Below are 288,358 nucleotides of genomic sequence, written 5' to 3' on the forward strand. Positions count from 1 at the left end.
ATGTCATGTTGCTCTTGAAAAATGTTACTGCTCAAACTGACTGGTTCTTTTTCTTGTTTTTTATTTAAAGAAGTAACAAGTTTCTTGTGTGTGGGAAATATCCAGGCATGTATCTACCTATAGGTGTGTTTGATGCAGAATACTTGCTAAAGTTGGGGGTTTTTTACACACATTTTTGAAACTAATGTGGTGTCTGCCTCACAGTGGCACCCATTTTACTAACAGAGACAAGTGTAGGTTAGCGTAGAAGTAAACGTTTGATAAACCAGTTTATTTGTAATACCATGAAATTAATGTAAACAAAAATATCCTCGAAAATATTTTTCTTGAAAACCTGCCAAGATTTATTGAATACATCTGTCTTGACAAAGCACTTCAACCGAGATCAAATAAAACCGTACCTTGCAGTGAACAGCTGCAGCTATTTTAAAATTAAGTTAAACAAGCATGAAGAAACGGGGATGAAAAATAGCGCCACGGGAAAAGTAATTAGCCAGATACAGGGCAATCGGCGGCGATACAGGACATGAAAAAGCACGGTCACATTACAGCGGTGACTCACTGGTGCTTTGAATGACTGACCAGGCCACACCTTCGCGATGGTACTCGGTGCACTGCATCCATACGGGTGTCATTCCTCCCCGCTTGCATCAACCAGCGGCTTTTTTCCTTCAGAAGACCCCCCCCGCCCCCCGCCTGCGCCCACAGCAAGGCGCGGGCAGGTACCACCTGGCAGCACCGGCTCGTTTCTCTGCTTTGCTTGGCCAGCTGGCGCTTTGCTGGCGGACGGGCCGCCGGCATTCCCCGGTGACCGCCGTGTGCGGCGGCAGCGGGCAGCCCCGGGGCAGGCGGCGGGGCGGAGGCAGCCCCGCGGTACGGTGCCCTCGGGGGGCGCAGCCCAGGCCCGCCCGCAGCGCCACACGCTGCTGGAGGGACGATCACCACGCCGGCGGCGCGTAGGCCGGCGCGGTGCCAGGGGAGCGCGCGCATCCCCCACAGGCGCGCCCCCGCCTCCTTCGCCCCCGCCCTTCGCCCGGCCCCTCCTCGCCGATTGGCCGGCGGCGCCCGGGCAGGTGCCGGTGCGCGGCGGCGGGGGCGCGGCGGGAGCTGCCGCCGACACCGCAGCAGCACTCGGTGGCGCGTCCGGCGGGAAGGGGAGGAGGCGGCGGCGGCGGTGGTAGCAGCAGGAGAAGGAGAAGAAGAAGACGGCGACGGCGGGCTCTCGCCTTGCGCCGGCTGGTGCGGAGCGGGAGCGAGGCACCTGTGCCCGGAGGCTCCGCACAGGTGCTGGCCGGCGGCCGGCGCGGGGCGGCCGCAGTCCCCTCCCTGCATGAGCGACGGGGCGCGGCCGTCGCTGCCGGCTCTGCCCGTGCCCCGAGCGTAGGGAAGTTACAGCCCTTCGGGTGCAGCCCTCACGTTTGGCCGAGGTGAGTACAGCCAGGGGCGCGGCCGCCATCCTCTGCCAGCTGGGGCAGGGGCTGGGGCAGGGGGGTCACTGGCAGCGCCGCCGCGGGGCCGCTCGGCGCCACTCGGGGACCTGCGGCAGGGCCGCGTTTGCGGGGCCGCCCCGCCGCAGCGCCCCATCGGGGGGCGGCCGGTCCTCGGCCCGCGGCGGGTCCCCCCGAGGTCCAGGCCGGGCGCCCGGTGCCGCGGCCGTTGGTGACTGAGGGGCCGCAGCCCTCCGCCGCGTTCGGGGGCGAGGCGGGGCCGCTCCTCCGAGGCGACTTCTTGTGCTGGGGGAGGGACGGGGCGACACGATATTAGGCGTCTTTTAATGACGGGCCAGATGTCTGAGGAGCTTCGTAGCGTTCTGTTGACAGCGTGGTTAGTCGAACGCCGTCACTGCAGTGCATTATTATTATTTTTATTATTATTATCATTATTATTATTATAGTGGTTTACTCTTGGTCAACTTCCCCGTGAACACAGGGAGGGTTTTGGCATGGCGCTGCCTGTGCCCCCTTTTTCTGCCGGAGCATCCCGCCACTCTGCACTCGTAATTTATGCTTCAGAAGCAGCGTGCGTTTTCATAGTATCAAGGTCAGTTTATCGTAACTGCTGAGGAAAATACCATATGGCTCTGGCTGACTTTTCTTAGGGAATCGAATTAAGTAGGAGCATGTGTTGTCCTGGTGTTTGTGTTATGTTTTGGGCGAATGTAACCAAATTAGATAGCAAAATGGCATAGAGTGCATGTTTGTCCCTTCTCAAGTGTGTTTGCAGGGATGTTACTGTATCTAGCAATCTGTTTTGACAAATAGTGGGTTTTGCCTTATATCTACTGTTTTACTGTTTCCTGCATTTCTGAAATTGTGGGCAGCTGTCTTGGTATGGAGCCTGGAGTTGGTTAGAATAGGCACAGCAAGGATTCTGGCAATAAAGGCTTTTACTCGTTTGTCTGAGAATCCTTTTCTGGAAGGTTAGAGAGAGAAAGGAGAGAAAGTTAGTTTAGTTCTCACGTTACCAGACATTTTTCTGACTTTGAGGGACCTGTCATCAAACTGGACAGTTTTTTATAGTCACTTATTAGTGGGGATAGTGGTTCCCTGTGAACTGCATTGAGACCATTGACTCTGTCCCTGCAGTTAAGTGTCAGATGGTAATGGTTGCTTCATACTTCTAGCTTGAGAAAGTGAACAGGGCTGTGTAAAAAGCAGAAGGTACTGTATGTTGTATGTAATCCCTCAGGCTACTGCCTTACCCATTGTAACTCAGGTACTGGATTGTATCAGAGCTATTTACTGATGCATTATGCCTGAGCATCCAGAAGTGTACTTGGTGATTCTGTAGCCTTCCTGTGGAATTTGTCAGATAACTTAGTACAATGCATACAGCAATTGGAAATAGGAGAGAATAATTTTCAGCAGCTGTGATGCATTAATTGCCGGTGAGAACTCCCAGCAGTCGATTCTACCCCACTAGCCTCCACCAGGATGAGATACTTGAAGAGCATTGCCCCCTGTGACAGGACTTGCATCTTGGACCTGCTGCTGATTCAAGTGACGCAATATTGTCCTTGAAGACAATCTGTTAAAAAGTATTCACCTGTCTAAATCTGAACCAGTGCTCTCTAGGAGTGACACAAGATCAAGAAAGCCAAGCTGAAATTTTTGTTTATTTTCCTGAGTTGGTTTCCTGCTTCCACTCTAACCTGATGAATACAGCTGAGTGTGCTACAACTGATTGTTAAACCAGGCTTTTGGATTATACAGGGTGGACCCAAGTGTATGAACACAGTAGGAATTCAGCTTTCTCACTTAATAGTTGCAGTAAATAGAACACTTGAAGAACTTGTACTTGAAGGAAAAAAAATCCCCAAACTGTGCATGGGTTATGCTGAAGAAAAGCTGTATGAACTGAATGCACTAGTGTTCATAAACAGCGCATCTGTGTGAAAATGTGACTCCTTTGTATTGCTGCCAACTTTAGTATGTGCTATTGTTATTGGTGCCCTGTTGGAAACTGCTGTTTGGCAATGTAAACCACCTTAACTTACGCTTGGAAAGTTGGACAAGTTGAAAGAAACTCGTTGAATATAGTTCCATGAAAGCCATAGGGACAATTTTGCTCTTTGAGAAAACTCATTCCTTTTTTTAGGCGCACTAATCCAACCTTCCCTTGGAATGCTTTATTCGCCTTCCTTTTGGATCTAGGTATGTTATTTACTAGATAGATTCTTAGAGATAACAAAGGCTTACCTGTGAACCACTGACAGCCAGAAAATAAACCAGCTAAGTTTCTTATATTCAGAGATTTATAGCAGCTTACTTTCAAAAGAAGCTTATTGAACTTAAGGGAAGAGGAAGATAACTGCTATATTTCAGTGTGGAGCAAAGCATGCCATACTGTTGCTCAAATTACCAAAGAAACTTGGCCTTTATCTAGGGTGTAAACAGAGTTTTGTAGAAGAGCTAAATACAGTGTCATTTATAAGATTTCAAGCCATGGTCTGGTTTTGTGTATCTCTTAGTAAGAAAGGGCAAAGATGCCTATCTCCAAACTTAATGTGAATTTACAGAAACACAAGAGGAAGACTGCTGACATGTGGCTGGCAGACAAGAAAGATCTGTTGTTCGTATGGTAAAGACTAGTGATTATGACCTGTTCTTTCAATTGAAATGTCTTACCCTCCTTTTTTTGCTTTTTAACAATCTTATAGAAAAATACCATGCTTCATTTTTTTAAAACTGCATTTGCAGAAAATAATCATCATGTTTTAACATTCTATATCCCCAAAATAAATAAATAAAGCACACTAGAGTGGAAAGCAGTTTAATGAATCAGCTAGCAGCTTTAGTGTAGATGAACAGAGTGTAAGGAACGCAGTGGCTTGACTGGTCAAAAGCTAGTATCATCAGCATTATTGCAATAATGACAGATTTTTAGATCTTATTTTTAGATCTGGGAATAGGAACAAATTAAATTTCCAAGCCAATATGCATTAAATTTCAACAGCAGAGCAATTTTTTTTTAAGAACGTTATACTAACAAAACCTTTCTCTTGCAATTTTTTACTGACCCATTAGTCTCTGAGCTGGGTAAAGGAAACAGAGTCTATTGTTACTTCCTATTACCTATATGCTTCATTTACCTATTGGTCAATTGATGATCATAAAAGAAAAACTAATACTGGTGCTTGGTATTCAGATTACTGCAGTCATTACTATCTACTGGTTGTCTTAAGATATAAAGCATTACCATAGGAAATTAATTTTGCATTCTTCAGGGCAAAGTACAGCTCCGAATAAAACATCTATTGAAGTGGAGGAGCTAATTACTGTGGAGATTAACCTTGAAGATGAGAGACTTTTGATGGCATTGTCTCAAGTTGACTCACAGTAATCAATTAAGTACTCTTCCTGAGTTTTGCTTGCACTGGCTGGCAGGTGGGAAGGGAACTCTAGCGTTTCCTACTGCTGAAGAACCAAGCTTGAGTTCTGCCATACAGTAGTTCCAAAAATCTTCGCTTTCTGGACTCTTCCTTGCAACATATGCTGCCTATTGATGGAGAAGAATAAACAGATAAGTGTCTTCATGCAGCCATAGTTTCTGGATCAAGTCAGTTTAATGTGTGCTGAGGTAATTTACTGTAGAAAATGAGATGTAGTCTCTTCTTGTGATAGCAATCTGAAGTGCAGAGCCTCATTCAAAAGCTGTTAAAGTCCATGGCATTCCCGCTGTCTTTAATGAGTCTTGAAGCCAGACAACAGTCTGGTTTCTTTGGGGTTTTTTTAATAACAAAACAATCCCTTCCCCAACACCCTCCACCTGCCTCCATGCAGAATGGTATGTGGCTCTGCTGTTATAAACCAACTTTCTGCTCTTGGAGAAAGACAATACATAATCTGTTGTCAGGAAAGAAAGCAAAACACGTTTACAACTCGAGGAGTAAATTTTCTGTTCTGCTCTTGCCATGAAGAGTTTTAGCTCTCCTGAAACTAACAGAAGAGCTTCTTTGCTTATTAGGAGTTGCTTCTGATACAGAAGGTCATTTTAATGTGGTTTTCTTCTGTCCCTTTTGGGCTTTATGAACAGGATGTTGTGTCCCAGGGCAATCCAAACAGAAGAGTGCTGGTTTGTGCCATTAACATTAATTGCTACAACACGGATGTTCAGCGTAAGATTTAAGTGCTGTTGACAGAGATGCAGCTAACGCTGTCCTGAAATACCTCGAGTTGCAGACTGTTCATATTTTTCTAACTATCGTAAATCCTGCAAGAGATTGTTTCCTTTTCTTTCCCCTTAAGAGAGTTGATCCCTCTGTCCCTGAGTGGTCATCCCCAGGAGTACTTGATGTCCCTTTCTGGAAGTCATCTCGATGCTTGCATCTAGCTGTCGTAAGTGCTTTGACATTTGTTTGACAGACCATGAGTTGGATTTAAGTTAAACCATAGTGTGGGAATTGGAGCAACACCAGGTTTTAAAAACAATTGAAAGAGCTTTGGGGAGGATTCTAAAAGGTATAATTTGGTGATATTGGTTTTTTCAATCTTAGTTGGGCTTGAACTAAAAGGCAGTGCCAAAAATTGTCCATTTACTAATCACCACAAGCGCAAATGTCATGGGTTGAGTTCCAAATGAGAAGGAATCACCTTCACTTCTAGAGGAATATCAGCCTGATTATTCCAACCCCTACACTTCTTTTCTAATGTTGAATGATGAGGCTTCAGATTCCTGCTCCAAGGTAGTATCACAGGTCAAAAAGAGGGGAATCAATGCATGAAATACTGTGGGTTCCACACATGATTAAGTGAACTGCACCTCTTTCATGGAAATATGTCATCTGTGTAGTTATGGTGGGTGAAGAATACATAAGATTGTGCTTTTAGTTGAGGGTGAAGTTGCTGTCAATGTTTTGTCCAGAGGCCTATTCTGATGGATACTGGAAATCTAAAAATTGGGAGAAGCTAATGTAGAGGGCTAGAAACAGGAATTTTCTTGTTAAAGCTGGTGTTCTTCGTGTAGTCTGATCAAAGGAACATGCTACTTCGATCTTGTCATGGGTTGAGGCTGGGCTGGCCATTAACAAATGACAGATGCTCTCTATTAACCTCTCTCCCCTCCCAAAAGAGAAAAGGAGAGAGAACAAGTGAGAGAGACTTTAAGGTTTGGAAAAGAAAACTAAAACAGCTTTAATGGAACAGTAACAATAAAAGAAAAGATGATAATAAGAATAAGGAAATAATGAAATATATACAATATGTACAAATATATACAACTAGATACAAAACCAACACTGAACCCAACTCCCCCCACCCCGATGACTATATGTCACCAGCACACTGCAGGGCTGGCACTGGGGCAGCCCCAGGCTGGACTCGCAGCAGACAGGGATGGGATGCAGGAGCTGGACTCAGGCACTGGATTCAGGGATGCACGGATCGGGATTGACGACAGAAGAACAGACAGAGCTCTCCTCAGATGTCAGCCATCGAAGAAGAGAGAGAGACCCTCCTGATCCCTCAGCTTTATACTGAATATGACGCGTATGGGATGGAATACTCTGTTGGTCAGGTTGGGGTCACCTGTCCGGTTCGCTCCTCCCTGCAGGTGCGGCCTTTTACGGGCTTGTGACCCTTTTCACTCCCAGCACCCCAACACGGAGTACAAGATTTAGCAGTGACCTTGGTCGCTATAAGAACAAGTATAAGCAAGGGCCTTTCTGCATCCCATTCCTTGGTACGAACTATAAACATCAGGCCTTATCACTGCTAGAGGCAGTCACTGTCTGGAAAAACATGCTGCTGATTCAGAAAGTGCAGTTAGTTAGAGGAGAATTGACTGAAAAGTTAAAGCACTAAAACAGAATTAGTTCTGGTTTAGCCCAAACCAGGACAGATCTTCAAGAGTGAGCCCTGATAAAGGGAACCTGAGATGAACTGGTTTGGTTCCCTAGTTTAAACTAAAGGAGCTGTGAGGCTGCTTCAGTTTGGATCCAAATATGAGTGAACCAGCAGTCAAAACCTGATAGTCAAGTTGGCATTTGAACTCCAGAAAGTGCCTGGTTGTGTCTTGTGCTTGAATGTAAATGTTCCTTGTTGGTATAAACTTTGGATCCAGAACTTCAGGTTTCCGTTTGTTGGCCAGGGCTCAGATTATCTCCGTGTTGTGCCATGTCAATATATATAAAAAAAAAGTACCAAAGCTTGGGTCCAAAACAGAGCCTCTTCTAAGCACAGTGCGAGTAGGTACCAGTGTCAACAAACTAAGCCATTAACTCTCCCAAGTGACAGATTAACCCAGCTCCTAGTTTGGTTTTCAGAGGCCTTCTACAGCTCTGGCTCTATTTTACTCTTGTTTTATGTCACTTAACAAATGCTTATCTAAACAATTCAAAGACAACCTGCTTCTGAAACCCTTTTTTCCATGCATGGAGCATAAGTTGTGTGTCAACCAACTACAGTTCATCGCTAAGGACAGTGAAATGGGACATGTGGCTTTACAGATGTCATGCTTTATTATTGTATCTCTTATTATTCTTGCTTGTTCTAGCATAAATCAGGGTTAGAAGCACTTTGCAGGCGTCAGAGTGAATGTGGAAGGCACAGTCTCATGATATTATTTTTGTTTTTTATTCTGTTCATTTACTTGCTAATCTGTAAAATTCAGTAATTTGCAGTGGGGTTTCCTGTCAGGAGTTTGAATTGACAGTGATTTAGTGTATTAAATTTGTTTTCACATCTGGCAGCACTGGAGAGTACTGCCTCATTGTGGCAATTGCTGTTGGAAGCATTTTCTTACTTCTAAAAATAGAATTTCTGTCTCTGTCCTGGTCCTGTAGAAAGATTCTCTCAGTCAAAGGTTGTTTCTTGGATCAAACTTAAGGATACGCTGATAAGTGATACTTAGTAAGAGGGATACAGGACATCAGTTAGTATAACATGTGTTGGGGGGGGGGAAAAATCCATTTTATTGTGTAGGATATTTTAAGTATGCCTGTGGAGTGTTTGCATATTGGTTGGATTTTATATTATGTATGTTTTGGTAGCAGTCAAGCCATCCACTTAACTGTTTGCTTTTGTAGTTTGCGTGGGTTGATCACAATATGGCTTTCAAGTTATGATGAGATTCTTCATTTATCATAACAATTTGCCTGTACTGTTGAAATGCAGAATTAAATTTATATGCAGATGTAAAATGTGTAGTGCTTCCAGAGCTGTTTGAGGTTTTACAAAAGCTTCACCTTTTCTCTCAGTGTTTTCTTCCCCAGATTAAAGGTACGAGTAACTTGAATGAGAAGCCTTACCACCACTTTACGCAGTAGTGATGCCTTGGCATCTTGAACTTGCAAGAGTTACCTTGGTGGACCTATGTTTTCTTGGTTAGTTTGTTGAATTTTATCTGTAGGATGCTCCTCTACAGCTGTTCTTACAAATAGTGACTGCTGTGGTACTGGGGAAGGTATTTGACTTTAAAACACATACTTGTCATATGCTGCTCCATAGCTCATATGGTAGTGGACCTTCTGTATCATTCAGTTTCTTCAGACCATACAAGAAAATGGGATGTTGGCATCTAAAATAGGGATCTGCACAGGAATATCCTGAGTTGTGTTCTCTTATATGCTCTTCCCAGGCCTAACATGACGTTGAACCTGCACCTCTTTCTGAGTGCACGTGTTGTTCTGTTACACGGATAAAGTGAGTGCTCCCTTCTCCGTTGCCTCTTAAAATGAGATAGAAACTGTCATTGATTCTTTGAAGGAACAGGGAAGGACTGGCTGTTTCTTTCATCTCCAATCCATGTAGCTCATTTGAGGGTCATTGATTGTGAAATGCTGAGACTGACAGGTGTCGTAGGAGGAGGATGTGCCATGTGTAGTGCAACACAGGTGGGTGAATGGATTGTTGCAGTCCTCACTCTTGATCTAACATGGAGGAGAGAGGTAGGAATACAAATGAGCTTTCTGTTTAGTATTTTCTTCATGCTGGCTCAAGCTTGGAAAGTACAGTGTGAAGACTGATTTGCCAGGTGTGTTCTGGTTTGGGTTTTGATGGGAAGGTGGAAGAAGGGACATAGCTCTGTTTGGTGGCTTCTGTTCTCTCTGTGCAGGGAGCCTGGGTACACAGCAGTAAGCTCTGAGCCCCGCTTTGCAAGCCGGGCATTCAAAGGGGAAGCCCTTGCAGTCTTGTGCTTACAGATGTGCAAATTTCTGATTGTGTTGGGCCCTTCGGGATCAGTTGCATGCCCTAAGTGCACATGCTGGCTTTGGCATGACCTGTGGTGGTTCACCTTGGGGTTGGTTGGCAGTCCATTACAGTAATGAGCTGCATTTCATGCTTTAGATTGAAGGCACATGGAAAAGAAGCCAATCATCCAAGATACAGTTGTGTACCAGTGCAGTACTGCTCCGGTTTTGTCTTTTTCTCCAAGCTGTCTAACTCATTTCAGGAAGAGTAACAGTGAGTCCCTCATAGTCAGAATACTGTCACTCCCATCATCTCGACTATGCATTCTTCCATAAGACAATTGCTACTAAATAGAGAAAATAGAGCTGAACATGATTTGCCTAAATTCAGCATAAACAATGAAAGATGACACTGAAGTAAAATGAGAGTATATAGTAGCTGGAAAGCCAATGGCAGTGAAATATGTGCTAACAATATATGCCAGATGACCTATGATCTTTTAGCAGCTGTAGGGCCAAATTCTGGATAAGTCTTTCCTCTAGGAGTTCACTGTTACCAGTGGGAAGATTATTCTGGTCAATGAGTTTGGCTTTTACTTGAGATTTTGAATTCCTGCTGGGATTGATACTTGTGTATCAGTTGTAGGCCTGATACGTAGGTATAAAATTATTATGGTTTATTATTGATTATATTTTTAATATTATTTTTTTAAATCTGTCAAAGGTAGATGGCAGAAATTAAGTCCTCCAGTGTAAACTTCAGTCTTTTCTGTAAAAATAACTTCTTTTTTGCTATTTATATAAAATAGCTTCTATTTTTTTAGAAACAGTTTAATATGCTGTTTTTCCTCTGGGAGATGTCATCCTTGGGTGAGAGATGCTGCTCTTTTTTAAACAAAATGTGACTTTAGTGGAGCTTTTCTACTTCTGATATTTCATATTCAGTACTTAATGTAAAATATAGGAACAAGAAAACTGTGAAACTCCTATTTATTTCCTGAATAGATTAAAATTTAAAACCACACAGTACTGACCTTTGGCCTTTAAGATTTACAGTTTCCCCTATTATAGTATTTCCCGGTACTCTTGTAGACAAGTACATGTGATTATTGTAGTAACTTGCATTAATAAGGAACATTTCTCCCAGAAGGAACCAAATGAACTTCATGGTTCTTTTATAAACGTGCTGCTTCACCCCCACACCCCCCAGTGAAACAAGCCTAACTTTGCTCAGGAACTTGCAAGCTGTTCAGTTTTCTAAACAAATACTACTTAAAATTAGTACAAGGCCGAAAGACGTAATTTTCTGCTTTGGTTACAGACCTGGAAATATGTGCAGTAAATCTCAGTTAAAATCAGTGTGGGTACAAAGAATAACATCCTCTTTGAGATCTTTGCGTTGCATCTCATTTGAAATGTGGCACACCAGATACAAGTCCTCATGTTGAAGTCAGTTGGGCTGTGCTTAATTTTTCATCCAAAGAGGTGGCTTTGTATTTCTGATGAGTATATTTTCCCTCTTGTTATTTCAGGACATCAGTTTATTTCCAGTGAAAAGGGAAGAATATCCACAGTGTGGCTTACTGCAGCTTCTAGACTTTCTTGGATTTTAAAAAATGATTAAGAAATTTGTGACCAGTGTTAATTATGCCTCATTTTAGACTTTCAATAAACAAAACTCTTTTTTTTTTTTGAGAATGAGGTGTACTGAAGGAGCTCTGTTGTGGACAAAGTGCTTGTCTTCCTTTTTGGCTTAGGAAGATGATTATCTTGTTGTATGACTTGAAAGGGCAAAATGTTCACCAATAAAATTATACAAAGAATTTCTTAGGGAAATAAAAGACTTCTGCGAAAGTTGGTCAAATGCCAAACTATAATGACAAGACAGATCGAACAGTATTATTTAGGTCCTGACAGACTGCTGAAGGAAGTACAGATGAGTTGGTTGGCAGCAGAACTGAAGATATAATTACTAGCAGGTTTTTTTCTTCTTGATTTTCTATCTGGAAAATACTAGAAGCGGTAGAGTAGCGGAACAGAGTAGAAAAGCTCTGGTGTTTAGTTTGGTGACTCTAAAGATGAGAGCATGTGAGGGAAAGGTATTCTATACGAAATTTTTCTATTGCAGATAGCAGGGTTAAAGGAGCTTGTGATATTGGCTCCTCAAGTATCACATTTCATTAATGCACAGGAGCAACGTTTTAAAGCAAAAGTGGTACTGCCTTGTGGCAACAGGGAGGCCAAACTGGACGCAGCACTCCAGATGCAGCCTTGCTAGTGCTGATTTCTTCGCTACAGTGTAAAACTAAGATGTCTGTGTTGTGCAATACTCAGTGTGACCACTTGCATAATTAACTTTCTAATATGGCTTTTTGTCAAGCAGAGAATCTGTTTTAAATATTAGTTGGTACTTAAAAAAAAAAAAAAAAAATTGTGGGCTTTCTCCTCACCTTCCTGTAATGCTAATCTTCTGCTGAGAATGCAAGTCCAGACAGCTTAGCTATCATATAAATGACTAGGAAATAACTAATTGCCTTTATTTCTGGTGTTGATGCACTTGTCTGTTTTAAAATTCAGAAGCATTGCTTGCAGTTCTTAAAAAGCATTTCACTTGCTTGTTGTTCTGTAGGGTTTTTGTGGTTGTTCTGGTGTTTGGGGGTTTGTGTCTTTTTTTTTTTTTTTTTAAAGGTTAAATTCAAGAAATTTTTTCAATGTGGAAGTTTTAATTAGATTTTAAAACAGACTGTAAGAAGTATTAAGATTAGAGTATTACAATACCAAATAATGTGTTGTAAGCCCAGGCTTTCCTGTTACAGTGTGTTAATTTGTTGAGCAGAAGTTTTCTAGGGAATGATATTGTTCCTTGTAATGTCTTTAAAAGCTTAAATTTTGTTTTCAGTTTGAGATTTAGCAAGGAAGAATTACTCATGAAGGCAAACATCTGAACAGCCTCATGTTATTTCAGTTGAAGCCAGAAGTTATATTAGGCTGAGGAACTATTTTGTTGTTGGTTTTTTTTTTTTTTTAAATGTAACTTGTTACACTTCCTCTATAGGATTTGCTGTTGTGTATTTCCAAAAATGCATGGAATCATAGAATAGTTTGGGTTGGAAGGGACCTTTAGAGGTCATGAAGTCCAACCGCCCTGCAGTGAGCAGGGACATCTTTAGCTGGATCAGGTTGCTCAGAGCCCCGTCCAACCTGACCTTGAATGTTTCCAAGGATGGGGCATCTACCACCTCTCTGGGCAGCCTGTTCCACTGTCTCGCCACCCTCATTGTAAAAAAATTTCTTCCTTATATGTAGTCTGAATCTGCCCTATTTTAGCTTAAAACCATTACCCCTTGTCCTATCACAGCAGGCCCTGCTAAAAAGATTGCCCCCATCTTTCTTATAGGCTCCCTTTGAGTACTGGAAGGCTGCTACAGGGTCTCACGGGAGCCTTTTCTTCTCCAGGCTGAACAACTCCAACTCTCTTAGTGTTTCCTCATAGGGGAGGTGCTCTGGCCCCCTGATCATTTTTGTGACCCTCCTCTGGACCTGCTTGAGCGGCTCCATGTCTGTCTTATGCTGGGGGTCCCAGAGCTGGACACAGTACTGCAGGTGGAGTCTCACCAGAGCAGAGTAGAGGGAGAGAACTCCCTCCCTCAGCCTGCTGGCCACGCTTCTCTGGATGCAGCCCAGGGTACGGTTGGCTTTCTGGGCTGTGAACACACATTCTTGGCTTGTGTCCATCTTTTCATCCACCAGTACCCCCAAGTCCTTCTCAGCAGGGCTGCTCTCAACTCCTTCATTGCCCAGCCTGCGTTGATACGGGGGATTGCCCTGACTCAGGTGCAGGACCTTGCACTTGGCCTGGTTGAACCTCATGAGGTTCACGTGCACCCACTTCTCAAGCTTGTCCAGGTCCCTCTGGGTGGCCTCCTGTCCCTCAGGCGTGTCAACCGCACCACTCGGCTTGCTGTCATCTGCAGACTTGCTGAGGGTGCACTTGATCCCACCATCATAATGTGTATCTACTGAAATAAAAAGACATTTGAGCATTGTTTATAAATATTTATAAACTGCTGTGATACTCCCAGATCAGAGGTGATTTAGTAATGTGATGAAAATTATTTCCTGGGAAAAAAAACATGTGAGTTCCTTACAGGTTAATGTGGTATTGGAATTCAGATTGCGAGTCTTATAGGTAAATAAGCCACATGAAAATCAAAAGTTAAAGTTGCTGGTCATTTTAAAGTATATGTATACTTGCAATTAAGTCTTTGCTGACACCAAAAAAATCAGTGGTACTGGGGCTGCCCACTTACCCCCAGATTTAGGGGTAAATTTCTCCCCTTCTAATACATGCTCACAATTGACAGTAGCAGCTGAATCAAAGGGGTAATTTTCTTTACTGATGGACCACCATTTGTATGTGTGGAAAGAACAGTATTAATTTTGACAAAGTTTCCAAAAACATGTTGATGAAGACCTGAAGGGAGAACTTATTTATGACAGTGTTAATTACAGTTAACTCTGTGCTCAAGAACAAGTGAAATGGCATCTTTCATCTCCTAGTATCTTCCATTGTCTTGTGTCTCAGACAACTGTAGCCCTACCATGGAGGTGTCTCTACTGACTCCAGCAATTGCTTAAAATAGTTTTATTTCCTTTTAGTTTATATCCTGTGTTTCTTTCAAAGTGGATGGGTGTGAAAAAAGTTAATTGGAGGAGTCTTGCTTGCTTTCCTGTAGTGAAGCCCTTCCATGCTTTTAGAAAGTCAGAGAGGCCTTCACACTGAAGTGCTTTGCATGGGTGCTTTGCATGGGAAGAGCTGAAGAGGTATCCTGAAGCCTGAAGGGAAGAACATGTCGTAGGGCACTGCTTGTTCTGTCTTTGAGCTGCAACGTGTGAGTGTAATCTCAGTAAGCTATACCTCACCATTTCTTAACGCTTGCCAGTGCCCAGTGAGGCTTTGGTACAAGGGGAGGAAGGGGAAAATCTTAATGTTCTGGTGAAAATTTTGGCAAGACTTGTGTATGTGTGCGTGTGTGTGTGTGTGTGTGTGAGAAGAAAATCTTGCCGGTTGTTCCTTACTGTATTTTAGCTGACGTTTAGTTTTAACATACTTTCTTGGCTTTGCAAGTGGGATTAGTGAAGACTACATAGAGTCCTTTGTTTCTGTGGCACTTTTTTCTACAAAAATCAAGGTAGTTTTATTTAGAAGTACATTTTTATAGCCTTTATTAACTCATTGTTGATGTTCCTGTTCAGCTTCCTTAGTAGACCTGAAGAGTCAAGCCAGAATGTACTGTTCCATTGTGACCTTTGTTAGCTGTATGGTGAGCACATGTCTTGCTGGAGGGATCTTGTCATCTTGATTTCACCTAAGCTTCTATGCCATCTGCTTGTTTTCTGTTGAAGTGTTGTTTCCACAACTAACCACATCCCCCATCATCATCTAAGTAGCAGATGAATTGTTATGTTTAGAAAATGAAGGTGAATTTTTTTCCCCATGCTTCTACTTGCTAAACTATTTGGACCACTTAATTGTATGCCATAGCAGTGTTGTTGCTTAGAGGTGCTTTTTTGATAGAGAGCCAGCTTATGTGTTTTACATAGCCTCATTCACTTGACTCTCATCATCAATAAAGAGGCAGTAATAGTTGCCGCCTCAGTATAATAGAACTTTTGTGTATTTGTAATTATTATATACATTGCTAGGAGCTCATAACAGCTGCCAAAATTGTGTGATGTTTCTGAAACCATAACTCAATGAGGAGGTGGACAGCTTTATGAGTGCCCAAATAATTACTTAAGTCAAATTACAGAAATTAATACTGAGAGCTGAATTTACTAGAATCTAACAAAATGAAGTCATGAGAAAATAAATTAGAACAAATTTATGATAGGTCATTAATGAAATAAATGGACCAAGCTCTAATTCAAACTTTATAATACCTTCAGTACACACCTAACATCAACTACTACTTTTTCTCCTCCATTGTCATTCACAGAAAGGGGAAATAACGATATCGTGGTGGTAGTGACATCTAAGTCTTTCCAGTTGCTCTGGGAAATGCATTTGAAATGTATATGCTTTTTTTTTTTATGGTGTTTTAAAATAATTCCTAGTTACTTAGTTGATAGTACAAAATATTTTTTGAGTGTTACAGGGGAGTGTGTTCCCTGTTCATACACAGTCACAGGGATTGTGTTTTGCAAGCTCACAGCAAAAAATCTTAAGAAATGTCTAAACTTGATTTCATCTGAATTAGTGTAATGTGTTTCTTGTTGAGGGCAACACTGAGGTCTTCCCTCAATATTATTTAATATCCCAAATAATTTATCTTTTGTGTTTCTTTTTAAATTGAGGGTGATTGCTTTCAGTTAGTGGAACTTGAAAAATCATTCTGAAATGAATCATTCAAGTTGCAGCAGGGGAGATTTAGATTGGGTATTAGAAAAAATTTCTTCACTGGAAGAGTTATCGAGCATTGGAACAGGCTGCCCAGGAAAGTGGTGGAGTCACCATCACTGGAGGTGTTTAAAAGACATGTAGATGTGGTGCTTACGGACATGGTTTAGTGGTGGACTTGGCAGTGTTAGGTTAATAGTTGAACTATATCTTAAAGGTCTTTTCCAACCTAAATGATTCTATGATTGTATGATTTTCTTCTCTGATGTTTATGGCAGCAACTTTGTTCTTGTTGGGCAGATGTGCCTGCTATTTCAACACACTTGGGAAAAATATCAGTGTTTTCGATTTATTTTACTTTTTTTTTTCTGTTTCTGGTTTCAGATATTCCTCATAGTTACTCATATCCAGGACAGGGTATATAATGGGGAGAAAACTGGATCTTTCTGGCTTGACTGATGAAGAAGCAGAGCATGTGCTCCAGGTGGTTCAACGAGATTTTAGCCTTCGTAAAAAAGAAGAAGAAAGGCTGAGGTAAGAATAAAACATGGCTAAAAAAATTGGTTTCTTTGGATTATTAAAGACTGTTTTTGTGGGAAACCAGAGAACACAGCCTTTTCTGTGGTGTTCTATGCATTAATAATCATTCCTATCACAGAGGCAATAAACATCCAAACTCCTCCGCGTGAATTCGGTTATTGAGTAGTAACTCATTTTTGTGTTTAGTCTATCCTGGCCTAAACTAAAGCAATGGTCTCTAAGTCATCTGTGTTGCCTGGGTTGGTTGACTTTAACATAAACAGAAGTTTGTTAAGAGAATTTTTTGCTTGCTGTAGTCAGTTCCTTTTGTACAGAAGCTTTGTCTATATGCAAACATCTGAATGTGAAGAAGCTCAACACATCTTTCCCCCAAAATAATGGGATGTTATCCATTGTATTGAGAAATTAACTTTGCTTTCATGAGTCTGTGTATAAAATGGTTGCAAGCAGAAACAACACAGAAGAAAACAAATGGAGCTTATTACAAGTAACTCTCTCAGCCCAGGAACTTTGGTATGTGGCAAGGAGACTACTGACAGAGACCCAAATTAGTAGATGCAATAATATTTTCTTGAATTATTATGTCCGATTTCTTTATTAACGTCTTTCATTTTTTATTCTCTAGAATAGTCTGAAGTCTCATCTATAGCTGGCAAATGCACGTTCTGTTATTGTACTGCTAGTATCATAGATATCATCTGTTTCTTTATCATTTAGCATAGAGCTGAAGTCAACAGAGCCGGAAGATGACTGAAGTAACACAAAATTAGGCACATATATTGTGTGCGACTGAGAGGAATCCTGTCTCTGTCTGTTTTCTGCTACTATTTTCTGAAACTACTTGGAGCATTAGGAACAAGAAGGAAGGCTTGCAGCGTGGGCCTAATTCAATTTTGGCATGCTATGCAAGTTCTTGCTTGGGTTGGTAGCACAAGCTTGCTGCAGGGAGGAAAGACTGGATGAGGTTGGTGTGCAGACTCCTTTTTTTGTCTGCTTGTTTATTCATGGGTTGTACTGATTATTTTTGGTAGTCTTTCACAAGAAAGCCAAGAGATTCTAGAGACAGTTAAGGAGGGTGAGTGCAGGGACTTTGTCTGGCATTTTTTATGTGACTGGTGGTTACTGGAGCAAGCATACCACAGGTAGCGAGTGCTGAGGCATCTTGCCTATTCTAGACAGTAGATCCTATAGTGAGAGGAGGAGGGGGAATGATGTAAGGCATGCCCACAGAAAACCGATGGGCAAGCTTGGATAGATAAACTTTCTAGTGTTTGTGTTTTAACATTTTGCTGCTGAAGTTGTCCGTGAGACTTGATAATTGAAAGCACAGGTAGAAAACTGGTGTGAGAAGGGAGGTAAAACACTGGAAGGGTAGGAGAAACGCATGGACTCAACTCAGCTCATGTATGAGTGTAATTGTTTTCTTATCTTGAGTGTAGTTCACGCCTTTTGCAAGTATTAGAGTATGTTAAAATGCTGCAAATAATGAGCCTTACTGACAAAGTCCAAGTCCTGAAATGTAGGCAGCTATTTAAGATATGAATTGAAGTAGTTTTAATGATCTTAAAGATTGCCAGTGAAGTTCGAGGGTTACTTCTAATTTTAAATCTATGACTTTTTTTTTTATTGGGCTACTCAATATTTTATTTTTTTTTTACAAAATGCAGGGCTAAAAGAAAGAATGTAGTAACACATCTTTTTGTCTTACTATGTAATAGAAAATGAAATCATATAAGAAATTTATAACTTGCTATAGATCAGATTTTTCAGCCTGTAAGAAAGCAGATTAGTTCTTGTGTCTGCTTTGATGTTCTTGGCCCTATTGCATTTGGTTTTAGAAAGTTATCAACTGACATAGTCTACAGCATAGTTTAACTTCAGAAGTATTGTCAAGCTTATATATGGCATATATGTTTTATATATTAGACTGCTGTTAATACATTCAAAACCAAGTTACATCTGAAGGATAGAGGGTTTTTTTTGTCATCTTGTAATTAATTCCAGGTAGCAATATTAGCCTTTGGATGGAACTGTTGAAGGTTTCATGTGTGATACTTTCTTAAAATAGGGTTTCTGTATAATTCTTCGTGCCACATATTCTTCATATTTTTGGGTGTTTTTCCTACAAAGATTTCGGTAGCTCTTTCACAGATTTCTCCCTGGGATTATTCCCATTGGTAGCCATTACTTCTAAAGATCAAGAACTACATAAGGGAATATATGACAGATTTCCACTATATCAGGAGAACAGTGAAAGCTATGAAAACTGTAAGTGGTTGGTGGCTTAAATTTTGCTTTGCTAGTGGAAGCTGAAGAGTTAAGTAACATACTACAAGAAATGTTGTTTATCTTCACTCCTAATAAGTGTTTTTAAGGTAGTAAATGGCAACTTTTTTTAGAGCTGACATACCAATGTCTTTTACAATATTGTAGTTGTTACATGTTAATTTATTTTTCCATATTCTGTAAACAAAATGACATAATGAATGTGTGGAGAAAAGCCATACTGATCATCTGCATTTTCTGCTGCAAAGCTGTTTTAAATCACTCTGCAGTCAGAATTTTTAGCAGTGGTTCTCTAATTTAAATCTTTCTCCCAACTTTATGCTAGTGTTTTTGGACAGGCTGCTCTTGTACATTTTGTGGGGAAAAAAAATTAGTTGGCTAAAAATAGTAAGATAACAATAAGATAACCATATGTAAATAGTTAGTGATTAGGGTGGATGATTTATTATGCTTTACTGCTTCATATCGGATCAGGGTTTGTTTGTTTTTTTTTTTTTTTGCTATGGCTCTCAGCCTGATACCAGGTTAATAATATTTACTGTTCTTTGTTTCTTGTTCACCCATAATCTTTCTGTTTTGATTATGTCTTGGTTCCGTTCTTTGGCAGTAGTGTTATGTTTTTATTTACTCCACTGTTAGTGTAATCATTCAGAGTCATTGAGGCTAAAATTGTAACACAGACTTGTAAATAGATGGGCTTTGTTTTTTGTGAATTAGTTGAAGTAGGCAAACCAGGCAGATGTGGCATAATTAGGAAGGTGATTGGTTTGTGTTGCTTAGCATGGACTAGGCTGTGGTAATACAGCCTTGTGTGCATCATCTCTGCTACAGAAGCTCTGCAGGCTGTCTCTGGGCTACTAGGACACTAATAATCATAGTTGGCTTTTTGAGCAAGTTGACTGGACACACATCGTTTGTTTTCTCGTGGACAAGTTTATTTTCATAATCTTGAATTTCAGACTTCATGCAGCTGCAGAATGTCAGCAATGGGGACCATTGGACTGTTTTTAGGGTTGAACTTTTAATGTGTTCCTGTGTATAATGTCTTTGTCATACCTGCGGTTTGTCTTCTGTGTTTTTTTTTGTGATTTTAAATTTTTTTTAAAGAAATGGCAGAGGAGAGCTTACAAGAGCTTACAAGGCCAAATGTGTGTTTGTGAGATAGGCCTCTTTACGTAAGCAGGTGTGTAAAACAGATTGCTGCCTTTTATTTGTTTCTATTTACTGCCTGTGTATTCAGTTTTCCAGACCTGTCTAAGTGTTGGCACATGTTTATTCTCCTCCACTGTGGGCAAAATCAATTACAGAATCACACACAGAATCACAGAATGTTAGGGTTTGGAAGGGACCTCAAAAGATCTAGTCCAACCCCCCTGCCAGAGCAGGACCACCTAGAGTAGATCACACAGGAACGCGCCCAGGTGGGTTTTGAATGTCTCCAGAGAAGGAGACTCCACAACCTCTCTGGGCAGCCTGTTCCAGTGCTCTGCCACCCTCACAGTGAAACAGTTCTTCCTTGTGTTAATGTGGAACCTCCTGTGCTCCAGCTTGCACCTGTTGCCCCTTGTCCTGTCATTGGACATCACCAGGATTTCCTCTTTGGTTTGTCTGTGTGTTTTGGGTCAGGAATGCTAAGAAGTCAGGGTGTTTTAAATAAGTGAGATTATCATTTTACAGAATAAAATTGATGAATCATCTTATTGCGGAGAGATGTTCCCAAGCTGTTATGTTTTAGCCACGTGGAGAGGTTAAAAGATGCGTGTTCTGATACTGAGTTTAACATTCAGAACAACTGCAAAGGGAGTAAAGTTAGAAGGGTGGGAAAGGGGGCAGGCATAGAAAAGGCTCAGTGCTGATCAGCTGCCAGGAGACCAGATGCTTTACCAGCCAGCAGCTACTTTACTTTAGGAGGCTGTGGCATAAGTGACTTAAGCCATCTTTCTATAACCCTCGGCTAACAAAAGTTTCCATCGCAATAGTGGATGCTGTATCAGCCATTTGTGTGGTGATATACTAGTGATAAACCTTAGAAATTTGCACTGAGTAGGGATGAAAAATGCTTCTTTGCAGAGCACATGTTTCTCTCTTGTTTAAACCACTGCTCTTAATTACCTGGGAAAATGTATTTACAAGGAAAAATTTATGACCACCTGGTACCACATGGACATGTGATCATAATACATTAATCACTTAATATAGTTATGTGGGGTCACTGAAACAGCACAAGGGAAGTGTTGAGAGTTGACTGTCACCCACAGGCAGAAACATCACCATGTCTTGCCTGATGTTGTGTCTTTCATAGCTGGGTTGGGGAATATCAGATTTGCTGTCTTTATGCAGTTGCATTTTTAGTTGTGGTAAAGGCAGTCGGCCGTGATTCATGATCGAATCTTCAGCAATGCTTAATTTGCAGAAAGAATGAGATGTGTGCACTCACTGGAGGGCCCTCTCCACTCTGGTTGTTCTAATTTTCCTTTGGCCAAAGAATTAGTAAGGCACTAGAATAGAGCCTTGGATAGAAGATGATTGAATGTTTCAAATTGAGAGTTGCTTTTGCCTGCTTTCTTCTTTCTGCTCCTTTTGCATGGTAGCCTGTTGCAGCATGAGTAGACCCATGAAGAGGTTTCTTAAGAAACGAATTCTCCTACCTGACAAAACCCGGAAACCAGTTTCGTGTTTTTTGTTGGCAGGCTATGGCAGACTTCAGTGTATTTACAGTATGTGTCATGGGTCTTGTAGTGGATAAAATATTAAACTCCTTCCAACTCCTGTTAATTGAAATATTGTAAGCGTGAGTCATATCAAACTGGCAAAATGCCAAATTGGACATTTGGGTAGCTATCTGTTGATTCTGTGTATTGGTGGTTCTTCCTCCTTCCTGTGGCAAGCTTGTATCAAATACCTTAAACCAAACAAAAAACCAACGAAAAACTCATGTGTGTTTTCCTTCCTTTCCTTGCTTCCAAACAAAGCCATTTTAAAGCTATTTTCCTAGTGAGGAAGGAGCAGGAGATTGGTCTTACCTCCACAAGCTTCAGAGTTCCAGTAGATGAACTTCTGATCAATACCTCATTGCCCAAAGTGATTTTATAAGGTCAGCCTGCTTGCCCTTCGCTCTGATGAACAGTGTGGGGAGAGCACAAGGAGCATTCTTGTCCATTACTCTGATTTTATTTTTTTTTATTTGGAGCTGGTAGGCACCATTGTGGTTCCTGTGTCTGTCGGTTAACTCCTCAAGGGATCCAGAGAAAGTGACTGTAACATACCACTTTATATCCCTGCATCTGCCCATGAAGGTTGAGAGTAAGGCCATACTGCGCTAAGGGGAATGGCTAGCACTTCTTTGTGGGCTTTATGGGCTGTCCTGACGTGCACATTCTGTCCCTGTGGTAAAAGGTCTTAGAGCAGTTTACTCCTCTGAGAAAGGTGCTCTACGATTCCCACATTAACACAGCTGCATGCTTCTCCAGTGCAAGGCTCTGCTGAGGTTCATAAGTTTAGCACACACATGTCTAAACTTCTTGAGCGCAATGAATGATTCACCAGAAACATAGCTGCAACTTAATATGTTATTTTGCTGCTGCATTGGCTTATAAAACAAGATTAAAACATATTTTAGGCAGTACAGCTGTTTCCTGGATGTAATGGTTTGTTAACAAGATTAAGAGCAAGACATCGTTATTTGTAGGTTATCACCAATTTTGTTACATAATGTTCCAAGATGCAAAGAAACTTGTTTTCTAGCTCATGCAGGCTGCCAGGATTAAGAGCTGTCAGTAACTTCATCTGCGTACTATTGCTTTACACGGTTACTGTGTAGCCTTCTCTCAACAACAGTGTTTAGTGTTTAATGTTTTAACAGGTATCGCTTAGCCATATTCTCAGGTCAGGGTAGGTTGCTTATCAAAAAATAGTTAGGGACCTGGATGAGTTCTGCATGAAAGCCAGATAGCTAATGGTTGTTTTTGCTGCAGAGTCAGTAAGGATGCACTTCAGAATGCATTTAGAAACTGTTACTTGTCACCAGTTTCAAGAAACTTTGATCCAAGTGTGCTGCTTGCTGTCAAATAACACTGTGTTTAGGGTTAGACAGGATGTAGGTATCTCGGCAATGATCCTGCTTCATGTGCAGTGCAACAGCATTTAATTTAAAGTCCTTTCTGTAATTTGCCCAAAACTCCCTGCTCTAACACCACAGTGTCCTGGTGCAAAGTTAGTGTGTAGGTTCTGCTGACTCAGCATTGGTCCCTGCTCCACCTATAAGTAGAGAAAGTGATTGCAGATGACAAGAAGGTAGGACCTAGTTTATGCTTTACAAGCGAGAAATCAGGGTACTAGAAAGAATCTGGTGTTAGAAGCAAAGAACTTTCATCTGTTTGAGTGATAAGTTTGGGTCCAAATTTTTTCTGCCTAATTGAGGAAAAAATCCCAGAGTACTTCCGAAGAGCAGCTTATGCTTAGATGCCTCTAAAACCAGTTCTGTGCATCTTACTTGTGCGTGCTTATGGCTATAATGGGAACCCACTATGACTGTCCTTGTTATTTGAATGCTGTATAAATGCTATAGGGAAAGCAGGGATGGAACTTCTCAAAAGTCTTTTGGCAAATGCAGGAACTCGATCCCAAAATTGTCATTCTTGAATTTTGTGCCAAGTGGTTTAGTACAGGCAATTGCAGATGTGAGTGTTGTCTCTTTTTTTAAATGTATTTACAAATGCAGTTTCAACTGAGAAGAAATGCTGGTAAACCGAGGATGAAGAGACATGAGAGATAATACTTATAACAAAGTGCAAAAATAAAAAGCCTAATTTTAGGGAACATTAGACAAATTTGTGTAGACAGAAATGTCTCCAGCTAACTCTTTCAATATTAGTCAGGCCATGGGATATGTAGCTGAAATACAGCCCACGTACACTGTGCCAAGCTTTCATGATCTGTGGGTAAATATTTAAAGGAAGCAGTATGATGTTGCAGAGAAGTTATAAAACTTATTGCGGGCTTTTTTATGGCAATTTTGTCTTCATGACTAATCAAATTAATGGCCATAGTTTAGCTAAAAGGAGGGAGTGTGCCTAGTGATAATGAATAGCTATAATGTAAAATCAATATTTAATCTCCAGTATCTTGTGTATGAAGAGTCTAAGCTATTAAATGTGACTTGGAGGAATCTTCTCTCACCTGACTGCCCTGCAGTGTGGGGAAGGGATGTTCTCTTTTGTATGGACCCCTGTCTGTACAATGTACTTGTACTGAAAATAGTCACTGAAAATGTTAAATTTTAGGGACTTTTTACAGAGAAAGTGCTTCAATTTTTTTCTGAAGAAACAAGTTCCTAATCCTGTTAAATTAAGAGTAACGTATTTATCAGAAACCTCTTTGTTAAAGCTCAATGTTAGTTCATGGGTTGAGAGAAGGAATCTGCTAAGGAAAGATGTTACTGGGGAAATTATGTTATAGATTTTAAGGACAGCGTATTTGAACCTCTATCTGAATGCCATCAGTTTTTAGATCTTGCCTTGGGCATGAGGATGAACCACATGGACTTCTTGAGGTCTGTCCCCTATTGCCCTGTGAAGTCACAGTTGTTGATTCTGTAGAGGTTATCTAGATCTGGGGAAACACCATATTGAAAGTTAGGCTCATCTACTGTGTGTCTATTATCTGATGCTTCTGAAGATGAAAACTGAAAGCAATAGTGCCTGCAGAGGTGCCTTTCCAGGAACCAGTTTAATTTGCTGGGGAAGAATGTGAAAGAGCACAAGTGTCAGGTCCTGGACAGTTGAATTTTAAGGTTTTGTTTCAGAGGTGGAAGGTCTGGACAAGTTATCTGCACCTTGGAAGTATGGTTTAAAGCCACATGAACTGTGACACCCATCTCCTGGATACTCTTAACTTCATGGGCTTGTTTTTTTGACATCTATTGCCTGTTACTGTAGTGCCTGAGGTCAGTGATTGCTGCAGTTACAGAAGTGATTAAAAGATCTGTGGATATGCTGGATGAAACCTATGGCTTTATTGGAAGAGTGTGTTTTTTATCCAGCTTAGGTAATTTTACAGATCGAGATCTTGTACCAACTTACAGTTGTTATCTATGCAAGCCTAACTCTATTATAAGTGTTTCTCTATTCTGGTGTTACTGTAGTAGTACAATTAGTAATACTTTCCCAAGTTATAGTAAACCATGTAAATACGCATGAGAAGTACGGCTCCATAATGTAACTTCTTCAGGGTTTGTTCTTCATATTAGAGTTTACAGTGCAGGGATGCTCTAAATGCATTTCCATACAGCATTCACTTATTTGTAAGCAATATGTGCCAAGTCTTACAGTTTTGGAATGTTGTATCTAAAATGTGGGGGGTTTTTTAATGCCAGAAGGGAATGGTTTTACTATGAGTTTCTATAGCAAAATACTGTAGACCTGTCCTTGGCTGCATCAATCTGGATGGATCTGTCTGAAGCTATATGGCTTCCTATATTAAATAAACTCACCTCTGGTTTTCAAGAAAATAAGAGATACTGCTCATCGTTATGAAGTTTGTTAATCTGAAATAGACTTGTCATTTAGATTTTGAAATTTCATAGAATCATTAGGTTGGAATAGACCTCTGAGATCATCAAGTCCAACTGTTGACCTAATACCATGCCCACTAAACCCTGTCCCGAAGTGCCACATCTACGTGTTTTTGAACACCTCCAGGGATGGTGACTCCACCACTTCCCTGGGCAGCCTGTTCCAATGTTTGACAACCCTTTCGGTAAAGAAATTTTTCCTAATGTCCAATCTAAACCTCCCCCGGCACAACTTGAGGCCATTTCCTCTTGTCCTATTGCCTGTTACTTGGGAGAAAAGACCAACACCCAGCTCGCTACAAATTCCTTTCAGGTAGTTGTGGAGAGCGACAAGGTCTCCCCCTCAGCCTCCTGTTCTCCAGGCTGAACAACCCCAATTCCCTCAGCCATTCCTTGTAAGACCTGTGCTCAAACTATTGAATCATCAGAGGTGAAAGTGAATCTTAACAAACTGCCATGGTGATTTTGTATTCACCTAACACCTCATCCTTCAGGTTCTCTGAAGCATGTGCAGCTTCCTACTTAAGAGGTGTATGTTACAGATAGCTGATCTTTGTTTCACAAATGGTAAAATTTTCAGCATTTTTCCTTCTAAATGAAATTGATGAACATTTTCAACTAAAGGAAAAAGGAGTATGCATGTGTGGAAGAACTCTTTGTCAACACTTCCAAAGTGTTGTTTCAGAAATACCTTTGGAGATACTTTCTAACTGTAACACTTTCTAACGCTTGTTTGTTTCATATGTGAAATAAAATGGGTTTGCTTTTGTTACTTTTGTGAAAATAATTTAAGAAAGAGTAGTAGTGTAAATTAACATGTTAAATTTTGCATTTGTAATATTTTAGGCATGCAAAAATTATCAGCTGTATCTGAGCTGAGGGTGGTATGTGAGTCAATATACCACAAAATATTGCTGTAATGGGTGCTGCCTCAGTATGTGATCCTACCCTATGACAAATGTGAGCTAATTATAATTTACCCTTGAAGGATACGGTATGGAGCTTCATGTTTGCATAGGGGAAGGAACTAACATATGGGCAGTTACTACAGAGTCATACTTTTCACTGTAATTGAACTTGGGGTAAGTTGTTAACATACTGTTGCCTTTATTTGCAGTTGGTGTATGTTCGGCTCTGTGGCCAAGGTTAAATCAAGTCTTTGAGCTGAACACCAGAGAAGACTGTGCAACAGCCTATTCCTTTATTTTGATTGGAATGAATTATAATTGATCAATATATTTGCTTATGCCTCTCTTCCTTTATTGCTTTAATCCTTTGATTTTCCTTCTAGTTATGACTTAAATCTCTCCTGAAAGCAGCTGAACTCAAACATACTTTCTTTTTTAATTTTTGCTCTATGGTACTTACTAAAATTTGGAATGGGTCAAATAATTTTACTGTTGCTATTGACTGCTATCCAAACTCCATGAAGGAAAATACATAAATCTCTCTATAAAGCTAGTTTACAACAGGATTAGTATCTTAAGGAATCATAGTAAGTCCTCGTTAATGTAGTTCTTCAGTGTATTACAAAGATGCAAACATAATACAATCTTATGGCAAATTAGGTGTGTTTCTTGATACAGTTTGGTTATAGTTTGCCTTGTAAATATTGGAGGACATAGGCTGCAGATGGTGTAGTGTTTCTGCAGCACTTCCAGTTTGAAAGGATATTTTGAAATTATCTTGGTTTTGTCAAGCACATTGGAAATGAAATAATTCGGAAACAGCACAGAACTCAAATGTTTGCATCTAAATAAAAAGAACTTTAAATCAGGAAGCAAATAGAGAAGCCTGTTGGAGGTGGTAGGGATTTAATAAAAATTTTCTGGTTTTCGGAAACACTTTGGGTGATACTTAACATAAGCCTCTGGTCTCTCTTGGCTACTGTAGCATTTGTCAGTGAGCGTGGCTGATTATGTGCTGGCGTCATCTCCTTTTTCGCCCCGTCTTTTTTCATCAATGCATGACGGACTTTCCAGTTTTGCTCTGAGCATAAGACTAGGAGGGATGGGGACCATTGTGTTGTGATAGAAGACTTGTCATTAGCAGCAAGGCAGTTCATTAGAATTGTCACTGTGGTCCTATGATTTTTATATAGTTCTTGACCCTGCAGGAAGTGAGGAGTTTCTTGCTTCTGTTTTGACTTTTTTTTTCATTTACTTTCCTGTTTAAGAAAATCAAATTTGAGTGCTTCTAATAGGAGTGTTGAAAATATGATTCATTTTAAAGGCTTTTTTGTAACTGTGTCTATACTGTCAGTCATCCTGGAGGTAATCCTGTGGCCATCTTCTGTTACCTTGGTCACACAAAAAACTGAACCTGTCTTTTCAATTGATGTCACTTTAGTTCATGGCAAGATGTCACCTCTGATTCTGTCTTTTGAAAACTTTATTTTAATGGATTGTGGACTAATATGAAAATAGTCAGACTTGTGTGACAGGTGTGGAATATCTCTTGTTAGATAGGAGACTGTAATCTAAATTATGTTGTCACTAGTAAAGAAATCTGTTCCATGCCATAAGATACTGTTTGAAGTTTCTGTATGGCTCAAATATTGCCTGTTGATTTATCACTGTTATATTATTACAGGTGGCCACTTAGTGTGTAAGAGTGGAATGTGAATTTGAGTTTCACTGACCTGGTTTGGCTGGGACAGAACCAGAGCCCAGCCATGCTGGGCAGGCCAAGAGCAGGTCAAGCCAGCCAGGGCAGCTGACCCGAGTTAGCTACAGGTGTAGCCCACACTGTAATGTCAGGGTCATCATAGCGGGGGAAGGTTTGCTGAGGAAGGGAGCTCCTGCTGGGTTCTGGCTGGGGTTCCTCATGCTTCTCCTCTTTCCTTCTCCTCCTGCTCCTGAGGACTGTGAAGGCCAGACATTCTAGGCTGAGTGTAACTTTGTATGCTTTATTTGTTTTGCTATTTCATTAAATCTGTCCTTTCTCCAACCTTCAGATCTCCTCTCCTTTTCCTGATTCCCTTTCTCAACTGGGGAGGGGTTATCAGGTGACAGAATCACTGCTATAGTTTAGCCCATGGTATGGGCTAAATGTAGACATTCACATATAGCTAATTTGTCATCTAGATAAAGAAAAAATTAATTTTACTGTAAATTAAAATTACAATGAATTTGTAACTTTTCTCTTTCATATTTTACACATTTTTGTTGTTGGGAACAGTTCTTTAATGCTAACAAAAAATCTAGTTAGCCAGTACGATCTCTGAACTGATGATTTTGTTCTATGGTAGATGTTGAATCTGTGTAAAATTTAGTGTCTTTAAGTTCAAAAAGGAGCTCTTAAGCAGTTTATGTATCAGTCCAGGACTGGTGAATTGTCTGTGTCTCAGCAGGCAAAGTATAGTAGCCTGATCATTGTTTTTCCTTCTGCCATCTGGACTTTCATCTATTTTTCTCTGTAAACTTTTATTTATTATATATAGCTTCATCTAATAATAATAGTATATTAGTATATTATATTCTAATATTTGAATATTCTATTAGAATATACTATCACTATGTGCTAATAGTATATTATGTAATAGAATACTAATCAGCACAACCACACTGGCAAAGAGTGCCAGAGCAAATTAGAGGAACACAGCCTTGGAAATAAGAAGTTTATACCAAGTCAAACATGTACCTTCATGTTTGCCACTAATATAGGCTAGATTTGTAGCCCTCCAAAGGTGCAACTTGAGATTTGAAATCTAGTTTAGATCCTCTACATGGCCCGGTTTCAGAGAGTCTGGACACTTAGGTTGAAATAACATTCATGTGTTTGGAATAGTGTAAAACACTGAGTCTTTTGGATGACAGTTCTGTCAGCCAGCTGTAGCAGAGGTTTTTCTGGCTGAGATAACATCAGCTGCCTGTAAGTAACCGCTAGAAGGTGTTTTTAATATTTTGTAGTGGGTCTAAGGAGGAATAGCCTTTAAATTCTTTGTTTGCCAAACTCTTAGTTTAGTTCGAGGTCAGTATTTTTGTCTTGCTGTGCTCTGAATAAGCGAGGAAAGAAAATAAGTATTAGTAGCGCAAAAGGGAACAATTTTTCTTTCTAAGCAAACAAAATATTATTTTAGTCCTTAGCACAGTCTGTGATGACAAAAAGTGGCCAGCAGTTCTCTCACATTTCATCTGTCTTTCACTAACTGAGGAAGAAGTTCCAGGCACTCTAGAACAAAGCCTTTATGCCCTTGGGTAATGTGAAAAGATGCAGCATCCTATTTAATCAGCTTTGGACTCAGTTCCATAAAAGAAAGGACAGCAACCCCATCATCACCTGAAAACAGAATTTGACTTTGTGCATTTTTCAGTAGCACTCTGGTTTGCCCTACATTTCCCTGGTTAAGTTGATAGCATTGGCCTTCTTACAGCAATGTAGGTTGTTTTTAAAATTCCCCCCAGTCCTAGGTTTACGATAGATGTGTCAAGTAAGGTATGCCTTGGACACAGTAGTGACTCCTGCTGGGAATGGCAATTGGAACTGTTGAGATTCAGCAATTAAGCAGTTTTGCAGACTATTGAGCAGGGAATTCCCAACAACAGGTCTCTACATTAAAATGTTCTTCTGTGCAAATAGTCCTGGTCAAACAACACCTACTTTGAATAAATTTTGAGATTGGGAAAAGAGAGGGAAGAAGAAAGAGTATTGCAGAAGTTGCTGTTATCCAGTGAAATCAAAGAGGATAATGTCACAAAAGGAGAATGTGACTGTCTGATGTCACCCCTTTGAGCAGAAATTCTGATCTTAAATATATATGTTATCTTGGTCTTGCAGGCATTGCTGCTTTAGCATCAATTACTAACATTAGCATTATTACCATTAATATGATGAGTAAATCAGCAGTACATAATTGTAGCGTATGCAAGCAGGCAGGCATTTTGGAAACAGCTATGGTGCTTTTTTCATTCAGTGAAAAAAATCTTCTCATACTGGTATTTGCTGCAGAAGAGTGATCTCAGAAATTTGGCAGAGCATTTCAGGCATATCTTTGATGTCTCCACTTTTAACTTGCTTTGTGTGGTGGTATTTTCCTTTGATTAGTTTGCTTCAGCATTTTACAACACTTTGTAATGGTGATTGGGGTTATCCGGGACAAGGGAGATTGGGAAAAGAGAGGGAAGAAGAATGTCGCAGAAGTCACTGTTGTTTGGTGAAATCAAAGGCTGATGTTGCCTTTATCCCGCTTATGTTCTCATGATTTGGCTGCCTCTAGTATGGCTTATGAATCTAGCTCAGTTGGCTTTGCACAGATAAAATTCCTCTTCAGTATTATGGATTTCTTTCTTCACTCACAAACAAATGCTTTTATTTTAGGTAACAGCAGTTAGCATGGAGGATTTAATGTCAAGACTTAGTCTCTGTCTTTCTGAATAGTAAAAAGCAAACAGTGAGGCACTACAACTCCAAGAAATGTATGTATTTAAGTCTCTGTGTTTTGGGAATCTGGTCCTATCTCCCACCTAACATTGTAGGTGCCTAATGTAGCAAAACTTAAGCCTGAAACAGCTTGCTGTGGAGATGCTAATGGATATTACCTTTCACGAAGCAGTCAGAAATTGGGTGACAGAAATACCAAACACTGTATCTTTTTATATGCTGCCAGTCTTGGAAAAGAAACATCCTCCCCACATATTTGTGATTAGAAAATATGTCATGGGTTAGGAGCAGTTATATTTGAATATTGCTGTGTTCAGAGTAAAACTTCACCAGATACCTTATGTTCGAATATGTTGAAGCAGCTTATAATTACGACTTTTGTATTTGGGAATGCAGAAGAAAAGTTTGAGGGTATAAAGAGCTTGCTAGACATCTCTCTCTCAATTTGAGCAATTTACTTAGGGGACAGATGAATTCAGGTCCCTTATTGCTGGTGAAGAGTCTAGTCTTCCCTGAAAACGCATGGAATTTGATGACTGGGCTGAGTAAATACCACCTTCCATTGTGGTATTATTAATAGTTGGCCAGTACAGCTCCTTAGGTGTAGATCAAAAGCCATATAGCAATCTGTAAAGCTGTTTATGAAGGGTCCATGTTATTTACACTTTGTTTCTAGTGAGTTGTACTGACTTACTGGAGGTAACTGTTAACAGTAAACATTTGTCTGCCTAATAGATGTTACAGATTCATTTCCACCATTACTTCAACTTAAAATATTCTCTGTAGCAAAGATAAGAAGATAAATTAAAAAGCTGGGTTAAAACCAAATAAGCCTGAAACACAGGATCATACTGTGATTTGCCAGTCATCTTTCATCATGTAGGGTTGTGTAGGCTCTTCTCAAAATCAAGATATCATGGTACATTTCATAAATGTTTTAGAAGGTTTTGATTTTGGGGAACTTATTTCTCTAGAGAAAACTTTGGAGGAAGCTGTTTATGTGTGAGTGCTGAATAGGTCTATCTACTGATACGTACAATATGTGTTGTAAGGGTCTTCTCTCTTTTTTGAACTCCTTCTTTTGTTTCCAGGTATCTCACTGCTTTGCAAAGCTTTAAATTATGCCAAGCATTCATTTTCCCACCTGGCTTGTGAGCTATAATTTACTCACTTTTTTGGTTTGATCACATATGATATGCTACCTAGAAAAATATTTAAGGTTTGCTTTAATAGATAAACAAATGTTTAGATGATTGCACATATTGTCACAGTTTTCGAGTTTGAAGACAGTAAACCACACAGCGATGTTTATGACAGAATCTTTGGTTTCTCTGTTATTGCTGTCAGAAAAGGCAATGAAAAGATTATTTTTAAACAAAACTCATGCTTAGCCCTGATGATGGATTATTAAAAAGCCGATGTTGTTTCCTGGCAGGAATCATTTGGCAGGGTGTCTATTTGCCCTCCATGTTTTGTGAAATCTGGTGGATTTACCCCAAAAACTGACTGGAAGGGGAGCCTAACACAGTGGCCCTCTGAGAGGGGATTTGTACAATGAGCAGCCATCATTAAAAGCAGAAAAGCCTGATGTTTTCTGAGGACCAGAACCCAGTTGTCATTGGCATGGCAGTGATCCTGGCTGTCGGTGTAGAGCACTATGGCTGTAGGAACTTTCTCCTTTTTCTGGCAAGGTCTCAGCTGGCAATAGGCTTGTGTCCTGGTATGCTTAGTATTCTGCCTCTTCCTTGGCTCGTGAAGCATGTGGTAGGGGGAGAAAAATTGCACTCATCTCACTGAAATGGATGTCTCTGTGTCTGCATAGATGGGGTGTGTGATGTGCATCTGTGTGATGCCAGAATAGACTCCCAAATCTCTGTCCTACCTTGAAGAAGAGAGGGAGGTAGCTTCACAGCCTGTGACTGACTGCAATTAGCAAGGTACAGCAGGTATAACCATATTTGGCTGAATGAGACCCTTTAACGAACACCTAGTTCAAAAAGTTTAAATATCAAAATGCTTGTTTGCAGTCCAATATTTACTGTTTCTTGGTGTTCTCTCATCAAGTGCATTCTCTGTACTCTTAATAGTAACTCTGCAAACTTGACCCCTGCTGGAAAAGTTGAGCTGAGTTCTTTCAATTTCATGCCTTACTGCCCTTTTAAAGTCCCTGCAGCATTGCTGAGATGGGAAGTATTGGTTGTGCAGCCTTTTCATCACTAGTAGGGTTGCATGATAGTAATTAGATGATTTTTTTTTTTAAATATTCCACAAGAAGTAATAAAACCATCTGTGTTTCAGTTTAGCAGTGTTCTGTCTTCAGGGCGTCTGAGGAATAAGAAGTTATACTGATTTTCATCAAACAAGTATGTCTGTGAATGCTCACTGGGAAAGAGTCTGCACCTTAAAATAGAGGAGAGTTGTGTTTCAGTTCAAGTTAATGTTTCTGGAACCATCATCCCACAAACCCACCCCTGAGGTACTAACATGTCGAAAGTTAAAATTTTAGGCATACTGAGCCTTTTGTTTAAGCCCTGTTACTTATAGTTGTCTTCATGTTTTTAGTTTCCATGGGTTAGATACAAATCAAACACTATTTCTGTGTCTGTTAGCCAAAATGAACCTTTCGTTTGAAAGGCTTTAGCTTTCATTATAGACCTAGATCTTTAATAGTTAAAGAATTTGGGGTTATGGCTATTTACAATTGCAACTGGAATGTTATTATAAAGAACTAAATTGTCTCTTGAACGGTAGATTTTAGTTGATTGCAAACATGCATATAGTGGACAATACTCAGATTTCCCCCACTTTAGCTGGTTTCCACTAGCATTGATGGATAATCTGTCATTAGCTTTTATTGCAAAAGGTGAATTCGTTCTTAAAATGGCGTCATGAGTCCACTGAGTGAACAGTGACAAATGGTAACAGTGAAGTAGGCTTTGAAGGATTTTGCCTCTGTTGCTGTTGTGCAAGGAACAAAAGACCCATACGACATGTCAGATTGTACTGTAAATACTTTCATTGAGGTGAGTTGGTTTTTATTTTTATCTGGGCTTATCACAAGGATTTTGGTAAGCTTTATTAAAATTTAGCTTTTGTTTTTCACGGATTTTATTCTGAATGCTGATTTATACTGTGATTGCTATTACTTGCAATCCATAATAAAATATTTGCCTATACATTGTGCAGTAAATTGCTGTAGAGAAAGTCACAAGTGGTGACTTTCAGTTGAAAATGTCTGAGAAATTATATTCTGTAGCAATTTCTCATTTGATCATATAATACATTTTTACTTTGATAAAGTTTAGTCTGTAAAAATTACTAATTCACAACCCCAAATATAAGATAATTAAGAGGAGGAGGAAATGCAATTTTCCCCTCTTTTTTCCTGTTGTTGAAGACCAAAGGAGAATGTGCTGCTCCTCCTTTTTTTCTTCTCCCTCTTTCACTGATACGTAAGGATGATACTACTGCGTTCTCCTCTGTTTTATGCTTTGGGCAAATGTAATGTTTGTATCCCCGGTCCACTATACCTCCTGATACCAGATTTGATAACAAATTTGTTTTGTTATTTACTTGCCTAACAATGTAAGGTACTACATCGTTACTATAATGATGCAGTATAGTCATTGTATTGGCATCTAATACTGAGGCAGTTGTTCAACATTCTGTGTAGCTGTTGTCCCCTGTTAAGTAAGTCTGTAAGGGTACTTACCTGTCTAGGGGATAGTACTGTAAAAGCTTTATTGCTCATTGGAAGCAAACTAGATGAAGTCTTTGTCCTCGCCATCAAATGAGTGTTTGAATAATTTTATCTGCTTATATAAAAGAAATGGTTTGAAAATCAGTAGATAGTAGCTAAAATCCTCTTGCTGCTTTGGCAAGGGACAGGCATGCACTTGAATGTTCTTGAAGTGTTGCTGTGGTCAGTTTTCCAGCTTGACAAAGAGGAGAGGGACCAAACTCCTGGGCAAAGACACTGTTCCAGGAACAAATCAAAGCTTCCTTCACTTAGTTGCTTCTTCCTGCACTTCTTGCCAGCTGGTCTAGTATCATTTCATTAACTGAACTGAAGAGAGTGAAGATCATAGATGATTTGGGTAAATGATTCCTAATAATGAGCCTGCTTGTCTCCCACCTGTCTCTGCCTAGTGGTGGGAGGTTGAGAACACTTGTAGAAGAGAGGCCTTTCCTGCATTGACTGCCAGATGCTCTGACCTCCTTCCAAAGCTTTTCTTTTTCCTGACAGACCAGTGCATCAGTTGCATTGACTGGAAGATGTGGATTATAATCTTTAAGCCCATCAGCATGCTTTTGTTTGTACCTCTTGCTTAGGGTATACCTGCTCTGGGCAGTAAACCTAGAGATTGCGGTCAGCAAGGCCACGCAGTAGAACCAGGTCCTACCAAGCCTACCTACGGTCTCACGGCTGAAAGGGGTGTAACTGTCCCATTGAGGCTTATTAGCTCCCAGGCAGTACCAACAGGACGACATTGTTTCTGGAGTCAATTGTTTCTGTTGTGTGTCTTACTGTGCTCCAACAGAGATAAAGTCCTAACCAAAACATGTGCAAGGTGCCTACAAGGAAGGGCCTTGCAACAGTGAACCAACTGCTTTTGTGTAAATGGTGTTTCACTGTAATTGTATGTAATGGAGAAGTTAAATCACTCAGTGTTGTCAAACCAGGTGTTGAAAATACAACCTGCCTTCCAGAAAATAATTTATCAAAGATCTCTGGTTAAAATGATAGATGCAGAATTCCTTTTATTTGCTTCCTGGAAGGCAAGAGTTATTAATTTTCCTTTTTAAGTCCTAGGGTAGCATTTTCTACTTTGGGGGGGGGGGGGGGGAACCTCCCCAAAAAACCCCACAAACCCCCCCAACCCAAACAGATACAAAAAACCCCCACCACCCAAAAAAAAACCCCCACAAAAAAAAAAAAAACCAAACACCAGCCCCGCCCCCCCGCCCCCAACACAAACCACCAAAAACCCCTACAAAACCCACCTGTTTTCTGTCCCTTACAGTATTTGGAGCCATACATTATTGGACTTGTCTTTAGGCAAGTCTTTCAGAAACACTTGGGGAAAATAAAAATATAATGTCAATTTCCCAGTTCATTTGTCTCATCTTGTTCTTGTAGAACTTGAAATGTGTCACAGTTTAAGTAATCTGTTCCTGATCTAATAAAAGTGAGCTTGGGTCTTCTGAACGTAAACACTAAAACATGGCTGATGTTTTAAAAAATGTTTATTGTAAGCAGTATATGCAGACTTTTTGTTGATCACTTTAATATAATTAACTTTGACAGCTGTAAGTTACTCAGTTATCTGGAAGGACAGACCTTTACAGTGTATCAGGAAAGTCTTTTAATTTGGTGAGTTTATCACAACTGAAGTAGTGCAGTGATAAATTGGTTCCAGTATATTAAGCTTCCAAGTGTGTTACTATGGCCTTTTTTTGAAACGTGTCACACATACTGGCAGGGATAAATGCCAGTGTCATTTGAGTTCTGTAAAATCCCCTGTAATGGATTTAATGGGTGACAGAGGCACTGGTCAGAGGGAGTTCAGAACGGTTTCTTTGTTTTGGGGAAATAAGCTTAATTTGAGTTGTGCTGTTTCTTTTCCCCATCTCCCGCAACTGATTTTTAGAACAGATTTCTGATAGTGCCTTTTCCTGTAAAAAGTGTTCTGGGAGAGTTTTGTAGTTACTGGAATACAGTATTTCACAGGACAAATGTAACCTTCATAGTTCTGAAATGTTAGTGTAATTGCTCTTATTTCCATGGAACGTTTCTGACCGCTGTTGCTGTAGTGCTGCTTTGTCCTTGTCTGTATCAGCTGATCTCACTGCAAAGTTCTTCTAAAAAGTCATGTTCATGCTGTATGTCTAATTCTTGCCTATTTCTGGTTAATCAGTGTGTACTGTCAATCTGCCTCCCCACCACTTATTTGCAGGCTTGCAGCTTTTCTTTCCTATACCTTTTGGTTTGAGTCGAAGCAGAAGAGGGTTGAACCTGCCCAAGAGCTAGGTGTACTTTTCTCACTGTAGCTGAAGGACAGCTCCAGTACAGCATAAATAGTGTTGTGTTTCATTTGAAGTTGACTGTGCTATTAACTTGCATGTTTCTTGCACCTATCCAGAACTGGTTTTAACTTTGCTCTGCCTCAGGGGAGTGTGGGGCAGAGGAACTAGTCTGCTTTTGTGGGTCTTTGATCCTGCTCTGCAACTGGCAGTCTGATCTGGTTCGGGACTGTGCTGCTTCTTGGAAGTCTCCTGTCTGGTTACTGACCCTTCATACAGAAATTTGAAACTGAACAAGATTGCTGCACGTAGAGGAGAAGCTGGGAGCCACTTTAAGTAGCCTGGGAAATAAAGCTTATCCTTTTCTAATAGACTTGCAAGCTTAGCTGAGCACATGCTCAACCTGAGGAAACCAACATGGTTCTATGGGTACAAAGACTGCAGCTGGGCAGAGACCTTTACTTAGCCAGACATTAACAGGGTACAGTGACCTGGGCTCCAGACTTAGCCTTCCAGAGAGTGTGCTGGTTTTTTTTAAGCTTCATGAATTTGAGTTAGAACTTTGGCATTTCTTGAAATAAGCTTGTGTATCTGGTTTAACAGGGGTTTGTTCTTGCTCTTTGTAGTGTTAATAAAAGCCAAAGGTTTAATCTTGAAGACGCAAGCTCTCTGGAACCATGCACCCATGGAGACTTGTCAGCTTTAATCCTGTATGCAACCTTGTCAGCAGAGCATAAGAGGACTATTGTTGCTGCCTTGGCTGGTGCTGTTTACACATTATAACAATTGGTCTGGTGATTTAAACTTGAGGTTTTTCTTTTTAATAAAGAATTATGCCAATAAGCTGTCAGCTCTATTTTTATTTTAATGAAATAATATATAAACAAGTATTTTCTGTTTGCATTGCTACCCTCCAAATTAAGGATATTCAGTTAAGAAAATAAATAAATGTTGCAATGAAGGCTCCTGGCAGAAGGAGAGAGCTTGTCAAGCCAGAACAGTTTCTTTGAGATAATGGGCAAAGAAGGACAAATAAGGCTTCCTGTGTTAGGTTGCACAGGAGAAAACAAGGCGAGTCAGATTAGTGTTGCATAAAGATTTATCCCTCTGGAACATTGTGTGTGTCTAACTTTGGTGTGCTTAATAGTGGCACTAACAGCTAGACTTGGGGCAAAAAGCTTGGGGTAAGAATCATACAAAGGTGTGAAGGTTTTTTGTGGAGTATATGGGGGATGGTAAGACCAACTTCGAACTGAATATTGTTTTATGATGGCTGTTTTGCTACCTTCTTTAGCTCCATTCAATTTTGCTATCCTGATGACTTCTTACATAAACTTGTTCAACGATTTGTGTATTGAATAACGTTTTTTTCACTTGTTCTTCATCAACATGCTGTCTTGTTTTCTAAATTATGAAAATGCTAAAAGAAGCCAGTCTTAGACTCATTCTTTACAATGTGTTATAAAGAAGTTATAAAATTCTAAGACGCTGTATCTTTTGGGGAGCATTTTTATGCATAGATATTTCTGATCTGAATGAGATTTTTATCAGCCTTTTCACGGTGGGAATTGCTTGTTGCATTGAACTTGTCCTTTACAATCTATTAATTGTGGTGTTCATTTCAAAAAGGAAGTCGTATGTGCATGTGAAGAAAATATAGTCAAGCTTCAGATTATTCGTGCTTCTGTTTAGTTTGTTGTTTATTGTGTTTTTTCATCTTGTAACTAAGAATTTATGTTAGTTGCTGGCACATACCCACAGGTTCACTCCCAGCTGGTTTCCAGCATTGTTTTCTCCAAAATATTGATAAAATCTTAACACTTTCAGAGGTGCCTTATCTTCTATGTTTGACAGCCTCCACCCTCAGCTAATAGCTTTCAAGTACAATGTTCTCCAATCTTGACATGTAGCTCTTAACTGATGCCTGTGAACCTCAAGCATCCAGATCCTTTTTTCAGAACAGAAGTGACAGTTTGTCCGTAAGTATATATGTTGTTCCTTTAAAATCTGCTTGGGACAGGTTCTCTGCTGGCCTTGGTGTGAGTACCTCTATAAACATCATTAGGATCCAGAGTTGGAATAGCAGCCGTTGCTGAACAATAAATGGAGGACATAGTTTAGTTTTTCTTCATAGTCTTTCACTAAACTTTGAACCTTTAATTTTATGTTTAGGGAATACTTTAAAGTGTAGCAAAGACTGTCAAAATAATTTGTAATCTTTCTAGAAAACTGAAGGGAGTGCTTCAGTAATTCACAGCAGGCAGAGGTGCAGCAAGTTATTTGATGGGCATTTAACCTTCTGCACATCAATAGTAGCACTATTATCTGACCTTTTTTAAAACCACAGCCTTGTTACATGAAGGTCACAGGAATAATCAATGTTTTGGTTATCTGGGTTTCCTCAACCTTTTTTTGTCAGGTTGTGAATCCCGTTGTCAGGCTGCAACACCAGCCCAGTGGATTAGTTCCCAAGGGAGTTGCTTTGGATGTAGCTGCCAGCCACCTTTGCACTGAGTGTGTTTCATTTCCTATTGTTTTCAAGCATTGAACTTCTTACCTTCTTGTTTGTGGATAAATCTGTTTCTAGATCTCAAGTCAAGCTTAGTTGTGTGTTCCTCTCTCTGTTTCACAGTGTTCTTGGTCTCTTCCTTATGTGTTAGGAATACCCAGCTGAAGGTCCTTTTGAGTACAGTGTCCTGCAGAAGCCCTCTTTCCTTGTGCGTCGGACTGTCTGGGGCAATAATGGCTGCACCGCTCCCAGTGTGTGAAGAGTAGCTGTGGCAACAGGAGCACATTGCGGTGGTTCTTGCACCTTCTTAGCAAGGCTGGCTATACAAGAATAAGTTATCTTTTTTGGCCTTTTTTTTTAGTGTGAGAATGATGGATATCTTTCTGACTTATCAGGAAACAGATCTGTTGAGTAAGAATGTCCCCTTTTTTCCCTTCCTAGAAGTAATTTTGCAGTGAGTAACTGTTCTTTTGGTCTGTCTGAAGCTGACATGTATTATTCATAAAGTCTCGATTGGTTTTAATAAATACAACTTTCTTCAGATAACACAGAAAAAATAGTCGTCTATTAGGTTCAGGTTTTCTGTGTTCCTGGGGCACTGGTCATGAACAATAACTCTGATATTGTAGGTTTTCTCTTTGTGTTAAGTGGTTTGGATTGGTTTTAATTATGTTGGGTTTTTTTTATCTAGAGCCTTTCCATAATGAAAAATGGCTTTTGTCCTTCCTTCTGTATGTTGGTAAACATCCGGAAAAGTTAAATGAAGTAGCATGAGGTGGCTAGCCAGCTTGAGAGGTCCAAGTTTTTCTCAGGTCATTTTGGGAGACCTTTAGTTCAGGCTCAAACTGTTGTTTTGAATGTGTTTGGGTTGGGGACGCTTCTCATGTAAGCAAAGCTGTTATCTTGGTGGTTGTATACATACGTTGCTCTGCCCTATAGCAGAGTTCCATCAGGCTTCTGATAACAGCATGGAAAATAAGGAACACTTCATACTGGAAGTACCTGATTCAGGAGTCAAAAATACCCTGAAGGTCATCAAGACTTTGTATATCAGTGGGAGATCTCAAAAGCATCCTGAAGCTGTAGCATGAGATAATGTAATTAAAGGCTGACTCCTAATGTAGAATTAATTTATGACACATTCTGTATGAACTCATGTATTTCCTGACACTTGTTTAACTGCATAAGCATGTCATCCTGTGATGCTACTTCTTTCAATGAAGTTCTCATTTGTTTTTAATTGGAAGTAAAAATAAACTTCATTGTCAGGAAGAATTTTTTCATTGTCTTTTCCCGTGCATTATGCTCAGTAAATGAAGCCAGGGATGCTACCTAGTCCTGCATAATTGTCTATGTTTAGCTCGTACCCAGGGTTAAACTATAACAGTTGCTCTATCACCTGAAGACCCTTCATCAGCCAGGAAGGGGAATCAGGAAAAGTAGAGCAGACCCGTGAGTTGAAGTGAAAACAGATTTGATGAAATGGCACCAATACCAACAGAGATATACAGTTTTACTCAGCTGAATGAATATGCAGCAGTCACAGTCAAAAGGAGAACAGTCCTTAGGGAAGAAGCCAGAGAAGGAGCAGGAGGAACCCCAGCAGGAACCCAGCAGGAGCTCCCCTTCCTCAGCCAACCTTCCCCCTCTATACTGACCATGACATTACAGTGTGGGCTACACCTGTAGCTAACACGAGTCAGCTGCCCTGGCTGGCTTGAAACTGCTGATGGCCTGCCCAGCATGGCTGGGCTGTGATTCTGTCCCAGACAAACCAGGACACTTATTAAGAGATTGATTCAGAGAAGTACTGAGTGTCCCTAGCTCTAATTCTCTTGCTGAGAGTTGAAAGCACACAGTGCCTGCACAGCAGATGAGGTGTATGGTACCAGCTCAGTGAAGGGATAGATCCTCTAACACTTTCTTGTTCAGGAGGGGTGCAAAACTGTAAGACTTGTATATAATCTATGGTTTCAGAAATTTTTTCCCCATAAATCTTGGGCGTTACGGTCAGAGAGCACTTGTAAGATAGGGTATCCTGTACAAATTGAGATGGATAATAGAGCTGGTGGGTTTGAGCCTAGGCAACACATTTTGTGTAGTCAAACCAAATTAGTGATTCGTTTCATGTGAAGCCATCCACAGAACTGCCATGGGGCTGTTTCAAAAGTTTTGATTGAATGCCTAGGGGCATCAGGGAATACACTTTCATATATTTGTTTCCAGATTTTTATTCCATAACAGGTTAATAATTGGTGACTTTAAATTCACAATGGGGAAAACCCAATGATATTTGAAACTGCACACTTTAGATGAATAGTTACATTCAGATGCAGTTTAACATATAAAATTGATGCATTAGAGTTACTGTATTAGAGGCATTAGAATACTGTATTAAAGCTTTGTCTTTGCACTATGCTTGTCCAGTCTCATTTTGAAAACAACCTGGTCTTCGCTTGCTCTTCAGTTTTTGATGGATGTGTCGTCTTGTTCTCTATTTTTGCCGTGGGTAACAATTGTCCCATGAGAATTTCATGTTCCATTGATATTACCTTATTAATTAACCTTGCTAGAGGCTTATTAAATGCTGTGATTTATATTTAATATCAAAGCATAGTAAGAAAGTGGAGATTTGTTGCCCTATTACTGCTAAAAGTAATTCTGAAACATAAGTTCATCCATTTTAATTAAAATAATGATCCAATAGTGATACATCTTCAGAATTTCCTGATCTACATATTGAGCCAGGTTCTAGAGGGTGCTGTATTGATGAGAACTACAGCTCGGCATTTAGTAAGACTGCTGAAGTTTGAACAGCATGTGCAATTTAGAGTGCAGTTTATTCTATGAAAAAATAAATTGCAATGACACTTACTCAGTTGATGTTCACAGATTCATAGCATAGTTGAAGGGTTGGAAAGGACCTCCGGAGGTCATCTTGTCCAACATCCCTGCTCAATAATGGCCGCCTAAAGCCAGTTACCCAGAAACGTGTCTGCACAGCTTTTGAGTATCTCCAAGAAGGGAAAACCTGCAACCTCCTTGGGCAACCTGTGCCAGTGCTTGGTCACGCACATGGTAAAGAGGTGTTTTCTGATGTTCAGGGAACCTCCTGTGTTTCAGTTTGTGCCCATCACCTCTGGTTCTGTCACTGGGCACCACTGGAAAGAGCCTGGCTCCGTCCTCTTTGCAGACTCCTTTCAGGTATTTATGCACATTGATGAGATCCCCCTGAGCGTTCTCTTCTCCAGGCTGAACAGTCCCAGCTCTCTCAGCCTCTCCTGATAGGAGAGATACTCTGCTTCTTTAATAGTCTTAGCGGCCGTTTGCTGGACTCCCTCCAGTATGTCCATCTCTCTCTCGTACTTGGAGCCCAGAACTGGACAGTTTCTTAGATTTATTGCGAACACCCTGTTTATTTTGTGATCTAATGTCTACTTTTTGTACATGATAATGGATGACATAATTTGCCTATAGCAATGCCTCCGTCTCCTGTAGGACTTTGTTGTCTTCCCTTCAGAAGAGAGGAATACCAGCCAGTCCTATTGGGTGTCAGAGGAATGACCCATATTGTGCCTCTCTGAAAACCCAGTCCCACTGACATGATGAAGCTCCTGTGTGGGTGCACAGGCGGGCTCACTTTTCAGGAGTGATGATATGGGGAGGCAGTCCTTGAAGAAAGATGCTACTTTACTTAATAAGTAATCTCATTATGTATGAGAAAAGTAAAAGCTGCTACACCTCGATTTGTCCCTTTTTCTGAGAAATTAATTTCAAAGAAAAATGTACTAAGTAGGAGAGTGAGGAAGAGGAGAGTGTGCGACAGGGCAAGCAGGCCTCAGTACTTTCCAGCATATCTCTAGTCTGAAAAGGTTTTTATGTTTAAGTTTCCGTATTGTAAAGACAAAAAAAAAGGTCGGTCCATTTCTCAAAATGCCTCTAGTAACAAACCACTTGGCCCTTTTTAACTAAAACCTTCATGTTTGCACAGTTTATTGGGAACTAGTTCTGTTGTAGGCAGAGAGGTATGAATGCTTTTGATTCAGGTGAATATTTATTTCTTTTGAATTGCACATCTAAGGATATGTTTGGAAGAGGTCTTGCACTGGTTAAGTTTGCCGTGGTATACTGTATACTGCTACATGAGGATTAAATCAAGGCACATCTTTGTAGGCACAGCCTTATGTGAACTTGCAGTGAGCTGATTGCAGAAGTAGAATTTGGTGAGTTTGGCTTTCTGAGCTAATCTGAGGTTTTTAGTAGTAATATATCCTTGTTACTCTCTGTTTGTGTTTTGGTACTTTTTGAAATTTTTATTTTAAAAAATCAACAATAAAATGTTTACTATAAAAGATTCATGCTACTGCATTCCGGAAAGTGTGTGAAAAAATATGCTCATGTCCTTCCCGTAAAAGCAGGATCAAGTGGTTCTTATAAGTCTGTCTGCTCCTGATCACTTCGAATGTGACATCCTAATCCTCTGCGAATGACAACAAAATTCTCTTCACAGCAACTAGTTGTGGAAAAATTCACATGATTCAGAACATTAATGTAAGTTGGGTTTGGGCGTAATTAATTGTTGTTAGTTATTGCATTTTTATTTGTAAGGAACAGTATTTTAAAAGGTGTGGTAAAGGTACCTTAGGCATGTGTTACTCTCTTGGCAAGTCTGTCTGTAGTGGCTTTTTTCATTTATTGAACCCCAGCTTTTTAGCTCAAGCAGCTTGCTTTAACCACACATAATAAATTTTCTCAAAGTGTAAATGATTACTTACACAAGGCTGACTTGCAGCAAGCGGTCCTGAAATCCTAATGCATAGTGTCTGAAAGACCTACTGCAAAAGCTATTACTAAAAAAAAAATGAAAATGCGTTCCTCAAGTTTGGATTGCGTAGAGTTCATTTATTGTTGGTTTGGTTATTTCTTGCTAACCAGCTGTGTTTCTTTTTTAACTTATGTGTTTTATCTTTTCTTGGCAGAAAAGCAGTTGTGTTCCACTGAATGCCAGAGGAACTGTTTTTCGGGAGCTTAGTCTTTTATGATTTAACAGAACTATATATGCCAGACATATCGGGTTGGAGTTTATGTAGCAAGGCTGAGCCCTAGAGATCACTGAAGATGTAGCAGTAAGAAGCGTGAATAAGCTAGAAGCTTTCCAATTCCCTATTTGCATCAAATTGGAAAATTAAGTAATAGCAGTATTTATATGATTACAAACTGTTAATAAATAAGTAAACTATTAGAGTGTAGAAAATGGTCTTATATGTTTTACTTAATTTAGCAAAACAATACCGAGCCTACATATGTTTGGCTTGCTTGTGGGTTTTTTTTTCCTACCCAATGGCTCCCATTCTGTAATAATTTAAGAAGTTTATTCTCGTTTTTTAGCGGGCATGTCTTAGCAAAGTTAATTGTAGAGGAACACAACATAATTATTTTAGAGGAAAAAAAAAAACAAATCCACATGCTTGAAATTTCCAGTGATCTTTCTTAATTAAGCATAGAAACACTTTGCGTTGTGAAGTCAAGTCCATATGTAATACTGGAATTGTTGTGTTATAAGCACACAGTTGTGTTTAACTTACATTTAATGGTGAGACTAAGCAAGTTTTGTCTTCATACTTGTGTCACTAACTGAACAGTGTCCTTGAGTTTTTAAAACTTTTTTTTTGGACTAGGTCTTATGCCTTTCTTGCCTGAGATTGAGTAACAGTGGCTGCTGAATAGAAAGGCCTTTTCTTGTTTGCAGAGCAGTTTCAACAGGGGAGGTGGTGGCACACTGCTGTACCTCCCTTGGTTTACTTTTGCCTTGTCTAGTCTTTTGAATTACAAAGAAAGATTTTAATTAACAAAAAATAAAAGGAACAGCTTAAAGGGAGAGTGCTTGGAGTCAAGATGAATAGTGGTGAAAGGTAGAGGCTCAGATAAATGTGTCTCACCAGTTAAAGCAAAAGATCTGAAAATAAAAAAAATTACCAAAAAGCAGAATGAAAGATCTGTTAAAAACTAAAAAGACATTCGTCAAAAACTGAAAGCAGTATCTACTGAAGAAAATATAAAAGAATGTAAACTCTGACATTTTAAAGGTAAAACCACAAAAAAAAATTTTGAAGACAAATTTGTAAGTGCATAACAGCTAATACTACTACTAAGTACATAACAAGCAAGAAACAAGTTTGCCAGGGAATCAGCAAATCTGGTAATTATTAGGCTGAAAAGGAGGCATTACTAGTGGATAATGTGATTGCATAGACAAGTTAATTTCTTTTTTCATTGGAGTTCACGTCTGAAGAAATGAAGAGTGTTTCCCCCATTGAAATATTAGACAGAAGGTTGCAATATGTCGTCACTTTTTCATTATGGAAAAAGATTCCTGTGAATCAAAAGCAACTATGGAGGCTTCTGATGGATCTTGTGGTTTCAGTAACTAAATGCAGATGAGATTAAACTTTGGTAAGTACGAAGCAATGTACATGGTGAAGAAGAAGAAAAAAACCTTAACCTTTAAATTAGTAAATCAGCTGTTGCCATTAAAGGAGGACTTAGGGATAATGTCTTAGGAATTGGCTGAGTACTCAGTGCTACTGAACTACTGAATCTAAAAGGATGTTGACAATATACTAGTGAAGGAATAGAGAACAAATCGGAAAGCATGACTTGTGTGAATGTGTAAATCTGTGCCATGTCCACTTTTCAATACCATAGGCAGTTCCCTAACATTATAGCTGTTTTTAAAATACTATAGCAGTAGCAAATGTACAGCAAAGGTTGTCATGTTTGATCAACGGTATGGAATATTTTTTTGTCTGAGGACTAAAACTTTTCAGCTTAGAAAAAAACTCAGCTATATAGGGGTAGATCAAACAGGTTTTTTTTAAATCCCAAGTGGAAAAAAGAATGTGCATTTGGGCTTTTGTTTTCACCATTTCGCATTAATAATGAGAGCTAGAGTACACAGTTGAATAAGGGGGAAACAGGTTGTTTAGAAAGAGCAAATGGATGAACAAATCAAAGACTCTCTTCCTTCAGAGTCCTTAACCTGATTGTACTGGAAACATAGTCAAGATTGCCTATAGAAAAGAGAATATAAGGTTTGTAGGAACAGGCAATATTCTTGATTACACCGAGACACAGTTATTGAAAGCAGAGTAGTCTGAAGAAAGCCCTATGTGTCCAAAAAACATGTCTTCCTTCTTCACTTTCCACCAAATTGTGGAAATTATCACAGATTAAGTAATCATATAAATTGTGTATAGCTCAGTAGTTTAAACAAAGGAAAAGCATTTCTTTTGAATGGAGATTTTTCTTGCATCTGTACCTGGTTCTTCTAATGACTCCTTGCTCTCCATCATAGCGTAGGCATTACAGATTGATTTGTTTGTGTCAAAGCCCACTTGCTTCACTATTTTTTGATCTTTGTGGCAGCCATTGTGCTGGTAATTATAATCTTATAATCTTATTTTTTGTAGACTTTAGCTTTTAAGTTTTACAAAGATTTAAACTGATTACCTCTATTTCCAAATATGTGGCCTAGTTATTGATGAAGTCTTCATGTTCTTAATATGCATAATTCTAAAATGTTGTACAACTTCGTACAGCACGTACCAAATTATCAGATCCATATTTATGGCTAGCTGTAGTCTGGTAGGCCTCTTGCTTTGTTTGCATCTCTTCCTTGAGAAAAGCCACCATCTAGTCTGAAGCCTAGACTGTCTCCATTTGATATTGTTTTGCTTTTTGCATAGCATGACTTCAGTACATTTCTAAGTGGTCATTTCAGTCTTAAGTATTTTGGTTGATATTTACTGCAATATCGTTACATTAGTCGCTAAAGAGGTTAGCAATTAGTTGCTGGGGAGCTAAAGAAGAGAAGGAAACTGAAAGACAACCTAGTTGACATGCTTGTTAAAGAATATGAAGAGTCTGTTTTGAAAAAGAATTAAAGGAGACCTAGTAGTAAAAAGGGTGTGGGGGGGTGGGGTGGGGTGTGAATCATCTGGCCTTTATACCAGATATCAAAACTGTTACTGTTTCAAATGGCAGAAGGCTCTGCACTCTCCTTAATATATGTGAACATCTTGCAGTTAAACCTTTTTTCTTGTAAATAAGGCTGAACTAGGTCATATTTATTCTCATTCTGCTCTTCCTGAAACCTTCAATATATGCCCTGTAATCTTTCAAATAGTCTGGAAATAATAACACTCCCCACTGATAAATCTTTTTAATATATAAATGCAGCAGTAGTATTTTAAGAACAATTAAAGTAGTCTTGTTTAATGAACCGCTGATTTGAACAGATAGCCCACTGGCTTGCCAAAGTATATTCATTAAACATGCATGCTGTTCAAAAAAAAGCACTGTAAATTTCTTTTGTTTCTCCTTTTAAGTGAAAAAATCTGACATACTTCCTAAAAGAAAAAACCAGACCATTTCAATACTCCATAAGTCCCTTTATCCTAGTGTTTTGATGTCCTGTCAGATTTCAATGAAGTTAATTTTTCTACTTTTTCTACATATATATATAGGTTTGTTATAGTTGTTTCTGGTGTTGGTCTTTTAGACTATTAATGTTTTAGTGTATGTGTGTCCCCTGCCCCACTTAATGTTTTCAGCTTTTTGACCTGTAATTATATGCGGTTTTCCTGGTTTTGAGTTGTACTGTTCTGCCTTACAAGAACAGCTTCTGTTGTGCCTAAGCGTTTCCTTCCTCCAATTGTTGCTTACCTCACTGAGAAATAAAGACAATCTAAACTAGGAAATTACTTGACCCTTTCACTCAGTTGCAGATCATCATAGTTATCCGTATTTTTCAGGTTGGAAAATCACACCAGCAGTAGTTCTTAGTTTACAAAATCCTATGAAGTTGTAAGCAGTTAGCAGCATTGTTCTCTTTGGAAGGATACGTAGGCTATAAAGTCAAATGAGCAATGTTACAGTTTGAGAGAAGAAATATATGGATTTAACTAATACTCACTTTGCCCCCCACGCCCAGTGTGACCCATCATTTTAGAAACTTCATTTCTTTTAGCATTGACTTTCTCTGTTGTGGTCTGGTCACACCTTGAATGCTGCATGGAGTGTGCCTTGGAGTAGGGTCTGCTTCAGTGGCAATTATTGCTGCATATAGCGATGGGGATCTAGTCATTCAGGAGGGTGACTCGGGGAGATATCACAAATAACATGCACTGCTTCAGGAGGACTGAAAAGCGAGGATCAGAACAGGGGGTGTTGAAGCAGTGTTTTGGTACACAGCCACCATGTTGAGAGCAACTGGTTGGTCACCTTGTGATTTGAAATCTATCTTCCCAATTGTATTGGATAGGCATAACCTCTTAAAGAGAATCTAGTGTCCTCCATCACCTCTCAGGAAGATGGCTGAACACCTCTGTGAGGTGGGCACTATCATGCTGGGTGTGCAGAACTGCTGAGCAGACATACAGTGTACCTAGCATCCTCATTTTCCTAGTGCACCACATACAATCTCACCTCAGTATTTAGTTACAAACCTGCTTTAATAGAAGCCTTTATATCCTATTAAGGTGTCAGGAGATCAGTTACGCTTTTACGTGCCGGACATCCAGATGAGCTACTTTTTCATGATCTCAGGGTGCAGATGACCTGAGATGCTCTGTGGAGATGATAGTTTGGATATGTGGATGCTTTGACTAAGGCCAAAGTGGATTCTAGCAGTCGCCTTAAAGTAATGGCTTGATTAGAAAAGGCAGGCTTATTTCAGCTGATACGTTCAATTGAGACATGGAACTTGTTGAGTTTTATTTGTTGTTTGCTTTTCTTTCACTGTGTCTGGTTCTTATTTGGAGAGCAAGCTGAGTGAACAGTGAGGCTGTTTAAAAGTTCCCCATGATTGCTGTGGCTTTCAACAAATTTTTAGAGTTGGGCCAGGACTTGAGTTGTTTGCAAAAGTGATCTTAACTGTGGCTTTCTCTCCCTGGCCCCACTATTGGTATGCTTATTTTGTTCAGTAGTTAGTAAATTAGGGATCAGGGTTGTGCGTGTGTACATGTTACATGTCAAACAGCATGGATTGGATTGTATTTACTTTTTACTGTGATGAACCCATGGGAAAGTCATTGAGTTTGTAATGTGTGAAGTCTGGGAATAAGAAATTGCTCTGTGCCTTTTAATTAGTGTGGGAGTTGTTCTTAAGAAGGCACGAGAAGGCACAGGTAGCAGTTAGAAATGGTACTGATGGAGAAACTGGATGCCTGTGTGTTTGGGGAGGGCATGGCAGCTGTACCAGAACCATGTGTGGTGCTGTCAGAAAGGAGGGCCTGCTTTCCCCTGCCCCAAGAAAAGTGAGTTCCCAGTACTGTCACAGACCTCTGTCTAGGGATGTATGGAGTGCACCTTGGAAAGAGACCATAAAGAGAAAGGTCTGGTGGGCTGAGCCAGAAGCATGCTTGACCTGTCAGCAGCTGGAAACAGCTTTGGAGCAGTCTTGTCCAGCAGAAAACTTGCTTCTGTGTTGTTTGTCATTAGCTGTTCCCTGTTGTGGCAGTAGTATCCCAAATATAAGTAGGAGCTCCCGAGGCAGCATTTTCTTCAAAAATCTTCCTGGAAATAGGGAACCATATCTGTTGCTGTTCTCACAAAGGTGGGAGACATCCCTCTTCTGATAGTATAGCTGAGAGGAAGTACACCTCCCCAAAAAGGCTGGGGGTAGTAAGAGGGAGTAAGAGGAGAAACAAGCAGCAGGCATCAGCTGGGTACGAAGCACGATATTACAATATCTCCCTGGTTATCCTTTCTTTTCCTCCCTATCACTGTGTGCTCCTTGGGGGCTTCCCCTTTTTTCTCCTGTGCCATACTGTACTTGGAGACCATTGGAGGGGTCAGGCCACACACAGAGACTGGAAGCCCTGTTGACTACCAGTCAGCGTCACCATCCTCAATTAAGAGCCACTTGGGTTCTGAGTTTATAGATTCTATTGATTTTTTTTTTTTTCAAAAATAAATTCCCAGATGTTGCTGTGTGGTACTTGAAAAAAACAAGAAGCAATCAGTGCACTATATTTAAACACTGGAATTATAAATAGACACAACAAGTGTCTTTAAATTATTGATTAAATATAAATAATGGAGCAACTTTGTCTCCTTTTTCTAAAGGAGAAGAAACAAAGTGCACTAATGCTTGACTCAAATTTTATGTTGAAAAGACATACTAGGGCAACGTATTTTACTCTTTATCATCCTTTAGCTTTGTTTCAGGATCTTGGCTAGACCTGGCTGGAGAATTCTAATGGTCTTTAGCTGGAATGTCATAAAGCTTCGAAATTGTTACGTACCTTAGGGAGCAGTGGGTGTTGGTAGAGAGTTCTCTCCTATCTCCCTGTCTCAAGACATGAGAACCTTTCTGGCATATGTTCCTGTCTTTTCTCTCCTCAGCAATCTAACGATCCGGGTATTGCCAAGTCTGATTTTTTTTTTTCGAGTCCAGCAATGGTAGAACTGTCCTCCAGATGTACTCTTTCCCCTCCTTCAGTGGATAAGTTGAAACTAGTGATTTTCATTTCACACTGGGGCCAGAACAGATTTGTGAATTTTCTTCTATGTGGAAATGCCTTTCCTTGCCCAGCTCTAATAGATATTTGCACGTTGGTAACATATTTGCATTCAAGTGTTTGCTTGCCTGAGCTGCAATATGAATTTTAGGTTCTCCTGAGTTGAGTTTACTGTTGTACTGGTTGTAGTGATCTAGTTTTGAGTATTAGAAGGCATTGCTTTTGTGCACTGCAAGACCCAAGAATTGTAATGGTTTTCCTTCATTCAGTGCCCATTCTTCAAGACTTCACCTTTGGGACTAGGTGGTATTACGTTGTGCTGAATTTAAATGGAATGAATGGGATACAAAAAAGGAAAGGTGTTTAACACTTTTATAATGGTGCAAGATTTGGTTGTTAGATAAATGCTTGAGTACTAAAGCTTTACTTTATTATCACAAAATAACTAGTTACTGGTTGGGGGAAAAAAATAATTGTGTGAATTTTTTTTAAGAAGAAACAAACCCAACAAAAGAATAAAATTAATTACAGAATTAATTTTTAGTTGTGATAATGACATCTACTTTTTCTGCATCTAAATTTTTTAGGTTAAAATATTCCAGGCATACTAACTAATGCTTTTAGAGGAAAGGAGGAAAAATTAGTGGTCAGGGGGTGGAGTGGCTGCTGCTGGAGTACAGTCCAGCTGTCTTAGACACCCCACAAGAAGAACACATGGAAAGGAAGGGCAAAGACCAGAAGCAGCTTCCATTTCTGCAGCTGATGCTCAGTGTTAAAGGGAAGTGGGCAGCATGTTCCCTCCTTAACCTCTGCTTGTCAAGGCTTGTAGAGTTTGTATTGCCAGTGGGCTACTTAAAACAGTGATTTCAGTAGTGCCTTGAGTTGCTGACTTGCAGCAGTGTTGTGCAGAGGAAACTGTCTTGGTTAGCTTGCTTATGATTCTTTAAACATAAGCTAAAAGAGGGTAGGGTTGAATGGGGAATGCGAAATCTCCTCTTTCAGGATTTAGCTGATGCTGGTACCTAAAAGCTCCCTCCCTTACCCTTCAAGGAGAGAAAAAAAAAAATAAAAATCCCATGCTTTCCTTTGAGGTGTCACCAATAGATATTCTCTCATAAGGTTGAGATTTTCCCCAGGATCACTGAAGTGTAGGTAATAAACTTACCTCTGGTAACCAGCATTCTCCAAGCAAATACTTGTGATTTCTGTTGCAGCTCTCACAAATTTATGTATATTTTCAGTAAAACAACTCAGATGAGTCAGCTGGTTTAGCTGTGATGTGTTGGGTTATGTACCTGCCTATGCTAAATGGGCCTTCCATTACCCTGCTGGCCCAGTGTAGTTGGCTCAGCAATTAATGCACAATCTTCCTATGGTGACAGTATTTGGAGAATTAGGCGATGCTGTCATACCTGGGATAGCAAATCATCTTCGACTCTTAGCAGATGGCATAAATTAGAGCAGCCTAAATTATGGGAATGAAAGAAAATTTCGAAGAGGGGGTAAACACAGAGAGGGACCCATTCTTGGAACGTGTTTTAAGCATGTGTCCTGCAGGTTGTGAAATATCTAGGTGTATTTTGATGACAAAACACAAATATGAATAGTAGAACTTACGATGAAAAGCCCTTTTAAATCAGAGTATTTTCTCATAAATTGATTTAGTACTGCAGCATGCAAAATGCTGTTTATAAAAAAAGGAAGGAAGTTGTTTCTACAGTAATTGTGGAAATTCATTAGTGTCAGTTTTGAAGAGTGGGTATTAGAATTTGCTTGACAAATTCTTGACTGAGTTCTGTTTTAATTTTAAAAGTTGACAGGAAACATTTCTCCCAGGTTTATAGTAGCTAATTCATTAATATTTTGATACTTAATGAATGCAAATTACCTGCTTTCTGCAATATCCTGATATTTTCTATGGTCTTTATGAAAATCAAAGCTTCTGGTTTTGTTTTTTGTTGCTTTCTTAGTTGAGTCAATGAATTTGGACTGCTGTTGACTCAAAATGTTTGGTTTGCATTTGTTTTGGTTTGTTTTGTTTTTTCACTATGCGGTGTGTACTGTAATGGAACATTGGTTTTTTTCAAGGCTGCATTTATTACTGAATTTAGGGTCAAATGGGGCTGTGCAAGCAGGTGATGTTCATTTGACATCTCATTCCCAAAAAAACCCTCACTATGGGGCTTCCTGTGCTGGAGCAAGGCTCTGTGTGTGTTTGTGAGACATGACTTGGTAATCTGCAAAGTTTGTGGAAGATTGCTAACAGTAACTAGTCTTTTACTAGCCCTTTTTGGACATTTGCAAGTGTGCTTTTTTCCTTGGGATGAATACTTCTTCAAAGGGAACATGCATTTTTCTGTATGTGGACGCATGCATGGGGAAAACAAGCTGGTCTGAACTATTCAGTGCTTGGCTGGTTACTCTAGTCTTTATGACTCTTGTGCTAGGAAGGAGAATGTGTTTATATATAGGTAGTGTGATTTATAATGCAACTGATTTTGTGCTGCTTTGAGCAGTAATAACCCTTCTCTGTCTTGTGGTTGGGACCAACATGTGGTTGAGAGAGCAGAAGCAGAGTGCTGCCTACTGTCATGGAAGGCCAAGGTGGATGTCTTCTCAGTTTGACTGCACTGAATAGCAGATAGGAGCTGTGCTGGGGGAGCTGGCCTGGTCCTGTTTGGGTCCCGGGGTGTTCCTGCCTCTGGGCTTGCCAACCATTAGCAAATCAGCTGCAGAATAGCTGAGATTTCCCTAATACCCTCTCGGTTGGAGGCTAACCCTTCTAGTTGCCTAATTGTAGGACTGTATGCAAACTTGAGACTTTAGCTCTTTCTTACATTTGCTTGAAACTTGCTAAGACTCAAGCCACATTAAAAATGCTGCAATCTGAGACAACCATCTTGTAATAATCTAGTAGATGAAGGCAGATCCAGATTGTTTCTCATAGATAAGAGAACTGCTGCCTCTGTTTAAAAGTCCCTCTTCACACACAATAATGCTGTTAAGTTTCTTTCTGTTTGCACAAGTTTGTCCGTCATATCCTGTGGCTCACCATTGATTCAGTTGGCAGAAACTTGCTGGTCTCCTGGGGCGTTCTCCTGGTTTTGCTAAGATAAAGAAACTTTCTAAATTTTAAAATTGAGGAAAAAAGAGGCTAATTTCAGAGTCATCCATACAGAAGAAATGTGATACATATAGGTATATTTTATAGTTATACTATGTCATGCTGTTTTTTGGACTAGAAGCAGTAACATTCTGTTTTCTTAGTTACTCCTTAGACACATCAGAAAAATGATATAATTTTTCTGTATCTATCCCGACAAGTGTATGAACTTGTATTACGAAGTAATAGAACATGTATGACTCTTCTATAAAGCATTCTGAGACTCTAATGAGAGCAAGAAAGTTAATTAAGTATGGTATTAAATCATGCTATTTACTCTTCAGTTCTATTTAGCCAAAAGGCTGCTGTTAAATTTTCGAGTTGGAAGTAACTTTTATTAAATTTCTGTTCATGGTCAAGATGGCTATGTAGGACTTCAAAGCAAAATAATAGACTTCATGTTCTTCATTCATGCTTTCTTGTAGTAGGCATATAGTTTACCAAGGGGAATTGTAAAGGCCTAGGGGAGGAACAACCCATGCCCCGATATACGTTGGGAGCTGCCCAGCTGGAAAGAGGCTTGGCAGAAAAGGACCTGGTGGACATTAATGTGCCCTTGCCAGAAAGAAAGCTAATGGTATCCTGGGCTGCGTTAGGCAAAGTATTGCCAGATCACCCGGTAGTGATCCTTCCCCTCTACTCAGCACTGGTGAGGCCACATGTGGAGTGCTGAGTCCAGTTCTGGGCTCCCCAGTACACAAGAGAGATGGACGTACTGGAGGGAGTCCAGCAAAGGGTCTCTTAAGACTTTTAAGGGACCAGAGCATCTCTCCTATGAGGAGAGGCTCAGAGAGCTGGGACTATTCAGCCTGGAGAAGAGAAGGCTCAGGGGGATCTCATCAGCATGTATAAATACCTGAGGGGAGGCTGCAAAGAGGACAGAGCCAGGCTCTTTCCAGTGGTGCCCAGTGACAGGGCCAGAGGTGACGGGCACAAACTGAAACACAGGAGGTTCCCTCTAAAGGTCAGGAAACACTTTTTCACTGTGAGGGTGACTGAGCACTGGCACAGGTTGCCCAAAGAGGTGGTGGAGTCTCCATCCTTGGAGATACTCAAAAGCTGTCCGGACACGATTCTGGGGAATGGACTGTAGGTGGCCCTGCTTGAGCCAGGGGGTTGGACCAGATGACCTCTTGAGGTCCTTTCAAACCTCAAACATGCTGTGATTCTGTGATATGTAAATGTTGCTGTAATTTCTATATTTGTGGTAGTGTCTAAACGCAGTAGTGTTTATTGCATAGCATTGATAGAGTGGTAAATAAGTAATAATAGTGTGTAAGAGGAATTTGCAACCTAATCTGAAAACTGCTGTGTTTTGAATTTGAGAGTTACTGTAGTAAAAGCCAAGCAGCTGTGGTAAGAAGCTACATGGTGTTATACTGTAGGTAAGTATAATGGAAAAGCGCAAAATTAAAAAGTAGCATCCTTTTGTAATACTGTTGCATGTACTGTGGTAATATAGAGGACAGTAATACACAGATATGTGTGTACATATGTCATGTTCACTCATTCTGGAGATTTAATTATATCAAGCATTTTATAATTAGGAACACTGCCTCATTAAAATTAATTGCAAAATATAGAAGTTTAGAATATCATATAGATTTGTCACTCTTCAAGAATGAAACTAGTGACAAATAATTAAATTGCCAGTAATAAAGCTGTACAGTGGTTAAAAAAAACTTGCTTTAATTGGGCAAGATTGTACTTTGTGATAATTAGTAAAATATGAGGCATATTTGCTCTTTAATCTTTTGAGCTAAAAAAGCCAGGATGCATACATCATCTGTGTTACTCTACAGTGCGAGCAGCAGACATCACAAAGAATATCAGCAGCAGAGGACAGAATAACTGAAAGGTACATTACAGTGCATCAGATTTCATGGCAATGACTTTACAGACCCCTTCCTCCACAATTTTTGCACCACCCTTTGCCATTTACATTAGCATTCCTACATTTAAAGAATGAAATAATTTTAATACACTGATGACATGGTATGAAGCTTTTCACCTTGAGATCACAAGTTCAAATTCAAATCTAATTGGCAATGATAAAGTAGTTGCCCTCTGCTCAGCAGCCTGTTTTGCAGTGAGTTGTTGGTCCTAGCCTTGAGCTCTGTGGAAATGTGCCCATGTCCGTATAGCACATGGCATGGGAGTGATCAAGCTTGCCACAGGGTAAGAATTGAATGGGCATCTGGACACTTAATTATTCTCTGACTCCTACAAAGTATGTTTATTTTTGCAGATACGTGGTCAGACAGCTGTCAAACCCAATTGGATTGCCTCTGAGCATTTTCTTTGCCCCGAGTCTTTCTGAAGTAAAGATATGATATGAGTACAAGCTCAGAGATCTGTGTATGCTTCTTTAATGTAATGTATAAATGGATGTATTAAATTAGATTTATTTAGGGAGGATTAATTTTTCATGTGCTTTGCTTGAACAGAGCTTCTCCAGTAATGTCAGCTGTAAAGCTGTCCTGCCTCTTTATTCATAAATAAAATGTCCTGTTCATTATTATTCATAACTTCAAAAAAGACTAGTTCTTTGGATGGGAGATGAGCTTTTTTTTCTTTAAAGTATTAAGGAAGAATCTTTTGCTTTTGCCAATCCTTTCTTATAACAATTACTTTCTGACCAAAATACATTCTTGTGAATGTCTCTTGCACACCTTTTATTCTGATATAAATATTAATTAGCATGATTGAGACCCACAGGAAAAATTCAGTGTTAAAATTGGCTTTTAATGCTACAACTATAATCTTCAAAAAAGAAAGCTTTTTAATGTTTTCCTTTTTGTGCCTCTTGCTTGTATTTCAGACTCTTTCGGGTTTTATTTTGTTTGGTTTGTGGTTTGGTTTTGTTTTGGGTTTTTTTGGAAAGCAAGTAGAAAGGCTGAAATGTGGAGCTTCTAGTAAATCTAGGGTTATGTGCTTTTCTTTTTATTATTATCATAGAACGGTTTGGGTTGGAAGGGACCTTAAAGACCACCTAGTTCCAACCCCTCTGTCAAAGCCCCATCCAGCCTGGCCTTGAACACTGCCAGGGAGGGAGCAGCCACAGCTTCTCTGGACAACCTGTGCCAGTGTCTCACCACCCTCACAGTAAAAAATTTCTTCCTTACATCTAATCTAAATCTCCCCTCTTTCAGTTTGAAACCGTTACCCCCCCATCCTATCACTACACCCCCTGACCAAGAGTTCCTCCCCACCTTTCCCGCAGGCCCCCTTTAATAAGTACTGGAAGGCCGCTATAGGGTCTCTCCAGAGCCTTCCTTTCTCCAGGCTGAACAACCCCAACTCTCTCAGGCTGTCCTCATCAGGGAGGTGCTCCAGCCCCCTCATCATCTTCATGGCCCTCCTCTGGATCTGCTTGAGCAGGTCCATGTCTTTCTTGTGCTGAGGACTCCAGAGCTGAACACAGCACTGCAGGTGAGGTCTCACCAGAGCGGAGTAGAGGGGGAGAATCACTTCCGTGGACCTGCTGGCCACGCTTCTTTTGATGCAGCCCAGGATGCGATTTGCTTTCTGGGCTGTGAGTGCACGCTGCTGTCTTATATTCAGTTTTTTATCTACCAGCACCCCCAAGGCCTTTTCTGCAGCACTGCTCTCAGTCCACTCATTGCCCAGCCTGTATCTGTGCTTAGGATTGCCCCAACCCAGGTGCAGGACCTTACACTATTATAGGGTAGCACCTATGATAGGGTAGCACTGTCGTATGGTCATTACCTGTACAAGGGTTCTCGAGTCTTCAGTTGAGAGGTCGATGAATTATCGTGGAATCTTATAGCTGTTTCATCATGTAGGAGATTTGGGGATATTAATTGTGTTAATTCTTTGGCTTCATAATGCTTCCTACATCTTGCTACTGCAAAAAGCTCCAGCTATCCCTCAGCCCTGTCTGTCTACCCAAAAAGTGTCCTTTTACCCTGTTTTCCCACCTCAATAGCTTTCAGTTGTAGTGGTGAGTATGTTGACTCTAAAAGTCTACCATGTATTAAGAATGTAATAGAATGTGGAAAATAGAATTTAAATAGCAGAACTACAGGGCCACTATTTTGGGTGATATCTCTTCCCCCCCCCCCCCCCCCCCCCATTTAAACAACCTCTTTGCTGTCGCAGTATTCTTCAGAACCAGAGAAATTTCTTCTTTTCTTGAAATCTTAGCAAAGTTGAGAACAGCTGCCTTCATTTTCTTTTCCTTATGGCTGTTTTAGCACTCGCTTTGGAGGATTTATGTTTTTCCAGTGCTGGTTCCATCTTTTCTTGCGCATCTTACAAGATCTCTTTCTTGATCTTTGTTACTATGTGTCTCGCTGTAGGACTGCTGTCTTTTTACTGGTAATGAGTTGATCCATCTGTACTCTGGACCTCTCTCCTTTTTGGATCAAACTCAACCTTCAGCCTATCTCTCTAAAAACCAACAAAAAAACCCTTGTGGGACTCTAAACTGCCTATTTGTAGCTAAAATAGTGCTCCTAAACTTTGCTTGCCCTTCCGTTTCTTCTGCCTTTTTTATTGCAGAGGATTAACTCATCATCCAGCCCACAACTTTGAACCTGTAACCAGGGAGTGTCATCCTTGACTGTTACTCATAGGTCCTGTTTTCTGGACTGTATCAAAAGATACAGTCATGTGGTATCAGCTGGTTGAGTTGCCGCATCTTATCTTTCTTTTCTGTCAGCCTTCACAACTGTAGGCCATGCCATGATGATTGCATATATTATGATTTTTATCTGTCCACTGTCCATGCCTGTTGCCGCACATGCTTCGAGCTTTCAGCTGCTCACTTGGCTTGTCACATCCTTCATCAGCTTGCTTTTGTCAGAGTTGCCTAGGTCAGATTCCTTGTCCTTCATTTTCAAAGACTCCAGCCCCTTATGATTAACTAAGATTGATCCCTGTGGTAACTCTGCCAGTTATGCCAGACTTCATTTCTTAAACCTTTGCTATCCTGTAGCAAATCTATTTCTCCTTCCCTCCAATGCAGCCTGGCCTACTGCACTGAATCAGAGGTGCTGGGTGTTTTGATTTGCTCGTGTTCCTAAAAGGGCTTGAAATTTGCAAATTTTTTTTGTTCACTGCATTTCATGTCTATTGTATGAATCCCCTTATTTTGGTCATCTCCAGATCGAGTCTTGCTTGTCTTGCCTTGTTTTTCCTTCGAATGCCTGGTCAGATGTCTGGGGAGTGCGTGGGAAGCAGCTGGAGGTTCGCCCTTCCTCTCAGGGGCAACAGGTACAGCTACAATTTGTCCGGTTCAGGAATGTGCTGATGGCCAGACTTGTCAGGAGTGAAAGTTTTCCTTTGCCTTCACTGGACTACTACGAATTTATCATTTGCTGTCTGCCCACTGGGCATCTCACTCCCAATATTGGATAGGAATTTTCTATGACAAGTTTCCTGTGATAAGCATGGGTCCAAGATGCTGATTGCTTCTGTATTCTTCGTGTGGCCTACCTGTTCTGTCTTCTGTGCTTACTGATAAAGGTCTGGAGGGTTGGTGCTTTTGTTACATGTAGCTTGTCATCCATGCTGTGGGTGTATTTTTGACTTGAACTGAATATGTTTCATAGCTGCTTATAATTTGGTGATATGGCATTTATGTGTCTATAAAACACTATTATCCCCTTTTAATAACTGTCAACACAGTGTTATTTATGTTCCTTTAAAATATTACTGTCAATTTAGTTTAAAAATTGTTTTTTTCCAGTGGTTAGATCATTTCGTATAAGCCATAAAAATTAATGTAAAAGTGCTGATTTTGAGGACAATCCCTTTGCTCCGTTTCTTTTTTCTTTTTTCTCTTCTTTAAGCAGCAGTTTCCAGTATCCTCTTGTATTGTGAATGTGAGTGCATAGATCCTAGAGAGAATAGTGTCTTTCTAACTCTTTGAAATTAGTATAGATATCAGTATTTTTATTGTTGTTGCTGATTCCAGAGGCTCCAGCAGATTGCAGTCTTCGTTTGGTTTGGGCTTTGTCCATGCAGAGAAATAGAAAAGATTCTCATCCAACATTTTGAAAATTCCAGCATGAAAAAAATAAACCACTGTGGGCAAATTTGTAATATACAAGGCACAGAATGCAGGGATGTACATGCTTTTTTGCTGATTAGGTGCTTGGCAGTTGTGTTGGAACTGGAGAAAAGAGTTAAGGGCACAGAATTAGGCAGAAATTAAGAACATGGAGGTTGGTTTTGCATCTGCTATCAGGCTTCCAAAACACTGAAAGCAATGACTAGAAATTACATGTGTAGGGAGTTAATTTATTAAGGGAAAAGACATGTTGGAATAAAGAAGTTAAATTGAAATGGTTTATTCCATGGAGAAACTCCTTATTCTGCACAAAAGCAATAGCTTCCAAATGGATATGCTTTAGTTTGATATTTTCAAGGGAGGCTTTCAGTGCTTCTCATTAGAGAATATTGCAAGAGAGAAACATTAAATAGCAGAGGCTTATTGTGGTGTGCTGAAATTTTATTATTTGATTCATCAGAGCTGAGCCTAGATAGTTTCCAAAATGTGCCTTTTCCAAGGTAAGTCTGTTGCTGTGTCTTAGTTGAATTCTTCTAATTAAATATGATTGTTTCATTACATTAACAAGGCTATTTGTGTGAGACTTTTTGATCTTTGCAAACTACAAAGACAAAATACACCAAAATACAGATTTCCAAATACAGCTATTCCAATGAAAATTAAAGACTAGTCCAACAATTTGAATTCATTCTTTATTTGGACTTTCAGTATGTAATGAAATGTTTTCTGTTTACTTTCTTACACCTGTAACATGCTCTAGTAGTAAATGATGCATCATTTGTCTGGATTAAAGTAGGGATAGCTTTTATTACGATGAAGAGAACAGTGAACAAGTTGGAAAAACTACATCTAAATGAATTTGATTTTTCATCCATCTGCAAACACATGATTAAGTTAACTGAAGGAAATATAATTATAACCATTCACAAACTACTGTGAAAGAACCTGTAGTGATGAGCCCAGTCATTCTGGAAGTCATGCATATTTTGGAATCTGGATGTATACTAAGGTTATAGATATAACCTTTAAAATACTCTGAATTAGACTGTCCAAGAGTGTTATCTGAATTTGGTCAACTGTACTTTGTGTCACTTCAGAATACTGAATGCAGAACCTCTGAAACAAAAGAAAAATTCCTTGAAGTTATACAGCATGACATTTGAAGACCAGGGAAATATCTTGCGGCAAGTGTAAGAAATACTGTGCTCCTTCAGTTAGCAATGTCTCTGCATTTAAAGTATTGTGAAATGTAAGTAATAAACTTTTTATGTTGCCATTTCAAAATAGCGGTTACTTTTCAAATGTAAATAAAAGTTTCATTTTTACTGTATTCAGTTTTTTGTGAGACGCTCCTAAGGGTTGACACTGCCATTCACAGAGATGGCAAATTGGACAAAATTTACCCATCATTTCTCAGTTTACCTTAGTGTGAAACATTGCCTGTAGTAGTATGACAATTTATTTTTCGTATCTGCTCAATCTTTTTCCTCACTATACACACACAGTCCTCATGCTTGGATGCTCAACTGCTAATTTTTGAAGTGAGATGAAGGCTTTAGTTGGGTGGCTAAGTTTGAAAACCAAGAAAACCACCAAGGTGTAGACATCAGCATATGGCTCACATGCTGTTGGGGAAGAATCTTTCCAATACCTTAAATCTGTGAGTGCTGCTTGATTCCTTCCTTACCTATGAAAAGACTGGAGAGGGAACAACTACATTTATTCCACAATTCCGTTTTCTTCACCTTGAAAAATGATAAAATTTCAGGATATACCTGAGAAGAAAGAAAATTGTGATGATGTGTTTGGATGTGTAGTTTTAATTCTGAAGTAGTGATGCATTCTAAAGCAATGGGTCTGTTATTAAGGGACAATCATGCTTTCACAATACATTTTGAAAGTTAGGGGCTAGAAGACCTCATCTATGTCTATATGCTGTGGCTACCACAGCTGTTAGGAGAGGAGTTAATGCGAAAGCATTCGCATTTTTGAATAGGAAAAGGTTGTTGGCAGTGTCCTTGAATCAGGATACTTAAATTCCCTGAGGTGATTGGTTTGTTGTGTTGGTATCCTGTCCCCCCTGCCCTGTCATCGTCCGTGTTTTCCACACCCCCCCCCCCCCCCCCCCCCCCCCCGCCATCTGCTTATTTCCTCTTTATTCCCTCTTCTGCCTATCACTTTCAGGCTTTTAAAAGCATCCCAAATAATATTGTGTATTTACAGTTTAAAAAAAAAGATGAAGGGACACAGAAGGGACCTCATGAAATCTGCCTTTTTTTCCTAGGCTTAATAATTTTTATTCAATAGATTTTTCTTTCTTATATTCTTTATTTCTAGATCTCTGATCATTCTGGTTGCTGCTGCTGACTCTCTTCAGTTGGTGCCTATATTACTGAAAAACAGTACCTAACCCTGGTCTGCTGAACCCAGCTAAGACCTTATCCGTGTTAAAGCAGCTTGGAGGGGTGATTTCAGGTGTCTTTCAGGTTGCTATGTTATCAATGCTTTATGTTTTTGCAATACTATTGAAAATACTGTTGCCTTATACTTGGATTTTGGTACATTTCTGGGAGAATTCATCCTTAAAGAACTACTGCTCCACCACTGTCTTCATCCTGTGTTTGCACAGTTGATTCTCTCAGTGTTGTCTTCAACCTTGGATTTGTCACTTACTGAATTTCAGAGGTTTCTTTTCAGGCAATTTACCGATAATCTTGATCATTTTGAGCTTCTTCTGGATGCCTTTGTCATCTGCTAATAAGCATATTCTTTCTTCAACTTAATTAAGACTGACTAGAACAGCTTGCAGTGCCTCTTTGTCTATAGTTAGTCAATCAGTTCTATATCTATGTGTATGTCAAGACTATGCAGCACAGATTAATTCATCTTTATTTTTAATGTTTTTATAAAGGACATCTAAATACCTAGCTTGAAAGGTTTTCATTAAGAGGTAAATGAGAAGCCTTTTTGAAGATCACTGTAAAGTTCAGAGTTGTTTCTTGCTGTAACAAATTTTGTAAAAACTGCTTTTTCTGGCAGATACAGTAACTATAAATTACATAAAGGAAGCCGATTAGGTTAGATTTTGCTGTAGGTTGATTGAACTTAAAAAGGACATAGTAAAAGAATGAAACTGTTGCCACGATTTCTTTTTTCTTTTGGAAGTGGAGTTGCCTGACACTAAAGTGTATTCTTTATAAAACTGACTAATCTACATCACCCCTTTCACTCAAATGGGTGAGATGCTGAATTATTTAGTGAGGTAGCATTGGAGGCCCTGTGAACTAAAGTCATTTTGCCCCCATGTTCCTCACTCTGACAAAAACTCCTCAGTTCCTACATCAGCTTTATCTAGTGTGGTTTGCACCAGTGGTCTCACAGAAAAGGTAGAAAATCCTGTGACCAGAGTTGAATTGGAATTTTCTGTATAAACTTCACTGAGTGAGCTTGGGGAGATCAGTTGGTCCCACACCCTTTGGAGGTATTTGAATTCCTTACTTCCATTGATTTCCTTGAGTTAAACGTCTAAATGCCTTTGAAGGGCTAAGGCTGACAGTGCAGTTTGGCTAGTTGAAGTTGATGTAAGGCTGTGCTCCACTGATGTGGGAGTCCCAGCCATTGCAGGCAGTGATTATTATCAATAAACTAAAATCTGACCCTCCAAAACAGAATTTGCATTCAAGTGTCTCCTCATCTTCACAACACCTCTGAATACATTAAAGAACATGAGAGCCCAGATCGTATGGGCTACATAGTCCTTTAATACCAGAGCTATTAAGAAGAAAGATACTAAACGGATAGATGCCAAGGTTTTGGTTTATAGAAAGTTAAGAGATGCTGTTTTTAAATGTACTATAGACCTTGTTCCTTGAACTGTTTCATCAAATTCTAGCCACTGATTTTATTTTAACTTCTTCTAATATCTCCTAAGGGGTATCGAATATACCTGTATATTTTCTTTACATTATCAAAGATCAGATTTGCTCACAGAGGGTGAAGTTCATCCTTCCCACAGTCATTCATGCTTTTTTTTTTTTCTTTCAAAAACTCTTTAGGGATTTTTGGATAGACAAGGAGTTACCTTGCCTGAATCTACCACTGTCCTTCAAATTGTTTTTTCTGGGGCTGATAGTCAAGTTTGTGTAATAGCAGATGACTTATAATACTAGCCTGGACAGCCTTCCTCCACTTTGCCTTCCTTCACGATGTTGGTAGCCAAAAAGCACAAAATCCTTCCATCCTTTTCCCAGTTGTGTTGACTGTTACTTTCATCCTGTAAAGACTGAGTGTGCTTGGGTTGCATCCTTGCATGACTTATAAAATTTGCATTTGATGTGAAGTATTTCAAATCTCTTGGGAGGTCCTACAGAGGCAGCTTTCTTCTGAAGCCGCAGTTATATCCTGCTGCTCTATGTATTCTGCTATGGAAAAGATTGAAGTCCTGGATGATTTCTTTGTAGTCCCTTTAACTCATATTTAGAAAATAAAGTTCTGTGCCTACTGATTTTTCAGATTTTTGTCTTGAATGGATCCAGTGTAGTTTGTAACTTTACTGCAAGCCAATAAGGTTGCCTTTGCAACAGGTGATTTCTTCTTATATCACCATATTCCTAACTAATATGATGTAATTTTGAAGTATCACCTTTATGACCAAGAAAACACAGCAGCAGTGAATGTACATAATTTTGTTTCTGCAGTGCTTATTAAATAATAGTTAATTATAATTTGGGAAAAGCTAGCTTGCCTGCAAGCACAATTCTAGTCATCTGTATGATTTAATTAATAGTTAATTATATCAAGATCCCTACCAAATAACATCATGCAATCAAATTTATGTGTAAATGACTCCTTACAACTGACACTTTAACACTGGTAGCCTCAGGAAATAAGAGCAATTTTCTATATTTTCAGCAGCCTTGCTTTTTGCTAAGCTCAGAAACCTATTTCCCCTCTTGCTGAAGGTGATAGGTGTTTTGCCAGAGACTGCTGTGGGTTTAAGAAAACCAGTTTGAATCAATGTATATAGCCATGATCTGGAAATGCAGGGATGCTTTTTTTGAGTGTCAAGAGCTGGCTGCGTGCTATTTGTGCCGGAAAGTAGCTCCCCTCTGTTCTAGCAGCTGTGCGCCTGCTTGTGTTACACTTTCTTGTTTTCTATTAAGGCTTTATAGTCTTTGATAAACAGCAAGGTTTTCTATGTATCTCTTTCACTTCAGTGTTTACTTAAATTGCAGTAGCATCTGGGTACTCAAATCTTTAGTCTGTGTAACCTTTTATGCATCCCTAAGACTGTGTGATAGCCAGGTAAAATTGAGGGTACAGGTGGGGCCTAGAGGTCAGAAGACAAGTGACTTGTCAGATGTCATACAGGAGCTTTCCATGCATCAGGTCACTAGCTCTGGTGTCCAAGCCTTAGCCCAAGCCAGCAGGTTGTCCTTCCTCTGCATAATCATTCTAGAACACCCATTTCCAAGGTATTGGGTTTTCCAGTATGGCACAGAGTGCAAAATAGGCAGCCGAGAGATATGTTTCTATAATAATGATGCTATTCTTTCGTCTTCAGAAGTATTAATAATAAATTCTTTCAGTAACTGGTTGAAACAAGCCAAAAAGTATTTTTTCCACCACTTTAAACACGTGTATGTGCGTACAGAGAAGCTATCGCACAGGTTGTTCACAGAAGTTGCCTGTTTTGTCTGTCTGTATTTCAGATCTATTTTTAAGTATTGCTTTCTTTTCAAGGTCCTGAATAACGGTACTTGTTTGTGGAATTGTGCATATCCTGAAGCTTAGATTTCTAGTGTATCTAAATTTGTACCCTTCTTAATGAAAGCACATCAAATAACCATCCTTTGGAGACCTGGCATATTATGGATGTAAAAGCAAATGAGATACAGCCAAGCTTAGAATGTAAAAATTCATGATGTAATGGTAGGTGCTTATGTACCAAGAAATAAAAGCTAACTTTTGGGGTTTTGGCTCATAGCATTTTTCCCTTTATATTGTCATATAAAGGGAATATAAATCTAAATAATTTTTTTCATTTTAAAAATAAAAATTATTTATTTCAAATAATAAAATTAAAAATCTAAAAAGGAATTATTTTATTTATTTAAAATAGTATTTATTTTAAAAATAAGTATTTTATATCATCATATAAAATGTTTTAATCTAACTCCTATGACAGTAGGACAATTGGTATTTTGAAAAATAGTGTTTACTATTTCAATTTGTTCTGTATTCTGAATTTATTTGTGAGCTATGAAATATAAAAGAGGAATATAGTTATATAAAGATTATTCAAGCTGAAAGAATTCCAGAATTGCTTCCTTTTAGAGCTTATACCTGTTTTGGCTGCAGATCTTTCTGTTTGTTTGGGTTCCCCCCCCCCCCCCCCCCGATGACTAGTCATTTTCCAATTTTTCTAATTTTTTGTCAAACTAATTCATTGTCTGGGTCAAGCTGCTTGGAACTGTACAAAGTACTCATGTTAATGTCAACAGGGAAGAGAGCTATATAATTTTGATGTTACCAGAAAGTAAACTATTATCAGGGATTTAACTTAATTCTGAGATCAATAGTTGCAGTGCTAATAAAGGGGAATTTATCACACTCTATTTGTTATATAGTAGCTTTTACTTAAAGACCGTAGGACCACATCAGTAAGAGTAGGGGTATCATCAGCTCAATACGGAGAAAAACCCAATGAAATACAAGTCTGAAGTCAATGTGGGGTAGATACACTGGTTTGAATAAAAGGTAGTGACTATTTCTTATTACTTTGCTGTATGTCCTGGTATATAGATATATTCAGTGAGAGTGTATTTGCTTGAGTGAGTCCAGAGGAGGGTCATGAAGATGATGAGGGGGCTGGAGCACCTCCCTGATGAGGACAGCCTGAGAGAGTTGGGGTTGTTCAGCCTGGAGAAAGGAAGGCTCTGGAGAGACCCTATAGCGGCCTTCCAGTACTTATTAAAGGGGGCCTGCGGGAAAGGTGGGGAGGAACTCTTGGTCAGGGGGTGTAGTGATAGGATGGGGGGGTAACGGTTTCAAACTGAAAGAGGGGAGATTTAGATTAGATGTAAGGAAGAAATTTTTTACTGTGAGGGTGGTGAGACACTGGCACAGGTTGTCCAGAGAAGCTGTGGCTGCCCCCTCCCTGGCAGTGTTCAAGGCCAGGCTGGATGGGGCTTTGAGCAACCTGGTCTGGTGGAAGGTGTCCCTGCCCATGACAGAGGGGTTGGAACTAGGTGGTCTTTAAGGTCCCTTCCAACCAAACTTTTCTGTGATTCTGTTTGGTGAGTCTCTCACCTCTTCAGAAGTGTGTGGTACAAGGGAAAAGGTGAGATAGAAAATGCATATGACAAAGCCAAAAGGGGCAGAATTTTCTAAATGAGAAAGGCATCAGGAAATTTCACTTTTGTTATGGGTGCAGAGGTAAAGACAGGCAGAGAGGAGCTGGTTTTGTTCATTAAAGTTGAAAATGTCTTGCACTTATGAGGCCCTCCGTCCTCCCTCAGCAGTCCTCCTTGTGAGCTGTGGAGGAGAAGAGCAAGTGAATGAGGTATGTGTTTGGTTACGTTCAGTGGTGCTGACGTATGGTCTGTACGGTCCACAGCAGCTGCTTAAAATCGAGAGCAGCGTACTTCTAATTCAATGATCTTTGGGTTACTTGTAAGTATGCATGGATTTGTGTGTGTATACATTTATTAGGTAAATAACTATTCCAGATTGGAGTTGTTGCAGGCATTGTGCTAGTTAGGACACTGCAGCTGGTGGCCACATAAGACTTATTTTGCTGTAGCAGTGATAAAGTGGCAGCCCAAGCATAGACATCTACAAGGTGCCTGTGGTCACTGCTGTTGGGGAATTAAGCACTGTCATTTATCAAGACAGAGCTGATAGGCAGCCATCTAAGTATTTTAAATACAAATGCAATTAATTTTCGGTGTTTCCTGAAGTTATTTCTGTAAGATTGTGTATCTAGTTTGTGAAGCTGTGGCTATTTTACTCTTAGGCTTGGAAAAGTGCAGACTGCTGTTAGAATGACATGACTTCGCTGATTCTTGTGGCTTCCGGCCGTGTCCTACCATTACAGCAAGTACTTAGGCTGGGTCCTGGACCATTTGCAGAACAAAACAGATAATGGGGAAAGCTTGAAACAGACAAACAAACAAACAAAACCAAAACCAAACCCCACCATCCTTTCTACCTTTCTGGCTTATTTTTTAGCTATCATAATATTACAGAGAGACATCAAAATTAGAATAATACATCTCACATTTGGGGGTACCTCCAAACTGGAAATGATGCAAAAGGAGATGGGCTCCAGAGCAGCAGTGTTCACTTTTTGGTCTTATTTCTTGTTTGCTTGTATCTTCCCTGTGCATCCCCATGTGGTTTAGAGCTGTGCGGGCACGGAGCAAGCATGGAATCACCATGGGACAGCTATATGTGTCCCTCCCTTCCCAAGCTTTTTGAACCACTTCTAAAATTCCTGTTACAGAAAGAATAGCTACTCTTTATTCCTGGGTACATAGTGTACTTGGAGCTATCTAGCATCAATATACATTATTCAGACTCTATATAATGGCAAGCAGCCAGCACATACGTAATCATAAGATCAAAGAGATTTGGAAAACAGCAGAAAAGGAGCTGCTTCCTCATTAAATTTAGAGATAAGGACACAGGCAGAAGTTGAAATAAACTTTTTTCATTAGGGAAAGAAATTATTTGGGCCAGAGGATCCCAACTGCTTGTCTAATGCTGCTAGGCTTTAAAGTGCTTGCAGGGCTTGTGTTCTGCGCACCTTTCAATCATAATGTGCCTTCCTTGAGGAAGATAATCCCTGTGAGAAAGGGACAGTGTGACCCAGAAACAAAGTAGCTCTGGTCCTGGGAGAGCTGGGAGAACATTGTGAGCTCTGTGACCAAGTAGTTGTGTGAGTCTTGGCAAGTTAATTCTCCTCTTTGTTTCTTAGTGCTTTGCCTAACTAGGCAGAGCAGGCAGGACCAGTACTGGCACAGTTCATGTTTCTTACTGTACATTTGTATAGTGCCTAGTAGAGCATATCCCTAGTTGTGAAAGTCCTCAGTGCCAGCAATAATGCATCTTGTAAGCTGTGCAAAACACTGGATGCTGAAATTCTCAGGAAAATCAGAATCAAACTGTGTTAACCCACCAGATTTCTTCATCAAGCAACAGAATTGGGTGGTCTAAATTTGAATACAGTCTCATTTGGTGAGATCTCATTGCTGTTGGCTAGCTAGTAGGTAACACTTGTTATACTGCATTAATAAGTTTGCATGAGGATGGGAATAAGGGCTTATTCTTTCTCTTCTGTTTTTCTGGGTATTGAGGTAGTGTGCTATGGGTTCTTGGTTAGATCTTGGTTCTGCTTCTCGTTACCATCTCTGATATCTAAGTAGCAGTAATGCCCAACGTGCCATGGGGCTGAAGTCTGCTGACAGACCTTGGGAGGGAACCCAGCACTGTGTGTTTGGTCCAGAGTCCAGCAGGATGTTACTCCACACATGAGTAAAGGAGCCAAGCCTGGCAGCTGTAGCAGCATTGGCCAAGGAGCTTGGCTGTGAGCACAGGGCTTTTGCTTGGGCCACCACAACAGTAACTCTGGTAGGGCTGCCTGCTTAGGCTTCCTTGTTGGTCACTGAGCCTCTTGGCTTGGGATTTACGCAGAATTTAAGCTGTTAGCCCCCAACCAAGGTTGTGCATTCCCCTTTTATTAGGGGAGAGACTGTTACTGTATGCATGGCTCTTGCTGCGAAAAAACAGCTCATGTCTTAACACCCCCGACCCTCCCTGCCTTAGATCTAGTCAGCTGTAACAGCCAAAACACAAAGACTACTTAAGCTGCTTTTACAGCCTGGTGATCAATCACTCGAGCAGGCCAAGGCTCCAGGACAGTTGTGAACAATGGCTAATCTGTTGGGGAGCGCAGAGTGTCTTTGCATGCCGTAAGCAGAAGCTCTTGGCCGGTAGTATCAGCATTTTCTCCTCCTGCCTGCCTGTCCCAGAACCTGCTTGGCCTTGGGGGATTGGAGGAGTCAGGAGCAGCTCTGCCCAGCTGCACTGTGCCTGCTTCCTTGCCTTCCCTGCTTGGGAGCAGTTTGTGGAGTTTTTATGTATCTGTATGATAATTGCTCTTCCTTTTATTTTCTTAGAAGTATTTTTTATGAGTATTGCCTATGAATACTTGAAGGAAGGAATGGAGTTCAACTTTGGTTTGAAGGTTGAGCTACAGCCTGCACTTGAGTGCCTGAGGTTGAGAAAACAAGGCAGAAAGAGTAGTCAAGGATGTCTCAGTCTAATTAAAAAAAAATTATATACTAGACTCCCCATATCGAGCAAGTTTTAAAAGCCAACGGAATGTGCATTATTTAATAGCAGGTATGAATATTGTATGGGATAGTAGGCAGTTGCAAACAGATGTTTCTGGACAGATTGGAGTGTGACACAGCTTTGTGAATCAGGAAATCAACAATTAAGTATTAAAAAAAAATTATTAAACTTAAATTTCAATACTTTGATCTTGTGGCTGTTGCTCCCTAAATGGCAAAGGTTTATGGTAGTTACCTTTAGTGGAGAGAGAAAATGGTATAACTAAACAAATCTTGAAGAATGTGTAACATTTTCTATGGCTTAAGATTCTAATTCTATTCTCTCAGGTAAATATTTTGGATGTGTGTTTTTCATGGGTTTTTTGATTACCCAAGAGACTGGAATTGTAGTTAAGCGATATTAAAAAATGCATATTATGTACCTAATAGTACGGCACTGTTGAATATACATAATTACATTTCCATAGTTTTTTTTCTTCGGTTCAGGATGTTAATAACTTTCAAATAATTAAGTATTTTGGACATTTTCTGTTGCAGGAAGCAAAAGATTTGTTAATGGCAAATAGAGAAATCAAACTGCAGTCCTAGAAGAGTCTTTGGCTTAGTTTTTTTACAACTGAATTAATTCTTATATTATCTAGGACCTGTACATTACCTTGTCTCTGTTTTCCCCTTTCTGGAGAGGTCAGCACTGTTGGTAGATATTTCGGGAATATTCAAAGGGACATCTCCCAAGCTCAGCAGATGTTACATTAATTTAGGAAAACACTTTAATCACATACAGGAATTTGGACATAGCCATACGGAAATGTATCTGCTTTGATGCTTATATTGACTGCATGCAAGTGTTATCCTCCAAGCCAGCTCTATTTCCGCAGTTATTAAAAGAATAGCAACATAGTGCTAAGTTTTTATTGCAGACTTTGTTGTCTAAACACAACAAAAAAGCTGAGGTCTAACCATAATCTAAACTGTATGAGAACATGTTATTGAACATAATGGAAACTCCCATTCCTCTCCCACAAAGTAAAACTTTTAAAACATGTAACATCCCAAATGCAAATTATCATGTTTGCCTTATTAAGATAAGATTTGCATGAAGTTCAACACACCTGCAGTAATATTTAAATGGACTAATGACAGTGATAATGCTTCATAGTTTTTGTGGAGCATAAGGGTACTGAGCATCTGAAGTAGTAATCAGTATGCTAACTCTGTGATCTTTTTTCTTCTAAATTGGTTAGCAAAGGTAAGCAGGTTAATATTGCATGCTGAAATGTTCAATGCTCCTGTCCCCATTTCCGGAAGGACAGATGACTGGGTGATGTCTGCAGCACTGAAAAAAAGATACAGCTGTTGTGCAAGAGAGTGTCTTGTGCATATCTGGAAGGAACAGGCATTGGAAAAGCTAGCCTGGACACCTTGTGGGAGCAGGGCTAAACATCCTGCCCTGAGGCGTCTCAGGCTTGACACTGTTGTAGGTATCACCTTGAACCCTGCCCTAGTTGGGCCCCTTTTCTAATTTTTGTCTATTCTGGATCTCTAAACTGGTTGGTGCCCTATTTGATACTGGAGAAAAATGCATGCCATCATAAAAGATGATTAAATGCACTTCTACCTCTCTAAGCAGCATTCTAGTATATGAATTTAAGGTGATTGTCAGGAAAGCCTTATGATTTATTATCAAGTCAGATAAATTTCCACACTTCATAAATATAGCTTTAAGATGTTTTTTGGATTCACTGACTGTTTAATTCTATAAATAGAATAATTCTAATTGTCCTTCAGATAAGCAATAGCTAAGGGTTTAGGTCTATAAAAGATTTATACTCCTTGCCCAGATGCTGTTGATTCTTCACTAATTTGCGTGGACGTGACAATCTCTGTTTGTCAGCCCCAAATAGAGAACAAGGGTTAGAGTGTATTTTTATTAAAAGAGGACACCTTTAATAAAACTACTGTTTTTCAGAAAAAAATGACGCTTGTGTATGCTTGTGAGGTACTTATTAAAAGAACACTGTGAAACTATATCTGGGAGATGGTTAATGCAAGCCCTAAGGCTTAGTTCTGTATGTTAAAAGTAAACCATAGCATTTCTTGAAAATGCATTATTCTGTCATGGTGGTGGGGAGACTATCCATGAAGTGATTGTTGGTAATAAAATGAGACTTCATTTTTTTCGTCAAAGCGATTTGAAATGAAAGAAGCTTGAAGCTCACCAGAAGTGCTTTATGTAACCAAATTTGAGAGATGCTGTCTATTCCTGTATGACAACATCCATGTATTCTGAGTTTATGGAGCTGTGTGTTTGTCTCATAATGACTTGACCCGATTCACTGTTAAGTGTTGCGAGGTCATTCAGCAAATGACTGCAAGTTTTTAATAGTTGCAAAGCAATGTGTAATTTCAAAAGGAATTTTATATACTGGTGTATCTGGATATCATCAGTAATCTGTGCACTTATGAGTGATTTGCTACAGTTTATACTGTTTTAAAGACAATGAAAAATGTCTGCATGCTTATCAAATGAGGGCATTGTGTGGTGTTTTTTAACTGACATTCTTACTGTGATTATTTAATAGATACACTATTTTCATTGGTGGTATGGAGCCTAGACATATATATCCTTGAGCTGAGGTGCATATGTCTGGGGTATGAAAAATACTATAGGGTCGTTTTAAAGAAAAAAAAAAATCCCCACAATAAGTTACGATCTCTGCTATTATTTAAGCAGTAATATTTTACTCCATTTCTAAGACCTGGTATTTATTCTGTTGTAGTAAAAATAAATTTTCCTTTCGTTGGGGGGTAATGTATGTAGAAATCCATCCAGTGGAAAAAAATTGCAGTTGTTCATTATTACTGTTCTGTCTGCCTCGGTTGGCAGAACAGTTAGTGTCTGCAGGGTATATCATGTGTCCTCGACATACAAAGTAGAACTGTCTATCTTGTGTAATCCTATTCACTGTCACTGTGAAACAGGTGACTGCTGACTGAACCTTGTGTTTTTATCTCACTTTATTTACTGTCAGACAGTATCAACAGATGCAGTTGATGTAGCTGGCCTGAAATGCTGAACATCATGAACCATGTAGTTCTGAAATAAAATGTAAATTTCAGTATTTTTGTAACTTTCATTAAGGTTTTCAACACTTCAGATTTCTGATAAGATTTGTTTTTCCCCCACGCTTTTCTTTGTGTTCGAGATGGCTAGAATTTTATATGTACTGGTGTGTGCTTTGAACATACCATGCCAATGTATGCTACAGATACACTTTGTTTCTTTCATCAGTTTTGGATGAAAGCAGATAAAGACTATCTTGAAATTAGCCAGGTTATTTTTCAGAATAAAATTTAAATGAATATATGGCTTCCTAGTATATCCATTTCTTGGTTTTCCACTTCAAAAAGGTCTAAATTTCGTATAGGGGACTAGCTGTCCTACTCTGTCCTATATATATATACACACACATGAAATATTTAGTTTCCCTTGATTCAGAAGTGAAGATAAATGAAGAGGGGAAAATAATAATTTCTCTGTAATCTTTCAGCACTCTTGGCTTACTTTGTAACTAGAACTCAATGAAATATTTGAAGTCGGTTCCAGCCAGTTTGGATCAGAATGAAAATGCATGCAAAATTTCTGTAAATTTAAGCTACCATGTCTTATTCTTGTTCTTAATTAGTCCTTTCAGGTTCTTCTCTAACTCCCCAGGGAAATCTTGGTTTATCCTGCTGAGTATTTGTAAAATTAGTTAGACCTTTATGACTTGACCTTCTTTGTTGAAATTCAGTTAACTGAAGCTGTCATGAGTAATTACAGATATAGATACATAAGAAGCAAATGAAAAGCATGTTGTCTTTGCCACTGTATTTTTGGATGTTTTACCTCTATCAAAAGAAAAAGATACTTGGTTTTGATTTACGTTGTGTAGTTTGTTGTATGATAAAAATTCAGGCAGCATTAAGCTATTAAAGCAAGTTTTATTCAAGCTCTGGAAACAAGAGAGAATATGGGGAAGCATGAATTTCAAAGAATCAAAGACAGGCTTTCATCATCCACCCAGATGTTAAGGTCTAATTCCATATTGGTGTGATACAAGAAATTCTGCCGAAGTTGTGGTCTTGGTTGCAATATCAGACAAAGATGAAAATGAGAATCCTTCTTTAGAAATTTTGGTGCAAAATAAGTAAGAGTAACCTGAACTTAGTCAGCAACTGAGGAAATGTCTTCTAAAATAAAGTGTAAATAGATTGCAACTTCCTATTGTAGATCTCTGTTTCTGATGCTATGCTATTCTGTGTTTTAATTATTTTTAATAAGAATTTTTAAATCTTTTTTTTGCCTGAACTGTGAGTGGAAAGGTGTCACTTCAGTCCATTCACATCCTAACTTATTGCATGGCTCCCTATTTCTGTATTAAATTATAATTTATGGGGTACTGTAGTTGTGCTACTTCTGCAGTGGGGTTTACAGCATTGGTAAATAAGGGAAGAGCAACTTACATCATCTGCCTGGACTCATGCAAAGCATTTGATGGTGTCCTGCACAACATCTTTGTCTTTAAATTGGAGAGATACGGATTTGACAGATGAACCACTTGGTGGATCAGGAATTGGCTGGATAGTCACACTCAAAGAGCTGTGGTCAATGGCTCCATGTCCAAGTGGAAACCACTGATGAGTGGCACTCCTCAGGGGTCGGTACTGGGACTGGTGCTGTTTAACATCTTTGTCGACGACATGGACAGTGGGCTCAAGTGCACCCTCAGCAAGTTTGCCAGTGGCACCAAGCTGTATGGTGCAGTCAACACGTTGCAGGGAAGGGATGCCATCCAGAGCGACCTTGACAGGCTTGAGAGGTGGGCCCGTGTGAACCTCATGAGGTTCAACCAGGCCACGTGCAAGGTCCTGAACCTGGGTCAGAGCAACCTCTAGTATCAATACAGATTGGGCAATGAAGGGGTTGAGAGCAGCCCTGCTGAGAAGGACTTGGGGGTACTGGTGGATGAAAAGCTCGCCATAAACCAGCAACGCATGCTTGCAGCCCAAAAAGCCAACTGTACCCTGGGCTGCATCAAAAGAAACATGGCCAGCAGGTAAGGGAGGTGATTCTCCCTCTCTGCTCTGGGAGACTGCACCTGCAGTGCTGTGTCCAGCTCTGGGGCCCCCAACATAAGAAGGACATGGACCTGCTCAAGCAGGTCCAGAGGAGGGCCACGAAGATTTTCAGAGGACTGGAGCACCTCCCCTATGAGGAAATTCTGAGAAAATTGGGGTTGTTCAGTCTAGAGAAGAGAAAGCTCTGGGGAGACCTTATTGTGGCCTTTCAGTACGTAAAGGGGGCCTATAAGGAAAGGTGGGGAGGGACATGTACACGGGCATGTAGTGATAGGACGAGGGGTAACAGTTTCAAACTGAAAGAGGAGAGATTTAGATTAGATATTAGGAAGAAGCTCTTACCTGTGAGGGTGGTGAGACACTGGAACAGGTTTCCCAGAGAAGCTATTGATGCCCCTCCCTGGCAGTGTTCAAGGCCAGGCTGGATGGGGCTTTGAGCAACCTGGTCTAGTGGGAGGTGTCCCTGCACATGGCAAGGGGCTTGGAACTAGATGATCTTTAAGGTCCCTTCCAACCCAAACCATTCTGTAATTCTTTCAGAATCGTCTATGTTCTATACCTTTGTTTATTCATTTACTCATAAATCCCTGGAGCGAGCAAAAGATAATCCGTCCCAGAAGGTATTTTGAGGTGCTGGATGAATGTAGTAGCATAATGTGGATATATCTTTATTGCTGGTTTTGATTGATTAAGATACTACAGTCTTTCCTGAAAAATCTGATTGATTTGAATGAGTAGGAACTCAAGGCTTTAGAGAGATCTCGAGCTATTATTTGTGACTATTCAAAAATTGAGGGTAACTGTGAGGACTCCTTCATTGTAAGATGGATACCACATCACTGACTTAAATTGTAGTCTTTTGGTGTTATCTCTTTTCACCTGGCATTCATTTCTGCATCAGATTTCAATGCCTTGAGGGTTGTCTTACCCATTTTGTTAACCCTAAACTGCTTTGTATTTAGGGGAGAGCTTTTGCATGTACCTTCTCTTTTAAGTAGAGCATTCTGTGACCTCTTCTGTGTCTTGTCGTTTCGACTTGGATGAAATTGCTTCAGAGTACTCCTATTTCTGTGATCTACTTGGGGAATGTTTTCGTTCTGTGCCCAAAACATGATCAAATGAGTGAGTCAGTGAGACCCATAGTACAAAATGGAAAGTAATGTCCTTAGGGTACATAAAAACAGGACAAAGGCTAATTTCATGGTTGGTATAGCAGAATAGCAGAAGTAATGAAGTCTAGTTATAGAAAGATTTGTTGGATTTCAAAATACTTTATGTAGTTCTTCATTTCTGAGAAGTATGACATTAATTTTTAGTATACCATCTCATGTCCATGCTTGTCTTCTTCCTTTGTAAAGATTAGCCTTGTTGTTAAGCTAGTGGATGTGTGTATAATGTATGCTTGAGTCAAAAAGGTTAAACTGTCCTAATTCCAACCTTATTAAAATGTCTGTCATGTACTACTAGTGTTTGGATGGACAACAAGTAGACTGAAACGATTGTACATTTTGCTTTCCATTCTGGACTTCAGTGGGGCATCAGAAAAAGAGGGTGGTGCGTGGTAAGGTTTGTGCGTTATGTGCCAGATTGTAACAATTACAGGAAGCAGATCCTTCCCCAATCAAACTTAATTCATTATATCTCATATGATATCACACGAGCTGCTACTTTACACAGTTTCTTAAATACAAATCTTGTTTTGGCTAACTTTTAGTAAGTTGTGAATGGCAGTTGCATGAACTCATCAGAAAAGGATGAATGATCGCTAACCATCACATGAAAAGAAGGAAGGTCAATGTGCATTAAATTAGAAAACATGATCATGTGTGGTCTTCCCATATCCTCTTGCATTTTCCCCATTTGAACATTTCTGATGTACTGTGAAAGATGTGGGAGCTTTCCTTCAGTAGGTGTACAGCTCCTATAGCTGTTAGCCTGAATGCTTCCTGAACAGCAGCTCTGTAACACAGAGAAACCTCACTTAGGTGAAATAAATATAGTATACACCAAAGAATGTGTCTGAAGTAATTTGTAGCTATTATACTTCAAAAGTCCTGCAGGCTAACACATTCAGGCTGATGTGTACTGCATAGACTGAATAAGTAGAAAGATTCTTGGAATAAGAGAGGGGCTAAATGGCTAGTGATAGCATATGAATTAAGGGATTTAAATTGAACCGAGGGTACACATCGGGAAGCACCCTTAAGCACCAAGGATAGTGAGACCTTGCAATGCTTACCGACAAAGACTGCAGGATCTCCGGATCTCCATTTCTAAAAGTGTTTAAGAAAATATTCACTAGGAGCTATATAAGTGTAATTCTGCCTTGTGGGGAGGTATGAACTAAATGATGTCATGTAGACCCTTCCCTGCCCAATTTATGATAATCTAGGTTGAATGGCTACCTATACATTCATGTATAACCTAGGGTGACTGGCCACCTGACACAGACGTCCTCAAAAAGTAGAAATTTCTGTCCAGTGTGTCATGTGAAGCAAGCTTTGCTTTTCTTGCTCAAAGCACTTTTTAGTCACCTGTTTGTTATTAGGACAAAAGGCAGGAGGTAGGACACTGAAGTGAGAGAACTAGTATTAAAAAGTTTTTTGAAATTCCATGGTTTTAATTTTGAGTAAAATTAATCTTTTAATTGAAAATGAAGACAAATATGGGTGAATAAAAGGTGCCCAGATATGTATGGCCATATTACTTGGGGAAAGAACGCTACCAAATTTTGACCATAACTACGTACTTTTTACAAGTAATATCCTTTTGTCTGTCAGCCACAAAAGCTTAGAGTTTAGTATAATGAAATACAAAGATCTGTGAGCGCTTAAGGAAACATTTAATTTAGTCTCTTTTGTTTCACGTAATTTTTTCATTCTTAGTGCATCTACAGCAGCCAAGGCTACAGGTAGTAAAATGTCTTGATAATGAAAATTAGCCAGATGATGTTTTGAGGTTTCCAGAACCAAATGAATGGCAAAGTTATTTCGCCTAACCACTGTGAGCAACAGAACCATGCTCTCATCTTTTCTTTAACCTGTGAAGTACAAGCAGTATTTCACGGTATTCTGTAACACTGATGCAATGTAAATCATGGTTGTATCAAGATATGGTATAACTTCATAATATCAGTGATCATTAGGCATGGAGATTGTTAGTAATCTGTGGACTGGCCTTTCCCAGCCAGTTAGTCCATCTAGTCCAGGCCAAGAACTAATGATGGTTCTTGTCAACTGTTTGTTTATATGAGCTTTCAGGAGTGCACGCCTGCCAAGTATCTTCACTGTATCACAATACAGACTTTTGTATTCAGAATTTTTCTGGTATTTTATACAAAAAATAAAAATATTCTCTAATGGCCCAAATCCCCATCATGCCTATGTATTGGTCTAAGTGAGTTTAATTTCCTTAACATGTTATAAAGTATCCCCATTGCATATGTAAGGAATTGGGCAAGAGAGGAGTTATGCTTTTTCTGAATCAAGACTGATTCTTTTATTGAGGAAACGTGAAGAAACTCACCCTCATGCTCGAATGGACCTAATATGGACATTTGGTTAGCCTGTACTCTGACCTTCTTGGGATGCACGTCTAGATGCAGCCAGAGTGGTCTTCCCATGTGCAGTTGTTTTTGTTCTTGGGTGGGTTTTTTTGTGTTGTTTTCTTTTAAGAAAAAGAAGACAAAGACACTACTTTTGATTTCTGCTATGAAATTTTTTTCCCTCTGTAATGTAGTAAACTCAGGATTTGTAGGTGATAAGATGTATGGAGCCCCTAAGGCATGGCATCTGAACAAGTACTGCTACTTTTTTCAGTACAGCAGAACTTTCATTGTTTCTTTTCATAATAAAGATGTCAATAACAAAACAAGTTATTTTATGCACATTGTTCTTGGTGCTGTGTATGTATTCTTTCTTTCCCCACATTTTTTTGTCTTACGATATATCTTTACATATTTTGATTGTTAGAATTATACAGTTAATCGTTACGATATATATATATGAATAAAAGTGTATGGTAGATGTAAATACTAAATCTGTTTCAGAACATGAGATCTTTTCTTTCCGCTAGAATTATATTAAAATCTCTCATAGAACACCAACCTGAATTCAGTGTCTAGGCACCTTTGCTGAGATGTATTATTGTACTAAGCAAAAGGGGACATTACAGAAAACAGAGGAAATACATTAATTTTTCTAGCATGTTCTATGAGTCACACTGTATGTTTCAATGACTTATAGGCACAGTGTTTGCCAGGATTTTACAGTATTTCATATTTTATCCATCTAAAGAAATACAGGATTTACCTAGTTTATCCGTAAGAAAGAACAAAGTGAGGATTGACCCAATGTATTCAAACTGAGAGACATGCAAAGCGTAAGATTAGTAACTCTAGTTTTAATTGCAATGGATACTTTTATTACGATGATGCTAAAGCTTTGCCTGAGATTGCACTTGAACAGGGTTCAAAGGGCTGTAGAGACAGGTTGTGTGACCTTTCTTACTGGACACTGATACAGCATGCTCATGGGTCTTGAGTGTTTTCTGATTGTACTTTTCTAGAGGAGGACAGTCCATTTGTTGGCTGCAGCAGAGGCAATAGTTTATAGATTCAGGGCACACATTAAGGAAACTTGATCACACATGCAGTGACTTAGAGATCTCTGTAGAAGTCTCAGTCCAAATAACAAATGTCTGAATCCTGTTCTTATTCCTTAGAGCTGAGTTGTTAAATTGATTTTTCTTTTTTTTGCTGATGAATTTGCTGAGCTTTTGTCTTGCAGTGGTCAGTGATACAAATATTAAGTGGCATATGTGAATGAATAGCCATAGCTTTTATGTCTCATTGGACATGGAAATCAAAACAAGATGCAGAAGGAAAACTGCATCTTCAGTGCAGTCACATCAGCTCAGGTAGTGCGCGATGTTAGAGCTAATTCAGGTATCCCTGTTTGCAAAGTAGCAGACATGGCATGGAATTTAGCATCAGTGCACCAAAGCATTTATTGGCACTGCTTTGTGGGGGGTCTGTGCTGCCCTGCGTGCATGGACGGTACTGTCTACCCTGTTGAAGTCAGCCTAAACTCCTGTCAGTGTAGTGTTGATGAACTTAAAGCAAGGTATGCGGCCTCCACCTATCAACACACGCAGTTCTTGTGTGTGGCACTGTGCTTGAGAGAGGCTAGATAATATCAGGCAAGGGGAATACTGTTGTGGCAAGGCGTAACTTAAGGTAGGACAGTTCTTGTCAGTGCCTGAGGGGAAGCCAGGCTTCAGCCAGCCGTGTTTTCACTGCTGGGAAGGGGGAGAAGTTGTAACTTCCTTGGAATGGACATTCCCAAATGCTATCCTCACGATTAAGGACAAAGATATTATATCAGGTATTTAATATAAATTCCTCTTCATAGAAAAGGTTTTCATATTTATTGAATAGGTCTGTATTTATGAAAAACAACAGTCTTAAACTTGCAACTTCTGGTTTTGAAAGTTTTGGCAGCAGTGTGCTGCCACTAACCGCTCTTACCCATCTGGCTGTCTTCCCTTGCAAAGGGTAAAAACGCATCACTGCTTTTTCCTAAAAGAGTTAGGTGGTGTTCATGCATCGTTCTGAGCTGTGCTGCTATTGGAACATATAGTGTGTACCCCACTGTTACTCAGCCAAAGCTTGTAGTGCCATCTTCTTAATACAGTGACAGAACCTGAATTTAGGAGCTAAAGACGACTAGTCAGAGTAAAAAAGAGAAAGATCGCTGGGATACAGATCTTGGCATATTCATTGCAGATCTGCTTTCTGGGCTGTAAGCCTTGCATTTGATGGCTTCAAATTTGGCAGATAACATTCACAGAAGCAGTGAACATCAGGGTGAAGTAGTGTGACTCATGATCCAACCTGAGGCTTTGGGGGAAGACAGCAGGACTGTTTAAAAGAAAAGCTGTGTGCTGCTACTGTGACTTCTGCTCTGCACAGCTCTCCTGTAATGTTGTTACTTCAGTGTCACTCAGTGAAAGCAAATTAATCTGGGTTATTCTCAAATTCCCAGCACAACTCTTCCCTTTAGTAGGTGTATTATGATCAGTTGATATGACTCTTCATGCCACTTGGCTGTCACGTGAGCAAAAGTTACTCTCAACAAAGTTAACTTCAGTGTAATTTATTTGAATCATCCTAGTCTTATGTTATTTAAAAACAAAACAACAAAAAACCTCGAAAGCCAAAGGAAAAAAAAACCACAAAAGCTTTCAAAATATTTTTCTTTTCTGCAGGAAGGGTATTTTTTCCATCTTAAGTCACAATAATTTCAAACAGCTGGACATAGTTACAAATCTAGTGGTGTCATCCCACCTTTGGGTGATGGTGATGAATCCTGCCAGGACAGTGCAACAGAGCAATCTCATAATGTTTCCCAAATAGCTGGCAAGACAAATTGTGCTCTGTTTTTTTGACAAGCTGTTTAGTAGCTCTGTTTTTTCAAAGGTGCTTAAGGCCTGATGATTAGAGTGGGAGTTACAGGTGGTCTATACTTGCTTAATTTGGACCATAAGAAATCTGACTGTTCTTTAGAGCACGTAAGTAGTATCTGGGTTAATTTTGTATATGCTAAGTTATTGTTTAGGTTTACTTAAAATAGGAAACTTTGTTTTTAAAACATTAAGTTAAATAAACTTATTTTTCCCTACTTAGGGATCCTTTGAAGAATTTTGTGAGTTACAAACCATAGTTTGGGACACAGTCTCAAAGATTGCAAGTTGTGTTTTTCTGAGCATCACAACACTGTAGTGTTTGATTTTTGTTTAAAATTTTTGTGATACTTGAAAGGGAGTACAGTCTTTCCTTCTTCATTTATAATTGATTTGTTTGTAAAGGGGAGTTTCATGCAGAAAAGCTGAGTAAAAGTCATCAAAACAGATGAGCTACTGTGAGACTGTAGGAACTGATCAATTGAATTTTGCCCCTTGATTCGGTAGGGGTTGATACAGCATTGCTCCTCACGTCATGCAGAAGATCTGAGCTCAAGCTGGCTGCCTTTTTCTGTTTCTGGATATATTCCCTCTTGTACTGAAGAAGCTTGCATGTTCAAAATTCAGAAAAAATCCACAACAGACTGTCAAGCTTTAATTTGGCCTACATAGTGCTCTGGTGTGCACTTCAGTCAGATGTGTTTTTCTCACTGGGAGGCAGACACTGGCAGTGAGAGGCAGTATTCTTGCAAGACATCAAGAAACCAGGACCTGCTGGGGCGTGTCTTTCCCTTCTCTTCTAGGGCTGTGTGTCAGGAGCTGAGCGGGTGGGTCTGCACTCAGTGGGTTTCTTATGCCTTTTCTGACTGGGATGGGGATGTTCAGCTGCCTAGAGGAGATCTGAAGAACTTCAGAGTGAGATATTACATAGCTGGTCCTTTTCTTCTTTTTACTTTGGTATTAGGGTTTTTTCAGACATAGCCAGCCCTTCCATTGCAAAGCAGCAGGATAGAAGGGGGTTGTAAGAGATCTGTTGTACTTGTCACACAGCCTGGAAATGAAGATTTGGGAAATACTTTCCTTGCTTCTGGGACAGTAGGTGGAGCTGTTTATTAGACACTTGAAAACCGCTCTTGTAAAAATGAAAAATTAAAAAATGTGGTTGAGAAACAGTTTTCATTTGCATTGATGGAGTGCCATGTCCTAGCATCCCTAAGATGCTAATTCCTTAAAGATCTATCAGTTTAGAAAGAAGATGTGAGTAAACCGGTTTTGTAAAAATACTACAACTTTTGGACGCTGCTGGATCTCTCCAGTCTTTATTCTGGCATTCGTGTGATTTTTTCCATACTGATCAAATACAGCAGTTCTGTTCTGCTGTGCTGCACGCGACTCTTCTGGCTTTCTGCCTTCTTTTTGTAAGATTACGCAGACATTTGCAATTAAAGCATCTATTTTTGTAACATGATTCATTTTGGTATGATAGAGGAATTTTGTATTGGTTATGTCAAAGTGGTAGGATTGTTAATTTACTTTTTTTTTTTTTTTTTTTTGCTTGACCATTATAAATGTTTTTTTAAAAGACTCCTTTTCAGGAAGATATGGAAACCAGCATTCTTCTGGGTGCCTCTGTTTTGCAAAAGTGATGGAAGTTGGAATTTCTGCACAGAACAAATAGAGATCCCAGCAACAACTAAACTACATTTAGGCTGGTTTGCCAAGTGTTCCTTGGCATACAGGGACTCAGTTTGATTGACATGAGATGGAGGAGCTTAGGCTCAGGAAGGATAGACCTATTTGTATTTTAACCTTGCTTTTCAGTTCTTTGTCTGAATGAAGATCAGGTAGATCCAAGAAGGTAATCCTGTTAGGGAGGGTGGTCTGAGAGTTTTCTTTGACTTGTAAATGCCCCCAGCTCCTTTCCGGTTTGATGAGCTTCTGTGGGCACTGTAGACCTGTTGGAGGTTTTCTAGGAGAGCTTTCTCAATCTCTTCTGGTGGGGAAATCTCCTATAGCATTACAGCAAATCTGTCCAAAGGATTGGCTTAACGGAAACCAATATTGTAACTGAATTTACATCGAATACTTTGACAATTAAACATTTACCAAGCTTGCCTGCTTGCAAGCTCAAAAAGTAGAGTAAACGTTACTGAATTAAGCTATAGAATGCTTAGTAATATATATTCTTGCTATTTTCTTTTGCTAATGAAAGTCGATAAAATGGTAATTGCAGTATCTTTTGCCAATTTGTGCTTAATGATAACCTTTGATATAAACAAACTTCTTTCATATAACAACCTTCTTTCCAGTGTTGGCAGGTGAGAAATTCGTAAAGCAAGCATATAATTTAATTTTCTGCAGCAGGTAATGTAGCAGAACATTTACGGTTCACAATCAAGAGCACAAGCAAAGTATTACTTGCAGTCTTGGTGTCATGTAGGACCTCAGTTAATAAGGTTTATTGGTGAAATGATCAGATTTACAGGAGAAATAATAAATAAACAGCAGTACAGCATTTGCAGAACCCCTGATTCTTGCTTAGTTAATTGTATACTCAGTAAAACTATTCTTGGAAACCAGAGGGATGTGCTTTTACAGTATTGCATAACTACAGGCTGAAGTCAGGAATCTGAAGCTTAAAAAAAAAAAGACTAGCAGCAGCTCAGCATCTCATTTTAAACAATTTGAAATTGCCTAATGACTTCTAAAGTGAATTACTCAGTAATGGAAAAATAGCAGTGCATCGTTCATTATTGTTATTATTCATCTTATCATCAGCTCTGGAAGACTTCAGGATGTTCCATGAAGATAGGGTCATATTTTAGTCCAGTCATTTGAAAGCTCCTGTGTGGGTGCTGGTGCCCTTTTGTAAGTCCGTGATAGTAGATTACTTATTTCTGAAATACTTTTGGCATTTTATTGGAATCTAATTATTTTCATATAAGAATTTCCTGCAGGCATATGCCCTTTGATATTGAACATCTGAGCAAAACATCTGGCCACAGCTTTGGTAGTTTATACTTTTATGAAGAAAACAAATTGAGCTGCTTTATGAGAAAGCTTTGGAAAACATGGTTAGAACCAAACCAATTCAGTCATGTTTGCTGAATTGGCAGAAAAGCTGAAATGATTCTTTGGAGCTGTAAACTATCTCATTTGTAGCAATTCAGATGGCAATAAGGGCACTGTTCGTGTTAATTGGTTTTTTGGCCATCAAAGTGTGTAGGGAAGGAGAGGAAGCAGCATATTACTAGGATTTGGAATGAAAGCGGAGTTTCCTTGAGGAATGCCTAGCAATTCAATTTTGATCACTTTCTTTGATGTTCTGTAACATAGGTGGCTGAACTTGCCAGTGAATTAGGACAGCTGAAGCGCTCCTTAAAGACGGAGGGAGAGTAATTAATAAAAAGAAAATTTTGTGCAGGGATATCAGGAGGAGGAAGCTTTCCGGAGAGTCTTTGAGTGAGTATGCGATCTAAAGAGAAGGATGGAAAAAGAGCACTCCAGGAAGAGAAGGTCAGTTACTGACTGGAAAATACGATTTTTGCCTTTTTTTTTTTTTTTTTTTTTTTTTTTTTAAGAGTTTAGCTGGGTTTGCACACCAGCCTCTCACTGTGACTTAACTGGATGTGTCAAGAGTAAGTTTTGGACTAAATCAGTAAAAAGAAGTGAAATTAATCTCCAGGGCCAGATGGCAATTGCTCGCAGGTTCCACAGGAGCTCAAAACTGAAATTGTTGAACTGTAATATGAAAACTATCTCCTAAATTGTTCTTGGTGCCAGGAAAATGGACAGATGTGATACATAATGCTGGTTTCTAAAAGGGGATGCAGGAACAGGGAAACTGCACACCAAGAAGGCTAACGTCTATACCGAACAAAGTTGATAAAATAGTCATACTCACACCAGGAATATTGGGGAGGAATCAACATGGTTTTGGAGAGCAAAGTCACTCCTAGCAAATCAAGCAGAGGGCCTTGAAGCAGCCAAGAAACTTGTGAATTAGGGTGATCAAGTTGCCGTACTACACTTGGATTTGAAGGGTTTTCAGTGAGTTTACTCAGTGGAGGCTCTTGAGGAAATGAAGCTGTTGAGCAATAAGAGGGAATGTATTTCATGGATTAATTATTGATTTTTAAAAATCAGGGCAGGCAGAAAATAGAACTAAATGATCACTTTCCACAGTGTGAGATTATTAGTGGATTGCCTTTAAAAACTGTTATTACTGTTCTGGAAAAAAAAAATAAATAATGAAATGGTCAAGTTTGTTGAGAAAAGTTGCAGAGAGACTTCTGATCCTTAGTGACAAGGCAGCAAAGCAGCATGTGAGACTAAGTGCTGAGAAGATAAATTCTTTTATACACGTACATGTATGCATCTATACAAACACACTAAGGTTACCAAATGAAATAAACACCGTAAACCACGCATATGCAGCAGTGGGGTCTGTTGAGAAACGAGATCTTGACATCAGTAATGGTAAATTATTTTTGCAAACACAAACTCAGTAGTTGAAGGTGATCAAAATACAAGTAGAACATCTAAGAATTTGTGTGAAGGGAATAAGAAATGCTGAGTTTATAGTATGCCAGCATCTTGGATGGCATGGGCAGTTCTGGCCTTTACATAGAAGACTGATGGAACTGAAAAGACACAAAGGGCAATGAGTACAATCAGAAATGGAGAATGGCTTTTGACAGGGAGATTGCGAGCAGCACTTCTCAGACTGTTGGCTGCAACCTGAAAAGGAGTTGTGGGACAGTTTGAAGGAGATGCAGTGTTGCAGGCTGGCCTGGAAACAGCAAGCAGCCTTCCTGCTGCCAGCAATAAAGATGATTCTGCATGGCTGCGATGAAGATGCTGCCCTCTTTTCCACAGTGTCTGAAAACTCTCAAGTAGGGAAAGACAACAATCACACCTCTTTGGATCAAGTGAGGGTGACAGAGCACTGGAACAGGCTGCCCAGAGAGGTTGTGGAGTCTCCTTCTCTGGAGACATTCAAAACCCGCCCGGATGCGTTCCTGCGTGACCTACTCTAGGTGGTCCTGCTCTGGCAGGGGGGTTGGACTGCATGATCCTTTGAGGTCCCTTCGCCCTGACATTCTGTGATTCTGTGAAATGCTTGGAAATGTCCTGAGCTGAAGGAGAGATGGATCTGTGACATCGGTCAAATTTTCCAACTCTATGGAGAATACTCATTTAGCAGTGTGAATTAAGCTAACTGAGGGACATATGGCCTGACCTTGTGTTTAGCTTGAACTTTTTCAGAAATATCTATAAAACATTTGACCTGTTTGGTACAGTGATGTGAATTCTGTCTCACAGAGGAATTTCAGGATTTTTCAGTGCAATTTGGCAAACAGCACATTAAGCAATGTGCACCAATAAGCCCTGCCTTAATATTATTCCATTGTTTCTATGCTGAATTCATAACTGCTAACTCATGTCTAATGGTGCGAATGTCCCATCAGCTCATGGTTAGACAAGGGCTGGTTGATTATTTTAACCTCCATTGATGCATGAAAAAGATTTTTCTCACGCTCCATCATTTGGACATCTAATTAAACATGAAATTAATGAAACTCTTCTGGCTTATGCTGCTTGTAAAAGCTCTTCCCATCATGTCTTACCTTGATAATTAATTCGTGACTCAGTTGCTACAACTTTGTTATACCTCTTTACCAGCACGAAGCAGGCTTGGCTGTTAGAGCAATGCTTTTAGGGCATGTAGTCTATGTTACTAAAGCAAGTAACTTTCCAAACTCCTGCTCTCATGAAATACCTCCTTCCCCTGTCCCTCTTCCTGCTCCTCTCTCTAGGCTTTAGCTCCAGGATAAATGGTAACCCCACTCAGTGACAACTTATGGTATCACTTAGTGCTTAATCTTTTCCCCTTCTACCTATGAAGCAAGAGTCTCATACCACTATCGAGCTTTCCTGTGGCTCCTAATCACTGGGTTGGACTCAGCCTGGCCTTTTATTACACTGTTGGCAAGAATTTTTGGATTGCACACAACATTTGAGTGGTTTTATTAAATAAATTCATTTTTTTTTATAGCCTATGTGTATTTTAATGTAGGCTGGGCAGGCTGGAGCAGCAGTGTCTTGTTGACAACAGCAAGGTCCCTCTGGCTGCCTTTGGTGCTCCGGAACATCCTCTATGGTCTGTGCTTGCTGCTGCTGGGATGTTGTTCAGCTTTGAGCTGTGGCAGGAGTTGGTGCTAAGCATGTGCAAGGTGAACCTGCTTTGCTATGCCAGTGAAAACACTACATAGTCGTTTTGAAGTGTAGTCTGAAATGATCTCCCACATGCAATAGGTGCATTTATCTTGTTGCATAAGTCTAGAATTTTATTCCACGTATCTTTCTCAGAATGCTTATAAGTTGTCTGAAGTTGTGTGCAACTTCCATCACCTATATTGTACTTAAAAAACAAACAGACATCTATGCGATAAGTGATTTAATCGATACTGGTGAAACAGAATGAAAAGCATCTGTGACAAGTGCTATACAAATGTGAGATACTTGTGTTCTTTGACATAGCAGTAAGCTTTGCTTGTGCTTTTATTTTTTTTCCTGTTTTTCAGTTTTGTCCTAGTAGTGTACGCTGCAGCCGGATGGCCATTTGCAAATAGCATTTTTTGTCCCGTAATGTTGCGAAGTAATGTTTCCAGCAAGGCTGTTACTATTTCTTTTTTTTTATCGAGGCTGAGGTTGAGATGATTCAAATTTGAGTGTTGCCTAAAGTTAGTGACTTCCATTTTTGAATGGTCTTTACTGCTAGTAGAAAAGCCAGGTTGTGCTTGAACCATTTTGCTTCCAAAGTGATGTGCCTAATATCTGTATTGCTTTAGTTTGAGATGATTGTCCTCTTTTTCTTCTCCTTAACATTTAGAGGGAGCTTGCTCCACTGAGTATTAAAATCACATTTTGATCCAATAATCTGAGACTTTTTTTCTAAGAAGAAATTATGTTTTGTTTTCTGAATTTTAAGAAAAACAACAAACATACCTACCAGCCTTAAGGGCCTTGTGACTGTTTTGGTAGGGACAATGCAATCCATCGTAGAAAATGTGTTAATGAAGACAGTGTACCTTAAGCAGAGTTATATTTCAGTATGAGACCATGTGTCTCAGGCTTAGCCTCAGCTGAAAGATTTTTTGGACCCAGCCGGAGTCTTTCACTGACTTCAGCAAGGTTTTGCAAAGATGTAGAGTTCTTCTTACTGTGCACCTACTTGAAAAATTGGGGCCCAGTTTGTGATTCTTGTTGTTGTTACATTTGGAAAAGTAATTTCAGCCATTCCTGAATACTATTAAAGCATTTTTATCCTGCTTCTTTATTCAAATGTTGGTAGCTATTTGTGCTTACTAAAGGTTGAAATGGTTTGTGACTGGATCACAAACAGGAGTTTATGTAAGTAGAAAATTATTTGTTTAGGGCTACACAGAGCCACAAACTTTAGTAGTTTAAAGCAAGTTTTAAAAATGGTTTCAACGACAACATTTTCTCTTGTAAAAGCTTAAAAGTGCATTGGAAAAGTTTATCTCTGATTTTTGAGGGAAAGAAAATTTTCTTAGGCATGTCCGAATAATTTGAAAAGAACATGAGATGAGGTTGTTCGTGGTTCAGAAGATAATCTCACCATCATTTCCAGCAAAACATTTTGATATGTTTTGGAATTTGGTTGATTTTCTGCAGGCTGCAATGTTTCATGTATATTTTTGTTGTTTTGAAGAGTATTTGAATGCTGTTGTTTTGTTAATGTAAAAAAAAAAAAAAAGGTTTTAGCTATTTCTTATGTTAGACATTAATTAAATCAGAAACAATAATAGATTTGGAATCATCTTACCTTACACTTAAAGTATGTTTTCAAATTTGTAATGCCGTTGTCTCTAGCAACAAAGAATAAATTAAAAGGCATCCATTATATATATCTCATACACAACTTTTCACTTGTAGGTGTGATGGTGTCCTACAAAGGAGTTGGGTAAATGTTGTCATCTCCATTTAGCAAATTAAAAAAGAACAAAACCAGAACTCTGGAGGATTGTACTATTAAGGAAATGCGGAATTGTGTTCCAATTTCAATTAATCCATTAGTGTTTGCTAAAATATTTAAAAAACCAGTAGCATAATATTTATAGTTTATATCAAACTCCAGGTGCCAGAGTAATTTTCTAGTCTTGATCCATTTTGCTATTTGCTCTGCCTAACTCCATAGGTTTAATTTCTTTTGATTTCCAAAAGCTTCTGAAAAAAATCCCATAAAAAAAGATGAAGAAAAGGTCATGATGTTATCAGGAGGTTAGAAGTAAAGACTTGTTATAGAATAGAAACTGCAGCTGAAATTAAGGAGTAGCAACAAACGGTGAATTTGCAGCTTTGGCTAGAGGCATATGGGGCTTTGTATGAAAGGACTTCGTTTCTTTAGCGTATTAAATGATGATTTGGAAATGAATGGCAAGATGTTCAGAAGCAACAGAAGGATTTAGATTCGGTGAAGTCAAAGGTGTCTGCAAGGATGAAGGTAAAGGATTTATTTCAAGCTCTGACTGGATTGGGATTTTTTTCCTTTTTTTTTTTTTTTATTCTTTTTGCCCCTTTGACAAATGCTGGGCAATGCCATCTGGATAGAGGAATCTAGATGGGTGTGCTGTTCTGAGTTTGAAAACTTGTGGGAAACAGTTGGGTGGGAAGATGCTTCAGCAAAAACTGTACCTGTGCAAAGTAAGTACTGGAGGATGCAAGAATTATGATGGAAGATAACACTGATGGTCTCATAATTCCACTGTGCTAATTGAAGGTGCTTTCTTGCCTAAAATAGTCATTGCTTCTGATCAGGAAAGGAGCTAATAGATAATTATGGGAGCTTTCATTATCAACTTTCTTATTAAAAGAAACATGAGAGTGAAAGAGTTTACCTTACAGAAGAGATAAGAGAGTACACAATGAAAGTACGGAAGATACTATGTGGTATAGAATTAAGTGCTCTTGCAGTTCCTTTTGATAACTGATGTACCATCATCAAATTTAAACTAAATAAATCCAATTATTTTTGCATGGTTAGGCTAGGGAGTTAATTTTACAAATAATAGTGAGGTTCAGATTTAAAAGGATTTTGGGACGAACAGACAAGCAACAAAATTCCATGTTGTAGCTCCTCAATACAATAGTGACTTTCACTCTTTGAAGAATAAGACTATTTCTACAGACAGGAGCAGGGAGGGAAGTTACAAATAAACCTTTGTTCCAGTAGCTCCTGCCCATTTGGTCAGACATCTAACCCAAGTGTCCATCTTGGAATTTACTTTCCAAGGCTGAAGTCCATCACTTCACATCTGTTAGTCACTAAACTGAAATATGGAGGGGAAACAAAAAGAAAAAAGAAAGGAAGTCATGCAAAGAAAAGGCAGGGCAGGTACCCTGATCAGAGTGAGGGATAATGAATGTATGTGTAAGCTCAAAATCTGTTACAGACAGCCCAGGATACAGCCTTGACAAACTATTGTAATGCTGATAGCAGATTTTGATTGTGAGTTTCAAAAGGAAAAGATGAGTGAAATTTCATTCTAAGATTGGATTTTTAAGTGAAGGCTCGATGATGAAGCTGTTGAGGTAAATTGCTAGCTGGTGTTTAAACAGTTCACTAAAAATATGTTAGAAAAATTCAATTTTAAGAAGTTTAAAAGTCTCCCAAGCTTGATACATGTGAAAATCCTAATTCTGAGAGTCATTTAGACAACCAGAGGAAGGGAGAAAATTATAACATTACTGAATAGCAGCAGCAACAGCATAATGTGCAGTAAGTAGTCTGTGTGTCTGTATGTAGACAAATGGGTTTGGACTGGCATGGAAAAGGTACGGTTTGTTGCAGAAGCATATTGATTATTTTTTTTTACATGCAATCAATTGCTATAATAGAGGATCTGACATCTTTGGAGTATGATGATAAATTCTTTCGTCTCTGGCAGACAATTAACAATACCAGGTGCTCCAGAGTCAATAAAAAGCAGTGCACTTAATGCTCTAATACTCAGGAGACTGATGGAAAGCCTTAAGGGAGGCAGAGGACTTTTAATTAACTTAGGTTGAGAATTTTGCTGGAAAAGAGCATTGGAAATCTAAAAAACAGATTAAATTAACAATTTGGGGGAATCCAAAATTAATATTTTTTTTAAAAAAAAAAAACAGGCTAGAATTTTGCTGCTACTTAATGAAGTAAAATGGGGAATAATGGTTAGAAATCAGGTTTCAAATTCATATGAGGGAAAAAATATAATAGAGACAGTGTGTGTTGAGTGGTATTTGAGTGCAATTTTGCAATGGTGAAATTTATTTCCAGAGGACAACACTGTAATGACACTTCCATGCTTTCTTTTCTGTTAACAACAGCTGGAAATGTGAAATGAAATGGGGATTGTTGCTGCGTAGTTTGGTCTAATGTAAGATGAGGTAAATGTTACTGGGCACGCATCTCTGAAGTGATGTTGATGCTCTCAGAAACGCATCAGTTGCCATGACTTCCTTTCTGGATGCGCCAGCACAAAACCCCACATGAGAACAGTTGTGTGTGTAGTCAGTCATTGCTTGCATCCATTGTGGGATGGCTTGCTGCAATAGCAGAAGGTAGAAAAACAGGAGGGGGAAACAGAGAGAAGTGAAAGCAAGTAGCCATGTTATGGAGAAATAACAGTTAATATGGAGAAATAAATGGTTGACTTCCACTTGCTTGTGTGAGTGGAGAGACAGCAGGAAGCTGCATGCCTTGGCCTTTGGGAAGGCACAGTGTCCCCTTGATCTCTCAGAACAATATTTCTGAGACCAGTAATGTATTGCTGTGAAATTTTCCTCACATCAGCTCTGGTGGAAGGACCATTCTTCTGACTGACAATGCAACATGTTACTCCTGCTTTTCCTTGCTAAAGCGATTCTGTAATGCAAAGGAACAGGGGAGTAAAAGGTTATTTAATCAAATACCTGGTTTTAAAGGCAGATTTGAACCTTTGATGTGATTCGATCCTGTTGCTGGAACAAAGAATGAAGCTTGTTTTGGACACTTGCTTTTCTACTGTTATCATTAGTAGTAGAATTTTTGCGGGGGGTGGGGGAGTGAGGGATTAAGTTGGTTTTAGCAGTGCTATGGCATATATACTGTTATCTGAGGGCCTGCAAACATGCAGGGTGATGAAGCAAAGTAAAAGAAACTGCAAAGCAGTTGTTAATCAAGTAGAAATTGTTGGCGCTCTGGGAAGAATTTCCTGAGTAAAATGTTGAATCCTAATAGTATGTTTTAATGTGAACACATGTCGAAGCTGGAGAAAGATATCCCCCTGTGCTGGAGGGTAATTTTTTCACTGACTTAAGGGAACTTACATAGTTTGAGCTTCTGAATTATATAATTACCCTTAAACTTACACTTTCAATGGCTTGATAAAATAGTACATACCAGGATAATTGGCACTGAGATGCCAGAGACATCACAGAAATAGCCAGACTGCTGATTAAAATAAATGCCATTACTCTTACCTTCTTTCATTCTTTCCAAATAGCAGATTCTGTTATGCTTGCTGTATCTAATGTACCGTGTAATATTAAGGTACTGGAGTAAGTGAATCTTGGGCTGACACCACTCATTGGTCACCTGCTTTCACACCGAACTGTTGTAGGTTATGCTAAATGGCTTGAATTATGCTCTTTTTTCAGTGAAGGGCAAAGCTCTCATCAATCCTAGATGTGAGAATCAGGACCTCAATTAAATTTAGATTATATGGTTTTGTTTTTATTGATTTTTAGTTTTAGTAGGGTAAACCAGGAAATCAAAATCTGAGTCACTTGTGCTCTGTTGAACAAATCACAAGACCTCCTCAGATGAAATACTTGCATGCTCTCAGGGGTTTGGTTGGGAATGTGGTTATTATAATTGGATACACACAAATGTAACAGGCATTAATGCATATTTTAAAATGTTTATCCAATTTATGTAGCTTGCTGCTTTTTTTACTGCATCTGTATTTCTTTGATCTTTTACAAACTTCCCTTTGTGTTCTTCTGATTAAATAATAAATCTGGGGATTTGTACCCTGTTGTAAATAAATATTTTATTGCTAAGGATTTTGGAGAAGTTGAAGTCATTGAAGACTTCTGAAAAGATTCTGAAGAAACTTCTCAGCTATGCAAATTAGAAGCAGTTTAAAGAAAATTGTGCACTTTAGTGCAGCATTTTCTTTTACTTGGATATTTGTAGTATACTTTCAAGCTAGAAAAAAAAGTGCAAATATTTTGGTAAAATATAGTGTGTTGAATATAACCCATTTTAATGGGGTGTGACAAAAGCCTCATACTTTACTGGTTAATAATAGAGGGTAAAAAGCTCTACTCGATCTATGCTTTTGGATCTCTCTCACACTAACTCCTCTAAGGAGCCAAAAATCTGATCTTAGTCATGTAGCCTAAGTTTTATGCAGTGCATAAAAGGGATGATTTCATATTCAGGTATATCTGTACATCTGTAAGTATTCATCTTGACACGTAGATATGGTAATGAGTAAATAACAAGGATTTGAGTAAAAATTGATTATTGTAATATTAATGAAGAAAATAACACTCCAGTAAAAGTTGAGGATTTGTATTTTATTTGGTGAGCTTTTTCTTTTAGACTCACTCAGAATGTAATTTTGAAAAACTTGTCCTGAACAGAGAATGCAGGTGACCAAACTTAATGGTGAGACTGGGGTTTTTTCGTTGCTTTGCTTTGGTTGTGCCCTGGGGTTTAGCTTGACACTGTACAGTCAAATCTCTGAAACTGCTGCTTGCTTTAACAGCATCACTATAATAATTTATTGAGTGTTATTTGAGCTTAGTCTGTTTATTTTCTAGCTACTGGGTGTTACTGATAGCTATCTGTCCCATGTGAGGCTTCAGATTCTTGCAGGAGTGGTAATGGTGAGAAATCAGTGAGTCATAGTCCCTTTCTTTTCTTTTGAAGTGTCCCTGCTTAATCGGAGACAGCAGAGTTTGCTTGCTGTTTGTTTACAAGGCTGCTCCAAGGCACTCAGCTACCTTGGACACATCTGCATCTACCACATCCTTTCTGGACTTGTATTCAGCTTGCAAAGCATTTGTTTGTCATCAAGACCATCGGTTTTCTCAGGACAGGGCCTTTAAGATACCTTTTGACAATGGCAATAACCTGGTGACATGCTGTAGAGGCAAAGCCAAAGTGGATACGTAAGCCCACTGATGTTGGATATTTTCCTTCTCTTAGTGTCTGTGGCACATGCATGATGCAGATTGTTGATCTGTTTGTTGTACTTTTTAGCCAAGCTACTCTAGGTGAAGGACCATGGTTTACCTCACAGCTTTGGTCTCTGTAATTTATTTCAGTGACATCTCTTACAAGCTTAAAAACTTCCCTCCGCCCATGCATGCTTTTTTTTTTTTTTTTTTCTGTATAATGTCTCATTGCTTCCAGTGAGTTCAAGAATCTCTTTAACTCAGGGATCTGGCTTGCTTTTCAATTGACTGACTTGGGTGCTGATAGTAAGGGTATGCAGCATCATGGTGTTCAACTTGAACAAGTCAGCCAACTGAAAGAGCTAAACCCTGACAATCTGTGACTCAGGCCTCACTGTGATGCATAAAAGCTTTACTTGCCTTTTTTTAGTTTAGTTTTGCTTGCGTCTTTGTTTTCCTGAGTTTTCCTTTCCCCACAAAGATGGTTTTAACTATTTGCTGAGCAGAGTTAATAAACAGGTGACAATCTTACTTGACAAGATTAAACAGACCTTGAGTAAGTTCATCAGGCTTGCTGTGTAAGTCACTGGTAGCATGAACTCAGCCGAGATAAGCACCCAAGGAGATAGTTTAAAGCGACCGACCCCTTGTAACACTCCGAGGCGGAAGGACTGATGAGCCCATTCAATGACTATATATGGACAAAGGAAGCCCAAAGTTCAACTAGCAGACAGTGTGAGGAGGACTATGAACGACCACCGGAGGGTGAAAAGACCCTAACTCTAAATCTACTGCGCATGCTTGGACTATGTAAATGAATCCCGGGAACTCATCACCATAAGACTGCCCTTCTCAGGAAATCTGATGAATATGTATGATTTTTGTGTATATGAACTGATGTATTTTGCTAGCCCGTTGGAGCACTCATGGTGGAATAATCCCCAGTGCTGCCTAGCGCTGCAACAAAGAATGCCTGCTTAATAACTCCCTGTTGTTACTGAGTTTTCATCTCAGAATCCTTACCCAGCCTAGCCTCCCACCTCGGTGAGGAGTGTTAGAAAGCAAGGGGGTTTGGAAGCTCCGAATTTTGTATTGCAACTGTGTTTTGGGTCCTCAGGGCTAGTTTCACAGGTAGCGCCTAGTTTCCTGTGTGTCAGGTCACATTGTCTCAAGTCATCGTGGTTTATGTCCACACCAGAGGCAGATGCAGCAGTGGATGTTAGAATCTAATCGTGCCCTAACTAGGGGCTTGACAAAACTGTGCTTCATTCAGCTGCTTCCTCTGTTATACAGCCTCATGTAAAATAGAGCACTCTGCTGCCTCAGATCTTTCGGTCTCCCTGGCCTTTGATGTGTGTTAATTGTAGTAGAGATACCAGATTGTTTAGATACAAGTTCATGTTTTGAGGGCAAGTTAGGCCTATTTCTCATTTTCAGCAACTGTTACTGATTAGGGTCAGGATTTCTGGTGATTCTAGGTATGAAAAATTCTGGAGAGATGATTTTACTCACATTAGAGGAAGAAAAGCTCTGAATATGCCCGTAGTTAACCCTTTTGTTATTTCTTAATTCCTATTGATGTCATACCTCCATTACAAATCTAGTGTTGGTCTCTTATTTTAACTCCAATGAGCTCAGCTGTATGTATCACTTTGCCATCCAAATGCTACTCCAGAACTAGTAAGATCAGGATTCACTGATGAAGGCTATGAATTGAAGAAAACTCAGTAACAACTAAGTGTTATTAAGCAGATATTCTTTATTGTGGTGCCGGGCAGCACAGGGGTTAGTTCCTTCTATACATGTGCGCACAAGTGTTAGGATTCTTGCTTTATATTTACAGCTTTTATAAGTATTTATTACATTTCTAAGAAAAGGTTGGGTTATTCTAATAATTTCCAGGAATTCATTAACATAATTTCCTCTTATAGTCCCGCCTCAGTCCGCCCAAGTTATGCTTCTGTTGGTGGTCGTTGGGGATGAAGATCTGAGTCTTCCTCATAATTAAACTCTTTAACTTGTCCTGTGGCGCATGCCCTGTACCATCCTGGGTCTTTTCCAAACTGCTGGACCAGCTCTTGCTAGCTACCCTCCTTATCTCTCCTGCTTAGTCTTTTGTGTTCCTTGAGCCCCACAGTCTGATTGGAGGAATCCACCCGGTGTCCTTCACTTGGCTAACTTTGAAAGATGTCTTCCTTCTTATTTCTAAAGGCTAGTTAGTTAGTCAGCAATGGATACATACATACGCATACTTCATTACAAACTGGCCTTATTCTTCATTACAGCTAGGCCTATGAATTTCTATAAAGCCTTTCTAGCAAGTATCTGGCTTCCTTGGTCTCTCTCAGCAGATGAACAAGGCTGAGAAATGTGAATAATGATCTCTGTTTATTTTTTAAGGCCTTCTGTGGCCCTCATGGAGATGTCCAGTTGACAGAAGATGCCTTCTCCAACATCACTGAAATGGAAGATGAAAAAAAATTAGGAGAGCTCTGAAAAAGTACATAAGGGCGGGAGGTAGGAGAGCGGAAAGCTTGGCAGAGTAACTTCTTTGGTGTATAACTCCTTCACATAAGTTTAGGTGCTGGAGTTAATAACGTGATGAACATGATGTCTGGTCTTTGTAACCTCCTGTGCCAGAACACAAACCTTGAGGTCTGAGCTGGTATTTCTGCAGAGTTAGAGATAGATTCAGCTTTTTAAGTGAGCTGGGAAGCTTAACCATATGTGTAGAGTGGCTTAAGTACTTCTTGGACATAGAGTCTGTGCTGGTAGTAGGCGATCAAGGGAATTTTTGTAACTTCAGTATTTCCTGAAAGGGGGAAATACTTCTGATGAAACAGCTTTTGCCATCATTGATTGTGTGTTTTACAACCTGTGTATGCTTTGCCCATATAGCAGAAAGAGAAATGCTTTGCTTTAATTGCTTGCTGATTTCAAGTAATGTTTTTTATAAATCAACAGCTCTTCTCAAGGTTGCCTCTGTTTTTCTGAAGTAAAGCTTTGCTTTGATTTATAAACTATTGATTGTATTCTGAGCTTTTGTTTTCTCTGCTTTTGTAGTTACACAGATATAACCAGAGTACTGACTTCCTCTAGAGCTTTTTTTTTCCTCAAGGAGGAAGTCCTTGATTATAAGTATTGGTGCATTCCAGTTTGTGTTTTAGAGCTCTCAAAAATGTTATATATAATTAGCCTTTTGCTTTAGGCAAGAATTTGTGCAATTGTTTTTCTCAGTAAAAATAATTGGCTGTCAATCAAGATTTTTAGTGGATTTTTGTGTTTTGCTGGAAGTGCTAAAATACTTCCTTTTTTTGTCTGACTTACACATACTGCCATAGTAACTGAAATTTGCACCCTTAGCCTGGAAAGGTGGTTTGAAAGATGTGTAGGAGCACAGTGCAGAATAGCCCCATATGTGAAGAAAACCATCATCTTGCTATCTTAGTGTTTGCCTGTATTTTTTTTTACTCGACTGAATATAAGTGGCTGCTGATTTGCCAACTAACTCTTGATTGCATGCTTCTTTCACCCCTGCTTGTGGGGTTAACTACTTGACCTTTGGTTCTTGTGGCCTACCTTTGACCCTCTATGTCTTATTTTGTGAATTGACTTTAACTTGCGCCTTTTCCAGGGTGTTTGTGCTAGAAAATATGTAAAAGTGTAAAAACTGTACAGTGTGGCACACTAGAAAAGTGAACAAACAAATAAAAAATTATTTATGGTTACTTTGCTTTTTGTGGAAAGGAATGGGAAGAAAAGTTGAAGTGTTTATAGGGCTGGAGGAAAGAACACTCACTCCATTATAAGGGAGCTGCTGGTAAGGGAGCATCAAGACAACATCCTTGTATGCATCCAACTTGGAGCTGAAGCTCAAGTGCCTGTACTCCAACAACCCTCTTGTTTATTTGTGGCATCCATGTCACAGAAGGAATCTGTATTCTGTCATTGTGTGTTGCACTACCTTCCATAACCATCACTTTTTATTAGAAGACATTTCCTTTCTCCCCTTTATTTAACACAAGATTGTGCAGGGAAATGTGCTTTGCTAAGCTTTGACCCTTCAGCATCCAAATCACGCTGTTGAGACAGATAAGAGACACGTTTCCAGCAGAAACTGTTCCACAGTTAGGGAATATTTATGAAAAACATAGCTACACCTTTTCGTTTTTCTAAGCAGTAAAATCTTGGTTACATACGCATTTTTAGGACTATTTTGAAGAATGTCTCCATTTGCATTTCTCTTAGCCTCTAAGCATCAAGTTGGCTGCTCCTTAGTGGTTTTGCATACTTGCAACTAAATGTATAAAACTAAACTGAGCATTTAATGTATTAAAAGAAATATTTTTGTCAGCATTAGGATTTTTAATCATTAAGTTAATACAAGTTATATTGTTACGGTTTCCATTGGAGGAGCTTCTTCCACTTGAAGCTTAATTAAATGCATTTCATGATTTGTTACAAACCAACAGGTATTTCAGTTACAGAGATATTCCCTTGTGACCACTTAATTATATGGATTTTGTGATCCTGCATTTATGAAGATGCCAATGCTTTATATTCTAGTTGTTCTGAGACATTAGTGTTTGATATTATCTCTTTTTTTTTTTTCTTCTCAAGAATAAATGTTTGGTTTTGAGAATAAATTGATGATTTTAAACCAACAATTCTCCTTTTGATGTATTTAACTTTAAATCACTGACAGTCATGCGTCAGAAGCAGATTTTATCTGTAATTCAGGTGATGGTACCTCAGTGCAACTCTACAGAGAGGTGTTTTAGGGGAGGACGCAGACTGTCAGTCCAGCAGCTGAGCCCGGAAGGTAAATCCAAGCTATGTTTGCCTATGAGGAAAGTGGCTTGATAGATCTTTGGGTTCATTTGGAAGCGTGTTGAGGGAAGGAGGATTTGACTGAAGCACAGACATCTGCAAGGCAGCAGAAAAATCTGAGAAAAGGACTGTGTCTTCTGATGAGAGAATCCCTAGGTTAATCTGTACCCATTTTCTGCTACTGAATAAAAGCTGACAGTCTGGCCATCTTCTGGTAGCATTTCAGACTGTAGGTACAAAAGGTGTAGCTTTTGGCTACTTGTTCCATCACGCTTCTATCTTACTGTACCACAGCGTTGATGGAATTTGTGGAGTGACACTGGTATGAACCAATGCAATGCTATGGAGAATTAAATCGGTTATGTTCAAAGGTATTTGAAACTAACTGGTGCATATTTGGATTCTATTGGTAGCGCTTTATAAAGCTAAAATTTAAGTATACCACTCCAGAATGTGTCTTGAAATGAAGTGGGTGTATGATACTTGAACTTCTAATAACTGAACTTCTAATGCTATTTCAAGGAAACTTTTCAAAAAAATATGCACAAGATTTGTGCCCCACTGAATTCTTTTAAAAAGGAAAAGAAATCCTAATCATAAACTTCTTACATATCTTTATAAATCAGCATTGTGCATCTCTATTAACTGTCAGCAGGATAGATCTAGAAACCTATAAAACTTCACTGTATATGAGCCATGGCTACATACGTTGCAGGTATTGGAATGGTTTTCCAAACTCAGTAGACAAGACTGTTAAAGACCTGATAATGAAAAATGACTGGTACCTGTGTTGAAAGAGACACCTCGAGATGTGTGACTGCATTTGTGTTAGCATCTCAGTTCAGAGCAGTACAGTACAGTTTTGGAGCAAATCTACTCATCCTTATTTATCACACCATAGTTTACACCACAGGTTGGTTTTGGTGTGCACAAGCTAGATTCCTTCTGGAACAAACTAAGCCAATGCTCTGAACTAATGAATTGTGCCTTGAGACATGTTCAAAGTATGTGCAATACGGAAATATTTGGTCCGGGGAATCAGACTGTCTTCTCTGAAGCAAAGCAGCTGAACCCTGTACTTTGGAGGTGTCTTCAGCACTGTATAGTTCAAACTACTGATCTGCTTTCAGTGTGCTGAGTTATCTGCAGATTCAGACATAGCCAGCGGGTCTGCACAAAGTACATGAACCAAGCCTGGGGTCTGACTATGGCGTAAGCTCCCCACAAGGGAGATCTCTTCTGTCTGCTGCTTTTGAAGAAAGAAAATGTATGAGGAAGAGAAGAGAATAAAGGCATCAGATATCTGAATAGCACTATCCACAGAAGATCTGAATAATAGTATTTACCACTCTTTTATTAGGGAAAAGTCAGAAAAAAACTTGACACTTCAAAAATTCGAACCATATGATTTTAAAAATGGTAAAGAACGTTGAAGAACTATTCTGTCTTTTCAAGATATTCACCACCTAATCATCTTTCTGAATTCTTGTTGTTGGATTAGGTGAATTTCCATTTTTCAAAATCTTCTGGGTTATTTCAATTGTTTTACCATTCACCAAAAACATCGTACTGAAGTACATTTGCTGTACTTCAGATTGATAGATACCTAATTGGGAAGAAGCAAAGAGCACACATGGACCAAGAGGAGGAATGAAAATGGCAGGTTCCTGATCTTCCCCTGTGTCGTTTCTCCCCTCTGGGAAAGTTCACTGTATATAGCCCTCTGTGGCCTGGGTGAGGCATACTGTCAAGAACTGAAGAAAAATTACTGGGATACATAGAGCTGTATGAGCATCTGTACAAGAGGACTTTAATTTTTCGCTAGTTCCTTAATATCCCACTAGTCTGGTAAACTGGCTGTGTTTCCTCTTCTATAGTTGAATTACATTTTCAAGGACAGTCCTTAGAATTATGTTTCCATGGGAATGGGGTATGGAGGGTACTAGGTGGGTGAGATTCCCAGCCTTCACTTGGAAGGGGTATTGAATAATGCAGTTTATCTATATGCATGCTCACACATATATGCGGATTAAAGCTGAATAGCTGCACTTGTAGTCACAGCTACAAAATAAATATAATTTTCTAAATAAATTCTAAATTATTAGCTTTTTATGTTTTTGTGATTGCTTATTGATTTGCTGTCATTCCATTACTGTATATTCCTTTATATGTTAAAATATTAATATATTATTAAATTTGTAGAAAAATTCCTGTAATAAAAAGCTACTGGATTAAGAACATTAACTGTGAGATATTGGAAGTATTGTAATGGTGTTAAATGTGTCTTTGTTAAATACTGGTGTTACTATAGGAATAGCATATGCCAATATGCCAAAAGGAACTACCTTAAGTATGTGTGTTTGAATGGGGAGATGGAGGTGCTGTAGATATTTTCCCACCCCTTTGCAGAGATTTGTCTAGTTTGTAATAAAGGATATGATACTGCTTACAGAAGGTGTTAGTATTATTGATATGAAACACACTAGGGCAACATACCATGCTAAATATCAAATGCATTCTGCAAAACCAGATTATTTTGTCTGCCAAAATACTTTTCTTGTGTACAATAGAGATATGTGTTAATTTTAAGCTTGTAAGTCTGTCTTTAAAACAAACAAAATCTACATGGACATGGCAAACGGTTTCTATACTTAAGAAAATAATTGTTTATAGGCTTAAATTTATGAAAAATACCGAGCTGCTATTTCTTGATACATATTATGTTGATTGGAATTGTCAGGCTTGCAATTTGTAGGCTACTTGAATTGCAGAGTCTATGTGGAATATCTAAGAACAGCGTTTACTGTGTGTTAGGAGCATGGGCAGCATGAACAGGAGCTGGACTAAGGAAGTGGGCTGTTGAAAATACAGTTAAGTGCTGCAGTTGGCAAGGAATTAGTTCACTCTGAGACCAAGTTAGTGGGAACCTCTTGCTTTGAGGCTTTTCTCTTTTTTTTTCTTTTTCTTTTTTTTTTTAATCACCTTAGGCAGTATAAACTTGGTGTGCTTCCTAGGATTGTGTAGGAATTTCACTTGAAACAACCCCCAGTTACCAGGATGGGCTAGAGCATTTGGTAACGCCTTCTGCTTTCTTCTTGTGGCATGTTAGGGCTCCCATGGTTGTTGCAGGAAGTGGCAAAATACTTGGTGGAATTTGGTGTGGGAGGACACAGTGCAGATTTGTCAGTGTTGCATTCCCCATGCTTGTGGAGGATGTGGCTTTCCCAGTGTTCCTGTCCCACTTGGGTTCTGCAGTGGCAGCCACTTTCCTGGGAGAGCAATGGTCAGGACAGGCAAATTTCAAAGCCAACCTCATCAGGGAGAAGACCCTCATGTATGAAGCATTACTCATCTCGTCCGTATGCAAAGTGGGATGATCATCGTTGTGCTGATTTTTCAAACAACACACGCACAGTCCTCTGATGCTGCAAAATGTGCTTCCTTAACAAGCTCTGCTGTTTATTCTGCTGCCCGCTCTTGTTTATTCTGCTGAGCGTTCTGTGGGGAAGGGTCAAGTAACAACACTGATCCTAGTGCTAATCTTTGTAGGTTCTGTGTTGCTGGAAGTCCAGCCAGGAAGAATGACTCATAGTGAATACTTCCAAGATTTTCAGAGCCAATGTCTGAGTTACTCCCCTGCTGTACACTAGCCAGGCTACGAATTGTCTTTTATAGGGTCAAGCCAGATGGCACTGTGAAAGTCGCCCAGGGAGAACTGTTTAATGTAGTGGGAATGTTTCTATTCTTACAGGAATTTTTTTTCAAGTTGGTATGGGCATAAAATTGGATTCCTAAGAAAGGTAGACTCCCAGATGCCACCAGTGATGCAAAGAATTGTTGCACATACATATGATGGAAGAGTATGTACATTTAAAAAATATTTTCACTAAATATTTTTGGTGCGTTTGAATTGAACAATGCTTTATTCTTAAGAATGCTTGTCTGTATTTATTGTTCTTCAGGGATGACCAAAAGGGATAGAAAAGGTCATTAACTTCAGATTACCTTGCACTGAAAGTCAGGACCAGGTAGGAGCAACATGAAGTTCTCCAGTGAGACATGTGAGGAGAGGACCAAAGTGTGACAAATGGGAGGGGGGAGTGCAGGTAAATGCTACAAGTGTACCAGCATTTGATGAATACTTTGCTTTCCTATACTGATCATGAATACACAACGAAATACTCAGAGGAAATTAGCTAATATGTCCAGGAGTTCAGTTTTCATCCCTTTAAAATTAGATGCGCCCAAGAATTAATTATTTTTAAATTTTTTTTTCACTTAGTACAACAAGGAGAAAAAAAAATAGGATTAAATATGTGGCAAAATGCACTATTATGAGCTGCAAAGTGCTAAGTGGAGATGGAGTGATACAGAAATAATGCATTAGAGAGACTTTTAGAACTGCACTTTGGCTGCTTAGTATTTAGGATAACCCTTAGTAGATGTAGGGAATAGAAAGCTGTTAGGCTATGGAGTTTATCATGTCGAATAAACGATTTGTGGTAAGTTTTTATCAATGCTGTTGATTCAGTGCAATTCTTGATTTTTCTGATTGACTTCGTAACTTTTCTGAAAATTATTTGGAAAGGACATTGAAAGATAAAATAAAATTCTGCTATAATTAGCTAAAAAAGAGGTAAGAAACATTGACATATTAGTTATAGTAAGATACCAGACAGTGAGAAATAATGCTTCAGGGAGAGCAAAATGACATTTATTGAAAGGAAACGAGATAGAGGGGAATGTAGCAAATGTTTATATAACTATAAATCACTATCAAACGTTGGAAGATAAAAATCAGAGAAGGCATTTAAGAGAGGTGGTAAAACTGTAATGAAGTTTTGCTAGGTTGTTAGGATGTTTGATAGGGTAGTACAACATAAAGTATTGCATGTTTGTAATCTGAGGCAGGTGTCACAAAATGCTAGTGTAAGTAATAATTGAAGCTTACCATTTAGTAGTGACATTGGCGGGGCTGTGGCATATACAGGTGAAGTTATAAAGTGAATGAAGACTGGCTGGACGTGTAGGCTCAGAAAGTAATTAATAGTGAGAAAGGGAGAAAACTTTAGCTTGTGATCACTTGAGGACGACATCCAACATGGAAGCACACCTTTTGGCCCTTCTCAATGGATCAGTTAAACCCAGGATTTAACCAGAAGGTCCTGCACCTGCAGCAAAAGTGCTTGTCCTCAATAGTGGTGAAGTATTTCACCTCAGAACCACCCTATTTGGCTGCAAAGCAGGCTCTGAGACAGAGGGCAGATGAGAAAGAAGAGTGAGGAAAATATGTTAAAACCCAGATTTATTTTCACGTGTTCCGTGTGGCAGTATTATAACTGAAGGGCAAAGGAGTCTGTACTCACGGCACCACTTCTTGGAAAAGATCATTCTGGCTTTCATGCGGAGATTTACGATGTCCTCAGAGCTCCTGGAGTATCTGTTCTATAATTCAAGACCTGCTTCTCCCTCACTGCTCCACTTGCCCGCAGAAGATTTGAAAGCCTATCAGTTAAACATGGTGCACAGTCTGTGCTCCTGTGAAATCCAACACGACAAAAGAAAATGAGGTTAAATACAATGTCTCTTGACAATTTATGGGTTTACAAAGTGAGAAGGAGGAATTTAAAATAATACCAGTATATTATTTATTTCATTTATCTGCACTCTGACGTGTCAGTCAGTTCCAACTGATGATAGACACTGATTGATGGTGCTTGTGCCAGCAACAGAAAAGGAAACTTCTCTCAAGCACAGCGTCTATAGAGGAATACAGCAGCTATCATTCATTTTGTGAAACTGAGCATGAAATTGTTAACAGATTAGGATAGAGCCTGGTCCAAGCAGTAAGGTACTGGTCTGGGGCAAGTGAACCACAGCTTGCCTTGGTGCTGACTGAATCTGTTCTCTCTCTAGTAAATGCAGTGCCTGATAAGCATTTTTTAGACAAAGGTAAGCGTTGAGTATGTTGGCATTTTTCTGGTTGTATCAGCTGTTTAACTGGTTCAACTGAAATTAGCACTAAAGTTTCCACAGCTTGGTCTTAAACACTTATTTTATGGTATTTAATAAGAAATGTGAAGGTGTCAATGCAATTCTTTTCCCATTATCAGAAGTGTTTGTAAATGTAAAAACCAAAAAAAATCCAACCCACAACAATAATGTTTCCACTGTGCTGGATTTCTTTATTTTTAGAAAGAGATTATCCCCAGAATCTGCGATACTTTCTAATGCAGATAACTGGGTTTTTTCTTTAGTGCCATCTCAGGTTGTAGAAGGTTAACTATTCTTGAAAGTTAGGGTATACATCTGTCTTTTAGTGTTAATTTATTCAGCTCCGAGCAACATCAGTTGAGACAGGTGGGGTATGTCAGTAGGGTAATATGGAGTCCATTTAGTCTCCACATGGTTGTTGCGAAGGCTTGTTTAAAACAATACATTTTGAAATGGGGTTTTATTCTTGTACTTCACTTAACCTTAACTAAACATGAAGGTAAGTTATCCTAAGCTCCTAAATACTTTGCTATCTTATGAGACCCATGATGGCATTGAAGTTGTATGCCAGTCAGCTCACCTTTCATATATCCGCTTCTCTTACTGTTTCCGTGACAGGGTTCATACCGTTGGTAGCCGCATGGTGTGGGCTATGGACATAGTGTTCGGTCTGAATCCACGGTAGTTGCTGAATCCTTAGCATTGATTTTTAAGGGCAACAGAGTGTCATCGTAGGGCTTTTAAGTTAAGTGACAAATGGTCAAGACTTTAACAACAATTGTAAAGAATTTAATGGGACAAGATCATCAGTTAGCATATATACAGCACCATCAGTGTTTGCTCCTGCTTTTGAAAAGAGAAGGAGAGAAAAATTAAAAAGTGAAATTTGATAGGAATACCCACTAATTTTATAGAAATTTAATTTTATAGAAATAAAAAGCTGAAGAGAAAAAAAACACTGAAGAGATGCTAGTAAGATCTTAGATAAAATAATACAACTGCAGTTGGAGTAATTAGACTGTGAAATACTTATCTGCCTGATTTTTTTATGCAAGTGACTTCCTCATAACTATTTATGAGCCTCTCAGTACTTGAGTGCTGAGGTATCCCATACCCTTGCCTTCCCCCTGAACTTGTCATGTTTTGCTGTGGGCTGGTTTTGATGTTACTTTTTTTTTTCACCATTTGTGGTGTACTCCCTGCTGTCTAATCCTCCCTGAAAGTCAGCTGCTACTGCTGCTGGATTGGTATCCCTCTGCACAGATTAAAGTGATGTGTGTTCCTCGAAGGCTTCCTAACTGCAAGCAGTGTGTTTGCATGTGCAGTAGCACGGATTTTTGATAGCACCAGCAATGCGTAGAATACTAACAGATGTACTAAGTGTAAATACAGCATGAGGCACAATTGTGACTGTGTTGATAGGAGCCTGGAAAAAGGTCATCATTTTAAGATAATGAATTAATTTGGCATTTGCTGTAAGGGGATATAGTACTTGTGCTCTACTTTTTTAAAGACAGCAAGTAGAGTTTCACCAGGACAATTTAGCAAAGAAATAAGAGAAACGTTTCTTACTGTATATAGTGGGAAAAGGTACTATGACCCTGTCAGTGTATGGTTTCATCTCTATTTGCACTGTGCCACACTTTGTGGCATAGAGAGCATGAAGGGATAAAATGCTGAGCAGCTCTCCTTGGCAGTTCTGGCTTGTTAACTCCTGGGCAGGGATCAGAGAGGGGCTGTGAACCTTCTGGTGAGTGTTTTCCCTAAATTTAGCAGCATTCCACTAAACTGGTGGATCCACTTCTGGGGGTTCGGAGGTCAGGAGAAGGAGAGAGGAAGCAAGGGCAGAGGTGAGAACCACTTCTAGTAATCACAATCTGGTACCTTGAACATCAAGTTGAAAAACATGTGAATGGGAGAGAAATTTCAGTCACAGTCAGCCCGTGACTCCTCGTTGTGCTAGTAGTCAAGGAGTAAGACACTGTCAGGTTCTGCACAGATTAAAGGAGCTTTTCCCCCACTCCAGCGTCTGGTGCACATCTAGCAGGTCTAAGGAGAGCAGAGACAGGAGTACTGTGTACACTTTAGACTTTGCCTTTAAACTGGCAGGTGCCAGGCTGAAATGGAGATTGGTGTGAGGTGAGAGTAAGCTGGCTACAGCCTGATAATTGGAGGCTTTTCCTCGGAGAAGAGCAGAGACATGGGTGTTGGGGAGCCTGGCAGACAGACTTGCTTATATAGACTGTCTTGGAGCTTGGCGTGCTGCACTGTAATTAACACATACTGCATCCTTTTCTAAGAACTGTCTCTGCTGCTGCCAGTGGTAGTGGTCCCATTGCTTTTCCATAAATGCCTCTATGTGAGGCTGCTTTCACAGGGTAACTGGAGAATCTTCCCATAACAGAACTCTTGAACTCCTAAGGCAAGACTAAAGCAAGGTGTCTTGGCCTTGTGAGTGCCTTGGCTGCTTGGTTATGCTTCTGTCTTGCTCTGTGCTCCAGTGAATATTTGTAAGTACCTTAACTTTATGGTAATCTTATCAAAGATTAAGAACAACACCCAAGGAGGCCATTCAACCTGACATCTAAGTTGGTAGTGAGGATGTAAAGTCTCGTTCAAACAGAGCAGAGACCTAAATTAATCTTCCACATCCCAGGCAAACATTTCAACTGCTGATCTGTTGGAGGAAAAAAAGGCGTGATAGTTCTGCTGCCCAAATCCTGGGTGAATCAAGCCAACTGTCAGGTTTCCACCATGAACTGTTCTTCTTGTTATATGGAAAACAGGTGGATTTTGTTAGCTTCATGTTGTAATATAGCTGACCATGGCCTTCAGTCCTGCTGTTTTATGAACTCCCTTCCCCTGCTGCCCCCAATGGAGAGGCTTGGAGTTTTATCATCCTAGCTGTATGCACGTAGCAATGACTTTTTTAATGTATTTCTCAAACATGACATAGGTTTCTTTCCAGGTTTTTTTAAACCTCACAGTGTTATCTTGCTGTGGCAAGTTGCCAATATATGTTACTGTTGACTGTAGTTTGACGTTATAGCTCCACCTGCCTCCAGCCCTTGAGTATGTAATCATAGTAATGCCTCTTGACTTACCAGATAAGATATTTCAAAGAGGCTGTTGCCTAGCTCTTGAAGAGCAGTTATATGTTTAGGTGTGTTGCCTGTCTGCACAACTCACCAGCCACATTTCAGCAGTGTCCTCCCTTGCAATGTGCTGTGCAGTACCTGTCTTCAGCATAACGTGATACCTAACCTACAGTGTCATTTGTAAACCACTGTACAAACCAGCAAAGCAGAATATCGTACTTCTCACAAATTCGGTTAAAATCCTCTAAGACGCTAAAAGAAATAAACCATGACAATGAGAGCTATTTAAATTAAAAAAAAAAAGAGCAACAAAAAACATAGCAAGTGAAGGGGGAAGATGACTGTTCACCCTCAGATTATTATGGCAAAACCTACATCCAAAGCAGTATGTTCAAAAGTATTCCTAACCTGACTTTGTGTGGGTTTACGTGCCAGGATTATTATCACCCAAAACACTGACTGAAATTAATTACATATTTATTATGCAGACTGTTGTAGATTAATTAATACAAGCCTCTGGAAAAATCAAAATATACAGATGCATATTTGGGAACTATAGTTCAATAACATGTTCTTTGACAGAATTAGTCTTGGTGACAGACGTGTTGGGTATCTATTGAGTATTCTTGGCTTCTTTTGTGTTTATAAACAATCGTTGAAATGCAGCCACTCAAAAAAGAAAATGAAATCCAATCTTAGATTCATTCAAACAGCACTTCTCTTCTCCACAGATCCTTATTACTACGTTACACGTAACTGTAATAGCTGAGCACTGTCATTTGTGGCTTAAGTGATGTGAATAAACTCTGTCATTTGTGGTTCACACTCTTCCGTCTTTCCCCAAAAGGGAAGTCTTGTGTGCAGAGTGTTTTGTTATTGCTTGTATTATTTGCACACACACATATATACCTATAAATACATTACATTCCCTCCTCGGAGGAAGTAAAGTTGGGGGAAGTAAGCACACATTCTCCCTCTTTTCTCTGTCCTGTCCCCCTCATCTGTGTTTTATTGAGGAGAACAGTGTTGCATGGGGAGGAAGAGAGAATGTTTGCAATGGCTGCATGGTTTGACTTGCCTCTTCAAAGAAGTCAGCTCCTGCACAGGCAGCTGTCCTTTTAGAAGCAAATTTCACTGTGTGAGAGGATCAGTGTTGTTGACTGCTCTCCTTTCCTTAGACCATTGTTACAATCTTCTTGCACCAAGCCATCTGAATATCCTGAAGGTAAAGTCTGAGACTTTCAAACTCGGGATGCTTCGAACTTCATCTTGTATCTCCTGAATTGCGGCGCTACGGACTTTCTCAGTGTATTGAGACTGGAGCTCACGTTAATCATCTTGCTCACAGTAATCACGCAGCTGAAGTCATGTACAAGTGAGGTTTTCTCAGTATTGCTGGGAGTAAACCAGAGCCTGCCTTTCCCATTGGCTATATAATTTTCCTCAAACCAGGCAGATTGAGTTGCACACCATAGTTGTGCAGCATTTTGCCTTCATATGAAATCCATGTTTTATTTCCAAGGAAAGAGTGTGGAAAGTGATCTTTTGGCTTCAGCTGACAAGTCCTGTTGACTTGTCCCTTTTGCCATTTGACTCCTGATAGAAACTAGAATAGCCTTCAGCAGTTAGCGCAAGGGCCTTAGTTACAGGTATCAGAGGGATGTGTATTCCTGTCTTTTCTGTTCTGCCTGGTTTCCTGCGGAAATGAAGCTTTTTCTGTCATGCTCTCTCTCTCTGCCAGCCTGTCCAACCTTATGCTATTGACTTTTTGAATTCGTTGGCCAATTTTAGTTCTGTTTAACAGTGAGGCAGATGCCTTAATGATATTAAGGTTCTACCACTGTAATGAATGTTGGCAGCTACATAAAGGAGAGAGATGTAATTAATGGCTGTACAGATGAAAAGTCTTCAGTGTGTGATCAGCTTTTTCTGGGTATCAAGCTTTATTAGCTCTGTCGTGAATGAAACTGCTTTTATATTGTGCGAGCATTATTGTAGTGCTTTAATAGGTGCCTCTGCTTCTGGGGTTTGTCTCGCTATCATGCATAAGAGCCCTAATGAGGGTTCAAAATGCCATTGAGCATGCCAATGTTGAGTGTATAGGCTGATACTACCAAATATCAGTGTTACTAGTTCTAGGAGATAATAGAGCTGTGTGAGGACAAAAATCTCTTCTTTCACTGAAGCTCCTCCTGACCTTGACTCCTTAGCTTTTCTCATCTTATGGGGAGGCCAGCATCTGCTGCCTGGGGTCTCCAGCCTGAAGCAAAGATTCCGGCATCTTGAGCTGCTAACAGTTCTCTGTGCCAGAAATCTTCCTTGGATCATATAGCCCTCACTTTCATCAGCTTCTATACTGGGACTGTGGCTCCCGTCTGACCTCCTGTGCAGAAGCGTTGCTCTGTCTCACTCCATTGTTGCGGAGCAGGATGTATGCTGTGGATGGAGGAGTGATGTGGGGAACAGCTTACTTCCTGTTCTGTTCCCCTGGAAAGACTGTCTGTGTGGTACAATGGTAGGAGGGGAGTAATGGAGATAGGACAAACTAGTCTAACCATCCCCTTTAATCTGTGGGATAGTTCTGTTAGTTTACACGAGGAAGCCAGTTTGACTTGCATAATTCAGACATTTCCTCTCTTACATGGTAATCTCTTACCTTTTCTACCTTTAACATTCTGTAAAAATGTGGAAAAACAAGTAAGTTTTGCCATCTGGACAAAAATCATAAAGAAAGATTATTTACTTGAAACTTCAAAAAGTATTTACTTGAGTTTGAGCAGCTGGTCTAAGATAGCCAAACCTTTGTACAGGGGACAAACAGCAGAAACATACATTGTTTTGAAGTTTATGATTTATAAAAGGTGTATATTTGGAATATGGTTAAATATGATGTATGTGCAAGTTCAAAAATTATATGCTTTAGATCACTGTCTTAATTGCCTTTTAGACTTGAGGTTTAGAATTGACCTGTCAAACTTTCATAAAATAGGCTGGTTTTATTTTGAGTTATGAATCTGAGGCAGAAATAGCAAATAAGATGCATAGCCCAGTAATGTGAGTCTTTTTAACATTCCAGACTTGGCTCATAATGATGCTTGTAGGTGATCTTGGTTGATTTCCTGAAGAAGTATGCAATAAGTATAATGTTTTTTTCCTGTAGCAAGACATTTAAGCATTAATTTAAGTGTAAGTCAGCATGTCATGACTCTCTCTTCCTGCAACTTAGTCTATCTCATGTGGTACCTTTAAATTTTGTTTAGACTTTTGCGTTACTCTGGTCTTGTAAGTAGTTCTTATCAGCAATTGGAAATAGCAAAGTAGCCACCACTAATTCTGAGAAATGGAAGGAATGAATATATGTACATGTATACTGTTCTATAAACTTTTATTTGACATGTTTTTCATTAATCTTTTTTTTTTTTAACCTCTTAATGTATATATGTATATCCTAGTTGTACATACCAGAAACTGTATGAGTTTGCAGGCTTGTCTACTTACAGAAGCGTTCCTTCTGGATGTTTTTTCTTACTTTTTGTCATGGAATATATTGCCTAATATGTAAAATATCAAAAACACTGTAAAATGGGAGATAGCAAATTACTGAATACCACAAAGACAATTTATTTTATTTTATATTTTTTTTAATAAATGAGTTGTTCTGCTGGAATGTAGATAACTTCAGGTTGTCTGCAAACACTTTCACAAAGAGTTGGTACTTGGCTTGGTATTGGTCCTAACTAGTAAAACACCCAAATCTCTCTGAAATTAAAGAAGTGATTAACCTTCCTTGACAAATTGGAGCTATTATGAATAATATGACCCTATGGGTCAGAACAGCAAACTTAGCAGTTTTGTTTTCAAAACCGACTGATTTTTTTTATTTGTAAAGTGTTCTGAAAGCAGCCCTGGATTCTCAAATGATGCAATGGCTTTGCACAGCTGGAGTGCCTGGGGCAGCAGCCTGGCTCTCTTGCGGATTGTCTCACTGGTGCTGAGTGACGGGAGATTGTTTGTCCTGGCTCATGATGTGGAGAGTTTGAATGGATTTGCCATGAGTTTCTTCAGAGAATATAGGAGCTTTTGCTTCCCAATTCTGGATTTAGAATATGCATTTCTGACACTTACTTCGCACTTGCAAAACTTATTTGAAGAGTATAACATGAAAATGTAAAAAGAGGAGAAAGGTAAAGGGGAGACCATCCATTGAAATTTTATTATTTTGTTCTTTTCGGTTTTGTTCCAGTGAAATGAAGCAGAAGTTGGATGAAGAGGGTAACAAGTGCAGCATCCTTTCCAAGCAGCAGAAGTTCAACGAGCACTGCTGTATTCGCTGCTGCTCCCCTTTCACGTTTCTTATCAACAGCAAGCGACAGTGCCAAGACTGCAAGTACAACATCTGCAAGAGCTGCAGTTCTTATCAGAAGAAGGAGAAGGCTTGGATTTGCAGTGTCTGCCAGCAAGCAAGGTAAAGGCCCATTGTTCAGCAACCCGTGTAAAGCAGCTGTGACCTGACCTGAGCTTTTCCTTTTATTTATCAGTAGTTAACACTGGTGGGATAGGACATGAAGTACCTGTTTATGTAGGGGTTGATTTGTTCCTGAGGTGTGATGTGCTTATTTTTTGTAGAGGCTAATTTGTTCCAAGCATGTTTGGTTACCTGTTGCATTTTCCAGGCTAGCTTAGCTGAACTGATGAATCAGCAAGCAGTGATTTGACTTAGCTTGAACAGAGCTGGGATCTCCTGAAATGCCTGGGTTACTAATGGAACCTGAGTGCAGATGGTGGTAAGGCAGTTAATCATTTTGCAGCAATTCCCATTAATGGGCGGGGAGCAGAAGGAGGAATATTGGTGAATAGATCATCCAGCTGTGACTGTGTTTTGGAGTGCTTTTCTAAATGCCAGTTTATTGGTGGGGATGCTTTGAGCTTACTGTGGCAAATAACCAGAGAAAATAGCAGTGCAACCTGTTATAATTCTTAACATCTGTTAAGAATATGCTGCCAGGCTTCTATTTGCAGAGGGTATCAGGGGTTTACTGTCTCACCGTTTTGAGGCTAATGGAGCCACATCATTTAAAGGTAGCACCAGAAAAACAAAGCAAATTCAAGCAAACACGTAACAATAAGGCTGCTTCTTGGATGGTGATAGTCTTTTATGTCTGCATTGCAGGCCAGGTTCCAAAAGCAGCCTTAGCTGTGGTGGTGTAGCACTGACCAAGGCCTTTTTACTCAGACAAGAAAGGTGAATGCAATAACTTGATTCCTCATAGTTTAATTTTGAACATTGGTGACTAAAACAGCTGAGCAAATGTCACAAAGGTGGCTGTTTGTTCTTCATCTTTCCCTTTAGTGGAGAACACTGAGGACGAGAGCAGAGTCTCTTTCCAATGCTGTAAGATATTGCTGTGCGCACCAAAGACTCATTGCTCCCACTTGTTTCTCATCAACACCCACTTGAAATTTAAGCTTTCATCTAGTATCTGTGAATGAAGTGTGTGCCCTTTGACACAGGGCCTTAAAATCATAGGGATCCCAGATATATGATGCTGTGTTTCTAAATGCCAGCCTTTGAACCTGAAGGAGATTATATTCTCCAGGGCACCTGCTCCTTCTCTGCCTTTTACCTTGGAAAAACCTACACACGCACCCTTTTCTCCCACTGAGGAGGCAGAAGAGTGACAGGAGTATCTTTTCCAGCAACACAGAGAGCTGGAGCTAGTGCTTGTTTCTACTTTAGTTATTCAACCATTTCATATTACACCTCTTTCTTCTCCTCCTGAGTTCACCCATGCAGGCAGCAGAACAGGCAGCCAGGTTTGTTGATGCTGATGAACTGCACTTAAAACAGTTTTCGCTGACTCCACAAAAAAAGTCTCAGAAGAATTTAATTTCAGAAGAAAAATCTGTGGCTATTTTATAAAAATGCTAGTTCTGACCCTTGAAGTTAGTGCTTTTCCCACAATCCTGTGCAGCCCTCAGTCACCCACCTGTAACTCTGTTATAAACATTTTTTTTATTTGAGAGCTGACAGACAGCTTGTGTTATTTTTCAGTGAATAAATTAACTAACACTGCTGATAATAATTTTATAATCTGGTTTATTGGTTGGACTGTGCGACTTACAAATCCCTGCAGGGGAAGCAGGAGCTGGCATTCCTGAGGAGCTGCTGAGGTGTTTTGGTTTGGTGGGGCCTTTTTCTGGTTTTGGGGGTGGTGTGGGGTGATGTGTTTTTTTTCTTTTTAACTATCAGTCAGTATTTCTTCCAGGGAGAAACACCACAGTCTGTTGTGAGTTCCTGTCACTTTCTCAGTGACTTATCCCTCAGATGGAGCGTGGACTGTGCTCTCCTGCCCCTCCCTAGCTCCTCTTCTTAGGTCTTTTATTTTTTGCTTTAATAAGATAGCACAAGTAGTGGAGGTGGATCTTGGTTTAGCTGCTGCTTGTCTGCATATCTTACTGAACAACAGATAGTGAGCTAGAAATATCTCAGAGGACTGCATTTTCAGGTTAGTCTCCTTTTTTTCCTCCCCTCCCTATAAGTTTTTTTGCTTAATTCTACAAAAGTTAATGTTGTAGTTCTCTGCTGTGCAGAAAGAGCTTAGACGAACTGGAAAAGTATAAATATATATAGTTCAGACTTCCTATAATGATCTCTTTGTGCTCTTCAGCTCAGCTCTAAAGCAGTGCTTGAATAATCCTGAGTTTTATTTCTAGTATGTATTTAGAATATGTCAACCAGTTCTCTGATGTCAGAAGCAGTTTCTTGCTGTATGAAAAGCATTCTCAGCATAAATTGGTTTTTAGAGATGATTCACCTTATACGTTAGAACTTGAGACTCTAATTAGGTGAATTACTTGGAAGACACATTTTGTTTATCTGCACATGTGAAAATTGTGAAAAGTTCCTTTATGATATGGCAATTGGAATCAATGACTTGGGGAGGCTTGAATTTTTTTTTGAAAGCAATACATTGTATAAACATCCTTTGAGTATGGATTTAAAGCCCTTCTGGGAGCTGTACTCTTTTCTTTAGACTATCTTATTTCTGATTATCTTCCTCCAAAAGAGTGACGTCAACTTTTGCAGATCATAAATAGTTTCCTGATAGATTCCTGCAACGAGGTGATATTGACACTGAGGAAAATCTGACCTGTTGAATTAGTCTCTCAAGGCAAGACCCTAGAGGAGATACCTGTTCTGTGGAAGCTGGTTTTCATCTTCCAAGGCAGAGATCTACATTAACATTTAACAGAGAGCAAATATGCAGGTCAGCATTTGAAACATAGAACATTTGTAGAAAATCGAGCCAAAAAGTTAGTCTCTGCTTCTTCCAAAAGCAGAAAACTCATCAATAAGCCAATGAAAATTTTGGTGTTTGAACTCCTTTAAAGCACGCCTCTTGTTACAATGCATCTTTTAAAAGAGAAGATTCAACTCGATATAGCATCTCAGTGCTCAGAAATGTCTTTACAGTGGTGTCTATACAGACTTGTGAGGAAATGGAGAGCCTTCCTTCAATTTCCCAGTTTTCCAGATTTAGCACACATTCTCCTAATGCATTTAGATTTATCTCTGGATGCTGTTACTAACTTTCTATGGGTTTTTTCTCTCATATACATATTTTAAGTATGTTATGATAAAATTGTATATTATTAATGTCAGGTTTTCAATTTGTGTATGGTGTATTTCTGGTTCTGCCAAAGCTTTGTACAATGTCTCCTTGTGGGACACCCATCAGACTGTGTTTAGGCAGCTTGCTGAGGTCTGTACCTCTTAAGTCCTCTTGACTAAGTACATTCCAGGCACAGTTTCTTTGCCTTCCGGATTAATGCTTTTGGTGCCAGACAGGGAGGTTCTTTGCTCATTTATTAGAATTAGGGCATGCTTTCTGTTTGTCTGAGGCCACTTTTCCAATTCCCAAGGAGCCATATCCCAGAACACTCTGCTTTCCAGTTTAACCCTTGTACTAAAATAAATTAGTGTAAGCCATTAAAATGCATATTTTTCCAGGTTTTCTAAACCAATCACGTTTTGCTTCTGGACTGGAGGAGGAGTATGTATAGTCCCATGCAAAATAAGGCACGCAAACATCTGTCTGTCCACCTCAGCTTTTCATGACTGTCATGTGTGAATCCCCCTGCATTCTTGGTTCCCTTCTTCTAGTCTCACCATCTGCATATCAAAAGAGTTCTGTCTCTGTTGTGAGTAGGAACATGGCCAGCCAATCCTTTCATGCCTTGACATCCATCTGTTGTGTGATTCTCTCACTTGTTCTCAAAACTCTTGCTCAGATGATGAGAGTTCATCACCTAGTGGCCTCTTGCTTAGCTCCCTTGAGCCAGGCTGTGAGTAAGGGGGCATCACCTGGTCTGCAGGAAGTCATTCTGCTTCGTAAGAGCTCCTTTGTTGCTGACGGACCTTTGCTAATGACAGTTATTAAGAGACAGAGACCTAGGCACTGCTCCTTTTCTCATTAATGATGTTAACTACTGAAAACCACAACCATGCTTGCATACACTCAGACTTCGTGCAGAGTAGTGTTCTGAGCGGCTCAAAATGGTTGCCAAAAATTGTCACACTGGTTGTTTGCAGCACAGATTTATTTGAATGTTTAAGAGTTGAATGTTTAGGTTTTCATACTCCCCATTTGACTGCATTTAAAAAAAAAAAAAAAGGCAATAGAATATCATTTATCTTCATACACTCTCAATACAGAGTTACTTTTTAATGTTCTTCACATTTTCTTTTGAGTCTATTGTGATGCCCAGATGAAAGGTAGGGTTCTAACTAGACTCTTAACAACTTGCATCAGTAACAAATGTAATTGTCTTAGTGGAACTTGAAAATTAATTAGAATTAGAGTAATTAGATATGCATTAGATTTTTTTTTTTAATGTACATTACAGTGAGACTTGAGGAAAATTTATCAAGGTCTAGTCTACCTGCAGTGCCCAGTACATTTTTCTCTGACTGGCATGTATTGGGATTAATGCCAAAATGGAGCAATGACAAAAACGTGAAAATGGAGCAATGCTTCTGATAACATGAAAATTGCAACAGGAAATAAAAATCTAGGCTCAGTGGGCAGACAGAACACCCTTCAAATAGACTGGAGCTTTGCCAACCCCAGGAACGGTCCTAAATAAAATCTTTATATTTCAGATTGTTTTGTTTGGATGGCCCATCCACTGTAATGTGCTTTAAGGTCAGCAGAAGAGTGTATTCCTGTGGAAACATAGTAAAGTTGATGGTAGATATGATTTTAGCCTGCCAAAGGATACATCTCTTCTGCTTAGCTGATGCAAGTTTCAGTGTAAAACCTTACAGGCTTTATGGGGGCGGGGGAGGGGTGTATGTGTGGAGAAACCCCCCACCAAAATTTGGCAAAACCTTGGGATGGTATTTGAGAAAAAGTAGTACTCCTAATTAATAACTTAACCTTCTATTTGTTTGTTGATGCATTTGGCTGTAACAAAACAGTTGGTTTCAGGGCTTAGTTGTGGAAAGCTAATGAAGATATAAAGCTGCTTAGCATCGTGTTTTGCTTTCAAGCAGGCTAAACCATCTGGTAAAAGGAAGCTGAAATATCTTTTAGTTAGTCTGCCTTAGCTGCAGCTTGGAGCTTTGTGTATATTTCTGAGAGCGTTAGGTATTTCTGCATCTGAGGTCCTTGTCTGACATTAGAGAGAACTTCTACAGAACTTGGAAGCTGTGACTTTGTCATGTAAATGCCAGGAAATGTGTTTTTCATTCTGAGATAGAATTGTGTAGGAACATTCACTTGCTGTGTGACGTAGCAGAAAAGATAAAGTTTTAGCTCTGCCCTGTGCATGTTGTCTTCATTGGACCCATATGGGTCTTGTTCTGCTTTTTTTAAAAGTCCTCTGAATGATCCCATTCATATCGTACTTATGGATTGACTAATTTTAAGTAAATGGCAGTGAAAATTATTTTCCTCAGCTGTATGTACTTGTAGAAATTGACACAATTCCTTCAAAAAATGGCTGCTGCTCTATTCAAATTTTCTTCCTCCTTCCTCTCCCACGAATATCTCTGTTTTGTGTCCTATCTCTTGATCTCCTTCTCATTGCCATGATTTATCATCGCAGTGGATCGCAGACACCATATCCTTTTCCTTACGGTACCCGTGAAGAGCAAGGGCAATAGCTTGTATTTTGCACAAGAGCAGGAACAGTCTGTGGTTTATTCAGTTGTTCCCTAGCTGGAGGAGGAGGAGAGGGAGAGAAACGTGCAAACTGGTTGCTTTGGCAGGTTGATCTCTGATGGGTTTTTTGCTATCCTGATCTGTCTTAATTATTTCTGAAGTATGCACTGTGAAGAATCTCAATTCTGCTAGACAGAGTAAAGCTGTAGTTGCATAACATACAGCAGACTGCAATGCTGCATTCAGCTTTAAGAAAAGTATCTAAAAATGGAATTGAAGAGGAGAGTAGGAAAGAGAGGTCTATTAAAATGGCTAAGTACAAGTGCTAATTAGGTGATCTTTTCTAGCTTTAAGTAGCCTCGGAAGTGAGTGTGTGGCTGAGTGCCTGGAGGGCTAATCTGTGTTTTAGGAGTTCTGGATTCCAGTTTTAGCTGTTCACCTGATTGTCAGGTGACCTTGGGGAAGTTTCCATGTCTCCGATTTCCCCATGTGCGGAATGGATTTAGTGATGCTGAGCTCTTGGAGGTCAGTGGTTGAAAAGTTAAATGCTATGGCTGTAAAATGCTAAGTATTATTAATGTACTGTTATTATAGAAGTTTTGCTGCAGTCAGCATAGTTAAAACTTTACTTTGTGTGTTGCAGTAGCACAGAAAAGTACATACTTGGATTCTTGTAGGGAATGAATAAGGATAGAATATCACAGCTTTATTTTCAATGTTAATATGTAAATGCTTCACTGAGTTTGGCCCCATCTACCTTCGACAGGTCATAGTAAGAGAAGTTATCAAACTTTTTTCGTAGTAGGAATAAATACTATGTAAATAGTGTGCAAAAATATTTGGACTGCTGAACTGGGAAGACGGGGATATGAAAGGATATAACACAGTTTTTCCACATAATAAGCAGCATACAAATTTATGGATTGGACTTATTTAGCCTTTCAGTTTTGCAAAAGCCAAGGGACTTTCAGTGAAGGTGACAAATTGAAAGCTAATAAAGAATACACAGGCTTCTTCAAGTGTGGGCACTTAAGTGGCAAGTGAGAACATCACCCCTTACAGTAGCTGAGACAGGAAATCTTAAGTATCAAGTAGAGTTTTTCCTTTGCGTCAATTCTGTAACTGGGACTTCACATGCTTTGCACCCTGTCACTGACTACTGTTGCAGGAGTGGACTGGGAGGGCTGTGGGCCATCACAGCCCTACGTTGGGTTGGTGGCAGTAAGGGAAGATGTAGGGTTTGTGGTGCTTGAACAAGGGAGAAAAAGAGATGGCAAAATCTAATTAGAGGGCTCAAATTTACAAATAAATGAAGTAGGAAAGGATTACAAGCCAAAATTTTCTTCCAAGAATGAGGGGGAAAAAAAAAAAAGGCTATGTTATTCAAAACCAGCCTGTCATTCTGACTCCTGGGTGGTTGACTCAATAATGCTTGTACCTCTCTTGACTTTTCAGTATAATGTCAAATTTATGCATCCGTTGTTAATACAGCAATTCTGCTTAAAGGAAGTCCACTCCAACTGATTCTTGGTATCAGTAGTATTGCTATTATTATTTTTAAAATGTATGAGATGTTTAACCTGCTGTCTTTTTTCCTGGAGAAGAAAGTAATTCTTTCCTTTCATACTGCCTTGCCAATGATTTGACGTTTTCATATGCTTGCAAGTTGAGAAAGTTGTTCCTGGTCCTGTACAGCCGAGGTACAGTGATCATTCTTGTGTGTTGTGATGGAGTTTTCTTAATCGGCAGAGGGGATGATGTTTGGTCTTCTGACAGCACCTCTCCTACTTATGAGACTTAAGAGTAAACTGAGGGAACAGTTAGGACTGATGATTATAATAAACTCGACATGTCTGGGCAGTTTTGGGATCTAATAAACCCCTCTGATTATCCCATGCTTGCTCCTTTTTTTCTCTCCAGCTGGTGCTGCTGCCTGCTTTCAGGTGACCCTTAGGCTGTTTCTGTGATCCCCTGCAGAGGGTTACAAGCTAGCTCTTTTTGGTTTTCTGAGAAGGGAGAGCATTTTGGCTCTGTTCTGTGTTAACATTAGGTGAAATGCAAGACACTGTGCTTTGAAGCAGAGGTTTTTGATCAGGCTGAGCTGTAACATTCAGGAGGAGACGTTTTCTGCCGTCTGCCTCCCAAGCTCATGCAGCAATGTTGAACTAACTGCTGGCCTTGGAACATGCTGGGACATCCCTCAGCTCCTGTGAGCATCAGTCTTGCCTCATCCTCTTCAGGACCACTGTATGTGTACTTGCCCAACAGAGGCTGATTTCTATTTCATGATTTTCTCCTCTGAGTTGGGTTTTTAAAATCCTCTTAGCATGAGATTGTTTCGGAAATGTTTTTCAAAACGTGTTAATCTGAAAAAGCTGTTAAACTTTTTTATTTTAAACGGCATTGAATTAGTACCCATGAAAGGCCCCCATGAAAAAAGTGAAATTTTAAAACCAAATCTACTGATTTTTATTTTTAATAGAAAAAAACTTGTGTAAGCAGAGTTTTTCACAACTTCTCATCTAGATCAGATGTTCTATTTTTGGCTCAAGTCAGAATACTTTTGTATATTACTGCATTAGAATTTCTTCTCATGGTCTCTATTAAATGGCAACTATGCTGCATTAGTTTTTAAGTCTTGTTAAGTCTTTTTGTGCTCTATTGCTTTTTTCTCATCATAAAGCGCATGTAATAAAGCAAAAAGTCATGCTGTGGTTAACACTCTTAACGTAGCCTTTAAACGGAGCAGAGTGCACTTTCATATTGATGTACCGTTGAACATTTTTAAATTATCAATAATGAAGGATTGCAGTTAGCTTGATAGATGTTTGTTTCAGCATTTGCTGAGTCTTCAGGTTTTCTCCTGCTGTATTTGTGCAACTTTCAATCTTTGACGAAGTACAGAAATCAGCCACTTGCTCCAGCTGACGCTGACACTGCCACCTCCAAAAGTGAAGTCAGCTTCTGGCCTGTATTTTGCCAGTCCCGAAGGGACACACCGTGTGCATGCTCTTTGCTTTTCCTAATTGGGAAGCCTGACCTTCAGGGTGCTGGGTTCATAATGTTTGGGGAGGCCCCACTGTGAATTTGAGGAACTGGGCATCAAGAGGGGAGATCTGTGTGGTAAAGAAGAGTCTTCTCTCACCTAAGCACCACATAGGTTTAGCTCCCATAAAAAGGAGAGAAGACTATTTATACCTGTATTGTATGCCTCTCTGTCATTATAAGCTATATGTAAAGACTATTCCCACAGTCCACAAGTAATTCAGATTTTTTTTGTCAAATTGTGTTATTTTTATCCCACTTCCTATGGATCAAAGATCCTCTGTGCCTCCTCAGCGCTTTTTAGCTCCAAAAGATTTATCATGTTAACAGCTGCCCAATTATGTGTGGGTACCCTTAGAAGCATTATAAATGCTGTGGAGAGCACAGGGGTTTTTTTTCTTGGTGATAAAATTGGAAAGCCTCCAGACTTGTAGCTGCTATATGTGACTAGCAATAACAAATGTGTCGTACCTCTAGCTAATTCACTTTGCAATCAGGAATAGTACCCTCTTAAAAGGTTCATGTGTTACCAAAGAGGTTAAAAGTGAGAATATAATTTGTTGTTTTTAAAAAGTTTAACCACATCAATAAATAAGTCCCTCTATGCTCTTATTCTTCAGACTCGCCTCTCACATGAAGTACATAGTGAAGCACTTACTGCTTAATATCTTAAATAAGAATCTATGAAATCATATGTTTACATATTTCATCAGGCAGTAACTCATCCTGCTTCTGTGACTTGGGGGAAGAGGAAGGTGGAAAAAGCAATTGCCTTGTCTTTCTGCCAAAGTCCAGGTTATCTAAATTTATGTGAAGAACTAAGTATATGGCTTTCTTGTACTTTTTTGTAGTAGCATGTCTTTTATGCACCTAGGCTTTTGTGAAGTCTTACTGCAAATAAGAACTGTTGGAATCTGGCTACAGAGTTCGTTGCTCTTCTTACATCTTCCACCCCCTCAGCCTTCAAAATATGACCCAACACTTGTGGATCATGCAATAAGTGGTAATGCCTGCCAGAGTTACCTGTACTGGAAGTATGTTTCGTGTGCTTTCCTCTTGTACATCACACCTGCATCTTTTGGTATAGCTGTCCTGGCAAACTTCTTGTTCATTTTAGCTCAGGAGCTAATAGACAACTCTTACATTTATTTTGTATCCACAAATAAAACAGTCTGTGACCTAAAGCTGTCTTTGAGTTTGCATCTCTGTTCATTTCAGGTTGTTGTATCTTTTTTTGCAGAAACAGCTTCAGAAATGAAGATCAAATTTTGGCATAGTGCCTAAATAAAAGCTGCCTAAAACCAGAACACTTTTGATGGCAGAAGTTGTGAACTATTAGAAAGTATTCCCAAGAGATAATTAGTGGTGAATGAAAGAGTTTGTTCATTTAATTAAGAAATATAATTTTCCATCATCTGTCGCACTCTGAGGTTTTGTGAGTTGTTAATAGGGTAATGAAGACACCATGGTTTGCATTGTCTTCAATTTGCTGTTGACAGATTTGCTTTGTATTCATGTTTTTTCCTGGCTGGTGAATGTAGTGGCTTGTAGAACAGTGCCTGGAGTATGGAAACTTGAATGCATGCTTGTGTGATAGAGGAAATCCATGTAAAGGATGGTAGAAATTGCATCAGTAGTCACAGTTGAAATTTTGACTCACTGATGTGTTTGCAGGGCTTCATAACATAGGGGACTTCTTAGGTTCTCTGTATTTCAGGTAGTTGCAATTGTCAAAAGCATCTTCAATCTCCAGCGAGATAAGAAGTGAATTAATATCTTTTAGAGGCAAGGAAGAAATTTATGATAGCTTGTCCCAATCCTGAAAACTGATCAGTAGCCAGGCCTCTGTCTGTCATGGCAGCGCATACTTCTGATCAAAAATGCTTTTGGAAATTGTCCTGAGGCGGGGGGGAACCCTGTAGAGTGTTATACTGTGAGGAAATGCCCACTGTGAACTACATTTTGAATGCCTGTAACTCCTGTGCTTTGGAAATCCCGAGCCATTCGTTTTCTGGTGGAAGTAATTCTGTTACATGTTTAAAAAAAACCCCAAACATTGCAACTGGTGCCTTTCAGCCTTAGGCTCTGACCTATGTCAAAATGCCTTCTTGTGTTTTGCTTCTAGGATCGAAGGGCTATTGGATGTAAGGGAATTTGAGGTTAATGTTTTAGAATGTGTCTGTATCAACATTGCTCCCTGGAACTGTTTCTTGGAGTATAGAAACTAGACCACTCACGCAGAAAATATACTTAACAAGTGTATCTGTCACTCCTAAACATAGTGTGGCAATAGTGGTTATTTTTTCTCATCAGGGAAATTACAATTAGAAATTGGATATTCTTGGGAAACACCAGCTTTCAAAGCGGTCTTACATACAGTTTGGGTAGAGAGGGTTGGTTTTGAGACCTAAAAAAGCATAGTTCTCTGAGTGCATTCTGTGCAGTACATTTAAATACCCTGTTTTCCACTTTCAGAGTTTTCCATTTGCTACCAAAGAAGGTGGTTCTGGCAAGAGAAACAGCAACAAAATAGAGTGAAAGGAGATTGACAGGAAAAGTAGAAGGAGGAGGGTGGGGGAAATAGCACAATTATAGTTTGAAAAATTAGTCATGTAACGTGTCATCATAATTCCCAACCGGTAATTAAACTGCACATATCTGCATAAAGGATTAGTAACACTGGAAGGTAACGTTCAGGATCTTGAACAACACTTCCAGTATATAATTTGCAAATTGCTTGACAGATACCTGCCTCACATACGCCATACACTACCATATTCCAGTGCTTAATATGATTAGTCCTAGCAAAACCAGACCTCCAGCTCCATAGCTAGCTGGCTATGACTTTACAATACAACTGTTACAGAAATAATTTTTAAAAAAATAAATAAATAGGATAGTCTGCGACAAAAATTACATAATTTATTTCTCCCCATGTGTCAGGGTGTTGTGCCAGCCACCTGCTCCCAGGGACTGTAGCGGCTGGGGCTCCCCCAGGGCAGTGGGTGCCTCCTGGTGATAAGGGAGGTTCAAGCTGAAACAGAGGAAATGATTCACAGCAGGTTGTGCAGAGCTTGCAAAGGCAGCACTGCTGGAGGCTGAACAAACTTGAAGGCTGTTAGCAGGTGTGGGACAGAGCTACACTCGCATCCATGCCTGCTCCTTAGGATGGTCTCTGGCAGCGAGGTCACAGAATAATTCAGGCTGGAAATGACTTCTGGAGGACCCCTTGTCCAAGCAGGACCAGGAGGAGTGGGTTACTCAGAGACTTTTCCAGTCAGGTTTTGAAGGTCTTCAAGGATGGAAATCCTGCAGCCTTTCAGAGCCTCTGTCCCAGTGTTTGATCAGCTTGGTGGTGAAAAAGTGTTTGTTTCTGTGTATGTAATCAGAATTTCACATGCTTGCATCCACAGCCTCTTATTGCTTCCTGGGCACATGTGAGGAGAGTCTGGTGCTTCCTTCCCTAAATCCTCCGACAGGGTGGTTGTGGGCAGCAGTTTGACCCATGGAGCCTTCCCCTGGCCAGACACTCTGTGCAATTTAGGTGACTGTAGATACCGAAAAGTTGAATACTCAGATTTTTTTCATGGTTTTTCTTTGCAAATAAGAGCCTGACAAAAACGCAGAGATAAAATCGAAACCGTGCACTTTGAACTCACTATAGTGATGACACTTTTTGATATAGTTGTTAGCGACAGCTTACTTTTGATAGTAGGACTAATGGATACCAAAAAAAACTTCTTGGGTGATCAGCGTGGACAGCAATCGCATCTAAAGTAATCTGGATGTGAAAAACATTAAGGAGGGGGTTTCAGAGCAGAAATCGTCTTTGATCTGAGATAGCCAGGACTTCAGCCCTGCAGGCTCTTTTGAGTGCTTTATTTAAATCTGCTGACTTTAAAAGGGATACTGAGCATTGTGTTAAGTGAGCATATATGTCAGCTCTTGAAGGCTTGTGCTGAGTTTGGCAGTGTCCATCCCACAGCTGCAGTTGCTCAGATGCACCAGTTACTGGTATTAGAGTCACATGAGGAAATTACTGCCTTGAAATTCTGAAAGTTAGGACTTAGCTCCCAGCTTTCATTCAGATCACCTCTGTCTAAGGGCAGCTGTGTTAAACTTTGCATGCCCCAGTTCGTTTTTGGTGAAATATAATAGACGATGATGACAATTCCTTTATGTTTAAGCATAGAGCTTCTCAGGGAAGGACCACCTCTAAATTCTCCTCTAATCTCAGGTGCGGTACAGCCAATGGGTGCTACCAGAATGCAAATACAGATCAGCACCACTTCTGAACTCTCTCACTTTGTATAACTGGGTGCCTTCCAGTATGTGGTTTAGCCTTTACGTGGGCTTTGATAACTTTTGTCACACAAAGATTCTGCTTCTCTCAGTTCAAATATACTGCTCTGTTTTTTAAAAGACACATTAAAAAGTTGCTGTCCCAGCATTACTTAAGTTGAAAAGTGTTAGTTGTCAGAATTACTTTTAAAATAGAAAGTGAATGTATGTGATGTCATTGACAAAGCCAGGCAATGGGTTCTGAATTGTGCTGAATCTTGTGAGCTGTCTGATATTTGCACACTTTTCATTTAGGTTATAAAGGCATCATCGTGGCTTCCAAAATTATTTGGACACTTCCAATTTCCTGGATGATTGCTGATGCTGATTCTGTGCATTTCAAATGTCTTTGGATGGTTTATGAAGGGTAGAAGAACTTGAAATCAAAACGTAGCTTTAGTGCATATTTTAAGGTAGGAAATTAATACACAGATCCTGCTACAAAGGAAAAGAATGTTTCCTTTCTGTCTCTCCATGTCTTATATAACAGATATATGTAAAGGCTTGTAGATAATTTTTTTTTTTATAGTACATGGAGGGAGTAAAATTTTTTATTACTCTGTAGGTGACAGAATTCATCAGGTGAGGAAGTAGGAGGCAGACCTGGATTCTGCTTCCTACTCATAACTTGCTCACCATCTCATGTTGAGAAGGTCACTCTGCCTTTCCCTTTTTTGCTCCATTATGAGAAAGACGTAATCCCTACCTTGATGAAGTGTGTCTATGTGAGCTTTGTATAATTTCTTTTTCACTTGAAGTCGTACAGACCTGGAGTGTCTGAATAAAAACCATGGATGTGACAGGCTCCATATGGGAAATCAGGGTTTCGGAAGGCTCCGGGCTGTGATAATCTTACTGTATCTTAATAAAGAACAACAGATATGCCATCCAGTTAACTAGGTGAGACATTTTAAAGCTTTTCTCCTTCTGAATCCTTCGTAAGATCAGTCCAGAGTCTCATCTCATCTATCAGAAGTAGGGTATCACCAGTCTACTTTTCTCTGTTAGCCTTTTCTCTGTGTGTCCATGTGTGCTCTGCAGCCTGCCTGTTCTTGGCCAGAATATGAGTTTGAAGAAGGGCTTTCTAAGGCAGAAGAGCATAAGTTACTCCTTTTTGCTGGAGGATGGTTAACCCCACAGGTAGGTCCACAGTCAGAAAAGCATCAAGATGGCTTAGAATTTGCTTCCTTGTGTGCTTTCCCGTTTCCCCCATGTTATCATGGGGAAACGGCGGGATGGTGGGGACACAGAGCTGGAGTTTCTGCCATCAGATCAAAAAAACCCTGTAGACTTTTAAAAGATGATCATTACTTCTGTAACTGCAGTGGTGTGTTTTTTCTATGGTCAAGACAGTGCAATCAAACCTGAGACACCTGTGGGAAAAGCGGCCTTTCCTGTCCAAACTATTGTCAAGTGAAATCTGAGGAGAGCTCTCTGGCAAATTCTCTTAGTTGATAACATAGCAGATGGGAAATCTTCATCAGAAAAAAAAAAAACAAAACAAAAATAAAGCTTTGCATTTAATGAAGGGAAACACCTCCTCCATAGTAGCTGTCTTTAGAGACTGGAGTTCATGGGTTTAATAATTTTTTTAATAGAGAGCCAAAAATCTAAAAATGGTGCTTCTCCTAGTTGTCGCATAGATTTGGATTATCATACATCCTAATTAACAGACTGTTAAGATTTGTGTATAAGGCTAGCCGATTTAGTTGAAGTCGGACAGCTGCTACAATAAACTCTAAAAAATCTTTTCTGACAAGATTTTTCACAAGTAACCTGGTCCATTGTAATGGGATTTCTTAAATCATCGTGAATCCTGTTCATGGAATCAGCTATGAGTATACTAATATAAACAGCAGCACCTCCTGTCCATTCTCTGGGGACTGGCAGATTAAGTTTACAAAGAAAATGCATCTGAGGGACCAGGGACAAGAATAAGAGCTTAATGTGAGTGAGAACTGGGATTCTGTAAGTCAGTTGCTTTTTGCAGGGATTGTAGAAATACAGTGAGCTAGCATACATCCTACATGTTTTGTCCTGCATGTTACAACTTCCGTTGTTACAACCTATGGAAGATAAAATCAGCATGTAGCAAACTGAATGATGCCCTTCATTTGTAAGATCTGGATCATTCTGCAGAGGTGCTCTGTGTGCTGAGGAAATTGTTATTTAAACAATATCGATGGAACCTCCTAAATTCTGTTATTTATGTTTTTCAGTTAAAAGAAAAACACAATCTGGTGGGAAAGATTTAGCATCTTAAGAGAATGCTTTAAACTAAGACTCTGTATTAGTTAGAATTTCTTTAGTAGAGGGAAGTTCCTGTTAAGCCAAGACAGAAAGTGTAACCGCCCTACCATGCTTTTGTGAAAGCTTCCTCTAGCTAAAAATGTCTTCTCCCTGTGGTAGCAAAGATTCTGGCAAATCTAAAGAGAGCTGGGGTGGGGAACCAGGTGCTAAATAGCTGTATTGCTTCTCTGTGATGTGAATTTTCCTAATCCTATCAGAACAGCAACATATTGGTTGCTTGGCTTTTTTCCCTATTTGACATATATATGACGAGCAGAAAATCCTCTCCTTTCCTCATTTAAAATGACTAGCTCTTGCTAGTGCACCATCTTCCTAGATGGAGTAGAATGTTTTGTGGTACCAAAACCCATACAGCAAATCTTCAGAGCCTCTGCACTAGTAGAGTGCTGTTTCCAGTGCAGAAGGGCTACCTCCTGTCAGATGCAGATCTCACAGGTATGTTCTGCTTTTAATTCTTGCTGAATAATTGTCTCCAGATGCTTCTACAGATTCTCTGATCTGAGCAGTACCCTCAGAATAAATGCAGCTGTTACTGCCTCTGAGAGCCTGCAGAAAATCTGCCATTATCCATACCATTGGGATTTATTAAGACTGCTGCTTTTATGCCTAATAATTAAAAAAACCTGCAGTGTCATGGGATATTGCCATGGGTCTAAAATAAATTAATTCAAGCTGACATCAAGATTTAAATGAGCTTTGTTTTTTCCTGCGACAGGGAGCTGTACTGTCTTGCTTTTTTTTTTTTTTTTTTCAAGTTTACATTGAAAGATCAGAAAATAATTATGGCCTTTTAACTGGTTTAGACAAAGCCTCTGCAAGAAGTCATTTCAGTGCTTCATTTGGTGCCAAGAATTCAGTTATGTTTAAAAGCACCATGTCTAAATGGCATTTCTGTATATTTACAACCTGTTTGGCCTAAAGAAGGACATGAGAAATGCTAATCTGGAATATTTAAAAAACTGCAGTGGTGCTGTCAGAGGGAGGAAGAACCATCCTGAAACTAAATCTGACTTTCAGAGTCAGCATGCGTATGTCTAATGGGATCATGTGGTCCTGGTTCAGTTTATATAAATAAATATTCACTAACAGTACTATGAAATGTTACTTGATGTTGTTATGCCAGTGCTGTTTGTGCTTCCATAATTGAAGTTTAAATGAATTTAATATTTGAAGCAGAACTTCACAAGAGGGATATTTCACAAGAGGGATACTTCATATTACTTCTAGGATTAACAAATGTATTTAGGGTGTTGAAGTAAATATTCTGAAAATTTTGTAAGTATCTTGATTAATTTTATTTTAATCTGATTTCAAAATAATTTCTGTCCATTATAGAGCATAATGACAGAAGAGGGCAGGCTATTCAGACTTTCCATTTCACTAATCACTGAAATGTTTTGGTATCTTTGGAGAATTTGCTCTTAGGTCATGTTTTTTCTGCTAGTCTCTGTAATGGAAAGATTCTTTCTCAGCAGGAGATTAAAACAATGTTTCACTGTCACAAACTCTTAAAATCCCTTTGCTGTCTCAAAAATTACTTCCCTTCAGGAAGTTCAGCAGGATAGTCTTCTTTTAAACTACGCCTTACTCACAGATCTCTTAAAGGGGCTAGATCTAAGTCCTTTTTGAAGAAGGCAGTGACTTTAAACTATTCCTGCTGTGTTGAGTATCGGCATACTTGTGTTGCATTCCCAAATGAACCACAACTTTTGCTGTGTCTCAGTACAGTATGAGTGGGAATGAAAAATGTTCTTTAAAAATCTTTAAAATCTAACCTGGGATTATGAACCTTGTAGAATTACAGGCTATGATTGTTCCAGCTTTTAGTTGTTTGAGTAATTCTGCTTTACAGTTACATACCTTAATGTGGCTGCACCTGTTTGAGATGTAAGTTGACCTTTGGTTTGCTGGGTTTGGGATACCTGGCACAAACTTACAGTTTGGGTTGGTTTGTTGTTTTTTTTGTTTGGGTTTTTTTGAGGGGTAGGGGGTTAACGTAACTTTACTGCTACAGACTCTCTACTGCAATGCTGATTGAAATAGGCTTAAATATCAAGTGTGGAAATTATAAAAGGGGTAAAATCAAGTGTGGAAATTATAAAAGGGGTAAAAAATCCTACATTTTTGGAGACCATTTTGGCAGTTCGTTTCCCAGTAAAAATACTAAGAATTCCTGCTTGCAAATGGCAGTCCAGGTACTGAGAAAACTAAAGGCAAATGAAAAGGCAAGTAACTGTATGCAAAGGAAAATGTAAAATGTACTCTCCAGAGTGCTTGCTTTATGCTTTTGTGCTCACACTGGATACCTGCTATTTAAAACTTGAGCCATTTTCCTAGAGACCTTCCATTTGTCTTCAGTGTCAAACATTTCCATGGTAACATTTCACTTTTCTGTTTTCCCTTTCGCTAGCTTTACCTTGAAATATACGAGTTGGTTATTATTGGGAAAAGATACAGTTCAGGTCAATTGTAGTGGTCTTGGATATTTTTACTAATATTTTATCAGCTAATTCAATAGATTTATTCTTTGCATTGGTAGTGATCTAGTTGTCTTTTTTGCTTTTCAGTTTCTTAAAAATATTTTTAAGATTCTGTAGAAGCTTGAGGAAAAGAAAATCACTGGTTTTGGTTAAAGACTATCTCATGCTTTAAATATTTCAGTGACACACAAATATATTTAAAGAACATTTAAACTGCAGTGGTGAGCACATGAAAGGGATGTATTGCAATGATTAAGAAGACTGAAGGAATAACTCGGACATGTGCATCACAAATGTTTTCAATCTGCGATTTCTTACTGGTTTGTCCACAGCATATCTGCCTTATTGTGGTCCCACTGTACGAATGAAAAAAGGACTGTTTAGAGGCTGAAGCACTTGCTTCATTTGTTTCAGAAGCTAAGAGTACTGTGGTCAATAAGCCAAAAAATACCCTGGAGGTACAGCTTCTGTATTTCTTCTGCAAAGAAAAAAAAAAAAAAACAAACCAAAACCAGTCTTCCTCATGTGCTACTAGACTGAGACCTATGTGCAACTTTAGCAAGGTCAGCATGTTTCAGCAAACTTTGCAGGTGTTTGGCACTCAAGGCAAGAGGAGTAACGGATAGTTACCCTTTAGGAGGCAGCGTGAGAGGAAAGCGGGATGCTTTGTCAGTTTGTTTCTCAGAGATCTGTCAACAGCAGATGACTCGGGCTCGGCTTCTGCCTTTGCAAGAGTGTGTGCTTTAGTGAGCATTTAGTGAGTGGATTTTTTTGATACAGAGTGCGTTAGCTAAGTCACCACTCTGCTAAGTCTTTGTAAACTTCACTGTGGTTTCTCAAAATCACATATTTTTGCCAAATTTTGTGGTTTTTTCAGAGATGCATGAACTTTCCTATATCTGTTTGAGAAGTGGTCCTCCATTGCGTTCAAGAGTGAAACATCTCAAAGAAAAGATCGTGAGATAAACGTTTTTAAATATGTGAAAAATGTGTGGCTCTTTAGCCCTGTCCTTAGAAGCTGTGGAACAACTCTGATATTTTTTTCAACATATTTAATGTAAGGCAAATCTCCAGAAAAACACGCTTAATTCAAAGGAGTTCAAGTTTATCAAAGTAATGAACAACAGATAGACATATGTCAGGTAATCTTAAGAGTAACAAAATTATAAGCCAGTTTCCGGTATACTTCAGACCTTACCTGCCTGCCTCCTGACAACCATATAATTAGCTAACTTAATAGGAACACACTTCCTACCTCTGATTAGTATTTTCATTTCTTACTGTGTATTTTTGTAGGTGATGCTAATAATTCTTTTTCTGATCATTGTAGCCTTTTTGTGCTTAGAAGCTAATTGCATTACAGGGTATGTGTATCTTTCCCTATGCTTAAGTAGCCTGTTTCAGCAAGGGAGCCACCATGTAAGACTGTCATACGGCCTTGAAGCCATACTACTTTCTATTGTAATTCTGCCAGTTTTTGCAATACAGTTTCATTGGTGAAGAAGCGTTAAGACACAAGCAGGTGCTGGGAAACAACAAGAAGCAAGAGCCTTGTTTCAGTTATGAGCACTTTTTTTCCTCATTTCCATTCAAATAATGAGGATCAGGGATTTATTCAGGGTTGTAAGAAGTGCTCTGTGAAAATGTCCATGTTTCCCATCTGTAAAGTAATCCGTCAAAATACTTTTTTTTTAATGCTGGTATGAAGGTTTTCTTTCCCATTGGAGATGAGTTTATGTACAGGTATAAAATACAACGTCCTGTCTACAGCACTGGTCCGTGACACAGGAAGACCTTGGCACTGCTTGTTTGGCTGCAGCATACTTGAGAGCTTGGGGTGCATTGCTGCAGTGGAGCCATCCACGTGTTCCGGTTAGGAGTATCTGTCAGGTCTTTGGTAGATTGGCAAATTTAACTTTTGTCTTGTAGATTGTTTCCCATATTGCCAGACTGCAGACTTTTCTGTGCAGGGGATATCTCCTTGTACTTGGGGATTTTGTCAGGTGTGGTAGGGCCTTAATATTGGACGGCCTTGCTGCAGAAATACTGTGTGACATGCAATAACAAATTCTAGTGCTGGTTTCCTTCAGGTCTGGAGGGTGGCTTGCTTCCTTCTTCCCAGCCCGCTGTGGAAGTTTCCTTTAGAGCCTGAAAATCAAGTTATAACCTTAATTAACATAGAGCTGGGAGTTGTTCCAGCATGTATTATTTGACAATGTGAGCGTGGTTTCTCTTGTCATTGTAAGAAGGCTGAACTCAGGATCCTTTTACTGCTCCTGATGATCAATTAAGTGTAACCATGAAAGGGAAAATTTAGTAGTGGGAGAGATTGCCTTTTGTGACTTCAAAGGTGACATTGCAAACAGTGGACCATATTGAAGTTTAATTAAAAAGTATTGCCAACTTCTCTTTAAATTTTACTGTCTATGTTATCAGTTGTAATCATCTTTTTCTAAGGCAGTTTAATCAAAGAGCGCAAGATCGATCCTGCCCTAATGTGAAAATATATCAACAGGATTTTTTTTTTCATGTTTATAGTACCATCATGTAATAACTTAAAATAATAAATATTTCTGGATGTATATTTTTTATATATATGAAATGTAGTTTTTTTAAAAAAGGTTGCATACACATTCCAAAATCCTTTTCATAAATTATAGCAGGTAACATGGAAGCTTCATGTCAGTATTACTTAATGAAACATGGCCTGCATAAATGCTTGTTTATGCTATTTCCAGGCCCAAGGGAGTGATTGTAAGGCGATATATGGATAACATATGAGCATTTTAAATAATGATCAGACACGATGTCTCAGCTGTACTTCAACCTGCAGGCATGTTTGTTGATTATTTTGGAGCCATTGGATTTAATAATTTAATTGCAAAGGAAGCCTGCAGTTTTAGAGATGTCTAAAGAAAAAACCTTTAATTCAGGTTCTTGAAGGGCACTTTAAATACTGCACCTAGAAGAACAAGTGATTTTTCTTAAGCACCTTGCATTGTTATATGAGAACAAACACATTTGGGAACTGCAACACTGTTAAAGTCTGTTTTAAGTTGTTGCATGATTCCTTTACATCTGATAGTTCTCTTGGGAGAAGAAACCTGTTAAGTAAACCTTTTTTTTTTTTTTTTTTAAATATCAACTGCTAAAATTGGCAGGTTATTGGGGGAAAGGAAAAACTTCATTTGAATGATCTATAAACCATAGACATTTATCCACCATATTTCTGTCCTTCACTGTCTTTCCCTTTGCTTGCTTTGATTCTAATGGCAAGTTAGAAAGTTGCCTTTCTGTGCTGAGTCTACAAGCGAGATGGTTCTTTATCTTACTTAGGACAAGTTATCTTATGTAACAGCCTTTTGTTTGCATGAGCAAGCCCTATCTGTGGTTATTTCCTATGAAAGGTTTTACTGTCTGCTGTCCTCGAGGGTGTTGCACTTAATTTTACCAGAAGCATACAACAGAACATCTATGAGTAGTTCTTACACAGGACTTTGTGTGCTTCATGCATGTGTTCTCTCCTAGTAGAAGCATATACAGTTGTGATCATCTTTTTAATGATTTCCTATGATACTGGGAGAAACAGTTCACCTTCAGGTAGAACGGACTACACTTAGCTATGCTAAAACCCTGTTAGCATTAGTACTGTGAAATCTTAATCCAAATTTCTCCTACCTTGCTGGCAGATATGGTTTGTACCTAGAGTAACAGCATTTTTGTTTTACTGGAAACTACTATTCCAACAGTGCTGCGTGTCCAGAAATCCTGAAGAAGTGTATTTTTATTTAACCAAGTATTCCTGTGTTAGCTTTTTTAATAAACTAGCCACAGTAGTCTGCTTTGTAGCATAAGAGAACCAAATTTAGTTTGTTTAGGGTTTTTTTTGTGGTGAGTCTCTTACTTGCTTTCTTTGGTTACACAACAGTATTGACCTGAAAGTGGCAAATTTTCAGGATATGAACTATACCGGACTAAAATGCAACTTAAGTACATGGTGGACTTCAGGACGTACAGAAGGGAAATCACAAGTTCAGTTTTCTTACTTTACTAACGGTATGAACTTAAGCTGTTCCAGAAATCATCATTTTTTAAACTTTACCACCTTACTAGGGTTTTTTAATTTTTTGCTTTAGGGTATGACACTACATAAATTTCCCGACCTTGCTTTTTTTTAACTCTAGTTTGACAATGTTGTGTTCTGAAGTATTGCTGTGCTGTGAGTATGACAATGGGAAGCTGCGGTCACCATAGCCACAGGTTTTAATGTCTGACTGTTGAATCTTAAGACCAGTTCCTATACCAATGCTTTCATCATAATAAAGTATTCAATATTTTAGCTTGTAAAGTGCATTATTTTTAAATATAGTAAGATTCTTTGGGAGGAAAAAGAAAAACACCTTCAGGTGGGGGGGATCTTCTTTCTGCTGCTGTCAAGCAAAGTTCAGGTATGAATCTTGGGGACTTGTTTGTAGATATTGGTCTTAAATAGATAACGTTCAAACAAGAAATGAGAACTCGTAACTGTTTGGGTTGCTGTGGTAATAAAGTCCCACATCCCTTCTCCAGTCTCCCCATCTTAATTCTCAAACCCCAGAAACTGCTCCTTCAGAACTGTATTTCAAAAGTACAGGGCTTCAAAGTAATTTTATAAGTACTGCTTTTAAGTTAGTACAACTAATTTCTCTAAAACCTTATCAAGTCCTTTGTACACGTTTAAGGAATTTTAATGTCTTTAATTTTAATAATTACAGTCAAGTATAGCTGCAGAACTTGTATTCAAAAATACTGAGTATGCAGTAGGTAGCTATACACAGAGGAAATCTTTTTTTTTTTTTTCCCAATAAAATGAATCTTTTAATCCTCTTGCTGATTTAAATAAGAGGAAGATTCTCATGGAAGAAGTTGCAACCAGTGATACTTATTCTATTATTTTCTGATAGCACCCATGAACTATTACCCATGAATATATTACCCAAATATATGGAAGATGCAATTCTTCCTCAAAATAAAGGACAGCCTGTGCATACAATTCTGTAAAATCTTTCTGTAGCTCATTTTACTTAAGAAATCATAGTCAATTGTACACATAATTGTTTTGTATAATTGAACTTCTGACATTATTCTTTTTTGAAAAGAACTTTGTTCCCAGATAGTATTGGAAATGTGGAATTATGAAACTGCTTCTGCCGTCTACCTTCAAATATGTTTTGTATTTGGATATCCTAGAAGTAGAGAGAGATCCATATTACAGACATCTAGAATTACTAGTTTCTTGATCAAGTCCATCTAGGAATAGTTCTTGCCCCTTTTTCCCAAAAGAAGAGCAAGTACTAAATATCTTTAATAATGTGTTGAAACCTGTACGCTTATTCTTTAAGAAAGTTACAATGCTTTTAACATTGGTAAATGAAGTATTTAAGATGTTTTCCTTCCTTCACTTAGAGTATTGTATTCTGATACATTTTCAGTGTCTTAATGTGTGTCTGTATCTTTCCTGTATTAATAGTAGATTGCAATATCTTTATAAATTGCATTGTTTCACTCTCATTTCACAAATGTCACTAGCTTTTGTGCCAGACGTGATTACATTTGTTAAAGTAGTATCTTCTGCTTTCTGTAATGAAGTCACAGTTACATGCTTGCCTTCAATTGGATTTAATTTCTGCATTTTGACTTCTGGTGGGAATGAGGTAAATGAGTGCAGTTCACATGCCAAAAGGTTAGAAGTAGTGGAATATACACAGCAGCTGTCAAAAGGACATAAGATATAAAGGTGGATTAGCACTGCTTATTAAGGAATTCATTACTTGTCACATTTAAGTCTTAAGACTAGCATTAAATTCTTTAATTTGATGTGATCTGCTGGTGGCAGAAGGAGAGAGAGCATGCCAAGAAAGCATGGCAAGGTATTTGTATACACCTGCACTGACTGTAGTTTGGTCATTGCAAGAAAACTGTGCTGTTTGTGTACTGAAGGACCGGAAACATCCCAGAATCATTGAGATTGGAAGTAACCTGTTGAGATCATCTTGTCCAGCCCCATAGCTCAAGCAGAGTCAGCTAGAGCAGGTTTTCCAGGAACATATCCACTCAAGTTTTTAGTATCTTCAAGAATGGAGACTCCATAATCTCTCTGGGCAAACTGTTCTACTGTTTCACCAACCTCAAAGTGACAAAAAGTGTTTTCCTGTAATTAGATAGATTTTTATGTGTTTTCATTTGTGTCCATTGTTTCTTGTCTTGTCACTGGACATTACTGAGAGGAGTCCGGTTCCCTCTTTTTCATTCCCTCCCATCAAATGTTTATACACGTCGATTAGATTCCCCTCACAAGTCATCTTTTCTCCAGTATGAAGAGTCCCAGCTTCTCTACATCTCCTCATCTTCCATAGATGCTCCAGTCCCTTAATCATCTGTATGGCCTTGCCCTGGACTTGCTCCAGTTAAGTCCATATCTTTCTTGTACTGGGGTGCCCAGAACTCGACACAGCAGTCCAGATGTATCTGCATCAGTGCTGAGAGGAAGGATCACTTTCCTCGATTTTCTGGTAATGCTCTTCCTAATGCAGACCAGGATACTGTTTGACCTTTTTTTGCTGCAAAAGTATGTTGCAGCCTCATGGTCAGCTTCTTTTCCACCAGGATCCCCAAGGACTTTCTTGGCAAAGCTGCTTTCCAGCCAGTCAACTGTCGGACTGTACTGGTAATTGGCTTTATCTCTCCCCAGGTACAGGACTTTGCATTTCACCTTGTTGAACTTCATGAGGTTCCTCTCTGCACAGTTCTTTAGCCTGTTGAAGACCCACTGAATGACAGCGCATCTATCTGGTGTGTCATCCACTCCTCTCAGTTTTGCATCATCTTCGAATTTACTGAGGGGGCGCTCCATCCCATTGTTCAGGTCATCAGTGAGATGTTGAACAGTAATGGCCCAAATATTGACCCCTGGGGAACACCACTGGTGACTTGCCTCCAACTGGACTTTGTGCCAGTGATCACATCCCTTTAGGCCCAGCCATTCAGCCAGTTTTTAATCTATCTCACCGTCCACTTAACTAACCCGTACATTGTCAGCTTGACTGTGATGGTCTTATGAGAGACAGCATCAAAACTTTACTGGAGTTAAGGTAGACAACACCTACCAGTCTCCACTTGTCCACCAAGCCAGTCATCTCACTGATTTCCCCTTCATAAATCCATACTGACTGCTCCCAATAACCTTTTTGTCTTTCATGTGTTTAGAAATGCTTTCCAGGAGGATTATCTCCATCACCTTCCCAGGGATTGAGGTGAGGCTGACCAACCTATAGTTCTCTGAATCTGCCTTCTCGGAGATCAGAGTGATATTTACTCTCTTCCAGTTTGGGGGACTAAGACTGTGTATATAATACCAAGGAGCTGTGTTTAAAAACGTAACTGAAAGAATTGTGTGTGGTTTTGTTCTGAAATGAATGGAATAAAATATTGATGGACTCAGAATAGGTTGTCCTTATGTCAGAATGCAGGTAATTGAATTCCTCCTCCTATTCCATAAGGCCTCCTGCAGAGGCCTCCAAGCACTATGTCATATGCTTGTTAGGGTTTACTGAAAAACTGCTTCAGGTACACACTGGTGGAAGTCTGGTTTTGCGTTAGCGATGCCGGAAGTAATACTAGTGCAGCCTTTCTAGACATAGATATAGGTCTTTTGGAAAACTTTAGCGCATTTTAAAGTGACATTTAAGAGGTATGAAAACTTGTGCTTTAAAAGGCCAAATGCCCTGCAGCTTGGAGTGGTGTACAGAGGAGCCAGGATCTTGATCTGCCATCAGCAATAGTCCATGTTTGGCAGTGCCAAGTTCTGCAGAGGAGAATTTACCCTGCCCGGCTGAGAGCTGCTGCAGACACCTTACAATCCTAAATCCTGTTGTGCTATTAACCCTTCTGCAGATCCTTTCTCAATTCCTAATGGCATCTGCCCTTAGCTGCATTCTTCAGCTGCGTTTCTTGTCCAGGGTTTGCTCTGGTAAAGCAAAGTGATGCTGAGATCTTTCAAAACTGCAGTAACCCTTGTCTTTAGTGGCAGAGAAATAGCTCGTAATCAGGATGTGCTCTCCAGACCCTATGTCTGGGGGCCTGCTTTCTTCTCTTAGCAAAAGTTCTCCATGGTATTGTTTCTAAAAGTGCTTGTGTGGCCTCAATTACAGCAACTCAGTACAAAGACATTACTGTCATGCTTTATTTTTGAAAATGACAGCAGCAAAACAGAAATACCAATTTAATGTCACATCCACCATGGGAGATTCAGTCTAGTGGAGAGAACAATGGGCTGACAATCAAGGGGGTCAGCCTCTATTTTTGGTTTGCTCGCTGACTAGCTGTGTGGCCTTGGGCAAATTGCTTTCACCTCTCTGTGCTTCTGCTTCCCCTCCAACTCCCTGCCTGTCTTTTTCATTTAGATTATTAGCTCCCCTAGGCAAGAAATGCCTCTTGTTTGTACAGTTCCCTGGGTTTCATTGGAGGCCTTGGGGTCCCCAGCCCTGTAACAGTAGCGATTCACATCAGTTTTACCACTTATCTCTGCTATACAGATCTGAGGAGCATAATCTTCACAAAGGGATGGACGTTCCTCGCCTTTGTGTTTATAATGTACAACAGGGAGCTATAATGACAAAGCTCTTCTCTTTTTCATCTATCAGACCCATCACATCTCCAGGGCTTAGATCAGGACACGAGGGTTGTTCCTGCTCTGTGACAGTGGCATCATGCACACAGGAGTGTGGCATGGCCTGTGCTCATGTGGCTGGCCCAGGAATGAAACACGTGCAGCCAGCATGTGTTCTGTCAACGAGGCAGTTCTGCAGTCTGCCAGGTGAGCTCATGCTCAGGCCTGCAGCCACGTAGCAGGTGTCAGAGTAGTTGAGTCCCTGTGTCACTGGCTGGTCTGTCTGCTTTGCTGTTTGGAGTCTGGAATAGCTAAAGACCTTGCACTTTGTTGGAGATCCAGATGTACGTGAGGTAAGGGAGAGAATAGTCAGTATTGTCCTCACTCAGGGCTGGTTAGAGCCATGTGCTGGGTTTGCATGTAAAAGCAAACCAGGATACCCACTGTCAACTAGCTGCTGGAAAGGTAAATGGCAAATAAATGCAATGAGCTCATGATTTTCCCAGTCCTACCTTGTTAGAGGTCTCTGAATTCAGCCTTGAGGGAGCGCTCTTCTTTTGAAAGTTTTTGAGCAATTGCGTTTGCCTTTTTGACACAGCTCTCAGCAGAGCAAACATGTCCATGCAATACGTACAGCACTGCCTGTTGGGCTGACATTTATGTCTCCCTCCCCTCACAAGCATGCGCCCCTTGCCCTTTCCCACCCAGAAGCGTCCCAGCTGGGCTTTGTTGTACACTAACATGGCACTCAGTCTAGCTTACATTACTTGCTGTTCCTTCCTCCTAAGCTGTCAGCAGTTTGTGTTTAGTGATAACATGATGTTGTTAAGGGGTTTCTTCATGTGCTATGTGAGGTTGCTGGCAGTCATGATTTTATTATGGATCTTGTCGTGATTTCCCTTAAAGCTTCAGTTTCCAGAGTGATGGAAAGCTCAGGCTTCCCTTTTAAAAATAGTTGTGATGCTTGGTTCTTTAGAACAGAAAATATAAATCTTAAAGTCTAGAATATTGAAGCAATAAATAAAAATACATCGGTTTGTTCTATTTCTGAAGCTCTGAGTTTTTAAAAGGCCAGGATTGACAGTACTAATTACATGACATAGTAAAGAAGTGATAACCTGCTGCCACCCACTGTCCATGCCATTTTAGTAATAGTGAACACCCACCTCCCAGAGTGGAGGATACACTCTAATGATGGATCTGTATCTCATCTCTTGTCGTAGCACAATACAGGCTGGGACGTGTTCATCTTCCAAAGCATAATATGACTGATGATTTCACTGAATACATGTACAAAATGGGCAAGTATTATAATAGGATGTGTCAGTGGGTTCTTAATTTGCATAGGAATTAGCATATATAAACCACATGGGGATGAAAATTCTCCCCGAGAGAAACTTCTCTGAGCTATTATTACTAGATTACAAAGTGTAGTCATTACTATATCATTGTGACTACTATTAACAGAACAATGCTTTTTAAAAACAACAAATTGTAAATAATATTGTTTTAAAATGGTGGGTGAGGGAGAACTGGGTTCATACCACTTAGAGCCTGGTAATCAACATCAGCAAGCACAAGAGGCTGTAGTAATTTAAGTTAGAGTTCTCTTAAAAAATCTGCCATCGGTTAGCAATATATGTGTGAGAGCAAACATTTCAGCTCTTGTTTAATGCAAAAGGTGCCATTTGCAGTTGTGGACTGGGGCTACCTGAGATGGCACTCAGGGGATGCCTAGGATCCAGCCCTGGGCAAGTGGCGCAGAGGTCTGGAGGGAGGTGCCAGTGCTCCGCACCTAAGGGCAGCTCAGCTGCTGGAGCTGCCAGGGAGCTGCAGGAGGGGATGCCTGATGAAGAGCCCTCATACACACTGTGAGGCTCAGCAGGTCTTTTACACTCCGGTTACAGGATGGCTGGATGAGCCTTGCACACATGTGAAAAAAATCTGTTTTTTTTTTTTTTTATTTCTAGCATGTCTGCTGTGTAGATTTGCTGACTGTTTGTACATGCAAAACACTTTTTCATCTGTATGGTTACTTAAGTTACCATCCAGCAATGGGCTGTAAACAGATCTGTCTAAGCACCTGCAAGGGTTAAAGTCTTAGTTTGTTCAGCATCAGAGGAGAGAAGATTATTAGAGTATAGTAGGGAAAATGGTATCTGTAAATTCAAACAAAGTTTAAAAACTGTAAAATGAGTCTTGAGGGAGGGGTAGTAGAACAAGACTGATTTTGCAACTGGATTTCAGGCCAAAGGTGTTGTCTCAGACAATATTGCTGTTTGTCTCAAAATGTATGTTGTGTTACAGGAGCTACAACAGGGAGGTCTTGATGTTGCTATTGGAAACTTAATATTTTGCATTCCCTAACCTTGGTTATTTTAGCCAGCTCTGTATTAGATCTCACATAGTATCTCAGAGCCTTAAAATCTTTGGTGTGCCTATCCTCACAAGACCCTAGTGAAAGAGGGACGTACAGCATGCCTTAGCTGAAGAAAGAAGCAGCTTCCAGGGCATTTTCTTTCCTTGCTTTCCCTCACACCCCCTCCTTCGCTTACACTAGCACTTGAGAAATTCTCTTGTTATTCTACTGCAGGCTGTTCCACCGTGAGCGAGCTGCATTTGCTGGGGAGAGAAGCGCTGCTGAGAGGAGCTGCATACACTGCGCCTTCCCTTTCAGCAGAATCCTTCTGTCCACCTGCATCATAAGAGTTCAGTTGCGAGAGCTGGGAATGGGGAGATTTCTGTTCCCCCTTCCCTCTGTCTCCATCTGAAAACCTTACTGTTCTTCACTTAATAATGAAGAACACACATGTCGTGAATAAAATATTAGTACAACGCGGGAAATATACTTTAGGCGTGTTTATCCTGAAAGGAGTATGAAACAGATCAGGAATAGAACACAGTAACTAATCCAGGTAAATCTGCTTATTGTTTATTTCTTATCATTTGTAATGATGATACCCATATCTTTGTCATGCATGATACTTCAAAGAGATTACTTCATTCCTTGTGCTGTGCATCACTGTCCTTGCAATGTGGTTCTTTCAGTTCATAACATTAGTGTGTGATTTAAACATAGGACTGGGAGTACCTTTCAATATTAGATGCTGAGATGCGGTAAATGTGGCAAAAAATTTGTTTCAGTTTTTTGAACCTGTGACAAATGTATCTGTGCACAATATTTATCTGGATTAGCTAGGGGGAGCTTTGTTTTTCCTAAAGATGTTTTGATTTATCTTTACATTTATAATTACTTTAAAAGGTGCTTTGAAATAGTTTAGTCCCACAATGCAGACTTATAAAAAGAAATTTGACAACAGAGAAGGTTACATGAAGAAAACAGTTTTACTTCCTAGATTTGTGAGTAAACACAAATGTTTATTCAATGTTTACTGGCACTGCTGAAATCCCAAGCAATGCAGTGCTGTGTGGCTGCATAAGGAAGTGGACACAACCATAGCAGTAGTTTTCTTGGACACATAGATATGCCGAGAGCTTACTTATGCAAAGTAAACTACTGATTGATTTAATGATCTGCTTTGATGATCCATAGTGTTCTCTGTACCCAAGGTAGGACACATTTCCTTCAGCATTACACATATTTTTTTGTCTTGACAATGTTTTGACAAAGATTGTTAGTGCTCCTAGAGATGTTCTATCTTAATGCCTTTTAACTGTATTCCAGGAAAGCAGCATTAACATTAAACACTGTTTTCTACTGCTGCAGTCATAACACAGGGTTTACAAGCATCAACATGAAGTCCTACCAGATGCATCACAGCATCTGTGTTGTGACGATAGAGCAGTGATATGTTATCCCACTAGTGTAGGGAGAATCACAACTTCTGAAGTGAGTAGAAGCTGAAACATTCTTACACTGCATATACTTAAGCATAGGTAATACAAGGATAATTCTCGCTTCTGTGTTCTGTCTTGCCAGCTGCAGCAGCTTCAAAACCTTGGTTATTTATTTTTGTTGTAGGATGGACAAAAAAAGATGCTAGGCATATTCAAGCAACCAACTGGTTCTGGTGACTGTGAAACATATTCCTGCTCTTCTGCAAACAGAGCTTTAAAGGATGTCATGTCTCTCTCTCAAGTATAATCAATTTAAACTGATACAGGGCGTGCCATTAGAGACTGTACTTTGAGCTTGTTGTTGCTGCTGAGTTGTTTCTCTGATGCCTGTGCTATGGAGATGATCTACTGTCTGTGCACATCAGCATCTCTCTGTACTGTTCATAGAAAATAGGGCTGTGTGAATAATCAGTAGTTATTGGTAATTCTGGAGGCAACAGACAGCGTAGCTCTGGCTCTCAGTAGAAAAAGTAGCGGCAAAGTTGTCTTGGTATTAGAGACCCTAGACATGGGATCCCAGTTTTTATAATAATACAAATTTCTGTGGTGTTTCCTCCCTTGATATCCAGTTTGGGAAAAAAATCCTCACCTGACTTCCTCCTTTGCCAGGAGGCTAATAAGAAAGTTCTTCCATCCCTGCTAACATTTCTGCAATTAGAAGGGAAGGCCCTTGTAATGGAAAAATACACGAGCTGCTAGAGAGTGTGCAGCAAGGGGGGAAGGCTGAGGGAGAGACCAGGAAACCAGCCATATGTTTGTATGCCCAGATTAGCAGCAGAGGGACTTCTTAAAGGGATGTGAGGTTCACTTGTTGGTCCATATGAATTTTCAGCTGCTGGGTGGGAGCTACAGGCAAGGTATATGAGTTTGGAACAACCTGACAGCCGGGGACTCCTGCCTCACTTTCCTCCACAAGTTTTTAGTGAAATAATACTTGGTGCACCCATCGGAGTATTGCTCTGACTTTCATGGCTCCACACAATATGTGGTTGGGTATTCAGTCTCTCTCTCAAACACGAGACTAAATACAAGGATTTAGCAGCAGTTACAACTAAAAATGTTGTCTTTGTTGCACTTTTACAAGCAACTCTGTAGGTGCAGGTTAACACGTGCACCAGATTTCAGATTTTTAATTGCATGCATTGACACACTTTCTGAATGCCTGAGTTGTCAGGGGAATGTTAGATGCAGTAAAGAACCAAAAGGGTTGTACAGTGCTATAGGGAGGAGGCAAAGATAAAGCAGCATAATACGGGAAACAAAGGGGCCACATTCAATTGCTGCGAAGGTACGAGCATGGATTTACCCTGGAAGTGCCTCGGAATGGTGCAGGGTGTGGGCAGGTGTCTTTGGAGCTCAGCTCTGATGTGTGCTGAGCACTTCTTTCCACCCACTCCTTTCTTCCCCTCTCAATGAGTGACATTTAGGAGCCTGTCCTTCGCATTTGGTTGCATGGAAAACTTAACAGCGCCCTGGTCAGTAGCAAGGTCAGTCAGGCCTCTGTTGCTGAGCCATTCCTATCATCTCCTGACGGGTGGTTGGACCTGGCCTCTGTTTCCCGTATAAAGCTTGCCTTCCTGAGCCTTCACTCTTGGGGAGCCTTAAAGATCATGGCAGACTTCTGGGTATAATTTCTGAAGAAGGCCAGTGAGGAGAAGGAAGAACTACAAGGTCTTCAGTTCTAATTGATGACATTTCCCCATGGAGGGGAGCTGGACTTCTGGCCCTGCTCCTGCCCTGGCTTCAAGAGGAGGAAGATGACATCTGTAATTATGTAACTTGTTGCTCTCAAAAGCTACTTGTTATGATTAGTTCCCCGGTAACAACCATCATCATAATATTATCAGGGAATTACAAAAACTAAAGGTTGGTTTGTGGCTTATGCATTAATTTAGGAAAAACTCATTTCAATCTAAAGAAAGAAGATCTGCTTGGGAATCCTAAAATTTACACAAAGTTACCCCATCCTGGAATTACATTTCAGAGACTTACTGGTATACATAACATTGGAATACTGGTAAAATAGCAAATGTCAGAGGTGCTTTATTTAAAGATATTGAATTGAAAGCGATGTTTGAACAGGTTGGTGTTATCTGGAAAAAAATATCAGAAATATTTTGGGGTTTTCTTATGCTCTCCCATTCAGGAAAGCACTGAACAACCAAAAGCCTCAACAGGTAAAATCGTAGAGGGCCATATCCCGTTGTATACCTTTGTAAACTGGTGAACTCTCATCAAGGACAAATGTTTATATGATGGCAAGCTTAAAGCGCATTTTCTATTCTGCTTTCAGTGGGGTTCTCCAGTATGTCTCCAACTGATAAAACAGTCTTTTCACTATATACAAACAAGTTAAAAAAGACAAGAATGGTTTTTTTATATATATTAGAAGATGCTTGTTTTCCATTCATACAAACAGCAGACTATTTTGTGTGTGTTCATACAGCAAAATACAATTAATGCTTACTTTTACTTTTTTACATATATATCTATTAAAAAAATATGAAAGAGAGCAATCATTCTGATGGTGTAAAATATAGGAGCTATATTTTACCCATCAAGCTAGCTAGACATGAAACCTTATTTCAAGCACTGTAGCCATTTCCCAACAGTTGACAAGATGAAAACCTGTTAATTTAATTTATGAGAGCTGGATAATAAATTCAAAGAAATGGAGAGTAAGCAGTTTCCCAGCACTCACTGAAGAATGATGCCAAGAATACAATTAGTTTTGGTGCATTGCTCCAGTTAAGTTTATGAATGATATAGAACACAAAGGTCTCTCCTGCACAGAGCTTAGGTGCGATATAACTTACTGATTAGTCACAAACCCATTTCGATAGTGCCTTGATGTATTGCAGTAGACTGTTTCACAATGTAAGAAGAGTTAATCGTAAATGAACAGCCAAAGCATTTCAGTCATTTTGTTAGTTACTGTTAGGATGAGGTTGATGACAACCAGAGATGCACCGTTGTAGCTGACATTCCTATTAATGGCCTCATTTTACACCATTAGTGTCCATGGCAAAACTCCCACCACATTCAGAAGTGCAAGTGTTTACTATTTGCACCATCAAGTGCCTGTTGAGGGCTGTATTCCAGCTGCAACATGTGGCTAGGTAGATGAAAAGGTAAAAATACATAAAAGAATGACATGAAAATGGATTTTTTCCATTTTGCAGTCACAGTGACCCTGCTGACATTTCCTTCACTTTGTCAGAATAACTGGGCTGCATATTTTTAGGCACTATGTTTTTAGTCACTCCAATTCCTCTAAAGAGCATTCCTTTAGTAAATTGAGGTATTTTGATTTTTTTTGTTTTTTTCCAGGCGGTTTTGGGGTGACCAGAAAATAACATTGAACTGCTAATTTCCTTTGGACCCTGAAAAAAGGAATTCTGTAAGAAATAATGATTTTTATCACAAGCATAGCTCAGAAGTCTTTGTTGCTATACAAGGCTCCTGAGCAGGAAACAAGTACCATATAGTTGCATGTCCTCAGTGTCCAAGTATTAAGAAAAAGAAGGATCCTTTACAACAAAAAATATAAAATTCATTCAATCACCAACGCAGAGTAAAAAAAATCTGGGCAAAATATGGTACTAATTATCATCAGTCTTGAATTTTTCCAATATCTTCTGACCATGAAATGTGTGTAAAGCAGTAGCAGTTCTGTTTGTGGAAAAAGTCTCTCTTTCGAATTGTGCAGACTTGTGGATATTCGGTCTTAGTTTTTTAATTAAAGAACCCAGCTAGATTAAAATCACAATTAAAATAAAACATGAAAAGTATTAGGAAGCAACTTGATTGAGCTGCTAACAGGATCCGCTTTACCCCCTTGTGTCCTCGTTTTCCCTTTTGTAAAAGTGGGTAAACAACATTCCCCACCATCACAATGTAAGTTGGGCTTCCCTGGAAGAAATCATTGTTCAGAATTAGAGATAATGCTGCCTTTTCATGCCTGATGCTGCTTGCATGTCATTCAGGCTACTTTCCTGACACAACCTTCTTCAAACTCATTAAATTGACCCTAGCTTATTCCTGCAGAGGTTCTGGTTGGTAATATCCAAAGTGTCAGATATTACTGCTTCATTCTGCTTTAAATGCATGTTTAAACATGCAGGCAATATTTTCCTGCCCCTTCCCTCAACCCCCAGTTTATCAAAACAGAAATTTTGCCTTTAGATTTGTATGAATTGTTTTCACAAGGAAAAAAAGTTAACTTTTATTAGGTTTATGCTTTTAATTAAAGCAGCTACATGTGTCTAATTACAATTATTGAATTCCTCAACCTCCCCTTTGGCCTGCAAAATACTACATACACTAATGATAAATTGTTATTCTCTCAGAAAAGAATAAACAACCTCGAAGTCTGTCATTTATTAATTGTCTACAACTTAACTAAATGAAGTTTCCTCTTGAGACATGGATAGCTGAAATTATTACAGTGCTCAGATTTGGTCAATGTACCAACGCTGCAGAAATCTATGAAAAAAATTTTAAAATACTTTTTTTTTTTTTTTTTTTAGAAATTAAAGCAAACTAAATCCTGCAGCTGTCTCTCAGCTGTGGTGCTCAGGTCCTAACCTGCCCTTGAGCTGGCACATGCTGTTGGGAACGGACTAATCTCTGCAGTGGATCAGCTTTTTTATGCTCTTAAGTCTGATCTAAGATGTCCCATTCCCTTGCTGCACTTGAGATGTAAAAGGCAGCAGGCCACACCTTGGCAAGTGGCTGTTGCCTTTTGACGTGGCATCTTGCTCCTTCCTCAGCAATGTTCAGTGCTGCCCTGGGGAGCTTGCTGCCCCGGGCAGGCTTCCTGGGATCACCTTCTCTCCAGGAGACCAGGACCAAACACCACTGCATCAACAAACTCAACCTATGGTAATGTTGCCAGTTAATGGCCTTCAGGCTGTGAAACACTACAGTTTCTAGACTATGGGCTTGTTGAAGTCCAAGTATCTCGTGCAGGCATGGTTCTTCTTATTACCCGTGCAACTCCTTTGATGAACTGGCTGCAGCTCATGCTTTGTGGCAAAAAAATCCTTCCACATGCTAATTGTGTTTTTCATCAAAAACCTTCAGTCTGACACATGGGTTTTTTTTTTTACTGTTCTGTTTCCCAGATAATCTCAGTGGATTTATCTGTAGTTTTTTCAGAGGATACAGTTTGGCCATTCTACTGTTTCTGTACCATGTATAACTTTACTTTTTAGTAATTCTCATTATCCCTCAGTGCAAGGTAAGAGCTGGTCCACTTCTCACTGTCTCTTCCTATAGGCCTGTTGTGACTTGGATTGTTTTAGACACCCAGATAAGATCTCTTCAGTTTCTAGATCTGTTTCTGATCTATATCAACTGTATGTATTAAGGTATTATTTGTGCACATGTATATGCATTTATTTATATTCACATAGACATATCTAGATCTTGTCATAACATTGGCAATGCATATTTATCTATTCCAATTCCATTCTCCAGAACTATGAAAACAGAACAATGTGTTTTAAATTAAATTAAGGCATACCAGCTACACGCAGGACTAATTTTGTATTTCAGTTTGTTTTCTTTAACTTTTTTGTAATTCTGTTACCTGTTGACCAGAGTTTTTCTGTAGAGTATTGAATGTGATTCTTTTGGGGGGGTTGGTTTTTTTAGGTTAGTTGTTTTGTAATTTGGACACAATTCAGAGCTTGGTGATCTGTATGAGCAATTTAAAATTATTTCTTTCAGTGTGTCATCTTTCCCTTTGCAGCCATAAAGCTCAGCTCCCATCACATTGCCTGATTTGTTCATTCTGATCAGTCACCCTGAAGAATACATTCTGCTCTGGCCAGCACTTGAATGGAGCTGCTCAGATATGACATTGTACAATAAGTCAAGAGACTCATGTTTCTCAGTGCTGGCGCCCTCTGAGTTACACTGCAGGTGACAGACAGTCTCCAGTTGCCTCCTGAGTGGTTAATCCACGAGCTGCTGCTGCTGTCCATCATTAGAGTCCCATCTAGTTCCTACTAAGATCACTTAGTTAAAGTGATCTTGATCACATTCATGCAGGCAATTCGGGTATTTGAAAAGTGGTCTGATTTCTTAAGGGAAGCAAAATGCACTAGAAAGACATCTGACTGTGTGAAACATTTGAGTTTGAGTCCTCCTAAGGTTGTATTTTAAGCTTCTATACAGGGTGATGCAAACTCACCAAACCCTTCATCCAGAGACTAGAAGTGTGTGATTCTGCTGGATCCTGAAAAGAGATTAAAAACAGTAAGTCTGTTATAGACAGGGCATACAAGTCGGCTTTGAATTTCAAAGGGAAGGCTACAGCAACTAACGTCCATTAGTCTCCTAGGAGGCCAGTGTGGAGCAAATGATGGGAAGCGTGTCTGACAGCCAAATGCTACGTCTCGGAACAGTCAGTGACTACTGGAAAGGCCTTTGTTTCCTTGGAAAAAAAAAAAAAAACACAAAAAAACCATAGCCCACCCCAAGGAATTTGTTGTGACACTATTTGATCACAGCTTATAGTTTACTTACCTTCTGCTCAAAGGGTTAAAAAAAAAAAAAAAAAGTTATTTGGAAATGTTAAATCCAGGTCTTCAACTGCAAAGTTAAAAGAAGAGGCTAGAGTAGAAACTCATGTTGTTACTTCACCTACCGCCAAAACACATTCATGAAAACAACTGAACACATGTACCTTTTATGATGAAGAAATCACATTTGTGCTTTTAAAGTGAAAACCTAGCTGCAAAAAACTGGACGACAAAGACAACCTTAAGAATTTCTCCAAGGAGATTCAGAAGGGCATTTGCCCTTCATGAACAACTTTGTTTTAAATCTTCACTTCCTCTCTTTTCTGATAGCATAGGACTAACATGCTGAAAATAGGGCATCAGAAGAAATGGTAGAAGAGGAAAGGTTCATTAAGAAAAAAGACAAACAAACAGAGAAGCGCCAAAGCACTTAACAGTAATGACAAATTATTCTTTTTCAATACCTGTAAAATATTTTTTGCGTTTTAAAAAGCATTACCTAAAAAACTCGTCCTAATTGAATTGACATATAAGATGACTGTTTCAGAAGTCTGGGAATGAAATAACTTAATAATTTCAAATAAAAAGTAGAATGTGTCCAAAGGAAAGCTTATTTAAAGGTTGTTTCTACATTTACTATGTCAGTATATACTTTGCTATAGATTTTTCTCATTATTAATGCCTGTAGGCATTTCAACTCAGAAAATGAGCTCATCATACTGACAAAGATGAGCGAGTGTGATCTGATGCATTACTCTGAAAGGCTCTGGGATGTGGTTTGCAGAGTCACAATCTTTTTCCTTGGGTTTGAGAAGAACCAATACCCCAGTGTTTTATAAGGGAAATAGTCTATTACACATGTTGGTGGTGGCCTGTGATTTTCTGTAGTATTGTGTCAGTGTGGTGTGATTTCAGTGCTTTTCCTTGCTGATAGCTTGGGAGAAAGTTGGGGCTTAGGTGTTTTGGTGGGGGGTTTCTTTGGTAACACTTCGCTAGAGAAAGTGATTGCAAAAATTGCTTTAGCAACAGCTTCCAATTTTGCTGGATGCTTGCAGAGGCCAGTGAACTTTACAGCATAACTGAGAGAAGGAAGAGTTGGTAACTGACAAAAGTGATTTTTATTCTGTGAAACAATTTACAAGCACATTTGCTTTCTGAAAGCATAGGTTAGTACCCTTTCCATATGCCTGAGAATAAATCTTTCTAAAGAGACACAGAAGTGGTTAAACATGAGGAATGAAGGAAACATGAAGTGAAGCAAACAGAGCTTAAAGCTGGTCCTGCGCTTTTGTATCAGGAACCTTGCTTCAAATGCACTCAAGCTGCGTGAAGTTTTGAAATGCCCTTGAACAGACCCTTGTGGTGTTTTGCAGTGCTGTTATAAGGTGTGCAGGTAATTCAGAAGAAATTGTGACCTGCTATGTAGCGCTTCTGAGTTCAGGAGAACCATTTGAAACGGATCCAGTGTGGGAAATCTATGACATGTTGATTGACTTTAAAACATGCATGGGAACTGGTGAGGTATTTCTGCTGTTTTCCTGCCTGGTTTCCAAGATTTAGGATTCTTCAGAAATTGCAGAGCTAATGATCCTACTAGATCCATAGAGTTATGGTAGCTTAGTAACTCAACCAGACTGGAAGCGTTATGGGAGCAGTAAGACAGAGCTCAGGCAAATTCTATAGCAAACAAGTGGTTTTAGGGAGAAAGCAGAGGCTGAGATTTTTTGGCTCCTAATCATATTAGCTACAAAAGCAAATCACTATAAGAAGATTTAAAGGGAAGTGGGAATGAATACAGATTCTGTTTCAGATATTTGTTTGGCCTCTGTATCACAGTATTTCATAACCTTTTATGTAATTAATGTAAGAAGAAAGAAGTGGTGGTGGTGGTGTTTTAATTAGCCCCAGTTAAAAGAGAGGGCAGGGTCTAGAAAATCCCATCTGCTGAGTCAGTCTGTAAGTCTGTGGGTGTTTTTTGGGAGAGAGGAGTGTTGCAGATTTTTAATATCATGTCAGGGATGGACACTAAGATTTGCAGTTTATAAGCACATGTGACTCTGTCATTAGGCCAGAGAAAATGTTATTTTTAACTTTCTTACAATAATGCTTCTAATGAGGTTGGCATACTTGCATTTTCAGTATCATTCAAGATGTTGCTATAGCTTTTGCCCTACTTTGGTTGTCATCATTTCTTAATGAAAAGAAAAGTAGCATCTCTTTTGGGGAAGAGTGGCTTAGAAAACTGATATGTCCTCTGTTTAGACTCATGAAATAACAAATTAATCACAAACATTTTATGAAAAAGAATCTCTATCAAGATGTATGAAGCCAGATGAGAAGAACACTTTGGTAAATAGTCTGTCAGATCTTAGGTTTCCTTTCTGTTATCTGGAGTAAAATGAAGAGATTAAGAATACCTAAGTTACTGGAGATGTTTAGCTAGGCAAAAGGGAGTTAAGTAGGCTTTTAGCAATGATCAAGAGATCCCTAGTGGCTGAAAGTGCTCATCAACTTAATCAAAAAAGTTACCTTTTGGGGGGAAGGTTAAGGCATTCATTTAGTATTGTCTTATACTAGAAAATACTAAATCTACCAGTATTTTACCAGTGTAACACATAGTTCATTGGAATTCTTGCGTTCAAAGCATAGTTCTTCCTGGAGTTGTACCACACAGGAGTTCGTATAAAGTAACAGAGCAGAATGTGTGCACTTAAAACCCTCCCTTCCTTCCTGACTTCTGATGGAGAATCAAGGTGAATTAAAAGCAGCAGTATCCATTCCTGAAGAGGTTTCTATCCAGAGGCAAAGCAGATGCCACAGATTTTGTGTATGCCAGTGATGCACAATGCTGTTGCTTCACAGGGCTTGTGCTGTTGCATGTTGGAAGATGGTAACATTTCCCCTCTGCTCACCTCTGTCATCTTTTAATCTGAACTATTTATCATTTATTCCCTATTTCTTGTAAGTTAATGTGTTTATCACTTGACTATAAATGATTTTGAATTTGAAGGAACTTGGTGTTGTCAGACATGAGAAATGCAAGGCGAGAGGACCAATGTGTATTGAAATCCTGAGGGTTTGTGGTGACTTTACTCCTTTGATATGACCAGTGAGTGACCATTTCACTTGTGTGCCCCACATGCAAGAGATTTTACTGCTGAAACACTCCTCTCTGTGCTTAACACTCTTATCCCATCTGTAAAATGGAGGTAAGATTTGGACACTTGCACAGCCAGCTTCCAGATCTGCAGATCAAAAAGTACTGCAAAAGCCTTGGGCATTGTCAGTATTGGTGTCCTCCTGGCATAGAGCCTGAATGATCTTCTGGGATGTCAAACAGCCTCTAAATCCTGGTGACGGAGCCTGGGACTTCATCCCATTTAGCTGCTGGACTATCAGGAGGAAAAACAGTAGTTCAGGCTTTTGTAGTTACCTTGGGATCTGTGCAAAGTACTGTTCTGGGTTTCAGTTGATGTTCATGGCAGCCCATGTCTGACCAGTAGAGAAAGATGCTCCATAGCGTCAGGTGATGCGTGTGTGGCTTTGAGGAGCTATGCTTCCAGACAGCCTTAGTCATGCAGAAAATTTCTCCACTTCTGCAGGGCAATAAGCCATACCACTAGAAGAATAAGCCCCATTTGATAAGCCTTTAGCAATCAGTTTGTTTTGGTTTCTCTGAGGGGAAAAATGTGCAAAAAAAAAAAAAAATCAACTTATTCTGTTTCTCTTTCTTTCCCAGCTGTCTCATGTCACTTTATATCTGGCTCAGCCTATCTCTGGAAGCATCCTCTAAATTGTATTGCAGGCAGCAAGATAGGAGTCGTACATTGTCAATAGTCCTCAGTTCATTTGCTTCTTGCGTCACTAGGGAACACAAGTCATATGAATGGCCTCATGCAACAGTGTCTGTACTTTCATAATCCCTGTTATTCACTTGTTATTCTGAGTCATTTGATAAAGACTCTGACTCATTTTTAGTGGATTTGCTTGTCTTCTACTTCCTTCCCCTGTTACGCCAGCAGTAATACAGAGCTGGTGAATGACTTGGCCAGGCTCCTGCAGAGGCAACACGATGTTTGCGAGCCAGAGGGTCACGCACGGGTACAGGCATCTCTGCTTCTTCCCTCTATTAGCACCTGCTTCGAAACTTTTTTTGGCAAATGCCAGATGATTGGGTAATAGATGGAGGAAAGGGTAATAAATGGAAGGAACATCCATTTCGTTCTCACTGTGTAATAATGACCTGTGGTGCCACTGCAGTTGGCAATGTGTTGTCCTGTTTGGCACAGATGTGTGGATGTGAGCGATGTCTCCGTACCCCTTTCAGCTTCGTGACCACACACTCACAAATCTATTACATCAGCAGTGTTAGAACAAATGCACTTAGGCATGTCAATGCACAAGTCAAGAAACTAAGATGAGATTAGCCCTGCCAGAGTGGGTTCCCCACCTGTGCCATTGTTGCTAATCTCATAGAAAACCCTTTTCCACTTGCTTTCAGTCAATAGAATTACAGAAGAGTTGGGGTCCGGTTCCCCCAAATTTGTCCCTTTTTGTGCATTGTTGTTTGAGGACACTGATTAGTTTAAACCCAAATAATTTTTATCTTCTAGCATCTCTAAGTATTTCTATAGGATTTAAGTGTGGGTCCTAAACAATACTGGACATTTCAGACTGGTTGTGTTGATGCTGCTGAAGGACTCTTGGAGGCTGAAGAAAGCATGCAGTTGAATTATCTGTTACTTCACCTAGAAATTTGGCAGTGTACCTGTGCTGTACTCCACAGTGCTCAGTGCAGCAGCATTTGTAACCTAGAATCTCACCTGTCTCATGACTTTATGGGAGCTCTGGCTTCCGGAGAATTCAGCTTCTGCCTGGTGTCCTGTAGTCCAAAATTCACCTCTATGCTCTGTTCTGTGTGTGAATGCATTCATATTTTTTGTTTCTGTAGCAAGAGTCCTCTACAAACAGCAATACTGATGTTTAAGTACTGCAGCTGAAAGCTTGCTGGCCAAGCTGAGCCACCAGATTTTATATCTGAAATAGCACACTCACACTTAAGTTATGCCCTCTCCATGGACAGCATGAGCAAAGTAAAAAGGAAGAACCTGTTGTTTGTATGGTTTCTGCATGGTACCGCAGGTCTGGAGAGCATTTGTTAAGGGGCAGAAAATATCCGCTGGAGCACTTCTGGTTTTACAGGTGGAATTCACAGACCTGCTGGTGTTTTGCCCTAGTTTGGGACGGCTGGTCCATCAGCAGCCCTGAGGGTGCCTGAGCATCAGCGATTCTGGGATTCTAGGGGCTATGCATCAAATGTGCCTAATGGGTGAATTTTCCTGAAGTCAGAGATGCCCCTGCTTCTGCACATCCTGGGCTAGCTTCCTTCTTACACTGAGTCAGCCAGGTACTCAGGCAGCAGCTCTTTCTGTATTGGGCTGGCTGGTAACTGCGATCCTCAGGGGAACTTGAGTCTAGTGGTTGTGAAAAATAAAGGGAGCAAAAGAGAAGAATAGGCAAGCCTGAGGCTAAAAGGGAGGAGAAGTGGTGCACCTGAGACCAAGGGAAAACAAGCATCGTCACTTTGGTACAAAGGCAACTTCATTTGAAACAGAAGAATCATCATTAAACACCAATGTTCACATCGTCTATCTTGTTTCTAAGTTGAAAAACAGAATTACTGTTAGTGAAGACTTTGTAAATGGATGTTTCTTGTAGTAAAAAGAAGGTGCTGTGCTGAATGATAAAGAATTAATTAGATCATGTTGTACTGAAAGCTAAGGATAGCCGTCACCTTTATATCTGGGTTACCGATATTACTATAAAGAGTATTAATAGCCATGTACCTCCATTGCAGGTCTAAGTGCCTTTCTGAATAGTTGCTGCCACCAACATAATTTCAACATGATTTTTGGAGAAAGTCCCTCTCTGGGATTTGCATTACTGGCAGCCTTTGGAATTTGTGATTTGGTGGTCACTTTTTCCCTTCCTACACAATAGCCTTTTGTGCATTGTTACTCATCAAAGACGCCAGTAAAAGTGTACGTGAATTTTATACCTACGGCAGCGTCTTCTCACAGCTACTGAGGCAGGGGAATATCGTGCAGTTCCAGGAATGCAGTTCTGATCCTAATGACAGCAAGATAAATGTGAAATAGTGTCAGTGCTAATGAAGATGTTAATGTAGAATGAAGAGGATAAATCTATATGTTTATATTGTTCAGCCTGGAGAAGAGAAGGCTCCAAAGAGACCTTCTAGTGGCCTTCCAGTACTTAAAGGGGGCCTGCAGGAAAGGTGGGGAGGGACTCTTTATCAGGGAGTGTAGTGATAGGATGAGAGGTAACGGTTTCAAACTCAGAGAGAGGAGATTTAGATGAGATATTAGGAAGAAATTCTTCACTGTGAGGGAGGTGAGGCACTGAAACAGGTAGCCCAGAGCAGTTGTGGCTGCTCCCTCCCTGGCAGTGTTCAAGGCCCAACCTGGTCTAGTGGAAGGTGTCCCTGCCCATGGCAGGGTGGTTGGAACTAGGTGATCTTTAAGGTCCCTTCCAATCCAAACCGTTCTGTGATTCTAATGTAACTTTTTTTATTGGAGCTTTTCTTCATCCCGACATTCTGTGGTACTTTCTAATGAAAAGTACCTGCTCTTTTTTGGATATAAATCATAAGGATTCTAGAAACCAGCTATATCCAAAACTAAAACTGACCCATCTACTTCAACTAGCCAAGGTTTGTGAATAGCAAGACATGAACAAATTTGATATTGGAAATATCTTTTAATCAAAAGACTTTAAAGACATGATTTTTTTCTATATAAATCTTGTAGATTTTTGTTTCCAAATGCCTCTTGTCTCTTATATAGCAGATTTATACCTGTTGTAAGAAGCATCTTCAGAACAAAGGCTTTAAAAATTTTCTGCAGCAGTGCAGTCATCCTGCTTCAAATTCAGTATTTCACTTTTGCCTATATTTAACTTATGTAAACTGGCAAACTCTTAAGTTCTGGTTGCAATGAAAATATAGTGAGTGAAGTAGAGGAAGACTGCTTAATGTTGTCTGTTATATTCCTGTCACAAAATTTTGGTTAATCCTTCATTTTTCCCTGTACCTAATACTGAATTAGTCTGAAAAAGCATTCTAGGGCTAACTCAAATATGCAAGATATAAGTGAGTGCGATCTTGTCATGTGTCTTAATCCTAAGGTACATGTTAAGTATAAACATCTTTAATATCATCTGTTACATGTATTTGCAATCTTTTACTGTCTAGGGTAGATGGCTGTAATGCAGGACATTTCTAGTTTTACATACTGTCTATTTATGACTCATTAACCTTCCTTAGGCCTGCATATAAACAAGAATCCAAGTTTGTATCTTGAAAGTCCAGTGTACCTTTGGTTTATGTATTAATGATTATTGAAACCACAAGTGCCTGGCAAATTATACAAGTGAGTCAGCTGAGAGTTTAGAAATTAATTTCAGAAGCTGCTGCTACAAACCACTTCCTATTAAGTGTCATGAAGTAATAGTCCTAATGCTATTCTGAACCGTCTGGCTTACTTTGACATAAACTATGGAAATGACATTTAACGAACTGAGGCAATCATTAACCTACTTGTCTCTGTGGTACTCCTCTCTGACCTCTTGTTTAACGAAAAAGATAGGCACATTGTTTCCCACGATACTTCTCTTCCTGCATAGGGTATGTATGTATAAAGAGCTTCTAAAAGACACTAATTCAACATAACTTTTTGAAATACCTTAATCCACATAAATTTGCAGGTTGTGTAATGTTTCAAACGTTATAGTTGACAGAGTTGGTATAGTATACATGATGCACTGTTGGACTACACTTACATAAAATCTATTTCGTTCTTTGCTACCTGCACTAGATTTTTTTTTTTTTCCTGCATATCTCAAGATCACTACCAAAATACTGACAGTGGGGGGCATTCTGTTCCAGCAGGCGTGTTAGGCAGTCTGACGTGGGCAGTGGGTGTCTGGTTTCCTTGGCCACCCTCAGTAACTCTTATGCCAGCACACCAAGTGTCAACATCAAGCTGCTGATGGTTATCCAAGACCTTAAGTCTCAGGTGGAAAAATTTAAGTGGGTCCTTAAGTGGAGAAAACTTTTTGCAATCAGGTAATCTTTGCTTTTTTTAATTTGCTTTGAAATTTGATCGATAAGGAGAGTATCAGTAAATGCAAAGCGAGAGCCAGGCAGACACAGAAGAGTCAGCTGTTGAAGCCAAGGTGGGAGGCGGCATTTAATTATACTAGGGTTTGCTAGGCTTTGCGTGTTGGTGGGCTGAAGTGTTGATGTGAATTTGGCATAGTGGGTGTAATGCACAGAAATAAGACTTCAGATGGGCATTTTGCTCTGAGGTAGGATTTTTGTTGGGGATTTTTTGACACCACTTTCTGAGCTGGACTGCAAAAGGATTAGAACAAATGGTGAGGGGATGGTGGAAGAAGTGGGGCACAGGTGAACCCAAACCACTTTTCTCACCCCTCTGACAGTTTGTCTCCAGAAGCTGTATTACACTTTCACCACAACATGTGCCCATCAGTGAGATCATGTTAGTCTGTCAGGACTGGAACTAGGTCCAGATGAAAGCATCAATATGAGTCAGGCCTTTAAGGAAATCCCAAGTGCAAAAAATAATGCAGATCTCTCAAAGTGAGTTTCTTCACCCCTCGAGTCAAACTTTTAGATCTTGTTTCTCGTTTACACAGTGAACCCATTTTCTTTGTTATCTCCCAAACAAAGCTAAGGTTTTTACATAGTACAGAGCTTTTAGAACAGGCACACAGGGGCATGCAAAATTTCCAACACTTAGGTGATTGTTGGTGACACTCGCTGTGTTTTCTCCCTAGGGGAAGGGATGTTTGTTATAGTCTCGTCTTTTGCAATAGCTCTAATACATCACAGTAGCTTGTAGTGACACTGGCAAACAGTAAAAACATACAGCTTGGTTTGCCCTAAGTCTTTTAGAGCAGGGATTAACAACAAGCAAAAGCAAGGCAGTTTGGGTGGCATCTATCACCCTTCCCTATATTTATACATCCAATACTGCCTTGTGCCTCCTACCTTCTACCCACCAGAAGACCACAGCTCTTGCTGTGTTCCTAACCTATTTGGCTGGCAGGCTGAGTGAGAGCTGTTACACATCTTGGACTTGAGTCTAGACTTGATGGCCAAAATGGGCAGCCTACCTGTTTGGACAGACAGTCACTGCCTAGTCATGAGCCAGCTACTGTTAATCATCTGCTGGGTATGCCAAAAATCTGTGAGCTGGCCCGAGGGGTGCAGCTGCAGTGGCCAGTGGAGGTGCTAGCCTGTGCCTGGCTGAAGTGTTACCACATGCCAGTGAGGCTATTGCCCTAGCAGAATTATGAGGAGAGGATGAAGGGAAAATTTAGGAGAAAAGAGAGAAACTTTGCACACAGTAATTGCATAGTCTCTGATTGTTCAAGATTTGTGAGTGTTCTGTATCTAATCCTACTGTGATCATGTAAATTTGAATGTTTTGATATAAATATCATGCCCCTTGGGAGCTCATTCTTCCTGAAAAAGATACAAATGACTTAGCAGCCAAATATTCATGGTTAACTGTCCTGAATTGGTGTTTGTCATCTCTCACTAGGAATGTACAATTTTTTCAAAATGCAGATTTGAAATGTTATTATAAAGAGTATAATTAAAATTCTTATTACTTGTGCAGTCTCTGTGGTTTTTGACGTGCTCCTCAGTGCTGTGCGAGCACTCTTGCGGCTGTTTGTGACATATTAATGGCAGTTCTCACCAAAGCTATTGCAAGTTGCTCAGCCTCCATTGCTCGGTCTCCTTTTCTGTTAAAAGCAGCTGTCTAAGATATACTTGTTTTTGTTGAGAAAGAAATCATGAAAAATTACTCCAGCACGGATGGGTGTCTTATACACCTGTACCACTGAAGTGCTCTGTACTCAGCCAGCAGCAAAAGCTGTGATAGCAGCTGACTTTACCAAAAATAAAAACCATGAGTTTTGAGAAAAGAGGAAAGGCAGTGGTGGAAGCAGGGAAAATTGTTCTATTTATATTTTTGTGTGTGTCAGAGTAGTGTGATATTAGTCAGTGAAGACAGCAAGGAGGAAGGGTTGAAGGACAGTATTGACCACGGCGAAGTTGATCAGAAGCTTTCGGGATGGATGATCATACTAAAGGGCTTCATCCATCTCTCTTGGGTGCATTGATTCGTACATTTGTGATTGCCACCCCATGCCCCATCATCTGTAAAGAGGTTGCAAAGCGCCCTTCAAAAAACACCTGAAAGAAGACTAAGACAACTTCCTTTTGCATTATCTCGTATGAGGTACATGCTTCCTGTGATACATACAGGAGTGGGGAGGCTGCTTACACAGATCTTGCACCTGAAGACTCAGAGAGAGGCAGGAGCATCCATGGAGCCGTGAGAGATTGTGGAGCTGGCTGCTGCATCCACAGTGAAATGCTGCCTGAGCCCAGGCATGCAGGGCTTGGGGAAAGCCTCAGGGGAGAGTCGTAGCCACAAACTGAAAGTTCATTACACTGAAGTAAAGGCCAGCGAAGGGCCTTACATGACTTCGGCTGCTTCTTCCCTTTCACCAAAACAGGCCATTTGCAGGCAGTGTGAGTCCCTGCATCCAGCTATACAGCTGAAGAGAGGTGATGAACTATGTTTGCTGGCTGTGAGAAAAATTAATTTCTCCAAGTAGGAAAAATTTGGCATAAGGGCTCAAAAGATCAGTTTGCGAAGAAAAGGCTTATGGGTAGTGTATGGCAAACCCCAGAAAAGATTACATCTACTGCTGGGACTTTATGTCTAGAGATCCCTGAAAGAGGCCTGAGTATGATAGAAAAAAATAGATCCGCTTCTTGTCTTTTCTTTGCTTAATCATCACAGTCTTTTCTCTTTTGCCTTTTAATTGTCTTACCTTAAAAAATTAATCTGCCAAAATCTGTAGGATCCTAGGGATATTTGATGTAAAAACTTTGATGGCTCATGTCAGACAATGTAGTAACACAAATGTGGTGGTTCATGTGAGAGAATATAGTGGCTATGTAAGTATCTTTTTTTTATGGTTAATTAGTGTGTTGACATCACCAGTTTGTTTCATTTGATACTAGGAAAAAAAAAAAAAAAGATGAAAATCCTAGAATATGAGGGTTTTTAGAGGCACAAACTGAATATGCTGAAATGTGCTGAACTAGGATTTGATCTGTGGTTTAAGCCACATTGACTAACTGGCTTATGCATGGTAGTGTTCTCCCAGTGCTCTTTGCTCAATCTCCCACTAGGCTGCAGATTGGAGTCCACCCAGGAAATCTTCGCAAGTTAAGTTTACAAGGACAAGAGACCAAGTTTTTACCTGACCAGAGTTGAATATAATATGGGGCTACTCACACCCATGTCTGGTTTTCGATAAATAGCCTATGTTCAGTTACATTTAAAAAAATAATAATGAGAGAGTGTGTCCCCTGCTATAGAAACTGGCACTGTGCGCTTTTATTTTTTATTTCTCTTTTCTTTTTACTCTATTCCCAAATTGCTGATTAGAGTCAACAAATTGGCTGTACAATACAACAAGACATTGTGCAGTCTGCCAAAAGGAGTGGTTGGCATCTGTACAAATTGGGTTATGATGTGTTTGAAGACTTAATGTTGAAAAAAGCTTTCAATATTCTCTTCATCCTCCCTGTCCTCCTACTGAAGTGACTCAATTCCAAAGGCAGCAGCATATTGCTCCCTGGCTATCAGAGGTTTGGTTAACAGAAATTAGCTTCCCCATGAAGAAATGTGATTCTCTACCAATGAAGTTTCACTGTTGTGCTAAGTAACCAGCAAGTCCAGCCCCTGAGAGATGGGTAATTTGGACATAACCCAGCTGAAGTGTTGTGGTAACGGTTGCAGTAGTTTGGCTTGGCAAGCAGAGGAGTCTTGAATGCAAGACTTGTATAGCTCCAAAGCAGCGTATGTACACCTGCAACAATCCTGTGGTGCTGCACAACATAGGCACCTGTGTTGTGCTGTGTAGCTGTATGTTCCTGCCCTATGCCTTGTAGCATACATATGGGCATCTGAAAAAGTTAGACTGTTTCGAGTGGAAGTGGATATTCCAATCCCTTTCTGTACTTTGTGGCCCAGTGTGAGAGTGTCTGTACCATCACTTGCTTTTTCTTGGTGGCGTTGCTATCTTCATATCCCCATGTACTGACCAATGGCTTACAGTGGCTGTTTTGTTCTGAATTTGCATGTTAAGATGAAGGTTAAATTGGAGCCCTGATGTTAATTTTCAAAGTGAGTTTTTTACTGATACAGTAGCACATGCATTTTGCTGTCAAGGATATACAGGAATTTGTGCGTGTGTTATTTTCTAATAGGATCAAAGACTGTTGTGAAAACTTTTACCCAAAACAACATGCTACAGGTGGATTCAGAGGTGATACTAGATCTGAAGGTGATATCAGGGAAGGAAGAAATTCCCTTTTCTTCTGCGATCTCCTGCTTTATGGAGCTTTCAATTAGCCTAGGTTTCAATAGCTTTCAATAAGCCCAATCTTGGAGTGATTACCTTGTTTATAAAACACAAGGAAGGATCATAACTAGAAGCATTCAGCTAGGCTCACCTGCCTCCTGCTGCTGTGATGTCTCAGTAAATGTGGAGCATTTTTGATCATACTGACCAAAAATATTTCTAAAAGATGTTGTCCTATTGATAATTCTCCTCTTGAGCAATGACGGTCTTTTCTGAATGAGGCAGCATGAGAAACTATGAAGAAGCCTGTAGGTGTGGGCATGTAGGTTTCTGTGTCATCCCAGCTCCTCTGAGAATAAAGTTGGCGTTTGGACAACAGGGGGTGCAGGTTTGCACAAAGAGATTTGTATGGCAGCAGCTGGCTGAGATATATGATAGGTGTTTGTGGCTTGTCAGCTGTAAAATGTGAATGTCTTATTTCTCTGATACGTTTCTGAGCAAAGCAGTGTGGCTGTTGTAGTAGAAGCAGTGCTAAATAGCCTTAATGCAGATGATCACTTTTCAAGATTTGCATCTGTCATCACATATCCAGCCGTTTATAATTCTTGCTGTATATCTTAACAAAACAATCTGCAAAATCCTTGGCTATGGGCTGTTTCCAAGTTCAGATATGCTGCTTGTCTAGTGGATTTGGAAGAGGATTGCAAGCATTGTCACACTGCCTTATTCAACCCTTTGATCTCGCTCACGGTTCTTCACGCATAAAGATTTGGAGAGTGTTGATTTCCTTTTCTCTTTGACACAAGTATTTAATCTGAAATATTTAATTTGAACAAATTGCAGATATGAAAACAGAGCTTTAAGACAAGTCTTTAATGCCTCAGAAGGGGAGAGGGGTCAAGTTGAGTCAAAACCACAGACTTTAGAGTCAAGATATCTGAGCTCCTTTCTCAACATGCTAGATTTCCAGAGTTACTGGAAGCAAGTCTTTTGATGCCTCAGTTTTTCACCTGTAAAATGAATTTAAAGGATATTTGGCAATTTCTTTTTACTTGTTGAGATTTTAGTTGGTTTCCTTTCAAAGACCTTAATTGCTTTAGGATAATGGCATTATTGTCAATAAGTTAGTAAGTTTTAAATAACTGTGATATATAATATTTACTTACTGATTGTAAAAAGTAGTAAAAATCCATATAAAAATGAAGCATGAAATAGGATATATGTGAAATAGTTTTATTAGCTGCTTCATCTACTGTAGAATTATGGCGCTTTGCCTTAAAGAGTTATTCTGTCAAAAAATTAGGAGTTGGCTCTGATCTGAAAAATACTTGTTACTATTTATTAAAGAAGTTCTTGGATTTAACTCTGTTTCTAGGCTTTTTCTGAAAAATCTTTCCTCTGCACTACCTGTGATTTTATTTTAGGTATACTCAATAAATAATTCCACTGTTGCAGCTTGCGGATTATTTAATATTATCATCTCAGGTTGTCTTATTTAACTAATATTGTAGATGTATTAGATGTATAAAACCCAAATATTTTAAAGCAGCAGTATTAACCTGTCATTATTCAGGATATCTTTCATCCTAGGAGTTAAATGTCCATGAATGTAGATCCATTTATTATTTTCCTTAATGTGCTCAAAGTAAGTAGATACTCTTAATGCTTTATATTGGTGTAACTCCTTATTAGTGGGGATTGGGAGAGAAGAACAATTTTTTTTTCATCTTGAAACTCAAGTCAGATTTTTTTTTTTTCTGATTTTTGTTTGGTTTCCCTCCTTCCCTGGTGTTTCTACGCTTGGGTCTCTGTTACTTTTCAAAAATGAACTTCAGAAGAAAATGAGAAAGAGTGTATTTTAATGAAAGTTCATCATAACTAACAGAAAAGTTGAGGGTAAACACTGTTGAGTGGTCAGTATACTTTTTTTTTTATTCATATCTAGAAGAGATAATTGTTTTTATCATTGCACTTTCTGTTACACAATTACCAGATTTAATGTATCTGTCTGACTCTATATAGACTGATCTGTCTTGTTCGAGACTAATCTGTTCTGTGTTTCAATTGCATGATTCTTTTAATGTTTTTCTGGGTCCAAAATAATTTTTAACTTATTTTGGTTGAAAAAATGCTTGCACTCTCTATCCTTAAAAAATGGTCATTAAGTTATTTTCCCATGGGTATGTATGTAATGGAAATTACTTTAGCACCTGCACTGTCTTTGTAACAGGGCAAATACAGAATTGCACAGGCTGCGTGATAATATTTTAGCAGTATATGTAATAGGCTTTTTCATATCCCTGGATCTGCTGGACAAAGACTGAGGATTTGTTGTAGTCTGACCTCCTAAATGAAGGTCAGTACGTTAATGGAGCAGCACATACACTGAGGACATTCTTAATGCACTGCCTTCTGCCTGCCTGGCCCAGTCCAAATTTGTCTTCAGCAATGCAAGCAAATAATTTATCCCACTTACATGTTTTCCTAAGGACAACAAAGAATAGAGAAAAAAGAATGGCAAGAAAAAGGGGCAGAGGCAGTGTAAGAGTTACCTACAGCCCTCTGAAAAAAGTACTGTGTGTATGCAGAAAGAAAGAACATTTCAATTTGTTCTTTCAGGTGTCCACATTAGATGCTCAGAAGAACAGACACACACAACGCCCCCGCCTCCTATCCACTCACGTTCAGCAGCCATTTGGCGGCCTGCACCACAAGCCGTATTAGCAGCCAGCAGTTCACAGTACAACCAGCCTGCTCAGCTGGAAATCCTAGTAGCTAGGATTGCTTCCCCAAAATGCTGCCAAGTTTCTCTTCTTTACAGGAGGAGTTCTGCTTGAGAAGTCCCCTTTGGTGAGAGGTGACAGTAAGCGATGTCTCAGAAATGACAAATAGCTTCTATTGGCCCTGTTGCTCCCTGTGGTCACCACACACAGGAGAGATGCTTGAGTAAAGATGCCTCCTGTTACTGCAACAGGACCTTCTCTGCCACTGTCAGGTGAAACTACAAGTGTTTGTATGCAGCGGGTTTGCATTAAATCCCTTTATTCACTTAGGGTCTCAGGAGCATGGTTGGAAAAATGTTATATAGAATTTTATTTCCTTATTCTTAAAAAATTGCCTCTGTGGGTTTGCCTTAACCGAACACGAAAAGCTGTAGTAGTGACACACCGTAAAATTAAAGCAAGAAGAGACATCTCAGTCAAGTAACATCCATCCTTTGTCTACCCTATTTTCATCCCAGTTTAATGGGAAAATCCTCGGCATGAGTTTCTTCTATGAGTTAAATAGGGGCTCTTCTCAAATGAGTGTTGTGGACATAGCTGAGGAGGGCTGTGATGTTTGCACTCCACTCAAAGACTCATTTTGCACTGTCATCTGCATGTGAATGACCAGGTAGCTTTGCATCAATTCCTGTTTTCACCCCTCCTGTTCGTACACTGTTTCTTTTAACTCCTCTCATTTTCTTGATTGCTCTGGATCAAACTTGTTGATATCATGCATGTACGTATCTTATCACAATTGGGTGGCCCTATGAGGATACCCCCTGCCTTGTGCAGATGAGAATAAGCTTGCCCTGGAGAAGACAGGAGGATTGCAAGGCTTTGAAGCTTTCTGTTTGTTAGAGAAGTGAATCCTCCTCTGGGCGGCAGGTAAATTTTACCCAAGAGCTCTGAGCAGGACCAGGTTTGAGAAATAGCTGTATTTCTCTGATAGTCTGGCTAATCTGTGCTTGCAGGACTGTTTGGTTTTTATTATTGTGATACAAGTATTTACAAAAATAGAGGTTGTTGGGGTTTTTTTTTCTATTTTTCATTATTCAAATAGCTGAAAATCCATATGAAAAGTACATTTGTATGTGTGCCCAGATGTAGAGCCCCTGTTAGTGAGGCCAGCTGGGATTAAAGTCTGATTTGTATAATTTGTAAAGGCTTTGGAATTTTTCCTACGGTTTTCAGCCATAAGCTGGAATTTAGCTTTTGTCAGACTGCTGGACAGCTTGCATAATAAAGCTTCCAACTAAAAATATTTCCTGTGCAACAGAGAAAACCCCACTATTTTAAGATGCAGTGACTATGAAGTTGGTTTGAAAGAACAAATTATGGAAAAAAAAAAAAAGAGAGAAGGGAAAAAAAACCCCAATATTCCTTGCTTGGTTTAAAGGCTTGATCAAAGAGAGCTTCACTCATAAGTAGCACAACATATAGAAGGCTCATTTTCTGCAAAAGCAGAAATAGAATGGTAAGGAACTTAGGAAGCATACATGGTATGCTGAGGATGCTCACTTGCACACAGCAGTAGAGAGTACCGTTGCACAGCGTTAGATACCCTTACTTGGTCCTTATTTGCCCTTGGTCCATGCTGGAAAGAGCTGCTGAGGTGCAGTGGTTGGCTGAGCTGACCTTCTGGGGCTGGCCAGCTATTCCCCATCTAGCACATTTTCCACTGTAATTCAAGGAAATCTCCTTGCTTGAACTGCTGGATAAACATCTGAGCCACGTCCAGGTAGTTTGCTGTCTGGAGAGTGCAGCATCGCTCCGTCTCACTGCCCCTCCTACCACAATGGGTGGGTGGGTCGCAGGGAAATATATTCCTTACACCTCCCAGCTAGGTGCCTGCACAGGACTTGGATTTGGAGGTGTCGTGCTCCTGCTGGATAACGTGGCAGTGCCTCCAGCAGAACAACGTTTTTCTTAAGCTGTTTTGTGGTTTGTGGAGTCACAAAGCTACAAATACATGCCACCTCAGAAAGGGGTGGTGGAGTCACTGTGCACAGCTCCCAGAAGAAAACAGTGTAGCCTCCTTCAGCAGAAGTTGGTCTTGTGGGGTCAGATAACCAGTATGAAAGATAGGAACTGAAATCACATCTCTCTGCTCCCCAAGAAAGTTTTAAAGTTTTTGGCTTTTTGGAATTTTTTTTTTCTCCCCCTTTTTTAAATAATCTTGAAATGAGCCCGGCTTTCTCTCTGTACGTGGTGATGAATCTTCTCATCTTTGCTGGCATTTCACAGCTGTCTGTTCACAGCTTTCTCCCAATAGAAGGACAGAAACAGACCTTAAAGCAGAGGATTGTTGTCTCTTTGGTGTTCTTGAGCTCTATATTAAAAGCCTTGCGTATTTTTTTAATCAGGATTACAGAATTAATTTGCATGGTTTATCCTCTGGTATTTTTTTCTGATGGAGCAGAGTTTGTATCTCTTCTGTGAAAAATTTTATGATTCATCGACCTTTTTTTTTGTTGTTCAGCTGTTTTTCAAGAATCTGTGGATTAAAAATGAAGTTTGCAGAAAGAAAAGTCTTCACGTAGGTAATTCAAATAACTAATCAAAGTGGCTTTATGTTCTGTTGTTTCATTTGGTATCTGCTGTGGTAATGAAAAACATTTCTCATGGGTGTGAATGGTGCGTTTATTCAAAGCCATTTATGTTCACTTGTATTTTGACTGCAAATACTTTCATTTTGTTAACATGAACGCGAAGTTCAATGACCAAATGTTCCCAAGAGTGTTTCGGTGTTGCTCTCTGCATTCTGAAGTTTATTTATGTGAGGTTTCTGCATGAATTTTCCTTCACTTCAGTGGGTAGGTGCAAAGGATAAATTCATAGTAATAGCACATCAGAAAATTAATGCCTCTTCAGTTGAGAATTTATTAATATCTCTTGCTGTTGTTGTTTCTTAAGAAAAGCAGCAGGATGTATTTATTTTGAGATACTGTCAGTGTGGACTTTTGTTCTTTTTGCCTTTCTTCTTTCAGAAATCTGGAATAAAAATTACATTGGTGTATTGTAGCAAGTAGAAAAAAATATGATAGTAAAAGAGAATACATCCATGTTCAGTATAGCTATAATAACTTGCTTTGATTCATGTTTGTTTGTATTTTACTTCAGCGTGTTGTGTGCATGAGTGTCATAAATGTGCTGATGATGCAGTATGAATTATTTTTTATGATTTGCCTGAAAAACTATCTAGTACTAGATGACCGGGATATGGAATTTCTTTCCCTTGAAAAATACTGAGATACTGACAATGTATTTTACTACAAAAAAAGACAGAAAAAAAACCCCAACATTTTACATTAGATGAAATTTCTGGGGGAAAAGGGATTTGGATAAAGTGAAATTTATTTCCTTTTACTTAAGGGAGAAAGATTTGTTTCAGTGGTGGTAGTTTTATTTGTATATATGTGATTTTTATGTCATAAAATAAATCCTATAGAACATATACAAATGTCATCCTGGCATTTAAAATTATCCTCATAAAAAACACCCTAAAGTGAACATGCGGAATGTTTCGTTTCGGCAATATCCGAGCATTCCAGCTTTTACACAGGCATTTGGATTTGGACTCACTTCAATTTGGTTTCAAATATCCAGTGGCTGCTTATTTAACTTTCATCTGGATTACAGGTAGTATTAATCAGCTGTGTAAAGATACACATTTTAATGAAAAGCTTACAAGGAAAATACTTGGCATTGTGGTGGGGGCTTGATTTGCAGGCATTGAATGAAACACCTAGAAGGGCTGAGAAAAGAAGGGGACAGGCTCTTGGGCTCCATTTACACCATTAGTAATGACGACTACAGACTGGTTTTGACTCCTGAATGATCCACAGTGGCTGCAGTAACATCTGGGGCTTTACGTAAACCTAGAAATGAAAGAAGGAGAAAAATGAAGAGGGATTGTCTTTTTGTGCAGGTGGGGCGGAAGTGGTACGGTTATGACCATAAGGTTTCTTGTGAATGACAGGCTTCACCGTTTTCTTATCTGGGAGAGTTACTTGCTGGTTGATAAGAAGGTGTAACAGATGAGTGCTTGGATTTCTCCCACAAAAGTGGCATTTTAGCCCATTGGTATATCTGCCAGCTTAGTGAGGAGATATACACTCTAAACCTCCTTTCTGAAAGTTGCATACATGGAATTGTCATTTTAATAAAAAAGTGGAGTGAGAATACCCTTGACTTAGTTCAACAGGATCTTTCATGTTAACGAGCTGGCAGTTTGTATTCTCCAAGTCTCAGCAAGACTTTGATGGATGTGTGACTCACAGCATTGCATAGCACAGATTCAACGTCAGTATGGTGTATGTCGTGCTCTCATAGGGTCTGCGCTGTGCTAAGTTGTATCCCAACAGTTACGTTTGTCTTTTTTGAAAGAGTACTGGTAAGGCCTCAAATTACCAGTTCTGGGATCTCTATTTAAACAAAGTTATAGTCCACTTGAGTCTTTTTTCCCTTGTCCCAGGAACAGAAAAAAACAGTCAAAATGATCGGATGGGTAGAAAATATGACCTAGGATGAAACAGGATTCTTTAGCCTTTAAAAAAAGAAAACAGGAAAGGGTCTTGTTTAAATAGAAACAAGGAAGATTTGGCTTAAATGTTAAGAAAACCTTTCAACATTAGGATGGGAAAACACTGGAGTAGGTGGCTGGGGGAGCTCTACAGCATCGCCAGTCATTAAGGACAGGCTAGCTGTATATCTGCTGGGAGTGATCTAGGTATTGCGCATCATATGTGGGAGGAAGGGGAACACCTGTGTGATCCCATTTCTTTCATAGCCTAAGGTTCTGCCAATGTGGCTTGAAAGCAGCAGTAACTTGTACCGCAAGCTCTCTGCAAGCTCCCCTGCAATGCAGCCTTTTGAACTTTCAGGTGCAAAAGTCAACTCTGAATAAGTAAGCGTGAGTCAACTGATGTTCACATTACAAAGCAAAAATGGAGAAAAAAATATTCACTAATGGCTATAAGACATGGCAAACATCCTTATAAACATGTTGTTATGGCAAAAGCTTATTAGCTCTTGCTGAGATACTGTCAGGAGCTGTATTGGATATGGCTTCTCACATCTTTTACTGCTGGTAGTTGCCTGAGGAGAGGTCCTGGCCTTTCTTAGGTCATTGCTTTAACTGCCATTAACTTTCCACGGTCATGATTTCACCCTTGGTGTTTATACTCAGCTAAATTACAGTGGAACACTGGGTTTGAAAACCCTCTCCTTTTTAAAAATTGACTTTTATAACTGCTGCAAAACCTGTATTTTCACTTGAGTTACCCTAAAACACAATGTGCTTCCTGGGGGCAGCAGGTCAGGTTAATCTGCCAAATATGCATTCGTTTGTGAGCCAGGGGTTCCTGACATACAGCCTCACAAGGAAAATACAGGGCAAAATAGCTCAATTAAATGCTGACATGTTCTACTCTTATGTGTGTTTTCCTACTGGAGGATCAAACCATAAGTCTAATTATACACAGTATTGTCTCAGTGTTTTCATCACCTGCTGCAGGACACTTATCCTCTGCGGGGAACAGACCTGAAAATGGTCCTCACCAGACTCGCACTCACAGCCTTCATTCACAAACCAGAATGATGGCTTTGTGCCCAAGGTAAGTCAGAAGACCTTTTTAGCCTGACTATTTTTGTATGAGAAGATTAACTCAGGATGATGTGCAAAAGCCACTGAACCTGACCTACATCCAGCCACCATTTGTTCAAATCTTATCCTTTGCAGAAATCTTGCTGCAATAAGACTGTGAAAGGAACCTCTTCAATGCTGGGGAAATGTAATTGGAAGACAATAAAATTCAGAGATTACCCAAATAGCTTCATAGGAAAAGTAAGTTAAATATGCAAATGACTGCCAAAGAAGGAAGGAGGATGTGGTGATGGAGGAGTGTTCACATGGTGCTTTGTAAGTGAAAAATCTATCGTTAGGTGTCAGCATGGGTAGGTATAAATGGCAGAGGGTGTAAACCTGAACTGAAGATGCTATGTCAGGTCTGGCGTTTCTCAGGGAGAGTTTGAGGGCGTAAATGCTCTGGCTGGGTTTCGGGAACCATCAGAGATGTGTAGCTGAGTTTACACGCGTGTTCACCTCAGATCTAGACATCTTGTATCTCATGAGCTTGGCTTTGGCTGAACTCATCAGTTCTGGAAAATCACAATATACCACTGAGCAAACCTGATCGATCCATACCCACCAAGTTTTTTGCCATGGCATATGGCCAAGGTTTAATCGTTGCATGTAAAGTTTGCCACCATGTGTATGCAAACATTTATCTGCAAACTAGATGTGATCTCCAAGGAATGTTGCTTTGCTAGTATAGGGATTACCAGTTGCAACTAATCTTTCTTTTTTTTCTTTAATAAAGCATGGATTAAGTCTGTTATTTTCTTGAGGGGCATCTGTATCTTCTCCATTCTTGTTTTCAAAAAGGTTGTTAGAGGCAGATGTTTTACTCCTCATTTTTCCGTACCAATTACTGTCCAGTAATTGAAGTATATGTTCAAAGGTCAGCAATCTCGTGGTTTATTTTAATGTAGATTAGATGATCGAGCTACCCCTGGGAGTATGGGTCACAAACCTATGGCACAGAGAAATGTCGTGAGTTGCAGAAAGGGGTTTTAGTGGATTCTGCATACCACATATCTAAGATACTTTTTTTTTTTTCTGATAGCAAGCTTTGAAATGTAGAGGGAAATATGACTCTACATGAACTTGAACTTAATTTTGAAACCAGCACTTTGCCTGCTGGTTTTCCTCAGCCGTTCTACAACGCCTGTATTTTCACTAAAGCTTTTTCCCACTTTTGCACACCAATGTTACATAGCTTTACTGCAGCATCCCATGTCAGGGCACACATGGAGCATCAGAGAAAGAGGAGGTAGATGTTAAAGTGAGGAAAGGTGATGCATCTCTATGTGGCATGTAGCTGCAGACTGCATCATTAGAAAGCTTTGAGGAGACCAAAAGTATGCCTAGATTTAGGTAAAGTACAGCCAGATTTTTGGAATATGAGTCCATCAATGAGTGTCTTTCAAAAGTGGTCTGTTGTAATGACAAACTCAGAGTCCTGAGCTGACAAGTGCAGAGTGTGCCAAAGGCAGGGTCACGCCACACTTGCATCTTCCCTGTCATCTCCTCCCTAGCATCTGTTGATGGCCAGAGACAGAGCAAGAGTGAACATTTTATTTGAACTAGTAGCTAGGTGAGCCTTTTATTTGAACTAGTCTAGCTCACGATTGTATTTTTATGAGCCAGCAATCACTTACTGTGGCCTGCTGCGTAACGCAGCAAGTGATGTGTGCACTTCGGCACACACTGCAGTGAGCAATCCTTGGCATCTTTAGAAAGTCACTGAGGCTTGGTTTAGAGGGTCCAAGCGGTAGATGCTTTTGTGCTTTCCTCAATAATCAGGATTAAGTGAACTTACTACAAGCTTTGATCTTACTTCCATTCAGAAAGTGTATCTAGGTTTTCTGTATAAAACCTACTCTGTCTCCCTCCCGCATCTAACTTCTTGACTGCTGATTTCAAAGGTAAAGGTGACAGAGTAAGCAAATTTGAGGGTTGCACATACAGCTGTCTTTTGTAAACAAACAAACAAAAATAGCAACCTGGAGCATAGGAGGTTCCACATTAACATAAGGAAAAACTTTTTCACTGTGAGGGCGGCAGAGCACTGTAACAGGCTGCCCAGAGAGGTTGTGGAGTCTCCTTCTCTGGAGACATTCAAAACCTGCCTGGACGTGTTCCTGTGTGATCTACTCTGGGTGGTCCTGCTTTGGCCAGGGGGTTGGACTAGGTGATCTTTCGAGGTGTCTTCCAACCCCTCACATTCTGTGATTCTGTGATCTTTTTATCCTCCGTGCTAAGCTTAATTTGTTATTTCTTATATGTTGCTCCATGTTGGAATTTAAAAGCCCGAACTCGGGCAGTGAATATCTTAGTGAATGGTTGGGAGGATGCATATTTTTAGGAAATGCCTTATACAGTACAATACTGTTGCTTGAGCTCTCTGAATAATTAACATAGTGTAGACTGCAGTGCAGTTACTGGGCCGGGTTCATTTCTGCTGGCACAGGAAAGTCATGATTTCACTGAGGGACATGGACAGTTGTTTTGTTCCACTTGTGGGAAAGCCAGTTGGTGTTTTCACTGGGTTGGACACCTTTCGTTCTAGGATAGATGCTTTGACTTGAGACGGTCTCTGCTCTGCTGTTACTTGGATTTTGCTGACCGCAGCATTTGTCATGCGCCGCTGTAGCCTTTCTTGTGATGCACCTGCACGGGCCAGTGTGCTGTGCTTTCATATGTCGCAGAGTAATCCAGGTGCAGCCCTCTGCTGTGGATAATTGGAGGAAGAAATTTTCAGAAGCAGCACTTAAGTGATGGGTGATCTGCAGAATGCCCTTAAGAAGAAGATAAACAGGTTTTCAACCTAAAGCTTGGGAAGGAAGTGTCACAAAGAGTTAACAGTAGCCTGCTGGGCTAAATGATTAGGAGCGGTTGTTCTTGAAGTATGAACAACTGCCTTTCACAGGCAGGGGATCTGTGCAAAACAATCAGGGAAATAGAAGTCCCTTCTGGGAATGACATGAGCTTGGCCAAAGTTCCCGTTCAGGGCTTCAGGGGGCTGTACTTTCTTTATATTTTTTTTTTTTTTTAAGCCCGATTTTTAGGGAACTGAGCGTTGGCAGGATATTCATGTGTGCAGTGTCTGTGTGTTATAATACTGATTCACCCTGAAGGGAATGAAGGTGAAACTGCATTCTTGAACCTGGAAGCATGTTTGATTTTGGTGAAACTGAAAGGAACTGAAACACTTTAATTCACAATTTATAATGAGCAGTACATTACAAGCTCTAAAACAGCAGCCCAAGGGAAAAAGCAAATATTGCTGTTGGCAGAGAAAGAATATTTCAGGATGCTGAGTTTGTAGCAATCTTACTCTAAAACTACTTAGTAAATAAGAAGTGTCAAGCTAAATCTTAATTGTTTCTCCGGGCTTAATTGTTTCACTCAGTGCGTGGGAAATGGAAGCAAGGGCCTTGAGTTTCGTATTCTGTGTGAGGCCAGTATGGGGGGGGAGAGCCCGTGTCGGAGGGGCTTGAGACAGCATAATCTGAATTAGCTGGAGTTTCCCAACCACTGATGTGTAGCATGGTGCCAGCGCGGCTGGAGGGTGATGGACGTGCAGCTCCGCAGGAGGCATGTCAGTCCTACAGGACCCATCACCTGCCTGTGGGGGAACATCGTGGTTAAAGACAGGAATATTTAACTGCAGCATGCCTCTGCCTCGCCCAGCGTGGCTAAGCAGGTCTGCTTTGGAGGGGTCCTGTCCAACGGTGTCCCAGCTCTGGCATAGCTCAGCAGGCAGTTCTTCTCCTGGCTCCCAACCCCTCCCTCTCTTCGCCCATGGCTGAGCCTCTGGGCAGTTCAAGGAGCCTTGGGAGTGCTTTGAAAGAGTGAAAAATAAACACCGATGTTACTTTTCCACTGAAAATTTACGCTTCTAATATTTCTTCAGTTTGAGGTGGTTGCATTGCATTTTGGAGTCTCCCTCAGAGCAGCAGTTCTGATCTGTGGATAGCCCTGTATTTCAGAGGTGGGTTTGTTTGGCTTTTTTAATTTTCCTTACTTAATTAAAAAAAATTGTCACATCCAGAAAAGTAAGAAGGTCCAAGAATTGTTCACTCCCTTCCTGAGTGAAGCTAGCCAACTGCTGAATGCACTTCTCAAGTGACCTGAGGTTGGATGTTATACTAGGGCATGGGCACATGGTAACAATTTTTAAAGCCTTTTTTTTTCTTCTTTTTTTCCCCAGATAAAAGTTATTTTCAGAAACAGCTTTATTTAGTTTCTACGGAGCTTAACTGGTGTTAGCTGATTATTAGTTGTCTGAGAAATTGCTGCTGAATGTCTGCATTTCAGGACTGAGTAGTGCTGATGCCCATTCAAGAATATTAAGCAGCCATTTAATGAAGACGTTTTTTATGATGAACATTACTTTAGTGGGCCTGCTACTAAGTCCTTTTTCCTATTTTACAAAGTAAGGACCACAGAGAACATCTCACAACTAAGTTATAAAACCCTAAAAAATAGAATTTATAATGAAAATTGCCATCAACTCCTTAAGTCTTCTACTACTAAATGCAGTGGTAATGCTGGACTAATTGGGGGAAATGATGATGAGTTTAACGTTTAAAAAAAAAAAGAGTATTTGAAGGAGCACCTTTTCCTGTCAAAAGGAGGTATACAAATTATATTTAAAGGTATTACGTGTGATTATTACACTGTCATTATATCCCTAAGTGTCATAATGTCCGATTTCCAATATCTTAACATGTTGTGGACCATCGACAGAATCAGTGGGGCTGCAGGGAGGTTATAGTGTCGTTTAGCCTACAGCATGACTCCCATCATTCTGGTAGAAAGATGGCAAAAGTTATGGATGAGAAGAGAGGAATCGGCCTCAAGAGGCTCAGCTGGCAGCTGGGGCTCTAGTGAGCACCTCCACCTCAAGTGAACGTAAGAGGCTCTAGCAGGGTAGCATGAAACTCTTGTCTGACATTTCACAATACATATATGGAGCTGAGCCCGGAAATACAAATTGGTTGGCGTAACCATTTGTACAAACAGTTGTTGATGTGCAGGTGAAGTTTGCGGCTCTGATTTTGGAAGTCAGATTGAGGGGCTAGAAGAGTTTACTGGCCTGGCTGTTGGCACAAAGCTATGGAAGATGCTGTAAGATAGGAGTGGAAAGCTGAAAAGGAGTCTTCAGTTTCCAGTGCAAGTCAACAGCAAGGGAACTCTGAGTGATTATGTGTTCACTCTGGCATTTAAATAATGTAAGCTCAGATTTCCAGAAGCAACTGCTGACTTATGGAAACTAGACTGCAGCTTAGTAAGTGACAAGTTCTTCTTGTGGGGAAAAAAACTTCTCACAAATTTCATCAAAAAATGGAAAAATGTTGTTGTTCTAAAATGCTTCCTTGTAATTCAGCTTACATTACGAGTAGAGATTAAGGTTGTGAACATTAAGTTGTTACTACCTTTTAGAGAAAATTTATTGCAAAAGCTTCGTATTACCTTTAGACCAAGTAAAAACCTCACAACTTTTTAGAAGAAAAAAAAAAATTGAAGTGGTAAATCAGTCACTAAACATCCTCCTGTGTATTGAGTAGTGAATACTTGTCATCGTGCGTGAGTGGAGTCTTTCATGTGATCATGTGATCATCAGTAATAATGAGAGAGGTGGTTCATGACCCTGCTCCCCAGCACAGCTGGTGTGCTTTTCAGAAGGCGGCTAAAAATTGAGTATTTGGGTGCTGCAGGTAGAAGTGTACTGAAAACCACTTGTAAAGATTTTAATGGGCTTATCCGTTGCTTTTATGGTGCTACTTGATTAAGGCGAACACATTGCTACACTAAAAAAAAAGACAGGGGCTTTATAATACTTGTTCAAGTTGTAATGTTATTAAACCGAAAGCGTCTGCCTAGCTTTCACACTTTCTAGTAAGGCAGAATTTTAAAATCCCAGTATTTCCCTCTGCCAAAAGCACATTAAAATGCAACTCAACGGCAATATTATATAACATACATAATGTCCTTAACATTTAAGGCTATTTGGCAATACAGACATAGCAGTCTTTAGACACAGAGAGAGAAATGGCTTCAACCATTCCTGCTTCTTTAAAATGCATACAACTAATATCCTTTTAAGTGTGAACTTTCATTTCATGGAGAGAGCTTGCACACTTTCTATTAGAGATAATAAGGGAAGTGTTTCATTTTAACAATTTAATGCTAGTGCTGTCATAGTCTTTCATTATTCTGGACTCATGGACTGCTTTTGCAGAATACATCTTTAAAATACAGGTCAATATTAAAGCATTTTGAAATAAGGTGAAAAAGCTCTTATTTCTCTTTTGAGCAGGTCCTTTATTTTAGCATCTATAAGAGAACTACTCTTTTCTCCAAATCCTTTCTCCCCAGAAGGAATTAGCAGAGACATTGTGACTTATTTGAAACTTAAGAGGCTGAAAAGCTTTAGAGGAGGCATTGTAATCTGCTATAAAATGTGTGCAGGACAGGGGCATAGATTTGAAGTTGTTGGTAGCTCTCCAACACATAGGAGAGAAGCATGAGACGATTAGATTACTCACAGAGTGTTAATCCTGCAGCGATGAGGAAATTTTAACAAAAATCCCAATCCTTGTGTTTACACCAGATTAACTAGTACAGAGAGGCAAGCATCTCTTCTTCCATTGTTGTTGTGAGATGTATAATGTCCTATTCTTTTGACTCTTCCGAAGTTCACATATGGAAAATGTTATCATTACAAATACAAAGCCTATCTCTAAAATTGTGTTAGCTGCAAAGCACTCACACCTCATTTAGAAATCAATGCTGTTAACTTTTCTTTTTTACAGAAACAGTATTGATCAAATCCAGAAAAACAAAGCAACATAGGGAAAAAAGTGGGGAAGCAGGCTTGCAATGGGTCCCATCTCTCGTTTTTCCCAAGTTGCTAGGTCAGCATTTATAACTGACTATCTTAATACAGTGTGTACAGGGAGATAGGTGACTTTCTGCTTTTGGTACCTTATCACTCAATCTGAGTATTAAGAACTGCATCTACTTGGCTTACAAAAAAGATGACAGGTTTAGCGTTTTGAGTAGTTGAGCTGAAATTGGTTGGTAAACGTGCTAAGGTAGTTGGTAGGGATCTTGAAAGCCCAAAAGCAATGTATTTGAGGACTCAACAATGCTGTGAGTCCACCAGTGGTGGTACTGCTGTGATACTATTTTGTGGGCAGCGTGGAGAACACTGTGTGCACAAGGCAGAAGTGTATCCTTACTGGCCAATACCTCCTGCTAAGCTGCTTCCAACTCAGTCATGCATTATCTATCATAATGATTGTGATTGTGTGCTATTGATTGAAATCTTATGCTCCCAGCACTAGTAGAAACTCAGTGGACAAAAGTGAATCAAATTCAGCAAGCAGGAGACACAGTGTTTGTTTCCTTCTGATGCAGTTTCCATGAGAGCGAATGGTTCCTGCACACAAAGAAGGCAGGTTCTCAAAACACCAATTGCAGGTTTGGGACAGAAATTTGCCCCCATTCACAGATTCATCACTGTGCCAGCAGCCAAGCCCTTGTCGGTGGGTCACGACTTGGACAGGCATTGTAACAGATTTTTTTTTGGTGGCAGTATTATAGGTGTTCAGAAATCCTGTACTTCACAGACAGACCTAGGCATGCTTCCCATTGCTCATGCTGTGTCACCAGCCACTTGTACTTCATCAGATGTCAGTTATCTGTGCACCATGTGTAAGGACATTTTCCAGTTAAAAAAAAAAAAAAAAAAAAGGATTTTTGCCTTTGTCACTTGTTAATGGTGAATATTGGAACTAATCAGCCTCCTGGGAACCATAATTAGGCTTGAGATATTACTGTACAAATAAATAGTAAAGGGCTAATATTCTTAGATTATTTGTAAACATCTTTCCTGCGTCTACTTGCTGACACGGCATACAGAAAAAAATATGCTTCTGTTCCATTATGTGCTTTTTCTTCAGTTGTCTTCGGTAGAGCAACTAATATAACTTTAAGAGTTCACAGTTTGAATATGATAGGCTTCATTGATTTTTACTTTTAATTTCCCACTGCTGGTGTTTGCTGCTAAGTACTTTCTAGTGGTGACAGAGGCATGGACTATATCATAATGTTATGCTTTATGTAAAGTGGATATTCTTTTTTAGCAGTCTACTGAAACTCAGAAAGTCCAGAGTCGGACTGGAAGCGTTTAGTTGAAACCCCAGGCTCAGCGTATTTGTTATTGAGTATCTCCCAAGGTTCGGTGCCAAGTAAGAGTGACATTGCTAGTCTCTCAGTAGGTGAGATTTTATTTGCTTATGAAATGGTGTGTGTTAAATAAAAATTGTGGATTGTCACTTGCTTTGCACTTTATAAAGAAAAGTCCAGAGTCCCTGAAGGAAAATCTAAAGGTTACAGTGGGACTTTCATTTTATGTTGTTTTTCACCCACAACCCCAGGTTTAAAAAATGGAATTAAATCATCTGAATGTGTTCAAGTCTGGAAGTGCTGAGAGGCCAGCACTCCTGATAGTAACATCATTTCTTTGGGGGTTCGTATATTGACACCAGACACTAATCTTAGTCTTTTGTTCTCTAAAACCTTGGTGTGAAGAATAATCTCTTTAGTTATGTAACAAGCTCTATAGACCTTCTAGTTCCAAAACCCCGATTTTCATAATTACTACAAAAAGGAAATTACTTTTGCAGCCTATAATAAATACTGGTTTGTATGAAATGTTTTCATGTCCTATAAAAATATCTTGGTTTCTGCGATGTAAGTGCAGTAAATTAATTAAAAATAAGCTACTGTGGCAATGTGCAGAGGAACAAATGGGCTCCAACAGGGAGGCAAACACTCAGGATTAGATCATGTTCACTGGCTCAGACTTAATTCTGCTTCCTGGAGGATTTTGGCTGATTTATAGGTGGAACCCTAGGATCCCCCTGTCCAGTGGCACCCTCAGTAGGAAACGTATGGATCTGCTGTGGGTTATCCTCAGTAACCTGTGGTTGGATTGCCTGGGAATATGGCGCAGCTTCTCTCCACCCACTGCTGAAGTAGCAACAAAAAGTGAAGCAAGAGCCCATTGCTGCCACATGGAAAAGAGTACAGAGCTTGACAGTATCTCATGGCTTTATAAAATTATATGAGCTCTGGGAAGAAATCTGTTAGGGTGAATAGTTGACAGCAGTGATGCTTACTGTTGAAAGAAACCAAACTGCGGCTGTGAGTCCTTGCCCCCCAAGAAGTTGTCTGCCAACCATTCTTTGCATGTTCTGCATTGATGTCCTCTAATTAGGCTTTGTCTACTCTTATGGTTTCCTCAAATAAAAGCGGTAATATACTTTTAGGATTTTTTTTTTTTTTGCGGTGCATTAATAGGCTAATGTTCTTACATTGTCTGTAGATCTGTGTAAATAAAGGCAATTTTTAAAAACTTCCTGTGCTGTTCCAAGGCTTGTTTATATTTTTCAAAAGCCTATAGTGTTGGCGTTATAACGTTAAAGGGGAGAGCACCTCTTCTGATAGTAGCAAAACCAAATAAAACCTTGAGTAATGTGAAGCAGATACTTGCGCGTGAGTTACCTGTTTTCTTTTTTGTCTCAGTATACTGGACACTTGCAAAGTACAAACAGTGAAGGAGTATTCAGAAATTAATGTTTATGCTCTGAGGACTAAAAGATCCTTTTTTACATAACAGAATGGTGAACTGTTTACATTTATTTTTTGTAGAATCATTCCAAATATGTAGTTTGTTTTTCTGTTTTAGGCTCCTAAGAACCCAGTCTCTGGATTGGTACTACAATAATGTCAAAAGCCGCTTTAAGTGTTTTGGAAGTGCCAAAGTCCTGAAGAACTTATACAAGAAGCATAGACTGGAGAGTGGAGTTTGTCCTGACGTAATAGGTAAGAACAGCTGTGTTGATTTTTTGTTAGTTTATCTACTTCAACACAGAAGCTGAGACAATGGAAGTTCTGAGATTTTCAAAAGAGATTTTTTTAAGGCTGTATTTTTTTAATTAAAAAAAACATAATGTAGAGAAAAAAGACGTGAAGTATCTAGAGAGCTGCTTAAGAATTCAAAGAATGCTTAATTATGTCACTGATACAGAAGATCTGTTATCTTCAGTCTGTAAAGTGAATTGCAGTTTGTATTCTAGCCCGTGTTTCAAAATCTGTCACAGTTCTGAATAGTCAATGAATGAGAAAATAGTTTTGCAGTCAACATTTGGCTGTAGAGCACATTTCTGTGGCATTTGAAGCAAAATTTGGTTAACATGGGATACATTCAGTATGCAAGTTGACCCAAACTTAGGTTGTGCTCACTTAGTTTTGCATGCTTAAGGATCTGAAACTGGCCACCTCTTATTTTTGTACTGATGTTTGCAAATGGCTAAAAGATGATGATTCAATATTGACATCACCCTTTTAAAAGAGGAGACATAGTTCTCCCTTAACTATGGTGTTACCATGCATCACCCCATAAGAAAAGTAATTTGAGATAAAAAATGGGTTAGAAGTGTCTGGTGTCATACTGTTAGCTTTGGCAAATTGCTCAAAACACAGCTAGCTGAATGTTTGAAATTCATTCGATTTGTTGGATCAGATACTTTCCTGTGTGATTCTTTTGAAATTTGTACAAAGACTGTAATTTTTCTATGATCTTTACTTTGTCTTTTTGGAAATTATGTGGGATGGTAAGTGGACTCTGTAGTCCTGAGTGAAAATTTTAGGTGTTTCTTATGAAAATTGGCATAAAAGCTTCTAGATGGAAGCAGCTTATGCATTAAATTCTGTTTTGTTAATCTTTTTGCTTTCTCTGTATCAAATACGTTATTCTAGAGAAGATTCCTTAACAGTTGAGAACAAGTAAGTATGAAGACAAGAAAATCCGTGTCAGTGAGGGCAGAAGTGGGACAATGGAATAAAAAATTATGGGGATGGATCCTTCAGAACTTTAACGCAATGTGTTGCCTTTGCTTAAGCCATAGTTCACTGAATTTGTCCTTGAATGGAAGTGTGAACAATGCAATGATGAGTAGCAGTGGCATGTGCACTCTCTATGGGACCTTTCTAAGGAAGGCCTTTAAGTCTAAATGTCATTGCTAACTTTCTTCTACTCTCCGTGTGACTGTTAGGTAGACCTTTTGTTCCTTTTGAAGATAAATACTAGTATACATGTCTGGGTTTTGGTTTGTTTATACAGCATTGCCCTTTAAAATGTAGAATCTATTTCAACTCCAGATGTCATATTAAAGGCAAATTCCCTGTACTTAACTTCTACCATGTAAATTTTATACCTAGTAGCTTCTTCCTCTCTCTCTCTTTTACTGTACAAATAGTTTTGTCCATCCTAAATGAATGAGAGGTCTTTCGTATGAAAGCTGTCATGGTTTATACAAAAGGTAGGAGGTATTTTGCGGTTATCCCTCTTTGTGTGCGGTGACACTGTATCTTGAGTGAGTATTCTAATCTAGTAATGTCTCTGCTGTTAATGGGTACTTCTTATGCTAACACACGGTACTGTCTTTTTTTGAGCAGAAGGAGGTTTTTTTGAAGGAAGCTTTGAAAATGAAGGAAGCATTTGTGGCAGTGACTCTACATTCTACCAGCAGACAGAAGGTATGCTGCTAAAAACTCACTTGATTAAAACACAGTCCTTACACTTTGAACTACTGGATAAATAGCCTAGAGTTCTGATAAGTCTTGTTCACAGATCAAACAGTCTTTTAGCTGAAACATTTAGCGTACCATGCTTGAATATCTTGCTTCAGTATTACAGCTAACACACACTTATTCTAGTGTGATTTTCTTAATATTCAGGTTTTGTTACTTCTCTCCCCTTTCCTATGCCCATATATCTTTTTTATTCTCTTTTATTCTATTGGATATTTAGAGGAAGTTTAAAAATGTTCTTCCTATGATTTCCTCCTAACTATTTTGCTGGATTCTAAAATAAGCAACATAAAAATACTGTCTTTTATTGTATTTAATATTTACATTTAAGAAGTAACATAGAGATTGAGACAGATTTCTGTCTTAAGGTGTTTATTTTATTGTGTGTAATTATGGATTGAGGAAATGAACTATGTTATGAACAACCTAAGATTTGAACGTATGTCCAGAATGTGGGTCTGAATTTTTGAGCTCATTATGCTAAATGTATGTATATGAAGAACATGATGGTTTTATCTTATTCTTCACCTAGGACACAGCATGATGGATACCCTTGCTGTGGCCTTACGTGTTGCAGAGGAAGCAGTGGAAGAAGCTATTTCTAAGGCAGAGACCTACAGTGACAGCCTGGTAACATTTTTGAAAACAAAATGTATTAATTCAAATAGAACAATTACCTTTCTTTTAATTTGGGTAGTGGTACAAAACCAAGTAGATATAAAAGAAAACAAAGTAGTGACTATCTCATGCCATGCCTAAAGAGTTGGGAGTGGGTTTTATGTACTTGTGTCCAAGATGCATGTTGCATTTCACAAGGTGACGTGCAATGTGAGTACCTGTAATTTCTTCCCACAGTGCCAATACGGCATATTACCCGTTTCCTTATCTACGCCATTTCTGTGGAAAGGCTGGTTTTATGTGATTTTAGCAACTACAGATAACCATTTTCATGCAGGACAAGCAGAACGAGGCTTGTTACTTGCAGGAACATAAGGAGGACCTCATAGAAGAGCTGGCCACAACCATCGTGCAGAAGGTACCCCATTCATTTTTTTCCCTAGCTTGTTTAATAGCCAAAACACAATCTTTTAGTCCAGTGAGCTTTAACTCTGCTAACAGCAAAAAGGATGACACCAATTAGAGAGAAGAGTAAATGACAAGTTGCATTTCAAACTTCAACTATCATGGTATAGGTTTACTCAGCTGCATCTGACAGAGAGATCAATTTATAAATAAGCTTAATCCAGTGCCTAAATTGATGGCCTGCACCCTCAGAGCCGAGAGGTACTACTCCCTCAGGTCTGTGATACACTTGCTTGGAAGAGGAGGCCCCTGTTCAATGGAAGTTTACATCTGTACTTCGCTTCCCAAAAGGCACAAAGTTTTCCAACGTAAAGAAGTGTGGCTCTTGATCATACCCTCTACTGAACCCTGTGTCTGCAACACATACAAACAAAACATCTACCATTAAAATAGAATTCTGTTAACGATGTTGAGACACCCAAAAAATCACAGAACCCTCTGTGTGGTATTTTCTGAAAAGCTTGTTCTTCTCCCTGCAAAGCTCACAGTTGGCACTGACACAGCAGAGAAATGGAGGGCTAGTGGGAACAAATATCCCTTGAGTTTGGACTGTTTGTTCATGCTCGTCTTGCCTTGCTCCAGAGTGCTGCTGAGCTACCGTGATCTAAAGTAACCACTCTGCTAAGTTAGTCTCCCTCCATGTGAACTAAGCTAATTGCCACATTTGTATACAAGATGTGGCATTTAACAATGTATGGATCACACACCAGAAAAGGAACATGTTTATAAGGCTATCAAGAAAAGCCAGAAGAGCAGCAGCTCAACAGAAAATAACTTGCCTTCTTTTTTAACAGGGATGTTAGAAGATTAATTCTGCTTATCGGGTATTTAATAGTCCAGAGCCTATGCCAGTCAAGCTTGAATTGCTACTGCTTTTGTCAAAAGCTGCCTAACAAGATCTTTTATGCCATAGAATAATATTCTGTAGGTATTTTAAATTGGAGTCAGAAAAGTTGTGGAAATGTAACAGGAAGTTACATTTCTGTAAGTGTAGGGAGACAAGACAGTCTATATGATCTTCTCTCTTTCTTAAAATGGTGTAGATTTTCAAAAACAAAAATAGTGCCTAGACACCTAAGACCTTTTTATTATCAGCAGAAATGTGTCTAGGTGTCACAAGAGCCTTTGAAATTCCCCTCATATTTAGTATTTTATGTTTCTTTGCAAAGATTCTTGTCTAAGAAAATACTTGACACTTAGATGATGCTAATGCTTAAAGTGTTACTGTAGGAACAGGCTTTCCATGTTTATTTAATTCACCTCTGGTGTTCCTACAGGCATTATGATTTATTGTATTGATGCTTATGTGCTTGCAAGCAGTATGACTTTGGATGAGAAGAAAAGCATGCAAGTTGTCAGAATCATCCTTGCATGAACTGGAGCAAAAGCAAATGGAAGCTCAAATGTTCTTCCTAGGCAGTTTGCCTTGAGATAGGGTTAATGTAGTTTTTTTCCATACCGCTCAGACAGTATTTTCCAAGCACCTTTTTGTTCTCCCCTCCCACCCCCGGTCCCTCTACCTTACAGATTATAAAGAAGCAGAAAAGAAAAACCGAGCAGACTGAGGCTGACTTTGAATGGCCACCATCCAGGAGCAGTGGCCTGGCATCTGTTGCTGTCTCGGATCAGAGTATGCTGACTTTTCCAGGGAGCCGCAGAGGGTCCTACACGTTATGGGTGAGTGACTTAGCACAGCTATTGATGTTTTCTGCTGCACAAAACTGGAAGATTGAAATAATGGGTAAGCAAGCTTACTGCCTGGAATGTTACGTATAGGCTTGCAGAAGACAAGCATTAAACCTGCGTCTGAACAAACTGTCGCTCAGTTACATGCTTTCCTAGCATGTCACACAGGCCATGGAAGTACATCACAGACATTGTGTTGAATCAAAGAAAACTCAATAACAACTAAGTGTTATTAAGCAGGTATTCTTTATTACGGCGCCGGGCAGCACGAGGGATAGCTCCTTCCATAGGTGCTCCAACGGGCTAGCGAAACACATCAGTTCATATACACAAAAGTCATACATATTCATCAGATTTCCTGAGAAGGGCAGTCTTATGGTGATGAGTTCCCAGCGTTCATAGTCTTCCTCACCTGTCCACTAGTTGAATCCTTCTTCTTGAGCACAAGCCTGGGCCCCTTTTCTGATGCAACCTTTTGTAACTATCAGTTGTGTACTAGAGGTGTCTCCTTGATGTCTGGAGCTTTGTCTCCTTTATGTCTGGCAAGATGTTATCTATTTATCAGCTTTGCTCAGCAAATAGCTAAAACCATCCTTGCTGGAGAAGAAAGACTCAGGAAAAATGCAAGTTTTTATGTATCTTAGTCAGGGATTGTCAGGGGTTTAACTCTTTCAGTGTTGTATTGATGAGCGTGTTGGGGAGGACGAAGTTTTTGATATGAGCAATCTCACTGCTTGATTTGAATGCTAACAGGACTCAATGCCTCACTGTCTATTCCTTAAAACAGTTTGTGCTTACTTAGCTTTTATTTGGGTTTTTGCTGAATGTTTTATTTCCTTTTGTACAATGCTAGATTTCTGTAACTTTTTTTTTCTCCTTAGCCATCTTAAAGAAAACAGCCATCACCAACAATAAAAAACTAAACCCAACTGTAGAGCACTATTTATATCTTACATTGAAGAATATTTCCTCCTTCTTTCACTTATTTCTCAGCACAATGCCTTTAGCTTCTGCTATAAAGGTGATGAAAATCTGACAAGCTGCATTAGTAGCATTTTAAGAAGAGCAGCAAGGAAAAAGAAGTGAAAATAAGCTATAGGCTTGGATAGGCTGTTTCACAATCTGAGAGGGAGGACAGTGACAGATGAGTTCCAGTGCATTTTGATGCAGTAGTTTAAGCTGCTGCTCCCAAGTGTCCTGCTACTGTGCCAGTAACCACCTCTCTCCCACTGAGCAGAACCACCGGAACTGAATGTGTGCTGGGCCTTAGTTCCCAGCCACGTTTCCTAGCTTACACTGCCAGTGAAAATAGATTCATGCCAGAATATAAGACCATGGGCCAGTATTGCTGAGATGCAGACTCATGTTCTCATCCCCCACCTATTTCCAAATTGAAGGAGTAAGGCCTTTAAGCTGCTGCTGTTAACCAAGTGATCACGAGTCAGTGTGAGTGTGCTTAAGCGCTTTGCTCTGTACCTCCTAGGCAACTTGCTAGTGGAACATAAGAGTCAGGAGAGGGAGAGTTAATTTTGTGTCTGACTCAACTGACTTTTCATTCTGGAATTTAAGGACAGGACCTAGGGGAACATGCTGTTCAAATACACAGTTATTACACCAGAAGCCTGTTGTTCTTCAGCATTTGGGGAGTTAAGCTTGAACTCAGCGCATTTTGAAATTCTGTTTTGAAGTAACAAGTTTGGGTCCCAGTTTTTTGCCAGAGGGAGGCTCATTGGATTGAGAAATAGTAGACTTTGTGGAAAATAATCGTGTAACAGAAATGTCACACTAAGGTGAGAAAAGCCACAACGAACACTTTCAAAACTTCTGCAGCCATCAGTCAGTACTAGAGATCCAAATGTGTACAGCATTTTATAAGGACTTTCTACCTTTTTATAGGGTCTTTCACCACATTTGTCACCATTTGGTCCAGTTGTCTTCCGACAGTGCATTAAGGACCACGAATGAATTTGGTGATCTGGTCCAGTTTCTGCCTTTTGCTTTGCTAGAGTTGTTTTATCATTTTCTTTTGTCCTTTGAAGTGTGCATGTGTTCATTTTTGCTTTGCTTTGAATAGAGGAGAATTTTGTTAGTATAACCAGACACTGTTGGAAAGCATAGCTCCAGTTGCTTCCGTAGCTGATATAGTTGCAGTTATGTCTGCCTATTAGGCGAGCAGAAGTAGTCGTAGAAGCTCTAACAAAAGGTCTACTGGAAAGCACAGGGAAAGGCAATTTGTGCAGAGCATAGAGCAGTTACAGCCTGCTTGATTCTCATCAGCCCTGGTGGAACAACCCAAATTCCTTTTCCTGAGCTTACTTTCCATTCAACTTTGCTTTCATTCAGCTATGAATGAAGCATGCACCTCGCAGCAGATTTGCAGGACTGAACTGCATCAGTTTCTCCTCTGTATATGATTTGAGAAAGTTACCTTTTCTGCCAAAAGAATTGCACTATTTTTTTTCTTTCCAAAACAAAACCTGTCTTGTATGGAAGCTGGCAGGGAGGTCCTATGGCCATATGCCCTTTCCAGGCAAAACTCCTTACTCCCTCCCAGGTCAATTTGGGAACTCTTTGAGTCCAAGCTTGTAACAGCAAATCTTCATGGGCTCACTGCAGTAAGGGAAGTTTTTGCATTTCCTAACTGATGACATTATGTTGATCAAAAATCCCAAACTCTTGATTTGTGTATGCATCCTACCATTGAGCTGTGTGTGGTGGCTTAATTTGAGCAGGGATCTGCGTGTTAACAATAAAAACCCTTTCATATCAATACATGCCACAGCTAACAAGGGGGCTCTTGCAACAGGTTTCTTAGGGCAGGTGTTCTAGTGTAACCAAGGCTTTTGCAGACAGACTACATGGCCACAACAACCATGAGGGAAGCAAAGAAAGGGTGTGCTTTTTTTTTCTGTCAAAACTACCCAAGTTGACTATTAGTGGGTTAGAGTTGTGTATATGAAGCTGCTTCCCAGTAAGGATTATTTAGGTAGAGCTTCCTCTGTTCAAGACTTGCTTTGTTAGCTGGCAAACAAATTAGTACAAAGCAAGCAGAAGCAGGATAGATTATATAAAAGGGAAGAAGAACTGTGACTAACAGAAAGACAGACATGCAGAGGAAAGGGAGGTAAGGATAGCAAATCTTAAGGCAGTTAGGATTTCCTAATTTAAAACTGGAAATTTATCTTAGAGCAAATATTTTTGTCTCTTATGTAGAAGATAATATATGTGGTTTTGCACAATAAAGCTAGTAACATACAGTTACTTAGGGCAGCTGCATGCTTGAACACTGGCCCTTAGAAACCCATGTATATTACTGCATTGCATTTTATTACCAAAGTCACTTGCTTACTGAGGGGGGAGCTGTTATAATCCCAGCTATAACTGTGTGGTTATACCTGCCAAGCAATTTTTCTTTGAATCCCAGATATTTGTGTACAGCTTATCCGTATCAGCCAGAAACTTCCAGTGGGCTTTGGAAGCCCTGCATTACCTCCCTGCTCATCCAGAATCACTTGCTTTGAAATCATCATTAAATAAGTTAAACTGCCTCTCTGTAGTGTGAAGTAAGTGGTGTATGCTGGGAACTTGAGCTGTGTAAGCTGGGGACAGCACAGTGCCAATAGACCAACTGGGTGAGACCTGCTTGTCTGGAGCAAAATCTATTGATCGTCATATTAAGGAACACGCACACACACATACAGAGTAGTTCCCTGAAATATATTATTGATTGTTTAACTATGGTGTGCTAGCAGCTATAGATATCGTCTTTTCTTTTTTTCCCCTCTTAGATTTCTTTGAGATCCCTTTCCCATCCTAAAAATAGTGATACAAGGCCGAATATTTTATTTCTCCATCTCATAAGAAGAGATGGATGGCACCATCTGTTGCTTATTGGTAATGAGAAAAGGCTGTACAATGTTGGGATAGGAGGAGCTTAGAACAATGGGTGGATGCTTCTCCGCTCTCTCAGTCCATTTCCCGCCCATACATCACTACCAATGAGAGCAAACGACCAGTTGGCGTGTTTTATCCTATTTAAACATTGATGGAGTGCAGGCATCCTGGTGTGTTCTAAGTGCTGTATTAGTGGTCTTTATTTTACAGCTAAAAGATTGCTTATATAAACAGAAGCTCATCCATAATTTATAGTATATAAAACAGCTAGGGATATAGGGAAAAGAAGGATTTCATTAAATACACATTATGATGCACCTCAGGGGAAGCAGACATTTACTGGTTAAGCTAATTATAAGGTCCACAGTGTACTGACAGTTGTTTTTCTTTGTGTTTTTTTTTTTTTCCTTTGATTTGTTTTAAAGAGAAGGAAGGTTCCAAAGCCTGAGGTCCAGCACTGCTTTGGAAATCCCTGGAGGTTTTGCAGGTGCTCTATACCTTTGTAGATTTGTCTCAAATATTTGAAGAAAACCTTTTTGAGGATGAATCCTGTTTAGCAGTCATACGACACAGTGGGAGACCTATTTCAGATGAGGGAGGCATAATACTGTAGGAGGTTGATACCAGCTGACATCAGTTCTTACCTGTCAACAACTCTGTATCAGAAACACCATATTTATGTCTAATTAATAAATATGTCATGTCATAGGGAAGATGGAGCTTTTAGCTTTTATTCATGAGTTGGGATCAGAAGGTTGCACAAAGTGTACTGCTGGGAACTACTTCCAGTGAGGCAGGCGTGCATTTATCCAGAAGCCCATCAGCTAAATCCTGATGTGTTGTTTACTGTCTTGTTTCCTTCCAGAAGCAGCCAACTGCAGCACCATCTCCTCTGCACAGAATGGGAAAGAACAGTACACTTTGAGTTGGAAAAGTGCTTGGTGCTTTAGAAAATAACGGGTGATTTTTTTATTAATATTTATTAGGGGAAAATCCAACTTTCTCCAGGTACTTTCCAGATTACAAATCTTATTGTCATCTGCTGATTTTGCAGGTGTAACATTGTAGTCTCACTGCAAAAGGGATCTGGATTTCAAATCAAGATGGCCCTGTCCATAGTAATCTGGTTGATTTCCCTCCTTCTACTGCAGCAGAAGGATAGGGTACAACTGCTTTTGCAGTGCTGACTCAGCAGTTAGTACCACTTTTTAAGGCTTCAGGTGGCTAAATAATCAGTGCAAGGCTAAACATGACAGCCTTGTCCCTTTAAAGTTGTTTGTATAGTTTGAGTTTGTTTGAGATGTATCTCTAGCAGATTAGTGATTCTTGGTCTCATAGTACTATTCATGCACTTTACAAACCTCCAAGAAGACAGTTTTGGATGCTAGGTATATGATCAAGCCTATGCAGGCCTAAATTCAGCTGAACTGCACTTACTGCCAGCAAACCAAGATAGGTTTTAAGGCATGAAAGGGAGTAGGAGAGAGGACGGAGAAGGGTGGTCATTCTATAATGTTATTTTCCAAATAATTTAGGTCACATGTTGTTCTTTCGGCTTTATTTTGTTTTTAAAGGTGCTAGACTAATACATTGCTGGGTATCACAAAGCTTTAAGGTCTAACTTAAAACCTGTCAGCTAGGCTGCCTGACACATCTTGCTTTCTTTTTCTATGAAATCAGGGTGTATATTGTCACAGTGAGAAACAAGTAAACACAGAACATTTAAGGCTTCCTCTGTCAAGTGGATGTTTAAGTAGGAGATACAGTGATTCTGATGGGTGAGTGCTCTGCTGAGCACAGCTTTGTAGATGAGGGTCAGAACAGGACATGAAAGGTTGCACAGGGCACTGAGCAAGCTAGAAATTAATGAAAAAAGAATAAGCATGTTCTGAAAAAAAAAGGTGAGTTTCTGTGTGAGGCTGCAATTAGACTTGAGACAAAATGCCAGCTCACCTCTTTCCCCTACCCTTTTACACAGGCACTGTCCCAGTGGGGTATGCTCATAGCGACCTCGACTCATACTGCCCTACACCAGAACCAGGGATCTGTCCTTTGCAGTTGCTCAGCTTTCTCGTAATATGGTAATACTGTCATCACAGGATACTAACTGAGCTCTCAGTACCTTCAAATGAAAGCTGTTATGCAACTGGGAAGCATTTCCCCTGTTTGTTTTTTGTTGTTTTTTTAAAGAGATGTAATAGAACATTCCAAGTTTGGGAGGAGGGAAAAAGAATGGGCTGTGGAGGAACATGTAATAAACAGTAACAGCTAAACAAACAAGGGTACCTGTAAAGGCACTGCTTAGATTACAGTTGCATTGGTGCATCTACCCTTTATTCCTGACAAAGCACCTAACAATTTACCACAAAATTTTATAGACTTGTTCACATAAATCCATTACATTGATTGTACTATGCTATTTTATGCTCCTAGCACCTTCCTAAATTATTAGCCCCATAAGTATGATAAAAGGATGTTTATACTCGTATTCCAGAACCAATACTAGCTTACAAATCCCTTGCAACAAAGGCAGTAGCACTTTCATATGTGGGGCCTGCTTATTACTTGGGGAAGGAAGTCCCTCAAACACTGTGTACTTCTGTGTAGTGATGTGTAGAGCTACTTGCATGCTCAGCAGTGATGGTTTTGTCGGGGAATAAGCTCCCGCCTCTCTCCCTTGTAACTCATCTCTGGATCCTCAAGGTCAGCTAATCCAAACTGAACCAAAATAAATGCACACCCAAATGTGGCTCTACATATTATTAAGCAGCTGTGCAATTCATACTGCTGATGGACCCGTTCCTGATTAACTGAGCATTATTTTTGTACTCCTTTCAAAGGAACAATGCTTTTAAGTGGATCGGCTGCCTGAGAAGCCAGTAGGAGGATGGCAAACCATCCAGTGCAGACAAGCCTGTGCCACTAGTGAACAAGCAGCCAGCTTGGACAGGCTGGCTGCCTGGAAGAACAGATGCTCTAAGGCTTTTGCAGAAGAGGGAGCAGGCATTTTTGCTTTCTCCCGGTCTGCTGTTCAAGGATTTGGCCAGATGGCTGGGTTATCCTAACCAGGGTTTAGGTCAGGTCATGAAGAAGGGAGTTTTCTTTCAATTGAGTGTGAAAATCTCCCATTCATCTGCCTGTGATTGCCCTTTTTCAGAAGTGTAGGGTTGTTAGCAGATCCTTTGTCACACCCAAGATTAACTAAGGAACAGATGCTTGAAACCCTTGGTATTTCATTTGCATGGTTTGCAAGCTCATACTGTGGCCTTCCTGGTGTGGGAGTTTACTTACCAAAGGATGTATTAGCTGTTGATGCTTAGGGATTGCTATGGCGGGTGGGACCTGCTGGTTCTGTGCATTGATTGTATTCACAGAGCACAGCTGAGAAGCTGGCGAGGGGTTTTGCTGCACTGATAGGAGGCATAGCTGTAGAATTTGCTGGTGAGGAGAGGGGATGAATAAGGTTGCATTTAAGTCATCTGTGTTTGTGCTGTCAATTCTAGGCTGCTTCCCTGAATAAACAAGGTAGTCCTCAGAGCCCAAATTAAAGCTGACCCACAGGTCAGAGCTTGCACAGGTCTCTGCTGCCCAGATCCAGAGGTAGCTTCCCTGCCCTCTGTCCCGGTGTTGAGGTTCCAGTGCCTGCAAGGGCTTCTGCCATGGTGACTCTGTCGCAGCCAGGGTTCTCAGTCCCTTCTGAAACTGGGAGAGTCCTTGATCTACTTTAAATAAGTGGAGAATAAATCACAGTTTTACTAGTTAAACCAGACCAAAGAAATAGGGTGATATAGGAGGGAAGTGAGGAGAAAAACATGTGTGATGCTGAATATCCTTTGTAGAGTTCAGTCAGTTGCTTTTGGGATCTATTTTGAATTACCACTGTGGTTTCTCTTTAGAAGGGGAATTAGCCATACTCTTTCATCTTTCAAGGAAGAATCTTTATACTGTCTCTCTAAACAATATGTGTGCATGTAAGAGAGTTATTCAAGGTAAAGAATCCATAGATTATCAACATTAGACTGAATATTCACAAGCATGTTTTATAAAAAGTTGTTGCCTTTGGTTACTTGTTTTGTTTCTATTTATTCACTGTTCAGAAGCATGGACTTCTAAATTCTTATAGACAGAAGATGGAATATTTATTAAGTAATAGGAGACATTGTATATGGTTAATTTTTATTCACTCCTTGCTTCTTTAAACTTAAGAAACCACATTGCCTTTTTTTTTTGAAGGCCAGCAATGAAACAGGACTGTACATGAAAAATGATTCCTTTTAGTGCGAGCCCGGTATAAGATGAAGGTTGAGTTCTCTCCATCCAAATATTATAACTACACAGCAGAAATCCCCTGAAGAGGGATGAAAAAAGAGAATAATAATGTGTCTGGAATTTCTTTTTGAAACAGACACCTCACAGCAGATGCCAGTAGGCAGGATTTGGTGGGGAACGGATCTACCTAAAGTGTTTGAAAATGCATGTCTATGCTGTAACTATATTTCGCAAGCTGTGCTGTACTGCACAGGAATCCAGTATGCAGGACATGCCTCCGAGGAGTTTGTGCAGTGAAATAGCAAATGACCTGTTGGGTTGCAGTGCCATCTGCTGATGTACTAATTTATTGCAGAAACTAACGCAGTACCTGAGTGACTGCAAACATACAGGGCAGCTTTGTAATTCATCACAAATAAATACACGTAAAATAGCAAGTGGCTGACAGTTGGTTGTTTTTTGTTTTTGTTTTTTTTCGGAGGAACCAGGACTTCTGGTTAGAAAAGGTGCTGCTAGCTTTAGAAGGGAAGGAAGGATTTTCTTGACCTCTCGTGTCTTTATAAGTCGGAACCAAAGCTCCCACATTCCTGCCTCCTTTTGAAAATTGTATTTAGGCTGCTGTATTGTTTGAATTCTTTTGGAAAATAAACTGGATTTGTTGTTCTGCTCTGAGATCTTGTTACTGTCCAAGTTTGTAGGCAATTGGTAAACATTCAGTGCCATGACTCCTCCATTTGGTCGGTAAACATCCCTTGTTCCAGGGCAAAACCAGTCCAAGAGGCTATCGGGGTAGCTGGCCTTACCTCCAGGACTTTGCTTTATCCATGCACGGGGAAACTACATGGAGCACCAGCCCCCAAGTAGGCTTCTCAATCCTGTTCTCTTATGTTCAGTGTTTTGCTTCCTATGCCAGAAGTGACAGCTGAGTTGAAGTTGATGCAAAAGTGTCAACCAAAATCAGAGTTTTTGCTGTGTAACCTCACACCAAATACCTAACTTTCTAGTTTGCTCTTAGTTGCCAAAGCAACAAAAGGAGGTCTTGAGTCATTTGCTTTTCAGGTAGAGTAATCAGTCAGGCCAGTAATTGATTTGAGATAAACTTCTGGACAAACATTTGCTTTTGTGCGCTGAAAAAAATGGCCAGTTTATCCCAATGTAGACTGATTTGTTCTCATGCCAGGATGTGCTTCTGTCCTGTTCTTACGCCAGGCTTGGCTACTGACACTCCTTTTTTTGTATCATTATCGGTGTTACCAGTGATTTGAACTGCCATCAGGGGTAAATATTTACACTGTCTTTCCACCCATGCTTGTCTGAGTAAAACACAATTTACTATCTGTCCTTCCATCCCTATCTGAAACTTTCAGAACAAGAAATAACTTAGTCCTCTACTTTTATTTATTCTTCTGAATTGGAGATTATTAGAATGCTGTCACTTCTTGATCATTTAAATCTCTCCAGATACCAGAACTACAGAGAACTACAAAAGTAGTAGTGAAGAGTGCTAGTTCAACTGCCTCTTCCAGTATCATCATTTCATCCTTTTTCAGGATCTAAATGCATGGGTGCAGCATTAGCTGCAATAGCTTGGCATTACTTTTTTCTCCTTGAGCCTTCTGTGACATTGAACCGTCTTCAGTGAGAGCAGGTGTTACTTCTAGCAGAGCAGTCCCAGACAGATTTTATCAAAAAATTGCATAAAGTGTAGAAAAAGGATGAGGATGGCCTCGAGCCAAGCTTTGGAGGCACCAAAAGCTTTTTGCTGCATTTGGAGGGATTTTCCTGGGAATTAGTTGTAGTTCCTGCATAATACCAATTTCCTGCTCTCCACAGAATGTTGGGAGAAACTGTGGAGGGCAGTTTCCGTCTGACCTGACTCAAAAGTTTCAGCACACAATTTAAAAGAATCAGCTTGATTTAGATAAGCTTGTTTGGATAAACTTATTTGAGAACCTAGGCTGTTATACCACATGGGACTGTGTCTACTTTAATTCCTGTGCTTCCTTGTTTTTCAGTGCTTTTTGTGCATCAGGCCCTTCGTGCTCATGTTCTTTTTAAATCCTTCAAGCTGTTGTTTATCTTCTAGTTCCTCTGAAAGATATATCTGCCTTGTAGTGTAGATGCACCTAGGCTAGCTTTAAATTGCTCAGGCAGTGCTGCTAGCAGCGTTGCTGCGGAAGCCTGGGTCTGAGGGCGGGACTGCTGACCACCTTAAGAGGGTGTCACAGCCCATGCCAAGTTCTGCCCTGTCAGGGCTAAGCTGCTGGTAGGTCTCAAGTTAGTTGGGAGCTAAGTGCAGACGCTGCCATCACTGCGCTGCAGCCTTTACTGATGTTTATGAAACAGCAAGTAGGCAGGTGAGAAGGTGCCATTTAAACAGAACTCCAGAGAAGTTGTCAAACCTGCAGATTTTACATAATAAGAAAAGACATGTTATTTTCATTATCTGAACCCAGATTATTGTTATACAGACTACTTAAGTTTTTCCTGATTTTTTCTTCTCCTTCTTATGATTCAGTTCTTTAAGTAATAAAGGAAAATAGATACTAGTGATTAAACTAAAGATGTTCCTTCTGGATTCTGCAGCATCTGTAACCTCTCTGTCTTTGCCATATATGTGGAAAAAGAATGTGCCCTGAGGGAATGTTCTTGGTACTATGAAAATAGCGTCAGCCACAACTTACTGCATTCAGTACATAACAATTTTAACACAAAGATACCAGAGAATATGGCAGACATGAACTGGACTAATTTATTATAAGAATAGGAAGTTCAGTAGTTCTTGCTTTACAAAGAAGTGAAGTGAGCCACAGCACAGTTAAAATGTCATAGTTCAGGCTACAAATTTGTGGGAGAATTGTTTGTATTGTCTATATATCCTGGCAGGGTGAAATCAAAGTTAATGAGTAAATTCCTATGCAAGACAATGTATGTACCTGTCCATATTGTGTAATGGGGTTAAAGAGGATTCAGATGATCTTGATCAGTTGAAGATCTAGTTTGAGGTTTGAAACAGCCTAAACATACACTTCAATATAGCTCATTTGTGAATGTGAAAGTGACTAATCTGAAAGATTCCCTATAATAAAATTAAAGTAGTACTGCGAGCTTATTGTTAGTAGTTCATGTCACTGAATTTAAAAGGAGACACTCCAGTGCATCATGTTAGGACCTGTGTCTTTGTATGGACAGGATTAACCAAGTTACGTGGTCATTGCAGTTACAGAAAATAATTGATTCTAGGGCAATAATTCTGACTTTTCCTTCAGAGTTCAGAAGCCAAACTAAACCCTGGTCCTTAGTTGTGTTTCTTTTTACTGAATCTGTTATCAAGTACACTGCTGAGCCAAGGATACAGGAAGATTTGCAGTTAATTAAATCTTCTGGCATAGTACGCAGGTCCCACACGGGAGCGTTTCGGATGGGAGGAGGTGCAGCCACAAAAGTGGTGTAAGTGTTACTTTCAAGCCAGCAGGATTCCCAGCAGTGTTTATGCTGTCCTGGGAACTGAAGGGGCTTGAAAACAGCTGAAAGTCAAGTTGTCCTTTTCCTCATGTGCACCAGTGCAAAGCAGAGTTCTGGTTCAAGCAAAGACTGGCCCTTTTGAGATTAACAGTTTTAGTTAACTGAACATCAGTAAAAACGTACAAAGATTTGAGAGTGCCAGCTTGGCCTGCGCAAAGAAGCTGAGCCACTTGAAAGCGTACTTCTTAATGAAACCCTGGCGTATACAGGCTGTCTTTTACTGACTCTGTTATGAAGGCCAAGACAGAGGTTTTGAGTGGTAAAAAGTTATGGGGGAAAAGCTAATTGTCAGTTGAAAAAATGATCTCTTTTGCCATTCAAGCTGCCTAAGCACATATTGTCATCAAAAGCAGTTATTAATTTGAAAAAATAGTGCTGCAGCAAAGTAGTGTCAGCCAGATGTTAAAACTTGATTCAAGCTGCTGTAGCCTTGTTTCTAGAATTACATATGTGAGTTGATAAGTAAGAGTGAGTTCTTCTGAGATCAGTAGGACGCTGCCAGCTTTCACAGTGTTTTAAAACTGGACAAATTTAAATATGATTTCTGTAACTGACCCCAGGGTCTAAGTCAAAACTAAAATGTCTGATCTATTTACGTAGATCCAAAGGAAAGTGCCTTCCCCTTAATAGTAGTCAGGGCTCATTAACAATCACAACAGTATTTTATCTCATTTTGACTTGAAATGTGACCCTTCCAGAAACAAATAGATGTGCAGTTTGGTTTTATGCGGTTTAATGCTAATGCATTAGCAAGACTGCATAAAACTGCCTACCATATTGTGTAATATGTATGTCCTAGCAAACAAAAGAATTCTGCATTAAAATCAGTTGAGTTGCACATCTATTTCTGGGAACAGGCTGTTTGTTTGCTGTTTTTTAATTTTTAACTTCTGCAAATTGTTACACCAGATGGACTGTTGAGCCAACAATAGATCATCATGTCTCACCACAATGGGATCTCTTTCTGGCTAGCTTGAGTCAAAGCAGTTAGATGTCAGTTGTCACCAAGCACATTCCTAAAAACTTCACATTAATGATTTCTTTCCATCTGGTCCTTAGTAGTATAAACAATTTCCTGCCTCCTTGCATAGCATCAGAAATGCACATAAATAAGTAATCTAGGCCTGAAACAATTCTTTTGAACACATTAAATTGAATTTCTGGATGCTAGCAGGTCCTACACTTCCCTGGGTAACTGAATACTCATACTAATTATGGTAAAGAGTTTGATAATTAAGTGTTTCTATTTTTAAATTATGCTCTTTGATTTTTATTCCCATAGAGGTCTCAGTCTGCATTCTCCCTGGCTAGTGAAGATATGCCCAGTAAAGGACTAGACCCTGCATCAACTGTGACTGAGGCTCTTTGGAGGCAGCAAAAAGGGCAATTCAGAAAACAGAAGGAACGCAAGCTCTCTGCATTACCCAGCTGGAAAAGCGTGGACCGGCTAAATGAAACAAGTAAATATTTCTAGTACGAATATGATTCTTTTTTTGGTTCTCGCTCACATGTGGAATAAATACGACTTAAAACAAGGACCTTCTCTGGGAAATTTCTGCTGACCTCTGTGCTTGCAGGAGTCACATGTAAAAATGTCTATTTAGTGATGCTGAGTGTCGTTTCATTGGGCTGTGTCATTGCTTATCTTGCCTTTTTTTTTTTTTTTCCCCCCCCAAAAAAAAGATTCTAAATTTGGGCCTTTGGGGAGTTGATTTTGGACTGTTAGGAAACATTAAGCATCTAATTTGGATACATTTCAGAGCTTCTAAGACACAAGAGCCCAAGGGCCCTCCCTGCTTTGTTACCTGGTTATCTGTCCTGCAGTTGAAGGAGTTTGCAGCTGCCTGTAGTATCCCTTCTGTTGCACGAGTTAACTGTTCCAGAGGTTTATATGGTGAACCAGTGAAATAATACACATTCCCCCTTGCACCTTTATTTTCAACCCAGCTGAATTCACCAATGCACTGTTCTGTGCAGCCCTACTAACTGCTGCTTCCACACAAGTCTGAGGAAGCTGTGTAAGTAGGAACTTCACAGACCAGCGGTTTCCCTAGATCTGCCCTCTGTCTCTGTGTATTAGGTGTGGACGTGAGTATGGACAATGGATGGTGAGCAGCTTCCTAAGTCAGGCCCATTCCCGAATCAGCACCCTGGGATAGAATGCAATTCCCTGCTTACATCAAGATGACATAAGTACAGGCTGTCACTGAAGAAGGTGGTTCCTGCTTTTGGGGGGGTCCCATTTCCACTGCCTTTCTTGTTGTGGCTGTAGTGTTCATGAGGCCACAAGAGTCTAGCACCAGGCAACTGCTGCACAGAGTTGGTTAGTTTTCACCCCCACAGCTGCACAAGGAGAAGGGCTGAACTGCTCACTGCAGCAATGGCCCTGGCTCCAGGTGACAGGGAACAGCAAAGCTAACATATCTGCTGCTGTTGTCCTCCCGTGACAGAGTCTGCTTGTTCCTGCTTCTGCTCTTGTAACAGCTGTAGAGCGTATCTGCCCCCTGTAGCAAATTGGTTCATGAAGCTAAACAAGCAGAAAACTTTTCTTTCATAGGGTGAGTTTACCTGTGCCGTAACTCCCACAGCTGGCTCACTAGGCGCTGGCATGCAGAAGCAGCCAAAATATGTCTTTGGGTGTAGTGGGGACCAGGGATGGGGGCTGCCCATCAATTCGGTTTGTTTATCTGTAATGCCAGTTGATAAACAGGGAGACTGAAAGTTAGACAGTGTCAATACCCCTCCTCCTGCCTAAAAAGAAAGTGATAGTAAAGTAGTAGTGAAATCTGATTTAACTAAGTATGCATTACTTTGTGAACTGCTCGTTCAACCCCATGTAAGAAATGTTGTTCTCCTGGGCATTTTAGTGGAAGGCTTTTTTCAGAAAAGCAACTAATTGGGTGTTTAAATTTAAGAACCCACTTCAGTCCCATTGAATTCAACTGTTGAGCGATTTAGTACTTAATAATTACTTAACTGTAACAGAATGACAAATTGACCCAGTTTCCTTTCAGGTGCTCTACTCAGAGGATTTATTCTGCTTCTTTCATCTAAGAAACACATTTGTTACAAAATTGTGGTACCTGTTGAGCTTATAGTAAATAGCTGATTGTGCTAATTTCTGTAAACATGATCTCACCTATGCAGTAGTAAGCAGCTCTGTTAGTACAGATACAGAAAACAAAAGAAATCTCAACCCAGAGTCTGGAGTGATAACATCAATGGGCTTTTTAGTCATGTACCCAAAAGCAGTTCACAATTCATTTTGATTACAGTTTATGCTGGTTTAAATGATGACTCAAGAGCCAGATCATGAATTTGTGCTTTTTTTCCCCTTTACCAATAGTTTCGCAATGAGACCTTTCAAATCTGTTTTCATTTTCACATGGATAAGTTATAGCATATACCCAAAGAATTGTGTGCAAAATCCTTTCTTTCAAGTAAGTGACTGTTCTGGAAAATCAGGAAGGGAGCATTTGACATTACTTGAAGCTGGATTAAAACTTCAGTCAGCTTTCTGAATATAAAGTTCTCAGTGGCTTTCCTTTCCACCCTGCTTACCCTCTAAGATGTAATCAACTGCTATCCTGTCCTTTCTTCAGTTAACTCAGGATGTTTGACCAATTCCCGTGTGTTGTTGCTAAACAAAATAAGAGAATAGTGTTTGGGAGAGAAAAAAGTATGTGGCACTCCACTGCATTACGTTTGTGTAATGTGGTGCAACTGAATTCAATTCCTGTTGGACATTTATGTCTTGCAGAGCTGTTTGCTTTGTTTGAAGGAACCTTTGTTTTTAAGGAAAAGTCTTATTTCTCTCAAAAGAATCTTATATTTAGCTTAGTATGGTGGGTTGGCCCTGGCCAAAATGCCAGGTGCCCACCAAAGCCACTCTGTCACTCCCCCTCCTTAACTGCACAGGGGAGAGAAAAAAAAAAAACAAAAACAACAGGCTTGTGGGGTCGAGATAAGGACAGGGAGATCACTCAGCATTTACTGTCACGGGCAAAACAGACTCAACTGAAAGGAAATGTAATTTATTACCAATTAACTCAGAGAGGAGTAATGAGAAATAAAACCAGCTCTTAAAACACCTTCCCCCCACCCCTCCCTCCTTTCCCGGGTGTAACTTTAATCCCGATTTTCCTCCCTCCTCCCCCCCAGCGGCACAGGAGGGAAAACAGGGAATGGGGGTTGGGGTCAGTTCATCACACTGTTGTTTTCTGCCACTTCTTCCTCCTCAGGGGGAGGACTCCTCACACATTTCCCCTGCTCCAATGTGGGGTCCCCCTCACGGGAGAAAGTCCTCCATGACTTCTCCAGTGTGAGTCTTCCCACGGGTTCAGTCCTTCATGAACTGCTCCAGCGTGGGTCTCTGTCATGGGGTGCAGTCCTTCAGGAACCGACTGCTCCAGCGTGAGCCCCCCTCACGGGGTCTCTGGCAGCAAACCTGCTCCAGCGTGGGCTTCTCTCCCTCCACGGGCCACAGGTCCTGCCAGGAGCCTGCTCCGGTGCAGGCTTCCCACGGGGTCACAGCTTCCTTCAGGTATCCACCTACTCCGGCGTGGAGGCCCTCCACGGGGTGTAGGCAGTCATCTGCTCCACCGCCCATGGGCTGCAGGGGCACAGCCTGCCTCACCATGGGCTTCACCACAGGCCACAGGGGAATCGCTGCTCCGGCACCTGGAGCATCTCCTCCCCCTCCTTCACTGACCTTGGTGTCTGCGGGATGTTTCTCTCACATATTCTCACTCCCCTCTCTCACTGCAATTACTGCTGCACAACAACTTTTTCACTCTCTTAAATACGTTATCACAGAGGCAAAAAACGCTGTCGCTGATTGTCTCGGCCTTGGCCAGCGGCGGGTCCGTCTTAAAGCCGGCTGGCGTTGGCTATATCTGACATAGGGGAAACTTATAGCAGCTTCGTACAGAAGCCACCCCTGTAACCCCCCCGCTACCAAAACCTTCCCATGCAGACCCGTTACACTTAGTGAACATAGTTGGAAAAAGCGAACAAGCAGTTCTTTATGCTCAATAGCTTGTATTCTTTTTTTTTTCCTCCAAAATCTGCTGTTACAATAAAGAGTTAGCAGTTTTGCCTATAAACCTGACTTCAGTTATATCCTCAGCTGGTTACTGCTACAAGAAAACTATTATTATTTTGATTTCTTTTTAAGCAGGAGTAAGAATGACTTTAGTGATGTATTTAGATGACATCTAGCTAAAGATGTCCCTGCTCACTGCAGGGGGTTGGACTAGGTGACCTTTAAAGGTCCCTTCCTACCCAAACTATTCTATGGTTCTATGATTTTCTCAGGTTCTCTGAATTGGCATGAAATTTAGGAAGTTAAAACAAGCCAAAAGGACTCAAATGAGTAATACAAAAGCTGTTTTAAATCTTGCATAGTTCCTCAGTTTAATTACCATTTAATTATTGTTTTATTTTTGTGGGGGTGTTTTGTCAGTGGTTGTGCACCACAGGCTTTTTTTTTTTTTTTTTTTGAACTAAGTGCACCTTTTTACTGCATAGTTGTGTTCTTTATGAACAATTCTAGGGAAAAAGTAATCTTGAGCTCCAAGTATTTGTAATCATGTAATGCAAGATGCCTGAGTATCATCTACAGTTGATCCAGATTTTGCTTCATCCATTTTTAAATAGTGATGTTCTGTTTACAGTTTTAGAAAACTAACAGTTTATAATAAGTATTTCTACAGTTTTCTGGAAATGGCAAATTTGAACCCACAGAAGGAATCTGTAAGGCTGAAAAGCTCATTCAGTAGGCTGAGATGTCTGTGTAAATCCATGGTGTTATATCTTTATTCAGCTGCTGTGGGAGTTAGAGTCATCACACGTTAACATTTCCCATGAAGGGACTTTTCAAGTTTGATTGGAAATGGAATCTACATTTTACAAGAAATACAATTCTCGGAGTTGTGCAGCAGTTTTTAACCATATTTGTGTCTTTTTTTTTTTTTTTTCCCTGTTGGAATTGCAAAACATCCTCTGAAAAGGTGTAAGAATACAAGAGCAGCAGTGCTTGGGTCAGACATAAAGCTCATTTAAATGGTCTAGGATATAACAGCAGCAACAGTAACCATAAACAAGAGCCTAGGAAAGATTATGAGAAAGCAAGTATTTTTTGAGCTGCCTCTGAGCAGGTTCTGAACCTCTAGAAAATTCAGCTTAATTACTATCTCAACTAGAAGTGGTTTTCTGTACTTAGTAAATCTCAGTGGATTTCTCTTCCATGTCCATAGCCATCTGATTTATCCTGGATTAGTTTCTAGCATCCATAGCACCCTTGGTCAAGAAGCTACATAGGTCTGGTACTCGTTGCATCCCACTTCTTTTGTTTGTTTTGAACCCTGATTTCCTAGTTTCACTTGATGTCCTCTAGTAGTTAGGTTGGAAGAGATTCCCCCATCTCTTTTAGTGTGTATCCTTTCAGTCTTCTCTCCTCCAGATGGCAGAACTCTGGCTTACTTAATCATTCCTTGAATGGAAACTGCTTCAGAACCTGATGCAACCTTTGTTCCTCTTCTCTGATCCTTTTTCCATCTTTCTTTTTCAAGAGGGGGAACTGCACAAAGAGTCAAAGACATTTGCAAAACATAGGATTTATACATGTCTGTGTACTGATGTTCCCTCAACCTTTCCTAATAATTCTTTTAGAAAAAACCTTTGGTCCAAGTACTCTCAAAATGTTAAACAGTCATGACCATGTCTTTAAGTGGTGGCTTCTGATTAAAAGGAGTATGGCAGCATGGCTCACAACATGAGAGAGTTCATGTAGCAGCAACACTTGCGTTTGTTCATTAGTTTTGTTGACCCCTCCAATTTGTGGCCAGTTGATCGCAAACTGTCAAGTAAAACGAGCCTTTCACACTGTGATCACGATTGTTCTTGTTTCATTTTCATAGATCCTCCTTCTGTTTTTCAAAGCACTGATGGAAACTGGGTGGCTTTGCAGAATGTTGCTTTGCCTCGTCCTCGAATGCTCGCCAAACCAAAGAGTCAAGTATTCAAAGCTTTGGAGAATGAATCCAGCATTGTGTCTGCCTATGACGAGATGGGCTCAGACAGCGAGGATGACTACGACTGGAATGTGGCCTTGAACAAGCTGCGTCGGAGACCTCGGCAGTTACCAGATGATTTCTATTATACCAATTCCCAGTATAGTACTGAATGGGTTTATGGCAATGATGAGTACCAGGCAGTGACCTCCCCTTCCTCTGGGTTGTACACCAATACTGAAACACTGTTCTCCGATTCGGAAACATCGTCAGTAAACTCATCCCAGGAAGCTAAAGGACCTAGCAAACTTCTCTGGTTACAAAGCAGAACTCAAAGCGATACGCCCAGAATGGAAAAAAAACATTTCCATGGAGAACTGGATGTAAATTTCAATCCACAGGCAACCAGCTTGGAGTATTCAGACAGCAGTGAGACTGAAGAAGTCCATTATGATTTAGAAAAGAGATCAAGAATGTGGAGGAAGAACAAAGCAATCTCTGAAGAATTATGTGAAGAAAAAAATCACACGAAAGCCAACAAGATGAATTTAAGTCAGGTAATTGTGTTTGAGCTTAACAATTGCATTCTCAAAAAGAGCTGGGCAAAACTAATTAAGCTACTATGCTGGCAATAACATGTGAATCGTGAATGAGAGGTGGAATGTTCTTGCAAGCTTTCTCTTCTTCATGCCTCCTAACTGAGAAGAAGCAAAGGTAAAAGTGTTACATATACCATGAACAGGCTTTACCTGTTTCTCAAATATACCACTTCCATCTGATCAATGACATTGCTAATGCTGCAAAATACAGTGCTCTTACAGGAAAAAAAAAAGGTCAGGATTTGCCAACAGCTAATTAATGTATTAGTGTTGACTAATCAACTGTTTTGTCACGTTGTGGTTTTTTTTTTAACTCCTTTATTCTTGAAATAAGAAATAACTCATATGCCTGTGAATCTTCTGTGTGCTGTTTGCAGATGACCTGGTAAGGGATAAAGCTATCGAGCAGCGGAAATTCAGAAAGGGCTTTTTTTGAAATAAGGTCCGAGTTATGTCTGCTTCTAATTTGTCACTTGATTATGAGTTCTGATGCATTAGGATGAGTGTTTGCAAACTAATTCATTGAAATAATTTATCATTTGATTAAAAAAAACCAACCAAAACAACAAAACAAACAGTATAACAGCTCAAACTTGGAAAAACTGATCACACAACTTGAAAACAGCAAAATACTCCTCAAACATTTCTTTTAAACAGTAAGTGTGGGATAACAGAAAGCCAAGAAGTCTTCTCTGGTTTGAGTTTGTCCAGGCCTGGGACTGGCAGTATGGAAGGGATCCGGTTGTCCCCCAAAACTTCCTTTTTTAGCAGTACGAGCACACTTCAAACTCTTAATTACCCACTGGATGAGAAGAATATTGACCCTTTGTCCAGTTCCATTTCCCATGTCCTAACTCTCTTAATCCCTGGAGCTGCGCCGTTGCTGCAGCAGAGTAATGGTAAGCCTGAAGCAAGGAGCTAAATGCTGCCTTCTCTCTATGCCTCTGAATACAAGCAACCCAAGCCAATCCTTAAAGCCATCTGAGTGATTTTAGGATACTTGGAATTGTTTTTCTTTGCTTATGCTACAAGCCTGTATTTCCCATGGAAAGATATCAGTACAACTGATTGTAAATCAAGATTAGGATTCTAGTATTTCAGCAGGTTTTTAATGCTGGGTAAACTATTGTTAATTCTGTAACTATTCCATCTGCTTTTAGGAGACAGGTGTGAGTGTTTCAGGTGGTTTGTACTGATTCATTTATACTCATGTCCTCATACATTTATAATCTACAGTTGTTGAAGGGCAGTTATGTATGATAATGTGCTCTAGCAACACATCAATGACCTTTAATGACTTCTTAGAACATCAGGCAGAATTACAGGACTTTCCAGGGACTGCACAAAGACCACATTTTGTGCACAGACATCTGCATTTCCCTTTCTGGCTTTGCGTATTTGTGCGCGTTCTATGTGTGTCTGTGTTCATATTGTGTGGCTTTCTAGTTACTACTGCTCTGCACAGTATAGAAGATCAGAGATCACAGGGAAGGTCCTGGAGACATTATAGAATCATAGAGTCATTTAGGTTGGAAAAGACCTTTAAGGTCATTGAGTCCAACTGTTAACCTAACACTGCCAAGTCCACCACTAAACCACATCCCTAAGCACCATATCTACAGGTCTTTTAAATATCTCCAGGGATGGTGACTCAATCACTTCCCTGGGCAGCGTGTTCCAGTGCTTGACAACCTTTTTGGTGAAGAAATTTTTCCTAATATCCAATCTAAACACACACCACCCCACCCCCCCACCCCGCCCCCATTCATCCAGTGGAAGTCAGAAAGGCAGGGTCCTTCCAGACATACGTGATGGCATCCTTCAGCAGCTTAGAGTGTGCTTCAAGGTGCAATCTGGTGCAGAAAATGATTGTTCTTTCCAACTCTGGTGTGAGTTGCTCTGTCTGTTAAGTACTGCTTATGCCTCTCTATTGTGCTCAAAATGCACGGTTTGTGATTCTGGCCTCCTCTCCCCTTCATTGTACCCTTTAGGCTAAAAGAAGCTCTTACTTGTCTCCTGCTCCCTCGCCACAGTGGGGCAGGCAGACGCACACTGCCTCCAGATCACACTACTGTTTTCAAAGCAATGAAATTCTTGCTAGGAAGTTTAGGCATGGGTGGGTTTGCCTATATTTAGTTTGTGTTTGAACACACGCCCACACCTTGGTGGCTGATTTGACAGCTGGTGCCCACATTCTGAGAACTGTTACTCCAGCCTCTGGTACAGAAGCACTGCTGGCAGCAGGAGTGGACTGGCTACTGCAATTTATAGCAAGGATGTTGCACGGTTGAACAATTCTGGGAAGCAATTAAAATGATCATGGGCATAAGGAATATCATTTGAGGTATGACAAAAGTTAGACAGACATCATTTGTATTCCTTAGAAAAATGAGGTTAAAGGGATGTAAGGGTTTCATGTAATCCCCAAAGAATATGTTGATCTTGGTAAAATGATTGAGGCTGCAGCAGAGTGAGCCCTACATGTAAAGATTTAGTATAAAATGATAGCGTAGGTGCAGGAAGAACTGCAGACAGCATAAACTTAAGGAAGCTTCATTGTGGGGTCTTAAACCAAGCATAGATTTTCACATGCTGAGATTATACAAAATTTGCAGAAACCATACAAAGTGCCTTTCTAACCATGTTGCATCTAGACATTAGACACCAAACAACTGATCAAATGTAAACTGCAGTGAAGAAACATACTTTTTTTGTACTTTCCTGCATTGCAGTAATAACCTTATTTTACTGCATTGTAATAATAAGATAATAATTTGATAAGCATTATGTTTTCATCAGCATTGTCATTGTAGAACAGGATTTCAGTTTAGTAGTTTAAAAGTGGGGGTTTATTTTTTAATTTTCAAATAGTGAAGGTTGCTTTCTTGTTTGCTGCTGTCTAAGACTCACAGTGAAGTGAAAATGGGCCCTTTCCTCTCTCCCTGCTCCAAGTCTAGAGAATGGTAAGCAGTTACATTCTGGAACAACTGTGGTAATTTCGTAACTCAACTGAATTTCTATTTAAAATTAGGTAGTTTTCAATGAAGATCCAATACCTCGATGAGGATAATGCTGTGGCATTTTTTTAAAAAAAGTATTTTAGACTCAATACTGGAATGCTGACTTTGTGACTGAGAGGCAATTCATTGTATAAAGTCTGGAGCAACTTAAAAAGGAAAACTTGAGAACAGATATCAAGATATGCTGTATTTGGGGAGAGTTTTTTGCCGCTTAATGATAGGTAGAAGAACAACCTGCTTTACTGAGCGGCCTGTAGAGATGCTGTAAACACAGTCATGAAGCAAGTACATGAAGCATGACATGAATACTGTCCTGATAAAATCGAGATTCTACTATAATAAATTTCTGATAACCTGATTGTTTATGTACCACAGAAGACTTACATTCCTGTGGAAACTGAACTGGGAAGTTCAACCTTGCTCTAATGATAATTATTTTTCAAAACGTAGCATTTTATAAGAAATGCCAAAGCCACCACTCTGCTTTCATTATTATTAATAATAATAATATGCAATATTGGCTTTCATTATCTTTTTGAGAGGAGGAGATGTAGCTGCAATTCTTATATTTGTGATGGGAAGTGGAGTGGCTTACTTGCTTTAAGTGAAGGAAGTGCCCTCATTCTGAGTTTGCTTCTTTGATCAGGAGACCGCACCTGTTAATTACATCCCTCCTGCCCTGCAGCCAGGTAAGGGGTGAGCGCTGTTGGACTGCCGGTCCCCACGGGGTGGCGCTTGGGATGTATTTATCGAAAATAGCTGCCCTGAAATTACACCGGCTCTCACTGGGAAACTGTCTGCAAACCTCACAATTTGTGTCGTCTCCTAAGAATTATAGTTTCTGATTTTTGATTCCCTGTATGAATGGAACTTTCTCTCAAGAGTTAATGGTATGAATTTTAAATTATAAAGAGTTTATGGTGTGGATTTGGTTCTGTAACCTCCAAGCCAGTACTTTGTTCACTTGCTTTATTTTGGGGCAACTTTTTTGATCACTAGGATTACACTGAGTAATTGAGCCATTTGCATGCAAGAATTTGGACAGTGTTATGAGGAAAGGTGCATTTCCTAGTTCATTGTCTGCTAAAGGGCTTCTGCTTGCATAGAAACACTTGATTTTCTTTTAGTGGGACTGGGTTTGTGGCTGTATTATTCTGCCAGGCTCTCACTGGAGCTATTTTCAGATAAACCGGTAGCCCTTTATTCTTCTTTGCAGATTTTAGTATTATATGTAGCTGATAGATGTAAATGGGAATTTACACAGTCATTTATACAAACACAAAGATGTTATTAAACTTACCAGGTAGAGCCAAAGTGTGAACAGTAAGGAATAATGAAGTTTAAGATAGCATCTATTAAATAAATAATAATAAAAATAGTACCTTTCAGTATATTTATTATTGTTGTCATGGCTTCTAATACGTTTTTTTAATTTGCTAACCCATGAAAGAGGTTTCTAGTCCTCACAAATAGTTCACTGCCACGATCTGAAAAGCTCAACACACAAGCCAAACAGCCTACCAGGAATAGAAACCACAAAGCGTAGCATTATAGAATATCATTATCTCTGCATGTAAGCAGGAACTAACAACTCTTGCAAATGTAAATGCTCCACCTGCTCATTGTAAGGAGGTTGGAAAGCAGAAATGTGGCTAATAGATATACCTGAATCCAGCTGTAATAAAATCAATACCATCAAGGTGAGTCCTCCCCCAAGAAACAATGTGTATTCATAACACAGATTTAGCTAGTGTGGAATAAAACCCTAGGGATGCCAAGACAGCTCATGACTTTCACCTGTGGTGGCAAACATAGCTAAAAGCTCTTGAAGTTTCCCAGCCAATGAGTTCTTTTGTATGCGCTGATTCTTTTATGTGTGTTAAAGCATAAGCTAGATTGGAGACATTTCAGTAGCGGTGTGATGTGTGACTAAGGTAACATAGCAGCTTGCTGCTGCCAAAAGAGGAATACCTCCTTCCTGCCTTCCCTCCACCTGCCGCCAGTGTGGTCCAGTATCTCTCCCTTGTCAGCTCTAGCATACATTTGAACCCCTATGCCAAGCCTACACCACTCATTACAACCAAGTAAAGGACAGGAACGTGCAGGATGACTCTTTAGCAGCGCTAGGTAGTTACATTAGCTCACCTTGTTTCATAAAACCACATCCTCAGTTTTTCATCTGCTGAAGCTGGGCAACTCAGCAATATTGTCCTGCCATGTCTTCCTCCAAAACACATGGGAAGTCAGCTCTAGGGCTCTGCAGAATTGGATACAGGCAGTAGAGATCAACCTGAAAAGTGCTGCTGTGTGTGATCCTAGGAAGACTGGTATTTTTTCAGGATCAAGAGGAGTTGTGATTTTGCTGTTGTCAGTATGGATTCTTTAAATTAACTGATGGTGCTTTCTGTGGGGGTATATGTATATTGCTACTCCAGTATAGCTGCTAAGCAGTTAAAGCTAAGCAGGTCTATGTCAGAGGCCCCCAGAGGAATCATGCATGTCTTGCTGGATGATGAAGTCTGTCAGTACTTCATGGTACAGCAGTGAGGAGGAAACATGGGAAAACACACCCCTCTGGACTGCCAGCCTCCCTCACTGCTCCACTAGATTTTATACATGTATTTGTCAGCTTCTTTAAACAAGAATAGCAAACTTTTGTCTTTCTAAGTTTGATCTGTTCAAATGTTTGCATAGAATGGGATTTTCTTCTCTTCCTTGCAGACTCGACCCCAAGGTAAACCATACTCTTCCTGCATAGACACTGCTAGAGGAAACTCACACAGAGCTGTCAGAGCTCACTAGCAAGTTTTGTAATCCCAAACCATATGGTTTGGTAGATGAGAGGTTTTTCGAGGTACCTCTTAAATAAGTGGAGGTAACTTGAGTAAAGAGGGATTCTAGTAATTAGCTTAGGCTAGATACCTAACTGTAAACAGCTCCACTGAACTGTATTCTTCTAAAATACAATGCAGATATGCACAGTTTAGCCATGCTTTCTGCCTGTAAATCCCATAAATTATGATTGTTTCTCTCCTGGGTACAAATTGATTAACTGATTGATTCAGCAATAACTTTCAGATTTTTTTATAGTAGTTTAGTAATATGTATTTTTCATTAGCAGATAGTTGGGTGGGGGTTATAAGTTGTTGTTGAATGACATGCAAGATATGTCTGAAAAAACCTCCTCTTACAATTTGAGGAAGCACTATTACGATAAATACGGATTTTTAATTAAAAAGGGGAAATGACACCGTCTTCTGCATGTATATAAAAGCATATCATAACTTATTATAAAAGTAAAGTGGAAACAGTGATTTGAAATCTTGTTCTCCATCTTATTCAGAAGAGTTTTGAAGTCAGAAAAGGCTTTTTATTCTGCAAAAGCTGATTGTTTGGGAAAAGAATAAATTTCAGCATAAGCCCATGGTTCCCCTTCTGTTGTAGCTAGTCACGTACTTTCAAATCCTGATTTTCTAAAAGGGCCTTCTGCACCGAAGGTGAGCTGTAAAGCAATAATTTGGTTGTGTAATTGGTTCACAGATAAGTGCAGACAAAAATTGTCCAGAAAGCTGTTAAAGTGCTAGGCACTACAGTACAGTTTACTATATGAGAGATGAGGACCAACATTAGAAACGCTATGTGTCAATCCATTAAGAGCAGCTTGGCAGGTAGGGTTTGTGAGGGAGTTCTCAGAGTTAGCATTTCCTCTGAGAACTGGAGGTAATTGGTCCATCCATAAACACTGCTTCTGCGACTGCAGAGAGAGTAGCTGTGCAAAGCAATTCTCCTGTTTGTGTATTTCCAGATGAATAGTAGAGAGAGTGCAGCTTTTAGTCTCTCCAGCAGTGTCTGGTCCTGACATGGTAGGAGAGCGGAAGGCAAATAGGAATAGCTTCCTATCTGAAAGTTGCTCCAAATCATTCTCTTATAGCCGCTGGGATGTGCCTACCACTTCTGGTCCCAGACTGCATTCTTCATAGCTTCCTTCTGGGTGATTTTGTCACGATTATGCTCCATTTCAAAGAATTTGTCGCTTTTAAAACCAGCTAATTCCACCTTACTTTATGGACTTGACTGAAGCACTAAACAAAGTGTCTAATGATTCAAAACTTTCTCTTAGTAGTCAGCAGGGAGAGAATAACGTTTCCAGAAGGCAGTTAATTCTATAGGTGGAGCAGGTTGCTCTGGGAGATGCCTGTTTCTCCCCATGGACTGTAGTGGAAATCAGGGGAAACTGGGTCCTAAACAGATCCAGAAAATGAATTGGTGTGTATCTGGACATTAGTTTTTGAAACAACCGTGAGATATTTTCAGTTTTCGGCAAGCGCTGACAAAAATATCCCCCTTTCCCCATTATTAAATGTTGGGCAGGCACCCTGCTAAACAGACTCGCAAAAAGATTTAGCTTTTCTTCTGTTCAGCCTCCAAAGTAAGGGACTTGTGATCGAGTCTGTTACACTCTCTGTACTTAACTAAGCCTCTGAGTACTTCCCACCTTTAAGGATCTAAGAGTAAGAAAAGGTGCTCCTAAAGATTGAACTTGTTCCAAGGAGGTTGGCGTTGGGAAAATAGTTATCACTGTAGAGGATCCACCTATGTATATAATCACTGGGAAAGCTGACAATCTTAAGTACCATCATGCGATAAAAGAGAGATTTTTCAAAACTTGTTTCCAGTAGTCTTTAAGAAAAGCACAGATAATGCTCAAGATCAGGCAGTCAGGGAACTCAAGGACAGCTTTCAGCTGAAAGCTGGACACAACTGCCAGGTCACAAGTTATTTCATTCCCACACTTCACTTCCTTTTTCTGCACCATGCCTGAGAGTGATCACAGTGCAGTGCTGGGAATGGGACATGCCGTTAGGCATGTTTTGTTAGTTGCACACAGATAATGTAATGATTTTGATGGTTCCTTTTTACATAATATAAAAGTAAGCAGGAATGATAAATATAATCCAACAAGTGTGGGTTTACTGGCATTCCTCTGTAAAGACATGGTATTTTTTTACCAGCACGTTAGTGTTCTTTCTTTCTAGTTTCCCTGAAGTGATCATACCTGTACTTTTCTAGAAAGCTGTTTGTTGTTCTTTCAGTGCCTATTTAATAATTATACCATTCTTCTAATTTCTTTGTAGGATTTGGATGATTTATCAGAAACAGATATAAGCGGTGAGGATCAGCATCATATCAAGCCGGACCATACAGAGGAGGAGCCTAAATCCAGATTATTTCAGCTTGCTGCTAAAATGAGTGACAAGGGAACGTCTTCTGGTGAAGATCAAGAGTCAGAACCTAGAACAGACCCTGAAAACCAGAAGGAGAGTTTGGACTCGGAGGAAAATGACAGAAGTATTCAGGAAGAGTTAAAGAAGGTAGGTGGTCATTGTAGAGGAATGGGGACAGTATTTCGAAAGTTAAAATCCAAAAATATAAACTTGTGGTTAGAAAATTAAACATAGTTGCTTAAAAAAACCCAGGGTCCTTTACACTGGGTCTGAACTTGCAGCCCTTCTGCAGGTAAAACTTCAATTAAGGTGTGTGTTCCTCCCTGTGAGCCTACAGCATCAATTCAAAACAGTGAACTTAGCTTGTGTAAGAAACCTGTTAAGTGACTGATAATAATAGAATTATGTCAGTTTATACTGACTGAGTATTGGCTTACACGTTTTCATTTAAAAACATAGCCAGTTCTCCTTTTTTCCTCCTTGCTAACCAGCTGATTTAAGTGGTTTTTTCAGCCCTTTTATTTGCCTCTCTCTTTTCAGTAGCATGTAGTTAATTCTGATGTTGTAGATTCTGCTTTTGCTTCTCTGTTGGAATATTTTGTCTTCTCTAAAGCTTTCCAACCCTGTTACTCTGTCAGCTAATAGGCCTCTGTGAGTAGCAGCATATTTTAGTGGGACTGAAATCCAGTGTCAGTTCTGATAATGTATAAGATCCTCCGTTTGTGCTGTTTCACCCTTGTAATGAGATACCTGATTGCAGTGTCACTCCACAGGACTACCACCTGCTCTGTTCCCTTTCTGCCTCTGAATTTCTCTTCAGATCGTGGGGTGTGCTGTAGAAGCCCAGCACTGCCCTTTGCCAGTCAAGCGCTCTTATCCCTTAGGTCTGCTTAGGCTTGTTCTTGTCTGCTGTGTGTCTTGGCTCACCTCTTGGGGTCTTGTCTGCACAGCAGCTCAGCTTTGATGAGGGTATGGACAACTCTCTAAAGGAAATCTATTCTTCATCATTTGAAAGGTGTTTTGTTCAAATTATATAAATAAATAATACACCAGGACCTGCAAGCAGGATCAAGTGACCCAGGTGGATGATAGAGACGCTGTCCAAGTGTGCAGGAATCATGTCAGGAAAGCCAATGCCCACCTGGATTTGAATGTGGCAAGGGACACAAAGGGGAATAAAGGCTTCTGCAGATATATCAGCAGCAAAGGGCAGATGAGGGAAAGCGGGGCTCACTTCTGCAGTGACCTGGTGACACAGAACATGGAAAAGGCTAACTTACATGACATTATTTTCACCTCAGTTTACAGGTAAGATCTGCCCTCAAGAATCCCAGGCCCCTGAGACCTATGGGAAAGTCTGGAGCAGTGAAGACTTACCCTTGGTAGAGGAGGATGAGGTTAGCAAATTTTTTGACAAATGGGACGTACACATATGCATGGCACCCGATGGGGATGGCCTCACAAGAGCTGAGGGAACTGGACCATGTTGTTGTGAGGCCACTGTTGTTCATCTTTGAAAGATCATGGTAATCTGAGGCATTCAGAGCACTGAATATTGTTTATTTTGACTTTAGCAAGGCTTTCAACAGTGTCTCGCATAACATCGTCACGGACAAATTTAGTAAATAAGGATTGAATAAGTAGATGATGAGGTGGATTGAAAATTGCCGGAATTGCTGGGCCGAAAGGGTTGCGATCAGGCCGGTCACTAGTGGTGTACCCCAGTGGTCAATAGTGGGACCAGTACCGTTTAACATTTTCGCTATTGACAAACAATGAGACAGAGCCTATCCTCCTAAATTTGGAGGAGCGGTTGGTACATGAGATGGTTCTGTTGTTATTCAGAGGATCTTGACAGGGTGGAGCAATGGGCTGACAGAACCTCATGAAGTTCAACAAAGGGAAATGCAAAGCCCTGCACCTGGGAAGCAATTATCCCATGCACCTATACTGGCTGGAGGCCATCTGGCAGGGAAACAGCTTGGCAGAAAAGACCATGGGGTCCTGGTAGACACCATCTTGAACATAAGCCAGCAATGCACGCAGAAAAGGTCACCAGCACCCAGCAGACCGAGGGAGGTGATTATTCCCCTTTATTTAATACTGGTGAGGACACTTCTGGAGTGCTGTGTCCTGTTCCAGGCTCCCCAGTACAAGGAACACATGAACATACTGAAGTGAGCCCAGTGAAGTGCCATAGAGATGATTAAAAGACTGGGGCATCTATCATATGAGGAGAGGCTGAGAGAGCTGGAATTGTCTAACCTAGAGAAGAGAAGGCTTGAGGAGGATCTCTTCAATGTATACAGATACCTGATGGGGGGAGTGGGGGATGTTTGAGGAAATAAAGAAGTGGAAATCAGACCCTATGTCCAGTGACAAGACAAGAAGCAGTGAGCACAAACTGAAATACAAGAAATTCCATCTAAACATAAACAGCTTTTTCATTGTGCGGGTGGTCAAATGCTGGAATAGGTTTACTAGAGAGACTGTAGAGTCTACATCCTTGGAGACAACCAAAATTTGACTGGACACAGCCCTGGGCAACCTGATCTAGTTGACACTGCTTTGAGCAGAAGGGTTGGACTAGGCAATCTCCAGAGGTCCTTTCCAAACTTCAGTATTCTGTGACTCCCTCATTCTGAGTAATTTAGCTATGGACTACACAGAGGAGTAATATCTCCATGATGTACACACATCCTTTCTAAGGAAATCAAATAAAAGCTTTATCACCAGTGCTTGTTAACAGCATTCAATTTAGCTTGTCTTTGGTTTACAAAGGCAAACGAACAACATCAATTTATTCAACAGGATGTGTAGGCTAGCTGGGGTGTAACATGATGCAATTAAAGTCCAGAATTAAAGGCTGTGAACAGGACTTTCTAAAATGCTCCTAGATGGTGAACTGAGAGCAGAAAATGGCAAATGTATGTTTTGTGGTGCAGTTACTCATCTGCATGCATCTACAAAGTAGTATTAGTTGTTTTTTCCTCCTCTAATTTTATTATTTCTTTAGCATTTGTATGTAGGTTATTTAAAATAAAGGAAAGATTATTTTTTTTCTTCTCAGTAAAATTTCCTTAAGTTTAAAAAAAAAAAAAAAGACATGCTGTGTTCAGCAAAAAGGGAATGCTTGGAGTTCCTAATTATTTTTTAGTTTTGAAAGAAAAAAAAGTCTTAGTCATTCTTGGTCACAGTATATATTCCTTCTGTCTATAATAAAGAACCCAAAATATCGCAGCACTATTCATGGTCATGACTTCAGTGGAATCAATAGCGGGACTTGCTTCAGCTGAAGAGAAACAAGCACGCTGCTTTAATTCTTACTCTTGACAGTTGTCCTTAAAGGTGATTTAAAACCTTCTGACACGTGCCTTCTCTTTGGAAAGGTGGCTCACCAATATCTTACAATGAAATACTGAAGGTGACAGCGTGTAACCAGTTGCGGCTATGCCAACCTAAAATACGAAGACATAGCTAAACTCATAAAACATGCAGTAACTTTAAGATGAGTAGGTGGCATGTCTCAATGGAGACAAGCACAGAAAATGTATTCTCAGGGAACCAGTAACTTTAGATGCCTTAAAAGCCAGATGTCTCAAAATGCTGCCTCCTTAAGAAGCCTGAGTTTTGGAGAATGCATATGTAGAGAATCACAGATCTTTCAGACTGGCACTTAATATTGTCAACCAGAGACCCAGACTTCTGACCTGGGCATCAAGTTTCAAATTAGATATACAGAAGCACTAATTCTGGGCCATTAAAATGAGAGCTTGAGGGCCTACAATCTGCTCTGAGCTCCCGAACACAAATGAAATACTGTATTTTAGCCACCTTGCTCATATTTTAGCCATGCTGCTTGTCTTTGTTAACCTTTAGTCTTCTAGTCTCACAAGCTTATTCTGGAACACATTAGCAACCTTAAATCACAGAGAATTTCTAGTTATAGCACACCTGACCATAGAATAAGATTTAAAAAAACATGTTTTGTTTATTGAATCACTGGAGATTAGGTACCTGGTGCTCAATGAAAATCTGACTTTCACGTGTCTGCACCTTTAAAAATCTGGACTTCTATTTTTAATGGAAGCTGGGAATCTCATATAATCACATGTTGAGCTGATGCTTTAAAAAAGGTATTTAGTATATTTTAGTATGTTATTCTATTGTATTGTTATATCACTGTGATCACTTTATCAGAACCTGTAGAGATACTGTTTAAAAAAAAGAATAACCCCTTCCATTTTTGCAAGTTGCCTCACATAGCATAAAAACTGAAAGTTGTTAAGACCTTGAGTTTCTTTTTGTCTCCTTCTACTTTGTACTCCTCCTTGCTTAAGATATGCAAATGAGCAAGTGAGTTAAACTTCAGTAGTAACACTGAGTTTCTCTTCTCTTTGCATTAGCTTGATGCAATGTGCTGTGTGCTTGGGGAATTTCTTTTAACCTCTTTAGGCATTTATTTCTGCTCAGAGAATCTTTACACCCAAGGCTTAGTAACTTTAAGTCCTGCTGTTTTCTGTCGACATTACGTAAGTAGGCACACCATAGCTCTTTTCTGAATGACAACCTGTAAGTTTGTTAAGTAGCACAGTGGAATCCTGTTCCCTAAGTGAAACTTCCCAATTTCCCTGACAGTATGAATAACAGCATAAATATTCTTCTCATAAAATATTTATGCCTTCATTCTCTGGAAACATTTTATTCATCTTAGGTTTTATAGAGCTTTATTTTGGGGAAAGCATGTACTGCAAGCATCATCTTCATGTGTATTTGTGCCAGATGTCTGTATTCTTTGCTTCAGGAGAGTACTTCTTACATTTTTCACCAAGTAAATTAGCACTTCTCAACTACCAGTATAATGATATTGACACATTAGAAGATCTGCCTGGCACCTCTCTTTAGTGAGACGAATAGCCAGTAGCTGTGCATGTGGGTACATCTTACAGCAGCAGCAGAGACAGACAGTTCCCTGGTGTAGTGTATGCTGGTGGCTATCTCTGGAGCTGGCCTTGGAGAGGGTGGCCAGGGCTCAGTAACGGGGGGGTCAGGAGAAGGAGGACTTGTGGGACTGTCGCTGGAGAGAAATATGCTCACAGCCTTGATGGAGCTGAAGAATGGCATTGGACATGCACATGGCAGTGAATCCCTCCTGTGTATCACAGACCTGTTAAAGCATCACTGTAGGGATGGCTGCAACATTACAACAGCAGTGCTGTAATAATGAGAGAGAGAGAGCCTGTGTCTCGTGGTGGCTGGGCTTCATTAATCATTTGTGCTGGTGCATGTCCCATCCTCACAGAAGATGATGTAGTAGTTTTTGTGACCATTATCTTGCAACTCCCTGAACTCCTGGGTGTTTTGGTTGGTGTGTTGGTCCAGGCAGGGGTTAATACGAAACTGTCATCCAGCTTCATATGCCTGAAAGCTTTAGAAATGACTGAGTAAAAGTTCCTAAAGGAGCCAGAATCCCATGGCTCACTTAAGCAAGAAAATGTAGTAGCATTAGTGTATAGCTTTACTACATTGCTACTGCTATGCTAATAAAGCTGAAGAGTGTAATACAGTTACAGTTCCTGGGTTAACAAATCAGAAGATATTTGTGTGTCTGTTGTTTCACCTTTTTGTATGCAAGATGCTTGGAATAATTCCTGTGTTTTGGTGGATCATGGCTTTTATTATGGTGTTAATTATCTGGGCAGTCTTCCAAAGTCCAGGATTGAAAACTGAATGTGGGTAGCATTGTAAAAAGTGATTTTTAAGGTTTATGAGCTGCAGATAATCTATGCACAGGATTTTGAATGACAGCAGAGAAAAAAGATTTTGGTTAAGGAAGGTGGAACAGTGGCTTTTTCTTCTAAAAGATGTATGAGACATTAATCTTCACATCAGGCTAATGGATCCAAAGTTTTAAGTTCTCAGTTCAACAAAGCAGTCAAGTATATGTTCAGTTTTAAACTGAGGATTAAGCAGTGTGCTGGACAAAAATCCCATTCAAGAGATTTCTCATATGTATTTACTATTATTTGTTGGTCTTTAGTATGGAAAATTAAGTTCATCCTAAGTTTATTTTGCCAAAATCTGAGTCTTTGGCTTCAAGCAAAATAGTTGCTTTAAGACCATAAACATTTATTTTTAAGAAGCTTTCAAAAGTGGACAGTGATGTTTGTGTTCCTCCAAGTTTGACGGTTTCTGGGCTCAGTACAGTTGCATAAGTATGGATATAGATAGTCCATCTGAGATGCCCTAGGGTATCCCACAGGGCCTTCAGCTGCTGGTCCAGAGGAAACATGCATCTCCCAGGCCTGTGTCATATCTGACAGTGTTTGAAAATCCTCAGATACTTCAAGCTGTTTCAAATTGCACCTTGTCTGCCTGTGTTTAAGCAACTGAATCAAAGCCCTGCTGAATCTACTCGGAGAAGTGCAGAATAGGTGAAATTTCAGCTGGCTTCACGTGGGGAATGCAGCCTTTGTAAACAAGATTATCATAGTCTCAGATTTGATACTTATGTGCGTGCACACCCAAGCCTGCTCTGTCCAGCATGCATGCAATGGGAATTCCTTCAGGTGTCTAATCACCAAAGATTTATTTATTTAGAAGGAAAACGTAAAAGCCATTTTACAGATACAGTTACAGAAAATCAGTGAAGATTAGTGTAAGCTGCTATAACAAAATGGGGGGAAAATAGACTGTAATGAAAAAATTACTATTTTTTTATCTTTTGTAAGCATCCCCGAGACTTGGCAGTGACAGATGCTCTTTCAGATCTAGCTAGAAGAGTTTCAAGAAAACACCGCTCCTCAGCTGGATGATACTTCTGTCACAGCACAGCCAACAGGGTAACTGTGGTTGTGTCATTACTTCAAGGCAAAACCAGTCAGTGTAGTTTAAGTAGCCCTAAGTAAATTAGGGGGATTAAGGTAAGCCTACTGACTTGACACTACGTTCATAGTATGAACGATTTAACTTGTTCATTTTGGGAGTCCGCGGGAGGGACTGCAGCAAACAGAAGGAAGTGATTTGGTACAAGATGTCTTACTTAACTCAGCCTAGGTGTTTCTGACATGAGCATCAGACTGTGGCATAAGCGAGGTACAGACTGTTTTGTAACTAGAAACACACGGTGTCCAAATTGCAGTCGTGTAGACCCAACAATTGAAGATAGCTGGCTTTTCTTTTTCTTAACACTGCTGCAGAAGTCTTTTCCTATTGCTAGTGCCACTTTGTTTTGTGGTGTTGGAAATCAATATTTCTCATCTGTTTATTTTATTAAAAATGATGTGTCATTTGCAATTTCTGTCTTAATGAGATCTGTTATTCTAAATGCCACAAATAAAAATAACTATTTTAGCAATAAATGTAAAATCTAAATTTTGTGGTATTTTATATTTGCTAGTTTCTTTATTCTTGCCATTCATCCTAAAGTTCTCTGTAAGTCTGAGCCTATAGAAATGTTAACCTCTGTAGCTGTTAATATAACTTTTCTGCCTTTTTATTTAACTGCTTTCCCACTATCTAGGAAAAACAAAAGGCTTTTGATCTTCATTTAAAGCTGCAGTTTTTATCCACTGTATTGCAGCAGGTGAGAATGCTTTGTTTTGTCTGTGTCTTCTCACATCTCTTACATAGTAAGAGATGCTATAAAGTGATATTGAGGGTTTCCACATTTCCCAAGCAAAATTCTCAAATCAAAATGTTTTCTTGGAAATATCAGGCCTGTAAAAATCATACCTTTTGGCCGCAATCAGTAATCATTGAAGAAAATTATTTTATAATCACAGCTAGCCCTGTGTTGTGATGGCAGTGATGAGCATGAAGTAGCTATGTGGAGCAGACTGGCTCTCTTATTTGGCTTTGTGATAAGAATTTGTTTTATCAGTAAAGAAGAACAGAAGACAAAGATAGGCTGTATGATCTTCCTATTCTCATGTACCTATATTAAGAAATGTGGAAGGAAAAAAAGTAAAATTCTATTTCAGCAATAAGATTTTTAGCAGTTTCTGATCATGGTGGTCTTCAAAAAATCTTTCTAAGCTCCCAATTTAAAAAACAAACAAAACCCTTAATTCATTGTAGAGATTGTACGCAGTGAGTAGACACTTTCTCACTTTGCTGATAGTGTCTGTGCTTATCATCTGTCTAGGTGGGAAGAGGTTTCATATTCTGTGCTATTTGAGTCTCAGCTTAAAAGAATCAGATATGAAAACAGATTTTCATTTTATTTCCTGGGAAAATATATTATTATCTTATATTTTAAAATACATGCTATTTTTAGTATGTCATGTATAGTGGTAAGCAAATTAATTCTGTAGCATTCTCTCAGACTAAAATAAGAATCACATTTTGTGTCAAAAGTTGATGCTTAATTCAGCAAAACCCTTCTCCTCTCAACTTTTTCTTTTTTTTCCTTACTCTCAGAGTTAAATTTTGTACTATGAATTTTAATAACCTTTTAATCATCTTGGTTTTCTTTAGTAAAAATATCAAGGAAGATTTTAAAGAAAAAATATTCTTCCATTTGTGCAATGTCATCAGCACATGTCCATTATAGATATTTTCACAGAATCCTGTGTGGATTTTAACATTTAAATCTTTCCATTTCCAACTTGGACCATAATATTTCACCTCTTGGAAAATAACTTCCTTTCTCATAATTATAGGCAACTTGTCTCTAGAAATGAGGCATTACAAATTACATCTGTAACTACATTAGGACAGTGGATTGAATTCATTGGTAAAAATCTAATATTCAGAATTACACAGCACAATCAAAAAGAGATTGTATTTCTCTGTGTCGTACTTTGGAGAATAGTAGAATAGTAGCTCACTCTGTGAGATAATTTAGCTTTCTTTTTCTAAATGAGTGCCCATAAATGTGAAGCTATTGATGTTAAGGTCAAGGCAGGAAGTCTTAAACTTTCACAGAACAGTAATTCCTTACCACCATAGTTTATCATAGTATACTTGTCTTCCATCAAATATCAAAGCAAATTTTAGCTTTCTTTCCTCGTCTTTGTGGTAATGAGTGCTTAGGGCTCACTTGTAGGCCAAAGAGCTTTTGAAGGTCAGGGTTGATGACTGCCATTGACAGTTGGCTCTATTCCTCCCACACTGTGACTTAGCCAGTGTCCCAGATCTTGTTTGCCTGTGAGGGAGATGGACTTTTAGGGGGCTTTTCAGGACCTTCTCAAAGCTGTACAATGAACTCCCACCAGGTGGGGAGATGAGATAGGCAGGTTTGGGGTTTGGTTTTGTCAACTTGGGTTTCAGTCAGGTTACTCCGAGAAATGAATCAACCAGTGGCAAAACAAAACACATCTTCTCCCCAGTTCCCCTCAACTCCCTACAAAAAAAAAAATTAGGGGTATCGACTGCAAAACGGGCACGTGACTCGGAGCGTGATAGAATGGCTTGAGACTGGAAGTAAAAATGATCACACTACAAGTCATCAAGGATGTGGTCAATACTGCCAGAGCTGCTAGTGATGGAAGGTTTTCTTGATCTAACTGCTGATGTCAACTTTTCTCTATTGAATTGCAAGTCACTGCCTCCCATGCCAGTTTAATAGAGCCTAACAATGCATTAAATTATAGTAGCAAAAAAGAGAAAGTGCTAATGGCTGAGTACAACGTGGAGAAAAAATTAGTGAGTGATAGAGATCTCCTACTTAAGAGCATTGAAGGTAAAAGCAATAATGTTCATGTAAAGGAAACTTGATGTGGAAATGTCATAGGTTGCTGAGATGCGTACAAGGACTTAATGCTCACCTGCTCTTAGCAGTTTGGACTCTTTAGCGTTGCTTCAGTTTTATCATCCTGCTTTCCTCCCATTATTCATCATCCTTTGTGCGAGGATGCAATACTGTTCTATAATGCACCTTCCAGTGTAGCATCGTTAAGTAAAACAACAAAGGAAATATTGGCAGCATCATCAGGGAAAGAAAAAAGAGACGGCAGAAGGGCGAGGAAATGGCTAATAGCATTGGCAAGAGCTAGCTTAGACCACTGAAACATAATCTTCAGCAAAACAGGAATCCTTTCCATCTGTTCAACCACACATAAAAATGGCAGTAAAGAAGTTTTACAACATGCTGTTTGTTCTATTCAATGCATATGTATACATATATGTGTTTGCATACGCACACTTCTTTAGTATTTCATTAGTTCTAAAACTCTCCCACAAAGAACCCAGGGAAATTGAGCATCTCCTTTTGACTGTGCCTTTAACGTATTTGTGAGTGTGGGCATTAATTATCATAAAAAGCATGTTTTCCTCATTCTGTTGAACTCTTAGTCTCAAATTCAGTAAAAAATGAGATTCTCATAACCAGTAGAAACATTCAAATTTGGATCAGCTGCATCGATCTAATTTGGGAGGGCTGGTGTTAATCCAGAAGTAGGGTAGCACAGTTGAAATCAGAATACATCCCCATGTTTCAAGAAGAATGGCTGCGCTTAGCTTTTCTGTGCTAGTTATTTGTAATAGAGATTGCTTTCAGCATCTATCACATCCATATTACTTCTTTGACTTGCTTGATAAGACAGATGGAGAGACTTCATCATGGCATGATAGCTGTCTCTCTGAATCACTTATAGGTGTTAACAATGACCTTTCCTGCAAGGGCAAGATAAATCAGACAGCCAAGAGATCTTTATAGCAATTAGAAATGTCCACCTACCAGGATGATCTTGGTGTGCGTGTCTGTGAATTTTAGGTGATTTTTATAGAACCTAATAAATCGTAAGTTTGACAAGAGTGGTCGAGGAAGGGAGAGGGTTGTGAAGCACTAAAACTCCAGGACACTTTTTTTTTTTCTTCTTTTTTTTTTTCCTCACACATAGAATCACAGAATCATAGAACAGTTTTGGTTGGAAGAGACCTTCAAGATCATCAAGTCCAACCTTTGTCCCAGCTCTATCAACACCACTAAACCATGTCCCTAAGTACAACATCTACCCATCTCTTAAACACCTCCAGGGATGGTGACTCCACCACCTCCCTGGGTAGGCTGTTCCAGTGCCTGACAACCCTTTCAGTAAAGAAATTCTTCCTAATATCCAGCCTGAACCTCCCCTGATGCAGCTTAAGGCCACTTCCCCTTGTTCTATTGCTTGTTACTAGGGGAGAAGAGACCGACCCCTGCCTCGCTACAACTTCCTTTCAGATAGTTGTAGAAAGCGATAAGGTCTCTCCTCAGCCTTCTCTTCTCCAGGCTAAACAGCCCCAGAACCCTCAGCCATTCCTTATACAAGACATGCTCCAAATCCTTCACTAGCTTGGTAGTCCGCTGCTGTACCCTCTCCAGCACATCACATGCTAAATAATTCTATCTAGAGTGCCCCACTAGGTTTCCAAACTGGCCAGTTTGGAGCATGAGCTGTTTTAACAGCTTTTGACAGTTGCTGAAAAAACAGGTAAAAACATATGCAAAACCATTAATTGAGTATCCAGGTTTTCCAATTTGAGAATCCTTGAACTCCCCACATGTTGATTTTATGTCTCCCTCAGGCAGACATTAATGTCTTCTTGCTCCTCTGTAAAATACAGCCCAGGGGAAAGCTGAGTTCTAAATATCCTTTAGCAGAAAACTTTCACAAAGTTTAGGTTTCAATACCTTGAAATATTGCATGTGCTCTTATGTTTTGGGAGATCTACTCTTCAGATACACTCTAAGAAAAATCACTTTTGCTTGCCCTGTATTTCTTTGTGGTGTTTAAACTCTAGCGCTGCATCCTTCTCATACTATGAAATCAGATGTTTCACAAGCTTAAAGAAAAGCTTTAACATTATGACTCCTGTGCCTAGATACCTTCAGGCTAGGATTGGGATACATTCAGTGATGCACGCACTTTAAGAACATTCATTTAGCTGCGTAGTGCAACATTTAATGGAAAGCAAATCTTTGGTTTTAAAAGTCAAACAGTATCTGCCACTAAGAACTAACTTCAAAATTCTAGAAAAGCTAAAAATCACATTTCTGCACCCGGGGAGATTTAGACTGACTATTAGGAAGCATTTGTTCACAGAGGGTAGCCAAACCCTGGAACAGGCTTCCTAGAGAGGTGGTCGATCCCCCAGGCCTCTCAGTGTTTAAGAGGTGTTTGGACAATGCCCTTAATAATGTGCTTTAACTTTTGGTCAGCCCTGAAGTGGTCAGGCAGTTGGACTAGATGATTGTTGTAGGTCCCATCCAGCTGAAAAAATATTCTATACTATTCTGTTCTGTTCTGTTCCATTCTGTCTTGTTGAACTTTTCTTCCCCTGTCCGTTACCTGTGGAGAAGGCAGGGTATTTTACTCAAAATCTTGATTTCGTAAAGCTTCCTCTCACAGAACACTTTACCAGGAAAACAAACAAACAAAAACCCCAAAAACAAAACCAAAACCCTGTTTTGTAATAATTGGTGTTTAATAAATGCTAATATGGATTCTCATATTCTGGTATAAGAACACCTTTTTCTAATTTAGTTTAATCTTTTCTGGAAATCCATCGTTAACTACAAGGGATAATAAAAATTTTAAGAAATAATGAACACTAAAGTGAGGCTACAGTTCTTGTAATGGAGAGCATACATCAGGGAAGATGATGAAGAAAATGTAGTGCCTGGCCTTTACCTGTTTTTGTTCACTACTCATAGAATAGAATAAGAATTAGGTACTTGTAAAAGCAAATAATAAAACAAAGTAACATTGATTTCCTCTTCCATCCTATAAAATTATTGATCTGTTTTTAACCTAATTGGCACTTGTGAAAATAAATGGAAAAAACAGTAGGCTTATTATGGGGTTCAAGTATTTGTTCTCAGTAAGAGAGTCCCAGGCCTGCTTGTTTGGGGCTGTGTTAGCTGTGCTAACAAGCTAAAGATCTGAGTGCTCTAGCATACTGTATTTGCTTTGTTCTCCTTCTCTTTAATCTCACGTATCTAATTATTTCTTGTAACTCAGAGAAGTAACAGTCCTAAAGATGCTGTAACGTATTGATACACAACAGTTGAGCATACACTGCTAAAAAAGTAGGTTTTCAGTAAAAGTCTTATCTAACATAAAAATGAACAGCTAATTAAAGGGAAGTGATAGTAAAAGGTTTTCCAGTTAAACCCACCAAACTCATCTTCTGAAGCAAAGAAACGTTACTTCTATATACTGCTTAGGAGCCCGCCAACATACTGATTAATACAATGTTTACATAACACACTGACATTTTTAATCAGTTATACTTTCCTGTGCCACAGAATTTACTATATAGAATCCAAAGACTGTCTGTTTCTTCAGTTTTGATCCTCAGATATTTTGTTTGTGGGAAAATTTACAGATGGGTGGGCCCCTAATTCACACGCACAAGTATTTGCAGGTTTGAGGATTTAATTAAATTTAGGTCTAAGCTTCCCACACTTTTCTTTTAGGCAAAGCAATGCTAAAGGTATTGCACATAAATTCAGTGACAATGTTTGTATTGGCTTTAACAAGCTTTGGCACGATCTCCGAGCTGTATAGATTGGATGTTGAGCTTGATGTTTGAAGGTACGTCAGGTGAAATTTTATTGCCATCAGAGGACTTGTCCTGAAGCCTAAAGCTCTGTGAGAATCGTCAGAATCAGAATAGTTAATTACAAATTGGGAACACTGACAAATAGGCTTATGGTTGTTTAAAAAGAAAATTTAAAATTGATAAAACTGCATACTTTTCCTTGGTATTTGATATAATTATTTTTTTTTTTTTTAAAAGGTAAATTGAAATTTAAAAAAAATGAGGATACAAGTGTTTACACACTTATAGCTCAACCTTTGTTTTTTGGGGCTATTATATAGTTCATAGCAAACATCTTTGTAAAATGCTGTCCTCACAGGGCTGATGAAGATCGCTCTCCCAGGTTTACAGCTGCAGTGCGATAGCTCCCATGGGTGTGGAGACAGATGAGTTGCCACATCTGTTTGCCAGTACCCAGAAAGGAAGATTGTGTTTTAAAACCTGTTTCAAACACTGTTGCAAAAATAGCGTTATCTAACTTACTTGTACTTTAAAGCTGGATATTTCTTTGCTCCTTTGGGATAAGATTTGGACCGTCCCTCCAGTAGAAATTGTGTTGTAGAAGAATTGCATGTGTACGTTATTTTGCATGCTGTAGCAGTGTGCATATGTGAAAAAGGGAGGGAGAAAAAAGAGAAGTAAATTACTATTTCATTACACAGTTCCTGTGTCTATTCACAGCAGTTAGCCAGGTAAATTGTTTTAGCATGGCTAAAGCTGCAGCTATTAGCAAGGTGATTTTACATATTACCCCCTCTGTGGTAATTCAATGCTGTTCTTCTCTCTGTCTACTCTTCTAACAAAACAGAAGTACTCAGCTGTCTCTCTCTGCAACATATCTACGGAAGTCCTGAAAGTCATCAATGCCACTGAAGAACTGATAGCAGAATCCACCGGTCCCTGTGATTTCCCAGCTGACATTCAGGACAAAGAAAGAGGGACCTTTCCACTGGGGACGGACCCTGTCAGACTTGATGAGCAGCTCACCACACTGGAAGAAAACGTAAGAACGTGAATCAGTACGTGAAAGTGTCACGTGTGTGAGTGATTGTACTTACATGTGTGTGCCAGCTGGAAAGGGAAGATGTGTAGGCAGCATCAGTGGATGTTCAGAATTAATTTTGGTTTATAATACACAAACAGAACAAAAAATCCTATTTCAAAGGGGTTCTCGGCTGTGTTGTTGGGCGTTTTTTAATATGTACTTTAAAATATTTGGGGGAGAGGGAGAGTTGAATTTTTGGGGGTTTACAACTAATTTTAGAATCTCTATCTCAAAAGTTAACTTAAGCCTCTGTGGCTGTGCAGCTGTACCATGCCTGGCTGAAACCACATGCCTCCAAGTCCCAGAATAGCTTCATTACTGTAAGGACAGGTAGGGAAAGCATATCCCCAGTCACACAAAGAAGTAGAGGAGCTTTTCCTCCACCCACGCATGCCCAGCATACTGCACTGAGCACCCAAGGAGCCAGAGCTGCCTGCTGCACTGTTAAAAAGAGCAGGCTGGAGAAGCTGAATTAAACAAACATTTGTTTGGCGACATCTGAATCATCCATCCCTTTTTATGAGTGCCTGTCATCTGCAGGAAAAAGTGCAATGCTGAATCATAGAGGGAAGTCACTACTCACTGGAAATTTTTATGCATCCACTTAACAGAGTTGGTACACTTGTAACTTTCGATTTTCTCTTCTTCCCACATTTAACTGATTACATTTCAGCAATTTTTCCCTTCAGTAGGAGCTCTTAAAGACCTTGTAGGAATCTGAGCTGTGGCATTATAACATCCCGATCAATTTAAGAAAATAGATCCTCATTTTCTTTAGCCCCAGAAAATTTTCAGACAGACTCTCTTATTGGGGATAAAATCAGTTTCCTGCACAGAAACACACTTCCACAACAGCCCCAGGCTGGGGACGAGTGGGAGATAATCCACGGCAATAACGGCCAGTCCTGGCACTGGGCCTGTCCTACTCCAGAGGACTTCCCACCAGTCCCATAACTCCTCAGTCCCGCTCACCACACCAATTCTGAGCTCAAATCTCCCAGCCCTGCTTTGGTTCAGAGGTTTCCAAACGAGATCCTACCCCTCCTAACCTCACCTGCTCCAAAACCTTTTCCATCTCAGACCTTTCCCCCTGCCCACACCAACAGGATGCCCTCCAACCCGCCTCAGAGCAGCTTCACTCCTTCCCAAGCAGCTCCCAGTTGTAACCTGACCTCCAAACCTCTCCTTCCCACCTCTGCTCAGCCTTCCCAGGCATCCTGCTGTGCCAGATGAAGTTCTCCTGCTCCTCCTCACTCCCACACGCTGTCCTGGTTGCTGGAGTCTCCTGCCCTCCATCATGCAGCACCACAGCCACCTGAACTTGCCCCACCATGGGCTTTCCACACGTCAGCCATGCTCCTGGCTCTTGCCTGGGAGGGGAAATCAAAACAAACAAGCAAAATAGGTTTGGGAGTCCTCCCCAGCGGGGCTGAGGGGGCGAGAGAGGAGGGTGTGACCAGGAGACGCTGGACACGTGGCAGCTCAGATATGGCCCTCTGCAGAGTAGTAAATGCTTCCTGTAGCAGTTGCTGCTGTAGTGCCTGGAGAAGGGTGTAACTTGAGCTTGTGGTGAGCAAAGTGCTTTCCTCATACCACCTACCATGATACCCATTTCATACTTGTATGACAGATGTACCTCCACAACAACTACTAGTTGTTTGGTTTGGTTTTTTTCAGAACAATAGAAGTAGATAAGTAGGTGGAGATTTTCTCTCCCATGAAATACTAAAGTGTCCTAGCTCCAAACACCACAGAATGCATCTGGCAGGAGAGAGAATACAGAACAAAAATCCAAGTCCAGGCTGGACCACATCTTTAGAAAAACTAAGAAATTCCTCAGGAGGACAGAGAGCAATTTGGGGAGAGTTGCCTCCACATTTGTTCTGTGGTGAACTGTGTTGTAAACTGTCTGAAGGTGCATTTGTTTTCCCAGTTGCACTCCAACAATCCCTCCTGTCCTTGTGGAGCTCTGGCATCTGTGGTGCCATGGCCCCTAGTCATTCGTTCGGACTGAGCAGAGACTGGGCACTGAGGCAGAGCATTTCTTGCTGTGGTGTTGCCCTCTGCAGCATATGTCTGGTTTAGCTTCTCTCAGTTCCCTGCATAGGTCATAAGGTATCCAGCTCAGCCTCACTGTGTCCCACACTACCTCTTTCTCTGCCCCACACCAAGATATAAAGTAGATGGCAAAAATTCGTGGTTTCAAGATTTCACCACCATACTCCATAGTAGAGTTAGAGCGCCTTTCCAAATGCAGGAATCCGTACCTTTTCTCAGTGCACCTGGGGGCACATCTGCATACAGCTTATCCTCTTTACATCAAATTTTGGGAGAGGTTCTGGGTGTATATAGATACTGTTCATTTTTGGGCTCTCTATCATTTCGGGAACTGTGCATGTATCAGTGTGGAGAATGTAGGGCCACCTATAACTGCACAAGGTCAGGTGAGTCTTAGTGGAAGCTGTGCATACCTAAATGATGGTAAAATAAGTCTCCACTATCTGAATGTGAATGTATGCATAAGGGCATGATTTAGCAGAGACCTGCAAGTATGCCTTTGCTGTTTGGAAGTGCAATGATTGTTCAGGTAAAGAGAATATTATTTAGAAAAATCTTTTATGCCGATCTAGCGGGAAAATGTTCAATAAAATTAAAATTTAAGAAATGTAGGGGCTGATGGAGCTACGAAAACATGATGACTTTCCCTTCCCGCATTTTTCTGTCAGTCCTATTTTCGTTAGATTTTTTTTTCCCCCTCTTGAAAAGTATAACTTACTGTGTAGAGAATTTTGGCACAGCATTTAAATACATCTTTTCTTTAACTTTCTAAAGGTGTTTCTGTTCATAATGCTCCTTTTTGTTCTTTCTCTGAGCTTTCAGACATGATATGGAAATTTTAAAAATCACCTTTTAATCTGAAGTGTCTGTGGTATGTCCCACCACAAGGATGTATCATTTAAATGAACAGAAAAAATAATTAAAACCCACAAAAGCAGCAGCCTTTCTATTTAAATCAGCGTGTTAACTTTATGGCCCACCTGTGTCTCTGAGTACTTCAGCAAAGATGATGTTAAACCAGATCACTTATTTGTTCTAGTTAGATTTTTCAAAGATCTCATGCCTGCAGTTAGACTGTGGTCTTACAAGATGCAGTTCATACAAGATACAGTGAATTTGTTTCTTAGCAAAGTCACATATGTGAAAAAAATGTATCTACATTTATGCCTTGAAACAACTGATACAAAGGAAAAAAAACTTATTGCAAGCAAGTAGGAAACAGTAATAAAATAAAAAATAATAAAATGGAAACACTTACTTAAGTCTTAACCTAGTAATTCTGCACCACTTTTGATCCATAAAGTCAAACCATAGCCAGAAATTATTTGAATACCTGTTATGTCAATGGATACATACAACGGATTCCATGATCAACATGATCTAGGAATTGTGGTCAGATATAATGACTTGAGTGGAAAACATATAAAGTGACGGTATCTGGTCAAGGATCTGTTTTAGATCCTGTTTGCTTTCACCTTGTAACCATGAAGTCAGCCACAGAACTTGTTTAATTCATGCTAGTTTTGCAGCACCGCAGTCTTTACTGCTATTTGAGTGAGGCTGCCAGTGGGTAGAATCAGAATATAGATTTCATTTCCACTGTGCTGTTACCAGCATCATGGAAACAGTCTCTTGGCTGTCTGGTAAACAGGCAGAAAGTGCACATGGGTCTGCGCGATTTTAAGCACAGATGTCAAAAGCCAATGCTTGAAAAATTACCCTTTTCTATAAACCAGAGACCTTCATCTGGCCCTGTACCTTTGATTTCTATGTGAAATAAAAGAAACAGGTTAAAAACAGTGTATCATGAATTATTGCTCTGAGGAGCTGAATGGGAAACGAAACCTTTACGTGCAGTTATCAGAGGTATCGTAGGTAGGTCAAAATATTTCAGGTTGTCTGTTTTTAGGGAAGATCTCTAAATGATAAAGTCTGTTATTCTGTCTTACGTGGCCCAGATAAGACCCTCCACAGATTCACTCCAAAGGGCCAGGAGGCAGGAAGGTTTTGGCTGAGAGCAAGATGGGATGGAAAACTATGTTGTACATTTAAGCACAGTTACTCTACAAGAAATTAATAACTACATGTTATAACTATATAACAGTTATTCTTACAGAAATTTGATTGCTAGAAGGCATTAGGCGTGTTTCAATGAGCACAGCTTTATATGAGGTGTGATCTGTTGACTTCCCCTTGTAGACTTAGGGGTTTTGTTATGTAATTGAATATCAAAAATAAAAAAGCAAACTTTTCAGCTTTTTTTTTTTTTTGCTGGTGAATCTGGAACGATCTGTTTTGAAATACCGTTGTAGCACCTATGAAATTTGGAGTGCAGCCACCTCATGCCTCCCTTCTCTTTGTGGCTGTGTGTTTTCAGATTATTCCCCCATGAATTTGCATTGCCAGGTACGTCTCCCTGTAGTAGGTTAGCAAGGAGTGAAGCTCAGAGGTATCATGGAAGATGCAGCCTGCTCAAACCTCCATGCCCACAAAACAGAAATCACTGACCCTTCTCCCTGCCTTGGCCCTGCAGGTGTACCTGACGGCCAGCACGGTGTACGGGCTGGAGGGGCAGCTGACCAACCTGGAAGACGCCGCACGCAAGATCAACAGTGTTACTGCAGAATCTGAGCTGGCTGATCTGGAGGATCAGGTGGCCACAGCAGCCGCCCAGGTTCATCACGCGGAGCTTCAGGTGAGGACAGCGGCTTCTCCCTGACTGCAGGTTTCACACTGCTTTGCCTAGTGCTTACCTGTTGTCTGCACACACTTACTTTCAATATTATTCTGTACCACAGTGGACTGATGATCCAAGGATGCTGACTGCATCACAGGAGCTCAGCAAAATGTAATTAAGATGTGTAACTTAGCCCAGCCAGGTGTAGTGTATTCGTTTCTTCCCTGTTGTCAGACATGGGAGTGCAACAGCCTGTTACTGCAATACTAATACTGAACCTGCTCCTCGCTGCCAGGCAGCTCACGTGGTGTCACACACGTGGCTGTGGTCAGACTGCAAATGCAGTCTTAGGCAGTTTAGCTAATCAGCAGATTGTAAAGCTCATCCCGAAAGAAGCCAGTGTCGGTACCGTTCTACCGAAAAAGGCCAGCAGCAGCCAGCTGCTGAGCCAAGCAGAGAGCCTAGCACTTGCAAGCCTGCCTTGGGATTTAGCTGCTAAGCAGCACACATTCCAGCAATTGCTCTTGTGGGTTGCGATCTAGCATCTTTCTAGTGGGCTCCAGAAAGTCTGAGTCTTAGAAGAACACACTGTGATCTGGTGCTGGGAGCTGAACAAGGTAACGCTGCCAGACCTCAAGGGGCTAACGCTGCGAGCAACTCACTGCCAAGGATTTCACTGACCAGTTTGTACCAAGCGAGGAACTCTGACCTGCCTGTGCCAGGCTTTAATGGGAAGTCCTGCTGGTTTTACTCAGCAGGAGCATACTCAATTTAGGACTGAGCAAAGGTCTGAGAGACTGACATCTCTCTGATGTCAGAAGTGCATTGCTGCACTAGATGGCAAACTGGCAGTGACGTTTTGTTTGCTTTGGTTATTATTGTACAGTAAATATGTTAATGGGGGTGAGAGGTGAGGAGGAGAGAGGCCTAAGCTATGTGAGGAGGATGACAAAGAGGCCAACGGAAGGTTTTCTGCAGAGCAAACAGCTTCAGGTGTCATCACGAATCAGGAGTCGTGTTGTATGTCTGACTTCTCTGACACTTCTTTCCCTTTTGGCAACATTTGTTTCCACTCATCTCACATCAGCCTGCTTTCCCCTCCAGATGTTTGCTCTCTTGGACTTTTGTTTTTCCTAGCAATTTGTTTGCCACTGAGTGTTCTTATATCATGCATACCTGCATTTATGCATGTTTGTGTTTAACAAAAATTAAAAAATAAGAAATATTTAAGATTAAATGTTTAGATTTTGTGATGGTGGATGTACTTTGTGTGTGCATGAAATTAATTTTGAATTAGAAAATGTGTCCCACAAAGTTGTTCTTTGAATGTAACCTTTCAAAAACACAGCTTGAATGAACTTGGGATTATACAGCTAAAGGTAACTGGGAGATGGCAGATGCAGGTTTTCTCTTCTTTCTTTTTTTCCTCACAAGGAGTAAAATGCCTCTTGCTTGGAGTCACAAGGTAGGTTAGATTGTCCTTTTACTCCATCTTTACTAACAAATTAAGCCCCTTTTTACATCAGGACTAAAGAGTACAGGAAAGTGTCAGAATTGCTGAAGAAGTTAGCCATCTGTTTACATTATTTGATTAAAGAGGATTTGACTGGGGGAGGGGTATATTTTAGTAGTGGCATCCGTAGTAATTTTAAAACTTCTTTTTCCCCCTCCCCATCTGTCTGTCTCTCTCTTTTATTTTCTTTGAAGATTTCAGATATTGAGAGCAGAATATCAGCTCTCACTGTTGCAGGCTTGAACGTGGCTCCATGTGTTCGCCTGACAAGGAAACGGGATCAAAAGCAAACAAACCAGGTGCCAGAACATTATGTAGTATTCAAAAATACATTGGGGAAATCTTGCCTCTTTTTCTGTAATGGAGTTGAGTAATGCACATGTGTTGTTTACAGATGCATACAATAGACACATCAAGACAGCAGAGGAGAAAACTTCCAGCTCCACCAATAAAAGGTGCACTTAAGTTGTTACATTATAGAGAGAGAGTCTCTCTCTTTATAAGGTTCAATATAATGTACAGTTCAGCAAAGCAGAGGAAAGATTAAGTTACAAAATGAACAGAGAAAGCCTAAATATGTCCACCCTCTTCATTTCCCATTGTACTTGGATTACATAAAATACCCATTTGTCACATTAAAAAGCATCACCACTTCAGTGGAAGTTGTGACAGTGGCAAATCAATAGGAGCAGAAGCAGAAGGCTGGGAAAAGCAAATGAGGAATGCTGAATACTTGCCCTGCAGCAGGGATGTCCCTGCTCCGGCGTGCCTGGGGTTAGTTTGTGAGGCCCAAGCAGTCGCAGTGTTTAATTGCCAAAAGTTGCCGCTCTCCACAACCCACCGTTGCTTTCTTAAAGCCTGTATATGCTGATTTCAGGCCGTATGATGTGGCTCAGCAGTGTTGCTGGTATGTTAGGGTATGGCTGTGAATTGGCCTTATAAAGTGCTTTTTTCTCTCATGTTTTCTCTTTTTTTTTTAACCCTGCAGTGCAATATCTCTGGCAATTCTAGGGCCTGCTTCACCTTGCATTACTCTTGTTTTACTCTTGTATAATTCCACTGATTGACATGGCCTCAAACTTTAATATAAATTTGGAGTATCACAGCCTGCTCTTTTTCATTTAAATTAAATCCAGCTTTCCTCACATGTCTTAGGGGAAGTTTTATCTCTCTAGAAGCTATGACTCTTCAGGAGTATTGTTATATATGCTTCAATCTGTTATGTGAAAAATCTCCCCTTTTTATATTTTTCCCAGGTGAAAAAGCAGATGGTTCTCCAGTTACCACAGTCAGGACATTTAACAGAAACTTCATACTTCAAGGATCTCTAACACAAAGAACTAAAGAGAGGAAAAGCACTGCCAAGGACTTAATGGTAAACTCATAACAAATGTTTTTAAAATTGCTGTTAAAAGCAGTAAATAGGGAGATACCGGTATCTGTGTAGGCAGCTACATTTCAGCATCTTCACAAAACTTCTCTTAATAGTTTGAGGAAGAAGAACAGACACCGCTGAGGCAGCTCTGAATAAATATGACCAGTGTCCTGGAAGATGTCTGACTATACACCATAGTATAGCGGCTCCTAAATGTCAGCCTGTGTGAATGTACCCTGACTGCCAGGTCTCCAGGAATGTGCTACTCTTGTTTTTTTTTTAAAAAAATAAATTAGTGGTCCCCTGCAATTCAGACTTCTGAACCAGACTCTCACAGAAACAGCTGCACACTGTAACTCAGCAGGCGAGAGTCACGTTGAATCCCACTAACTTTTGAGAAATGTTCAAAGATTACCTAGGTGGAATTTAAGGGGTAGATAGGCCACGCGTTGGCTCTGCAGGATTTGAACAAATAGGCTTCACTGGACAGCTGTCAATCATTTCTTCTATAGCAGCCATAGAGGGATAAGGGAAAAAAGTCCCAAAGCAGTCTGCCACTAGATACGTGGAAAATAGGTGGGGAGGTGAGAAGAGGAAGGATCTGGCTCCCTAGAAGCTTCAGCAAGCTTGTTTTGTGTTTCGCTCATAGAATCATAGAATACCAGGTTGGAAGGGACCTCAAGGATCATCTGGTCCAACCTTTCTTGGGAAAAGCACATGTTTTTTTTTTTTTCTTTCTTGTCCCTCTCTGTTCTAGGAACCTGCTATAGGATCTGCTGTGATGTACTAAACTTACACTTCCTTACTGCCAATAACACACTGCCTAAGGCTGTACACTACAGTGCCTTTACTTAACAGCCATTGTGTATGTCCAGCTGAAAATGGACCCTCAAGAACCCACAATGCCTCAGTTATAGGGCTTCGTTTGGATACCTCACTGAGAAAGCTGTCCAAGTCTTCAGCATTGTGGTCTGCTAAAGGAAACTCTGCCTTAAAGTTCTCACAAGACTCTAGAAAGGATGCTGAGTTTCAAAAGCAAGGCTCCACATTTTAAGATGCACTTTTTCTCCCTATTGATTGTACTAAAGTATGTCGTCTTTAAACTGCAGTACGTTTTTGTACACTCAGTCAATCATAATTATAGGCCAATATTTCATACAAAAAGAAAGAACAAAGCAGACCTGTGATCCATATTTGCTGGCCTCTTACTATTCACGTAGGCATCCATCTTGTCGAGCAATAAGAACAACCCTGTGCAGTGTACGCTGCTTTTCAGCTGCATGGTGGGATTGGACAATCAGCGTACCTAGCTCTGCTCCCAGGGAGTCAGTGGAAGTTTTGACAGGGTTTGTAGGAGGAGGTGCGATGTGCAAAGACTTCGCTGTTCACTGAGGGTATGTTTGGCAGAGTTAACGTTCTAGCTCCAGAGCTAGGTATTTTGCTCTTGGTAGCCGGGGGGACATGGATGTCACATTGAACCATGAATTGGTGGCAGCAGATGTGGACCAAATGTCTGTTGAGTTAGAATCCTGGCATCTGGAAACATCTGAACACTGTTGTGAAACCAACACCTTTGTATGTCTCATTCTCCTTGGTAACATTGTCAGCTTGGTGGTGTCCAACCATACCGTAGTTCAGAATAAATTCTGACCAAATCTTTTAAGATTGGAAAAAGAAGGTAAAAGCATTGTGGATGAGATCTCTGCTGACTGGCTGGTGGTTGTAGGGTGGCTGCAGCCTGTAAGAGGTTCCCTTCTGCCGTTTCCTGGCTTTTCTGAGGAGGGGGCAAATGTAGCCCAGAGGCCTTTTCCTTTACTATTCTGTAGCCAGCGTAGAGTAGCTGGGGCCTGTCGCTGGTGCCATGTGCACCCTACTACCATTGGACCACTCTGAATTTGATTGTGAATAGTAAAATTTCTTCTTTTATTTCTTGAGACCTTCAAAAGGTGAGCCAAACTGGAAGGCTCTTGAGCAGATGCCCAGGAGGGAAGATGCTGCTTACAGGGTGTCCCTCTCACCCCTTTTGGGCAGGACCTTGACAATTTTTGGTACTTTTTGCTCTGAAGAATACAAAGGAGGTAGTTAGAGGAGGTGATAAGCCAGTAAATCCCATATCTTCCACACGAAGTGCAGAGCAGGTACCCAAATGCAGACTGGGTTGATGTGAAACATACTACGGAGGAGGGCACAGGCTGACAAATTCCTCCTCAGCATTAAGGAGTGGTGAGCTCTCCCGAGAGCAGTGGTACCAGGGAAGGAGGAGAGCTGCTCCTTTTGCTGGCATCCCGGTGAACACCCACTAGCAAAGTGCCACACATTGCCTGCTGTGTGGCAGGAAAGCAGTCCCCTGGGACACCAGGCCATGAAATGACTGTGGTTGGGCAAATTGGTGCAAAACTGGGCAAATTTCCTGGCTGGATTTGGGGGGCCAGGTGAGGAAGGTGAGGAACGGCTGGATGGGACAGTTGGAAAAACAGTGTCAGTTGCAAATCTGCCACCCACATTTGACATCTGGCTTGTCAGTACTCTGATGTCCAGCTGCATGTAAGGAACCTTCGGGATAAATACAACCATCTTCCCACCTAGAATACGTAAGCATCGCACCATCCCTTCAAGGAATGTCCATCTGCCCAAGATCTGACCCAATGTATAATTTCATTCTGGGTGAAATTATGACTTCTTTTACTCTCACACAATACTAGTTCTCTGAAATTGGTTTCACAGATGTGAGGGCAGAATTTGGCCCACTCTGTTTAATATATAAATATATATATAAAACAAATAGATTTTATTTATATATGCAATCCAGTAAAGGAGATTAAACAGAGTAGGATGCCTAGTAATTTTTGTGTTATCCAGTCTCCTCCTCCTTCCTTGACTGTTCTCGTGTGTGTATACAGTACATTCCCAGGTTCTGGTTTATGCAGGTACACGTGTTATGAAATGTCATTAATGGTGGTTGGTCTACATATTCGTCTAATAAATAATTAATATTGTGTATGTAATATCAATACAGAAATTACTAATTTTAATAGAATAACTCTTTGGCTTTTGTTCTGTTACTGTGATTTAAATAAGCCAACAAAGTTTGGAATAGGTTGTTTTCCTTCAGAGGCATGAAAAGCAACTATTATTGTGTTACAATGTTAAAATATTCAGTCTTCTTTGACAAAAAAATGTGTACTGTGTAGGCATTGCAAAAAAAAAAAAAAAAGGAAAAAAAATCCCATCTGCTATAAGGCATTTGAATTTTTACAAATGTTTATTGTGCCAAATATGTGCAAAGATATAATTTACTGTTTTAAAGAAATCATAAAAGCATATGTTATAGCACACAAAGAATTATTTTGTCATCAAGTGATTTCAATCTTTAGTGTTAATATTTATATTTAGATTAATTTTTATAAATGAAAATATTTTAATGGGTAAAATGAAGACTATATGATCTATTTGATTAAGTCTGAGTGAATATTAAGCTTGCCTTGTTGTTGTTATCTGCATACTCACCAAGAATTATTGTCAAGAATAATTATAAAAGAGTAAAAGCGATTTATGAAAAGAATGCCTTTTCAAGGACTTGATTCATAAAGAAAACCCAAAAGTTCTTCTCTGTTGTTTGGATTTATGTGCGCTTCGGCCAGGAAGCGTGCAGAACACGCTGCCGCACGCAGTGCCCAGGTACTGCCAGTCCACAAGTGACCCCATTAAACCCAGGAGATGGGCAGCTCTGCAGAATTGCCTTGGTTAGCTGAGGGGAGGACACACGTTAACGCACTCTGTTCAGGGGCTGGGGTGGGAGAAATGCTGTTAGGAACATTTGATGGTTAATCTTCTCTAAACTGTCGAGTCTGTTGGGCAAAATACCACCTCAAACAGAATTTCTCAGGCAGAATTTCTGTAACTCTCACTGGAATTGCTGCAAAATGACAAACTGAGCAAGACCCTTCCTGGTGATCTTAGTCTAGTATTTCCAAAGTCCCGTGCGCTGAATGCTGATCAAAATATTTCTTTATCAGCATATTTATTTCACCATGAGGGCGTTCATTTAAACCAGCATATTTTAAGCAACACTTTGGATCAGCAGATATGTTGTGTTATAAATAGTAGTAACTACCTTATAATAATAAAAATCCACCCCTTACTGACAGACCATTTGCAAAGAGAAAAAAGGGGTTAAATTATCTGCAATGATTAATTCAACCACTGTTAAATTTTAGTAGTAATTCTTACAAAGCACAACCAGGAATGCAAATTCATTCTAATTTGTCTTTTGCAGAATGATTCATGGCCTGGATTTAACCATCAGTCATTAGCTAAATTATAAAGTATCTTTTTTGGATATAAGCCATAGATTAAACTGCATTTGAATGTTATTGCTGGTAGTAGTTATTAATCAAGATGGAACATATTGTAAATAATACTTCTTATAAATTTAATATAACAAAGTTAATTACCATAGCAAACATGAGTATTGAGCCACAACCCCAGGCTTACTGATGTGGACTAATGTAGTAGATGGTACATGGCTTGTGATCCTCAAAGAGTGGCTTTGGCTTGATCAGATAGCGCACTTACGAACAACTACACTGTTTTAAAGGGAGTCAGCGAGTTTAGGCCCCTACGTGTTTTGGATAACGGTGCATGACTACGTGCAGTAGGCACAAAACTGCTCTGAAGAGTTTAATTAGCCTTTTTTTTTTTTTTCTTCAGCCGGGAAGAAATACTTATCTTTGCTAGGAGCTCCTTTTTGTTCCGTACAGGAAGAATCATGAGGGGCCAGTGGGTAGTTCAGGGCTACAGTCCTACAAGCAGATGCTAACAATCTATATAAAACTACACACAGAGCACCAGGATTTCACGCCATTAATGCAGGTACATTAAAAATTAGTGAGAGCCTTTTTTCTTTCTTCCAACCATTGCTTTTTATTTTTACATATAAACAGCCATTGACTTTGAAATGTGACAGGAAGATTTCATAATACACTTAACACTGCAGAGTTTAAATCCCAGCACAAAAGCTGTGTGGTTTTTGGATAAACCTATGGTTACTGTGAACAGCATCAGGAGATTGGTGGGGGTGCAAGGTGAAGAAGCATTTTTGTAAGCTATGGTGGCACTTGGTGCTAGTGTCCATGCATTGTCTTTTACCTTCTTTCTGAAGGAACTTGCACAAGGAGCAGAAAGAGCAGTGTGGGACTGCTAGGCAAAAGCAGAACTGGAGGTCTGAGGTGCAGGCGAGGGTGCAATTCAAAGAACAGATGTTGGGTCACCACCTTGGGGAACAGAGATCACCAGCCATGGTCTTCCGTGTCCGACACTTTTTGCTCCCACAAAGCATTGAGGATGAAATCCAGGTGTCTGCTGACGGGACTCAGGCTGCCACGGCTGCTTCTCAGCTGCCTCTTCCCAAACCGACCAATGGGGCGAACGCCACGGCCCACGTACCAAAAAGGATCGATTTCAGGACCTGGAATTTGAAGCAGTCAGTGAAGCATCTACCACTGTACTTAAAGGCAGCATTTCCTGAACACCTTGGGGGTGTTAGACAGCCTATATCCAGAAAGACCATAGTAGCTCCCTGTACCACCACTTTTAAACTGTCCTTTCTTAGCTAAAGCCCTGAAGGCCCTACTGTCCAGCCTTCATTTCTGCTGTGTGCACCTGGGACACTATCTCTACAGCCTAACAAATCCACTGGATTGCAGAGGGCATTCCCGCATGACAGGTAAACATAAAAAGCTAATTCTTGTTTGCTTATGAAGTTGTTTTCATGGATGACTTTTTTTTTCTTTTAAAGCATCTGACATACACTTATTTTTATAGTCTAGTCTGGTTTTAGAGCAGGTGTGGAGAGGGGTATCGTTGTATGAAAAGACTAAGATACAGCAACAGGGAAAATCTACAAGCACTGGACACGATGCCACCCCAAGGAAATGCCAAATCATTCTAAAGCTGAAGGACTGTCAATAACAGGAATAAATTTTATCTTGTATCATCCAGGTCATATGAAATCTCAGGCAAGGCAGCAGGATTTTCCCCTGTGCACTTTGATGCTCGACCATAGAAAATAAAAAATCCACTTTGGTTGTAAATTTCTCCATAAATGTATCTTTTAAGTCTTTCCACACAGTGTTTAACACCCCTCCTGACCACAAAACCCAAATAACTTCATTTTTCTCACCTGAGTACCTAAAAAATGAGGCTTCCAACACCTCTAGTCCTCTTTAACAGGGAAAGGTGTGCCACTGAGAGCCCATGCACCTTACTCCCCACAGCCCCTCTCTCCCACTCCACATACAATCATCAGCCTTTGCTCCTTGGGAGATTTCCTGATAAAGATTTTCTCAAAACTCTTTTGGACTGTGTGTTAGCTTTTACTTGGGATATACGGCATTGTCCCTCACCTGGCCAGCCTCAGTTCCTCACAGCGCCCCTGAATGGAGATGCTTCAACCGCTTGTATTTTGACTTTCAGACAACTCGTGGTTCCAGACAGAAATGAAGATGTCTGTAAGCAGACTCAAACTTCTGGCCCTTGCTTTCTTGTTACTGTGAACTACCCCATCTACAGAACACAGCTGAAAATTTAATGCTTAAGTATTCAATGTATACTGCCTTACATTTTTCTTTGTCAATCTTTTGTACGTTAGTGTCTCCTCTGGTATTTATCAAAAACTACGCTATTTCTCTTGGCTAATTAAGGGCTGTGAGAAGGACATCAGGTTCTGTATATGAACTTACAAGTGTAAATGGAAGTACAGGGCCCCACATCACCATTTCACCTTAGAAACACCCACACGGATTTGCTGCTGAACTTTGCCTGACAGCCTGACCCTGATCCCTTGATGCACCAGAGACTACAAGGTCACCATATGGGAGTCCATCACGCTACACCAGGTGAGACTCATACTTACTTCTGTTGTCTATCTGGTGTTTAAATGGCCTGCTCTGTCCTGAAGCAAAGCTGAGCGATACCAAGAGCACCAGCACGTAGACAGTGACCAGCTTTAAGTGCTTTGGTGACCACTGGGCACGTGGTGTCCATGAGATTGGATGCCACATGATGGAGCAGTGGTGGGAAGGCTGTCAGGAGAAAAGTGAACATGGGGAACACCTATGAGTTAAAGCTTTCAAGGTGAAGGAAGGTGTCAACTGTAACAGTGTGTTCCTAATCCATCAGAGCCATTTTGTGATTAAGTCCTATGAAACAGTGATGCTGGGGATGTCCTGGGTATTTCTGTTTGAAGGCAAAGGCTATGCAGTGAGCCACCTACTGAAGTAAGTCTGCAACTCGAGGGTTTTTTCTCACCCCTTTGAGCTTCACGGGACACTTGAGAAGGGCTGTGCAGAACAGAAGGTGCGGAGTTGGGAAAGTAGCATCCAGGAGGTGAAGGATCCAGGCTCAGGTTAGTACTGCACCCTGTCTCTGGCATTTTGTACAAGCTTCCTCCAGCAGCTCTCCCAGCTGTCACGCTAGGACAGTCTGCCTTGTAACATGCAAGGTCTACCTGTGTAGTTGACAGCCTGGAGCCTCTGCCTGCAGAGATCAGCAGGAGCCCTGTTTGCTTATGCATCACTTACGGTAAGATATACAGGTACAGAGCTATAGGAAATCCTCTTGGATGTGCTTGCACAGAAGCTTCTCCTTGTGGGAGAAGTGAGTGGGATTTTCCCCCAGTTGCTGCCAAAATCTTAGCCTGCTGTCAGTACAGACAGGGCAGGAATGAAAATCTTGATGCAAGATGCTCCCAAGCACACCACACAGGCAACACAACAAAAGCACTGGGAGAATCTGGCTGTCTCTTTCATTAAAATGCAAAGCCAAAAGCTCCTTACCCCCCAGTATTCAGTGACAGTTTGTTGGGTTTCTTCCCCACACTGACAGTTACTTAGCAGGCAGCTTAGAGGAAAGTGATTTTAACCCATGATTTCAACAGAACTGTGAATTAACTTTTTCTAACTTGAGTATCTCATGACAATCTCATGATAATCAGGACTATGTGATCTTAGCCTGTAAAACCAGATGGGATGAGTTCTGCCTTCAGTTTCACCTGGTGCAGATCTCTTGTTGCTCCATGTTGAGCAAAGCCTTAAATTCAGTGAGACAAAAAGATGTTTTGCAGGATCTCTCCGGTGTGCTTACAGGGCTGCTGACAGGTTTTCCAGATTACTTGCTGTTTGGTTTTGTGTTTTGTTTTTTTGTGGGAACTGAGTGGCAGAAAGAGTGAGCTTGCCTTGAGCTCGTTGTTGAGGAAAGACAAAAATACAGAGAAAAGCTTTTAGCGCAAGGTTTTTCCTAAGCAGTGCTGAGTCTCAGTCTCCACCAGCTGGTCCTGTGCCCAAATCAGCCATTCTGGCCACCTTCTAAAGTGTCGTTATTTATTGAACTTTTTGCTCATACCCTTGACCTGGTTAGGATTTCTTTGAAGCACATGGCTCCCACTGCTCCTCAGGAAGTAACAAGCCACCCCTAAAAAATCAGGAGGCTTAGCACCTCAAATCCTCTGTAATTTTTCCTCCTTCTAATTGTCACACCCATTTGTATGGGGAGAAACTGTGGCAGAGATAATGCCACAAACATGACCCCGCATGATGTTGAGCTTTTCTAACCCCAGCTCTGCCTTGTCACTAGGCTTTAAGGATAAGCACAAAATCCGTTACCCACCCACAGTCCTTTCACAAGTAATGGGGCTAGGAGATGGTTTGTGACCGCCTCGGGTCCAAACCTGCCTTAGCCCACAGACCTGCAGCTTTTTTCCAAAGGGAAAACTGAAAAAACAAGACCTCATACAAGCACTCTGTGTGTGCCCTCCATTTCCAACTATTAAATGATCACCAAAACCTAAAAACTTACTAGTTTCAACAAAAATTGACACAATTAAAAGCTTCAGGAATAATTTTGCTCCTGGAGCTCAGCAAAAGTCAGCACTGCTGCCATTTGGTCAACTTGCCACTTCTGCTCGGTCCCTAAGCAGAAAGAGCCTTTAACTGTTGGCTGAGCAACATCTGTGGCAGCGGTCTGGCAATTCGCACTGACATGAGAGGGGAAAGTTAAAGCCACTAGCAAAGTTACAGTGAAGGAGCGGTATCACAGCTTGCTGTGGGTCTGCCTCGCACAAGCAGTGGGAGATCAGCCTGGCTCTCCCTCTGGGCATGCAGGCGCTCTCAGCACACCAAACTCAAGCTCTGGTGCAGATCCATGAGGTCTAAACCTCCCGTGGATGTCTTCAGGAGACAGAGCGCTATTAACTCTTTAAACCCCAAAATGGCATCTTACTCGAGATCAGGGTACACCCCCTCCGATGCAAATGCAAATAGCTTTCATGTTTGAAAGCAGCACTGGAAATCCCCACGGGAGATCAGTTCCTGCGTGAATCCAGGCCTGGGACCACGGCTCATTTCAGGGCTGAGTAGCACCAAAAGTGCGCCGCTGTGCTGCAGGCTCCTGCATGTGCTCTCCCTGCAGGGGCACAACACTGCCCGCAGGTTCAGCCGTGTTGCCTCAGCACGGTTTTCTTCACTGCAAAAACCGGACAAAAGTTACTAAGCACAGAGCGCAGCTGTGTACGTTAGGGTAGAAAAGCTAAAGCCCCAAAATAAAAAAGGAAATCCAGCAAGAAAGAGCCAGGACAAGTGCCGAAGCAGATAGAGGGAGGACTCACCTGTTTGCACCAAAGCAAAGCTGCTCCTCAGATAGCTGCTGCTCCAAGCAGAAGCAGGGCAGCTGCTGGGCACTTGTGCCTTTTATACTGGAGGGAAGTGGGCTTGAAGCGGGGCGGGGGGGAGTCAAGAGGTGGGCCAGGAGGACGTCAGCAGTACTAGTAAGCAAAATTTAAATTTACAAAAGGAGGGGTAGAGAACCGTGGCTCTATTAGAAAGCCATTGATCAGGGCAGGGAGCAGGAGCTGAGGGCGGCGCCAGGGGATTGCAGGGGGTCCTGGCAGGACACCTGGCTGAGGCCCCCCCAGCCCACCAGGAGGAGAGTGGAGGGGAGGGGGCTGCTGCCACATCCATGTCCCTATGGATGGAGGGACACAGGCAGACCAGAGCAGCACTGGCTGCCACGCTGTCTGCACAAGAGAGCCAAGCTCTCCGTGCTGCCCGGCTGAGCTGCTCTGAAGCGCATGTCCGTGGGGGGAAAACAGTCATGGCTGGGGGTGAGGCGTGGGGAGAAAGAGGAAATGGACAGTGGGAAGCTCTCAGGGACAGCAAGCTGGAGCAGCCAGGCTATGTGCCCCTTCCTAGCCCTTGCTCTTCTTGCTGTTGTCCCGCCTCTGCTTTTTCCTTGGGATCTTAGTTGATGGCAGCTTTTGTCGCATTAAGTCCCTAACCCCCAACTGGGGTCAACTCACCCACGCTGAAGTTTTAGGCCATACTGCAACACCGCACCCAAGTAGCTGATGAAATCAGTTGTGATTCAGTGCTTAAGCAGATGCTTACTGGTTTTGTGGCAGAGAAATTTTCGTCTGCATGAGGCCAATATCCCAAGCAATGTTGTATTTCAATAAGCATCTCTTCTGCACGGTTATTTTTAACTCTGTCTCTTGACTAATCTGTCATCGCAGTCTTGCTGTTACAGACCTCACTGCTTTAATAGCTAAGACCATGTTTACCATGAAGGTTTGTAGAGGAGCAGCAGCTGAACTGGCAATTGCTTCAGTCCTTCAGCACGATCCTGCAGAAAGGCTGAGATGCGAAGCACTGCTGGGCTGCCCGGGGACCGCAGGCTCTCTTGCAGAGATCTTTGCAGATACAGGGTTGTGCTCCACTCCTGGTGTGACCGACTACCTGAAGAAACAATTTTTAAAGCTGTGCTTAGAAAAGGGGTCTCTGAGGCATGACCTGGTCCGTAAGCTGAGACTGGATAGGAAATGCTGCAATCCCATTAGGATGAAGTGGAAGTTCAATAGCAAATCTGTTGTTTGGTTTTTCTGTAGAGATACCTCCGATTGGGAAAACTTCAAAGTACAAATGACACTATTTCACTGCAGCCACCTCCCAAAAGAATTAATTTTTTCCCTAGTGGCAATTTGTGGGGTACTTCTGCAAGGAAACATGATTGAAATTTTGCCTAGCCCTGCATTTACCCAGTGTCCAAGCATCAAGCTGATGACCCCACCACCACCACTGCAGGGGTATGGTCACTAATTGTGGTGATTAAAATAAATTTCTCACTTATGTGTAATAGTTTGCTCTATGGGCATGTGTATAAACACAATGGTAAAGAAGCCTCAGAAATACTCTTCCATTCTCCAGTTTCCATCTAGTGACAGCTAGAAGTGTCTTCCTCATCCAAGTTTTCAAGAGTTTACTCACTCAGGATTACAACTGCAAAATATGAAGAGCACTTTAAGTCCATGATAACACAAAAGGTCTCCCTACAGCTAACACAATCAATAATGTATATACACACTTTCTTCAGCAACCCCCTTTTAGCGTGTTCCCTTTGAACCTTGCAAACCGCTCCCTACCTAAAAATCAATCTGCATCCAAGAACCAGGCAGTGGCTGTGCTTCCACTGTGCTAATTTTGTGTGCATGCATGGAGAGAGTATCTTCTTAGTAAGTAAAACCCTTCATGGTTTTGCATTGTAGATCTTTGCCGTTACTGCCCTTCACATTGCTTTTGACCAGAAAAGATGGGTATATTTTCTTGATCTCTCGTGTGAAATTGCTGGAGTGAGGCTTTTTCTTTCCAGGATATGTAAGACCCTGTCTTGTTTTGCTGTTTTGCTAAGTGATCTTATCATCTTAAAACAGAAGTACAAGTCTTTTTCATCCCACTTACTCTTTCTAGTCTTGCTGGCACTGCAACGTGAGCCTTTCAATAGCACAGATCATTTTCACCAACTGACAACTACATGGAAGTTACCATGTAAAATAAAACTGTGAAATGTCTTCACGTTAACATGGTTTGCTTATTGGTGTCCTAGTTTGGCTGAAACAGAATCACAGCCCAGCCATGCTGGGCAGGCCATCAGCAGTTTCAAGCCAGCCAGGGCAGCTGACCCGAGTTAGCTACAGGTGTAGCCCACACTGTAATGTCATGGTCAGTATAGAGGGGGAAGGTTTGTTGAAGAGAGAGAGTGTGAGCTCCCATGGGGTTTCTGTTGAGATTCCTCCTGCTCCTCCTCTGGTTTCTCCTGAGGACTGCTCTCCTTTTGACTGTGAACACTGGATGTTCGTTTGGCTGAGTATAACTGTATATCTCTGTTGGTATTGGTGGTGGTTCATTAAATCTGTTTAACTTCTGCTTAGGGTTCTACTCTCCTTTTTCCCCAATTCTCCTCCCTGTGAGGTGAGGGGTTGCCAGGTCAGTGACTGCTATAGTTTAGCCTCAGGTACAGGCTAACATAGACAATGTGTAAATGCTGCCTGCAAAATAATATGCCATACAAAGAAAAATCATTATCAGAGAGCCAGTTCTTAAAATGCTCTAGTGTGGTCAGCTGCCTTCATTCTGGCCTGAGGTCCATCTACTGCAATACCTTGTTTTTGACAATAGCCAGCAAAGAACATTTAAGGAAGAGTCTAAAAACCAGGCAGCGTATTTTTATGTTCCCCATTAGACTATTCTCACATACCCTTGAGCCTTGTGGTCCAGAGGCTTCCCAAGCCAAATGTTTCTTTGTGGCACATTGCCCTTCATAGACTGCTTTTCTTTCACAGTTGCTTCTTGAACCCATGTAAATTCTTAGCATCTACAAAATGGTGTGCCAAGGACTTCACAGCTCTCTCCCTGCTACAAGAAGATCAGAGCCAGGCATTTGTTCTGGAACACACCACTTGCCAGTTTCAAGTACTTATTTTTTCATTATTGCTTTCAGTCATTCTGCCTCATGAAAGCTACTGTAAAATGTTCTAAGCAATGAAGACTAATAAACTACGTGACAGCCTGTTTAAGTGAGCCTCATCAGGCATTTTTCTTAACAAAATACTATTTTACTCCATCCTCTTTGACTCTTTAAGTTATCATTTCTCTCCACCAGACCATGACTGAACTACCAGAGTGCTATGTATAGTACTCAGAAGCTTCACAGAAATCATCCTGACTTCACAGGGTCGTTTCAGGCAGCTGTCATTCTATTTTATTTTGTTACCCCATTCATAGCAGGGCTTATGGTTTGGCTGAGGAAAGCAAGTCGGCTCACACAACACAGAAATGTGAAAGCCACTCAGACTTGGGAGGAACTGGGAAAGAGCTGTCAGGGGAGAGGGGGTCATGAAGGAGTGAACTGGGAAGATCATTTAGAGGACAGCTTGGTCTGCAGTGAAGGGGCAGACGCTCACATGTCAAAACCTCCATCCACCCTTCTATGTCGGAGTGAGAGGCTGGGCCCATGCTGTCTTTGCAGATGCCCCACAGGAAGGTCTCAGGTCTCCACCACTTCCCTGCCCCACACACAACCAAGAACTCCTACGTGTAAAATTCCTGTGTAGGTTATGGGAACCAGGAGCACGGCTGAGCCCGCTGTTACCTAGTCTCAGTGTCTCGGTGGTATGGCTGACCAGAGAGATGCTGTGGGATGCAACTTCTTAGAAAGGCAGCAGGTAACACAGGTGAAGGGCTGTGGGAGGGAAAGCAACCACCCAATGCTAAAGAGAGGTCGGGCTCCTGGGCAGGAAATGGTGAGGAGGATGAATGGTGGCAAGGGGAAGGTATCACCTGGAGTGACCCAAGAGGATGAGGTCTAGGGAGCCTGCCACAAGGGAATATTCTTTGGGAAGACGGCACCAGAGACCAACAGCGAACTACAGTTTTGATGCCAAACTCTACCATCTAGCTGCTCAAAGAACTAATCCAAAACTTCTTTTTTCTGTACTTCTTTTGCTGGTAGGAGCCTTCCACAAACAGAAGGTGAAAACCACTAAAGCAAAGACATTTGTTGCAGTTGGATGGAGAAACATAAACTTTTTTTTTTTTTCCCAGCCCACCACTCTCATTGTTTCACAGACCAATATGTGAATAGTTCGCAAATGCCATGAACTACTGAATCTGCCCAGCCTTCTGTACTGGGGTAGAGCATGACTTCTGTGTGTGAAATGAAACAAAACATTGCTGGTCTGATTTTGCTTTGCCTTGAATGAGAGGCGGGGGGATGACAAGGACAGTTGTGCTGCCTTGAGGTGAAAATCCTTAACTGACATTAACAGGAAATATTTGATGATCAGAAAGAGGCCTGGTTGCACTAATTGAGTTTGGAGGATTCATGGAAAGTTGTATTCAACCCCACTCAGCAAACCCTGTCCATTCAACCAACTAGATGAGACTGTTAATTGCGTGTAGCTTTACACTGAAGCTGTTCTCTACTAACATTCAGGTTCAGAGAAAAAACAGGACTGGCTTTATTTTGGAGCTATTTTTTCTTTGAGAAAGAGGACCATCTAGTGGTTAACAAGGAAATTATTTTCTCGCTTTTAATCATTATTGAGCAAGGAATGAACCCCCACAAGTTTCAAATGAAAACGTGTGTACCTTGAAATCTGATCATGTACTGAAGCCAAACTAAACTGCTTATAAACCAGATTCTGGTAAGTTAGACTGGATATCCAGGTGTTTACCACCAGCACAATTCCCAATTTGCCCAGTTCTCCCAGTTAGCACATGGTTACTGGAACAACTTGTTAGCAACTGAGCAGCTCAAGCATAGGCTACAGCTCAGGACCTCAGTCAGTCTCCCAAGCCATTCCTCAGCATGCTATGGAGGCTTTGTACCAGTTAGAGCTCGGATGGAAAAATATGACTCAGGCTTGGTGTAGTTACAGCCCCCTTCAAAACTATTCTGCTGACAGTTCAGATAGAGGGAGGATTTCTTCTGACACTTTCGCTATTCTTCCTCCCTGCTAGAAAGCCAGCGGACAGCCTTCGGCACCACGGTTCAAGATATGCAGCTTCTAAACACAGCTGAATATTGTAGGTAAACCCACATAGCGGGAGCAGGGAAGATTACAGTTCAAGAAAAAAAAATCAAGGATGGAAATATTTTTGCCTATCTCTCAAGCATCCAGCACTTTGACATTATTTTCAGGATACCAACATTAAACCAGCAAAGGCATTCTTCTGGCACTGGACTGGAGCAGAATTTGTGTATAGAGTAGATGCATTGCTGGAATACAGGACAGAAATTAGTGCTGCTGCGTGCCATTTGCACATTTCATGCACAATCACTTTGTCAGGCAACTTAAATTGCTCTTTGAACAATGTGTGCTCCAAGCAGCAGTTGTCTGGGTTTCCAGGCTGTTGCAAAAGACAGGTTAGCGTATGAGCCTGCCATTTTCTGGTAAGGCAGACTGCAGGACCAGGTAGTGCCTACAGTAGCAATCCTTAATTAAATTAACAGACCTTTTGGCTTTGTAAAAAGCTCCTAAGGAATAAAACTTAAACTATGAGTGCTGCACATGAAAATAAGAGTAGTATATATTAGAACCATGTCTGTAGGAAATGAAAAACCATATTGTTCATTCTTGTTATTACAGAGGGGATTGAAGGCAGCTGATTGTAATGGCAGCCTTGTGCGTGCACATATGCAAAGACAGATGTCATACAGAGGCCTAAATTAAAGCCAAGCTTTAGCCCCTGTCATGTGAGTGAGTTGTTTTTTTCCTGTTGCAAGGCTTTCTCATGGCATTCCCAGACCATGTTTCTACCACAGCAATTCTCTGGAAGAACAAAGTTTCTCCCACTGGTCTTCTGTGGGACAAAATACTTCTGAGGGTACCCAGGGAAAGTCCAGTTCTGCACTAGGGTGACAATTTTTACAAAAGTGTACTTTATGGCTTCATCAATGTTGTATTTTCCATCTGCATGCCAGTAAGTCCCTGGTTTTAATCCCTGCAGTTTATCCAGTCATAAATAACCTCTAATGATTCACATACAGCTTGACAGATGAACTGAAATACAGTAAAAGGCAAGCAAGGGGATCCCTTAATTGCTATTCATAACCAGGTCTTGCACCTATTACACTTAAATAGCTTGAAGCCATGATCAAGATAATTAGAGATTATGCTCTTCTCCGGCACAATAGTTGCCAGGTGACACATTAGTCATGGGAAAGCAAGAGTCTCATTCCCACTCCATTGCTTAAATGCTGTTGTCTAATAGATATCAGCAAATGAGATTAACTCCAGCCTCAGCCATAGGACAATTAGCTGTAATCTGAAATTCAACATCCTAAACAACAACACCTCTTGCTTCCACTTAGGTTTTAAACCTATTTTAACGGCTTCTACCTTTGTTTGCTGCTGTGCCATGTCTGCTTGGCCCACCCTGCTGCAGTCTGGTGCATCTGGAAGCCCTCGCAAGCAGGACTTTCACAGGTCTATTGCCATGGGTGGCTGCTCAAGAGCAATGGGAAGGACTCAGTCAGCACAAAGGACCTCAAGACAGCTGTCAAGGGGCAAAAGCAGGAGAAGCACATCTCCAGCAGGATGCCACCTGTCTGCCCGCAGCGGTTTGGTAAAAGGTGCTGGCACAGACCTAAGTTGTGGACATGACACGGAGACCTGCAGGTCCCTCTGAGGAAGACAGCAGAGGGAGAGCTCTTTGCTTTGGCAAAGCCCCACAGAGACCCCACGCCAACGCACGTGGCCATTGTGGCAGGCTGCCAAGGGAACAATAAGTGTGCTGGCCACTGTCCTTGTTTTAATTGCTGCCCAGTGCAGGCCAAGCTGTGCAATTAGGGTCTGTTTCCATTCCCTCTGCAGTTGTCAAGGTTTGCACTTAAGAACTGTTCATTGTGGTTTCGTTTTAAGGGCAACAAAGTCACATCTTTTTGGCTTATAAAGGAGCTTTGTTGTTTCCCAAACACCAAATCACATTTGTCTGTAAACGGTGCAATGAAACCCACAGATGCCCAATGAGCACATTGGCCAGGTTAACCCTGCAGTGAGTACCATAAATACAAAACTATTTTAAACGCATGGGAATTCAAAATAAGTACAAAAACCGCCACAGTGAGCAGAGAACTCGTATAAACCTGCAGACTCAGACTTGGGGTTTGTGTCTGAAGATCCACTGTCCTCTCACCCATGGCCAGGCCTGTACCCAGCCACTGTCCTCTTAGGTCGTCCCAGCACAACTGTTGCAGGATTATGCAAGTGGAGTGGATCTGAGGTTTTAACCTTTGAGTTTATTTTTTAACGTAAATCAGTTTGCTGCTCTGGCTCATCACAATGCCCCACAACAGCAGCACTGGCCCAGCCAAGGCAACAAAAAAGAGCAGCTGGGGGTAAAAAGGGATGACAGGCCTGCTTTGCTGCAAGGAAAAAGTTTCATGGGACGACAATGAGAGAGCAAAAGATAGAACAAAATTTTGCACACAGATGCAGGGTTTGCAAAAATGCATCAGAGCCAAAATTTCCCCACATTAGTAGTAATGTAAGTTCTCTGAGAGAGGTGCTGGAGACATCCTGGGGACACGTACCTGAGGATGGGTGTCCTGAGCTTGTTCAACCTGCCCAGAGAGTTTCTCAGTGTCTAGCTCTGTATCCTTAATCCACAGACATTGTCCAAATTATGGTATGCCTCTGTGACTGAAGCAGACACCTCAAGCTCTGTAATTAGCATCTCTCCATCCTCCCATTACTGTCCCAATAGTGCCTTTTGCAGCTGCCTGGGAAAGTTAGACAGCCCTTCTCTACAGCCTACGGTGAAAGGCTTCATCAGCAGTGTCAGCAAAGGTTAAGCAGAGGTTCTGTACCATGGAAAATGTCCTTGCTTTCCCCAAGGGAAAAAGAAAAGTTTCCTTGCAAAGTGCCAGGACCAGAAACTTTCTTAGACCAATGCACGCTGACATTCACAGAACTACTGCAGTGCTGATCCAGGCCTTGGATCACAGAAAGGGAATATCCCCTTGATTTATGAGGGCTGAAGTTTAGTATAAAAGCCAAAACAAAACAAAAGAGACATATAGGTTCTGTCAGTTGTGCCAATGCAACTAGGTTATTGTACACCTGCAACGCCGTTACCGCCTCCCGCGGACTGGCAAGCTTTGTAACACAAGTGCACCTTTTCAAAGGCAAGCCTTTACCACCGACACCGCTTACGTCCTACCCGGACACGAGCGGGCAGCAGCCGGCCAGCGGGCAGCAGCCGGACCGGGGGCCCTGCGGGGCCAGGCAGCCGGCCGGCCATGGCGGCACCCGCGGCGCGCGGAACGGGGCAGCCCCGCCTGGCTGGCAGCGCCCGCCTGAACGGGAGAGCGGCCGCGCAAAGCTGCGCAGAAAGGCCGGGGGGGAGGGGGGGGCACGGGCGGTTCCTGAGGCGCGTTACGCAGCTTTTCGCCCATCGAGGTAGGCCTGAGGGAGGGGGTTTTGCCACGGGGGTCACCCCGCCGCGGCCTGCGGAACACGGGGCTTCAGCGACCCGCCAGCGCTGCCTTCGGGGCCCCTCCTGTGGGGAGCTGGGCTCCTGCACGAGGGATCTCCAGTTCCCTGTTGCCCCCTCGGGGAAGGCAGCGGCGTGCGAGACCGCAGCCCGCCACCCCGCCACCCACTCCCCCGGCCCCCTGCCGCCGCGGCGCGGTGCGCTCTGGGCACCGCAGTCCTTCGGCCCGGCGCGGCGCTCCGCGCTCTACGGCCGCGGCGCTGGGGAGGACTCTCCTTCCCGTGGGGCAGCGCGGGGCGGGGGCGGCCATCACGTGCCCGGCGCGGGCGAGCCGCCATTTTATGAGAACCGGCGGCCGCTGCCCATTAGCGGTAGTGTGGGGCGGTGTGGTGTGGGTACCGTGGGCGAGGGGCTCCCACCCCTTTTTATTTCTCTTTGTGCTTTCTCCTCCGTTTACGCCCTTCTCTCTCTCTCTCTCCTCCGTCTCAGATTCGCCTCCCTCCCTCTGCTTTTGTTACCCCTCCCCTCGCTTCCTCCCCTCCCTCCCCGCTCCCTCCCCTCCCCGCTCCCCGCCCCCGCTGGCACTGCGGAGCCGGAGACGTGACCCGAGCGGACCCAGCCGCGGCCTTTTCCCCGCTACTCCAGTCTCTCGCCGCAGAGTCGCATGTCATCTATCCAGAACCTCCAATCTTTCGGTAAGAGCCGCCGGCACCCCGCCGCCCTCCTGTACCGCAGGGAGCCCCACAGCCACCCCCTCGGCAAACCCACCCCGGGGCTGTGGCTGCCCCCGCCATGCCGTCCTCGGCCCGCTGCCCGTGCTGCCGCCCCCGACCCCTGGCATCGTCCTGCGCCCGCCTTCAGGAGGTGCATTCGTCGTCGCTGTCCGCCGCTCCCGCGGTGACATTGAAGCCATTGCCGAGCGGGTGTCGCCATCCCCGGCGCTGCCTGCGTCCGTCGGTCGAGGCAGCGCTGGCGGCTTGTCCTTGTCGTCCGGTGGCGCCGGCCGCGGGACGGGCGCTGTGTGGGCGGCGGGGGGACGTTGGGGAGGAGGCTCTGCTCCCGATCCGCCCCCGCAGGAGATGCTGCGCGTACTGTGCTCTGACACCCCGTCCTGTGCTGTCTGCCTGAATGTCTGCTCGCACCCCGAACTGGGCTTTTCTGTCAACTCTGCAGTCCCAAAGTTGTCCTCTTTTCTCGACAGAGGGAGTCTAGGGTTCGTGTCCCCTGCTAAGGAAGGGAGTCATTTCCTCAGTTCTAACTGCTTGTTGATTTGCTGCCTCATCTTACCCTTACCAGTATCCTAAAACCTGATATATGTCCCGCAAAGGGTATTGTTTCTATAGATTTTTACAGATGGTAGGTAATTTCTTTTGTGTTAGCGGGAAGTTTACCGTGCTGGGACGTGATTCTCCACCTTCCTTGTCTATAGGCAACAGAAGTGAACAAGTTAACACTTTATACGATAATGTTGTCAGTTTTATCTCTAGTCTTCTGCACATATAAGCCATCTGAGAAGTTTCTGTTAATCACGATTTGGGAGCTGAAGCTGTGTTTGGGAAGGTGCTGCCCGAAGGGTTTGTTTGAAGTGACCCACTGTTAATGCCTACAGTGCTGGTTTATCTCCAGCCTAGATTCCTAAACTCTGCCAAGTGATCTTCTTGCAAAAGTGCCCTTTCTCTTTACCTTTCTTTGACTGAAATTTTCTATTAGTGTTTGTCCCGCAAGCTGTGGGGCACAGTGAAATTCAGCATGTTTTAACAAATGCTTTGCTAGAAATTCAGCCGGTCAAGCTTCCCAGTGCTGTACTTCTTTCCTGTGGTGCTTGCATCCTCATGCTGCTTTCTGTGCCATTTAATGCTCTTGTCATTCTTGTTTCTACAAGGATCAGTCTGTCTGCAGTTGAACTACTTCTGTTCCTATTTCTGCTGAAGTTTTACTCTTCTGGGGCATTTGTTTCAAGTGAATGGCAAAACTTGATCGCTGTTTTTGAGTTTTGGATGGAAGTTTGGAAAATTGTAGTTTGCATGGCTGTTGAACCTACGCTTTTTGAAAATCAGACTTTTCAACGTGATTCTGACTAGAAATAAAAAATTACTTGTGATTCATCTTCAAAAAAATAAAAGTACTTCATGCTTCAAGGTTTATTTGAAGCTACTGATGAGGAAAGTTGTAGGGCTATAAAATTTCTTGATAGAGTGAGCATTAGATATGTTTTTGTAGAGAACAGAGAATAAGAAGTATAACCCAGAAACCCTTTACCTTGCTAAATTCCTTCCTGTTTCACCTGTGCCAGATAAATCTAAGCTTGGAAGAGTTTGAGAACTGGCCTTTCTGCAGTCAAAGTCTAAATGAATTTTGTCACAATTCTTGCCTACAACTACTTTACTGGCAGAGGGGTGTTCGATTACAGCCAGCCTCTGACATTTGTTCGTGTCTGTTGCCATATTTTTACATTAGTAGCCAAGAATTACATCCATGCCATAAAATGCTAGTAGTGTGGTAGTTGTCAAGGTATAAGACTTCTGTTCTGGACCTGTAAAGGAGTGTGTGTACAAGAGCTTTTTTTTATTTGTCTGTATGTATCGGTTGAACTAATAAAAAATACGACTTTTATATTCACTTAATGCATGTGGCTATTTAAAACTTACGTGCCCTTGATGTTCTCTCGGAACCATGTTTTCAGGTTCAGAGCTTCAGGATTTACAGTTTGCAAGAAATAGTGAAGCAAATTGATGCTGTAGCTGCAAATCGTTTCTAGGCAGGAAGACATTGAAGAAACTGGATGCACAGTAGTTGAAAGCACAATGCTGAGTTAATAGGCTAGTGAGACTTGATACAGCTGTAGAAAAAAGTACTCTGATTTTAATAGTGTATTTTTAAACAGGGAGAAAACAGCAAGATTATCCCCTAAGTAAAGCTTTTTGTGAAGTGAAAAGCTTAATGCTGTTACTTTGGAGCTTGGGTGTTTTCCTTTGTGGGAATTACGTTAATCTTTTTTTCTGCTGCAGACCCCTTTGCTGATGCCACAAAGGGCGACGACTTACTCCCGGCGGGGACTGAGGATTACATTCATATAAGGATCCAGCAACGAAACGGAAGAAAAACCCTAACAACTGTTCAGGGAATTGCAGATGATTATGACAAGAAGAAACTTGTGAAAGCTTTCAAAAAGGTGAAGTTGCTGATATGATTTGATTTGATTATAAAGATATTACATAAAGCGGTATGATAGCTTTTAATACTAAGCAACAATATTTGTTTTATTTCATTCTTGCTAGTGGACATCACTTTCATTTCAGCTTGATCCCTTTCCTTGACATTCTTAAAACAGTATCAGCATCTAGTGACACAGATTTTTGCTAAAAAGTAAAATGTTTCTTTCCTATAGAGAAGTAAATAAAATATATTCTGAATGTTTCATTAAAATTTCACAGATGTCTAGCTTTGTGGATGTAAAGAATAATATCAGTTTTAAGTAGAACTGTTTTTGCATTCCTGCTTCTGTCATAGCTGTGTTGCTGTTGAAAATGGAGATCTTGAGTTTCATCAGGATGAAAATATTTGTTTTAAAGTAGTGTGGAGTTGAAAGGCTGTGTGTTATGACTTTGTTTTCCATTCTTGTAATGAGTGTTGGTCAGTTCCTTCTGCACAGTAGCTAATCCTGTCTTTGCCTGAATTTACCATCAGCAGCTTAGTTTGTGTCTGTATGAATCAGCAGAGATACTCCGTTTGCTCTCAAAAGCAGTGTAAAATAGATCTAGCCTTTGCCTTGCTTGACATCAGAATTTAGTAAGCAGCTTCTGTGACAAAATTCTGCTGAAAAGACTTCTTAAGCAAAATCATAATCTACATCAGATGTCTTATGATATGAATGTTTCTCTCTAGAAATTTGCTTGTAATGGTACTGTGATTGAACATCCTGAATACGGTGAAGTTATCCAGCTTCAAGGTGATCAGAGGAAGAACATTTGCCAATTCCTCTTGGAGGTGAGGGACTGCAGATAAATATCTAAACCTCTCTGGAAGCCATAGAGTGATGGTGGCACTGATGTTAATTTGCCAGCTCAAGATATCCACAATAGTTCCTTCGTATTTTCAGCCAAAAATGCAGAATGAGGTTAAACCTCCAGTAAGAATTAAAACACTGTACAGTGCGTTTACCCTGACTGCTACAACATACCACGTGTTCTCTGGCACTGCAACTTAAGTTGTTCATTTGTAAAATCAAGTGTTTGATGCAAACCATAATTTTGAGACTGAAAACACTATAGAGGAAAGAGGCTTACAGATGTAAATAACGATGCAGTGATGTTACTCTGTCAAAGAGTAAGTGCTAGGACTACAGAACCAGTAAGATGTCTGGTAAGATTTTCTTTTTTGTGCGGGCAGTTCTTCTGCTTGGCCTAGAAACATTCTGGAAACTAGAAAAGTGATTTATTGAGTATGTACTGTATTGCAGTTTCTTTATTCAGAGTGTAAGATTGTGGTAGCTTGGTATCACTGTAATATCTGAAGCATGTAAGCTTTACTGAAATATGTTGCTTTTCTCCTTTAGATTGGCATTGTCAAGGAAGAACAACTGAAAGTTCATGGTTTCTAAAATACCTGTACTCTCATGAAGAATCCTGCAGTATTTGGTCTTACCTAGCCTGGCTCTTCTGTGAAATATGAATCTTTGCAGTGGATGGACTTCCTTGTTACCTGAACATTTAAAATTTGATTCAGATTTGCATGACTGTGTGAAACATGTGGCGTGTAGACTAGAAACACATAAGAAAACTTCGGTAAGGTGGTAATAAAGACACTTGTGAACTTTAACACATTTCCAGTGGAAATGTTTGGGTGATCATTGTTCAGTTTAGTACTCTCCACCTGACTTAAATGTGTGGCTTGTATTAAAATAGTGTGTGTTGTTGCTTAAAAATAAAAATTTATTCATATATTTTCTCGAATATCTGAAATGCTTTAGCTTAAGTTTTAAACTAGCACAGCAGCCTTACTAAAGAATGGCTAAACTGTTTTGTGCAAGTATAGCTCACTGCTGATTGAATACATTGGAAAATCTACATGATGAAGTGTTAGCTAATTGATCAGTAGATTAGCTTGATGTGATCTTATCCCGTAGCTGTAAGACTAGAGCTTTAGTCTTTTTTGTAGGTGTATCTTAGTAGCAGCATGATAAGACATAAATTGTTTGCTAAGTAACTGGATCTTCTCTAAATTTACTGCAGTGCCTATGAAGTATTAGTGTTAAGCATAGTAGGACTAAAATAAGCTGAACTCCTTAAGGCTGCTATTACTGAGAACGTGCTAAACATCTAGGTCTGTCTTAGTACTCACAAAAAAATTGGAGGAAGTGCAGGGAATTTTGTATATCTTCTGTCACTGAATGAAGGGGAGACATTGACTTGGTTTCTGCCATGACTGTGCATCTAATGTTGGCAAGCAGAGGCCTTCAATTAGCTGGTAGTGTTAGCTGCAGAAGTAGGGAAGGGAACAGGCTCTACATTGCACCCCACCCCCCCCCCCCCCCCCCCCCCCCCCGGTATGAGAAGTTTTGCTGTGATTAACAGTTAATATGGAGACATTTGTAGTGGAATTTGGGTGTTACTGCAGAAAGCTGATTTAGTCTACTTTTCTAGCAGGCAATTCATTCAGTTTTATCTGAAGTTATAATAGGTTCGTTCCACCATGCTTTTCATCTAGTTTTAGTTAGCTGTAGGCATTTGGTATCTTACTTTTAAGATATGTCTCTTTACAAAATTAAATGACTTCATTTGGTGAAACATGCAGATCTTAACTTCCTTGTGAGATAGATATGGATTTTTTTTTTTCTCTGAAACAATTCAAAACATGCTGAGCTGGGAATCCATAAGAATAGTGGGAAATGTTAAAAGAACTTCTTTAATATGTATTTAGAAAGGAAGAATGTGACATTTCTTTACTGCTGAGACTTTTATTAATAAAACTTAGTAAAAACCCAAAAAAAAACCCAAACAAACAAACAAAAAAAAACAACCCACAACAAACTGGTGGCTACCTAAGTAAACCTCAAGAATAGGCAAAACTACATTACTTGATATCACCTGTGCCTATACTTTGTTTCCTGTTCAGTCTTGCCTTTGTAAACAGAAATGCTAAAATTTAACTCATTTGAAACTTTTTTTTCTTTAGATTTCTGAATTCAGATGTGAACCTTTATGGTGCCAGCAACAATTAGGGGAGCATTATAGAACATTCATATGACAATTTCTTTCTCTGTCTGGTCTAGACAATTCCATCTGTAAGAATCCAGTGTCCAGTCTCTCAGTCTCCACACATTCTGCCTGGTGTTACAGGTCATTACTGTTCCAGAGAAAGGATGTTCCAGAAGATTGTGTACTGTTAAGGTATAATGTATTCGAGAGGAGGAGGAAAAGGGAATGCCTGCTGCAAAACGTGAAATACCAGCACACAGAATGAAAATCCAAATAAAATCATTGTACTGCAAGTTTACCTAGTCCTGATTCATAGATACTAAAGTAATTAATCCTTTGGGGGTACATAGCACTTAGTGGTTTTCGTTTTATCAAATGCCAGAAGAACTGACGTTCTCATTTAAAGCTTGTTCTGCCCAAGAGGAAGAACAAGCAGTATCTTCTCCTGTTTCACTGGTATTGCATGAGTACGTCTGGTGGCTTTTGAACTGGAGATTAACACATGATTAGCAAGTCTGCTGTTACTGAGTCAGTCTTCATTTCAGATGGTGTTCCATTAACTTACTACCTAACCTTGAGTTGTTTCTCTACAGTCGTTCTGACTGGAATAAATAAGAAAAACCTTGGTTTTCTTCCTCATTTGAAAGTCCTTTCTGAAAGGATGAACCTTGCAGTTCATAGGTGGTTTTGGTTTTAAGCTTTAGTGGAGTTGCTTGTGTTTTGACTTTTGAAGGGCAAAATTAAAAGGAGAAGGAATAAGAAATTTCAACAAACACATTTCAGATTCAAACACGTTTGAAGTTTAAATAGATGAGAGATATTGTGGCAACAAACTATCTAGTTTATCTAGAAGAAAAGCAGATATTTTTGTCTCAAGTGTCTTAAACTAGAACAGTGTCTTGATAAGATTGTAACTAGCCTTGTTACAAGCCCAAGCCTCTGCATGTTCTAGAGGAGAGGCTTCAACAATGTCATGTTTTATCATAGTACACTGAAACTTGTTTGTCAAAGCTCAGCCTATTTGGAGTATGTATCCATGTTTCAAGCGCTCTGAAAAACGTGGAAGACTTTGGGAAAGAACTGTTAAATTACTGCCATGAAAACCTGTTTTCACAGTGAAGGCGGGTTTAAGTCTTTCCATCCTTGTAAAGGATGTGGCCCATAATTGTTGAGGCAGTAAAAGGGAGTTAAGAATAGAGAAAGCTTTTAAAATCCACTAGTAGGACTTAAGACTGGGCAAGCTCAGACTGCCAAGAGTGGTGGCTTCTTTTTGTTGGAATATTGTGAAGTATTTGTCCTTCAGATCTCCAAATCAAGATTGCCGCCTTAGTGATATCTAGGCTTAACTGCAAGCTGCAGTTGTATGTAGGGACTGCTGTTCAAATTCACAGCCTTGCTGTGCACAGTTACACTAGGCTGTTGTACTAACTCTTTTAGCTGAGTAAGGTGTTGCATAAATGAATTCATTGAATTGTCTGTTTAGAGCCTACGCCTACTTAATGCAGCTATGAACAGTGAAACTATTGCTTCCCAAATGGTGGTAGCAGTCCTTACTTGTAGAAGATGAGATTTAGTAATTTAAGTCTGTAAGCTGCTTACTTCCTCTTGTGTGAATTATCAGGCCCTTGACCTTCACCTGTGGCCTACTAAATCTGACCATGTGTTTCAGAAGTGAGCATGAAGAACGCAACTATGGGCAGATGAGCAATAATTTTCTCAAGTGAAAGAACCTTTGAAAAGAACAGAGCCTAGATTGTGTGTGTGTACTATTCATCAGTTCAGTGGCTTTGCTTAAACCTTACTTACCTGAAAAGCATTTTGTTCTGGAGAACTCTGTTGGAGAGGGAGGAGGGAACCCTATGCAAAAAACACCTTAGGAAATAAATTTGTATCTTAAGTCTGTTTTCATTAACTTAGATTCTCCTCTCTATAGCATTGTTATTTCTGACTCTGTATCTTTAAAAATCCTAATTAAACTTCCTTGAGAGTTTGTCATGTAAGGTTTGAAGTACGTTTAAAGTCATTATAAAACTTAAAATTGTAAAGAGTTGTTGAAGCTTAACTTTTAAATGTGAAAAAACAGTAAGCAGATCTTTGCATTTTGTCCTACACTGCTGCCCTGCTTACAATCAGTAGGTAACTGACCTGAAGATGCATGTGTATTTACAGACCTGTCAGTAGGCAGGTATCCCCGCTGTAGTGTGATGCCTTGTTTGTAGTTTTTGTAAGATCTTACCTAATGTGCTGCACTGTTACAGGCTGTACTACTCTGATTTTACGGTATGGGACAGATGTACCCTGAGTTCCAGTCAGCAATTATATTTTCCTTACTCTTCCTGGAAGGCTCTAGTATACAAGATCCACATGTTTGTCCTTGTTCGAAGTGGCTCAGTAGTTCCTCTTACTGTGTGAAAGTGTGCACAAGATTGGTTAAAGAATGGGGGAGGCCTCTTTATATATTATTTTGGGACACAGTAGGGGTTACTGTCACTTTTGATGTGTTAGGTGTTGATTAGTGTCACTGAGCATTCCTCTAATTAGTGTGCTACTGCCACGAGGGAAATGGAAGTGGTCTTAGAGGGTCATGTATATTTAAGTATTAAGAAACTACCTTCCTCCTAAGACTCTCCACACATCCATATGCATTTCAGTTAGGAGCCTGTCCCCTTGCGTAGCAACATGAAGGTTATTTTCCAGTTGCCAGATCAAAAGCTTGTGAGATGAATAAGAGAAAAGTGACATGGTGGTTTTATATTTGCTGTTGATATTGCAAGATGCTTCTTGCCTACCGTTTCTAGTTTACATTAAAAAAAAAAATCTCAAAAGAGGATTTGTAGTTGGCATGCCTTTTTAATGTTTGCTACATGCCTGTGATTGATCTCTTTATGAACAAGTATTAACCTGTATTTGAGTATTGCTAGAGAGTTGAGACAGTAGTCTTTTGAAATAAAATGTACCAATGTTATTTTATGTATACTTTTCTAAAACAAATGGAATTTTATGCTATTACTAAGGAGGATGATTTTTTTTTGTGTGGAAGATAGAAGTAGTGTAATTTAAGTGATGTATGTGATCCTCTTGTAGTCAGCTTTGTTTTCTTCGAGAAATGTTCTATTTACTCTTTTAATTTTCTACCGTAATCTGTAGTAGCCAACTTAAAAATATTGTGACTTGTACTGGGATATCATCACTCTAAAACAAGATGATCATATTGGCTTCAGGTCTAAAATTTTGGATAGAAGAGAATCATCTAATTTCTTGAATAAGCAAAATGCACAGTGTTTTAAGATGAAGCCAATAATGTGCTCAAGTTTGGTCTCAGCTATTTTAGAATGTCTTGTGTCTGTGAAATGTGACCACACTTCTGAAATTAATTTGGGGTCTGATTAAAAGTACTTGTGTATATAATAAATTTTTTTTCGCTTCATTTTAAGCCATATTTGCTATGGTGATTACGCAGCAAAAGAACCCACCATGATCTAGCTCAGTTCTCCAATTTCCAAGTAGCTGAATTCAGCAGACGTCGTTGCAAGTAGACTGGTCATGCTCCTAGAAGACAGAATTCAGCTGTCAGCTGTGTTTGTGATCCCACTGATGATCAGACGGGGAAACGGCACTTCCTGCAGTGCAGACCAAACAAGCCTTGGGTGTCACGGTGGGACAGCTAACCCCACGGAGGAGGTGGCACTACAGTTGTTTCAGTAGCTGTCCTGCAAATGCACTAGAAGGTTTCTTTTTTAGGTAGAACCAGCAGGTGACATAAACGCATTGATGTGTAATCAGAGAATAGTTCGGAGGTAAGAAAGGTTACAAATGGTCTATTCCCAAGAGTCCTGCTGTAAAAATACTGCAGGGCAGCCCCTGTTGAGGAAGCAGCTCTTCAGCCATCTCCAACAGAGAAAGTTGGATACTCATGTGATGGGTGTACCTCCTGATGAGTGGTGGGTTGCACCTCAATAAGCAGACCAAACAGGCATCAGTGGTATCAGCACATCTGTACCTCGGTAACAGTGGTGAAGACGATGGCCCTGCAAACTGATACTTGTCAGTATCTGATATTGTCAGTACCTTTGGGTTACACCTGTAACTTGGCCCAGATCTGGATTAGGACTTGAAGAGGCAAAACCGCTGTCCAGGTTCCTTTAGTAAATAGTAACCTGTAAATTAATCCCTCATTATTCAAGATAATTTATATGAGTGAGAATTCAGTATGAAAAAGGTCCTCATAGGGAATGTTAAAAGTATTTTCCTTCCTTGCCTGCCTTTCCTTTAGGTAAGATTTTGCAGTGGTGTGGAGAAACTTTCTGACTGTCCAGTGGAGGTTTTACTTCATAAAAAAGAAATACGAACAGTGCTGTGAAAGTAACCGGGCCTAGTGCCCTCACTGCTCACTGCCTCACTTGCCTTGCATACTAAACTGTTTTTAAAGGCCACTGAGGGGAGGGACATCTTACTAGACCACTCTCCATCATCTTTGGTAAGTCGTGGGGAACAGGAGAGGTGCCTGAGGACTGGAGGAAAGCAAATGTCACTCCGGTCTTCAAAAAGGGCAAGAAGGAGGACCCAGGTAACTACAGACTGGTCAGCCTCACCTCCATCCCTGGAAAGGTGATGGAACAGCTTGTCCTCAGCACTGTCTCTAGGCATATCAAGGATAAGAGGGTCATTAGGAGCAGTCAACATGGCTTCCCCAAGGGGGATTCACGTTTGACCAACCCGATAGCCTTTTATGAAGACATGACCAGGTGGATGGATGATGGGAGTGCAGTGGATGCAGTTTATCTTGATTTCAGTAAAGCATTTGACACCGTCTCCCACAGCATCCTTGCAGCTAAACTGAGAAAGTGTGGTCTGGATGATCGGGTCGTGAGGTGGATTGTGAATTGGTTGAAGGAAAGAAGTCAGAGAATTGTGGTCAATGGGACAGAGTCTAGTTGGAGGCCTGTATCTAGTGGAGTCCCTCAGGGGTCCGTACTGGGACCAGTACTATTCAATATATTCATCAGTGACCTGGATGAGGGAACAGAGTGCACTGTCAGCAAGTTCGCTGATGGCACAGAACGGGGAAGAGTGGCTGACACACCAGAAGGCTGGGCTGCCATTCAGCGAGACCTGGACAGACTGGAGAGCTGGGCAGGGAGAAATTTAATGAAATACAACAAGGGCAAGTGCAGTCTTGCATCTGGGAAAGAATAGCCCCATGTACCAGCATAGGTTGGGGACTGACCCCTTAGAGAGTAGCGTAGGGGAAAGGGATCTGGGGGTCCTGGTAAACAGCAGGATGACCACGAGCCAGCAATGTGCCCTCATGGCCAAGAAGGCCAATGGCATCCTGGGGTGTGTTAGAAAGGGTGTGGTCAGTAGGTCAAGAGAGGTTCTCCATCCCCCTCTGCTGTACCCTGGTGAGACCCCATCTGGAATAGTGTGTCCAGTTCTGGGCCCTTCGGTTCCAGAAGGACAGGGAGCTGCTTGAAAGAGTCCAGCACAGAGCCACAAAGGTGATTAAGGGGGTGGAACATCTCCCTTATGATGAAAGGCTGAGGGAGCTGGGCCTCTTTAGCTTGGAGAAGAGGAGACTGAGGGACAACCTCATCACTGTTTATAAACATGTAAAGGGTGAGGGTCAGGAGGATGGAGCTGGGATCTTCTCAGTGATGTCCACTGACACAACAAGGGGCAATGGGTACAAGCTGGAGCACAGGAGGTTCCACATTAACACAAGGAAGAACTGTTTCACTGTGAGGGTGACAGAGCACTGGAACAGGCTGCCCAGAGAGGTTGTGGAGTGTCCTTCTCTGGAGACATTCAAAACCTGCCTGGATCATTCCTGTGTGATCTACTCTGGGTAGTCCTGCTTTGGCATGGGGGTTGGACTAGATGATCTTTTGAGGTCCCTTCCAACCCCTCACATTCTGTGATTCTGTGATCTCTTGTAGTCATAAGATTGTTTCATTTCTTCTGGTAGTAGAAGTCAGCTCCAGTACTGGCTTAAGTCACACTGAAACTAGATCATCCTTCAGTAATGCTATGGAAGATAAGAAGGGTTTCTGCAGAGGGTGAGAGGGAAGGAGGTGTCTGCATCTTGCTTCCAAGTAGGGCAATGCAGAGCCCTTCAGGTTGCCTCCACCTGAAGCCAGTCTGAAAGCAGCGGCATGTGCTGCCTTGTGGTTGGCACTGCACAGAAACAGCTGTGCGATTTCCAGGTCTTGGCTGGTTCTCGTAGCAGTTCAGATGGATACAGAGCTGAGTCTCTGGCAGTAAGTTCAAAGACTCAGATCACTCTGGTCATGGGATGTGATCTGACCACACAGAAGTGGACATTTACTGTGGGTCTGTCCCTACAGTCCTTTAATTACTTTTTGTCTGTCTGATAAAAGTAGTATCCTAACAACTTCAGGGCAGTACCCTCTAAACAGGGAAAATTGATAGTTGTCTACTGTGGAATTTTACAGGGGAAAAAAAAAAAACCCAAACCAATCTGTAAAGTTCTAGAAATCATCAAGGCCAACATTTAGAAAACAAACGAGAATCTGAGGACAGGATTTTATATACAAAAGCAAGAGCACTCTGTTGCTAGCAGCCGCATATTGCTAGTTGAGGCTACAGGCAGTAGGAATGCAAAGAAAACGTGCTTAAAATGGCAATGCCCCTTATATAGCTGTCTACAGGCCATTACGCAAAGCAGGTGGTGATGTGTCACTTGGAAATTTTTGTGTCTAGGCTGTATTCTTAGCTCTGTTTACTCAGTGCACACCCTCTTCCCAGTCACCTAAATTATAGGAGATCATCTCTAATCTCCCATTAGTTTCCAGTATCTTACTAACTGTAGATTTGATTTTGGGCTACTAATATTCACATTGTTAAGGTATGTTTTCAAGAGAAAGGCATTAGAGATGCTTTAAAAGGAAAGCTTAGCTGAAATGAGTGTAAGGAGGATGTGAGCATCTTCCAAGTGTATGATTTGGGTATTGCATTTCTGCAAAGAAGCTATTAAAATTGAAGCCTGTCTTACGTTACCTTAAGAGGCATTTCTTGCCCAGAAGAGTTCTTGCTGTATTTATTTCAGAGCCCTGAAGCAGCGCTTTCTCCCAGGTCCCTATGTGGAAGCCACAGCATGGTTTGTGTGAGCTTTTGGAAAGCCTGCTGCAACTGGTGCTGCTCTCATGAGCGCCAGGAATGTGCAAGTGGCTGTGCCCCGGAATGGGCTGCTGGTCCTGGCTGCTGAGCAGCACTGCTGTATGATGGGAGCAGCAGAGGTGGCACAAACTGAAACAAAAGGGTTGGCTTGCAATTTCTACTTTGTGTAGTGGCTTAGTGATGTGACAAAGTGGCTGCTGGGAGCAAAGGGAGGGATGTTTTTTCCAGTTCCTTTGCAGATACATAGCAGGAGAAATTGCCCTGAAGTTGAATTGGACAGATCGTATTTTCATGATCACATCTTGTAGTGCTGATTCTGGTGAGGCATTCACTGACATTCATTTTTCAAAAGTTTACTTGGCCTTTACTTTTGATCAGTTTTTCCTGTTCACTGAAATTTGGGCCTCAGCTGGCACAGCTCCATCTGATTGCACCAAAAGATCTTGAAAAACCACCAGCTTGCCTCTGTTCCCACCCTCTCCGCACTGTTTTTCAGTGTAAGCAGATTTAAATACTTTGGGTTTGGACATATAAGCCCCTGGAACTTGTAGAAGCACTTCTCTTGATGTCTTCTCCTTCTAAGAATGTATTCCATGTTTCCTCCTGCCATCAGAGACGTATTTTTGGGGGTTCTCCAAAGGTCCAGGTATGAATTAGCACAGGATTCTTTTGTTCTTGTGGGCTGTGAAGAATTAGGAAGTCTAAATTTAAAGAGGGAAATCCAGAACAGACATAGATTATGCAGTCACACAGAGTCTGTTTTAAAAGAGCTAGCCTGTATGTTTCTGCGTCTTTGATGTGATGTATTACACAGGCACATGGTGCGTTTCTATCTAATTCTGCTTGGCTGTCCCTGGCTAAGCTCTGGAGGAAGCCTGCCTGCTCCTCTGGTGAAGAAATGAAGGCACAGCGGGAAGACTTGCTGCTGCTTCAGCTTTGTTCTACAGGAACAAGCTGTTCAACACCGTGAACTCAAGTCTGACATCAAGCCAGGCTACTAAGCACTCTAGGTGGAGCCACCACTCTCTCTGCTCTACTGCCTCCATCCGTCGGTTGTGTCTTGCCCTGCAGGTAAGATCTTCAGAGCCCATACCACTGTCTGTGGCGGGTTGACCCTGGCCAAAATGCCAGGTGCCCACCAAAGCTGCTCTATCACTCCCCCTCCTTAACTGGACAGGAGAGAGGAGAGAAAAAAAATAACAACAGGCTTGTGGGGTCGAGATAAGGACAGGGAGATCACTCAGCATTTACCGTCACGGGCAAAACAGACTCAACTGAAAGGAAATGTGATTTATTACCAATTAACTCAGAGAGGAGTAATGAGAAATAAAACCAGCTCTTAAAACACCTTCCCCCCACCCCTCCCTCCTTTCCCGGGCGTAACTTTAATCCCGATTTTCCTCCCTCCTCCCCCCCAGCGGCACAGGAGGGAAAACAGGGAATGGGGGTTGGGGTCAGTTCATCACACTGTTGTTTTCTGCCACTTCTTCCTCCTCAGGGGGAGGACTCCTCACACGTTTCCCCTGCTCCAATGTGGGGCCCCCCTCATGGGAGAAAGTCCTCCATGACTTCTCCAGTGTGAGTCTTCCCATGGGTTCAGTCCTTCATGAACTGCTCCAGCGTGGGTCTCCTCCATGGTGTGCAGTCCTTCAGGAATCGACTGCTCCAGCGTGAGCCCCCCTCACGGGGTCTCCGGCAGCAAACCTGCTCCAGCGTGGGCTTCTCTCTCTCCACGGGCCACAGGTCCTGCCAGGAGCCTGCTCTGGTACAGGCTTCCCACGGGGTCACAGCTTCCTTCAGGTATCCACCTACTCCGGCGTGGGGGCCCTCCACGGGGTGTAGGCAGTCATCTGCTCCACCGCCCATGGGCTGCAGGGGCACAGCCTGCCTCACCATGGGCTTCACCACAGGCCGCAGGGGAATCGCTGCTCCGGCACCTGGAGCAACTCCTCCCTCTCCTTCTGCACTGACCTTGGTGTCTATGGGATGTTTCTCTCACATAGTCTCACTCCCCTCTCTCACTGCAACTACTGCTGCGCAACAACTTTTTCACTCTCTTAAATACGTTATCACAGAGGCGAAAAACGCTGTCGCTGATTGTCTCGGCCTTGGCCAGCAGCGGGTCTGTCTTAAAGCCGGCTGGTGTTGGCTGTATCTGACATAGGGGAAACTTCTAGCAGCTTCGTACAGAAGCCACCCCTGTAACCCCCCCGCTACCAAAACCTTGCCATGCAGACCCGTTACACTGTCCTATCTATGTAGGTGAAACACCAAGCACGGTGACTCTGTGGTTCATGGCCAGAGGACTGGCATATAAATGTAATGAGTAAATTAGTAGTAGTAGTAGCAATGAATAAATAGTAGATTCAGCTACATGAAGCAACTTGCTTGCTCTTTTAAGCAACTTGCTTGCTCTTTTGACCTCAAAGTGTTTTTGTCCTCCTGATTTTTCCCTCTTTTCATGTGCGTTGTTTTCGGTAATGACACGTCTTCATCTTGCTTGCATTCTTCATACCAGAGTGAAGTGTTAAGTCAGTCAGTGCCGTGTCACTGTTTTATCACGTTATGAAATTAGTGCTAATGCACGTGACCTGAGGAATGGGCCTTGGGCAGTATGATGCATCAGTCCTGCAAAACATGTGAGGTGATTTTCCCCTGGTCTTAATTGCAGTTGTTCTTTCAGTCGTTGGCTTATTTAAGATCTATAGGTTTGTGTCCATTGTGTGATTGAAGTTCTACAAATAGTTATTGGGAGATTACAACAAAAGATTTTTAAAAATACAAATTCTGTCATGAGAAATTTTTTTTTAACTTTCTGGGGGGCAGATAGGGGACTCCTGGCTTTTTTTTTTTTTTTTTCCCAAAAGCAATTAAATAATCGGTCTCTATCAAATAAACCAATTTTATCGGCTTGAAATATGTTTTAAACAATGCTTATGTAAATGGTCAACTTGCTGTTTCCAGTCTCTATCCCTAGATGTCACTGGAAGACAGCACATGCTGAAAATAGTGACACTGGAGCCAGGAAAAATAACTGTAAAACTTAGACGGCGGAATGCAGAGGGGAAAATTTGGTAGCATTCGCGGGTGGTTGCAGGCATAACCTGTGTGAAACTGTACCCCAAATTTCCACTGCCTGAGAGAGAGAGGGTCTGAAATCTGCCCTCAGATGTACACCTTCCCTACAGCGGCTGCACATTATTGACAACTCGTAGCTCAGTGCATGCTTACCGCAGAGCCCTGTGCAAGAGCTGTGAGGAAGAGAGTCCCAGTGCACCACTTCAGAGAAGGAAGAAATCTACTGGGAGAGGCAGGGGACAACACCTATGGCTTCATGACAGGCGAAAGCAGCTCAAGGCAAGGTGTTACAGAAAGAGACAGACCTGCCTTTGTGCATCTCCCCAGTTTCCACCAGGTACTTCTGCCCCTCCTCTGACATTGAGACAGTTCTGGGAGGTGAACCAGCAGGAAATGATTGGCTTTGAGGGGTTAAGGAGTCACTTCTTGTCCACTTATTTCTCTGCAGACTCAGAGAAGGGATGGTGTTGGGTCTGCTGGAACAAGGTGGAGGAGAGAAGCTCAGTGCATGTGTGCATGGAGGCAATGGGAGTGACTGCACACCAGACACAGCTGCCTGCAGGAAAGAGTTGCAAGGAACCAGGATTGAAAAAGCCATTCAAAAATATGGCAGAAGTCAGAGGAGGCACTTGTGGGGATCAGAATTTTGTACAGATGATGGTCCTTTCCAGTGCCACCTCAGGCTGGCTGGGCCCATACGGGTATTTGAGTGGATCTGGGTATGGACAATGCCCAGGGACCTGTTCCTCTCACATGGCTGTAAGAGTTGGAAGCAGCCTATTAGAGATAGGCTCCTCAAACACTCACAACACTTTGAATTTCAGTGGGTATTTTGTTCAAGAAAGGAGGCTGAAGCCAGTTTTTAACATCTATAGGATCAAAACTATAACTGGCTTTTATTAAAACTGCTATAGAAGAGAAAAATGTTCTGATTTGATGTTGAAAAGTACTCCTAGGACTTTTGCTAAGAAAGGATAAAAGTTTTCACGATGTGATTTTTTAGGAAGATAGCTCTTTCCTGAGCTGAAATTGTACAAAGCATAATTTCTAATTCAGCACTTGAGTCAAATACTGATATGAGTCAGTAGCAGTCTTTCTCTTGACCTTAGCAGGATTCAGGTGAATATAGGGAGCTTTGTAAAACTGAAACCTTCCTTTTGTATATTAACCTTTCTTTCTTTCTTTTTTTTTTTTTTTTTTTCCCCAAGATTGAACATCAGCTACAGTACAATGACTTACAAGATCACACAATTAGAAAGTACACTGTGTCCACGAGATCAGTTTCTGAAACTCTGGAGCTACTGATGGGTAGACAACTTGCATCAAGTGAGACTCTAGTTCATGGGCATGTGATTGCAATCAATGCTATGTTGTGCGAAGATACAACTCCAGAGAAATGTGTTATTTAAAACCTACTTTCCTAAAATAATGTGTGTGTGTCTTTCTGGTCAAAGCAGTGATGCTGACCCCTCTGCTTGGGAATTTTAGATGCTTGTGCACTTTCTCAGCAGGCATTGTTGGTGTCAGTGTTTGATGTTCTTAGAGCTGGTGGTGGGATGCACTGTGATGTTGTAGCTCATTTCAACCAGCCTCGCTGTTTTATCAAAACCAACAAGACGCAGGTACAATGCCAACAGTGGAAGACCAGGTTTGGGAGTATGGGGAGAAGTTAGCCCCTCTGGGCGGATACAGAGACCCTGCCTGTATTTTGTGGTCCATGACATGTGGGAAGGGACTAGGCTGTTCACTGCCTATTCCTCACTTGGGCAAGCAGCCATGACTTTTGCTATCAACCATCAGACCAGCTCAACACGCTGGTTCCGGTTCATTGCACTTCTCACTCTGACACACCTTTTCTGATTCGGCACCTGCTTTGAGGTGAGGCACTTCAAGTGAGACCCTGAAGAGGTACAGCTGTGTTTCTTCTCTTTGCTGAGGGTGGTATACAGGAGTGTAAGCCAGGCTCAGTGCTGGAAGAAAACAAATTTGCCCTTCTTCAGCACCTGCTGGAGAAACTTGTTTGGCTCAGCCCTCATGGACCTGACAGTACACTCCATGAGAATAACGTCCTGCCCTACAGCTGTAAGGGCTCTCTCCTGCTGAAGGCCCTGACTGATCTTGCTATCAGTAAGATCTCAGACTGCAGTCAGCAGGCATAAATAGCTCGGGTCCAGTGGCCTCCTTGCTGCCATCCATGCAGCTGTATCGCAGAACAAGCTGTAATGCAAAATGTAGCCCAGTATCTTCAGCTCACATGTGGAGGGACTTTCAAATGGAGAAACCTGTGGAGAACCTTTCAAATAAATAAATCAATAGCATTTCCTGCAATCCAAGAAGGTACTGAATGATTTTCTTTTTTCCCTGGTATTGTGAGTATATCGATACCATTACAGTTAACTATGTGGCAAGTTTCAGCTGCTGACGGAAATATTAGCCCTGAAGAAAGGGGACTTACTCGTCTGGTTGAGATGTCTTATTGCCTCTTCGTTTTGGGGCTGGTGAGTTTGTATAGTGGTTCAGGTCGTTATGGATACGTCAGTCTCACATGTGGCAATCATAGCCTGCTGCATGCTGTGGTGCCATGGACACTAAGTTCTGTGGAATAATGACGGCTGCCTCATCATGGCCAGCAGGCAGCAGCTGATTGTTCCTGGGGCAGGAGCACTGATATCTCTGGCACAAGGTGCTAAAAATGGTAACTTGAAAAGAGAAAAAGAAGAAGGAGAGGAAAGTAACCAACAGCAGAAAACTGTCACTGGGCTCACATTGGTAACTTGGACACTGATCCTGGCTGCAGTCAGGGCCGTCTTGAGAAACAGTGGCAATTTTAAGTGAGTGGCTTTATAGTAGGATTCACATATACATTATTTGAAGTGTGTTGTGTTTAACAGAGATTTAAGAGTCAAATGGTCTTGTGTGATCTTTGATGGTCCAGTCCACGTACCTTCCTGTATAGGCATAGCAGGATAACTCAGGCATGTAGATGTATCTAAAAGTGCTACAAAGTGATCCTGCTGAGACTATTCTCACTTGTGTAGAGCTCGGATGAAGCCTAAAGGGGTTTCTAATTTCCTGTAAGAAACAACAAGAAGCAAACGCTTTAGATTTAGCTGTTCCCCACAAAGACATACGTGTGAAGAAATGTCTGGTTGTGCTACCTCAGAGAGAAAAAAAGGTGGTCTATTGATAACGCCAGGAAACTGAAGCTATGATTGTGTGACAGAGGAAGATCTACTAATGGTATGATGCTACTGAAATAAAACTATGAGTCACTTTTACTGGGGATGAACACATTAGTTGCAACACCAGGAGTCACCCCACAAACCAGGAGCCCATGGTACTAGACACCATACAACATCACAAGATAGTACCTGTTCTCTCCAAATAGCTTGAAAGTAGGCATTGGGTGTGGATTTAGGGACAGAATTTCAGAACCACTGAGTGTGATGGCATTGGCCTTAGATGGTCCTTGTCTGCCTCCAAATGTGAATTTAGAGGTGTCAAAGTGAGCACCGGCGAAATCCTGCTTCAGGAGTCAGTCCCCTCCCACTGACTTCACTGGGGCCTGTGAAGCACCAGCACCCAGCAATGAATGCTGCTCATATGGCCAGCCAGCTGCTGCTAGACCACCATTTGGAAACTGCCAATATTACTTAAGGACAGGCTCCAGTGAGTCTTTCAGGTGCCTGTGTGCCTATTGATTGCTGTGGAACTGTAGACACCTAAATATATTTCTCTATTTGACCCAAAGCTCTCCTAATCCTCTCCTTGCCTTCCCTTTCAGGAAATTGAATGAGTGTATCTGCCTTGTTTGTTTGGGAAACATAAAGGTTCCCTAGGAAGCAAGGACATGCAGATATGTCACTTAATTCTGGAATTTATTGATTTCAAGATACAGAATCCCAAGCCAAATGGTTTGTAGGTCAGAGAGATTAAAGTGTAATCCTTACAAATTTCATTCCTGGTCTAGATTAAAGATGTAAATACAGCTCAAGCGCTGCACACTCTTGCAAGCAAAGACTTCTCATAGGACAGTAGGGACCAAGCCCATCAGTCTAGATATTAGTAAGAAAAGCATTTGGAATCACATTTATATAGGTTAGCTTGGGCCAGTTTAATGGAAGTACTACCATTTTATGTGTTGGGTGGGCTCAATTTCAGCTAATTGAGCAATTCAAACATTTTGTGTAAGCTCCCTCTCATTGCTGAAGACAGGTCGGTACTTTAATGGTTCCTGTAACAGATGAGCTTGATCACTCACTGGAAGTGTGGATCTCCGACCTGCTGATTAGCTGGGTAAGATCTGGCTGGTTTCAGTCTAGTTAACAGAGATTCCCACCAAAGAGACGAGCTGTAATTTGGGCCCTGCAGCTCTCCTGTGGTTGGGAGCTTACTGTTGCATGATGGAGACCAGTCTGTGGCTGACTTTGAGACCAACAGACCTGGTGAACAGGTACCCTGAAAAGGAGTCCCTTTAGGAAAAGCTATGATGCTGGAAAGCATAGAAACCAGGATCAATTGGTCTTTTGGAGTCTATCCGTTGAATTCAGGAAGATGCCAGCTATACATCATTTTACAATCATTCCTTTTGAATATAGAATACAGAGAAAAGGTTTCTAAATTGGACCCACAGCTGGGAACACAAATCTAAATCAATGCTGTTCCTTTCCCCAAAATGGCAGTCATATAACAATTTTGATGGCTGCAGAAAAAAGTAGCACTAAAGTACTTTGCTCCCAACTGAAGAACTAGACCAATTTGTATTACATAATATAAGGGTTATTTTGAGGACTGTGGCATTGCTTTTAAATAAGTATGGATGATTGAGACCTAACTGGAAATGAATTCCTTGATCAGCTCTTTTGTAAGGGAAGAAATTAGATCTGCCAGTTGTTGGTTTGGATGAAAAACTGAGGTTTCATGACACTGATAGCTGTTCTGGAGGTATGAAATAGAGCTCTACTAGGGGTTGTATACATGAGCTGGAACTGAAAGTCATAAATTGATCACATTTTTGAGCAAATACCTTGTTCAAGTAAAACTGGATGCATTTAATAACCTAGATTGGAAGAGCCTAAAATTATTTCAACAGTAGCTTTGCATTTTATGAAATTTCTAAATTCCTGTCCTTTCTTAACCAGCACCAGGCATCCAACCACAACTTGTTCCTGATGTCCTCCCCTCTTACCAGAAACAGCAGCCTTATTGGGGATTTTTCCTCCTTCCTTTAGAGGCAGCGTTGGAAAGGGTCTGCTGAAATACAGTATTCATCTGGTCACCTTCTTCCTTGCTGCCTCCTTCAAACCTTGATCCTGTCCCTCCAGCCCCTCTCCAGCAGCAAAAGCAGAGTGCAGCAGTGACCTCCTGCCAGTGCCACAGTGCTGTGCCAGAGTCTGAAATTCAGGCTTTAGGCAAAGGGATGGCCCTGCATGTCTGCAAGAGACCTCTCCTAAGGAACCACAGAGCTGAGTGAAAAGGCACAGGGTTAGTGTTTTTATATTTTGTGGAGAGAAAGAGTCAAGCAGGTTGATGGAAGGTGTTGGAGGGAAGAGGCTGGTCAGCTCTGCCCATCATACAAATTCTGGAAACATAAAATGAATGCTTGCTGGACCACATACATAGATGTCTCTTCAGAAATAACCAAATACTTTGGCATAGACGAACCCAGTCTCTCTGTCCACCCCCACCAAAGAAACCAAATAATAACAGAAAATATCTGGCACAGCATGAGATTTCATTGGAATAAACTGTTTAATATCTATTTCTCTGCTCTTTTACTTAGTTGTCAGCCACTTTTCTCAGAGGTGAGTACTCGAGGAAGAGCTACTGGTAGTTTAGCAATAATGTTTAATGAACTGAAAAATGATCTGTTTGTAGGAGGATTAATAGCTCTCTGCACATTAATCTCTTGTGGGTTTGTTAGTGAAAAGAGAAAATATCTTGTGGCATGGGCCTTCAGCTTTCAGTCTTGAGCTCTCAAGCTGAAGTGACTCCTGCCATAGCCTGATTTTCAGTGGAACATTGCAGAGATCTGGCAGGCTAATGACCAAACCAGGTTTCTTCTCGGTGGTTTCTCTATCTAAGCAATAAAGCATCGCTCTACTTTTTAGCTCTCCTGAGAAGACCTAGCTGTGTAAGTCACTGTATACCTGGGATTTTAGCTTCATTGTTGAAAATTGTATGTTTTATCAATGAGAAAACAAGTGTTTGTGAGCTACCCTGCCCTTAAAAACAAAATCCTGGAGAACAGAGGTGTACATTTTACTAAGGGATGAACTCAGCAGTGGCTGAAGCTGATGAACTTGCCCTTACGTGATTATTTCCAAGTAAAAGTTGTAGGTGCCTTGTCACAACTGCAGTGCCACAAGGAGACTAAATATCACGCATTGGCATGTGTAAAAGTTTGCATCCCCATGTAGGTTTGGATTTACTGGCCAATGGGAGAGATGGCAGGAAGGATGGACATAAAGGGAATATTCCCCAATGTTAATACTGCTGGTGCAGTCCGTGGGCCCTGTTATGTATGGAGAGAGGTTGATATGATTTTCAGCTTCCCTCACGAGAAGTAGCTTTTGGAAATGTGCACATACAGTTGCTTTAGTAAAGAGTATGCTCTATAGAGCACATAGCACGACAGCTGGGACCTCCAGGTATTTGCTCTCCAGCTTTAAACAGAACTTCTTCTCATGCATTTGCATGGGCTGAAGTGCTGGCAGATTTCATTTCAATGCTCACGGAATGTAAAAAGACATCTCTATTGCAGTTTCATTAATACAAAAGAGAGAGAAGATTAAATCTGGAAGGGGAACTGAATGACCTAGTTCTAGGGTCTGCACAATGAACACCTTTGATCTTTTATCTGCACAGTGTGCCGACTTTTCTACAACACACTGCATGAAATAAGTTGGTCTGGCAAGAGGGAAGAAATATGATGGTAGAAAAATGGGCATTAAAAGTATGGTCTTCAGCCCCACCAGTAAACACAACAGTAAGTATCCAGTCAATGCCTCTGGAAAAGCTGAGCCCACACTGGCTGTCACCCAACAATCTCAGCTTTTGTCCATTTAAATGAAATCTAACTTCTATTTTAGAGTGGTGGATGTATAAAAAAACCCCACATTTAAAAACTATTTGAGATTCACTTGGTCCCTAAATATTCATTTCCATAAATAGGGGTGGCTGTGATGGTGGTCTGTTGCCACATTTCTTCAGCCTAATTCTGGCCTAATATCCATACCAGCGTTTAGTGCAGTTTCCTTTCACCGTGGTTTAATTTCTGTAGCTTTGCACTCTATCAGTTATAGCTAAGTAAAATTAGACTGCAATTTAATTATAACACAATCAGCAGTTCTGGTCAATTAGAATGAGATGAAGTGCTGTGCAAATCTATTATGGTAGAAAGCAATGCTGAAGTAAGCGCTTGGAGTCTAGTTAATGGACACTGCTGTGCCTGTGCAGTCCCATCCAGGCAGTTTAAAATCAACATATGCAAGATACAGGCTTATGCCTTCCCTGCCATTTGTCAGGATGTGGGGTACCTAAGCCCATTTCTCCTTTTTGCCAAAGCCAAGGGTTTTGTGGTCCACCATCATCAGTGGCCTTACCAGATGAAATTTTCTTCTGCCCCTCCAAATCAGGCTGTTGAGAGGAGGCCGAGGTCTCTCCCTGGTGTTGCCCCATGGATTGTGTAACCCGCAGCCCACTGGACAGCCCAGGCTAGCAAGGGGTGGGTGCCACACAGTGATGGCGATACCCCTTGACCTTCACTCACAGGATCTTTGGGCACGAGGCCTCCCCCAGGGGCTGGGACAGGGCAACAGGGTTAGTAACACATGCTATTACGAGCTGGACTCCCCAAAACAGCAACCCATATGCTAGCCTACAGCCTTGCCTCGCCCAGCCCCTCTCCCGGATGCTCCTTGGTGCCACGTCAAACCTCAGCTGCTGGATCCAGAAAGTACTAAAAATGACCCCCAGATTCTGGTGTCTGAGCAAATGCAGTTCATGCATCTGGCCCAGCTGCGACAGCCAGCAGCCACAGGGACGCTGGCACTTGTGGGATCTATGGGCTCCAGGGCAACACTGAGAAGAGCCAAGCAGGATTTATCTGGGAAGTTTCTGCAATGGGGCAGGCAAGTTGCAATGAACCAGGTGTCCTGCTGTGGATAAGTAAGTTCAGGAGAATCAATGATCTAATGGCATCAGTCTAATATACTGTACCAGCAGGAGATTATGCAGTCTGGGTAGACATTAGATGGCAGTAAAAACTATGCTTTTCAGGGGCTCATTCAGGTAGAAATGGGATTAAGTCAGCTCATGGTGCGGGACCTGTTTAGGGAGGAGACGTTATCTCACAGACCTGCCACTGCTCACAGTTCACCGTGAAACACCCTGTACAACTGGAAATTGTAAGCACACCAAAGCAATTAGCTAAGATGAGGCTTTACAGACTAAGATCATTCTAATTAGGCCTCTCATAAAACTATCTGGAAGAACTGTGAGGATATTTAAAATGTCACTGACTAATGGTGGTAATTTGCTGCAGACACAAGGTGTAGCTCATGAATGTCCTCAGACTTTACATGGCAGGGGTCCTGGTGCAGGCACTGCTGGAGCTGCAGGGGCTTTGAAATTTCCCTGTGGCACTGTATAAAAGAGGTGCTTACTGGATTACTCTCATAGCTGTGAAGCATGATGATAGCTGGTCCAAAGACATTACTGTAGGGCCCACTGGTTGAAGATTTACTGAGACTTTGAAAAACAGAAACAAACAAGAGGAGGGCAAATGCATGACATGCTCTGCCTTGTAAATGGCGAAGGGCTGAGCAGATAAAAAAAAAAAAAAATTAATATCATATAAGCCATTTGTTCACTTAGCCACAGCAGAGCTAACAAAACCAAATGTTGTCAGCTCACAGTTTAATTGCAATGCTGGTAAGCCATGTGGTGCCTCTTGGGGTTTTGTTGTGTTTTTTTTTTTAAAGTCAAAACAGCTTGTAAAGGCAAACAAGTATAGGAGATTTTGATTCTTTTGTTTACCTGTTTTTCCTTTGAAATAAGTGTTTTGATCCTTCTGCTTGAATGAATGAATTCCTGAATTAACTTAAATTCCTTGTCCAAGAGCCCAGCAGAGCCCATCTGAGAGGTCCCGTCAGGCAAGAGCTTCCAGGTGGTTGTTGTGAGGTGGTGGGTTTTGCTCAGCCCAGACAATGTAATCTAGTCTCCCAAGTGCCTGATGAGGAGCTCAGGGCAGGCTAATTGATGGTTTGTTATAGGGGTTGGGAAGTTTAGAGGTGCCTCATATGACTGAACCCTTTTCACTGCCAAATCTTCCCCTGGCAGAAGGGTTATACAGCTATTTTTTTCCAAAGGGTTTGCATATAGGTTTTGTGTGTTCGCTCAGCTCTGGCGTTTCATTTTCTGTATACTTCAGCATGAATTTTAATCTGGCTGTCCACATTTAGGACAGCATTTGCTGGTAAAGAGCACAAACAGAAAGAGGCAGTGGAACACTAAGATGCTGCTGTTTTCTAGGAAAGCAAGCCCTGCAAGTTTGTTAGCAATGCATTCGTGACTTGTTCAGGGTTGAGAAAAGTCTTTAGCTCTCTGGCCATTAGTGAATTAGACGGGAATGAGAGAGCTCGCAACCTTTTCAAATCAAGCCTTGAAGTCTTTCCAAATATTCTGAGCCTGCCTTTTCACAGGCGACTACTCAGGCAATGCAGTCATGGAAACCCACTTTTAATCCTGCCAAGAAGTCCTACAGTGGGTAGCCAGAATAACCAGATGTGAAACAGTCAGCACGATGTCCCTTGGGGAACACAGGTGGTTGACACAAACCAGGGACTTGCAGGCTCCACTGCACCGTGGGGGGCCCCTGTGACAAGTCTCTGCTTGAACCAAATTTCAGTGTGGGACAGGATGAGATTTGTGTGAGCCTGTAAATGAATGAGGCACACAACTATTGTCAGTAATCACTCTACATTATTTATACAGATGTTAAAAATTCAGTGTTGACTCTCATGCCGGAGGACTCTAAAATGAACATATGCACCTTCTACTTTTGCTCAGCCAAGCAGATTTTTAACTCACGTGAAATCTCTTCAGCAATACCCCTGAATTTAATATACTGTTTTATATCACTGAGGTGCTGGTTAATTTAGGGTGTTTGTGATGTTACTATGTTTCCCTCAAGTACCCATTTAGAACACCTTCAAGTGAAAATTCGTTTCCTTGTTATTACTCTGAGCAGTTTTAGGTACAAGTCTTGCTTTCTCAGTTGGACCTGTCTCTGTATAGCAGAAAGCTGTACAATATCCATATGTACTGCAGCAGGCCAGCTAGGACAAGTAAGAGTGTATCTGTGGGAATGAACTAACCATTATATTTTAATGTTACCTAAAGATGTAAGAATAGCAGGAAGCAAAATTAATGGTTTGTGATCATAGCTGTCCTGGCATTGTATTGCATAATTAGTATTACTGTTTTCTATTCTTCAGGTGTCCCTTTTGTGCTAATGGGACTCTTTCTGATAACTACTGCGCATTATGGGCAATGTAAGTAGAGGATAAGAGCTAGTCCCCGCTCTGAAGGCCTTCCAGTATTATTCGATATAGGAAAAGAAGGGGTTGAGAGGAAGACACACACAACTTACAGGCAGAAGGCTGTGAAATGAGCCATTAAAAATGGAACTACTTAAGATTAAGGACTCACATTGAGGTCTCTTTAGCTTGCTCCAGGGTTTTCCTTTAAAGTCCGTATTATCATGGCAGGTGTTTAAAAATACATGCACTCAATAGAAAGATTGTTTAGGCCTTCCATCCATGAGTTGGGTTGAGACAAATATGTCTTCTCTTGTTTAGATGTGTGCAGTGGCTACCCAGTGCATTTTCGTGTAGATAGCTGTAAGCGTCTCTTTCCGAAGGGTTACGACAGAACACATATTTAGGAGGCCACATCGATTCATTACCAGCTTCCGGTGAGATAATGTATGAACTGAACATGAAAATCAATAAAACAAGCAAAATGAAAGAGCTTGAGATAAGCAGGGGGAGACAGAAGAAATCAATGCTATCTACCTACTCTGGTGGTGAAACAGAGTCCATAAGCAATCATATTAAATTTGTAAGTCAGTCACATATTTCAAATACCAGTCTGTAACATCACATGTGACAGTAACTCTAACAGGGATTGGCATCAGTCTGTTCATGTAATTGTAGTGAAATCCTTCAGATAGCTAGTGAAATTTTCTTCCTGCAAACTACCACAGTAAGTTCATGGCTGTGCCAGGACCTGTTTTCCAGAATAACATTTATATGTTTAGTATAGGGAGATTTATTGATATGAGATCAAATATTAACCTGCCTTTCACAATCTGGAAAAAATAAGCCACATTAAGAATAAAGTCATTGACTATTACCCTCTTGCTGGCTGTGGGTGTGCACAGATACATAAATAAATAAATAGATAATACAGCAAGGTCCTCTGGTCAAAGCTGGTTATTAATTTCATTCAGGGCACTTGCTCAGAATTTTTGGAAAGACTGTATAGTATCGGCAGGAAAGCTGTCTGAATTTTTTTTTTTTTTCTCCACTTTTGCATCTGTTTCTTACTTTTATTCTACTGTGGCAGTGGACAGCTTGGCACTGTGAGAGAGTGAAGGCTCTTACTTCTTTACCCACTCAGGACTGTATCATGCAGTACATTAGGAATAGCTGCTATTAAATGCATAATGCAGATTGTATCTTCTCCAGTATTTCCTCACTGACCATGGGGTCTCCCTCTTGTTCAGCCTGGTTTTGGGCCATGACATTGAAATGCCTTTCAAGACCACCCTTTCACTACTGTGGTAATAGAATTTATTAAATTCTGTTGGTATTTTGAAACCTCACTTTAAATAATCTTTGGACACATAGTCAGACCATGGTTGAGCTGAGCTCAAGAATGTATGATGTGAAGGCAAAGGTGTTGTATTACCATTTTTTTTTTAAAAAAAGCTATTTTTTTTTAAGGAGACAACAAGGGTCTATTCCACAGCCCAGCGAAACAGCATAGCTGCTAAAGCCAGAGCAACCCTTGCACCAGCTGCCGAGGAAGCCTTCAGCTGTAGGGCTGAGGTGATTTACTAGCACTGTAGAGAACTCTGCCTACTTGAGGTACTTGCTTGTGAAGGGGAAAGCCAGAGGCTATAATTGTTTTCTGCACAGTTCTGCCACTGATGGTTGGTTTTGGTTAGCTTTTTAGAAATTCTCAAATAAGAGTTGAGCCCTAATTTATTCTGACTTCTCCTTACTCCTCCTCCTCATCATCAGTCCTTTGTAATCTTTGTCAGCCACCCCAAGCTAGGGTTTAACAGCTGAAACTGGTGAAATGTCCTAAAAAACCTAGGGGGTGTCTTCCTAGAGCCTTGCAGCAGCAGCAGCAGCAAAACTGAATTCCTCATGTGTGTTATTTTCTTCTCCTGAAGTCCACAACCGCACAGTTTACACCTGATTTATTTCTAATATCACTTGCTGTTATTGTTTTTTCCTCCCATTGGAATGTAGCCAGCATTTTTCTCCTTGAAATCAACTTGTATTTTTCTACACTAAGCAATATTTTAGCGCCTAGATGTAAATTTGCTGTCAGGCCCCTCTGTGTTGCCTTCGCTCCAAGCATTGGAGAGACAAGCGCTTGTTTACGCTGAGGTTCTCATCCAGAGATCTTTGAAGCTTGCCTTTCAAAACGTAGGAGAATTCTAACTAGGCTAGTGTCTTTGTAGTAAAGGCTGAAATGGCCTTTTTTTTTGAGCTTATAATGTGAAGTACTGGAAGATACAATCGTTTGTGTTTGTGTATCATCTCTTGTGTTTCTTTATTCTTCATTTACTTGCTGTTTACATGCTTACAGCTCATTTAATTTCTCATGAAAAGAAAAACATCCTTGAAACATTGTACCTGTTTTTTTTGGGGGGGGGCAGGTTTGTTAAGCTTCCCTGCATTCCCAGCTTATCTCTTGGGGGAGTCTAAACATAAGATTTAGTCTGGTGATGTGACCCAACTCAGAACACAAACATGGAATTTGTGGCCTTAAATGTACAGCTACCAGGGATCGTGTTTCCAAATGCAATGTCTTTGTTTTCAGAGAAAATACACAAAGGTATATTCCAGCTGGAGTTTGTTTTTCAGTGAGGGGTCATAAATTTTGCGAGAATACACTTCATGAAAACCTTTGTGAATAATTGGCTTGTACTTTAAGCCAAACTTTTTTGATGAAAATTTTTCAGGGAGACCCAGTTTTCATTTGCAGGGCATCAGTGAGGGTATTTTTGAGGAATTCATTACATTACAGGTTTGACACCTTTTCCATTTGTGTTAGAATGTTCTTTCTCTGTGCCAAATATTATCTAAAGTATTTCCAAACATCATGAGCAAATTGTCTTCCTGTAGTCCTAGACATTAGATTGCCTTTTTGGTATGTAGATGTGAAAATAATAATTTACCTAAGCAAGAGAAAAGCATCAGCCATTCCAAATAGCTCATTTAAATTGCCTTTCCTTCCTTCATTGCCTGAATAACACAGTTCCTCACGTTTTCATTGCTGTAAACATAGCTGCACCCCAACGTAACTGCATTCATTTCAGCTGTGTTACTTCAACGTGGTGCAACCCAATGATGGGACAGTACTTGCACTGAGACATAAGGAAAAAATAGGGAGCATTTCCACCAGCAAGTGCACTCATTTGGCAGCAGAACTGAGATGTGGCGTTTACAGGAAAGTTAAAGAGAAGAAAAGAGCTCTTTGGAGAAGGTGTATTTTTGTATATGTGTCTTGACTAAACTAACCTCATGGTGACATTTGTAACTCTACCTATGCTAGATTTACTATGAGAAGACCATGTGAAAGTCAGCTAATCTTGTCTTTCTTGCTCTTCCTTGGGTCTCGACGTATTTTAGGTAATTGTCCAAAAGCAAGAGGAATGAAAACTTTGCCTGTCTGTTCTATGTACCAGAAGCCAGCTATCTGTAATTTGCTATTTGCAGTCTCCTATCTCATGCTGGAAATTTTCAGGAAAAAAGCCAAGTCACAAATCTGGCTTTATTTCTATCTCAGCAAAAGCAAGACATCACTCGCTTCCTTCTCCTACCTCACCTCTGCATCACACACTGGAGACTGAGAAGATGGCAGGAGTGAGTCAGTGTTCCCAGCTCTGCAAAAATCATCCTTTCAAGAATAACTTTTGAGTGTGACTCTTCTCTCACTAATGCATTGAACTTAAAATAAGTCATCTCTCAACCTATCCCCGTGCACACATATGGTCTGCAGTCTCCTATGTCTTGCTGGCATTTACGATTCTGTAAGCAGAGCTGCTATACACCAGAGCCAAGACACCCCTGGAGCTTTTAGGCCAACCAGCAGGACAAAATAGAGGTAGAAATGGAAGTAGCAGCTTCCAAAGTCTAACATGTCTATGAAGGTCAGAAAAGCATTTGTTAGTGGCTTTATTGCTTGTCAGGTCCTCCTTGTTATGAGTATCTGACTCTGGAGGCAGTTTCTCTAGTATTTTGTCAAAATAGTATTTTCCTTTCTGGATTAAGGAGTAGCCTAATCCAGAATCACCCAGAGACATTTTCACAGGGTAGAACAGGAGCTCCTCCAAGTCCCACAGAGGCCAAATGACTGAAAGGTCATTTGCTTTCATTGTCTTTCCAGAGATGTACTGTTTTCAGAAACATACATTTGTTCATGAATTTAATTTCAAATGGTACAAAGAGCAGCTTTCTCTGAGGCTTCTCAGCAGAGTGGAAGAGGCCTCACTAGTCAAGATCAGGACTGTGAATAATGAATTTTTTTTGCTCCTTTGACTCAGGTGCAACATATTTCATGCCTTCAAGTCCCGGGGCCAGTTCTGCTCTTTCTGTATTTGCAGGCTTTCCTGTGGTGCAAACACCTTGTGCTTAGGGTATGCAGCACTTCACGGCTACCATTAGTGCTGCGGAAGAAGGCAAGTGTCCACTAACAAAAAGTACTGGTTTCAGGCTAAAGGAAATTGCCTGCTGCAGTAGAAACAGGCACCACTGTCTTAACTGTGATAGAGCCAGGTTGGTTTACAACAGTAAAGAAATTAGGAACCAAGGACAAAGCAGCCTTTAGGAAAAGAGATGGGGGAGGTAACCACTCCTGTTGTGCCCATAACACAGTCAGGTTTGGAGCTCTGTTTACATGGAGGCACCCTCCTCTTATCAGCTTAACTGGAAACCAGAAAACTCCAGACTGTTTTATCAGCTCTACCAAGTTTGCAGTTCCTTGTGGGCTTTTCATCACACAAAAGCCCAGCTATCTTTTCAAGCACCTCTCTGTGCTTTCTGGCATGTCCTAGGCAACCACAAGGGTCCAGCACTTGAGCATCCATAAGCTTCCCCGTCTTTTTATAAGGCATCTTCAGGCAGCACTATGCATTTCTTACAATTCTTTGTCCTACTCTGTGCTTCATTTTATAGTAATAAGGATTTTTTAAAATACTCTCTTTTGAAAGATTTTTGCCACCTTTATTTATTTTTTTTTCCAGAAGAGGGAAGGAAGGCTGGAAGCTGTAATGATAGGGAAGAAGGCAAAAAAATGAAGACAGAGATACACAGGCATCATTTAGAAGAGAAGTTTGGCACAATTTTATTAGTAAAAATGGAGAGAAATAAGAAGGAAGATAGGAAGGGCCCTGCAGTGGGGAGGCAAAGGCTTGCCAACGAGTACACCAGCCCTGCAGTTTGCCCTAGACCCTGCTGCTCACCGGTAGATGATGCCTGTGTTGCTTCCGGGGAGAATTAAAGCAGCTCCCTCATGTGGCAATCATCCTGCGTCCCCCAGGCTCACATTCACATGGTGCTCAGCAGCTTTGCCAATGGTGCAGCTTTTGTGGGGCCATGCCGGCATGGATGGGCCATTATGCCAGCTATATGGCTCATTTGCATCAGGGCAGCAATGCAGAGCACACAGAGTACACTGCTGAAAGCGGGTTAGAAACCTTTTGGCACCTGACTCTTATGCCTAAAATTATTTCTATTTATAAAATAAAGTTCTGTATATACGATATATTAAAACATCTCCAATCAGGCATAATAGAGCTATGTGCAGGCTATCCCACTCTTTCCATGAAACACCAGCCAGTCAGGAGGTGGAGCAGGGTAAAACTCCCTTTGTCCACCCTAATTGCAATGCTACCCCTTGTGCATCAGGTCTACTTAGGCAAGTTTGTGCAATTCTGTGGTGCCTCTTCTGGCCTTTTTTGCTGCCTGGTGAGGGTCCAAAAAATTGCATTCAGGCAAATTTCCTGTAAAGGCAACACCCCCTCCTAAAAAGTCCTAGAAATGAAATGTTGTTCTGAAAAGACGTAATGTATGTTATTTCAAAGATGCTATTGTTCTTGATTTTTCCTTCTCTTTGTGAAATAGTCTTTTATTTTCCAAAGAGGAAATACAGTCCTTAAATTAGATCTCACAGGGATGCTGGCTCCAGAATTGTGAAAATTAATACACAGGCAATTAAATTTCAAAACCAAAAGACCCCCACCAATGATGGAGCAGGAAAGACGTCACTGACATTAAAACCAGAGTTATGCAAATTAGGTCATAAACTCTGAGGCAAATTTAGGAAATTTTTTGATCTTTAATTCACTTCACTCTGCCATCAGAATCCTTCTTGCCCATTTTCCCCTGGGATAAAAGTCCATCATTAAATAATGGATGTATAAAATCCTCTTGCTATTTCTTCCTCTAAATAAAACTCTTTATAGCAAAAAATGAAGGGGAGCAAAAATTGAAGATGAAAAGAAACTACAGTGATGGTAAGTGACAAACAAAGCCAGGGCTTGACAGATTAATTTCATTCTCTGAATTACACTGATCTTATTTGCAGGGTCATTCTGTGCATCTTTGTTTTAGGATGAAGAGTACTACACATAGAGAAAGGGCTATAAAAAAAGGATTTTTCACTGGATGTGAAGAACACTGGGTTTTGATTTGCTTGCTTTTTACAAACAGCTGGACTCTTGCAGTACTAGCCTGCAGAATCAGTAAAGCTTTTGCTGTGCTATTAACAGACAAGCCCTCTAAAGCTACCCCATCCACAGAAATACAAAGCCACCAAGCAGCAGCAAGACACAGTGGCCTTCAAGGGCTGGCTGGTGGGCTATGAAATTTTTACTTTGGGGGTATTAACATTGTGTAGTTTTATTTATCTACCCAAAATAATTCAAGTGATCAATATGCATGTGACAACTTGGACTCTGCTGCTGAGGGAGGTAATGCTTAGCGCAGGGATTGCCCTGCTCTGAGCAGACCTTCATGGCTCCCAGGCAAGGTGTTCCCTTCTCCTTGAGGCAGAGACTCAGTGTCAGAGTGATTGGTATTAAAAGATGTCCTGGCCCATACAGATGTTCACAATTATCTAGAAAGTATATCTACAGCTGTTAGTGTAGCTAGCTAGTTAGAAATGTTGAAGGGCAAAGTCAAGTAGCTGTAGATTAGAAAAAGCCACAAAAACTTCTGTTGAAATCTTCATTCAGTTTGTCATGGATATGTGTTATGACCATAACCAGGTCTTTGGCATTATGTGTAATGGGCTCAGCACCTTTTTTTTTTTATAGCCAGTTCATTCGTAGGGAGTTGGTGGTAGAGGAGGAGAATTGTGTCTTTTTGGCAATAGTGTACTATCCAGAGCAGAGCTATAGCTGCTCATTTTGTCCCCAAGAAGATCTCTATACATCTCAGCAGCTCAGCTGTAATGAAAAGTAGTAATCGATAGACGATTAAAGGCCGTATCATAAAAAATTACTTGACCCTACTACTATAGATTATGAGATTACTGAAGATAAGTAGGCACTTTCCAATAAGCTCTTCCCAATTATTCCTGACATCTCCTGTAATGAAAATGTCAAGATATCTCTGTCAAATGCCTTTGAATTAAGAAGACACATTATCATGATTGCAAACTGTTACCAAATTACACTCATCAAAAGGGTATTTTACTCCTGATTGTTTCCCTCA

The 288,358-nt window shown here is 40.5% G+C and overlaps 2 protein-coding genes across 4 annotated transcripts; both read left to right on the forward strand.

Annotated features, from left to right (window-relative positions):
• Nucleotides 1-16,452: 16,452 nt before the first annotated feature.
• MYRIP (myosin VIIA and Rab interacting protein) lies at nt 16,453-236,393 on the forward strand. 2 transcript variants are annotated; one of them, XM_086468063.1, is made up of 17 exons: nt 16,453-16,562; nt 113,405-113,626; nt 181,185-181,321; nt 182,954-183,037; nt 183,624-183,721; nt 184,047-184,127; nt 185,702-185,851; nt 198,831-199,008; nt 204,469-205,118; nt 213,316-213,552; nt 220,928-220,990; nt 227,744-227,938; nt 232,572-232,733; nt 234,423-234,527; nt 234,623-234,683; nt 235,485-235,603; nt 236,361-236,393. In XM_086468063.1, the coding sequence occupies exons 1-17, from the start codon at nt 16,453-16,455 to the stop codon at nt 236,391-236,393; spliced, it is 2,685 nt and encodes an 894-aa protein (XP_086324189.1). The 2 variants fall into 2 exon arrangements, with proteins under 2 accessions (XP_086324189.1, XP_086324190.1); XM_086468064.1 differs by lacking the exon at nt 220,928-220,990 and having other exon boundaries at nt 182,957-183,037.
• An 18,085-nt stretch (nt 236,394-254,478) lies between these two features.
• EIF1B (eukaryotic translation initiation factor 1B) lies at nt 254,479-260,416 on the forward strand. Of its 2 annotated transcripts, XR_015183559.1 has the most exons (5): nt 254,479-254,621; nt 256,935-257,098; nt 257,812-257,913; nt 258,482-258,710; nt 260,198-260,416. XR_015183559.1 is itself a non-coding variant. In XM_086467978.1 (4 exons), exons 1-4 carry the CDS (start codon nt 254,591-254,593, stop codon nt 258,524-258,526), a joined length of 342 nt encoding a protein of 113 aa, XP_086324104.1. In that variant the 5' UTR covers nt 254,479-254,590; the 3' UTR covers nt 258,527-258,868. The 2 variants fall into 2 exon arrangements, 1 of the variants encoding a protein (XP_086324104.1); XM_086467978.1 differs by lacking the exon at nt 260,198-260,416 and having other exon boundaries at nt 258,482-258,868.
• The last annotated feature ends 27,942 nt before the right edge of the window (nt 260,417-288,358 follow it).

Source organism: Leptosomus discolor, chromosome 7 (genome assembly GCF_034619465.1).
Source record: "Leptosomus discolor isolate bLepDis1 chromosome 7, bLepDis1.hap2, whole genome shotgun sequence".
Taxonomy (NCBI): Eukaryota; Metazoa; Chordata; class Aves; order Leptosomiformes; family Leptosomidae; genus Leptosomus; species Leptosomus discolor.

Bases quoted from the DNA above. Each gene is read 5' to 3' on its own strand.
- MYRIP (XM_086468063.1), top strand. From the start codon at position 16,453: ATGGGGAGAAAACTGGATCTTTCTGGCTTGACTGATGAAGAAGCAGAG. The intron at 184,128-185,701 runs GTACCCCATTCA...TCTACCTTACAG, and splicing joins CCACAACCATCGTGCAGAAG to ATTATAAAGAAGCAGAAAAG. The intron at 220,991-227,743 runs GTGAGAATGCTT...CTAACAAAACAG, and splicing joins TATCCACTGTATTGCAGCAG to AAGTACTCAGCTGTCTCTCT.
- EIF1B (XM_086467978.1), top strand. From the start codon at position 254,591: ATGTCATCTATCCAGAACCTCCAATCTTTCG. The intron at 254,622-256,934 runs GTAAGAGCCGCC...TTTCTGCTGCAG, and splicing joins CCAGAACCTCCAATCTTTCG to ACCCCTTTGCTGATGCCACA. The intron at 257,914-258,481 runs GTGAGGGACTGC...TTTCTCCTTTAG, and splicing joins TTTGCCAATTCCTCTTGGAG to ATTGGCATTGTCAAGGAAGA.